The sequence below is a fragment of the Takifugu flavidus genome, chromosome 6 (assembly GCF_003711565.1).
Source record: "Takifugu flavidus isolate HTHZ2018 chromosome 6, ASM371156v2, whole genome shotgun sequence".
Lineage (NCBI taxonomy): Eukaryota > Metazoa > Chordata > Actinopteri > Tetraodontiformes > Tetraodontidae > Takifugu > Takifugu flavidus.
This window is the reverse complement of record NC_079525.1, coordinates 11,598,654-11,870,625: the sequence shown is the minus strand read 5'-3', so window position 1 is coordinate 11,870,625 and position 271,972 is coordinate 11,598,654. Positions and strand designations below refer to the sequence as shown.

At 44.9% G+C, this 271,972-nt stretch overlaps 27 protein-coding genes, 2 long non-coding RNA genes and 1 other non-coding gene across 56 annotated transcripts in view; 11 read left to right on the top strand and 19 right to left on the bottom strand.

Moving 5' to 3' along the window:
* Positions 1 to 3,858, top strand: part of si:dkey-28b4.8 (sarcoplasmic/endoplasmic reticulum calcium ATPase 2) — a 10,386-nt gene extending 6,528 nt beyond the window's left edge. Inside the window, exons 15-24 of the mRNA XM_057036370.1 lie at positions 28 to 249; positions 326 to 437; positions 520 to 752; positions 833 to 1,053; positions 1,145 to 1,347; positions 1,564 to 1,649; positions 1,745 to 1,878; positions 1,948 to 2,065; positions 2,246 to 2,380; positions 2,468 to 3,858. Coding sequence (XP_056892350.1) covers positions 28 to 249; positions 326 to 437; positions 520 to 752; positions 833 to 1,053; positions 1,145 to 1,347; positions 1,564 to 1,649; positions 1,745 to 1,878; positions 1,948 to 2,065; positions 2,246 to 2,380; positions 2,468 to 2,647 — 1,644 coding nt within the window. The 3' untranslated portion in view covers positions 2,648 to 3,858. The remainder of the gene's footprint in view (positions 1 to 27; positions 250 to 325; positions 438 to 519; positions 753 to 832; positions 1,054 to 1,144; positions 1,348 to 1,563; positions 1,650 to 1,744; positions 1,879 to 1,947; positions 2,066 to 2,245; positions 2,381 to 2,467) is intronic.
* A 2,106-nt stretch (positions 3,859 to 5,964) lies between these two features.
* Positions 5,965 to 16,375, top strand: LOC130527880 (palmitoyltransferase ZDHHC5-A-like). Its single transcript, XM_057036707.1, is given in 13 exon segments — positions 5,965 to 6,383; positions 7,418 to 8,744; positions 9,621 to 9,742; positions 10,142 to 10,299; positions 10,414 to 10,586; positions 10,764 to 10,866; positions 11,260 to 11,351; positions 12,151 to 12,277; positions 12,466 to 12,574; positions 12,650 to 12,759; positions 13,296 to 13,716; positions 13,719 to 14,337; positions 15,244 to 16,375. Coding segments are annotated over 12 exon segments (2,430 nt in total). The 5' UTR covers positions 5,965 to 6,383; positions 7,418 to 8,580; the 3' UTR covers positions 15,476 to 16,375.
* Positions 16,376 to 16,739: 364 nt separating this feature from the next.
* tmx2b (thioredoxin-related transmembrane protein 2b) lies at positions 16,740 to 19,626 on the bottom strand. The gene is made up of 8 exons (XM_057036757.1): positions 19,326 to 19,626; positions 18,855 to 18,915; positions 18,565 to 18,678; positions 18,382 to 18,458; positions 18,200 to 18,306; positions 18,054 to 18,119; positions 17,841 to 17,970; positions 16,740 to 17,757 (listed from the first exon to the last, which is right to left on the bottom strand). Exons 1-8 carry the CDS (start codon positions 19,512 to 19,514, stop codon positions 17,596 to 17,598), a joined length of 906 nt encoding a protein of 301 aa, XP_056892737.1. The 5' UTR covers positions 19,515 to 19,626; the 3' UTR covers positions 16,740 to 17,595.
* Positions 19,627 to 20,465: 839 nt separating this feature from the next.
* LOC130527886 (dual specificity testis-specific protein kinase 2-like) lies at positions 20,466 to 27,414 on the top strand. 2 transcript variants are annotated; one of them, XM_057036721.1, is made up of 11 exons: positions 20,466 to 20,675; positions 21,006 to 21,571; positions 22,718 to 22,839; positions 22,947 to 22,995; positions 23,111 to 23,257; positions 23,465 to 23,547; positions 23,798 to 23,888; positions 24,060 to 24,143; positions 24,219 to 24,305; positions 24,387 to 24,474; positions 24,706 to 27,414. In XM_057036721.1, the coding sequence occupies exons 2-11, from the start codon at positions 21,374 to 21,376 to the stop codon at positions 25,860 to 25,862; spliced, it is 2,106 nt and encodes a 701-aa protein (XP_056892701.1). In that variant the 5' UTR covers positions 20,466 to 20,675; positions 21,006 to 21,373; the 3' UTR covers positions 25,863 to 27,414. The 2 variants fall into 2 exon arrangements, with proteins under 2 accessions (XP_056892701.1, XP_056892702.1); XM_057036722.1 differs by having other exon boundaries at positions 20,485 to 20,709.
* Positions 27,415 to 28,008: 594 nt separating this feature from the next.
* LOC130527888 (E3 ubiquitin-protein ligase TRIM39-like) lies at positions 28,009 to 33,907 on the bottom strand. The gene is made up of 11 exons (XM_057036726.1): positions 33,611 to 33,907; positions 31,247 to 31,754; positions 30,986 to 31,166; positions 30,468 to 30,563; positions 30,285 to 30,374; positions 29,988 to 30,131; positions 29,678 to 29,825; positions 29,552 to 29,596; positions 29,425 to 29,451; positions 29,152 to 29,327; positions 28,009 to 29,071 (listed from the first exon to the last, which is right to left on the bottom strand). Exons 2-11 carry the CDS (start codon positions 31,750 to 31,752, stop codon positions 28,703 to 28,705), a joined length of 1,782 nt encoding a protein of 593 aa, XP_056892706.1. The 5' UTR covers positions 31,753 to 31,754; positions 33,611 to 33,907; the 3' UTR covers positions 28,009 to 28,702.
* A 141-nt stretch (positions 33,908 to 34,048) lies between these two features.
* LOC130527869 (zinc finger protein 638-like) lies at positions 34,049 to 46,310 on the bottom strand. The gene is made up of 23 exons (XM_057036664.1): positions 46,163 to 46,310; positions 42,559 to 44,221; positions 41,474 to 41,535; positions 41,046 to 41,075; positions 40,649 to 40,836; positions 40,153 to 40,343; positions 39,764 to 39,979; positions 39,433 to 39,531; positions 39,313 to 39,350; positions 38,695 to 38,740; positions 38,494 to 38,613; positions 38,016 to 38,147; positions 37,897 to 37,938; positions 37,494 to 37,631; positions 37,250 to 37,408; positions 36,478 to 36,615; positions 35,874 to 36,323; positions 35,614 to 35,778; positions 35,393 to 35,531; positions 35,111 to 35,320; positions 34,848 to 34,967; positions 34,624 to 34,745; positions 34,049 to 34,229 (listed from the first exon to the last, which is right to left on the bottom strand). The coding sequence occupies exons 2-23, from the start codon at positions 43,870 to 43,872 to the stop codon at positions 34,185 to 34,187; spliced, it is 4,164 nt and encodes a 1,387-aa protein (XP_056892644.1). The 5' UTR covers positions 43,873 to 44,221; positions 46,163 to 46,310; the 3' UTR covers positions 34,049 to 34,184.
* A 1,966-nt stretch (positions 46,311 to 48,276) lies between these two features.
* Positions 48,277 to 73,842, top strand: LOC130527882 (E3 ubiquitin-protein ligase SMURF2-like). 2 transcript variants are annotated; one of them, XM_057036712.1, is made up of 20 exons: positions 48,277 to 48,676; positions 55,662 to 55,700; positions 56,422 to 56,530; positions 58,065 to 58,204; positions 60,119 to 60,184; positions 60,322 to 60,406; positions 60,535 to 60,618; positions 61,531 to 61,742; positions 62,839 to 62,923; positions 63,244 to 63,402; positions 63,694 to 63,747; positions 67,503 to 67,725; positions 69,320 to 69,423; positions 69,513 to 69,627; positions 69,776 to 69,954; positions 70,282 to 70,419; positions 70,497 to 70,617; positions 70,871 to 71,072; positions 71,291 to 71,366; positions 71,445 to 73,842. In XM_057036712.1, exons 1-20 carry the CDS (start codon positions 48,625 to 48,627, stop codon positions 71,542 to 71,544), a joined length of 2,343 nt encoding a protein of 780 aa, XP_056892692.1. In that variant the 5' UTR covers positions 48,277 to 48,624; the 3' UTR covers positions 71,545 to 73,842. The 2 variants fall into 2 exon arrangements, with proteins under 2 accessions (XP_056892692.1, XP_056892693.1); XM_057036713.1 differs by having other exon boundaries at positions 48,278 to 48,676; positions 58,065 to 58,198.
* Positions 73,843 to 74,108: 266 nt separating this feature from the next.
* On the top strand, positions 74,109 to 76,431 carry LOC130527911 (uncharacterized). Of its 2 annotated transcripts, XM_057036759.1 has the most exons (7): positions 74,109 to 74,242; positions 74,487 to 74,643; positions 74,995 to 75,084; positions 75,178 to 75,238; positions 75,521 to 75,602; positions 75,680 to 75,755; positions 75,843 to 76,431. In XM_057036759.1, the coding sequence occupies exons 1-7, from the start codon at positions 74,203 to 74,205 to the stop codon at positions 76,042 to 76,044; spliced, it is 708 nt and encodes a 235-aa protein (XP_056892739.1). In that variant the 5' UTR covers positions 74,109 to 74,202; the 3' UTR covers positions 76,045 to 76,431. The 2 variants fall into 2 exon arrangements, with proteins under 2 accessions (XP_056892739.1, XP_056892738.1); XM_057036758.1 differs by having other exon boundaries at positions 74,163 to 74,643.
* On the bottom strand, positions 76,290 to 84,489 carry LOC130527879 (centrosomal protein of 95 kDa-like). 6 transcript variants are annotated; one of them, XM_057036704.1, is made up of 21 exons: positions 84,112 to 84,489; positions 83,504 to 83,632; positions 83,019 to 83,126; positions 82,786 to 82,893; positions 82,202 to 82,271; positions 81,387 to 81,505; positions 81,127 to 81,281; positions 80,470 to 80,521; positions 80,241 to 80,308; positions 79,896 to 80,011; positions 79,692 to 79,821; positions 79,506 to 79,614; positions 79,188 to 79,363; positions 79,020 to 79,112; positions 78,283 to 78,415; positions 77,961 to 78,130; positions 77,809 to 77,883; positions 77,556 to 77,708; positions 77,310 to 77,456; positions 77,155 to 77,226; positions 76,290 to 77,071 (listed from the first exon to the last, which is right to left on the bottom strand). In XM_057036704.1, exons 1-21 carry the CDS (start codon positions 84,134 to 84,136, stop codon positions 76,895 to 76,897), a joined length of 2,385 nt encoding a protein of 794 aa, XP_056892684.1. In that variant the 5' UTR covers positions 84,137 to 84,489; the 3' UTR covers positions 76,290 to 76,894. The 6 variants fall into 6 exon arrangements, with proteins under 6 accessions (XP_056892684.1, XP_056892683.1, XP_056892685.1 ...); XM_057036703.1 differs by having other exon boundaries at positions 79,896 to 80,080; positions 83,019 to 83,148; positions 83,580 to 83,632; XM_057036705.1 differs by having other exon boundaries at positions 79,692 to 79,818; positions 84,112 to 84,432.
* Positions 84,490 to 84,526: 37 nt separating this feature from the next.
* Positions 84,527 to 85,563, top strand: LOC130527933 (uncharacterized). The gene is made up of 2 exons (XR_008951154.1): positions 84,527 to 85,378; positions 85,426 to 85,563. It is a non-coding gene; the product is annotated as an uncharacterized LOC130527933 (long non-coding RNA).
* A 4,172-nt stretch (positions 85,564 to 89,735) lies between these two features.
* LOC130527890 (CD209 antigen-like) lies at positions 89,736 to 94,888 on the bottom strand. Of its 2 annotated transcripts, none has more exons than XM_057036729.1 (7): positions 94,665 to 94,888; positions 94,442 to 94,564; positions 93,309 to 94,367; positions 93,129 to 93,197; positions 92,741 to 92,865; positions 90,318 to 90,418; positions 89,736 to 90,252 (listed from the first exon to the last, which is right to left on the bottom strand). In XM_057036729.1, exons 1-7 carry the CDS (start codon positions 94,771 to 94,773, stop codon positions 90,111 to 90,113), a joined length of 1,728 nt encoding a protein of 575 aa, XP_056892709.1. In that variant the 5' UTR covers positions 94,774 to 94,888; the 3' UTR covers positions 89,736 to 90,110. The 2 variants fall into 2 exon arrangements, with proteins under 2 accessions (XP_056892709.1, XP_056892708.1); XM_057036728.1 differs by lacking the exons at positions 89,736 to 90,252; positions 90,318 to 90,418 and adding exons at positions 91,971 to 92,489; positions 92,555 to 92,655.
* Positions 94,889 to 96,641: 1,753 nt separating this feature from the next.
* On the bottom strand, positions 96,642 to 101,853 carry LOC130526955 (macrophage mannose receptor 1-like). Its single transcript, XM_057034952.1, has 12 exons — positions 101,549 to 101,853; positions 101,259 to 101,348; positions 100,957 to 101,010; positions 100,305 to 100,447; positions 100,099 to 100,199; positions 99,853 to 99,995; positions 98,690 to 98,761; positions 98,403 to 98,489; positions 98,101 to 98,154; positions 97,444 to 97,586; positions 97,245 to 97,345; positions 96,642 to 97,142 (listed from the first exon to the last, which is right to left on the bottom strand). Exons 1-12 carry the CDS (start codon positions 101,553 to 101,555, stop codon positions 96,995 to 96,997), a joined length of 1,143 nt encoding a protein of 380 aa, XP_056890932.1. The 5' UTR covers positions 101,556 to 101,853; the 3' UTR covers positions 96,642 to 96,994.
* Positions 101,854 to 102,362: 509 nt separating this feature from the next.
* On the bottom strand, positions 102,363 to 104,418 carry LOC130526954 (C-type lectin domain family 4 member E-like). Its single transcript, XM_057034950.1, is given in 8 exon segments — positions 102,363 to 102,862; positions 102,968 to 103,068; positions 103,172 to 103,209; positions 103,212 to 103,398; positions 103,459 to 103,517; positions 103,817 to 103,873; positions 104,122 to 104,211; positions 104,412 to 104,418. Coding segments are annotated over 8 exon segments (687 nt in total). The 3' UTR covers positions 102,363 to 102,714.
* A 1,151-nt stretch (positions 104,419 to 105,569) lies between these two features.
* Positions 105,570 to 121,577, bottom strand: LOC130527867 (myosin-9-like). 2 transcript variants are annotated; one of them, XM_057036658.1, is made up of 43 exons: positions 121,339 to 121,577; positions 118,940 to 119,130; positions 118,711 to 118,851; positions 118,450 to 118,606; positions 118,346 to 118,373; positions 117,988 to 118,081; positions 117,594 to 117,614; positions 116,743 to 116,835; positions 116,588 to 116,651; positions 116,021 to 116,119; positions 115,666 to 115,809; positions 115,476 to 115,571; positions 115,317 to 115,393; positions 114,971 to 115,165; positions 114,482 to 114,655; positions 114,224 to 114,397; positions 113,936 to 114,050; positions 113,509 to 113,699; positions 113,299 to 113,420; positions 113,029 to 113,098; positions 112,785 to 112,945; positions 112,588 to 112,696; positions 112,310 to 112,441; positions 112,004 to 112,210; positions 111,777 to 111,914; positions 111,315 to 111,438; positions 111,024 to 111,195; positions 110,683 to 110,895; positions 110,389 to 110,533; positions 110,108 to 110,314; positions 109,925 to 110,029; positions 109,640 to 109,792; positions 109,291 to 109,539; positions 109,000 to 109,212; positions 108,684 to 108,896; positions 108,440 to 108,601; positions 108,097 to 108,225; positions 107,893 to 107,981; positions 107,688 to 107,811; positions 107,124 to 107,332; positions 106,741 to 106,849; positions 106,437 to 106,609; positions 105,570 to 106,335 (listed from the first exon to the last, which is right to left on the bottom strand). In XM_057036658.1, exons 2-43 carry the CDS (start codon positions 119,123 to 119,125, stop codon positions 106,236 to 106,238), a joined length of 5,877 nt encoding a protein of 1,958 aa, XP_056892638.1. In that variant the 5' UTR covers positions 119,126 to 119,130; positions 121,339 to 121,577; the 3' UTR covers positions 105,570 to 106,235. The 2 variants fall into 2 exon arrangements, with proteins under 2 accessions (XP_056892638.1, XP_056892639.1); XM_057036659.1 differs by lacking the exon at positions 117,594 to 117,614.
* A 1,575-nt stretch (positions 121,578 to 123,152) lies between these two features.
* On the bottom strand, positions 123,153 to 133,663 carry map2k7 (mitogen-activated protein kinase kinase 7). 4 transcript variants are annotated; one of them, XM_057036732.1, is made up of 12 exons: positions 133,486 to 133,657; positions 132,002 to 132,049; positions 130,047 to 130,191; positions 129,743 to 129,809; positions 129,372 to 129,485; positions 128,923 to 129,042; positions 128,686 to 128,793; positions 128,430 to 128,609; positions 128,272 to 128,352; positions 127,989 to 128,131; positions 127,806 to 127,851; positions 123,153 to 127,719 (listed from the first exon to the last, which is right to left on the bottom strand). In XM_057036732.1, exons 1-12 carry the CDS (start codon positions 133,607 to 133,609, stop codon positions 127,576 to 127,578), a joined length of 1,320 nt encoding a protein of 439 aa, XP_056892712.1. In that variant the 5' UTR covers positions 133,610 to 133,657; the 3' UTR covers positions 123,153 to 127,575. The 4 variants fall into 4 exon arrangements, with proteins under 4 accessions (XP_056892712.1, XP_056892715.1, XP_056892713.1 ...); XM_057036735.1 differs by lacking the exon at positions 133,486 to 133,657 and adding an exon at positions 131,739 to 131,871 and having other exon boundaries at positions 132,002 to 132,047; XM_057036733.1 differs by lacking the exon at positions 132,002 to 132,049 and having other exon boundaries at positions 133,486 to 133,663.
* A 581-nt stretch (positions 133,664 to 134,244) lies between these two features.
* pkn1a (protein kinase N1a) lies at positions 134,245 to 158,520 on the bottom strand. Of its 2 annotated transcripts, none has more exons than XM_057036670.1 (23): positions 157,686 to 158,520; positions 146,265 to 146,459; positions 145,291 to 145,396; positions 144,621 to 144,769; positions 143,729 to 143,849; positions 140,705 to 140,850; positions 140,326 to 140,539; positions 139,967 to 140,161; positions 139,780 to 139,889; positions 139,556 to 139,699; positions 139,310 to 139,385; positions 138,866 to 139,001; positions 138,319 to 138,403; positions 137,502 to 137,581; positions 137,248 to 137,323; positions 137,041 to 137,132; positions 136,726 to 136,902; positions 136,550 to 136,612; positions 136,376 to 136,452; positions 136,140 to 136,282; positions 135,916 to 136,023; positions 135,712 to 135,792; positions 134,245 to 135,633 (listed from the first exon to the last, which is right to left on the bottom strand). In XM_057036670.1, exons 1-23 carry the CDS (start codon positions 157,704 to 157,706, stop codon positions 135,430 to 135,432), a joined length of 2,799 nt encoding a protein of 932 aa, XP_056892650.1. In that variant the 5' UTR covers positions 157,707 to 158,520; the 3' UTR covers positions 134,245 to 135,429. The 2 variants fall into 2 exon arrangements, with proteins under 2 accessions (XP_056892650.1, XP_056892649.1); XM_057036669.1 differs by lacking the exon at positions 157,686 to 158,520 and adding an exon at positions 146,941 to 147,093.
* Positions 155,921 to 204,678, top strand: LOC130527922 (lysozyme g-like). Of its 2 annotated transcripts, none has more exons than XM_057036774.1 (5): positions 155,921 to 155,925; positions 203,775 to 203,849; positions 203,961 to 204,157; positions 204,238 to 204,382; positions 204,456 to 204,678. In XM_057036774.1, exons 2-5 carry the CDS (start codon positions 203,789 to 203,791, stop codon positions 204,590 to 204,592), a joined length of 540 nt encoding a protein of 179 aa, XP_056892754.1. In that variant the 5' UTR covers positions 155,921 to 155,925; positions 203,775 to 203,788; the 3' UTR covers positions 204,593 to 204,678. The 2 variants fall into 2 exon arrangements, with proteins under 2 accessions (XP_056892754.1, XP_056892753.1); XM_057036773.1 differs by lacking the exon at positions 155,921 to 155,925 and adding an exon at positions 201,167 to 201,347.
* On the top strand, positions 159,077 to 161,558 carry c6h19orf67 (chromosome 6 C19orf67 homolog). 2 transcript variants are annotated; one of them, XM_057036745.1, is made up of 8 exons: positions 159,077 to 159,235; positions 159,572 to 159,699; positions 159,873 to 160,056; positions 160,140 to 160,284; positions 160,442 to 160,542; positions 160,675 to 160,893; positions 160,965 to 161,114; positions 161,176 to 161,558. In XM_057036745.1, the coding sequence occupies exons 1-8, from the start codon at positions 159,168 to 159,170 to the stop codon at positions 161,291 to 161,293; spliced, it is 1,113 nt and encodes a 370-aa protein (XP_056892725.1). In that variant the 5' UTR covers positions 159,077 to 159,167; the 3' UTR covers positions 161,294 to 161,558. The 2 variants fall into 2 exon arrangements, with proteins under 2 accessions (XP_056892725.1, XP_056892726.1); XM_057036746.1 differs by having other exon boundaries at positions 159,133 to 159,259.
* Positions 161,532 to 179,793, bottom strand: prr36a (proline rich 36a). 3 transcript variants are annotated; one of them, XM_057036661.1, is made up of 6 exons: positions 179,529 to 179,793; positions 171,980 to 172,621; positions 171,794 to 171,884; positions 168,863 to 169,041; positions 165,438 to 168,665; positions 161,532 to 163,803 (listed from the first exon to the last, which is right to left on the bottom strand). In XM_057036661.1, the coding sequence occupies exons 2-6, from the start codon at positions 172,530 to 172,532 to the stop codon at positions 162,803 to 162,805; spliced, it is 5,052 nt and encodes a 1,683-aa protein (XP_056892641.1). In that variant the 5' UTR covers positions 172,533 to 172,621; positions 179,529 to 179,793; the 3' UTR covers positions 161,532 to 162,802. The 3 variants fall into 3 exon arrangements, with proteins under 3 accessions (XP_056892641.1, XP_056892642.1, XP_056892643.1); XM_057036662.1 differs by lacking the exon at positions 179,529 to 179,793 and adding an exon at positions 179,185 to 179,438; XM_057036663.1 differs by lacking the exon at positions 161,532 to 163,803 and adding an exon at positions 163,940 to 164,691.
* mcoln1a (mucolipin TRP cation channel 1a) lies at positions 181,328 to 192,166 on the bottom strand. The gene is made up of 14 exons (XM_057036727.1): positions 191,988 to 192,166; positions 189,498 to 189,760; positions 189,078 to 189,245; positions 188,577 to 188,733; positions 187,023 to 187,104; positions 186,748 to 186,844; positions 186,061 to 186,160; positions 185,109 to 185,215; positions 184,864 to 185,013; positions 184,603 to 184,704; positions 184,307 to 184,429; positions 184,030 to 184,236; positions 183,821 to 183,951; positions 181,328 to 183,521 (listed from the first exon to the last, which is right to left on the bottom strand). The coding sequence occupies exons 1-14, from the start codon at positions 192,016 to 192,018 to the stop codon at positions 183,485 to 183,487; spliced, it is 1,755 nt and encodes a 584-aa protein (XP_056892707.1). The 5' UTR covers positions 192,019 to 192,166; the 3' UTR covers positions 181,328 to 183,484.
* trappc5 (trafficking protein particle complex subunit 5) lies at positions 193,424 to 194,972 on the bottom strand. The gene is made up of 3 exons (XM_057036770.1): positions 194,834 to 194,972; positions 194,385 to 194,670; positions 193,424 to 193,844 (listed from the first exon to the last, which is right to left on the bottom strand). The coding sequence occupies exons 2-3, from the start codon at positions 194,652 to 194,654 to the stop codon at positions 193,548 to 193,550; spliced, it is 567 nt and encodes a 188-aa protein (XP_056892750.1). The 5' UTR covers positions 194,655 to 194,670; positions 194,834 to 194,972; the 3' UTR covers positions 193,424 to 193,547.
* pglyrp2 (peptidoglycan recognition protein 2) lies at positions 195,029 to 206,942 on the top strand. Its single transcript, XM_057034949.1, has 9 exons — positions 195,029 to 195,587; positions 195,836 to 196,693; positions 196,850 to 197,060; positions 197,437 to 197,729; positions 197,834 to 197,850; positions 198,914 to 199,280; positions 199,514 to 199,724; positions 200,136 to 200,367; positions 206,408 to 206,942. Exons 1-9 carry the CDS (start codon positions 195,494 to 195,496, stop codon positions 206,477 to 206,479), a joined length of 2,355 nt encoding a protein of 784 aa, XP_056890929.1. The 5' UTR covers positions 195,029 to 195,493; the 3' UTR covers positions 206,480 to 206,942.
* A 161-nt stretch (positions 206,943 to 207,103) lies between these two features.
* LOC130527921 (lysozyme g-like) lies at positions 207,104 to 210,640 on the top strand. 2 transcript variants are annotated; one of them, XM_057036771.1, is made up of 5 exons: positions 207,104 to 207,305; positions 209,737 to 209,811; positions 209,923 to 210,119; positions 210,200 to 210,344; positions 210,418 to 210,640. In XM_057036771.1, the coding sequence occupies exons 1-5, from the start codon at positions 207,302 to 207,304 to the stop codon at positions 210,552 to 210,554; spliced, it is 558 nt and encodes a 185-aa protein (XP_056892751.1). In that variant the 5' UTR covers positions 207,104 to 207,301; the 3' UTR covers positions 210,555 to 210,640. The 2 variants fall into 2 exon arrangements, with proteins under 2 accessions (XP_056892751.1, XP_056892752.1); XM_057036772.1 differs by lacking the exon at positions 209,737 to 209,811 and having other exon boundaries at positions 207,164 to 207,305.
* On the bottom strand, positions 210,549 to 214,498 carry LOC130527912 (zinc finger protein Gfi-1-like). The gene is made up of 6 exons (XM_057036761.1): positions 214,289 to 214,498; positions 212,845 to 213,047; positions 212,537 to 212,757; positions 212,320 to 212,427; positions 212,084 to 212,249; positions 210,549 to 211,862 (listed from the first exon to the last, which is right to left on the bottom strand). The coding sequence occupies exons 2-6, from the start codon at positions 213,029 to 213,031 to the stop codon at positions 211,687 to 211,689; spliced, it is 858 nt and encodes a 285-aa protein (XP_056892741.1). The 5' UTR covers positions 213,032 to 213,047; positions 214,289 to 214,498; the 3' UTR covers positions 210,549 to 211,686.
* Positions 214,499 to 215,440: 942 nt separating this feature from the next.
* On the bottom strand, positions 215,441 to 232,768 carry evi5l (ecotropic viral integration site 5 like). 2 transcript variants are annotated; one of them, XM_057036698.1, is made up of 20 exons: positions 232,586 to 232,767; positions 226,437 to 226,760; positions 226,114 to 226,303; positions 225,753 to 225,977; positions 225,419 to 225,493; positions 225,148 to 225,273; positions 224,885 to 225,028; positions 224,706 to 224,795; positions 224,432 to 224,529; positions 224,261 to 224,321; positions 224,088 to 224,141; positions 223,721 to 223,753; positions 222,492 to 222,632; positions 221,458 to 221,574; positions 220,627 to 220,767; positions 220,305 to 220,481; positions 220,069 to 220,215; positions 219,735 to 219,830; positions 219,554 to 219,649; positions 215,441 to 218,158 (listed from the first exon to the last, which is right to left on the bottom strand). In XM_057036698.1, the coding sequence occupies exons 2-20, from the start codon at positions 226,676 to 226,678 to the stop codon at positions 217,856 to 217,858; spliced, it is 2,556 nt and encodes an 851-aa protein (XP_056892678.1). In that variant the 5' UTR covers positions 226,679 to 226,760; positions 232,586 to 232,767; the 3' UTR covers positions 215,441 to 217,855. The 2 variants fall into 2 exon arrangements, with proteins under 2 accessions (XP_056892678.1, XP_056892679.1); XM_057036699.1 differs by lacking the exon at positions 223,721 to 223,753 and having other exon boundaries at positions 232,586 to 232,768.
* A 285-nt stretch (positions 232,769 to 233,053) lies between these two features.
* Positions 233,054 to 239,984, bottom strand: LOC130527883 (uncharacterized). 5 transcript variants are annotated; one of them, XM_057036714.1, is made up of 16 exons: positions 239,796 to 239,984; positions 238,740 to 239,063; positions 238,009 to 238,088; positions 237,811 to 237,922; positions 237,432 to 237,620; positions 237,026 to 237,337; positions 236,722 to 236,801; positions 236,494 to 236,605; positions 236,116 to 236,304; positions 235,734 to 236,036; positions 234,831 to 234,907; positions 234,611 to 234,722; positions 234,233 to 234,421; positions 233,867 to 234,148; positions 233,555 to 233,634; positions 233,054 to 233,448 (listed from the first exon to the last, which is right to left on the bottom strand). In XM_057036714.1, exons 3-16 carry the CDS (start codon positions 238,059 to 238,061, stop codon positions 233,319 to 233,321), a joined length of 2,220 nt encoding a protein of 739 aa, XP_056892694.1. In that variant the 5' UTR covers positions 238,062 to 238,088; positions 238,740 to 239,063; positions 239,796 to 239,984; the 3' UTR covers positions 233,054 to 233,318. The 5 variants fall into 5 exon arrangements, with proteins under 5 accessions (XP_056892694.1, XP_056892695.1, XP_056892697.1 ...); XM_057036715.1 differs by having other exon boundaries at positions 236,242 to 236,304; XM_057036717.1 differs by lacking the exon at positions 237,811 to 237,922.
* Positions 239,985 to 240,773: 789 nt separating this feature from the next.
* Positions 240,774 to 240,846, bottom strand: trnar-ccg (transfer RNA arginine (anticodon CCG)). The gene has a single exon. It is a non-coding gene; the product is annotated as a tRNA-Arg (tRNA).
* Positions 240,847 to 240,928: 82 nt separating this feature from the next.
* On the bottom strand, positions 240,929 to 245,893 carry LOC130527881 (uncharacterized). 3 transcript variants are annotated; one of them, XM_057036709.1, is made up of 14 exons: positions 245,700 to 245,893; positions 245,502 to 245,613; positions 245,086 to 245,274; positions 244,680 to 244,991; positions 244,392 to 244,471; positions 244,186 to 244,297; positions 243,950 to 244,012; positions 243,457 to 243,744; positions 242,693 to 242,769; positions 242,473 to 242,584; positions 242,041 to 242,229; positions 241,675 to 241,956; positions 241,363 to 241,442; positions 240,929 to 241,281 (listed from the first exon to the last, which is right to left on the bottom strand). In XM_057036709.1, exons 1-14 carry the CDS (start codon positions 245,891 to 245,893, stop codon positions 241,152 to 241,154), a joined length of 2,220 nt encoding a protein of 739 aa, XP_056892689.1. In that variant the 3' UTR covers positions 240,929 to 241,151. The 3 variants fall into 3 exon arrangements, with proteins under 3 accessions (XP_056892689.1, XP_056892688.1, XP_056892691.1); XM_057036708.1 differs by having other exon boundaries at positions 240,935 to 241,281; positions 243,824 to 244,012; XM_057036711.1 differs by lacking the exon at positions 245,700 to 245,893 and having other exon boundaries at positions 240,938 to 241,281; positions 243,824 to 244,012; positions 245,502 to 245,693.
* Positions 245,894 to 249,132: 3,239 nt separating this feature from the next.
* LOC130527931 (uncharacterized) lies at positions 249,133 to 249,955 on the bottom strand. The gene is made up of 2 exons (XR_008951152.1): positions 249,708 to 249,955; positions 249,133 to 249,613 (listed from the first exon to the last, which is right to left on the bottom strand). It is a non-coding gene; the product is annotated as an uncharacterized LOC130527931 (long non-coding RNA).
* A 17,876-nt stretch (positions 249,956 to 267,831) lies between these two features.
* LOC130527898 (uncharacterized) lies at positions 267,832 to 271,252 on the top strand. The gene is made up of 5 exons (XM_057036743.1): positions 267,832 to 267,987; positions 268,386 to 269,045; positions 269,688 to 269,774; positions 269,980 to 270,171; positions 270,262 to 271,252. Exons 1-5 carry the CDS (start codon positions 267,918 to 267,920, stop codon positions 270,447 to 270,449), a joined length of 1,197 nt encoding a protein of 398 aa, XP_056892723.1. The 5' UTR covers positions 267,832 to 267,917; the 3' UTR covers positions 270,450 to 271,252.
* Positions 271,253 to 271,972: the final 720 nt, after the last annotated feature.

Genomic DNA, 271,972 nt, shown 5'->3' with positions numbered 1-271,972 from the left:
TGTGCGTGCCCCTGTGTGTCCAATCAGGGAGCCCCAGAAAGTGTTCTAGAGCGCTGCAACTACATCCGTGTCAGCGGCTGTGCCAGGGTACCGTTGACACCAGCAGTTCGTGAACAACTCCTGTCCACTTTAAGAGACTGGGGATCTGGACGAGACATGCTGCGTTGTCTGGCTATGGCAACCAGAGACGCCCCCCCTGACCTGCGCTGCCTTAACCTGGAGAACACAGCTGCCTTCGTTCAACATGAAGTGAGGATTGATGACGTTTGTCCAGTTGTACTGCAACACTGAGAAACTCAACTAGTCCAACTCATCTGTTTCCCAGTCCGACCTGACCTTTGTAGGTTGCGTGGGCATGTTGGACCCCCCTAGAAAAGAGGTCCTCAGTGCCGTCCGAATGTGTCGACAAGCTGGCATAAGAGTCATCATGATCACAGGTAAGCTTGTCCACTCAGTTGTGCTATAACAACAGGGTCTTACACACTGAGTGGCTGCAGGTGATCTTGTTTTTGGTTCAAGGTGACAACAAAGGGACAGCCTTGTCGATCTGTCGCAGGGTGGGCATCATCACAGAGCAGGAGGAGGAACAGGAGGGTACAGTCATTTGCCTCACAGGCCGAGAGTTTGATGAGCTGCCCCCCCACCTGCAGCGGCAGACCTGCACCACCGCGCGGTGCTTCGCCCGCGTGGAGCCGGCACATAAGAGCCGTATAGTGGAGTACCTGCAGAGCCTCAACGACATCACCGCCATGGTGACGCCGCCGCCTCACGCTTGGCTCTCGCCTGTCCAGGCTCTCGCTGTAACTGCGCCCTACGCTTGTCTTCTCTCCAGACGGGCGACGGAGTGAATGACGCACCTGCTTTAAAAAAGGCGGAGATCGGCATCGCCATGGGAAGCGGAACAGCTGTGGCCAAGTCCGCCTCGGAGATGATCCTGGCTGACGACAATTTCTCCACCATCGTAGCTGCAGTGGAAGAAGGCAGAGCCATTTATAATAACATGAAACAGTTCATCAGATACCTAATTTCATCCAACATCGGAGAAGTGGTGTGGTTAGTAACACAGTCACGTCGTATAGGGTAAAAATATGTCTTTAACATGTAAATAGAGCAGTTAGTCGTCATTTCTTTCTTTCTTTCTTAGTATTTTCCTGACTGCTGCACTGGGCATGCCAGAAGCTCTTATTCCAGTCCAGCTGCTGTGGGTCAACCTGGTCACTGATGGTTTCCCTGCGACGGCTCTTGGCTTCAATCCCCCCGATCTGGACATCATGTCGCGGCCTCCCCGCTCGGCCACAGAGCCTCTAATCTCCAGCTGGTTGTTCTGTCGCTACCTCATTATTGGATGTTAGTATTGCCCAGCATAGAAATGCACCATGATTAAATAATTAAGCAATTAGAAGCATTTCAAACAGCGTTTTCAGTTTCAGAAACCTGTATTTTATATTAATTTGTGTATGAGTGGGTTAGAAGTTGACCATACTAGCAGATCCTTAAGAGCCCTGAGTAATTGACACTGCAGGAGTTCCCTTCTCGGAGCATAAATATTTCTATTTTTTGCAGGTTATGTGGGAGCAGCCACCGTAGGAGCTGCTGCCTGGTGGTTTATGGCAGCCCAAGACGGACCAAAACTTTCCTTCTATCAGCTGGTATTGTTTATTACTCCACTACACTTCTTGGTGGACAGTTAATAAACTACACAAACCCTCAGGAATATAATTACCTGGAACTGTGTCTTCCACAGTCCCACTATCTGCAGTGCAGTGAGGACCAAACTGAGTTCGCTGGTATCCAGTGTTCAGTATTTGAGTCTCCTTATCCAATGACCATGGCTCTGTCTGTCCTAGTTACCATAGAGATGTGCAATGCCTTGAACAGGTAAAAAAATGACTTTAATTGTAATCTGACGGTGAAAACTTCAATTATTCACTTTCCACGGCCGTTCAGTTTATCAGAAAACCAGTCCCTCTTGAAGATGCCCCCCTGGTCCAACCCATGGCTGGTAGGAGCTATCTGTCTGTCCATGGCGTTACACTTCCTCATTCTTTATGTTGATCCACTGCCGGTAAGCATGCATGTCCCAAGTGCTTATTTTGGTCCAATGATGGCCCAATGTGTGTTGTACAGTCTATTTTTCCTGTCTTGGGTTCACTTAAAGACCGTATTTGTCTAAAATCAGAGAAAAAGTTGTACATGCTGATCGAAGATGAATTGAAGCTATACCCTAGTTGACCTTTGTCCCCAGGTGATATTCCAGATACGCCCCCTGTCGTGGCCCCAGTGGGTGGTGGTACTGAAGCTGTCCATTCCTGTCATCATGATGGATGAGGTTCTCAAATTCGTCGCTCGCACCTACATTGAGCCAGGAAGCCAGATGCAGGTGAGGGGGCGGCGTTGGTGTTGATGACCAACGAGGGCTGTTTATCGGCTTGACGAGCTCTAACTGCCTTGGTTTTATTCGCCACAGCTCCCAGAAGAGGAAGAGGAGGCCCCACGCGGGCCGAGCACGGGCTTTCTGGGTGCCATAGTCAAGAAGTTCCATCAGTTGGTGAGGGGTGTGTCTTGGTCCTTTGTCCTGATGTCTGCGCCACTCGTGATTTGGATCTTCAGCCTAGATTCTGACATCACCAACATCTTCTGGGAGTAATGGAGGGACTGTGAGCCGAGGAGGAAAGGAAAGCACGGAGGTTAAGTTAAAAAAAAACATGAGGTGCTATCATTTGTTAGCTACAGTCTCATGCTCTTCTGGTTTTACTTTTGAAAGTGAAAGAGGCCTATTTGTGTTTTTTTTTATCATTTATTTATTTTTTTCTCTGCCTGGCTTTATTTTGTTCCAAAGAGGCTCTGTGACAGGTCAGATATAACAGTTGAAAACAGAAGGAAGCCTGGTTTCACCTGTGCAGTGAGGCAATACAGCGAAAATGCTGCGGAGTTAAAAGCGTCATTGTAAACTCTTGATTTCCTCAACACGTATTGAACACTGAAAAAGTCTCAATCTGAGTCTACATGTTTATTCAAAATGTACAGCGAGCTAGAATTTAGTCTCTCATGTTTCAGCGTCTTCAAACATTTTTTGTGGGTCTAGAGTCTTTTATTGAACTCGGAATTCCACCATTGACTACGTTCAACGCCATGGATAAGCACTCGCCACACATTTGGGGCTCCTCCGTTCCACAGTCTCAGCATGACAATATAATAGTGCCTCTCCAGCAGGCACGAATGAAAACCTCTCAATTAACAGCAACCTTATACTATGTTAATGTCTTGGCTTGCTCTAATCTGAAGTTTAAAAATCCTATTCTTAGCAGCTACTCTAAGAGGCGTTCCATGTAATCCCCCCCCCTCTTCCCCCCGCCCTGACATCTGATCTTTTGCATTAAAATTTCTACATGTCACAATCTGTTTTTACTTTCAAATGACAATTAGGCATTTGGGTTCGGCATTTTGAATTTGAGTCCGAGTTCATTTTTTGTTTCCGATCAGTTTTAAATTCAGTTTTAAGCAAAGAAAAATGTGTTGTTCGTTGAAAAAGCTTTAATATCCAAAGAATTAGCTCAATTTGGATGTCGTTCGAGAATAAAGAAGGGATTTGAGTTATTTTGACATTTGTTTGATATCCTGTATTCTGCTGCTCTGTTGTGAACTGTGATTTTATATCTTCGTTTCTGCTTTTCTGCTGAGTTCCTCCAACATGTTTTGGTAGGTTGAGACACTATAATATCCTAAGATAGCACTATTGGCATCCCTTTATCATATTTAGGCAGAGCAAATAAGTCTAGATATAGTTACAGAAAATCTTGCATTTTTGTAATATTATTTTGGTGTAAAAGCTTCTAAATAAATCCCAGTTATCTCCCAGCTGCATCAGTGTGATAAGTTGCTACTGCCTCAAAACTACACAAGCCACATTTGATGTCTGTATAGCACCAGTTGTAGCACCAGACCTTCAAACTGCTGGTGTGACGGTCTAAAATCATGCTAATTGTATATGTGAAGACTCAAATGGATCAACAATATACAAAAAAAGAACAGTGTCATGACATGTAAATCAAACTTCCCAGGCTTTAGAAATCAAAAGTCACATGACTACATGTATGCGTTTTTGCTCCTTTATAGAATAATATCCTCTAAAAAAATTCCAAACTAAAGTTCACATGTTCACCTGAACAACATACTTATGTACAGATACATTAAAAAATAACTAATTATATAAATAAATGGAAATTCAGCCATAATCTATGACCTGACGTTTCGTACAGCCCAGTTTATAGTGACTCGTTCTGTCTGCCATGTGCCTGTTCTGCCAACAGGTGGCGCTTTGACGCTCTCTATACCAGACATAACTGTGAAGGATCATGTAGTTTCCTATAAACACCAGGACACCTATTCTGCTGCTGTCCCAGCTAGTTTAATATTGACATCAGACACTCCCAGACATATGTTTTTACAACATATCATCATAATAATTCATTTTAACTGTTGATTTCCACTGGTTGTCATTCGTTCTATAGAAGCATTTATATTTTCTTTCCTTGCTCCTCCGTTGGGTATTAATCTACCATTTGTGCAATGCGGCTGTTGTGTGTGACCTGCCCTTTTACTGGTGACACCACAGACTGGAGGATGAAGGTGTGAAGAAGAGAATGCATACAGACAAACACATGAGAGGACTGAAGGCAGAGCACAACACGGGATTTATGCTGTGTTTTCAGTCAAATCCATTTTTCTCCTCTTTTCTATTCATTTCTACCATCTCTAGCAATGTTAAACTTCCTAAAATGCCTTTGTAAACATGTATTTGGTGCAGCCCATTTGCTTTACTATGGGTAGTGCGTTCAGGGATGTTCACATACCTTCCAAAAGCACGTCCAAAGTACGGAGACGACCGGTTTCCTACAAAAAGACCTCCAGCGGGCCACTTGTGTATACTTTATTTTAAAATGACTCCACCAGTTTGGTGTGAGGGCTTTACATCTATAAATGGCCAAATCTGGGACTGGGGCATACAGGAGAAGTACAGGGGCCCATGGGTCACATATCTTCATTTCTATGCATACTAAATCAATAATAGTTCAAATAGATTCAGCGGCTATACTGGCTGATCACAAGGGGTGACTCTTAAAACGTTTGGTGCTTGCTTGGTGCAACGCCTCTGAGAACATTTGGGATTCGGGAAGAAAAGTTACTGTATTCAGGACATTATTTACAATGTGCTTTTGTTTGCTAAGCCAAGCTGGTGACCCAGGCATCACAAGCTTCAGTGCTGGGAGCGACAGCAACAACTGCATGCCCTTTTTTAAACTGGTATTTCAGCTCTTTCTTTTTAGTCATGGTTTCAGTGCAAATCATGTTAAATTTTGCTGTTGTATTCTGCAACTCATAGTAGTTTTCCCTGGACGGTGGCTGGTCTCAGGCTGGTAGGGAGGAGAGGGGACCATGGGCATACTGAATGGACTGTTAATCTAGAATCCGGTCCTGAAGGGCCTTGATGTTCTTCATGAGAAATTGGAAGAGGTAATGATGGAAAAGATGGTCTGGGCTTGCCTACTAAAGCTGCTACAAAAGAGACTCGGAGGAATTGAATGGTGCTACAAGAGCATTAGTTTAATCTACTGACAAGTGGTTGGTTTCCACACTTTAACCAACGGGCAAACTAATTTTATTTCAAAGAGCTGAAGAGAAATGTAACCTGTTTTCCACAAATGCTCATCTTTGTTCTTAGATTACATGGACGACAGGGGTCATGTTGGTTGTGTAAACTGTAAAATGATATATGTATGATAATGCTATAAATATAGATCATGGCAGATAATTTGCTGCGCTCTAGTATTTCACGTTGGTTTCGTTGCGTGCTGATAGAAGGCGGGGCTCCGACTGAAGAGCCAATAAGCTGCGCTCTCAATTTGATCGACAGCTGCTCCGTCCAATCAGAGCTAATTTCTTAGCGACAATTCTACTGTTCGAGCCTGACATCAGAGTTTTGTATATATGGTACTGACAAATATGTCGGCCTTTCGGAATCTTTAAGTCCTCAGTTTTCGGGATATGCAAACAGGCTAATAATTGTTTTGGGCGTTATGCTACCTTGATTTTGGTGTATTTTATTTGATTACGTGCGGCCTACAGACAGATGCTTCGGATTTTAATAAGGAGTTTGAAACACTTGGGTCTCACCCACAGCTAACGACTCGGCTACCAGTCTCAGGTTGATTGTAAATTAGCCTCACGGTGGGGCCGCTAACATTAGATTTACCCTTCCACCTCACTAGTGTTGGGCTGGTCGTAAAATCCTGCGAATGTTTTATACGAATTGGAGGAAGCAACACGAACAGGACCCCCCATTCAACCCTTTCTCTTGCAAACCACTGTGTAAACACTTGCAGGTAAGGCTAATTTTAGCACGCTGCTAGCCGGGTTTGATTAATAGAACCAGATCATTTGAACCTAAAAAGCGATTTTAATCCTACACCTCGCATGCATTCTCGTTGTTAAATCGCTTGTGGTGACGCTTACTGTTCTATATTGTGCATTCTGCTTGATAATTTTATTATTGCACTGCTTTGACACAGCCAGGTCTCCACCCCGCTGTAAAATCATCTTAATCGGTTCGCAGTCATTCGAAGATGGATCGATGGGTCATGAATTAACAGTGTATAGGGTTCTCCTCGGCTGTTTGCAGCTTCTTCTTCTTGCGACCGTAGCTTCAGTGTGTCTCCACCCCGACTTTACTGTTAGCCACGGGCTAAAATGTGCACGGAGCCGCGCACATCGTCATGGCTCACAAGCTACAACACTGGTTTATTAAACACACATCTGTCTACAGCCTGGTTGCTGCCGCGATTAACTACAACTAGTAGCCACGAATGCTTTTCACTGCCTCCAGTCATGCATTCAGCCGGATTTGTGCACGTACGGCGGTGGATGCTGACTGGAGGAAGCCATACACACCCAGAGCGCGCGCGCGTGTGTGTGCGTGTGTGGGAAATGCAGGACGTTAAGGAACTGGATTCTCTCATTTGCAGCATTATGAGAGATGTACATCGTTTCGGCGTCACTGGCGTTGCTCACATTACCGGTAAAGTTTTCTGATTGATAATTGGCGTTTCAAAATGTAGGTCCTGCTTTCATAAAAATGATTTGAACTAGAATAAACCACCAAAATGAGATGACCCAGCAAAACATCATTATTGGAGTGAAACCAAACAGACACATACAAATATAAATATGGATATTACTCTTATTCTTATCAGCCCTGGAGCAGCTGCTGCTTCTCTTCGCCATGTTGCATTTTAACTGGCAGCCATATGCAAAATATTAATATATAATGAAATATGTACTTTCTTTATAAAAGCAAGTGAATTAACGGCAATGGACAATCTCATTAAACAAGCTCCTTTCTTCTGTCATTACTGTGTAGGTGCAACGTCGTCCGTCGTACTCCCGAGTTTTAGGCTTGTATGACTGAAGACAACATCTTGAAGCTGGACAGCAAAAGAAAATCACCTCCACCCTTTGGTGGCCATCTCAGGATGTGATCTTTCAGAGACTCTGTCCCTAGTAGGATCTGGAAGCATTGATGCTCACTGTCCTGGAAGCCTGCGTAAAGAGGTCGATGAGGAAAAAGATGAGGAACTGGAAGGAGTTCTGCTTCTCCTCCACCACAGTGGACGACTACTGTTTTCAGCTGATTTGATCTGCGACGTTATTTTTAATATGCACTTGGTTTTCCGTGCTCAAGCACTCGTTAGCTCTTCCTCAGAGCTCTTATCTGTCAGTTTTTACAAGCGCAGTGCACAGGTGAGGTGGTGTAACGACGATGCTCCATCACAGGACAGACACGCTCATGTCCCAGTTCGCTGATAACCGGCTCCGTCCCACGCAGGCCCTGGACTGAAATGCAAACCTGTGCTTCCTAAAACAGAATAAGGAAGGCGGTCGTGAGAAAGCCCTACAGGTCAAGGTCCGCCTGAGCAAGTCTAGGCGCCTGGCGCCAAGCAGGAACAGCAATATGACGACCAAATCTCTGGAGACGTTAATCTTCCAAGAATCAAGGCTGAGGGGCCTTTGATCATAAAGAAACCTACTATACTATGTAACCTTGCATTACTGCTGCCGTATTTGTACTGTACTTTTTTCCAAATCGGTCATAAATTGCTCCGACTACTACTACTATCTCCAGGTCCAAACAGGAATCACATCAGTGCAGTCCATCGTTCAGTATGGATCGAAGTACTGTGTGGGACTTTTAGTTTGTCAGTCATTAGCCCCTCCCTGTTTATGGTCTGCCTTCAAAGCTCTGACTTGAAAACAAGAGCTTTTACATCAGCCCAGCGTTTAATCTTTAAATCTCTCGTCGCACAGACACATGCCCGGACCGAAGACCAGTCCATAACAAACCTTTGCTCCCCCTTGATGTACTGAATTTGAAGACTATTTTGCTCTTCTTCCATGTGACGGACAAAGCCCTTTCATTAACATGCCTGACATTTTTTCTGTAACATTGCCCTCATAAACCTGTCGTAAACGCTGAGAAGTTGTGAATGACACGCCGCAGCATCCGCTGATACGACGCAGGAAGTGATGCCAGGTGGCAGCAGTCAAAGTGGAGGGCGGGTTCCATCCTCATCTCCACTCCCCCACGCCGTCGTTCCTCACAGCAGACCCCTGCGTCCCTCTCGGTATGTCCCGGTGTCGGCGGCCACTTTCTTCCTCGTTGGCTCCACCACGCTCTTCTTCTGCTTCACGTAAGTTGTGACGTAATTGTCATCTAGACAAATCTGACCATGCTTTGGCGTCTCCTTTATCATGTGACTTTCTATAGTGCATGAATCACTTTTCAACTTGTCAGTGTGTTACCGAAATCCTCCACTACCTGGCTTAGACAACATTAAACATTTCCAGTTGAGACTGAAGGCAGTTGCTGCTCCTCTCCAGGTCGCTTTAAGCTGTGATTAACTGGAACTAGTAGCCCTAAATCCCGTGTGTACCTCCAGTCATCAATTCAACCGTATTTATACGGAGGTGGGGCATTGACTGGAAGACGCGCGTGTGTGTGTGTGTGTGTGTAAATACAGTGGCCTCCATAGAGGTATTTATTTTGAAAGGTATTTGGATTCCATCCTCTGAAACATTAACCTAGTTTATTGTTTGGAACTGTTTTTATGTACGTTATTGGCAATAATATGGTGTGTTGTTTTAGGGTGTTATACACTATGTCAAAACCTCATTTGGGACTGTGTGCCGGTGTGTTCCAGGACTGTTTTTTTTGTTTGAAATGTAAGAAATTCACACATGCAGAAATACCCTAATCTGTGTGTGGGCCATTGTGGTGGGTTGGCAGAGCTTTAGATTAGTTAGGAGAAAATAGGTCAACATCTGTCACCCCACAAAAGCCCATCATTAGTGCCTCACCGTCTTTTAGTATTTATATCCCAACGTGCGTTCCTATGCCTCATCTTAACCAGAGGATGTAAAGGAAGAAAGTGTAGGGCCCGTGAACATGACCAGAAACTTGATGTTCCGTTCTGTTCCTGATGCTTCTGATCACCGGTCCCTCCGAAAATAAGTTGCTTGCCTTTTCCTTTTTTATCATAAATGGACATTGTCTGCTCTGTCTTCAGCTGCCCGTGGCTTTCTGAGCACTTCTCAGTGGCTGTACCCATCTACAATGGAGTCATCTTCCTGTTTGTTCTGGCTAACTTCTGTATGGCCACCTTTATGGACCCGGGCATCTTTCCAAGAGGTCAGTGTATAAACGGTCAACTATGGTGTGTGTCTGTGTTAACACAAAAGATTCTGGTCTTTGAATATGGCTCAAAAAAAGACCTGATCAAAGGAAGCTCCCTAAATTGAAGAAGTAAATTACCAGACTTCCTGCCTGTGATAGCTTTGGAACAACTCTTCAAAATGTCTGCGTTGCTTCGCTAGAGATTAAAAAACACCATCAAAGCTTTCTTGATTCATTTACAAGTTAATTCTACGTACTCCAAGCCCAAATAAGTAGAGGTGAGGAAAGAAGTGTGAGGTGTAGCTTTACACCCTGAATTAAAACACCATCCACGAGAAGGGCTTGCTGGAGGAACGGAGGTAATCTGAACATAGGGGGAGGAGACGTCATTGTGGTGCGTTCCTGTCTGCACAGCTGAAGAGGACGAGGATAAGGAGGATGATTTCCGCGCACCCCTCTACAAGACGGTGGAGATCAGAGGGATCCAGGTTAGAATGAAGTGGTGTTCCACCTGCCGTTTCTACAGGCCCCCTCGATGTTCCCACTGCTCAGTCTGTGACAACTGTGTTGAGGTGCGCACACACATATGACTCAATAATATTGCTCTTCACTGATGGAAAATTTAAGTTACTCTTCCAATGAGTAATGTCTGCATGATGTTTTTTTCTTATTAAATTACTCTGTAGGACTTTGATCACCACTGTCCATGGGTGAACAACTGTATCGGCAGGAGGAACTACCGATACTTCTTCCTCTTCCTTCTGTCACTGACGGCGCACATCATGGCCGTGTTTGGCTTTGGCTTGCTCTTTATACTCTGTCATCGCCACAACTTCGACTACCTGCACTCCATTGTCACGTATCCTTTATCATGTTCCTGTCCCCGGTCTTTAAATGCAATTTCTCCTCAAATTGTTAAAGGCAGTTTAGTTTGGTTGCACTTGTCAATGGAAAAGTATTGAATTTATTAGTGGTTTTGGAGCAAAAACCTTTTTAACAAATCCTTTAAAATTCCCCTTAACTGTTGCGCTGCCAGGTTGGCTGTAATGTGTGTTGCAGGCCTGTTCTTCATTCCTGTTGCTGGTCTCACTGGTTTTCACATAGTACTTGTGGCCAGAGGCAGAACCACCAATGAACAGGTAGGGACGCTTTGCATCGTGTTGAAGTTTAGATGCAAATGTGTGGTTGGGTTGAGCTGTTGTTGTTAATTATCTATTTAATCCATTTATCTGGATTACTGTAAATATACATCCTCTTTGTATATTCCGAATTCTATTCTATTCGATTTTATCTTATTTTTCTCTGCGCGCTTTGCTGGTTGTTGCACTGTAAATTTCCCCGTGTGGGACAATAAAGGACCTGAATCTGAATTTGAATCTGTTGCTATAAAGTGCTTTCCATGTGACTGCGACAACACTCGCTTTGCAAAAATTCAAATGAAGGTGGGGAGAGACCTATCGTCAGTTTAGTTATAGTAAAGCCTTGTTATGTGTGCTGCTTTGCAACTGAAAAGACTTTGGCCTTTTCACCAGGTAACAGGAAAATTCCGAGGAGGAGTTAATCCGTTCACCAATGGCTGTTGGAAGAATGTTTCTCACGTCCTGTGTAGATCACAAGCACCCAGGTACGCTCTAAACTTGTCTTTATAAATTAGCTTCTAAGGGAACAAATTTACATTTCAGACCTTTCAATATACATGCTATGGCTGGTGTGTTATTTTCTAGGTTTGTTTATTTGCTAGGCTGCAGCACTCCCACCCATGGCCCTACTAGGGATGGGTGGATTAGTGACTCGAATCAAAGCTCTCACAGAGTCAAGACCTCCACCAAGCGGCTCATTTTGACACATATTGTGACACATATTGTGACACATATTGTGACACATATTGTGATACATTTTGACACATATTGTGACATACACCTAAAATTAATACTCCACTTAACTGGAATATCTTCAATGAGTTGTATATTACTCATGTTATATCGAAGGGTTAGCCTCTGTGATTATAGACCATGATTCCGATGAAAGAAAAGGGTCTTGGAGAGAGATTTGAGTTGTCTTCCTTTTAATGGAGGTTGCAGCTCAATTCCCCAGAGGGAGAGGACAAACGGCGGCCGACACATGACCTCCTTGTTAATGATAAAATATGTCACCTTTTTGCTGAATACCTCCTCCTAAAGTCGTCTTTTCCGTCAGTGGATGCATTGCTGTCTTCAGAATTCCCTGCTCCTGTCCAGCAATAAAAAAGTTCAGTCCGTTACAGACAGAGACAGTGAAGGCCATTTTAACATTCAGAGCAGGAGAGTGAGCTCTAAAAAGGAACATTTTCTTGAATTTTCTCCCGTCTGGTCTCTCGAGCATCACTTTCACCGATTACTCACGCATTCTTGGTGACGGACTAATTCCCTATGTGCTCGTTGCAGGTATCTGGGCAGGAGGAAGGGTAGCCAGAGCGTTTGTGTGCAGCCACCATTTCTGCGTCCACAGCTCACTGAAGCTCAGCTGGCTGCAAAGATCCTGGACAACGGCATACAGGTGGTCCCACACCGGGTATATTCAGATAGACTTTGAATAAAACAATTACTGCCTTTTGACTCGCATCACATACAGCTTACCAGCTAAATAATACTGTGCAGATCAGATTTAATTTTGTCTGCATCACCTTTATGCTTTTACTGGGTGGCAAAAGGTCTTTTATGTATTCGGTGTAACTAAATAGTTCCCAATCTTTTCTCCAGTCCAAGTCCAGTCTGGAGATGATGGAAAGCCAGTCATGTGACGCTGAGCCGCCGCCTCCTCCGAAACCAGAGCTCCGCTACCCTGGGATCACCAGAGGAAACGCTGAGGGTAAACCATTCGCACTTCCTGTTAGAACTTTCCCTTCAGAGCAGCTTCTTAAATTCTTTCTCCCCCCTCCTGCAGAGTGCAGTCTGCTGAAAAAAGCCCCTCCGACTCCAACTATGTACAAATACAGACCCAGCTACAGCCCAGGAGAGAACCACACAGTTCTCACTCATGCTTATGCCAACCAGGTAACGCGCACGAGCACGCTGCAGAGATAATGGCATTCGACAAATCCGGCCTGCTCTAAATTATTTTTCTTTCGATTTCTTGATTTGGTTTCTCAGTGGCTTTCTGTTGATCAGTATCAGTAAGTGATTGTTCTGAAAGTGTTTTTGTCCTCTTTCACCTTCTGACTTCTTTCCTGTCGCTGCTCTGTTTAAACCCACATACGGGTGCGATTCAAGTACCACAATGTAGACCGCAACAGTTGTAGAGCCTTTGGAAGTCCCCTTCCTCCTCCCTTCCTCCCCAAGGCCCCTGCACTGCTTTTGTCCTTTTCAACACCAGTTGATGTTTGTTTCTTACCGATTAGGATCACTTGTCCTAAAATGTATAAAGTTACTTTCAGTTGTCTTTTCAAGCGTGGGTATTTTCCTCATTTAGACTCTGTCCTCACTGTAATAACACTGGTGGTCTTTGATTCACCTGTACTTTGCTGTCTGTTGTTCTTTTTCGTCCATCTCCCCCCCTCTTCTCTTTGCTTCCTCCCCTTCTGCTCCTTCAGTTGAGTCGAGAAGAGAGTGTTGGAAGCGCCAGAGATTCCACCTCCTCCACGTCCTCCCTCCTCCAGGCCAGTCAGCAGCCTGGCTTTCGCTCCCAGCCTAGTCTCGACCGTAAGGACGCTTCATCAGGGGGAGGTGATAGGAGGGAAGGAGGCCGAGAGGGAGTAGGAGGCATCCCCGGATACTCCCTTGGAGGGCATTCGTACCCCTCCTTTTCAGACCCCACCGTCCTGTCCGAAGTGGCGTCGCGATCTTCTAGCTCCACGCACACGTCAACAGGCACTGGCAACCTCTCTGAGACGACCACGGCCTCAGTTAGTTTCAAGAGCTTTGCCAATCAGACGCCCCCCCCACACCACCCGTCCCGCAACGGCAGCCTTTCCTACGACAGTCTGCTGGCAGGCGATGAGGAGTTTCGCAAAGGCCCGGAGTTTCCCCGGGCAGAGCCTGCACAGCTGCAGCCGCCGGCTACAGCTCACCGTTCATGTCTTCCCAGAAGAGGGTTGCCGACATGTCCTCCCAGTCTCCCCACCACCACCACTCCTCCCACCACCATCACCACCACCCCTTCCTCCATCGGTCCTCCTCCACATCCTCCTCCCCACCGCCTCCCCAGGAGAGAGACCACGTGCTGGCGGAGCCCCACCATTTGCCTGCCAACAAGGCCTTGGCTCCCTCTTCCTCCTCTGCCCTGTCCCCCCCACACCACCACCATCACCACCACCACTCTCGCCATCACCACCACCACTCCCACCATCACCACCACTCCTCCAGCTCGCGCCCCCCGCGCTTTGCCGTCCCTCATTCAGTGCCCCACCCTTACCGCACACGCTCCACCGACACCCCGTTGGGCTCCGCCTCCACGACTCACCCGCCCCACTCCCCTCACCCCCCTCCCCTGGGTAAATCACTCTCTTACTCGAGTGCCGCCGCCGCCGAATTGCAATACCAACTGGTCCGGAAGGCCTCGGCATCAGCTGGAGCCAATGCAGCGGGGGTAGGAGGAGGTGGAGGGATGGGAGGAGGAGGAATACAAGCGCCAAAGTGAGTATGACGTTCAGCTTTTCTCAGGACAGTTGGTTTCCTGCTAAACTCTGAAAAATCCACCTGCCCAAACTGACAACTTGATTGGCTGCTCCTGCTCCTCCCCTGTCTCTTTCTCCTCCTGCCAGACTACTTGTGAGTTCCTCTTTTTACTTCCCTGAGTGTTCTCCCATCCGTCTTGGTCTTTTCACCGTGCTCCTGTTGTGTTCTGTGTGACGCCTTCACGCTCATGGTTCTGTTTGACGCCATCATTAACGCTCGCCGGTGACATCCTTGCTGTCATATCAAGCAGTCCATTCCAGACGTCTTTTGAAAGTGACAATTTTAATGAATGTGCTTCTATAAAATTAAATTCAACTTTATTGAGATACACAGAGGAACCATGTGAGAGAATTATGGTTAATGTGCCATGAGCCACAGTGAAAGGAGACTCGCCACATGTGCTTATATTAGTGAAGAAGCTTAGAATAGCTTAGAAGAAAGAATAAGTGGTTCCACAAAACTATAAAGAAGCCCGTGGATGTTCTGGTTTTCTTCAATTAGAGAGGATTATCAGGCGGTTTGTTTGTTGCTACACCATCACTGAGAGAGTCAACCTCCGCAGAACTGAGATTAGAGCACAACATGAAGACTGTCAGTCCTTTGTCCAATGCTGCTGAGTCCCTGAAAGATGGTTTTCAAACTTGGTGGGTCAGCGTGCAGAAGTACCGGTAATCTGATTTAAAAACCTGGATTTTTGTGAATTTTAAAGGTTTTCAATGAGCAACCCACAGAAGAAATCATCCTGCTTCATTTTGTTGTTTATTATTTTGTGAATCATTCATCTCTTGTCGTTAAAAAGACTAATTTGGCCGTGTTATTCACTCCCCCTCTGCCTCTCTGCCCTCGTTTTGTATCTCAAATCAGGGATGAACTGGTTCAGATGAAACCGCTAAGTCGGACCAACTGCAGCCAGCTCTTCTCCTCTTCCTCCTGCTCTGCCCCTTCCTCCCCATCTCACCTGGCTGGTGCGTCTACTCGACCGGGGGTGGCCTGTCCTGGCTCAACACTGATGCCGAGTCCTGCACACAACTGTCAAGCTGGAGGATTAAAGAAGGCGGCCGGCGTCGGTGGCACCACCTATGAGATATCTGTGTGAGCGGCTGGACCAAGCGTGAGGACTGGTGGATCAGAGATCACTCAGAGATTTAAGATCTCCCCACTGGTTGGCTCATTGACTGAGGACTCTTGCCTCCAGATGTCCACTTGTGTGTGTGCTCCACAGGCCTGGACCTGACAGAAGTGGAGACTTTAATGGACATTTTATTTTAGTCCTTCTAACCCGGTAGTTAACACACTCTTCGCTGTTGGACCTTAACTTGGCTGCTTGAGACTCTGGACAACGATCCGACAGATCACATCAGTCCTGCTCCTGTTGGGTCAAACGTTCTTTCAGTATCGATGTTTGAGATGTTGTCATTTAAGCGTTTTCAACTTCAGTGACCACGATAGAGAAGCGGCTGATGTGAAGCCCGACTTGGAGCGACAGGCCAACGACCTCGTGGACTAATGACCCTCCAAGCGAGGCCTGGAAAGAACGTTCACTTGGAAGAGGTCGTCGGCCATTTTGGATCATTTTCCGATCAGTTATGATTCCATGTTTGTACAAAAATGTGATTTTTCAATGTGGACTTTTGTCGTTGCTTTTTTTTTGGTTTGTTTTTTAAAAAAATGCATAGCATGCACTTCTTTTCCTATGAGTGGCCGTGTCTGTATGTCATCTGTTCCAACAAAAAGGAGACAAACTAAAGTAAGAAATTGGATATTTTTTGGTGTAAGCAACCTTCCCCACCCCTCTCAAGGAATAAGAATTTTTTTAATGTCACCTAAATTATTCTAAATTGTTTTATATGAATTTCTATGGACTCATAAGTAACTTTGACTTGTTAATGAGTTTTAATCCTGTGACTGTGTCTTTGATAAAAAAAAATTAAAAAAAAGAGCCAGCTCAAAGTTTGTGGCATCATCACTCGGCTCAATAAAATACTTTGACTTCTGACAGGTTTTGTTCAAACCCTCGCAATTTTCATTTGACAAAGGATAAAACTTAAGAAAGTGGAGTCTGTTCAGCATATATTTTCTTCACAATTGTTTCATACCTTTTAATAACTACTTCAAATCTGGTCGTAACGCACATTAAGTTCTATTGTGTGTGATCAGTAGTGCTTTCAGATCAAATTTAGATCCATAAATTAACTCTGACGAGGGACTTGTTCCAACTCCTGGAGGTGCCATGAGTGGTGGTGGGCTGGCAGTAAAGTGGTTAGAACCACTACCTCACAGAAACAAGGTCATGGGTTCAAACCCCAGGAGCACCAGACAGCTCAACACCAGAACATGGTGACAATGACAAGACAATCCACAACACTGGAATCAATCTTTAATCAGTAAACTAACAGATTAGCCAGCAGTGTTTGATCTCTACACTTTAAAAAAAACAACCTATTGAGATTATAAAATAAATATTAATATGACACTGCATCAAATGCTTGAATATTAACACTCAGTTGCTGTGCTGGACAATAAAACCAAACAGACTACAGGAAAGGATCAGTGACAGTGTGAAATCATCAAATACAGATAAATCCAGTGATCAAGCACAGCAGAGGGAGGCCAGGAGCCCCCCCCCCCTAGGAATGGCACAGAAACTTTAAAGTCATAATTAATAAGAATTAAAAAAACAAAGTAAAAAAAGTGACAAACCAACCTGATGGAATGTTGTATAGGAATATGGAATGAAGGTACAGTAGGTCCAAATTAACAGGCCAGATCATGCACACATGCATACGAACGTATAAATGTCCAATCTTGTTGTCTTTTGCAAAATTAACTGCTCTCGTTTGTTTCGGTGACACAACAGCTGCTGTTAAACAAGCATCAACATCAAAAATTTAAAAACACTCAACAGCGCCGTGAACGCCGCTGACTTCTAAGAGAACATTAGATGAATGAACGGTTAATCGGAGTAATTTGATTAGTAAACGTCGCTCAACACATTCACAGCTTTTTTTTTTGATCACCAAGCCCGCCGATGTCTCTGCTCTGTGGATACGGCGGTTGCAAAAATGGACTCAGACAGGAAAACAAATATTAAGCTGAAACTCTACCAAGACGGGAGCGAGAAGATCCCACCCAGTGACGCCACGTGTGACCTCGTGAGGAGCAGAGGAAGGAAGAGTGTTTCCACTCACAAGTCCAAGCTGGGGGACAGCGACCGTCCTATTTGTCCTTCTTGGTTTCAGACTCTTCCGCTGTGCTGGGCTCCTCCTCCTCGGGGACAGGTGGGAACTGGGACAGGCTCTCCTTATCGCCTTTGCTTTTGTTGAGCTTTTTGGATTTCTGGTAGAGTTCGTTCAAGTTGAATTCCCGGATTATGTTTTCCTGGAGGTGTTAGACAGGCGGCGTGAATGCGAGCAAGTGCAACAACGTCAGAAAGACTCCTGATGTGTGTTGATCCAACCAACCTCAGTGAAGCTCCAGGACACAGCTCGACCTTTCTTATCCACCTGAGGGCGACGCATCACCTCTTTCCCTCCCTGGAACAACACCAGTGAGGGAAGCTGTTTGGACAAAGGAGAGGTGGAAACCTTGTACCTGCAGGGTAGAATTCAGATTCACACAGTCAGATTCCTCCTCAGTTCCTCAAATTAACCCACAAAGGCAAAAAAGGGTCTTACTTTTTGGAAACCTCTCCGTATCGCCCAATGTCCACTTTGCCGAACTTGAGGCCAGTGCAGTTATACCTATGAGGGACAGCAAATGGGGTGAGTGGGTGGGTGACAGACCTTCGACATTGAGGAGGATGAGGCAAACCCGGTCTCACTTCAGGGAGAGATCTGCATAGACTGAAGCAAAGGACTGACACTCTGGAGACCAGTTGGCAAAGAATTCAACGATCCACGTCACACGATTGTCCCTCTCCAGCTCGTCCTGTACACGGAAACAATGATGGTAAAGGACTCAACCTTGGACCCTGGACAAGGCGCCACTCCAGCACATACTCACATCGATGGTTTTGTCACTGAAGTATTTGATATACTCTGGTCCCATGTAGAGCGGAGGCTTGCAGGTCATCAGAAACACTGAGGGGAAAAAAGAAGTCTAAGCACAAGCATGCTGCCCATATTAAATACAAACCTCATTTCCCCAGGCAAAAACGTATTTGGTGATATTTGTGTGTTGGCTGACCTATGCACAGCGTCAAGTACAGCAGTCCCATCCTGATATCCAGTCTGAAGAACAGAATGACATTGGCCACTTTGCTAAACAGGATGATGTTGCCCACGTGCTGCTCCACAGTGACTGTCAGGAACAAAACAAGAGAGGTCCTTAAATTACTCCAGAGAATAACCACGCATCAGGCAATCCATAGAACTGCCAATGGATTGAACAGTAAGTTTTTATTTGTTCCTACTGTAGATCAGGAATAAACCAATCTATAAAAATCACGCTGCTGCTGAGGGAAAATCGGGACTCACTTGCACGTCTATTCTTCATCATGACGATGGCACTGAGGAACATGAGGATCTCCACCTCTCTCTGTGGACACAAATAGCATCATAAACACTGATTAGACATGGTACTAGCAACAGTGGCACGAAAAGCTCCCTTTTAACAGGAGGAAACCTTGAGCAGGTCGATGGAGATGAGGTGGTCAAAGGATCAGGTTTCTGCAGCCCGTGACAACAGAACCAAACTGATGCTAAAGGTTTTCTGATCCTGTTCTATCTAAACATTAGCTTAGCTAGAACAAAAACTGGAGCTGCAGAATGAATGACTACTCCAAAAATGCAGGTTTGGGCTCAATCTCTGGGCCATCCTGGTCCAGGCAGCTTCTAATTTGACAGTGATCTGGCATGTATTCTCTCCCTCGACCGTTTGTCCACGCATTGCCCAGCTAAACTAGCGGACTCACGGACAGTTTAGGACTCTTTCCCCCCCATACAGACCCAGTCAAAGTCACAGGGGTTGCCGTCCTCTCGCTGTGTGGACAAATGTTCGCAGATGCCAGGCGTCTTCCGGACGGCTAGAAAGGCTATCGACATAAACAGCGATGCTACATAGTACGGCTTCAGTAGCCATTTGTACACCTGCGGCAGGTGGTACAAGAAAGCGAACAACGGCGTCAGTAGAGCCATTTTAAACCGTCTATCAGCGAAATGAATAGAAATTTGACCCTGAAAAAGACCCAGTAGCGCTAACAGCCAGTGCTATGTCGCTGATCGGGCAACCGGAAATACAACGTCCCGATGCAAAATAAAGGTTTTAAGAAATAAGTGTCATACCCTATACCACAATAATTGCGTTTAATGAAAACATCCATACCATTTCACTCATGCAGAAGGATGTAAATTTATATATTTTTAGTTACGTGGGTTCTTACCTCGGGAATGATCGCATACATCGACACCTGTGCTTTAATTGTGAAGGTTGGAATTTTCCACTTCCGCGTTGAGGTCAGCCGAGGGACCTTCGCACAGGACAGGGTCGGATTGGGATGTGCGGGTCAACCGGTGGTTTTTGTTTATTCCCACATGAACAAAGAAAAACAGTAATTTCTCAATTTCACAATCAACCATCGCTCAGGAAGTCCCTGCCTTTTAATTGTGTCTCTTTTACCTTCAGATTCATTCCTGGCGTTAATTACGCGCAAACACAAACCCTGCACTTATGGGTTAGTTAGCAGATAGAAAAAGATTTGACGTCATCTGACCCAATATTTCCAGCTGTCACAATTGTAATTTAATCACAATTTAATCTGATGTGACACAATTCTGTGTTATAAATGGTGGTATTGTCGTGATGCCACATTGATGTCATCGCCGGGCTTGTGATATATGTATATATGTGCGTTGTATCTTGCGTTGTTTTATTCTCGGATAGTTCAGGTCAAAAATACCAAGAATTAGGGCGAAAACAAGGTTCAAAACTGTCGTCGTTGATCAAAAAACACCAAAACAAACCCATTGAAACCACCCAGCGTTCCACGTATTATTGTCGTATTCATCAACTTGTAATAATGCACAAGTTACGTATTTATAAACTATAAACACCTTGGCTTGTGCGTGAGCGTACGTGCTTGGCGGAGCGCGCGTGCGCTCAGAAGGGGAGCGAGAGAGAGAGAGCGCGAGAGGGGGGGGCACAGCGGGAAGTTACTTCCGCTTCTGACCATCTCGATTCTGGGAGAATTCATCGCTGTTGTCGCCTTTAGGAGCGGCCTTGTGGAGCACAAACTGCGGCCGCTCTTCTGCTTCCTCTCCCGGCGCCCGGAGGGTTTCATCGACTCGGACCGACGTGAGGTAAAGCGTCCGGCCTCCGTCGCTGATAGCCGCGGTGGGTAGCAGCGGGTCCTGTTAGCCGCAGAAACCTTAGCGTGGGGATTAAATTGACGGTCAATTTGCCATTTTTCTTAAACGAAATGAAATGAAATAATAATAGAAGGAACGTCGGAGGGGTTAATCGTGTCGTGGTGCATTTGTAAGCCTGGTTGAGCGGAGGTGGGAGTTTATCCCCGGGGATGCTAGCCGCGCACGTATCCGCGTCGGAGGGTCTGTTGTGTCGGTCCTCGCTGCACCGTGGGCAGATTGTCCCATTCATGCGTGTTCCTGTTTGTGCCTACACGTTCTCAGGGAGCAGCATGTGGACGCCGGGCTCCGGGCCCCTTGTGCGGTAGAATCTCCATTCTGGGCCGCTTCGACTGAGGGGATGACGGAGACGAGCAGCCATGGACTCCGGAGCATCCGCCAGGCTGCCCAGGAGCTCACATGAACGGTGCAGATGACCTCAGAAGGTTTGCACTGGCACCTGGACCAAGTCGCCGTTTATTCTGCTCCTCAAGCGAAGCCGTGAAAGATCCTCGCCTCCATAAGTCACTGGAGCTGTTTCGGTCCTTCCTGACACGATGGCGGTGGGAAGCGCCACGGCGTTGTCCCTCAGGACTAGTTCATACTAACAAGATATCTTCTGTTCTTGGGGGGGCGGGGGGCACACGAGCAACATGGACTTCCACACAGAGTGTTCCTTCTGTGATCCAGAGGACGGGCTGGAGGAGCCGCCGCTCCACAGCATTCACGCGCCCAACAGGATGCGCCCGTCTTCGTACCGGGCCCTCAGGAGCGCCGTGTCCAGCCTGGCGCGCATCGACGACTTCTTCTGCGAAAAGATCGGTTCGGGCTTCTTCTCGGAGGTCTTCAAGGTAAGTGATGGTTGCCGGCGACGACGGCAGCAGCTTCCGTGGTTCATTTTAACCTTCAAATAATAAGAAGAGGGGTAAATGTTGTTCTCTTCTCTATGTGGGGCTCATTTCAAGACTTGTTTCATCTTCACTGATACATAAAAATGTCTTTTTTTTAATAAAAAATATTTAACTGTGCCACCTCCTGACAGCAGGGGGTGCTGCAGCCCCCCTCCCCTGCCCTTGTCTTTATGTCAAGGTTATGGCAGGAGTTCAGTGATGATGTCTTCTCACCTCGTCTCCTCTGTGCTGCTCTTTTTGTGTGGAACAGTTGCAACACAGCAGCACACGCCGGCTGTATTTAATATATATGCTTGAGGGGTTTTTGATTTTTTTTTCTTGCTGTGAGGCAGTTTTGGCCCAGTGGAACTCAGTGGTGTGTGTCTGCTGTAGGCTGCTGGGTCAGGATTCAGTAATGGCCCATTGGATTTGTGCAGATCAGGGGGAGTGATGGGAAATCCACAAAAGCCTATTAGTGATGCACTATTATTACACACAGACACAGTCACAGACACGGCTGCGTGCGCTTGTGGGTTCAGACACTGGCTGCAGACACAATTTACCAGTGACTTCTTCAGTCACGCATGACCTCCCTCCCAATAGCTGATATACTGCCATTCTTCACCGATCACGCTAATCCCAGACATCGTTTAAACAATATAAAACAGCTCAGTCTGAGGTCAATAAACAACAATTGGAAAGAGTTGCAGTAATACGAGCAACAGTTCATTAAAGTGGAAAGTCCAGGCTAGCTGCTAGTACCATCAAGCTGAGAATAGTAAGTTAGCATGTGTTAATTTCTACCTATGCAGTGATCAATAAGGACTATTCTTACTTGATTTCTCTTATAAAGCTGATTAAATTTATGAATATAAATCCTAAACATTTTCTATATAAGAACAGCTGGCTTTCAAACAGATTCTTTTGCTTTCACCACTGCTTTGTTTTCTCATTGACCAACAAGGTAAATGCAGCAGCTATAGCATGTTATGCTAGGTTGGATTGCACTGCCAATATCTGTTGAGTAGCCGTTCCTGTCTTCAGTGCCATTTATCTTTGATTGTGCTGTCACTTTGTTGGACTCTGACTCCTCTGGTCATATTTCAGGTGCAGCATCGGATCACAGGGCAGGTGATGGCCCTTAAAATGAACACCCTGGCCAGCAACAAAGCCAACATGCTACGAGAAGTGCAGCTAATGAACAGGCTGTGCCACCCCAACATACTACGGTAGATTTCTGCATATGTTCCAAAACAAGAGCACCAATAATTAAAAAAGAAGAAAAGTACACGTCTCTAAAAAAGGGTTGTTTTCATAAATCCATCCTTCTCGTTAGGTTTCTTGGCGTTTGCGTTCACGAAGGCCAATTACATGCTCTGACAGAGGTACCATAAAAACCTATATAGAAAAATAAAGCATTTAAACTCACCATTGTTAGTTCTGAAGTACAGAAAAGAGTTTTTCCCCCCTTCATGTCTGCCAATCTTCCTGTTTTTGCAGTACATAAATGGAGGAAACCTGGAGCAGCTGTTGGACAGTGACCTCTACCTGTCGTGGAGCGCCAGAATTCGTCTGTCCCTGGACATTGCCCGAGGGCTTCACTACCTGCACAGCAAGGGCGTCTTTCACCGAGACCTCACCTCCAAGGTGCAGTGTTGACGTTACTGCACTAAGAACCAAGATTCAGCCCGACGTGTGAACGATCGACTGAAAAATAGGCTGGTTTGATGCGTTTGGCGTGCGTTGACACTAAGGCTCATTAACATCAACAGTCCGTCGTCTTTAAGCTGTGAACGTGCGCGCACGCGTCCGTAACGCCCGTAGACGTGTTCTGATTGGAACTTCTCCGTGCAGAACTGTCTGGTACGCTGTGAAAATGGCACCTTCACCGCCGTGGTGGGCGACTTTGGCCTGGCTGAGAAGATCCCCGATTACAGGTCAGTGTGATGAAACGTTCCGTCCTCTCGCAGCCAACCCCCCCCCCCCCCCATGAAAGAGCTACATTGACCGGCCCTGATGTCATTCTGATGTCACCCAGCCAGAGAACACTGCCGGCTGCTCAGGCTTGATGAGGCTCATGAGGCTTGTGCGGTTGTTTTATGGTCTTTATTCAGCTATTGAGCAAAGGGGAAGTTGTTCCGTGGTGGTTCGTACGCTACAGCTAAAGCTACGCTGCTGTAATTACAGTGACGACGCTGGCAAACAGCCTTTAGCCATCGTGGGCTCCCCCTACTGGATGGCTCCTGAAGTTCTGAGAGGGGAGCTGTACAACGAGAAGGTAAATCTATGAAACGAGGGATCAAACGGAACACGTGGGTCCGATGACCTCACAAGTCCAGTTGCTTTTTTTTACGTAAAACTCAGATCAGGCTCAGGATTCTGTGTTTGTGATCCAGTCTGCTGCTGTGATGTCAGTGGTTGAGATGTTGGACCTTGGTCTCCCACTCAGGTGGACGTTTTTGCGTACGGCATCATCCTGTGCGAGATCATCGCTCGGATCGAGGCCGACCCAGACATCTTACCCCGGACGGAGGTGGGTGGTGTTTTTTTTTTTTTCCTATTGCGCTTGCACGAGCAGCTGTTTTCAGGGCGTCGCTTGTGATTTCAGGACTTCGGTCTGCACGTGGACGCGTTTGCCAGGATGGTGGGCGATTGCCCGGCCGCGTTGTTCAACCTGGCCGTCAGCTGCTGTAACGTAAGCACGCGTCGCTTGTGGTGGGAGAGGATGTGTGGTGTGGCCGCCGCGCGTACGTGACGCCATCATCCCTGATTTCAGATGAGCGCGGAGAAGCGGCCCTGCTTCGCCGACATCGTCGTGGAATTGGAAGCCATGAACGAGGGGGAAGAGAAGCCAGCTGCACTCGGTAAAACTTGGTTTCTTTGAAGGAAAATAACAGATGACAAACTGGGACTGCTTTGATCTCTTAGCGCTTGTTTTCATCGAATTTATTTTGATCTTTTATCTGCATGTGTTTTAACGATGTGTAAAATCCAAGTTTTGTGTGAGCGGACCAGAAAAGACGCGTCCTGAAGGCTGTTTCGCAGGTCTTTTAGCTCCCACATTCACTCACAACGTCCGTCTCTTCCTGGTCCAGAGACCCCAGAAGTGGACGTCAGCCCGTACCGGCGCCGCAGCTCTCCTTGTTACCCAGGCAACCGCAACCACCAGTCACAAGGCCTGGCGAGGAGTCAGTCGGACGTGCTGCGGCCAGCGGGCTTTACTTCCCCCCACCACGGAACCCCAGCCCGGGTCAACCCGTTCTCTCTCAGGCAAGACCTGAACGGGGGGCGCTGTAAGCTCTTGGACACGCCCAGCAAGTCGGTCATCTCATTGACCTTCACCCTGCCGGCGCTTCGGGACCCGTGCGCCCCCCAACACCTCTGCAGGTCGTTGCCAAGGAGATGCCAGTCCCTCCCCTGTACACCGGAGCTGGGTAGGAGCCTATCCTTGTCCAGGGAGGTGGACGGTCTGGAGCTGGAGGAAGGTGGTGTTAGAAGAACGGGCGCATGGGTGGAAGGTGACAACGGGAGAGACGAGGAAAGGGTTAAAAACGGAATTCTGCCGGGAGACGAAGCCGAGGGGAGCAAGTCGACACGAAAGGAAGTTACCCTGGAAGACGACTCGGGCCTTCTGGAGTTAGGGACGTTGTCTCTGGAACGCTTAGAGGAAGAGGAGGAGGCAAGCGTGCGCCTGACTGAACCTATGGACTGCACCAAGTCTCCCATAGAGTCCATATGTGACAAACCCAGCGCCACTTCCTCCTCCGCTTTCCAAACCAATGGCTGGACACTTCCCGTCTTCAGCGGCCCGCCGTTGCTGCCTCCGCTACCGCGACTGGACAACAACAACCGCTTGGCCGCCATGATGGGCCGGCGCTGCGGCGGGGGGGGCGCGTCCAACAGTTACAGCGAAGGCCACTTTATGACATCAGACCCCGGCGGCACATCCGAGCAGGACGACGTGGTGTCCTGTCCCAGCTGCTGCCTGGTTGGTCTGAATTTCCCCTCGGTGTGCCTCCGCGGTTCTGCCGCCGTGCCCGCCCAACGTCAGAGGGCGTCCTTGCTGTGTCGGCGGTCCTATCGCAACCTGAACGGCCCCATATCCGGCAGCAGCAGCTCCACGCCCACCACCGCCCCGCCGTCCGTCAGAGTCCTGCTCTGCCGCGGGACAAACGGCCTCGGAGGGGCGGGACTCTCGTTGCCACACGAGACGGGCCAGTCGCTGCCAGAAGCCCAAACATATGTGTCCTAGGACGGTTCTGGTGCCGTGACAAGGTTGATTAGTTAAGACTGAAGATCTGGGTCTAGCTTCAGCCGGGGGTGGTGCGGAGAACAAGGTCCCGAGCGCGGAGCCTCATCACCGGCCACCCTTCAGGTGTTCTGGGGTCGCTGCTGTCGTCAGTAGGTTGCGCCAAGGACCCAAACCCAGCTCATCTGAACTCTGGCGCGGACCAAACGAGCAAACGAACCCTGGTTCGGATCGCTTGGAGCATGAATGCAAACGGAAGAGCGGTGAAAATGAGAAGTGACGTAGTGAAACAACCGTACAAAAACAACTTGATTTAAGCAGCCTGTGTAACAATGATGGACAGATGGGTGAAGAAGGAGGGAAGGGGAGGAAAACAGACAGGAACGTACATGTAAATGAGTTATTACAGCTGAAGAGGGTGGATTTCCATCTGTGAGCCGCTGCTTTAGCCTCTGTCCTCCTCTCTTTTGTGTGGCAGCTCTTCTGTTCCTTTCCACTTATCAAACCCGCCAGTGGCTGCTTGACCTTTTTGTTTGATTTGGAACTAGTGTCCGCATCTGCTTCTGTTATCTACTTGTGTAATTTATTTAAACAATTTCTCCATTTAAACACAGCAAACGTTCATTTATTTCCATCACTGCTATTCGGTGGTGTTACGATTGCAGTAAAATCAGAAAAAACATCCCACTTTCAGCGTTTAAAGATGTGTTCATTTTAACATCGGTTAAATCTGGGACCAAAACGGACACATTTCCAGTGAAGTCCTGCCCACAGGTATTAAAGTTCTGGGATTGTGAGGAGCTGCTGTGGGATCTGGACCGACACCCTCACAGGTTTGGACTTCAGCTGCAGTTTATACGTTTTTGAAAATAAGATTTAAAGATTTACACTCTCCCCTTTTATAGCAGCCAAATTTTGATGTGTATGGAAGACTGACAAGCTGTTGCTTAAGTTGTCATGTAAAGTCTATTTTTGCACTCAAGTTGGCAGCACAAGGTGTGTGTGTGTGTGTGTGTGTGTGTGTGTGTCCTTCACATGTCAAATATTCAGTAACTTGTATGATGAGGACATGTGATGTAGGTGTGTATATTTATTGGACATTCTGCAGTATGTGTATATCAGCAAACGGTACAGTGAAAAACTACTTACAGGATAACTTGAGTCTTTTTTCCGATGTCAAACTGATTCTTGCAGGTTTTTTTTCTCTTGTGGGCCTGTTCTTACTCTTAGACTAGTGCAATAAACTCATAAACAGGTCAAACCTTCTGTTAACAGTAAAGCAAGTGGAAGATTAAATGAGGAAAATGCAGGTGGCACATTCCCTTTAAAGTAACAGAAAAGCTGTTTTTAATTTTAAATTAATGAGTGTTTATGAAGGTGTGCTGGGTTGTCACATTGCTGAGTGGTCTTTTCCCCCATCATTTTAAACTGACTTTGGGGAATAACTGTGACCATTTGGGTTATTGTGGTCTAATTTGTGTTGATTTGTTTGTGTTAATGTTACCAGTTTGTTGCTGAAGAGATTTGGAAAATAAAGTCGTGATATGACAAAAGACTTCCTGCGTCAGATTGTAACAACGAAATTCGCCTTTTTCGTCCACAGGTTATAATGGCGCCATCTTCTGTCCGTTTAGAGTAATTACACTTACCGCTGGTTAAATTTTCGACCACACACACATGGTTTCCTGCTGCTGTTGCTCGCTCGTACGAGGCTCAAGCTCGGCGTAAATAAAGTTTAACTGAATCATGGACGCCTCCGATTATAGCACAACACACAGCCTTCGGGGCGCGGGAGAGCCTGTAATCTCGATGGTAACCACCAGAGGCCGCCAGAGAAACGTATTTTACTGCATCCAAGTAAGCTACTCATTTTATCAATATATTAAAAATGTCATAAAAACTATAATTCGGGAAGATAAAATGGGTAACAAAAATGAAAGCACAGGGAAAAGTAAATGAATAAATTCGTTTTTTACAGCTTCATGATTTGATGAAAAAGTTGATGATGATGACAAAGTTGACATGTTGCAGAATGTATTTTGTAATAACAGGCAACTGAAAGCTTCAATGAAAATTAATTCTGAAATTGTAATAAGAGAAAATATGATCACTGGGTGAGAGGAATCATTTCAAACAAAAAGACTAAAGCTCCTCATACACAGGATTGGTTTGGATTTAATTTTCCCTAACATGGCCATATGGCGCATAAATGATCCTTAATTTTAAAACAAACACAAAAACTTATTTCCAGCTGCAGCTTCACACAGCATCATGCATAGGCTCTTGCTGGCCACCTACCAATGGAGACTTCTATTAACATTCTTTCCTTTTTCAAGCTAAACATAAGACTCCTGCAATCGTAATCATGTAGAAATAATGCACTTGTTTAAGTTCATACAGCATCGACGGTTCAAAACATGGCTTGGCAGCATTTTAGTAGATGCTAATACTGATCCTGAAATAATGAAAATGATTTTTTGCTTCTATTCAATAACAGCAGCTTCCTGCTGTCACTATAACAAAACGAGCTGTTGACATTATGTTATGACTCATTCATTTGAACCAGAAGGTCAAAGGTTATGGTCCGGTTTGAAAATACGGGCCGTTATCTCACATATCACTTCAATATGTTTAAAAATGCTGTTAAAATTGGTTCATTTCATGTTTCTGTCTTGTTTGATGTACATATTTGTCCGGTTCAGTCTTTGAACCTCCCCCCGTCCTCAGAGGAGAAATTGCTAAACAGCTAAAAACTTGTTCCAAATATTAGAAAAAAGATCCAGCCGGTGTAAAACCGGTTCAGAGGAACTATCAGTCAGGCAACGTGCGGCGTGTGACTCACGTCATTCTGTGTTTGCAACAGGACGGATGATCAGCGGCGCCTCGTTCCTTCCCGATTTATTGGTGCAGGGGCTGAAGAATGGATAGATGGTGTCAGGAAAAGTATCTGTGAAGGTGTAGATGAGAAGTCTGGCCTCCACGTTGTAGAAGGACACCACCCCCTTCTCAAAGTCCACGTAGATCCCAACTCGGGACGGTCTGATGCTGACCGTCAGGCTGGTCGACGGCTCGGTTCGGAAGGCGTATTCAGTCTGATCGCGCAGACTGAGGAACCAGTAGCCGTGGGCGGGGCTTACGGTGATCTTGCCCTTCCTGTTGACGGATCTGCTCGCCACTCCCAGGTCCCAATCGGACTTCCCCCCAACGTCCACCTGGAAGCAGCACCTGTGAGTGGAATAGTTCTGCTCCCCATCTATTTGACTCCACCCCCGAGCACTGACCTCCCACCTACCTCCCAGTAATGGCGCCCCGAGCTGAAGCCCTGGTGGGCCAGCACACACACCACCCGATCAAAACGTTCTGGGTTGTCGGGGATCTGCTGGTGCCGCTCGCCACAGAACACCTGCTTACCGTCCGGTGAGATGAGGAGGCGAGGATGGGCCGTGTAGGGGTCCAAAGTGATATCGGCTGACAGGCAGAGAGAGTTTGAAAGCCATGAAATTCCCAAAGGTTCCGGGACTTTTTCTTACAGCCGGATAGACACCAGGGAGGCTGAGAACCATACCTGCATATTCCTGAACCCTCCTGGTTTCTGCAAACACCAAAGATCACAGTTACCTATGGTTACGTATCGCCCACGGACGCAAGAGTTGGATCATTTCACCTCCAGCCACGACTCATCACGCGCTTACTTGGGTTCGTCCTGGGCGCAGATTTGTCCGACAGGATCCGCTGACCTGTTCACGAGAGAGGAGAAATCGGCTGAACCGAGGACGCCGGTGCGACTGACGTTTGCTTCAAAATGTGACAGGACGTACAGCTTTCCGGCAGTTTCTGCATCTCTTCCTGCATCTGCTCCATAACCTGACCGACGGTCCTGAGAGCGGCCCCTGAGGTCAGTTCGGACTCCACGCACGCTCCAGTCCAGTCCTTTGTCGGCGGGTGTGTGGACAGGCCAGGAAATGTCTGCAAGACGTAAAGTACGTAGACTTACAGTCTGGGAAAAGAGCCTCAATGATATGGAGGCTGTTGTAGGTTGATAAATGAGACGTTTTCATTTTATACGAGATGAAAGAGGGAACGCGGTCGTCCCCCGGACAGATCAACGTCATGACAGCGTTTCGACACCTTGAGAAAGTGCACGTAGTCCTCAGACCGAGTCAGCAGGCTCAGGGCCGCGCTCCTGTTCTTCAGCTCACTTATCTCCTCCTCCAGCTCCTTCAGGAGGCTCTGAGCTCTGTGCTCAGCCGCACGCCGACTCAGCTCGATCACCTGTGGAGACAGCGAGGCCGCGCGTTCTTCAGGGTCTGGTAGATTCGAACCTGGCTGCGTCTATTTTGGTCAATTTGATAATAATGCCCTCGACAACAAAGCATATGAAGAGTAATTGAGTGCTTTTCCGCTGTGTTGAGATGATTCGCGTACCTCCAGGACGTCTGCCTGACAGCGCTCCACGCTTGAGATGAACTTGGAGAAGACGCCCACGGCTCCATCTGTCTGGCTTTCAGCCACAGCCTAAAGGAGACACCAACCGCCCGCAAAAAAATGGTTCCCTTATTCCCAGAGTACGTTATTATTATGTGTATGTTGATGTACAACAAGGTTCACCTGTATCTCCTCTAAGGATTCTTGTATTTCCTCCACCTTCTTCTCCCTCTCGCTGAGGAGATCCCTCAGCTCCGTCTCAGAAATACCCAACTGGGACTTGAGGAGAGAGACAAAGACGCTTATTCTAACAATGGAAATGGACACGCAGCTGTCAGGCAACATCTGGAATGACGCGTCTGATGTGCAGCTTCCTTATGTGGCAAATAACCATTTTTAACCAAATTTAAGACAACATGATTGCATTTATAAGCTCTGCATGTATTTTATATCATTGTATTAAAATGTCCAAGAGACACCAGAGACTAGTGCTCATCAACCCAGTCCTGTCAGGCCCGTATTCCGTACACCTGCTGTCCTCTGGGACCCCATTTCCCAGAGTTGTCTTCCTGGTGGGACAGATTGACCACTTCCTGCAGACGAATGGTGCCACTCACTCATTTAAAACACTTTCCTATATTTAACCCCAACAAGATGGTTGTCTTCTGGCGACCTTGAGGTCCAAAGCGAGAGGGACGCACCTTTCTGATCTGCCACTCCCTCTTGGCGGGGGTGATGTTGTGTCCCCGGTGATCTGCTTTGTCCACACATGTGCTGCAGATGCAGATGTTGTCAGTGCGACAGAAGAACTCCAGGCCTCTCAGGTGGACGGGACACAAAGGCAGAGGAGGGGACGAGCTGCTCGGACCGCTCAGAGTGTACCTGACAAAAGTGAACATTCGTGATAAACACTCCCCCCCGTGAACGTGAACCGGGCCTGGAAGGAAGACAGTAATGTGTACCGGCGTGGAGGTGGTGTGTGGTAGGGTGGTGGGTCAGCAACTGGACTCTCTGGATGCTGGACACTTCCTGGAGCGTGAGGCCCTGCTGGCGGAGGCATTCTTTGAAAACGCGTCATCATCTCGGCGATGACGCTCTCGGGCATCTCCCCTGGCCTCTGCGTCAGAGTCAGGTGAGACTGGGAGACAGGATCCTTCCCCGACCCTCTTCCGAGCCCTCCACCGTCCCCTCCTTCCTCCGGACTCCCGGCGGACGCGATGTGCTTGAACTGCTCGGTGATTTCCTTCAAGGTGCGGTTGATGTGAAGCTCTGGACGTTTGCGGAAGGACTCCTTGCAAATGGGACAGAAATAAACACGGTTGCCCCCTCGTCCTCCGTCCCAGTAGGACGAGATGCACCTCTGACAGAAGCTGTGTCCACATGGAGTCGAGACGGGGTTCTCGAAGACCTCGAGACAGATGGAACACGTGAACTGATCCTCACACAGAAATGCTCCAGCCAGCGCCATTACTGAAAACACAAAGAGGGCGATGAGCCACACACACACACCTTTATGAAGCCTCACGTCTCCCTCACTGGGAAGAGCAGGCGTGGAGCGCTGTGGGAGTGGAAAGGAGGGGATCTCTAGATCTAGATCTGACCTCAACCTCAACAGGTGCTGCAACCAGGCTCAAAATGGCAGCTGAGCCAACAGCCAAGAGCTCAAAACCCGTCTCACTTTGTAAGGATGTTTAAATAGAGCCCATCGTGGACGTTAAGGTGTGTTTAGGATCATCACCCATCTGTGGAAGTCATCAGGTGGCCTCTGCTTCCAGAATCTGCTTCCTGATCTTGTGGATCCACCCAGTTTAAGACTCTGGTGGTGGTGGTGCTCTTTTCTTTGTTCTCCAACCTCGTTTGGGTTGATTTAATAGAGCTTTGAGATTTACTCCGAGTAGAAATCTCTGGGGGTTCCTCTCTTCTGCAGGGCGCTGCGAAAATGTGAGTGCGTGCCCGTGATGGTGTTGACATGAGAACCGGGAATGACAAACAGTCTTTTCACAAGATCAGGAAATTCTGGCCTGGTGGGAACATTTAGATTCCATCTGTCTAACACGTCAGCAAGTTCACTTCAAAGAGTAAAAATGAAGAAATCCATTAGTGAATAAAAACAACCCGCAGGGCAATTCCCCCTCTACTGTTCATCCTCTCCATTAGCATTATTGTTGCTACTTTGACAACCCAGAAGATCATTTTAACACCAGCAGGCTGTATTCTCCTATTCTCACATGTTCGCGGTAAGTGGTGGATTTCTGTCCAGACTATTTCAATTTTTCTGTCACAAGTAAAAGGAGAGTGTATTTAAGCCAACTGAACAACAGTCATTTAAACGAACTGTTTAATAAAAATAACTGAATAGATCAAATTACTGAACCTGCATAGATTTTCAAACTCATTAATAACAACGTCCCCCAGACTAACTCACAAAGCTCAATATTGTATGTGGCCCACATATTAAATTAAAAGAAATATATACAAATCTTTGAATATTAACTTGCCATTTAATAAGATTTAACATTTTATTTGAAGTAATTACTAGAACGATCACAATTTCCATTAATCCTCTCAAACGTGGGATAAAATCTGTCTGTTTCGCCCCTTGAAACTATTCCAGCAATGTGACTTAATTTTGATAAATTCATTATCGCCTTAATCTGGTGATTGTCAGTGAGGATAAAAAGGAATAAAAGAAAAAAAACATGGAAAAAGTCTGTGGGCTGTGAATCATGCAGGTACAGGAAGTGTGCAGGACGTTTACGGGCAGCGGTGCGTCCCGCACCTGCGTGAATGCAGAGGTTAAGATGTCCTCTACGCTTCCTCCCCAGGGCTCAACATGCCTCCAATCCTGCCTCGGCTCAGATTCAACGATTAGAGACGTTCACGTTTAGAATCAGCCACTACCGCCCTGACTTGTTCTGGTCTGCTGATATTTGAAGGAACAGAAGCCAGAGTGAGAGGAGGTCGTTTCTAAGCAGAACCAAACACATCTGTGCTTGAAATGACCCAGAAGTTGCTTAGCCACAACTAATTGTTATATTTTAAAACATCCCTCTGCAGATAAACCTGCATTTCATATTATGGGGACAAAACTCAGACCGACCTGGACTTGTAACGAGTCAGGTAAGCTCTGATAAACCTGTCACAAGTGTCTCCATGTGGATTCACTCCACAGCTGTCATTTTAATGGTAACACTAACTCTTGATGGCGCCACGGAGACCAACAATGGTGCAGGTGATCTACAATCTAAATATTGAAAAAGGGAGGCGCGGCGACTCCTCCATGAGCCGACCCCCCCCCCCCGTTTTTAGAGGAATTAACATCTTACCTTGTCATAAGGGCAGCAATAATTCCCACAAGTGTGTGGAAGCAACTGTCGAGCTGTGAGCTTCCTGCTGCCACTCTTCAACGCTCACATTCCTGTTCAATCTCAGCTTCCTGTCTCGTCATTGTGTTGACGTCTTAAACCCCCACCTGCAAGGATTATCCAATCCAACCTGCTCGACAGGTGTAGCCGCACAGCAACACGGCTTCTTTTAAACAATCACGAAAGTCGCAAAAGACACTCCAGGAGAAATGTACATAAAAGGTTTAGTCTAATTTTGGAATCCCAGCTGCTTTGGGCTTTTTACAGGTTTCTGTAGAGCTGGAATTAAAAATAAAACCACAGTTCAAACACAAAAACCTGCCAACAAAGGCTGGAGAGTCCTCAGATGCAGCGGGAGGCAGTTCTCAAAACACATCAAAAGCTGATTAGCCCGACTGATATGTCTTCCACATGATGTCATCTTTATTTTGATCTTATTGTACAAGAAAAATCAACACAAGATAAAATGGAAACAGAACAACCGATCGTTGGTGGGAAAACAAGTAAATCACAAAAAAGGTGGAGACAGTCGTGTTCAGTTGATGGAAGCAGCCCCCGTCTTCTTAGTCTGCAGGTAACTCTGGGAGGGAAAACAGCAGGGAGACACATCATGAGGACACATCATTGACATTCATCCCGAGGACAACATTGGGGACGCTTTAGGGCTCCTGATCGCACCGAGAGACACATCAGGGAGCCGAGCTGAGACCACGTGACTTTCTGGTCTCACCTGAATTACAGGAGCCCATATGAAATTCTACTGGACATTTACAATTTCAAGAACAAGAAGGTGTAATTGCCACCCTTTAAAGATGTGTCCAAAAACACATCATCAATTCTGTGTGCAAACTTTCAGGAAAATATTCAAATATGAGTGTTCTAATCTATTTAAACATGAATGTGCTTTAAACACGATACTGACATCACTGCGTCGTTATGGGCCCAATATTTGGCAACATTCCGAATGTGCTCACCTTTACGTTATCATAATGTTTTTGGGTCTTGCAGTGCGCCATTTCAGCCTCTTTGGCTCCACTGAAGAACCTGTTGCACGCCTTACAAAAGAATCCCGTCTTAGGGGCCAAGAACTCCATACCTGTAGAAAGGGAAATAAACATCCAGTGCTCAAGCTTCAAAGTCCAAACCTGGCTGACAGCGCCAACTACAGGTCAGAACATATAAATGAAAGTAATCTTACCAACAGGGTTGTGAGGGTTGAAGGGAGGGAGAGAGTAGTCGTCGATTGTAGGAGATGCTGCATTTGTTTTCTCCTTCACACTCTGGTCATCACTCTTTGATTTGTCCATCTCTTTCTCTCCTGTGGGAAACAAGAGCTCTTCAATTCTACTGCATCGATTCAACCCTGGATTAATGGGTGGGTGACCGAGGAGAAGGCCAGCTCTCTGAATTATGGTGGTGTTCTCACCACATCGTGTAGAGAAAACCAAGCCCCGGTTGTACCTGACTGCTCAGGAGGTGTGACGTCTCCATTGGTGTCCTTCACCTGCGCCGGTTTGTCCTGCTCCTCCGTGCTGTGCGGACCGTTTGCTCCCTCGTTTGGTTCGGCTTCTGTTCCAGGGGCTGAGCTGCTGGAGGTGCGTTCACTCTCTTCAGGAAGCGCTGCGACAGCCGGTTGAGCCCCAGCAGAGAATTCAGCTGTCGGTTCATTTTCTAAACAGATGTCAGGGACCAAATTACTTTATTTTCCCCTCGCCGAAGCCCATCGACAGTAAGCAGCTGTACCTGTCACAGGTGGAAGACCCGGTGGCTCAGCGGTCTCCTCAGAGTCACGTGGCGACACCTGTACAGGTGGTGCTTGTTCACACACCGACTCATGGTCGTCAGACTCCACAGGTACAGCGTCCACCGTTATTGATTCCACCTAAAAATCACACATCACGATATTCAGGACAGGGAGGCGTGGTTTAATCACTCGCGTCTGTTTCGTCTATAAAATGTGGTACCGTCTGTCCATCCTTTTGTGCTAGTGTGGGGGGGTCTTCTGGGGAAGTTTCCATTGCAACAGTGGGGGATGGAGGCAGAGGGAGGTCAGCTACGTCTCCCACTTCATCAACAGTAACAAAGTCGCTCATGTTAAACGGGAATGGATCCGACTCCTCGGTATCCGTCTTATTGGAGGAGAGGACATAAACGGGATTTTAGTGCAGTTCTACACAAGAGTTGTAGACACAAATGACAAATAAAAGGCTGTTTCGTGTCTCACCCTCCTGGCGTCAGTGCTGGGGCTGTTCTGCTTTCCACCTCTCCAGGTTTTCTGCGAGCGATAAGATGATCTGACGGCATTTGTGCTCTTTCTGTCCGTCTTGGCTCGCTCCCTCCTCTCACCTTCCCTCTTCTTCTCTTCCTTCCTGTCTCGCTCTCGGCGAACTCTCTCCACGCGGTCCCGTTCTCTCGGGACCTTCTCCTTCTCCAAAGCCCTCCTGTCTCGCTCCTTGTGCTCTCTTGCATCACTCTCTTTCCTTGCCTCCTTTGCTTTCTGCTCCCTCTCCTGTGGCTTCACTCCCTCCACTTCCTCTTTGGCCTCTGCTGTGACCTTGACCTGTTTGCTTTCCTGTGGAGCTGCCTCGTGTTCTCCGTCATTAGATGCTGCTGCGCTGTTGGACTGGCTGGCAGCTCTGACTTGGCACTCATCAGAGAGCAGGTTCTCCACATTCTAAATATAAAATACAATGATATTGTTGAGCACAACCTCACAGGAGTGAATTTACATTTACTCTACTTTTATGCTTAATAACGAAAATAAAATAAAAATCGGTCCATCCTGTCCTTTTGCCCATCCGTGGCCGGATGTATTCCTGAAACTTTACCTCAGGAATCTCTAGCTCTGCCGAAGGTGCCTTTGCATGAGTCGGTGGAATCTTTACATTGTCCCCAGGAGGATTTTCTCCTTTGGAGCCATCGCTTTTATTTTCTCCTGTCTCCATGTCACAGTCCCGACTTTTATCCTGAAAACAAAGGGAGCTCATTGCTCTCATCCATTGTCTTTTCTTTATTTACACTATTTTTACACTGTAGAATCACACTGAATACATCAAAACAATAAAGCAAGATATATAGAATTATGTATCAAACAAATGTGTAAAATAGTTTTATTTTTTCAGGTTCCTCAAAGTAGCCCCCCTTTGCTTTGATGACAGCTTTGCAAACCCTTCTCTCACACTTCACAGGCATCCCTTCTCAGATGCATTTGCAGAAGTCAGGTTGCAACACAGTTGACAGTCCTATTTGATAACTGTTCAAATCCATGATGAATCAGGTCTTTGTGGTCAAATAGCTGCTAAGACTCCACTACTGGAGAAAAGCAACGAGCTAAAGAGATGTGTTCTAGCCAAGAAACTCAAGCAATGGACATTAGACCAGTGGACATCGGCACTTTGGTCTGGTGAGTCCAAAATTGAGATCTTTGGTTTATTGGGCTGCTTCAGCTGACCTAAATCCAATCAATACGGACAAGCATGAGATGGCCCTCAATGGGACAAGGCAAAGGCCCATTTTGAAGAATCAAAGAGTTTCTTCACTCTTTTTCCCCATATGTGCATTTTCATACTTCAGTTACAATCTACAATGTGGGTCACTGACCTCCGACTGGGGTGCAGAGATTATTTTGCTCTGTGTGCCGATTTTGGGGTCAGGTTTGCGTGAAAAACGCAGTGGGTTGTTCTGGATGATACATGGAAAGCCTTGGAAGCGTTTGTAGACGGACAGCGCCATGGCTGCAGTCGCCATTTCACAGACGACCTAAACATGTAGAAAAGACACTTTACCAAAAGACTAACACAGATAAGAGGACAAACACAGCACAACTGCATAAGGGAATAGTTACCATAGTTTGGAGGACCAGGCTCCTGATTACTGTGCCGAAGCGTCTCACGAGTTTCTGAACCTCAGCGGAGCCATTAGACGTGTGGGGAACATTCTGGATCACCAGCAGGCTGCTCCAGCCAACCTGAGCAGGACTTTCCTGAACAACACAAAGCAATGGATTGGACCTAAACTTCAAACGGCCGTGGCAGTTCATGACCGTTTTTCAACCCTTACAACTGTAAACGACCCTTGAGTTAAGTATTTTTATATCCTCACAACAATTTCTCATTTATAACAGTAAGAATGGGGCTATTTTTGTCATTTCTATCAATGAAAAAATGGTTTTTCACCTCCACATTTGGGCTGGGACAAATGCGTCAAGGTTTTATTCAATTACGTAGGTCGTTAAGATAAATACTCACCGACTGGTCTATGGATCCCATCAACAAGTTGTAAAGAGCCACCTTTGGAAAGAGTTTCACAGTATTATTGTTTCAGATAAGAACCACAATAGCACACAGGGAAGTAAAAGGGGTCATACCGGGGTGGAAAGACTGACAAACTGATTGATGTGTCTCATCTTCAGGTCACAGTCGTTAAACTTCAGGGGCGAAGAAGTGTTGACTTTCACCATTTCTTCAGCAACTTCCTTGTTTGGTACATAGACCAGAACCTAAAGGAAAGGTGCTTCTTTAGACAAATATAAAAAAAAACAAGACCATAGCAGAAGAATGTCCAGAAATCAAGGATGCAATTGATTATTCAACAAACCGTTTCACAAGTACTGTAAATCTAAAGTGCTGGATCTGTTGTGCATCAAAGGCATGAAATACGGTACTCAAAATGAGTCTGTGAGTTTGTGGCTGTTCCAGCTATTGTTTGTGTTCAGCCGGAGCCTGACATGCATCTCTCTCTGCATAGGAACTAAGTGACAGTGACACAGACCCCAGCAGCCAAAACTGCAGTGCAACAATAGTTTATGGACAAACAACACAGCATTTACTGTGTTCATAACAAACCTTTCCGATCTGCTTTGCAAGAATCATGTGAGACGGCGTTCCAAAAGGCTGGACTAACTTCTCGATGTCAGCTTCTGACCAGTCCTCTTGAGGTAGGCCAGTGATCAAGACTAATCCATTCTGTAAAAAGGATTACCGTACATTGATTTAAGAGTTTTATACAAAAAGTGTTGCCATAAAAAGCATGTGGCATGCTTTTACCTTGTCAGACACCCCAAGCTCAGTCTTTCCTTCTGCACTGTTCTGACTGCAGGGAACAAAGTGAAATTGGGTTTAGAAGGCGAGACGGTAACATGGTTTAATAATATGTACCCTTCTAATCTGGAAGAGTATGGATGGAGAGTGTTTTCAGCATGGACTCTGAGATAACAAACCATTGTAGTGCTACTCTACCCAACTGAATCTACCACATACATGAAACTAAGAGGAAGGACCATTAAAAGCTGGTGGAACATGCGCAGGATGTCCAGACGCAGAGTACAGAGTGAAAACAACAGTGCTGATCAGTAGCAGATACCAGCAACAACATTTGAAATCTTTCTCCAGAACGGCGCCGTCCCAGGAATCACTGATACTGTGAATCCCCTCGAAGGCCGTGGCTATAGGAGCCAAGCATGTTTGCTTACTCTCCAAGAGGACAAAATCTTGACAGCTTTGGAAGACTGACAGAGATCTGGGGAAGCTTTCTAAGTACACAAGTAAGGCATTTGACAAAATAGAAAAATCAGGAGCTTGGAGACAACAGTCAAGAGTTCCCCGTTTCCACATGAATAACATAATGGCTTCATCAATAATCATAATCAATTAAGAGTGACAAACCTGTTTAAAGTATCTGAAGATAGTTTCCCCTCAGGTTTCTATAATAAAGGGACACCACGTTTAATTGCACAAATACTTTACATGCTACATTTCTTTTCTTATTTATGATTTTTGCAGCACCTTGGCAACTGAAGCTGTGAGTTTCTGTTGCCTGATGAAGAGTTCTGTTGAGCCAGCCAGACTCCGAGCATCTTCAGCTTTGACCATGCAAACAGATGCCTGTAACAAAACACATCAACAGCATATTGACGCTAGACAGAATGATGATTTGTGTAGCTTTTTCTCCATATCAAGCTCCGCTCTGCTGCCTGCCAGCAGCTGGTTGCTTAGGAAATATCTTACCATATAAAAATACATAAAAGAAAAAATAATAAAATCACAATATGTTCATTATGACACTCTTATGCAAAAATGAGATTGTTGAGCTATAGCAATGGACTTAAATCAGAACCTTTTGCCCTTCATCAGGGTCGCTCTGTTCTCCAGAGCAGGGTATGAGGATCACGTTGTTGATCTTGCCAAAAGACCCAACCAAGTTTGTGACTTCCTCCTCGGACGCATCTTTCGGGATGTCCGTTAGATAAACCAGCCGTCCTGAAATGGCAGAGTGCTGGGACGCAGCGGTCACTCCTTTTTTCTTCTTCTCGGGTGCTGAAGGCTTGGCATTCTTAAAACCAAAAGGACGAGAAAAATAATAAAAGATGTTGATGAAATTCAAGTGTGATTCAATCCTGCAATGTAAATGAATAATCAACTGGGATCATTGGGAGAAAATGGATAGAGACACTGCACAAGTGATGCAGCTTGAGTAGCGTGTCAGGAAACAAAAACAACACCCACCGAGTTAGCAGCCTTGGTGCTCGACAGTTTCGAGGCTTTACTTCTCGGTTTTACTGCACTCTTACTGGACGGTAACGGTTCATGTCGAGAGCTGTGGACGACCTTAGCGAAGGGTGGATGGTGGCTTTCATCACCAGGGGACTTGGTCACATAGTCGTGGGGACGTTTCCCACGATTATGAAGAGGACCCCCTGTAACCATCAGGATAACCCCATTTACTTCACACTATATATTTTATAGGCTTACTCAATTACATATTCCAGTCCAGTGACTCTTATTCAGAAAACGGGTTATATGAATCTCTATTTACCATTTTAAAAAAAGCTGTGATGTGCTGGATACAGGTATCGTTAATTAAGCTTTTTAACAACTAATGAGACAGCTGTACCTAATAATTAACCGAGTGACAGTAAAACAGACCAGGACCAACATCATTAACATAATTTAGAGCTGAAATAACTTAAAATATGAGTATCAAAATGTGAGTTCTACATACCTGCATAATTCCGATACTGGGGATGATATTGGGTAGAGTACGGCCTCCTGTAAGGCCTGTTGGTGTGGGAGCCCTCCCTGTGTGTGCTCTGAGGACTTTTGGGGGGTGAATAAGAACGGGGCCTTGAATGGGCTGGAGAGTGATCTCTGGAATCCCAGAGTGCCCTGGAGCCATATCGTCCACTCCGGCTGCAATGAAAACAAATTCCATTCAGACAAATCCAGTGAAAGAGCTGAAAGTGACTAAGACGCTGCTCAAAAAGTAAAGGAAACACATCGTCGTCCAGCGTGATTGAACAGGCCCCTTAAAATTTGAACAGTTTGAATCCTTAAAGAGTCTGACGTCAGATGGCTGAAACAAATAATCTAAAGTATTATTGGAAGCCATCGAAACTCACCTTGGAAAATCTGATTTCCCGTCTGGGTGCCTTCACAGAGAAACAAGAACAATGGGATATCAATAAACCTATTCCTAAATATGCTATAAAAGGTATACAAAACAGAATTTTACATGAGATTAAAATCAAAATCAAATACAGTTTTTTTCCTCGCCAACATTACAACTTCATGTTGCAATGTCAGTAACGTAAACTGATGTTTTTCACTGCTTCGAGCGCATTTAAATTAATTTTATATGCTGCAAATGCAATCAAACAAGAACAGTCTCTTACCAAAATGAGTAAACAGATAAACATTTACAGGTATTTCTAAGCTAAATACACAGTTCCAACCTAGGACTTTTAATGCTGCCCCTTTGGACCCTAGAGACTACCAATACAGACAAGGAAAAAACATCAGAATATAAAAATGAGTGACTCTTCCTCACTTGTTCCGCAATTCTCTGCAGGCAGCAATGTGGTTGACAGTGTTACTGTGGTCAACCCAGTCCTGAAAGAGACAAAAACAGAAGACATCTGCTGTCATCAACTGGACAGGAAGTATTTTAACATTTTCACAGTTGATCAAGATGCAAAGACCAACCTCAGAAACATATTTTTAAAGGACTGAGACAAAAACATTAAAGCTGTTCTCTAGAGTCACTTTTATTTGATTTGTGTAAGGTAACTTAGAAAGATCCACTTTAATCCCATGACCAAAGTACAACGATTCTTCACATACGTGTGTTCCAAGGCAATGCACCTTTATCTGCTCTTCAGAACCAGGTCAGTTTAAATACGCCAAATATATTTTACAGCATGTTGAAAACGGACTTATAGCATCTTAATGTAGAGTGTAGAATGAATGAAGATGATAGAATGCATTTCCTTCAAATATATTACACACATTCACACTGGAAAAAGAAAAGGACAATCATAGTGCTTTTTGAAAAAAGCCATTCTGAAACTATGTCCAAGTACAACGTCCAAAACTCAAAACAGTGTTTACAGTGGGCTGTAAATGAAGCCCAGAAAACATCATTCCAGACCTGCATGCATACATATTTACATTAGGACTACCTACAGCTCCTTATTTGTGGTCACCAACCTGATTCACTGCGGTCTTTGTGATCATCTTAGATCACCTCAATAACATGTTTGACTAAAAAAAAACCATTATGTCTTCATTACATTGTTGGCTGTTGCTGCTGAATTCTCCTGCCAGATTCTAGCTATTCATCAAAATTGAAGAGGTGCTTTGTTGGAGAAAGTGAATCCCTTGAAGGACTTGTTGGGAGTACCCCCCCCCCCTCCCCTCCCCCAATGACAGGGCAACTACACACACTGCAACTCAACCTAAATCGATCAGGATGATGTTTTTAAATGCTCTTTGGAGAGTTGCATCATCCCATTCTCTGGTGCTAAATGTCTATTATTCAAACACACACACCAGCAGCATTGAGCAGGTGATTATATCATCATTAAATGAAGGCATTCCTGACAGAAATTGGCACGGGGGCCTGTTAGTACTCACCTTTTCCTGATCACACTGTATGTGGCACAAGGAGCAGGTATGTGGATACACCTTTGGCACCACAGATGAGAAATCGCTTATCAATGTGGGAGTCTTGCCGCTGCCATGTTGTTTCGAATCAGAAGAAGGAACAGATCTTCTCAAGGACTCTTCACTTCTCCTCTTCGGTGAGAGCCTTGGTTTCGGTCCCTCGCGCCTGTAGTCTCTGTCTAGATTCCGAGATTTGGCCAAAGGCGGAAATTCTCTTCCGGGTGACCGGCTGCTCTTGCGATGATCACTATTTGTCCTGCGATAGTCCTGGTCTCCATGTTTGCCCGGGTTAGTGTGTTTTAAATTAACCTGTTGCCTTTCAGTCTTATTGACCTTTGGAGGTGTTGAGGAAGACGAGAATAGTTTGACTCTTCTTTCGCTGGAAAGCTGCTCTCTTCTGAAAGTCTCTCTGGACTCGGTTTCTTCCTTTGCACGACTGGCGTGACCGTAGTCGATGACTTTTCCCGCCGTCTGTGTAACAGTTAAGAGGCTTGGCAATTCTGGGGAGCGAGAACGCACCAGTGGCGAGGGGCCGGAAGGAGGCAATTTATGAATGGACCGTGAGAATGAAGATGTTGAAGTTGCAGCAGTGGATTTTTGGTCGCCCGACTTGTTAATCTGGATATTGCGGAGGATGAATGGTAATGTATCCGGGGTAAGCTGCTCATCAGGATAGTGACTTAGTACTTCTAAGTCATCATTTGAAAGTCCAAAGCTAGCTAAAATGCTTCCTGCACTCTCTGCTGTGTACAAACTCTGACCATCTCCACCACCACTGTGGGGGATTAGGTGTTTGGCAGCAGGGCCAGTCCAATTTGGGATGCGAGTTCCTGTATGGCTGCTCTGGGGCTTTTCCACCGGGTTTTGAGGCACATGGCCACTATGAGGTGGAGGAGAAATGAAGAGCTTGGATTGAGGCTGGTAACCTGACCAATCAACTCCTTGCTGATGGCCAGAATGGTTATCAGAGTTAAGCGTGACTGGATTGGATCTGTAGTTTCCATGCTGACTGATCCCACATCCTGGTCTTTGTCCCTGGTGTTGGTTTGGTACGTCCTTGTTGTCAACAGGGCGGTGGTCCATGTCCCTATTGCCATGCAAAGCTAGGGCAGAGTGCAGTTCATTAGGGAGCCGTGCAGGAGGAGGAAACTGGAAGTCCATGCCCTGTGATGTGATCACGCTGGGTGTAGGGTGATTCTGGTGCTGATTTTGGGGCAGCTGTTGAGGCCTCGGAGCATTAGAAAAGGCTGGTGGCCCCTGTGGTTGTGAATGTTGGTGATACATTGCAAGACACCGACGCAGTGGTTTGTGTCCAACGTAAATCGAACTGCTGAAAGAGTCCGTTTGCTGAAACGTAGACGGCCAAGTCGAGGCGGTAAAGCTGCCGTGCAACTGTTGCTGATGCGAACCAGTTGCAAAGAGCTACGTCCGCTACTGTAACGAGACACTGGAGGAAATCTGTGCCCGATGCTTTATCCCAGTCAATCGCGGAGTTGTCAAAACAGTAGCACCAACCACAGATCCAAACATAAAATGGGTCCCATTGGTGCCATCCCTGGCGGAGGAGGTAGCACCCGACTCCAGCCAAAGGGTAGGAGCAAGGAGCAAAGTACTGTCTCTGTGCACAGCAAGGCTGAGAGGTGGAAAGCAGAGACACTATTACAGGAGAACTTCTTTTCCTTTAATTACTCACAACAGGAGCTTTCAGACGATGGCAAAACACTCACTGTTGGATAAGAACTTAAACTTTAAAGGCACATTAAACTTGAGGACACTGAAGGGGGGAAACCCGCTCCTTTAACGTACACAGCCTGAAATAGTGACTATTTATTACTCTTACTGGTTGCCTGTTTACCCAGATTTCCCAGACGGCAGACACAATTAATTGTGAGCACTGTTAATTTGAATAACACTAGGATGCAAAAAAGTACGTAAAATTAACTTTTGAAACAACTGCATAAAGTCCTGTTGTTCCCTCTCCTTAACAACCAGGAAATTCATGAATCAAACCAGTACAGGTTTTAAATGTACAGCACGATTCAAAAAACATATATAATACTGAATAAGATTGGAAAGTCTTGAAAACTCCTCTGAACAGGTTTGGCTAAACATTGGACACAGAAGAAACTATCATAAAACCGCAGTCTTTGCGTCCTTGTTAAAATCTAGAAACGCTTTAACATCTCAAACCATGGCTGTTTAAACTCTATAGACAAGGTTTGGACACACAGACACAAAAACCACAGAAACGCTCCCTCTTATTTTACTTGTTTTTTTGTCCAGGACCCTCTACCCAGCAGCAATGATTGCACAATGGCTATATTGATAACCTGCAACAGTTGGTGGAACAACTCAACACAAAATGGCAGACAGCGCTGATGGGGTAAAAGGAGACCACATTAAAAATGACTTCATACTTCAAACAAAGCTAAGCTTGATGGGTCGTATCATATATCGATCTATATGTGAAATAATGCAGCTATGCTTGGCATTAACACCGCAGCTACACACACACACCACTAAAGAGAGCAGGTGCAGGTCACAGTTTAACACATACAATGCTGATCAAACAATCGGTCAGGGTAAACGTAGCCGAGACACCTTCCCCAGCAACATCAGGCAACCGAGCAGTTGCATTGTCCTTTCTATAGATCAATGTCTCTGACTCAAGATTTCTGATGATGCAAAAGTATCAGACTAAAAGATTCAACACTAACCACCAGTAGTGTACGATATAATCGACTGTCTGCGCTAACCAGTTTCATTTAATTGGTCAAAACAACACCTGGAATTCTATTGGTGGGAATTGTGATAGTTTAGTAGAGCTAAAAAATTTGAGCAGTATAATAATTGCTTCAAACCAGTCCAACAGAATGACCTGAATATTTGAGAACCTAAAGAACCAAAAGCAAACCTAATATTTGTCTGTTAATGCTTTGACCTTAAGAGGCCAAGGCAAAAACTTCAAATGTCTTGTACGTGAATAAATATGGAAAATTGTCTCTTGATTATCTTGGTTTTAAAAGCTATCAAAGTAAGGCAGGTAGTGCAAGTGGGGTGTTGCAGAAATTTGAAGACTTAAAAAGAAACTGTAACTTAAGCACTCTGAAAATGATACAAAAGAAAAGCAATTAGGGTACAAAAATACACTTAGTTTATATTACAGCACGATTCCTCACTGATGTGCTAAGTTTTGGCAGGAACCTAGTAAGTGAAATATTTCCATTCCTTTACATGTTAGTAAGTAATAAATACTAATAGTAAATAACTAGTTGAAGTTTATATTTACACTACCGACGACTGAAAACTGCAGCTTTTTTCCCCAAACTAAGATGCCTTATTGGCAGGTAGAACCTGTATGAATAATTAAAAAGAGGCTTAAAAATATCAATCTACGCAAATAAAAACCCCTAAAATGCTGTGTGGAAAAACAAATATTTAAATTTCAGGACGCTTTTCAGGCAAGCTAGTGTTAGCTTAGCTAGGTTTTGCTAACATTAGGTTAGCTACACGGAATGAAAGATTTTGCATCATAATCGACTATATCTAATTCGGTAACATGATAGGTAATTACCTGTCACCTTGGGGCGACGTAAAGTGAGACTTTCTGCTAATTACCACTTCTTCAGTCTGGATGTTTCTTTAATCAAACGTTGAAGACACTCGCCACCTATTAGAATCTTCTTCTACGTATTTAGAGGCGAATTACTTTCAGGCGCGTGTAATACCGCCACCTAGTGGTGATCTGATTACACTGACCGATACAGTTTCTGCGCCAAATTGTTTATAAGGGAGAAACTTTATCGACACGTTTGTGGGTTTTGTTGGATGGAGATTGTTCGTGTTCTTTGCTTATCACAGGAAATGATTTTTCCGTTTTCATTTCCACCATTGACCATTTTCCTTTCGGGTTATTCCAATTTCTTCCCGAAGGATGTTTGAATTAGTTTGCGTGAATTAAGTTTTATTTCTATTGTTGGTGAAATGTAGGATCTGTTCCCAGGAGCTGTCTTACATTAACCGGAGCGCTTCCACAATACTGAGACATTATGGTGCCCGGTTAACACTCCCGTGATCAACTCAGGTGCTTCCAGAAAGCAGGTGGTTGAATATAGCATATTACTGGCCAGTGATGCAGTGAAAAGCCTAAAATCGGAATGTGAGGCAGAAATGAGAAACATTGTACCGAAACAAACGGAAGATGCACGAGATGGACCTTAAACTCAACCATCTGCTCCCAGATCAGGAATGTTATATGATTGTTAACTGTATTTATTTGTATTTTGAAATTCTTGCAAATCATTCCACGTGATTACAATGAATTAGTCACGCAGATGCATCTTATTTTTTCTTCAACCTGTGGCAGCTGCTGGACAAGGACGCCAAGAGCCAATTAAAATGTCATCACCGATTCCATTATTGAGGTACAAAGATACCTCTCTGAGGCGAACACACCAAGATCACAGGCTCCACTACAATCTTGGACTAAAGACTAAATTACCCTACCTTATACAAACTTGCAATGACATTGAGTGTTCTCAAAAGCGGGAGTAATGGTTTCCAAACAGTGCAGTCGCCTCGGCCCAAAGATGTTAAAGCAGCTGATGTTTCTAAATAAAACCATGTGAATGAATCCGGTTCAGTCGGTTTCCAGTTTTTGTTGAAGTTGCCTGCAATTACTCTTTAAATCCAACAGATGTCGCCATTAAGTGATACAGTAACACTCTCGACACAGTCACTTGAATTCAAACCAATGTCCTCTTGTCTCCTTTTTCGTTAGGTCTAGGCCTAACTCTATTTGGCCCTAATCCTACCTTTTCTGGGACCCTAACCGTGTCCGTTAACATCAGGGTAATCAGATATGGGGATGTCCGCTGGGTGGAAGGACCGCACTTCATCTGTCTTGAACCCTGAGCCCCTCAGGGTCAGACTGCAGCCTTGCCGCTCATCCACACCCGCCGGATCAGTAGGCTAGTGCAAAAGAAAAAACTGCCATATCCCCCATACTGTAGATTGAGATTTTGTGGCCGACGTCCTGGGAGTGTTACCTGCGTGCCTAGGAGGCACACAGAATCAAAAAAATAAAATTCAAATACATTATACCGTCTTTTCCGCAAAGAGGGCATGGGTTACATGGGAGAGAATTTGCATTTTTCTGGCTCTGTGTTTTCTGGCAAAGAATAAAATAGAGATATATAATATGAGTAATAAAAGTGAATGCTGTGACTCTCATAAATGGTGATACAATTGCTTTGGACAGTTTCCATTGCTGCTTGTTTGTTTGTGTTTCCTTGACATGCTTTGGGAAAGGTGTACAAGATGGTGGTTAGCCCAGCATAGGTGTATGGTGTACCCGCACGACAGATAAGTATTACTATATTTCAAACTTGTAAATTAACAGCAAGCTGTGTGCACAGAAACCTCGTATATGCAAAACTGAAGATAACCTTCCCTAAATCCACCGCTAGATGACGCTGTACGTCTTTCTATCCTGTAACGTAATATTTTCTCTGGGGAAAAATATTGTGTGATATTCGCTCTATTTATATTATATGTGTTATGTATGTACCTGACAACTGCATTCGCACAATCCCGCCAAAGCAATGTAAAGTCGTTTATTGGTAAATATAAATTGTTGCTTTTATTTTGTAAGGCCACACCGGATGTGCTTTGCATGAGCGCCTGCTCAGCGGGCGCGCGCAGTCCTCACAGCAACACGGACGACATCATTGTGCGGATGAAGTGCGCACTGTTCACTTGATTTACAGCAATACGATGATTCGCGGAGTGAACAAAGTCTGGGAATGTTGATTGCACTTTTTAACAAAAGGGCCCCGGACGAGAATGTTAGAGCATCGCAGCGATTTGACATAGTTAATGTCATGTTACGCGCAGCCAGTTATGATTAGCAATGGTGATACTAACGTCACGAGCTAATTCAAAGCTAGCAGAAGAATTGTTTTGGAACAACTCACCCGCTGACACATGATTTAGACACTTTTTGAGCATTTTCATCAAGCTGGAACTCAAAGGGGAATGTCTAGCCAAGGAGTTAGGAGAAATGACCCAGTCAAGCTGCGGTTGACAGGTAAGCCACTTTTATTTACTCCTCTCCTGGTGTAAGGGTTAGCAGGGTGGCTTAATAGCCAGCCAGGCTAATGATAGAGGCTGGCGGACACGTTTTTCCCTGGTAACTATTACTCATTCCCGTTGTCGCTTAGATTTCCCTTAATAGCCATTAATTCGTTTGATTTGGCTGAATGCGAATTAAGAGAGCACACATTAACATTGAAAGATAACCTCGGAAATGAGCTTCGGTCGATAGCAAACAGCTAAAACGCCTAAATTGAATCAAAGTAAATACAATTCAATTAAGATTCCTCGAGTTACCCCAGCACTTGCTATATCAACAAATGATTATGCCAATTATACACGATGAAATACACATTTCTAACCTTATTACTATCATTATTAGGACCTTAACGCACTTACACGTAGCACTTTCTATACGTAGTTTGTGTTCTCAACATAAATCATGATGTCATTCCTCATGTAATGGCTTTCCATGTGTTAAAGAAGTAAAAGTGTTGAACAAAACCTCCCACACGTGTTTTGCAGTATATGAAGTTGCTCGTTGTGTCCACTTGCATATATTTGTCCATTTATGACGATTCTTTTCCATAATTTTCCTTACTTGGAGGCTGGAGCTAAGGTGGATCAGAGAAACAACCTTTTGTTCCCAGAATTATTGCAATCTAAGTTTGAAACCCGCCTCAAATGTCCTGTTATTGCCTGGTATTGATACCCTGTGTAAATGAATTGGCTGTTTAATTTTGCAGACGAGTGAACAGCAGGTTCACTGGCAAGTTGCAGTGATACAGCAGAGAGAAATGTAAAGTTCACGGCGCACGATCTCCCCAAGGTGTCTTAACTTCTTATTCCTGCTTTGGGTCTCCCTTTTCTCCCCCGTCTTCATATGTGGAATGGTTTAAAATGGGCTGCGGTGGTCTTCGGGCGGAATGTCAGGAATGTGAAACCTCAGAGAGGAAATGTGAGTCTTCCCAGTCATAGACACATGCTCTGTCTGCCTTCCATGAGAAAGAAAAGATAACGAAATTTGTGTGGGGGACAGATAAATTGGGGCTCAAATGGCAGGCCGAGAGGAGGGTTGGTGCACGCGCAGGGGCGACGCGTCCACATTTAGACTTGTGCGATCATCGAGCGTCGTGTTTGGTGGTGTTTCAACATGACAATCCTGTATTACTTTGCCGTCTTCTCTCTTCGCAGGTGTCATGTTGTTGTTTCTTGGCATGTGGTAGAAGTCAGTAAACCCGTCACGTTTCGCCGAAGCCGATCCCCTGTCTGGTCTGCAAGGCCTCGTCTGCCAAAGCTAATCAGAGGTCTGCCAACAATAACCGCTCGTGTAATGGAACAAAGTTATGGACCCGTCTTTGAATGAATTCCTGAATAACAGTGTTGTCATCTCGGCGGGGGTTTAGGTTTGCGCCCGCAGCTGGCCGTCGCCGCTCGAAATAATGAAAGATTTCCCCGCAGTTTACTGTCAGTCGTGTAGAAAAAAAGAACCTGGAATTTGAGAGCTGTAACTCAGGAAGCTTACAGTTTGTTTAGTCTGTCTCTGCCTGCTGTGCAGCGAGAGTGCTTTCCCTTCCTGGATGGAATCTGCACTTTTTCAGCCCTCTGATATGAGATGCACGAGAAGATGAAACGTTCTCCGTCCTCCTTTTCAGACGGAGCGACAGGGGTCATCACAGGGGTCGCTACAGGGGTTTGTGTGTGTGTGTGTGTGTGTGTGTGCCTCTCTCATTTTGGGAAGCTCATTCCAGACGTGGTGTGTGATTCCAGGAAGCTGGTGGTTTAGATAAAGAACCAGCTCTTGTGCATTTTAGGTGCTTTTTAGGTGAGCTTGGCAGGAACCAGTGTTTCACCGTTCATCAGCGCCTCTCATAAAGCACAAGTATGTGTTAGATTGTACGTGCACTTTTTCAGGGTCTGATAAATGAAGAGCGAATACACCGTTTTTAAATAAGACCGAAGGCTTCCACCTCTCGGGCTGCTGATGGAGGCACCGTCAGTTTATCAGCGGTGTGACATGAATGAGTTTAATCAGCATTTAAGGTCATAATTCTAGTATTGGTATCATTTAAACTGCAGTTTGGAAGGTGGAAACGTGGTTGTGTTGGTGATTCTGACTCATTTGAATGCAATGGCCCTGACTCATGACAGTAACCTGTTGGCAGCCTGCTTTCTGCTTTATATAAACCTGTCAGAAGCCAAATTTATGAACAAGCCGTCTGCCAATGTAAAGTTCTTAAAAGGTTAATAAGCACTGGCCAAAATTCCAGATTCTTTTGTAACTTTCCTCAGAAATTTGGAAGACGTCAGTGGTGGTTAAGCAGATAAAGGCATCAGCTTTTATCACTGAGTAGTTACATATTTTGTGAGATTGATGGATCAGATCATGAGGGAGCATCTTTGTCCACCCCTGAAACAGTCGGGCTCCTTAGATCAGCTGTAAGTTGGAGGAAAACTGCATTCTTTTTTAATTCGAAATCATGTTTTGCTTGGTTTTCATTCGTCAGATTCCAAAACTTCCTATTATTTCCAAGAGATGGCCTCTGACGCCTCTCTGTTAAAGCCTTGGAGAGAAATGAGTCTTGTAAACGTAACGTGCCATTGACGGTTGTGTTGTGGCCGATCTGGCCTTGTTGAAGGATTTAATGAGACTGTGGCATTTGTCAAATATGAAGCTTGAGAGCAGCTTGCAGGATACATCAGCTAATACAAAGAAGAGCAATCCTAAAGAGCTGTAAACACATTTTGTGATGACTCTCGGCAACCTTATTCACACCGGTGATCCCTTTGACCAGTATGACCAGTCTAAGACACACCAGTTTGGATTAGTTCTTACGTGTGAAACCATAATCTAGTTCCTTTTGCACAGCCTCGCTGAGAGACGTTTCTTGTTGAACCCAATCCTCAGTTTTATCTGCCTTTCAGATTATCTTCTGTACTTCAGAGCAGGAAGATGGAAAGACTGAGCACCTCGCTGTTGCGTAACAGCCTCTGAGTGGAGGAGGTGGTCTTCAATATGCAGAAGACATTAAACTTTCCAAGCGCTTCAGGAGGATTTTCCTGCTTAATATTTCTGGGCTGCAAGGGAAATTATGATTGCAGGCCAAAGATTTAAGTATTTTTAAAGTTGAAACTTGTTTAAAAAAAAAAAAACCAAAGGCAGGTATTTAGCATATAGATGGTATTTGACACCTCTGTTCCTCTGAGGTGCTGCGTCCTGCTATTCCCTTACTTTTGACTTCCTCGTCCCTTTCCTCACGTGTCCGCTCGTCCTGCAGGGTTGTCCTGTCCTTCTGCGGTGCGTCTCCCCACCAGTCTGACCAAACGTGCACGCGTCTGCGAGTGACAGAGACAGACATCTGTCTGGTAGACTACTCAGAATGTCGACTGTACAAACAACCAACACACACACACACACTCCCTTAATCTGTCACTCCTGTTTCATCCCTTTTTTTTCAAGTGGGAGAAAGACGGTTGGAGGAAATGAGTGATGCTTTGGTTTTATGATGGAGGGGAGGGTTGTCTGGGTGGCTCAGACGGTGCCAGTGTGCCGCACCATCCCGCTGGCATTTAAACACAATACCAACAACGGCAGGATTTCACACCAGCTGGAAAATAGTGCCTTCTTTTCTGTTGTTCCCCCGGTATCATCCCAAGTAATAGGCCAACTTTAAAAACCCCCCAAAGAAAGCAAATGCTCACATGCATGTAATAGAAATTATTTAGGTGTGTTGTAGTTATGTTGGATATTAATACAAAGCCTGGTTAAAAAAAGGAGGATGGTAAGCGACTTAATCCTGAAAGGATTCTGGTACAGTAGTAAAAAACAAAGAAAATTCAAGAAATTGCTCAGAAAATCAGGATTCATGACCAACCCCTGCTTCACACCAGTACAAAAACAGCCTCCATATTTTGATATCAACCAAGCGAGGCGATTACAGAGCAGTGGAAGTATTTTTCCAAACATAATCTCATTGTTTCGGTCTAGAAACACCCGTCCGGGATGATGGAGAGCTGAGAAAGAGGTGCTGATTTTGTTGCCATGTTGTTTAACGGCCTCAAACACATCGCTATGCTTTATTCACAAACTCCCGTGTGTGTATGTAGCTGGCTCCGCTCTAAATCCATCAATTTCCACAGATAAAGTCGTCCTTTTCAGGGGTGAAGACATCCCTAATAATCATCCCTCTGAATTTCCATCCCTTTGCATTTTATTGTTTTGCTCTCCTCACATCCCCCCTCTTTCATTTTAGGAGTCCTCTCACCTCTCTTGGTCCCAGCTGTCTTTCCTAAGTACGCATGGTACCTTCCAGTCTCGATTCCTGGTTCTCGGCGTCTCCTTGGTGATCAGAGTGGGGGTGGTGAGGTTGGAGGGGCAGTGTCAGTTCTCGTCTTTTGGTCTTTGAAATGAATGACATAATTGGTATCCGACGCACTCACTGGGCTGGAGAAATGCTTCAGTGGGAGTCTGGGAAGCAGTAATGTCTGCCTTAAAGAAGTCTTCTGGAGGTTAGATGTTCAACGGGGCTGCGTCACACCATTTTACATACCTAGAAATCTTTGTTTGAATCAAGAGTTTTTCATTGTGTATTTGCTGTGGTGCCATAATATGAGTTGCATTGGGTTTGGGGTTTACAAGGAAGATGGTTATCAGCCAGGCGGGGTTATATACAGTCCAAGGGTTCTAAAGGAAAACTTCAATCCAACTGACCCCAGTTTATTTAAATATTGGGGGGGGGGGGGGGTTGCTACAATTGTTCCTTTGAAGTGTGGCATTACAAAGGTTTACTTGTACATTTCATTAGGGCTTTCTTGCTACTGTAAATGATTTAAAGCAATTTTAAGAGCCCATAACATCAGATTCTAGATCCCAATTAAGTGTACGGCATCTTTTCCTTGTTGAGTGCAATGGCGAACCTGTCACTGGTGTGGAAGTGGGTCCTGAAACAGAAACCTGGCAGAACTTACTGGGGTTTACGCTTAAAAAATGAAATGTATCTTTCTGGACGAAACTGTACTGCGAGGTGGAAACAGGTTAGGAGATTCCCTTCAGGGACACAAATATTGCATCATCGGAACTCCCACGGTCTCTTGTATTTACAGCCTTTCACCTCTTGATCAGAACTAACGTCAACCTTCAGACTGACCTTTGAACTTAGACAATACACCATTTCAGCCACCTCCACCCGCCTGTCTGAGAGCCATTTTCAATGTATAAAAGGCCAGTAAGTGGAAATAAATGTTATGACAGGCAATTAACCCTCATCCAGGTTTGTGGCATTGGTGTGGTTATTTTACTGCTCCAGAGTGAGATGGAATGATGGGAAATTGGATCAGAAGGTGGAGCAGAGGATGTCTTCACCACACACCTATAAAAAGCAGTCAGGACGGGCTCCCTTAGTCCAGCATACCTCAATTTCCTGAGGAAATGGAGACGACAATGGTCTTTCTTTCCCAGGCTGGAAGTGTTTGCGCCTCCAGGTGAAGTCTTCACTGAGGTGTACGCCCAGGTACTTGGAGCTCGAGACCACTTCCAAAGCCGTTTCCTCTGAGTTTCCAGAGATGTGCGTGCTTCACTTGAAATCCACAATCATCTTCAGGATCTTGTTTTAGAGTTTGTTCTCTCTGAATCAGTGCTTCAGATGTTCCACCTTCTTCCAGTATTCTGCCAGTAATGTGTCCCACCACAACTATTGTCTGCAAACCTCTCTATATGTGAAGTAAATAAAACAGCTGGGGACAATCAGCCGGCAGACATATGTCAGCATGGTAAACAGGAGGGGGCTCAGCACAGGAGCCAGTGCTGAGGGTGATGTTGGAGGGAGTTATGGATACTGACTGACTGTGGCCTGTTAAGACGTCTAGGATCCAATTACACTGGGGGTTTCAGTCCTAGTGTGCGTAATTTCTGTGTCAGATTCTGGGGAATGATGAAAGCAGAGGTGAAGACCACAAAGATGTTGAAAGAGCTTTTTATAGGAAACATGACCAGCCTCTGGGAACTATCAGGGTCACTGGTGGATGGTCGGGGAGGCCTGTTGCTTTTGGAAGAGAGGGATGATGCTGGTCAGGTATGGACAGCTGACAGAGACATGTTGAAGATGTCGGTCTGCACCTCAGACATCCCTGGGATCATCTCACATCTGCTGCGGTCACGTTGAGGGGTGTCATAACTGATGACGGTATGTCGAAGGCTGGGGAAGGTGCAGGGGTCCTCAAAAGGGGCCCTAAGGCACTGTGTCTCTCCCATTCTCTGGGCTTCATTTGCCACAACGTGTGGCTTTGGCCACATGTGGCCTCTTGGAGCCAAGACTTAAGTGGAGAAACCATTGCTGATAAGATCTAACCCTTGCATTGAACCAGACTTTCTGGCTCTTTAAAACTTTCCAGTCTGCGAGCTAGAAGCGGAGACAGTGTCACTGGGCCACACACTGATGGTCCCTTCCGTCACTTTGTTTTCACACAGGACGTAGAGGGTGTCAGTCATGTCAAGCTTCACAATATACTGTTTTTGAATATTTCGTAGGCTTTACCACACTCAAATTGAATCCAACGGTCAAAATGCTCTTCTAGACTGATGGGGGGGAGCAGTTCACTTTAGGTGAACAGTCTTATTAGTAAACTGCATTTCTTGAATTACAAATGATGGGCAGCTGAGTGCATGAACCAGAGTCCCAATATTACACTTACACCCCTTCACTTTTGGTTTGTTTAAATGGTTTGTGAAGCATGAGTTGAAGTGAGGGTAATGTGGCTTCTTTAAACATTTGCTAAATGCCTCTGTATTGGTCCCATGGTGCCCTCCAAGTAAGAAGTAGAATTCCCCATAAAAGTGCATCCTTTATTCTGTTTTTTTAACCGATGTTTGGACTGTTTTCTCTGCAGCTGGACGTTGACATCTGCTCGCTTGTGCAAACTGTCTCATTTGCGTGAGGCTAACTGTACTGACACTGACATATATTTTTTTGTATCCCTTTCAGTCTTGTGTGCAAAGAACCTTTCAAAGAAAGACTTCTTCCGTAAGTAACGCCTATTTTTAAGTATTGCTATTCCTGTCCTATTTCCTCCCTCGTGCACGACGACTTCGTCAGCCCCGGCGGGTGCACTTTCAAGCAGTCTCACAAATGAGATCTCATCGGAGCCGTTAAACACGGAGAGCCCCCATGACCTTCATCAAGTCCTTAAGGGACTATTAAAAATATTTACCTATGAAGGGATATTGTTGTTTCTCTGCCACTGATGTGAAACGTCTCATTGCTGACAAAGTCGTTTTATACAAAAGGAAAATGTGACATATTTCTTAACCTTTTGTGCTGGCTAGTTTCATTGTTAGATCAGTGAATAATGACAGTTGTGAGTTGGTGGTTTCCATTACCCTGCAGGTCACGAATACTGACAATAGCGGACTCGTGTCACATAAATACACATGATCCATAGAGGGAAACCCCACAAAACACAATAGTGCCAGAACAGGTTGAACCTGCATGAAGTATCTGCTGAGAGCTGTCTCCCTTTCTGTCTCCTTGCCCGTCTGTCTGTCTTCCAGTCTGGCTGCGCTTTGTCTGTGGGCTTCTGTAGCTTTGCAAACAGAAACCTGAGTGTCAGCAAAAATAAGAATAAATTCAACTGTGTTTTAACATGTCGGTACCTTTTTACACACTGACAAGACCTCAAGCGTACGCAGCTGCTACATAACACCCTTTTTTTATTTTTTTTACATTCTTCTGTCTAATTGCACAGGTTTGCCAGATCCCTTTGCCAAAGTGGTGGTAGATGGCTCAGGACAATGCCACTCTACAGATACTGTGAGAAACACGCTGGACCCAAAGTGGAATCAGCATTATGATCTGTAAGTACAGCCTAGTAGTGAAATCACATGATTATTAAGAATAATTAGGGAGTGCAAGTGAGTACATGTGTATAGATTTACATGTTAGCTCGGGTCTGAAACGTGCTTTTATGGACAAAACATGCTGGTCCTGCTCCTGCGTGGAACACCTGTCTCTCGTTTTTTCTTTTTTCAAGGAACAACTGGTAGAGTGACATTTTATACATTCCATAGCTCAGTCACACAGCATGCCAGGAAAAAGGCGGTCATGATAATTCCCTCTAAAAACGGGCATGGATTTGACCTTGGGTGCAGCATGTTTTTATTCTTTTATTAAAAGGGATTCATATTTGCCTTGATGGAGTGTTTTTAGAGAGCAGCAAGGCCAGTCTGCATGTTTAAACTTGGCTTTATAAATACAGCATAATGGTGTGAAAGAATTGCGTGGAACTGCGCGATGTTCAGTGGAAAAGTAAATGAGGTTTCTAAATGCATCTTTTATGATATAGAGTTCTCCTTTTGTTTGTGATTTCACATGGACAAATTGGTGAATTATAAGAACACTCTTTATTCAGGCAGACACCTTTCTGCGTTGCTTGTTGTGTTCTTTAACATCAGCTTCAGGTCTCCTCCTGCTTTAAAAAGCGGGTTTCTTACCAGTAATCCTCTTCCTATAGTCCAGGAAATGGCAGACATGCCAGACAGAACGTCTGTGTGGTGAGGTTGTGGTGGTGGTGTGTTGCTCACAGCTTGACACGGGGTACTTTCCAGGTGACACTGATCTTGCTGTGTAGTACAGAAGATGGGTAGAGTAACTTTCAGATTTAACTTTTTGTATGGACAAGAGGATCAGAATACATAGACCCAGTTAGGTTTTGAATGCATTTTGCATACGTTAAGTAGGTTTCCCCAGGTTGTTTCCAGGTCTGGTGAAGGTGGTAAAGTTATTTGCCACAGGGCTGAAATCGGACTCTGCTCACTCACCATCCCCGTGGCTCCTGCCTAGGCAGACCATTTCCTCAGTCACTTTCGCACCAGCGCCAGTATTTCTGTCCTACGTTTACACCAGAAATGTATTTGCAGCAGCGCGAACACAACACCAACGTTCGTATTTCACGAGCCGCAGAGGTCTATACGTTCTGCATTAAGTGGTTTCAAATGCTCTTGTTTTGCTCTTTGTTACATGTCACAATATGGGATAATGATGGGATGGGATCAATACTGGCAGCTAGAGTGTAAACTTGTGAGTGGAGCATTTTTGTGTTGAATTCTGTTTTCTTTACAACAGTGGTGAAACACATTGTGGGGATTTCAGCCAAATTTGCACAAACCCAACAGAAAACACAGTTTCTTAGTTTAGTCTGCCACTTCCTACCCTGTCAAAGTCAAATGTCATATAGTTGTCGGTTTATTTTGTTTTTGTGTTACGGTAGTTTGATTGTTTTTATTTGGGCGCCGAGTCAATGTCATGTTTCATCAAACTCTTTTTGTTTGGAAAAAATAAGTGCTGCTTTCTGCATATTGACCTTTTTGGCTTGATATCCTCCACTGCCAGATATATTGGAAAAGCAGACTCCATCACCATCAGTGTTTGGAACCACAAGAAGATTCACAAAAAGCAGGGTGCTGGTTTTCTGGGCTGCGTCCGCCTCCTGTCCAACGCCATCAACAGACTCATAGACACCGGCTGTAAGTGTGCGTATGAACATGTCTAAATAGGTCACTGCTGTCTGCTCTCTTTGCATGCCTATTGTACCATTTTTTTCTAAAATGCTATTTTCTCCTGTTAGTGAAGTTGAGAAAACGATAAAAGGATGAAAAAAGTAAATGTTTAATGTAATTTAATGCACATTTGAGAAATTATACTTTGCCGTCCTCATTTTTCATGGATTAATTCAGTCTGAAGGACACTTTAATAATAAACATTGATCATCAAGCATGGAAGAACACCTTGTGCGTTTGTCAGCTAATCTTATTGCACACCTTTATTTGCTTTCTTAAGATGCGTTTTTGTTCAGTGGTGTCACTGCATCACTGCTTTGGCATACCAGTACATACCAGTATTTTTTCCACATCACACCCTACAACACACCTTATTTGTGTGTCAGGTATGTTGACAACATGGAGACTGTGATCGGAAGATGGAAGTCACAATATTAGCGCCAGACCGGATGCCTAATGTTGGCTGAAAGATGGCGTCTATTGATTGACCATCCATTGCCACACACAGACACGGTAGAGGTGAAAAATGGAAGGGAGGCATGGACTACAAGGCCTACAGTGGTCATATCTGGCCTGACTGTGCCCAGTTAGTGGTCTGGCTAAAATATGCATGTGCTTAAAAAGAAACAATCACAAGACCACACAAACACATGCTAACAAGAAGACTTTACTGGATTTTCTTTGGTTTGGATGTTTCAATTCATATGTGTAGTTCTTTCAGTGCCAACATAGATATAAAAAAACCAAACCTTTTTTTTTTTTAGTCTACACACACTCGTGCACGCTCTGGCACGACTGTAGTTTACTAGAAGTTTGTCTAGCTCAGCAGAGCTGCACTTCCTGTAGCGCTGCAGTCAGAAACCTCAACGTCTCCTGACCCCACATATTTCAACACACAGCAGCTTTTGATTACAAATGTTTCCTCTGGTTGAACTCTGTTATTTATATGTACATAAGGAGGAATGGCGGTGCCACTCGTGAACTTTCCACAGAGACAGACGCATACAGGCAGACACGTGTAAGAAAAAAAATAAAGCTGATATCCAAAAACATTCAGTCAGCCACATCGTGTGCATTTACGTGCAGTTGTGTGGCATCTGGTTTACCACCTTTAAATGTTCAGTCGCTTTGTTTTGTTCATGTCTTATTTAAGCAAAAATCTGCTTACAGCATTTCAGCTATGCAAGGCTTAGACCATTGCTGTTTAGTCTAGACACGTATCCGGAACACACACACACACACACGCTAATGCCCTCACAGAAACACACAGCCTGAACACAAGCTATTCTTTCTTTCAGAGAACTTTGCTTGGAAAAGAATACTTTAATTAACAAACACAAACAAGTTGCTGTGTTGCTCCACATCAACCTTTGATCAAAAATGAACAATCAATAACAGGATTTCACTCATTTTCTTTAGCAGCTGAGGAGTTTATTACAACAGCAGAAAACTGGAAGAACACCATAATTTTACAGAGATACGTTGCTTATTTTTACTACCAAGGATGTCAAAGATATAATTTGTTGTCGGGCACACATAAGTTTATGAATGGTCACGTGTGGTCAAGTATTCCAGACTTCATGCATAGACTGTTAATTATATCATGCCCAGAAGGACTTCAGCTTGGTTTTTAGAGGGAGAGGCTATCCCTGTGACTGTCTGTGTCTGCATCTTATTAAGGACAGTTGTTCCATGTGTGTGTGACAGTACTGGATGCTTTATGGCTGCTTTCACCATGTTTCTGTGTAAAATTTCAAATATTTTACACGGTCAGAGTGAATAATAATTTTTTTTATAATTGCCTAAATATGCAAAAATAATTGTCATTCCTGTTAAATGTAAATTCTGGCATTTCTTTAATCATGTCTTGTTTGTTTATCTCTGCAGATCAGAGGCTGGATTTAAATAAACTGGGCCCCAATGACAACGACACAGTGAGAGGACAAATAGTTGGTAAGAAACACACTCACCCTTTAGCGTCCACTTGACGATGGACATATTTCTTGTTGAAAGATTTTAATTATACGAGCAGCATATTTGAAAGGGAATTGTCTAACTAATCTATTGTCTTGGCTTTATTTACTGTGAAGTAAGCCTTCAGTCCAGAGATCGAATTGGGTCCGGGGGGCCCGTGGTCGACTGCAGTCGTCTCTTTGACAACGACTTGCCTGACGGGTCAGTTGTTTCAAAATTGTACACATCAGAAATCATTGGTGTCGTTTAAACAATTAAAATAATTGCCCTGAATGGTAACGATAGACAAGAATGTCTGACCCTGTTCGCTAATGTGGTTTCATAAAAAGCTGGGAAGAGAGGAGGACGGCTTCTGGAAGGATACAGTACCTGAACCACATCACACGGACCACACAATGGGAGAGGCCGACAAGGTACATTTGTGCAATAGCACCTCGTTTATTGTGGTGCCACGTGGAGCCAGGCGAGAGACTCCTCTTAATTTTACCCGCTACACAAAGTTAATCCTTATCGTAGCCACATTCTCAACAGGTTGTGTGAATAGTTTTGATATTTTTAAATGCAAAGAAGACGGTAGAACCACACAAACATTTTTGCATGCAACTGGTGTTGGCTTTAGGTAATTGGCAACGTCTGTAACCCTCCTCCTCACTTGGAGGTAGTTATGGTAACATAAGCGACACCTAAATTTGAGGAAGTTCAGTCCATTTAAGTGGAAGTGCTGTTTCCCTTTTGTTTTTTTCTCAGCCCTTCTCACAACACAACAATAATAATCTGTCAGTACTCCAAGTTGATATCAATTTCCTTAACCTTAACCTCACTGCAGCACACAAACACACATACAAAGCCTGGTTTAGGGTTTTACTTGGCCCCAACTCATGCAGGAGTGACTGCCGCCTTCCTATTTGCTCAATATCCGTGGAGCCATTAGGGCACCACCTTCACGTCTGGCTTGTACTCCAAATTTCTGATGGCCATCTGTCAGCATTATGGGCAGTCTATGCTATTTAAAATCCGCATTTTTGTTTTAAGGTCTCCTTTGCCCATATATTACATATAAAGCGTTAATATAGAAGCATATGAAGGAAGTCTGTGAAGTAAGCTCGATTTTTATACATGAGAATTTAGTTGTTTTAAGTCCTGTTAGATAATTGACCCTTGTTCAAAAGTTAGGATTATTACTGTAGGTGCTCACGGTAAACAATCACGAATATGAATGAAATCAGTGAGTGGGGGGGGGGGTGGTCGGTCTTTAAGATACATTTATAAAACATGCTGTCTGCACATTCACCCTTATGATACCACAAACTTCTGCCTTTTTCTAGGCCAGCATCGGAGTACTCTAGCCCATCAGGGCGTCCACTGAGCTGCGTTGTTGATGAGAACACACCAGTGATGACGCCTGTCAATGGGGCAGAGGCCAGCGTGCCGCCAGGTGAACAACGCGTTCAGGAGAGACGTGTTCGATCGCAGCGCCATCGCAACTACATGAGCCGAACACACCTGCACACACCGCCTGATCTTCCCGAGGGCTACGGTGAGAGTTCCAGTAGAAGTCCAAGTGCGCTGTCTGAGTCTTACATTTTATTCCTGCAGTCTACTCACTTGTGTCTCCCTGTTACTGTTTGCAAACACTTTCCATCATTGGAATGTTATTGGCTTTCCACACTGATATTCCCACAGAGACTAAAAGAAGAAAGGACAGAGTATTTATACATTGGTATTTTTCAGAGAAGTTCTTGGCTAGGGTTTTGTGCTGTAATTCTTAAAGAACGATTGAGCTATGGCATCTAAAGAGAACACATAAGTATTTTGTTCCGAGATCTGTCTTTCTATAGGAAAAAGGTGCACTTGTACAGTTACAATACCCACATCTGTTGAATCAGTTCTGTAAGTCGCGGTGCCGTGTGTCAGCAATTTTGAATGCATTGTTGGAGCAGTTCTTCCCGTGAATTATCCTGCTGTGTCCGCTGAGCCTGGCAAGGTTAGACAGAGTGAGTCACAGGCGGTCCAAAGCGTTTGAGCTTTCTTCCTCAGCTGAACCCTCTGAACCAGCAGGGTGTGGTGAGAGAGAAGGAATATATGGGGGGAAAAAGAAGGAAAGGTTGGTAGGACTTGGGTTGTGCCGGTAGGAAATAGAGGGTGGTGGGGGCAGTGATGGATTAGTGGGGTGAATGTACTCACGTTAACACCACGTCTGTGTGGCAATTACACGTTGTGCCAATGTTTGTACAGTCGCTCTGCGTTCATTCATGAGCTGGTATCGGATCTAACAAACCAGCGGTGGATATTTCCCTCCCATTTGTTTTTGTTGTCTTTGTTAATGTTGTACATTAGTGGGTTTGGAGTGAGTAGCAGCAAATTTCTTTTGGTTCCTTGTTTTTTTTAATTGAAATAATCAGGGTGATTATATGGCAGAATGATTTTGTCAATTAGGATCAAGCGGTGAATTATTAGCAAGGAGCGACACTGAAAGAGGTCTTTGATCTTTGTTGTAAAGTCCCGATCCTCTTAGGAAAGGCTGGGAGATACTCACTATATACTTTGGATTGTATGAATTTCATCTCTGTCACCATCAGTTATGATTAGACTCTCCAGTTACACACAATACTTATCATTTGTCTCTGTTTTAGAACAAAGAACTACTCAACAGGGGCAGGTCTACTTTCTTCATACGCAGACTGGAGTCAGCACCTGGCATGACCCCCGTGTGCCCAGGTATGAGAGTATTCATGGACAATTACATCACATCTATAAATGCAGATTGTTCACCTCAAATCGACTATAAGTTTATGCTCCTGTAGTGGGAATCAAGTGTTATTTCTGATTTATTAAACCTTTTTAATGGTGCATTGCAGTTTGACTTTTGCACTCAATGTCTAGGGAGCAGCTAACCACAAAATATCTTCCGTCCATCAACCTACACATTAAGATCCATGCTGTAGGATCAGCAAATCCAATTTCGAAAAGTCAATATCTATAGTTTTACGAGCATACATTGTATATTTATGGTAATTGTTTGAATACATTTCAATCAGAGACCTAAGCAACGTTAACTGTGAGGAGCTGGGTCCACTGCCTCCAGGCTGGGAGATCAGGAACACAGCCACAGGCCGCATCTACTTTGTTGACCACAACAACCGTACAACCCAGTTCACAGACCCACGACTCTCTGCAAACCTGCATCGTGTACTCAAGTAAGCACTCGCCCAGACAATACATGCATGCTAATGAGTTCGATTTCATGAGGGCCAATTGCGGCTTTTGAAATAATAATGAAAGACACCACAACGTAATTTCAGAATAATTTGTAAAAGCTTATTAAACCTGATGCTCTTGATATAATGTAGCACTATGTATTACTAGATTTCTGTCTGTCTGCCGTTATTTAGAAGCCAGTCTTGTGCCATTTTTGCCCCCGTCATGCTATTTCCAATAAAACTCCTATTTCTGTCGGTAAATTTTTCCTTTGTCACTTTCTCCACCAGCCCAACTCCAAACGGTTCTCGTGTAGCCCCGGAAAGCCAAAACACTAACCTCAGGTAATACACACAGGCCTTTGGGGGGAAAAACATGTATTTACATGCTTGCGTGTGGATGATAAAGCATATACATGTATGCACATCCAGCATCCAGGACGGTCTGCACAGACACAGGACATTAACGTTCCTCCAATGAATATGAAGCTGCTAACAAGACTTCGTTCAGGAAATTAAAGCTAATCTTGTGTTATTACGACTGCTGTGAGCACGATTCTCATTTGGTTCTCGTATTCTTAAAGCTGCCGAAAATCATGGGAGCGTTTCAAAATGAGAGAACCAAGAATGGGTGATTTTTTTTTCCAGTGGTCTGTATACTATATTTTACACCTGCAGTTGTTTGGCAGGTAACAGAACACTTTGTATAAATTTTTCACAGAACGGTATTTTAAACATTTGGTGTAGTGTACATTTTTTTCCTGAAAACAACCTTTCCTAGAAATTCCATCCACATATATCAAAAACAACTGTCTTTGTGAGTTGTAGCTCCCAAAACTCTAAGCTGTTCTCCGTTGCCTACATTGGTGCGCAGACCAATAGTGATTCAGTGCTGCCGCGAGTCTTACATAGTAGAGAATGGAGAAATGAGTAAAAGACATTCTGATACGAGCTTTAATGGGGTTTTTATGGAAATGATCACTGCATGGATCGTTTCTTTCCATTGATACTTTGAACTCTTTTCAGAGTTTCTTATATTGGCTGACTTATTTTGCCTTTAAATCTTTTAGTTTATATATTCCTAATCATCCCCATTCATGGGAAGGGGAAAAGACAACCAGAATTTCTTCTTTCTTTTTGTAGTTACCTGATTTATTCCTCGTCATCCTGTGCGGCTTCATCTTCTCAGCTCCTCTTGTGTCTGGGCTCCATAACTGTTCAGCCTTTCTGCTGACTCAGTGTCACAGCATCTGTCTTTATTCAATGCCAGGATTCAAAACGTTTAAACAGGGACAGCTGCTGGCAAAAGACAAAATACGACTGCGAAACAAATTTAATGTTTGAGAGACATCGAAAATCAAGATCCGACTTTTATTTGTGCCATCCAAGACTGAACTCAACAACAAAGTCTGTTTCCGCCAGAGGAAACTGTCTGCTGCTAAGATGTCAGGTGAGGTTCAAGGGTTGCAAATCTGGTCAAATTTGCAATCGTGCACTTTACGCCTCAGTCCTTTAGTTTCACTGTGTCTCGCACGGGCCCAGTACCGCCAACCCCAGACAGATGGGGACCTTGAATTGTCAGACAGTCTGACACAGCTACATGACTGTGGTCTGCCGCACCGTCTCGCACATGCTCAGCATCCTCACTTCCACGGGTGCTAAATCTCCTATGTCTAAAAAAATTACATCAGGGTTTGCCCGATGTACTTCGAGTCGCCTCAGGATTTAGACTTAGTCAGCAGCAAGCAGGTATTTTCCTAACCAAGACTCAAATCTTGTCTACATTAAATTGAACAGTTGAAGGGAGAGATTATTATATAATATAATTAGGGCATTTATACTGACATGATTGCAAGTTATTACCTTAGTTATGCACGTAAAATAATTCAAATTAAAACTCTGCTCGAGAGAAAGTCATTAAGTAAATGCAACGCAGTTGCTTCTGTCAGCAGTCTCATCACGGCAGTCTGTCTGCTGCTGGTTTCCTGTGCTTCCTGTTTTGCTTTTTTTTTTTAATCAGAAGAGAGCAGATGTGCAAGCATACATAGATTAGGAGCATTTTAAGGTCACATGGTTTTGTTTTTTGCCAAATACACATTTAAGTAAAGAATCCTCTGCACATTCAGTGTGCAAAGTTCGGTTGACCTTCCTGTGTTTCAGGCAGGTGTTACAGAGCAAAACACCAGCTGCGCTAAGGCCAGACGGACTCATAAAGGGCTTCTTGATTCATTGGGAGAGACTTAAAGTAGTTTTTGCAGCATTAAAACCTGTGCATAAACCCTGTTTTCAGTCCAGGTTGCTGCTGCAACACCATCTGCATTCACATAACCAAAGAAAAAAGAGGTCCTATAAGGCTCCAGACATGGTCAGACCTTAATTTCTCATCTTCTCCCATTATTTTTTTCTTTTTCACAGAATTTTAAAGGTTGAAGTTCTGTCCAATAACTGTCTGTGGCATCAGAAGTAACTATTTCACTGTTTTCACTTGGCTGAGTTGCAGCATTGCTGTGGTGGTAATTTCTATATTTTCCATAAAATATGTTGGGCTTGTCCTGTTTGGAAAGTCAAGAAGAAGAATGATGTTGAAACATATTTTTAATGACACAGTTCTCTCAGAGGGAGAAAAGAAGCATGTAGAAATTATCCTTTATTATATGGTTCTTGAGCCTCACAGCTAAAAGCAACTCAATCCGTTTTTGTTTTAAGGCCGTCTTTTCTCCCCGTCCCATTTGCTAAATGACTGCTTCTTGTAGTTTTAGCCTTTCTCTGACATGCTAAGAGAACCAGCAGCTGCCAGCAAAATAAATAGCAGTGGACTTGATTATACAGGGGTAGACTGGTGAAACACTGTACCCATTTAGCTTGGAAAGAAAAGAGATGAGGCCCTTTCAACCCACTGAACCAGAGAAGCCAGTTGTGCAATGAGTACTGGAATAAGTGTGTGGCTGTTCTAAAACTTAACAAGATCTTAGTGTCCATTTTGTGTCCCGGGCCAGGGCCTCTTTTGTGCCATTTTTGTTTCTGCAACTTTAACATTGAGGACAAAAGCTTCTTTAGGTTCATTGACTCTTCTTCCTCTTCCTGCTCTCTTGTCTTGCTGACCGGAGAGCTGAATTATGTATTTTCAGGCCCACCCAGGCATCTCACCACCAGGCGCTACGTGAAGGCCACCAGTGGAACGCCGCTTTCTACTGATTATATACTGTTCGGTTTTTATTGTTTTTTTTTTTTTTAATTTTTTGACAACTTGGCCTCTATCCGTCCATCTGCCTCTCTTCAGTTCTTTTCAATCTCACTCAAAAGAAAATCCTCAATGAGCTTCAACTTGTTTAAAGCTCATATAATCACTGCAATCTTGCGTTTTTACCACATTGCCCTGTCCTATGGAAGCTTTTCTGAAGCTTTGAAATTTCCTGAAAATTTCTTCAAAACCCTTTAATATTGTTTTTGAGTTATTTTGCTAGCAGACAGACAAACACTTGCCGGTTGTCTCAGAACCTCCTTGGTGGAGGTCATAAAAAAAAACAGAAAACGCCACTTGGCTGTGGTAGATGTTGGTCGGCCAGTTTCTTGGGCACGCCACTTACACCTACAGGTGTCCTCCTCATTGGCAAAGCACCGACTGGGACATGACCCCAGGCATGCCTCAGACATGCTGTAGCAGCGTCTATGTGTTAATTTTGGTCCGTGAGGTATTGTATTTTTTTGCCGTGATTTATTCTCAGACCATTTACCATTGCGTAACTTTTCATAGTCTGGCTCTCTCTTCTTCCTCGGTTTTTAGCTCCCTCACTCTGTTTTCCTTGCCAGTGAATTTGCAGTCTGTTCACAGGTGTGGAATCTATTTTTCTTAGGGTTTGAATGAGAGCAGGGAATTTCTTACAAAACCTGTGGTTTAATGATGAAGAGGGTGGGGAATCCCCTCCTGTACATATTCGTTTCTTCACTTTGCATCAAAGTGGAACACAGGAAAATGCTCAGCACATCTGTTAAAAGTGCTCTTTCACTGAATAATTAATCAAACTAACCTGGCTTTTTGCTCCCTTGTGTCTCGTCTTCTTCTCCCTACCTTATTGAAATCCTCTCCATGCATCATTCAGTCTCCATAATCATCCAACGCAAGTGAAGGACCAAAGTGTTCCCGTGGCCCCGCTGCAAGCTCTGTCCCCCGCCCAGCTACCTGAAGAGGCAGAGTGTCTGACTGTGCCCAAATATAAGAGAGACCTTGTGCAGAAGTTGAAGACCTTGCGCCAGGAGCTTTCTCAGCAGCAACCCCCAGCCGGTCACTGCCGCATAGAGGTCTGTCGTGAGGAGATATTTGAGGTAAGGACAAGAAAAGGAACTTGTGTCGCTCTGCAGATGCAAGTACACATGTTAACAGCACCATAGGGTAGTGTCACCTGCACAGCTATAAAGGGAGCAGGTAGGAAACACTCAGAACCATTAGGATAATACGCACTTTCTGGTTGCTGATTTTGTAGGTGCGCACTGATCCGATATCAATCTTGATAATAGTGACTGTCGCTGGATCACTATGACTGGCTGTGGGTAGAGCTTCTAGGTATTACTGGTGTTAAATAATCACAGTTGTCCTCTTTTTTCAGGGAAACAAAATTTCTGACTAATTTTGAAGAATTTGAATGCAAACTTTGGCTGCACATATGGATGAATAAACAGTAAACGTAATCTATTAGTTAAACAGTGATATCAATTATTAAAGCTCAATGAAGCATATGCAGCTCATTAATTAGACTAGTGTCAGATTGGTATTTGGTTTAACAATATTAGGTATTTCTATCCTTATTAGAGCTGGAAAAAGATCAGATCCATCGTCCCTAGATTTCTCCATATATGGACACTTTGAACGTTGGGGGGCATCTGAGCTGTGAAATCACAGGCATAAATTAATGAGCATGCTTTTAATTTACAATGAATTTGTGTAACAGGTATTGTCAGCTTGCTCCTGAAAATCTCTTTAGAAGATCACAACAGTCAAACCCAAATAGTTATGGGAACATGCAACCACAAGTGTTCTTCAGTTTTCTCCGACGTGCACCAGAAAAGGCCTGCAGAAGCACAGACCCTGTTCTCAGAAGTACTTCGTAGTTCCCAGGGACAAGCAAAACAGAAAGTCCTTCCCAACACCACAAAAAAACAACCTTGATTTCTATGTTACTTTCCTTCCTCTCCTCTGTCTCCCTTTCTCCCTCAACCGTTTGTTGTACCAAAGCGAGGCATTCTTTCTGGATGACCTCAGCACCCAGAGGAATTGATGGGGGAGCGGTCAAGACGGGGAGGAGCGAGCGAGTGAGGAAAGCAGCAGTGGCAAGTTAGGGGGCCAGACATAACTTCATAAGTAGGAGTTGAGCAATGAACAATATGACTTCATCCTCCTCCGGCGTGACAGCTGTGGAAGAGTGAAGTGTGAAAACCAGCCCTGCAGATTCACTTGAGTGTTTCACGCAGCCACCAGCGCCGCACATTTCCACTGGCAGCGCTCACACATGTTGGCGTGCACTCACAATGCTTCCCATGGGATTTGCTGGCACAAGGGACAGTTTTGGGAGTGATGCGTCTGCTGCGTTAACCTGTTGGATACGTGCGCGCGTGTGGAATGTTTTAAGTTTACACTGATGCCAATAATGTGCCTGTGCATTCTTCTGCACACCAGCTGCTCAGCAGAGGCCGTTTAGATCCATTCTTGGACCCTTCCTTGTGTCTACTGTGCTGTCAGTACAAGACATCTGGGAAGTTTGGAAGTTCTGTAGCAACAGATTTTAATTTTCACACTAAACCTGAACTAGCTTGAAAATCCCCTCAGATCCATCCTGATTCTGACTCCTGGTATCGCGATGTAAAAGATGGTCTTATCTCTCTCTGCTCAGCGTTGACTTGTTTTGTGTGCGTTGTTCTTTAGGAGTCCTACCGCCAGGTGATGAAGATGCGTCCAAAGGATCTCTGGAAGAGACTGATGATCAAATTTAGAGGAGAAGAAGGTCTGGATTATGGAGGGGTTGCAAGGTACCGTCTATCCAGTTGTGGTTCTGAATAGCAGTATGTGATGTACATTTTTCACATTGTATATGTGCTTGTGCATGCATATACATCAGGGAATGGCTGTACCTGTTGTCCCACGAAATGCTGAACCCCTACTACGGCCTGTTTCAGTATACCAGAGATGACATCTACACTCTGCAGATTAATCCTGACAGTGCTGTCAATCCGGTTGGTATTCATTTCCGTCTGAGGAAATCCACATTTTTAAGTGTTGTGCCAGGACAGGAGTCTAGTCCTGGTACTAAAACAAGACATGTGAAATCAGTTTTAACTGCTGCTATTGTTTGTTGATTAATCCCCCTGTCTAATGTTAAAGGAGCACCTGTCCTACTTCCATTTTGTGGGTCGCATCATGGGCATGGCGGTGTTCCACGGTCATTACATTGACGGAGGCTTCACGCTGCCCTTCTACAAACAGCTGCTGGGCAAATCGATCACTCTGGACGACATGGAATCTGTTGACCCCGACCTCTACAACAGCCTTGTCTGGATCCTGTAAGACTTTTCCCCACGTCAAATATTTCAAATATTATTTTAATCAATCCAAGGGTTTAGGAAGCATGGATGACTCACTAGTGGGAGTGAGAGGATTTGATGTTGGGAAATAAAATGAAATTAAACAAACTTTGAGTGTTTACTGCCCCCTGCTGGCAGTGAATGAACTTCACTGATTTTTTTCATCTTTCCACGCGAGATTTACGTATGACTTAAAAAAAAAAAAAAAGAGAGACTATATGTACGTAAACATACTAATACTGTAGGTACGTTAAAGCAAAGAACTGAGCTCAAAGCATTTTTTTCCTCTCCACTCCACCTCTTCAGGGACAACGACATCACTGGTGTCCTGGATCATACTTTCTGTGTTGAGCACAATGCTTATGGAGAAATCATCCAACATGAGCTCAAACCAAATGGCAAGACAATTTCAGTGTCGGAGGACACCAAGAAGGAGTATGTCAGGTATGAAGTGGTGCATAACTCCATCATGTGTGTGGCTGTGATCCGGTTATATTTTCATGCTCCCGTTTCTCCTGTAGGTTGTATGTAAACTGGCGTTTCCTGCATGGCATTGAGGCTCAGTTTCTGGCCCTGCAGAAAGGCTTTAATGAGGTTATTCCTCAACACCTGCTCAAATCCTTTGATGAAAAAGAGCTGGAGGTAAAAAAACATTTTTTTAAAAAGTCAATCGTTACCAAATAAGAGCTATTTAGCTGGTTGCAGTCAGGATCCAGAAACAATCAGCCCGGACCAAATAAGTTCAATACTGGAGCATATTTCATATTAGCTTGTGATTTAGCTTCACGTATTCTTCCACAGAAACACGTCCACTATTTTCACCCATGTTATTAGTTATTCATAGGCTTCAAATATGGGTTAGGACTAAACTCTAATTATCCCCACCTTCCTCCAGCTGATTGTATGTGGCTTGGGAAAGATTGACATCTCTGACTGGAAGGCCAATACCAGGCTGAAGCACTGCACGCCGGACAGCAACATTGTCAAGTGGTTTTGGAAGGCTGTAGAGTCTTTCGACGAGGAAAGGAGGGCCCGACTACTGCAGTTTGTTACTGGCTCATCCAGGGTTCCGCTCCAAGGCTTCAAGGCTTTACAAGGTATAAAAAGTTCCCCTTCCAGGTCTTTATTCCTGTCTTTAAGGCTTTTTTAATAAGAACTAGAAATGACTCGTACTGTATGACTATACTCTAATAATGTAATCTACACGCCTGTATGATTTTAATCAAATAACATATTCATAAATCCCCCATCATATTAATGGAACACTGGAGGGCATCGGCCAAGGGGGTTAATTCATCACTGTCCTTGACTGCAGGTGCTGCAGGGCCCAGACTTTTCACCATTCATCAGATTGATGCCAACACCAACAACCTGCCCAAAGCCCACACCTGGTGAGCGCCTCACGTCTGTTCACAGACAGCTACAGGAAATCCAGTCCTCTGAATCGCAAACCTGTCTTTTCTCTTCAGCTTCAATCGGATTGACATTCCACCCTACGAGGGTTATGACAAGCTATACGACAAGCTGCTGACGGCGATCGAGGAGACTTGTGGCTTTGCGGTGGAATGAGACGCACTGAGGAGCGTTCGAGCCGCCTGCAGTCTTCCTCTTCTCTCATTTATGCTCTTCCCTTTACTGTTCGATCAGCTGCTGCTATATTCATTTTCTACTCATTTTTTTTGTTGTTGTTTTTCAAGGACAAATTCAAAATAAGACATGAGCGAGCAGAGTTTGCGTTCAGAATAACAAGGTGCTCAATCATCTCATTTCCAGTCAATTCATGAAGCAGGTTTCAGTTTCATTTAACTTCTTTTTTTCCCCCTGATGAATCCGCTTGACTCGCAGTTGAACTGATTTTGTGCTACTGAATCTTGAACACTGCAGGTAGCCATTTCTTGCCATTGGTAACCAACCAAACCTCACGCTATTCTCACCCCTCTGACTACAGAGTCCAAAATGCGTAAAGGTCACATTTAGAAAACAAGTCGTTCTTATTCTATAGCACAGACCGGTGGTCATTTTTGTATCCGTACACGTGAAGGCTTGGCCTGACGAGCACGTCGTTTTCACTTTAGAACGATTAGGGAGCGTATCTTTATTCCCCTCAGCAACAGCAGTGTGGCCTCAGCTATTGTGAACATGTTTGTGCATGGAAATATGTTTGTTTGCTGTGAAGGTTGATGTATTTACAGCACCTGTAGTCTCCTGTATCTGAAGCTGCGGAACTGACTGAACCTCATCCCGGGATTCACCTCTTTACAGAGTTGCTTGTCCGATTCTGTTTCTTGCTGTCGCGCCACACTTGCTGTCCTGGTCGGACACAGCTGTTTATGGGACCATGTTTGCCAAACAGATGTTCACGTACAGATGTTTGTTTCCAGTCACGCCACCATTAATGTTAATGGGCAGCCTTTTTTTTTTTTGTCTCCATCTTATTCTTAGACTTTAGAGCACTTTACAAACTGAGCAGTGATGGCTGGAATGCTTTCTCCACATTATTAGATTTCATCTTGTCTTTTTAATTGCTATAGGATCACAGTAGAAGGTAATAGAGAGAATCTTCACTTTTTTTAGTATCCATGTACAAACACAGTTATTTTGTATTTTGCTTGGTCTTTCTGTTCGGTTTAAATGTAAGCATGTTGGTGTCTTTCACTGACCTCTTTGCATTCTCAGGTGAAAGGTGTCCTGTTTGTTGTGTCACGGATTTGTGGGTGAATGTGAGGAGTGGTAGGACCGTTAAAGGATTCTTCTCGTTGGCAGAATAGGGACTTTTTCTTTTTATCCGTGCTACCGTGCTACTCTGAGAATATGAAAGACTGAGTTTGTAGCTGGTGCCGCAGGGCTGTGGCAGTGAGGAGAAAGCTCCACCATCCTGGAGCTGCTGGGGGCTTCACAACCAAACTGTCACTTATGTTGCTCCAAACCACAGAGGTGTCGGCCCAAAGCAATTCCATCCAAAGAAATCCCTGTGCATGAATGGATGCTCCAGATGAAGTCTATTTATTTGCAAAATTATTATACATGTAAGAAACAGTTAATATTCTTTTTTTTATATATCTAAATATGTATGCAGCCTGACTTTATATGTAACCATAAACAGTTTGTAAGGTGGTACTCCTTGATCTTTTTTTTTTTTTAAATGTCATTTGACAAATGAATCTAAATGAGTACAATAATATTCTTGTCTTTGTACAATTGCAGAAAGTTCATTTGGTTATATTATTATACCTTTATTAACCAGAGGCAAGCGCATTAGCCTTTTTGCACATGTTCTGCATTCTTGGGGTCAAAGGTGTAATCAGACACTTCTATTTACAACATTTTACTTTGTAAAATTCAGATACACGCAGTCTTGATATGCACCGTTTATTTTCCTCCACGGTCAGCTGCTCTTTTGTTAAGAATTTTATTTTCTGGCTGGTTCAGTCTTTTGTGCGAGTGGTGGGTGTCGACTCCGAAGTTGGATAGCCAGATAGATCACAGTGACCAATTAATGACAAATTGTTTTCTAAGCTTTGCTTGCATTGACTTTTCTGAGTGATTGGAATTTCTGTACCTCAATGGTTTAATAGGGTTAAATCATGGTGATTCCCAAGTTAAAGTAAATTTACCAACATTATGGAAAGAACAGGCTTACATACTGCAAGTGTGTGTGTGTTTGTGTGTGTAAATGAATCATTTTCTATCTGCACCGTGTTTCCCCGTCTATTTTTGTATTTATTGTCTCAGTATGTTGCTCTGTTTTTGTGCTGTGCAAGCTCGTCACTGGCGAGACACAAAAACACAGTTTAGAGGCAAAGAAATACACTTCCTGTACCCTTGAGGAAAGCTGAGCAATAAAACTATGCTGTTTGGAACACACAATATTGTGGTTTATGCAACTGGGTTGTTGTCCTTTTTCCCTTTTTAAATTGATTCTTTACAGATTTAAAATTCATGTTTACTGAATCGCTGGCAAGTAAATTGGTAACATTTGCCTTTCAAATGCTGGAAGCTGCTGCAGATTTTAAGTAACTCTTAAAACTTACATTATGAGGTTATCATTTATTACATGTTCTACAAAACAAACTTTCGAACCGCAAGTGGACCAAAACGCAAAAGAAATACGATGCAATAACCTTCCCGGTCAGAAGATGGCGCTAATTTCCTAATACGCTGGTTGATAAACTGCAGTAGAACAAGACAAAAATCCTAAAGTGGTCCATCTGTGAATTACCAAACAAAATGGAATGTCAGGCAGGAACCTCCCTGTTTAGCACAACAGGTAACACGGCGATTTTATGAAGTTATATTTATGTTTGCAGCCAACACGGCGGTCAGGTTGCCGCTTAGCGGATGTAATTTTCCTCAATATGAACGCAAAAACGAAGGAGAAGCAGCATTAGAACAACCGGCCGGGTGTAGATGGAGGAAAGATGCAGAAGTTTTGTTGCCATGTGAGCATTATCTGTACGTGGACTTGGTAAAAATGAATGACCACACATATTGTATGCTGCACACCAAAAAAGGCGAAGCGTCAGTCTCAGGGAGACGGAGACAGGTGAGAGACAGACGAAGGCATAAAACAAGGATCAATATCGGCGTCGCTTTTCCCAAATGGAGGTCTGTCAAGGTGGCCAATGGATTTCAGAACAACACCGAGGTCGCCTTCTTTCTGTTGGATCGGTGAGTGAGTCTGTCCTCCAATATTTGAAGAAAGCGGTGGTTTTAAATTAGTTTGCGCATGCGCACATGTGATGTGAGTACTGCGCTATTAATTTCTCATCTGCAATAACAAACCTGTGGATTGGAAATGTTTCTTGTCCCAATCTCGGAAAAATCAAATTTAAAAAAAAAAGAAAATGGACCTGGAGCATCTAGTTACAGACGTTTTAACGGGGTTTCAACGGCAGCTGAAAACGTGCCGAATCGAACGGAATAATAAGTTAAATCACCGATGATCCAACCGCGGATGGGTTCGAAAGAATCAAGTTTACAGAAGGAATACCGCATTTGATGGTCTGGTTTTGTCTGTAGATATGAGAAACGCATGTCTTCCACCGCATCATTCGCCCTTCAGAAACCTCCATCTTCCCCTAAATCCAGCATCCGTGTCCTCTCAGACAGGTAACCACAACACGCACGCACCACACTGTTAATGTTATATTGATCCTTTCGATCCATTTTCATATTAATCACGACTTTGCTAATGTGTTCCAGTGATGATCTTATCTTGGAAGATGAAGATGCTGTGAAATCCTTCTCATTTCATCTCAAACTGGTAGAAGTATTACCTAAAACCTTATTTTGCATAAAAAGATAATGACACACAATGTTTATGGATGCTTTTAGACATTTGTGTATATATTTCATTGAGATAAACTCAGTATTGAATCACGTAGGAGATATCTAAATTCTGTGTTCATTGAATCAAATATCCAAAATACCAGGCCACTTTAAGAAAAAACTGCCTCCAACTTTAACATGTTTAAATAGAATTGCTTTTGATTTTCGCTGATCTTCGCCAACCCTCGTCCGACGAGTTGTGGTTGTCTTCTTTCAGAAACCCCGGAAAAACGAACGTCTCAGTCAAAAATCAAAAGCCGATGAGACGGCAACTGATGAGTCGGGAAGCTGTAAAAGTGGTCAGTCGTGTTGCCTTCAGCAGTCCTGAGGAACATAACATATGTGCACTGTTCTAATGAAGAAAACAATTCACCAGATAATCCAGAAGAGGCTGAAGATTTCACCATCTCATTAAGTGTGGGAGACGGACGTCACCTCGTGGACCTGGGGAGGTACGATGACCTCAGGGTCAAATATCCTGAGATGACAGTTGAGGGACTCTTACTTGTGTTTCAAATGTATTTTTTCTTGGCTCTCAGCTCCTCGGAATCCATTGTTGACGAGGAGTGCATCCTGGAGCTCTTCGAGTCGTGTCGGACGTGTCACCGACGGTGCAGCTTCAGGAAGCGCGTCACAGGGCTGAAGCTTGAGATCACCCAGAAGTGCCGTCTGTGCCAGAGCTGCTGGAGATGGACCAACCTGCCGGATCTTGGCGAGGACTATTTACAGAAACTGAACTGAATTCGCTGTCCCTCTGGATCAGCAGTCGAGGCAACGACTCGGCCAGAGTCGGCTCATCAAAACATGGCAGTTGTTACCGATTGAGTCTAAGCAGCTTTGGAACCATTTGTGCTTCAAGGTCAAGTTTTTTTTTTTGTTTTACAACTTCAACTGTTCAGTTTTCAAACCCATCATAACCTGTTGAGGCCCATTAAGAGCGAGCCAACGCAGCCAATGTTCAGACACAAACTTGTTACACACCGATCTTTAACTGCAAGTCTTGGTGTATTTTAAAACAATCCTGTTTGAGGTTGTGGTAGAGGATTACAAAACTGCTACAAGAGAATTAAGGAAAAGAATTAAAAGTGATTATCGTCGCCCCCTGATGACCAGAGAGCACAACACCAAGCGGATTCAAAATCAGTTTAAAAATAAATAGTGGCACGGTTAAAACAAAGACATGTTGCATATTTAAAAGTCAGTCCATGTGTTATATTAAGACTCATCTGTTGTTCTAATTTGGCAACAGGAATTTTAAAAAATTTGCTACAGTATCAACACAGACTGCAGAGGGAAGGAGTCTCGTTAGAACATTCTTAAGTACTGAAACAGAAGAAGGGGACTTGGTCCAAGGTGTCATTAAAGTGTAGCAGCAGGGTGGAGAGGATTTCTTAGCTCATATGCTAGCAGCTACAGACGGTACAGTTCACTTCATGATCCGTAACAAGCGTAAATGTGACCGTTTTCATCTCTCAAGGCCGGGCAGAAGGCATCATTCGCCATCTGTACCATCACTTGTAGGGGGCGGAAACAGCGACGTCCAGTTTCCAGTAGGCGGAGCTTAAGCCAGCTCGTTGGTTCCCGTCTCTGCTCATTGCAGATAGCTGGTGTTGAACTGGAAGGACGCCATCTGCATCCGATTGCGCAGCCTCTGGACCTCCAGATCCTGGATGAAGTTGTCCTCGTCGTTGTGGCTGATGATCTTCTGCAGTTCCTCGATCTCGTGTTCCATCCTCGAACGCAATTCCCGCTTCATCCTCAGCAGGACCTGCCAATGCAAGAGTGAACAATTTGAATAATCCGCGCTCATCTTCAAAATCAAGGCACCGTGTATTGAACCAAAGTGTTCACCTTTTCCTGAGCTTTTTTCCGAACCTGGACCTCCTGTCGCTCCTGTGCCAGCTTTTCGGCTAGAATAGAAAACTATTGGAGAGAAACAGTGAAAGAATGTCGGCCTGAACCATGAAGGTTAATTTAAAAGAACAGCACGGCCAGTGTGATCCTACTTGGTCTTTGTAGTAGTTCTCCATTGATGTGACGTGATCCTGGTATCGCCTTTGCTGCTCCTGACGCTGCTCCCTGGCATAAGCTCTCTGCTCTCGTAGCCGAACTTTCTGTAGCTCTAAACTCTCCTCGAATAGCTGCCGAAACATCTAAACACACAGGGGCACAAATCAGTTGAACACCAGTTCAATCCTAACAACACGCTCTACTGTTGTAGAATGTTTCACCCTCTACAGTTCAGTGTTCACCTTCTCCTCTTTGGTGCGCATCCTCATCAGGCGTGCACGGTGCTGGACGTGGTAGTCGTCGTAGTATTTCTTGGCTCGTGCCGTCTGCTGTCTGTGTTCCCTCAGTCGGCTCTGGGTCATCTTCTGCTGCTGGATGCGCTCCTTGAACTCTCTCTGGAAGATTCAGTGTTTCAGGTTTAACGGGGCCACAACGGACGTCGCGATTGTGCAGATCAGGAAGACGACCGCGTGGAAAGGCGGTTTCAGGGCTCACCAGGCGTCTTTTGTGCTCTTGGTCTTTGTGGAGGTGCTCTACGAGCAGGTCGTGCTTCCTCTGGGCTTCCTGCAGCTGCAGAGAAGCAACAGAACAGTCAAACACGCTAAACTCTGCTGTCCCGGGAGAATCTGCAACGGCCACTGTCCAACCTGGCTGCCCAGTTTGCCACCGCGCCGACTGGACGGGGACGCCGCTGCGCGGAGCCTGTGGGCCTGCTGCATCTGCTGCTCCCACATGCGCCCCAGGGAGTGGGGGGAGATGTGGAGGTGCGGTAACTCCTCCAAGAGTGCAGGGAGCAGCTCGTTCTCATTCACTTTCACTGGGTGGAGAAAGGACAGAATAAAGGCGTGAAACAGAGGAAAGCTGGACAGAGATATGGCATATCCCCATTTCGAAAGAACTTCTCATCTTAATTATGGCAAAAGCCCAAAAAACTACATTTAAAGTGCTTTTCATTTAGTAAAAACTGACTTGAGGGGGGTCTTCTAATCTCGTGGCGTCTCCGCCCTGATGAGGGTGGTGTATGTTGGGGCGTTGTTCTGCCCCTGGATGGCGTGTTGACCTGAGAAACATCCCTCAGAATAGCCTCTCGGTACTGTCGCTCCTGCACACGCACCAAACAAAGAGTTGGTTTAGCAGAAACACACCGTTCCACACACATCTATGACGTTTTACCCATTATGTGCGTCTAGACCAGGGGTGGGCAAACATTTTGATTCGTGGGCCACAATGAGTTCTAACATTTGACAAAGGGGCCGGACCAGGAGCAGATGGATGGATGGAGTGCTTTGGTAACCTCACCTCATTGGAGAAAAAATACACATCTTGGGATATGGAGAAAACATGTGCTTTAATTTCAAATGAAAATGAAGAGAAGCATTACAACAAAATATCTGACTTTGGAATGAGTCTTAAAACACTTAAAATCAAATGAATAAAATGTGCCTTTTTAAAAAAAAAATAACCATTTCTATTTTAAAGCACTGAAAGTTCTGTTATCCTTCAGGATATCACCATCACTCTCCTCCTGACTGTCTTTTTTCTAGTGGGAAAACACCAGAATTGCAGTGAAAATTTAACATTAACAAGGTTTATTCATTTAATTTTTCAAGTTTGGCGGGCCGGATTAAAACGTTTAACGGGCCGCGTGTGGCCCCCGGGCCTTAGTTTGCCCATGCCTGGTCTAGACTGATACACAAATGACTTACGGCTTCCTGGGCCTTCAGACGTGCCTCATCTACATCTGCCTGGTCTTCGTCCTGACCTCTCTTTGACTCTTCATAGGTCCTATTCTGCTGATGCTGGAAGAGTTGAAATGTTCTCAAATTGTTGAATAGCAAGAAAACTTTAAGGGTTCGGGCTGGGAAATAAATCACCTCGTGTTTCCTGTGAGACCACCTTTGGTGTTGGTCCCGTCTTGAGTGTTGAGAAGCTGTGAGAAGGGTTGGTCTTACACCCTCCAGAGTGGAGGTGTTGCCTTGTTCCGGGAGGGAGGAAGGACCTCGTGAGGAGCCGGGCGATGAAGACTCAGTCTGGCGGCTGGATTCTGCATCTAGGAAACGTTCCAGTTTAATCATCGTCAGATGTCTTAAACCTACACGGAATTTCACAGGCAGCCCTGGTAAAACTTTGAACCTACTGATGTTTAATTTGAAAGGAGTTATGTTGGCCTACGACTGTCAGATTGTGCGTACCTGCGTGCTGTCTGGGAGTCCCGTGACACTCTGTGAGGCTCCCACTGTGATGCGACCCTTGGTCGTCCTCTCCCGTTTCTCCACTTTCAACCAGAACTCGTTTAAGCATCTAAAAACAGAAAGGGTTTATATTGAAACTGGACTCCGCTGAAGCGTGAAGGCAAAATCTCCTCTCCTTCGGAGCACCTGGTCGAGTTCCTCCAGCCGATGGGAGAGTTTCTCAGATATGTGGTGCAGCTCTTTCTCCGCCTGCTTATTCTTTCGTCTCTGGTCCGACAGGGATCCTTCCACGCCGTCCTCGGGCAACCTGCTCCTGCTCGAAAACACACAGCAAGCATCGTCACGCCGCCCTCGCGTTCCCACACCGTCGCCACCTTAGCCGTGCACTACCTTGGGCTTCTCTTGTATTTGTGGTGCGTCTGGGCGTCCAGGTGTCTATTTGTAGCGCACACGTCCTCATCGTCCTCCACGTCTGGAGGTGAGAGGGAGGTGGCAGGCCTCCCATCCTGCAGAGTGAGGTAAAGAACATCCGGCTGGGTGTGAAATAAAACCCTCCTGGGGCCTCCATTCGTTGGCTGAGGTCAGGCAAAAAAATAAAAAGATCAGCGTCAAAAAAAAATTGCATCTGCATTCAGTGCCGTGCCACATTTTTGTATTTAACACAAATCTCTTCTGTTCAGGTCGCTGAACCATCAAGCAGATTATTTAACAAGTCTCAGCTTGTTGCCGTCGTACCTCCAGTGTCTCCTCCTCCACCTCTGCCCTGGATTTCAGCTGACAGGGCAACGATCTCTCAGTCGCTGCTGGATACGAAGTGAAAGATGGAATCAATAACATTGTTGTTCCTTAAACTTCTGTGGCGATTTTCTACTTGGGGCCTTGCAATAAACATCAGATTGTCTCTATAACGATCTGTGACGCAGGCGTCAGTCCGATTCTTAGCTTTTGTGTGCGCTTTACCTACCAGGAGACTGTAGCCCGTTGATAACCACGACGTCAGCTGGTGGCTGAGATCTCTGTAGATTAAAAAGTGATGAGGAAATTAAAACGAGGTCAAGAACGAGCGGTAAATACAGTCAGTTGCTCAAAGGAAATGAACCATCAAACGTTCCAGAAACCTTAAACCTGTCAAAAGTGATGTCGCCTCTGTTGATACCCTTTACTCATAATATTACTCAAAAATGAATAAATAAAGACCCTTTGTGCTCAAGAAATTACAGATCCAAATAGTCACATCACGCAACTGAATCGCTTGGTTCATATGAAAAGGATCTTTTGTCAGAGGGACACAATGACTCGCTTTCATTCCCAATACAGGAGCGCCATGGGCTTCTGCCCTCCCAAATTCTGTTCATCACACCCTGAAGAAGCAAACGCAAAAACTAAAGGTGAACACACACTCTCTCTTATTAAGTTGTATTTTTTTAGAGCACTGAAATATTGTTGGGCGTGAAAGAGTCGTCTATATGGCAGAATATCCAAATGTGCCCACATGTATGAACGATCTTATATTATGGCATTCATTTCACATTCATTGATTTACTGTAATTTCTTGTTTCTAAAGTGGGGAAGATTAAGTTTCTGTCCAGCAGTAAATCATCTTTCTGTATCGCAAGACTACCTCAGTGGCGCACTCCCCCGTGTGGCCTTGGCTGGGACGGTCGCCTACTGGGGGGCCATCGCTCTGGTTCGGTGCCTGCAGAGCAATGGCTGTGAGTGGGGATTCGGTCTGGGGACCATCGTGGGTCTCGGTGGGACGTGAGGTAGTGACTCCATCTGAGGTGTGGAACAGAACAACCAGTTGTGAACCATATTAAAATATGGTCATATTGTGCAGTCATATTGTTTGAACCTAACGCTGTGCCGTGTTTACTGTTTTACCTTCCTGTTTGGCTGTAAATGTGCGTGCCGAGACCCCCAAACCCAAGAGTTCACCATCCGATCTCTGCTCCTCAGCATTGGATGAATGGAGGGAGAGTTTACTGGCGTGTACAAGAGACCTGATTGATAACAAGATATTAAATTCATAAGAACTTCTTTAAAATACTTGTGGACCAAATACTTCCTACTCTGTGCTCCCCCTAAAGCCACAGAAATCCCAGATAACTGCACACCCTCTGGTACGCACAGGCGATGCTCTGCCTCACTCGTGGTTACTCCTCCTGCCCGTATGTCCACCATGGGACCCCGTTTCTGGAACGCACTCCCCAAGGATATCCTGACTGTGACACCTCCATCCACCTTCAATTTACATCTAAACAGGTGGCCTTTAGAGCACGAATCTTAAACCTTCATCTTTTTTATGCTGAAATTTGGGCCGTTTAAACAGAAATGGTGTGATCAACATAGCATTTAGTGGATTCCCGCAGTAGTCACCAAACACATGGATCTGCCGGGCGACATTGTTTAACATCCTAATATTTACACTGCTAACTGAGCCACGCTGGGCATTGCTTCAACAGGATGTACCATCCGAAAGTGCACTTAAGGAAAATGCCAAATGCAGGGCGTCTAAAAGGCGTCACTGGGGCGGCACACAAGCCGTCAAACAGCTGACACAGACACATAGACGAAAAAGAAGTGATACTGTAATGTAATTCAATCATTATCATTTTATAACACAATTCCTATATTAGCAAGGACCTCTCTCGTGTTCTAGGACATAAAATACACTGCTGAAAAGGTGAAGTTCTTACTCTCCGATGGAAGACGAGGATTGTTCGGGCTCCTCTGTGGCGGTACTGTTCCTCACTGCTGCGATTCCATCTGAAAAGATAAAGATGTGAAGAGCAGCTAAAAGAACACATCAACAAATCATCATTGCAGCTCCAATCAATGGCAGAGCCAAGAACAAACACGCTTTACAATCAAAAAGCAAGTTTTAAAAGCTCATAGAAACACATCGGACCAACAATTATCAACTACTAATTGGAGCATGGCAGTAGGCTGACAGAGGGCCTCATTCAAACAAAGACATCCTCAGTTCTGCCAAAAGAGCTGACTGTTCAGTGGAAAGGCCCAAAAAAGTAGACAGAACATCTAACCTCAACAAAGATAGTAAAGAGGAAATACACTGAATATTTAAAGTTGTGAAATTTGCCCTTTCACCACTGCTGACCCACAACGAGCAGAATAATCTGTCATCTCTGATCGTATCTTGTTGTTAAAAATCCTTTCCAATATTATGGAAGCAGCAGTTGGCAGAAACCTTCATAGAATAATCAGAAATTGTAACCAAAAAAACAGAAAAAAAACAGGAAGGGAGAGTGATGGCTCCCACCATTCTGTGACTCTTCGATCGTTTCCTCTTTAAGATATTCGAGGAGGCCATCAAAGATTTCCAGGAGGTTCTTGATTGAATCCTTATCCCCCCGGATGACATTTTCACCTGTAACCATGCAGACATCTGTTATATTTACCACTCAACAAAAATAGAAGACAAAATATTCACTTTTCACTCAGAAACACATGTATGCCAAATAAAGTCCTTATTTCTTAAGTAGATCACGGTACCTGTAATGTGCGAGAGGCTGATCTGAAGGTAATCCAGGGACAGTGAATCAATCACTGACTGAACGTTATGGATATCATCCTCCTGACTTCCTGCCGCTGCGATATAATCTAAGCACAAACAAACACACCACTACGGATAAACAGAACACATAAAACCATTCAAGAAACCACTGATCCAAACACGTGGCACACATTTAGCTCTAATTGCTTGCAATCACAACACCGTTCATATTAAACAGCTCATGCCTGCATTGCTAACTACAGCAACACCACAAGTTCTGTCAACTCCAGAACCCCATATCATTAACCTTTGACCCTTGGTGGTGTGGATGGGAGTTGAGAAACTGGCCAAGAATACACGCATGGTATATAATCCTAATGTATCCGGGATTAAGCAGGAAAAGCCTCACAAATGCTTGTTATGACAAAAATGCTCTACATATTACTGCATCACGTGACTAAAACAAGCTCTTCAGGCTGTTTACCTGGAACCTTTTCCCCCAGAATGTTCTCGTAAAGAGCAATGAACACATCTGCATCACAGTCCGTCAGCTTCCTCACCCTGGGGTTTGTGTGACACTGGCGGAGCAGATTATTTGCCACATCGATCCAGTCTGCAGAAAACCAAAAAGTCAAGGGAGTCCTTCCGGTCACTGCGGGAGTCATTTTTCCTCTCACCGAACAGCGACCGTAAACAGTGGAACCGAAAGAACGGCGTCAATAATTAACAGCAAGTTTTGGTCGTAAACTACATGGTAGTAATGGCTTAATGTTACTACAAACTACAGGCAAAGGTACAGACTAGTTTAAACGCCATAAATCACCTCCAGCTTTTTTCCCGAAACTTTCATCGGTAGTATGAAAATACTCAGGCATGGTGCTAATTTAGGAAGAAAGTACGTCTCTAAATGACAAAAACTGGAGACTGATGACTTAATCGTGTTTTAGATGTTAACGGTTAAATAAGACAAGTCCAAACTTTGACCATAAATGACAACGGGGAAGTAGCCGAAAGCAGGAAGCTAACGTTAGCGTCAATTAACCATACGTGTCGTTAGCCTTGAATGCACCGGACCACCGAATCCCAACTTACCTCTCTCCCCCTCCTGGGTTCCCATGAAACAGTTGGGAAAATGCGACGGCCGTGTGCTCAAAATCCACGACAGACAGACCTCATGAAGCCAAAAGCTCCCAAGTGTTCATGAATAGCTCCGGGTCGGTGACGGTGTTGTGGTTTTCACTGACTGACCAGGAACTCTCCGCCTGTGGCGATCCGGCAAGATCGTCAACCAGCCGAGCCTTTGAAGCGTTGTACCCGAGGCTAGCTCTATGACAGAACTGATTGCCTTTTTAAGAATAAGATAACATTCAACATAATATACAACACGACTCCAGTTCAATAATCAACGCATTTCGAGGTAATATAACCGCAAACATGCAGTTAATATACTGGTAATGGGGCGAACGGTGAGACAGGGAAGAGTCCAAAAATACGGCTCACCAAAAAGATGGGAATTCCCATCAGCGCTGCTAACTCTGGTTTAAAATGGACGTCTTGTCTGATTGGATGCAACACTTCTTCTTTGCTGCGTGAATCTCTCTTTTGTTTGTTTGCCTCCCCTGCTGGTTACTTGGTGGTACTGTCTGCGAGGTAAAATCGTGGATCCCGATAAAGTTCGCGTACACATAGGCAGTATTAATACGAGATTAAATAGCATTGTAGGATGTTTTAGGATGCGTGCCCAGTGGCTTTTGATCATTGGAAGATCAAAGTTCTTTTGAATCTGAAAAATCGCCAAATGTATCAGTGTTGTATCATAGTCCTGAAACAAGCATCCAATTGTTTCATGATTCCATTTCCATTTTTTTTTTTTTTTAACAGATATTTTCATTTTAAATGTTACAGCGTAACAATGTGTGAGGTGAAGTATTTGTTAGTGGTGAACTGTTTCTCATGAAGTAGAAGTGAAAATATAAATCACTGTAGCCCTTTGCAACAATGTAGTTTTATTTGACATCATTGAAACGCCGGTCTAGACAACCACATCTTGTGTGATTCATCAAAAACAACTGATTTCTCGAGTGGGAGAAGGGTTGCAGCATCAAATCACACAAAAAAGACTTTCACTTCCCTTTGCTATTGAAAACCTGCGGTGGTTACCCGTATTGGCCCGAATATAAGACGGTGTTTTTTGCGTTGAAATAAGACTGAAAAAGTGGGGGTCGTCTTACATTCGCGGTCTAGACATTATACCCATTCACAACGCTAGATGGCGCCAGATATCTTTAAAGCGAATGCTGAACTTAACGTCTCAGGCCAAAGCGAACCCCTGTCACGAAGAAGAAAAATAAAAATAGCGGTAGCACGAAGAAGAAAAATAAAAAATAGCGATAAGAAAGAAAAGAGAAGAAAATAAGAGAAGAGATAACAGAAAATAGAGAAATGTAGCGACAATCTGGAGAAAAGTGGGTCGAAGATATAATCATTTGTTTCAGATGTACTGTAATTATTTTCTGTATAAAAATTAAATTTGGTGTTCAAAAAGTCGTTTTTCAAACTTGAGTCTTGAAAAAGAGGGGGTCGTCTTATAATCAGGGTCGTCTTATATTCGGGCCAATACGGGTACTAGCGTGAAGTAATACAATGCAATGGATGTTTTTTTAAAACCTGATGATTCATATACCGGTACGTCTCAGGACAGATCTGCATACAAATACAACTTAGACAGGATCTTGGCCTGCTTGTCCTCCAGCACTTTCGGGGGTGTCTCACACCTGGACCCCGGGATCTCCAGTCCATACTCAGTGCAGATGCTCCTGTACACCAGGGGTCACCAACCTTTTTGAAACCAAGAGCTACCGCTTGACACACTCCTCTAAAATAACAAATTGTGTGTGTGTGTGTGTGTGTGTGTGTGTGTGTGTGTGTGTGTGTGTGTGTGTGTATCAATAACTTAGAATGGGTAACAGAAAAGATCAATATTCAACGCTATTATTATTAATCTCAGCAATTGTTCAGATGATCACTTCCACATTTGATCAGAAAAAAATGTCGAGTTTTCACCAGACCCTTTCAACCATAAGAAACTAAACCATTTTAACAATTCATAAACTATGTTGAACCATGTTTTAAAAAGTTATGCAACATTTTTTTTAAAAAATTGACTTTCATATTGAATAAATCTTAACTGAACAAATCTACTGCAATTCTGCTCAAAATCTGTTACATTTTATAAACACACTTTTAGCTCATGGGCCTCCTCTGACTGTAGAATGCTTCCCGGGGGGTAGTTAGCATTAGCATTGTAGTTTTCATGAAGCGTAGTGAAGCGTCGCTCCACATTGTGCTGCTTCGCCGTCATCACAGTCGCCCCACAGACGCAACATACACACCTTCCTTTCACAGTAGTAAAAAAGTACTCTTCCTCCCATTTACTTTGAAAATGATAAATGTACTGTCTTCTTTTTGCCATGTTTTTGGGGTAGAAAATTGCACTCCACTGCCCGCTAGTTTATTCTCCACAAGCGCAAAGGTTCTTTCATGCGCACAATACTGACCTTTGAACTAGGTCAGAGTTCACCTTCACTTTATTTATATTTTTATTTACTTTTAAGACATTGTCATTTTAAAATCTGTAAATGCAGGTGTGATTTTTAAAAAAATAGCGGTAGAAAAAATGTTCTTAGACGCACCTCACTTGCGAGCTTTGCTATTTTTAGAACAGGCTTGCGGGCGACTTGGTGCCCACGGGCACTGTGTTGGTGACCCCTGCTGTACACTATGCCAGCCACCTGGTTATGCCGCTCCATGTACAGTGCCTTGCGAAAGTATTCGGCCCCCTTGAACCTTGCAACCTTTCGCCACATTTCAGGCTTCAAACATAAAGATATAAAATTTAATTTTTTTGTCAAGAAACAACAACAAGTGGGACACAATCGTGAAGTGGAACAAAATTTATTGAATAATTTAAACTTTTTTAACAAATAAAAAACTGAAAAGTGGGGCGTGCAATATTATTCGGCCCCCTTGCGTTAATACTTTGTAGCGCCACCTTTTGCTCCAATTACAGCTGCAAGTCGCTTGGGGTATGTTTCTATCGGCTTTATGTTTTGGATCATTGTCCTGTTGGAAGATAAATCTCTGTCCCAGTCTCAGGTCTTGTGCAGACTCCAACAGGTTTTCTTCCAGAATGGTCCTGTATTTGGCTCCATCCATCTTCCCATCAATCTTAACCATCTTCCCTGTCCCTGCTGAAGAAAAGCAGGCCCAAACCATGATGCTGCCACCACCATGTTTGACAGTGGGGATGGTGTGTTCAGGGTGATGAGCTGTGTTGCTTTTACGCCAAACATATCGTTTTGCATTGTGGCCAAAAAGCTCGATTTTGGTTTCATCTGACCAGAGCACCTTCTTCCACATGTTTGGTGTGTCTCCCAGGTGGCTTGTGGCAAACTTTAAACGAGACTTTTATGGATATCTTTGAGAAATGGCTTTCTTCTTGCCACTCTTCCATAAAGGCCAGATTTGTGCAGTGTACGACTGATTGTTGTCCTATGGACAGACTCTCCCACCTCAGCTGTAGATCTCTGCAGTTCATCCAGAGTGATCATGGGCCTCTTGGCTGCATCTCTGATCAGTTTTCTCCTTGTTCAAGATGAAAGTTTGGAGGGACGGCCGGGTCTTGGTAGATTTGCAGTGGTCTGATACTCCTTCCATTTCAATATGATTGCTTGCACAGTGCTCCTTGAGATGTTTAACGCTTGGGAAATCTTTTTGTATCCAAATCTGGCTTTAAACTTCTCCACAACAGTATCTCGGACCTGCCTGGTGTGTTCCTTGGTCTTCATGATGCTCTCTGCGCTTTAAACAGAACCCTGAGACTATCACAGAGCAGGTGGATTCTATTTATCATCATCAGTCATTTAGGACAACATTGGATCATTCAGAGATCCTCACTGAACTTCTGGAGTGAGTTTGCTGCACTGAAAGTAAAGGGGCCGAATAATATTGCACGCCCCACTTTTCAGTTTTTTATTTGTTAAAAAAGTTTAAATTATTCAATAAATTTCGTTCCACTTCACGATTGTGTCCCACTTGTTGTTGTTTCTTGACAAAAATTTTTTATCTTTATGTTTGAAGCCTGAAATGTGGCGAAAGTTTGCAAGGTTCAAGGGGGCCGAATACTTTCGCAAGGCACTGTATGCCTTGCCTGCTAGCATCTTGCACCCTGCTGTGATGTGCTGGACTGTCTCAGGGGCGTCTCCACACAGTCCGCACCTGGGGTCTTGTCTGGTATGGTAGACCCTGGCCTCTATTGCTCTGGTGCTCAGGGCCTGTTCTTGTGCAGCCATGAGTAGGGTCTTTCAGTCTGGCCTTTTCTAGGCACTGGTAGGTTTTCTCGATATCAGCCACTTCCTCAATTTGTCGGTGGTACATTCCATGCAGGGGCTTGTCCTTCCATGATAGCCCCTCGGGCTCCTGCTCCTTGGTGGACTTTTGTTGCCTGAGGCATTCACTCAGCAGTGGGTCAGTGGGGGCCATCTTCTTGATGTACTCTCGGAGGCTTGTTGTTTCCTCCTGGACAGTAGTTCGGACACTTACTAGTCCTCAGCCCCCTTCCTTTCTCTTTGTGTACAGCCTCAGGACACTGGACTTAGGATGAAACCCTCCATGCATGGTGAGGAGCTTCCTTGTCTTGATGTCAGTGGCTTGTATCTCTTCCAGTGGCCAGGGTATTATGCCACCAGGGTATCTGATTACTGGCAGGGCGTAAGTGTTAATGGCCTGGATCGTATTCTTACCATTCAGCTGACTTTTCAGCACCTGTCTTAACCTCTGTAGGTATTTAGCTGTGGCTGACCTCCTAACTTCCTCCTCATGGTTACCAGTTACCTGGGGGATATTTATAGCTTTCCTGCACATCTGTGACGTTCCCTTCAGGTAGTTTAATCCCATCAGTTGTGATCAACTTTCCTCTTCTAGATATCCACATTTATCTAGTCCTAATGACATCCCGATGTCTTTGCTATAGATCCCAGTGAGGTGAATCAGGGTCAATGTCACGTTCGTTCTTGGCACACAGCTTGGTGTCATCCATGTAGAGGAGGTGGCTGATGGTTGTTCCACTTCAGAACCCAAAGCCACTCTTTGTGATGATCTGGCTGAGGGGGTTTAGGCCTATGCAGAACTGCAGGGGGGGACAGGACATCTCCTTGATATATGCCGCATCTGATGCTCACCCGCACAATTGGCTTTCCAAGCAATCCCAAGTGATAGCAACCTCAGGAAGAAAGAACATGAGAAGCTGAAGAAATTTGTATTTTCTTGTATCCGTCCAGCTGCAGATGTCCTGAAACACTTACACAAAATGCATTTTTCACAGGCATGTGGCTGTAAATAAGAGGAACCGTCACTTCTGCTAGTTATATTTTCATACCTCCATATCTATCGTTGCAATCTATTTTCTTAACCACTTTTTTCCTGTTTTCGGGGTCACGGAGAAAGTTCACATATGAGCGAAGGCAGGATACATCACTGGATGGGTCACCAGTTCATTGCAGGGCATTTGTTAGTTCGGCACCTTGCTCAAAGGCACCTTGGCAGTGCTCTGAACGTGTTCTGGCACTTGTGATGCTAAAAAAAAACCTGAATTCAACTGCTGTCTTTTACCACTTTAGATTGAATAATGTTGACTAAAGAGGGAGAGCAGAGACGTGTTCAGTTATTAAAAGCTTATGAAGCACACTATTTTTTATTTTGTTCATTGCCAAACTGGCCCAGAGTTGTAATAACAAGCGTAATAGATCACATCATTGACACAAAGCTGCTGCTATTTTAGTAACTACCAGTGAGTAAATAAACAGACCCAAAGCTGCTGATGCGACTGGTTCATCCGTGCATCACAGGCACCAGTTTTCCTGCTTCAAAATGCACCAACACACAGTGAAAATACACTTTCACAAACCAAATATTGCAGAAGCAGAATGTCCTGTTTTCAAGATCTTTTAGCTGATTATCAGTGCATCACCAACACCGTTACCATGGTTTCAGAGGCGACAAAAGATTTATTTGCTGATTTGTTTACATGTCGGTCACTGAAAAAGCTTCTTTTCACAGATCCAGAAGAGGGAAAGGGAGCAGGATTCATCGTTCCAGCTCTTTTCTGCATTGAAGTTCTTTATATCACCACAATTTTCGCCTTTCCCGCCGTTCGGCTCCTTTGAACTCCAGTAACTGGAGAAAAAGAAGACTTGTGTCAGAAAACAACCAAAGTTAGTCCTCTTATCAAAGACAGTAACCTTGTAGACATCGCCGTCCCGTCCACCCATTTCCACGACCCCTCGTTGGTCACGTCGGTCAAGCCGATCCACATGTACTTCTGGAACCGGTTGGCAAAAGCCTTGTTTCCAACACAAACCATCAAAAAGGTGATTAAATTAAACTCTCTGGTGAATATTTGGTCCTGCTGTTGTGAACTGTGATACCTGCTCTTCTTTGCTGTTGATGATCAGCAGGTCTGCACCTTTCTGACAACAGTCGCTTCTGCTCTGAGCCCAGGTTTTCTTGGTGGAGGAAACTTGGTAGAGACTTCCATTGAAATACACCCATTCTTTTCCAGCGGGGCAGGAAACACACATGGAAAAATCATATAAATATGTTTCGATAAGTCAGAGTCTCATCTGTGAGAAATGAGAACTCTGTGGAGGAGAAACTTCAGAATAAATCTTCATCGTTGAAAATTTGAGGGTGTAGAGGTTAAATTAGCAAAGTACACATATGGAGAAGTTTTCAGGTTGTTTTTTTTTTGAGTCTTTGGCACTTCTCAGAATCTCTGAAAAATGACCTTTCTTCAGTTACCTCCTAACATTTTTTGTAATTCGTCGGTGTCTTTGCTGAGGTTGTTGAACCGCTGTTGGACCTCCCTGTTTTGGGTCAGTAGCTGACTCGTCAAGTTGGTGTAGATGGTGACCAGTCGAGCCAGTTGCTTTTCTGAGCTGTGCTTTGTATCTGTGACACATTCCCCATTAAACATTACTCCATTTGCTGCCATCGCTGACATCAAAATGAAAAGATAATCGTTGGCGAAGTGAACAACCAGACGTTTGTGGAGAAAATATAGTAATTTACACAGGAAACCCATAGTTGTGAGGCCAACCACCAAGAGAAGGCAGATCAGGGCCAGAAGTGCAGCAGCAGCAGCTCGGCGCAGCCTTTTATCCGAACGTTGATCATTTTCAGCAACTGTAATGCAAAAAATACATTATAAAAAGTTTCATTTTCTGCATCAGTCCAAATGTCATTAACGTTTTCGTGTTTTCATTCATTTAGGTGTCTCTTCTGCTATATCTAGGATGTGTTTTAACCTTTATCTGCACAAGCCAACACAACTATTAGAATATTTCCTGGGATTAAATTTCATCCTGAAGCCAAATTTTCCAAGATTTCTGTCCTTTTCTTTTACAAACATGATGTTAAGACTCAAAACTAGTTTCTCTTTTAGCAATTCTTGTATTTTAACTGCGACAATCATCAACAACACATCTTTCTCTGTGTTGGTTACCTGAAAACGAGGCTTGTGGGGTCTTTACCTCCTGATTGGAATCCTCGTACACATGTCCACAACACTGACGACAACGCTCCATCCTGTCTGGGTGACCTGCTGGTCTCTCTACGTTCTCATAGAGGTCAAAGTCATCAATCATGTCCATCTGTTCTGATGGTCCTGCTGCAGATGTCTTGAAACACTTACACAGCATGCATCTTTAACAATTGTCTGGTTTTAAATAAGAGGAACTGTCACTTCTGCTAGTTATATTTTTAGGATTTCATACCTCACAACCAAACTTAATGTTGTGGAATAAACATGAAACGCTGGAGAAAAAAATCTGAGCTCAACTGGCTTTTACCACTTTAAATTGAATAATGTCGACTAAAGAGGGAGAGCAGAGACGTGTTCAGTTATTAAAAGCTTATGAAGCACAATATTATTTATTTTGTTCATTGCCAAACTGGCCCAGAGTTGTAATAACAAGCGTAATAGATCACATCATTGACACAAAGCTGCTGCTATTTTAGTAACTACCAGTGAGTAAATAAACAGACCCAAAGCTGCTGATGCGACTGGTTCATCCATGCATCACAGGCACCAGTTTTCCTGCTTCAAAATGCACCAACACACAGTGAAAATACACTTTCACAAACCAAATATTGCAGAAGCAGAATGTCCTGTTTTCAAGGTCTTTTAGCTGATTATCAATGCATCACCAACACCGTTACCATGGTTTCAGAGGCGACAAAAGATTTAATTGCTGATTTGTTTACATGTCGGTCACTGAAAAAGCTTCTTTTCACAGATCCAGAAGAGGGAAAGGGAGCAGGATTCATCGTTCCAGCTCTTTTCTGCATTGAAGTTCTTTATATCACCACAGTTTTCGTCTTTCCCGCCGTTCGGCTCCTTTGAACTCCAGTAACTGGAGAAAAAGAAGACTTGTGTCAGAAAACAACCAAAGTTAGTCCTCTTATCAAAGACAGTAACCTTGTAGACATCGCCGTCCCGTCCACCCATTTCCACGACCCCTCGTTGGTCACGTCGGTCAAGCCGATCCACATGTACTTCTGGAATCGGTTGGCAAAAGCCTTGTTTCCAACACAAACCATCAAAAAGGTGATTAAATTAAACTCTCTGGTGAATATTTGGTCCTGCTGTTGTGAACTGTGATACCTGCTCTTCTTCGCTGTTGATGATCAGCAGGTCTGCACCTTTCTGACGACAGTCGCTTCTGCTCTGATCCCAGGTTTTCTTGGTGGAGGAAACTTGGTAGAGACTTCCGCTGAAATACACCCATCCTTTTCCAGCGGGGCAGGAAACAGAAAAACGAAACGCAAATGTATAAACTGTTCTTCCGCATCAGGGGTCTTTGGCCCAGTTCTACAAGGGCTCTCATCCAGCCACGTTTTCTGTCCACCCAGGTAGACACCTGCTTTGACCTGAGGTTCCAGTGCCCTCAGTAAAAACTGGGTAGGAGGGAAAACCTGGCTGGATTCGAAGCCTTGTCGGACTGGGTCGATGACCCTTGTTCTCCAGAATGATCAAGACACCAGAATCATACCAGGATTATTCAGAGATCTCTTCAGGTTAGCTCTCTCCTCAGTCAATCTTTCCAGACTGGCAATTGAATCTAAAAAAAAACAACAACAAACAAATTATTTAAACTATTTAAAATGCACTTCTGCAGCGTATTTTAGAGGAAATCATGCGATGAAGGTGAAATCCATCAGAACTCACTTACCCTGAAGCTTTTTCTGGACTTCCTGTGCGGCTGTGCTCAGCTCTTTCACTTGCTGTTGCAACTGGTTCTTCTCTTGGGTACGTTGAAAGTAATTAGTCTGTATTTGATCTTTTTCTTCAGCCAGGTTATCATAACTGGTCTGTATTTGATCCTTTTCTTTAACCAGTTTATCATAACTGGTCTGTAACTGGTAGATCTGTCTCGTCAGGTTACCTTCTAACTGGTGTCTTTCCCTGATGAGGTCATTGTGACTGGTCTGTAACTGGTAGATCTGTCTCGTCAGGTTACCTTCTAACTGGTGTCTTTCCCTGATGAGGTCATTGTGACTGGTCTGTAACTGGTCTCTCTCCTGCTTCAGGCTCTTGTGACCGGTCTGTATTTGATCCTTTTCTTCAGCCAGGTTATCATAACTGGTCTGTATTTGATCATTTTCCTTAACCAGTTTATCATAACTAGTCTGTAACTGGTAGATCTGTCTCGTCAGGTTACCTTCTAACTGGTGTCTTTCCCTGATGAGGTCATTGTGACTGGTCTGTAACTGGTCTCTCTCCTGCTTCAGGCTGTTGTGACTGGTCTGTATTTGATCCTTTTCTTTAACCAGGTTATCATAACTGGTCTGTATTTGATCCTTTTCTTTAACCAGCCTTATGTAACTTGATTGCAGTTGGTCCAGTTCTTTGGTGACATTGTTGTAACCAGTCTGCAACTGGTCTCTTTGTTTAGTCAGGTTTTCTAACCAGTTCTGGCTGGTGTTAAGGTGGTTGTAACTGGTCTGCAGGTGGTCATTGTCTTTAGTCAGTTTGTTGTTCCTCTTTTGTAACTGGTCTCTCTCTGTAATGAGGTTGTTGTAACTGGTCTGCAGCTGCTCCTTTTCCTTCATCAAATTGTTGTAACTAGTCTGTAACTTCCCCGTCTGCTTCGTCAGGTTATCCCTTAACTGGTATTTCTCTGCGATGGCATGTGTATAACTGGTCTGTATCTGGTCTCTCTCTTTAGTCATGTTGTAGCTGGTCTGTAACAGGGTCATCTCCACTTCTCTGTTAGCTTTGCCGCTGTTAACTGTTTAAAACATCAACAGTGAGGATTAGAATCGGCTTCAAGATTCTGTGGCTGGTTTAAATGCCCATACTCACAGATGGAACTCAGAGTTTCAAACCGAATCAAAAGTCCAATAAAAAGGAGGAGGAGGAGGAGGAAGAGCAGGCAGAAAAACAACACAGCACATCTGGAAGAAGATTTCTTTACTTTTCCATCACCTGAAGGTAAAGCAGTGAATAACCACGTTCATACCAAAACGCCATCCCTCAAAATTACTCCTCACTCAGGTTCTGTAAATAATAATAATAATGTCATTACCTGCTACATTGATGACTTTACTGTCTGCACCAAATTTGATCAGAGAGTCACAGGAGTCTTCCTTTGTCGTGGAATTTTTTTCATCCTTAACATAGAAAACCATCGCCATATTTCAAACGTATGGATGAGATGACGGTCTTGTTGAAAGTGAAGTTTTCCGTTTGTTTCCTCCCTTATGATCTAGCTGGAGCATCTCTCTCCTCCCCTCCTTCCTTATTTAAGTTTTGTTTTTGCACTAATGCTTAATCAGTAAAATCCAACAAAACCTGCAAAGCTCTGCAAAAGAAAGACTGATGTGTGCATTTTCACACGGCAGAGCGGCTGGGCTCTTCTTTGGCCCTTTTATTTTTAAATCTCTCCATATCTACGCCAGGTAGCTACGACCTAGTTTGAGGATCACAGCAGCTCCAGTTTAACGCATATTATGATGTCAAGAAAGAGGTTTTGACTGGCAATTAGGAAGGTGAACATATCCAATTATCTTTTGATGTTATACTATTGTAATGCTTGAAGAATAATTGCCCCCCTTCCGCGGTTGATTTATTAAACCGCCGAGAGAATTTGGTGCTGACTTTTTCCTTATTTCTGCTTCTACTGTCTCTCAATCATACAGCACCTGGTGAACCTTCTGGAAGCTCTGGAAGCAGCTTGTAACAATGTTACCTTTGCAATTTAACACAGTTAACCCCTCCAGATAAAAAATGTGATCTGAAACTTACTGAATTGACGTGAACTGAAGGCTTTTTTGGTCATCATGTTCTCAATGAAGCAACAGTTCAGGACTAATAATTGAGGAAACATGCGGGTTCAATGATCAAGTCAAAGGTTCTTGACCTTCTTATTGAGAACCTCAGTGGTTAAGGCCACTGACCTTGATGCACTCCCAAAGCCCGCTAAAGTAAATGACTGACACTAAGGTTCATATAAAATGCCTAGAAAAGTTAAATAGCAACAGAAAATAAAGATGAGTTTGTTAAGGCAAAAGCTGGACTGGACACTGAACCCACAATGCAGACCACGACCAGAAAAGTCCTTTTCCAAAAAGGTTTATTCAAAATACAAGCAAAACTTGCAGATGTAGCCCAAACGAGAGCAGGCTGGATCCAGGAAATGAGGCTGAGTGTGGCAGCTGAGGCTGGAAGCAAAAACAAATGGAAACAGGGAATCCAAACGTTTGCTTTCGAGCACACTAGCCGGTACCCAATTACCACTCAGCGTTTAAGAGACGAACTGGCAGCGCATGAGAGGACGAGCTGGAGATAAATACAGCTGCTCCTGATGAGCTGACAAGCAGCAGGTGAGGAACTCCAGAGGGGTCGGAGAAACCTGCCTGCCACCCCCAGCCTGCACAGATGAGGGAAAAGACAAAAAAAAGACAGGGCAGGGGAATAAAAACAAATCTAACCTCCCCATCCTAACAGAATTATCTTCTGCAGGTATCATGAGCTGGCCAAAAGAGGTGTAGAGTCCACTGGTGGAAAGTAGAGAAAGCTCCTCGCCGTGCATGGGAAGCAATGGCTGAAAAAGGCTGGACCGGCAGACATCCCAGAGGCCCTGATCGTTGCACCACGGGGACAGAGAGCACAAGAGCGTCAGAAGCCTGGACAACCAGCTCCACGCCAGGATGTAAGGAGCAAAGAGGCCCCTGACACAATCCAGCACATAACAGCAGTTTGTTCGATGCCACATCCAAGTGGCTGGCACAGTTCAGGAACATCTGCACCCTGTTTGGACTGGACTGTCTGAGGTCAAAGGCCAAAGGTGGGTGGACAAGAGGCAGAAGGGGGCTGGAGCGACAGCTGTGGTGGTCCCGAAAAATAGCAACATCGGGAGAATAGGACGTGAAGCTGAACAGGACGTGAAGATATCTGCAATTCCTGAGGGGGTTCCGAGCATTTGGGGTTCCAGCGAACCCCAGGAACAACAAATGGATAGTTCTGTGCGGTTCCAATGCTGTTGACTAAAATCAGTGTAAACGCTGGTTCAATGTGTTTATTTGCTTTAACTATTGAAAGATTACAGATTGTACCAGGAACACAATATTGCAGTGCAGTATAAAGGGCACGGCTCACAAGAAAAAAGTAATCCATCACCACCATATTTATCATTTCTGGTTTCAAGGCAGTTGATGGGCCGGTGGGAAAACAAGAAAACAATATATGTAATAAAACCCTCAAAGGAGACAGAGAGAAATCACCTGTGATGAATGACATGTGGGACAAAGACACCAGGACAAGAAGGGTTCTAATGGATCCGTCAGAAGGCATAAACTGCCGATAAAAACGGGTTCATGAGAACACGCAGACCCACTTATACTGATCATTTATGTTTTATGGAAATATCCTCTTTTCACACATATAGAAATTTCTCAATTCACAGACTAAATCGTTCCATCCTTTCTTGCCGTCTCTGTCAAAGTGTTCTACACAATCTTCTTGACTGCCCCTGTGATTGTTGGGCTCACCCAGGATCCAGTAGCTAAAAGAGTTAAAAAAAAAAAGAATACATTTTTAATTGTATAAGACCAGCTAGAATTCATTTGTTGGGAACATGAATTTCATTCCAGAAGGAGCGCAGCACCTTTCAGTTAATGGTGTTCCATCCACCCAGCGCCACGTCCCTTCACTTTCCTGCTCCATCAGTCCGATCCATAAGTTCATCTTGAAATTCTCCAGAAAAGCCTTGATGGTGGAGAGAAACCATCATGGCTGAGTTCTCCTTGCACCCAATCGGGACTGACTCTGCCCCCCCCCCCCCAGATCCATACCCCGTCACCCACCTGTTCCGCTCTGCTGTTGATGATGGCCAGATCTGCCTCCTCCTGCAGGCAGTACTCTCTGCTGAGGTACCACGTGTTCTTCACAGAGGATATGTAATACAAGCTTTTTTGGAAATGGAACCATCCTCGTTTGAAATAGGGATCTGTCGTGATTAACGTCACAAAATATAGGGAGAGGAAACAGGGACAGGTCAGAGAAGCAGAGCGACAGTTCAGAGAGAGGAAGCTAAGCGAACAAGATGAAACTTCCTGATGAAATCACTCTGTTTGCCCCCCCACCACCCACCACCCATCCATATTCTACGCCCCCGTCTCTCATTTGTAAAGGCCAGTCCTGTATCCTTGCTAGAGCGGATAACCAAGTGCTTTCTGGTGTTTATTTGTCAGCCTTATTTTCTCTCCTGCCAGCCTTCCCGTCTCTCTTCATGAAACTGGCCCCTTACTCAACTATGAGTGTTGCGCAATGGTCATCGGGCATTTGGAAGTTCCTGTCATGACTGATATTGAGACACCCTCACACCATATTTGTGCTTAACACTTAGAAACAATCAAGCGTCGGCTGAGTCGATGGAATGGAAATGGCGATCAGACCTGAGCGGTCAGACCGGTGGCCACACCGATTCTGGACGTCTGAGGCTTCTCTGACTTTAAACTTACCAAGTTTATCAAACTTATTTCTCTCTTCAGCTGTCCCATTTGGTGCTTCACTGTCTGAAAAAGCACAAATACTTTTATTAGACTTTGCAGAGGAATTATAATTATATTCAACGGACAATGGCTCCGGCTGAGCTGGAAACATTGTTTAGATCTTCAGAATTTATGGTTTTAATAGGAAATCATCAAGATTTTCTTCCTAAGAAAATTTTCTTGCTTTGTAACAGCAAAAAACAAGCATAACATTTTTTTGTCAAGATAGTAAACTTGGGGTGGAAAAAAACAAAAAAACTAGAAAGACTCACAAATGAGGCGCAGGCAGATGTTGAGAGCAGCTTGGAGCACACACAGGAGCCCAAAGCTCACGCCAATCACCCGATGGAGGTTTCTACCTGAGTTCGAGCAAAAAATAAGCAAAGTGGTGACATTTTTACAGAACATGTGTCTCAATGTGCACCGCGCAACAGCAACAAGAAAGAAAACACCGCGGAAGAGGAAAGTAAAAGAATGAAATTAATCCTACACGAGAAAACGCTGTTGGTTCATCAGAAGTTTCAGCCTAACTTTAAAAGTGTGTTGAACTGTGTCTCACCAGTCATCTTCACGTCAGCTGCTGTGCTGGGAGTCCTTATTCTGGCATCACCAGCATCGTTGCTGACTGTATCTTAACACCAGGCGCGTGATGTCATCGATGACGTAGTCTCGCAACAGCAATATACAGAATTCTAAATAAAATAACGGCGACCAAGTGATATGAAAGCTATCAAATCACGGAATTTGTCAAAATAGCTGTTCACACGCATAGGTTGCATCCCCAAAACAATCACACTTTGTCTGCGACACCACATGTAATGATGTTAAACTATGTGGTCATATTTTTCCAATATAGTCACTCCCAACAGTCCAGACTGACACAAAATGCAGCGTGTTGCGTGTAAAACGCAGCTGCAGGTTTTACATAATATGGCCAGCAGGTGGTGTCGTGAGCATATGATGCTGCAGGTCTGTCTTACTCGGTGAGAGACGCGCCTGATAGTCCCCGGTCTCCGCCTAGCGGGATGATACGGTACTGCACGCTGCATTGACGCACAGTTCAGCTCTAGTAAAATACTCCCCCCCCCCCCCCCCCTATTACAGCATTACAGGTCATAAATCTATTGTTTTAGAGGAGAAAACTGTTTTCAACTGATTCTTGCCTTTCTAAAAGCGGAGGGCTGGAGCGACAGCTGTGGTCGTCGCGAAAAATAGCAACATCGGGAGAATAGGACGTGAAGCCAAACAGGACGTGAAGATATCTGCAATTCCTGAGGGTTCTGAGCATTTGGGGTTCCAGCGAACCCCAGGAACAACAAATGGATAGTTCTGTGCGGTTCCAATGCTGTTGACTGAAATCAGTGTAAACGCTGGTTCAACGTGTTTTATTTGCTTTAACTATTGAAAGATTACAGATTGTACCAGGAACACAATATTGCAGTGCAGTATAAAGGGCACGGCTCACAAGAAAAAAGTAATCCATCACCACCATATTTATCATTTCTGGTTTCAAGGCAGTCGATGGGCCGGTGGGAAAACAAGAAAACAATATATGTAATAAACCCTCAAAGAGACAGAGAGAAATCACCTGTGATGAATGACATGTGGGACAAAGACACCAGGACAAGAAGGGTTCTAATGGATCCGTCAGAAGGCATAAACTGCCGATAAAAAGGGTTTATGAGAACACGCAGACCCACTTATACTGATCATTTATGTTCTATGGAAATATCCTCTTTTCGCACATATAGAAATTTCTGTGTTCACAGACTAAATCGTTCCATCCTTTGTTCTCTCTTTCAACTTGTTCTACACATTGTTCTTGATTGCCCTCGTAATTGTTGGGCTCACCCAGGCTCCAGAAGCTAAAAGAGTAAAAAAAAAAAAAGAATACATTTTTAATTGTATAAGACCAGCTAGAATTCTTTTGTTGGGAACATGAATTTCATTCCGGAAGGAGCACAGCACCTTTCAGTTAATGGTGTTCCATCCACCCAGCGCCACATCCCTTCACTCCCCTGCTCCATCAGTCCGATCCATAAGGTCATCTTGAAATTCTCCAGAAAAGCCTTGATGGTGGAGAGAAACCATCATGGCTGAGTTCTCCTTGCACCCAATCGGGACTGACTCTGCCCCCCCCCCCCCAGATCCATACCCCGTCACCCGTCACCCACCTGTTCCGCTCTGCTGTTGATGATGGCCAGATCTGCCCCCTCCTGCAGGCAGTACTCTCTGCTGAGGTGCCACGTGTTCTTCACAGAGGATATGTAATACAAGCTTTTTTGGAAATGGAACCATCCTTGTTGGAAATAGGGATCTGTCGTGATTAACGTCACAAAATATAGGGAGAGGAAACAGGGACAGGTCAGAGAAGCAGAGCGACAGTTCAGAGAGAGGAAGCTAAGCGAACAAGATGAAACTTCCTGATGAAATCACTCTGTTTGCCCCCCACCACCCACCCATATTCTATTCTACGCCCCCGTCTCTCATTTGTAAAGGCCAGTCCTGTATCCTTGCTAGAGCGTTTAACCAAGTGCTTTCTGGTGTTTTTGCCAGCCATATTTTCTCTCCTGCCAGCCTTCCCGTCTCTCTTCATGAAACTGGCCCCTTACTCAACTATGAGTGTTGCGCAATGGTCATCGGGCATTTGAAAGTTCCTGTCATGACTGATATTGAGACACCCTCACACCATATTTGTGCTTAACACTTAGAAACAATCAAGCGTCGGCTGAGTCGATGGAATGGAAATGGCGATCAGACCTGAGCGGTCAGATCGGTGGCCACACCGATTCTGGACGTCTGAGGCTTCTCTGACTTTAAACTTACCAAGTTTATCAAACTTATTTCTCTCTTCAGCTGTCCCATTTGGTGCTTCACTGTCTGAAAAAGCACAAATACTTTTATTAGACTTTGCAGAGGAATTATAATTATATTCAACGGACAATGGCTCCGGCTGAGCTGGAAACATTGTTTAGATCTTCAGAATTTATGGTTTTAATAGGAAATCATCAAGATTTTCTTCCTAAGAAAATTTTCTTGCTTTGTAACAGGAAAAAACAAGCATAACATTTTTTTGTCAAGATAGTAAACTTGGGGTGGAAAAAAACCAAAAAACTAGAACGACTCACAAATGATGAGGCGCAGGCAGATGTTGAGAGCAGCTTGGAGCACACACAGGAGCCCAAAGCTCACGCCAATCACCCGATGGAGGTTTCTACCTGAGTTCGAGCAAAAAATAAGCAAAGTGGTGACATTTTTACGGAACATGTGTCTCAATGTGCACCGCGCAACAGCAACAAGAAAGAAAACACCGCGGAAGAGGAAAGTAAAAGAATGAAATTAATCCTACACGAGAAAACGCTGTTGGTTCATCAGAAGTTTCAGCCTAACTTTAAAAGTGTGTTGAACTGTGTCTCACCAGTCATCTTCACGTCCGCTGCTGTGCTGGGAGTCCTTATTCTGGCATCACCAGCATCGTTGCTGACTGTATCTTAACACCAGGCGCGTGATGTCATCGATGACGTAGTCTCGCAACAGCAATATACAGAATTCAAAATAAAATAACGGCGACCAAGTGATATGAAAGCTATCATATCACGGAATTTGTCAAATAGCTGTTCACACGCATAGGTTGCATCCCCAAAACAATCACACTTTGTCTGCGACACCACATGTAATGATGTTAAACTATGTGGTCATATTTTTTCCAATATAGTCACTCCCAACAGTCCAGACTGACACAAATGCGTGTTGCACGTAAAACAGCGTGAAACGCAGCTGCAGGTTTTACATAATATGGCCAGCAGGTGGTGTCGTGAGCATATGATGCTGCAGGTCTGTCTTACTCGGTGAGAGACGCGCGATATTCCTCGGGCTCCGCCTAGCGGGATGATATGGTACTGCACGTTGCATTGACGCACAGTTCAACTCTCGTAAAATACTCCCCCCCCCTACCCCTATTACAGCATTACAGGTCATAAATCTATTGTTTTAGAGGAGAAAAACTGTTTTCAACAGATTCTTGCCTTTCTAAAAGCGGAGGGTTGGAGCGACAGCTGTGGTCGTCGCGAAAAATAGCAACATCGGGAGAATAGGACGTGAAGCTGAACAGGACGTGAAGATATCTGCAATTCCCGAGGGGTTCTGAGCATTTGGGGTTCCAGCGAACCCCAGGAACAACAAATGGATAGTTCTGTGCGGTTCCAATGCTGTTGACTGAAATCAGTGTAAACGCTGGTTCAATGTGTTTATTTGCTTTAACTATTGAAAGATTACAGATTGTACCAGGAACACAATATTGCAGTGCAGTATAAAGGGCACGGCTCACAAGAAAAAAGTAATCCATCACCACCATATTTATCATTTCTGGTTTCAAGGCAGTCGATGGGCCGGTGGGAAAACAAGAAAACAATATATGTAATAAACCCTCAAAGGAGACAGAGAGAAATCACCTGTGATGAATGACATGTGGGACAAAGACACCAGGACAAGAAGGGTTCTAATGGATCCGTCAGAAGGCATAAACTGCCGATAAAAACGGGTTCATGAGAACACGCAGACCCACTTATACTGATCATTTATGTTTTATGGAAATATCCTCTTTTCGCACATATAGAAATTGCTGAATTCACAGACTAAATCGTTCCATCCTTTCTTGTCCTCTCTGTCAATTTGTTCTACACATTGTTCTTGTTTGCCCCTGTAATTGTTGGGCTCACCCAGGCTCCAGTAGCTAAAAGAGTAAAAAAAAAAAAAAAGAATACATTTTTAATTGTATAAGACCAGCTAGAATTCATTTGTTGGGAACATGAATTTCATTCCAGAAGGAGCGCAGCACCTTTCAGTTAATGGTGTTCCATCCACCCAGCGCCACGTCCTTTCACTCCCCTGCTCCATCAGTCCGATCCATAAGGTCATCTTGAAATTCTCCAGAAAAGCCTTGATGGTGGAGAGAAACCATCATGGCTGAGTTCTCCTTGCACCCAATCGGGACTGACTCTGCCCCCCCCCCCCCCTCCCAGATCCATACCCCGTCACCCACCTGTTCTGCTCTGCTGTTGATGATGGCCAGATCTGCCCCTCCTGCAGGCAGTACTCTCTGCTGAGCTGCCACGTGTTCTTCACAGAGGATATGTAATACAAGCTTTTTTGGAAATGGAACCATCCTCGTTTGAAATAGGGATCTGTCGTGATGAACGTCACAAAATATAGGGAGAGGAAACAGGGACAGGTCAGAGAGAAGCAGAGCGACAGTTCAGAGAGAGGAAGCTAAGCGAACAAGATGAAACTTCCTGATGAAATCACTCTGTTTGCCCCCCCACCACCCACCACCCATCCATATTCTGCGCCCCCGTCTCTCATTTGTAAAGGCCAGTCCTGTATCCTTGCTAGAGCGGATAACCAAGTGCTTTCTGGTGTTTTTGCAGCCTTATTTTCTCTCCTGCCAGCCTTCCCGTCTCTCTTCATGAAACTGGCCCTTTACACAACTATGAGTGTTGCGCAATGGTCATCGGGCATTTGGAAGTTCCTGTCATGAGAAACCCTCACACCATATTTGTGCTTAACACTTAGAAAGAATCAAGCGTTGGCTGAGTCGATGGAATGGAAATGGCGATCAGACCTGAGCGGTCAGACCGGTGGCCACACCGATTCTGGACGTCTGAGGCTTCTCTGACTTTAAACTTACCAAGTTTATCAAATTTCTCTTTCTTCTCTTCAGCTGTCCCATTTGGTGCTTCACTGTCTGAAAAAGCACAAATACTTTTATTAGACTTTGCAGAGGAATTATAATTATATTCAACGGACAATGGCTCCGGCTGAGCTGGAAACATTGTTTAGATCTTCAGAATTTATGGTTTTAATAGGAAATCATCAAGATTCTCTTCCTAAGAAAATTTTCGTGCTTTGTAACAGCAAAAAACAAGCATAACATTGTTTTGTCTAGATAGTAAACTTGGGGTGGAAAAAAACAAAAAAACTGGAAAGACTCACAAATGATGAGGCGCAGGCAGATGTTGAGAGCAGCTTGGAGCACACACAGGAGCCCAAAGCTCACGCCAATCACCCGATGGAGGTTTCTACCTGAGTTCGAGCAAAAAATAAGCAAAGTGGTGACATTTTTACAGAACACGTGTCTCAATGTGCACCGCGCAACAGCAACAAGAAAGAAAACACCGCGGAGGAGGAAAGTAAAAGAATGAAATTAATCCTACACGAGAAAACGCTGTTGGTTCATCAGAAGTTTCAGCCTAACTTTAAAAGTGTTTTGAACTGTGTCTCACCAGTCATCTTCACGTCCGCTGCTGTGCTGGGAGTCCTTATTCTGGCATCACCAGCATCGTTGCTGACTATCTTAACACCAGGCGCGTGATGTCATCGATGACGTAGTCTCGCAACAGCAATATACAGAATTCTAAATAAAATAACGGCGACCAAGTGATATGAAAGCTATCAAATCACGGAATTTGTCAAAATAGCTGTTCACACGCATAGGTTGCATCCCCAAAACAATCACACTTTGTTTGCGACACCACATGTAATGATGTTAAACTATGTGGTCATATTTTTCCAATATAGTCACTCCCAACAGTCCAGACTGACACAAAATGCAGCGTGTTGCATGTAAAACGCAGCTGCAGGTTTTACATAATATGGCCAGCAGGTGGTGTCGTGAGCATATGATGCTGCAGGTCTGTCTTACTCGGTGAGAGACGCGCCTGATATTCCTCGGGCTCCGCCTAGCGGGATGATATGGTACTGCACGTTGCATTGACGCACAGTTCAACTCTGGCAAAATACTCCCCCCCCACCCCTATCACAGCATTACAGGTCATAAATCTATTGTTTTAGAGGAGAAAAACTGTTTTCAAGTTGTTCTTGCCTTTCTAAAAGCAACAACTTTTCAGAACACATTTTGGTCCGTCCAACTTCTGCACTATAAACACTGATACAACAAAAATCTACATTATCCTAAAACATTTTCCACTTTCACAACACTTGCTTAAAATTCTAAAATGGCCCAATATCCGCTATCCACACTTTTTTGGTTTACTTGAAAGTTTCCACTGGGGGTTTTTTTTTTGGTGACATTATGGTAAAAGGTCAGTCTGACATCATTGTTTTTGTGTGCAAATAAAACATAGTTTAACTGATGACACATTTAGTGACATTAGCTGATTCTTCCAGAGTCATGTGGAAAGAATCCTAAATTGAGGATTAGAAAAGATGGTCAATTATTTGCTTTGAGGAAGCAGTGTTTTTTTCTCATATGTGTCAATGTTAAGCTTTTAATCAATTGGTAAATTTTTTAAAAAAAAAACATTTGTAATACCATTTTTACTGGGGATTGCATTTAAAACCAGGTTGCGTCAATAAATGTCACTTCTGAATCATAATATAAACGTGTTCCAACTTGGTGAGGCGACAGATGAGGCAAGAAATGCTTTTTCGGTTTCTGTTTATTCCATAAAATATTTCAGAGCTAATGTGCCGACAGAATTTCCCCCACAGGAAGCACAACAAAGTCTGGATATGTGACCCGCCACCACGTATCTGAGCGTCAAAATGTAGTGAAGATGAGACGTCAACCATTATCACCAACGTTGCTGCATCTTGACTGAAGCACCCTGATGTTCTGAGCAATTCCTCTTGACTACTTGTGCAAAAATGAGGTAAAATAACTACAGGAAGAAAAGGTGCAGATAAAGAAAAGAAAAAGATGCAGCGGCTCATGAGACTAGCAAATTTTGAACACAGGACGACTGTGTGGAAACTCCCCAAAGACCTTAAATATGTGTGCAAAACAAGCAGAAAGTGTTTTGTCTCCCAAACTTGTCACGGCACATCGACCTCCACTACAAATGTGATGCAAAGACTGACTTTTTTTAGGATACAGCCACTTTAAAAGGCAAACGCCTTGAAAGAAAGTCTGTGTAGAAAAATATACCAGTCACTGAGATGAATATGATATTTGGCCAAATATAAATGCATAAGAAAATAAAGCAGTAAGGCTACAAGATCATTGTCAGGCGCGTGTTGTTAAATCCTCTGAGTAAATATTGCTGTGTTGCCATCTGCGAGGACATCTTCCATATTCTCCCCAGCATTTATTCAGTTGCAGGCTCAGTGTCAGCCGGCACGGCCACGTCATCATCGCTTTCCAGGCCAGAGCGATTCACCGTGCGAATCGTGAAAGGCAAGTCGCGCCTTTAAAAAAGAAAAAAAAAAGGAGTTAATCACAATTGCTGCACAGATGGCATTACTGTCAATATTCTTATTTTTAAGGATATAAAAAGGAGAGTCCGTACCTCAGCTTGCTCTTCAGAATGTTGACTTCTCGGTTCATGGTGTCTTGCGTCTCGTTAGCATCCTCCAGCTCCCTCTGCAGCTTCCTACGGTAGGCGTTGGCTCGGGTCACCTCCTCCTCCGCCTCCTCCAGCTGACGTTTCAGCTGACGCGTTCGGCTGTTCAGTTTGTCCGCCTGCAGACAGAGCGGCGCTTTATTCAATGCCATAAAATAAAAGGCAGTTTTTTTATTATAGGAGGATCAAAGTTAACGTCGGACTACGTGGCAGAGACGTCCCGGCATCAGTCGAGCCAGACGGCTCTCACCTGGTCCTTGTATTGCTCCGTGTTGCGTCTCTCGTCTTCAACCTGAAGCACAAGCTCCTTCATCTTCTTCTCTGTTCGTCTAACCATTCTGGTGGCCTGCTGGCGTTCCCTTAACACAGTTTCAGAAGGAACGAAGCAACATTTAGTGAAACTACGGCATTTATGAGACTGTCCGTGGTACGACAAAAGCACTCGAGTTCATTCAAGACTTTTTAAGAAAGCCTGAAGTTTGTTTCACTGCCGTCTCCTCTGGATTGATAAATACAGGCGTCACATGGCAATTTGTTAATATACGCTGCAGCACAAAGTGGAAAGGGCGACTCTGTTGGCCTTGGGTTCCAACCGCTGCTTCCCAACAGTTCCTGATATTCGCCGCCACTCACTTGATTTCTGTGTCCAGTTGTTCTTCCAGCTGAGCGACCTTGGCCTCCAGGGCAGTGAGGGAGGATTTGTACTTGGACTTGATTGTTGACTCCAGTTCCTGCAGCTTGAGACTCAGCTCCTTGTTCTTCCTCTCCGCCTGAGAGCGAGCTCCCTCCAGCCGCTGCGCGGCGCTGCGCTCTGCAGACAGCTCGGCGGTCAACTGATCGACCTAACGGCAGACGCACGGAAGCTCCAGCTCAGTCCAAACACAAACCACAGCACAACTGAATCGGTAGAGACTAATGAGATTGCATCGGACGCCCAGCTGGAATCCACAGAGGAGCCGCGTAAACGGAGGAGGGTGAAAACTTGGGCCAAAGCTGGGGTGGCGTTCACGTATACCTATCTCCCGACTCCCGATGGAGGACGGCAATTGCTTCGACTACCGATTGACATTTGAGACGGCGGCATTGGCGCCCGGCAGTTTTCCTTTAGCAAATACCCTCAGAATACTGTGCGGCCGGCGCCTTTATTCATCCTTTAAAGGATCGGTCATGTGATCAAGCGTCTGTGTGTGTGCACACCTGCAGCGTGGTTCTCTTGTTACGATCGTTCGCCATTTCACTGTTGAGCTGCTCTTCCTCCAGCTCCTCTTCCAGCTGGGTGATACGAGCCTCCAGCCGCCTCTTTTCGTCTTGCAGCATGGAACTGAGACACAAGGACAACATAAGCATGAACAGCCGGTGGCCGGCAGCGCCTCTAAACTGCTTCTGGCGTCGGGCCACGTACTTCTTGGTGTTGTTGCCGTTAATCTCATCCTGAAGCTCGTCTCTCTCGGCTTGCATCTGTCGCTTCAGTCTCTCTGCAGTGGCCAGGTCCTGAAGGGGGACAGTGAGACTGTAAAGGCTGATAATACAGAGGCTGCTGGGACATTACAGAAGACGGTGGAAATACTGAAGCTGCAGTGACGACCGTCTACAACCGTCTCAATACCTCCTGGAACTGTGCGGCGTCTGCTTCCATGGTTTTGACTTTCTTTTCCGTCTCCTTGGCACTGTTGATGGCTTCATCTCTGGATAGTCGCAGGTCTTCGGACTCTCTCATCATGTCTTTAAATTGGACCTGTGGAGTGCAAAATTAAATAATAATAAATACACAGAGCCACCTTGTTCTCCAGCCACACCTGTAAATGGGTGTTGAATTCTTTGACTGACGTATTGGCATCGGACTCCGTTATGTCGCAATATTTGTGAGCCACCAATTCTTTTCCTCAAACATGTTTAAACCTGAGCTGTAACTCAGCAGGAGTGAGCACGGAGGACCGGTTGGGTTTTACCTGGAGTTTCTTCAGCTGTTTGAGGGCTTCATCGCGGCCTTTGTTGGCAGCGTCGATGTGCACTTCCAGCTCTCCCAGGTCCAGCTCTAATTTCTTCTTGGCCGAGACGGCCTGAGATCGCTGCCGGCGTTCGTCTTCCAGCTCGGCCTCGAGCTCGTGGACCTGAGAGCAGAAGGTGTTTCGTCAGTGAACCTGTGAAACAGGAGCTTCTTTAAGGTCAGAGAGACAACTCTGGATACAGCACCTGCTTCACCAGCTGCTTTCTTCTCTCCTCTCCCTGCTCATCTCTGGCCTGCAGGTCTCGGTCAAACTGAGCCTTCATTGCCTGCATGTTGACCTCCAGTCGCAGTTTGGCGTCCTCTGTGGCCTGCAGCTCATCCTCCAGCTCCTCCAGCTGAGTTTTTATTTCCTCCAGCTGCTGCTCCGTGGCACGTTTTGACCTCTCCAGCTCATGAACCTGTTAAAAGGCTGCAGTGTTAGAGCTCGACTCTTCTAAATCCATTAAATATACTTTCGCCTTCCCACTTTGATCATCTTATGAGCTCAAGTGTTTCCCTCACATTCTTGCCAGCATCATCTTTAGAGGAGACCAGATCTTCCATCTCAGCTTTGAGCTGCTTATTTGTGCGCTCCAATTCGTTTTTCAGGTCCGTGATGGTCTCCAGCTCACGAGCCAGCGTCAGCGCTCGGGTCTCCTTCTCCCTGGCCTCGGCTTCGGCCTTGTCACGCTCTTCTGCATACTGAGTTGAGATGGTTTTCTCCTCGGCCAGCATCTATGGAAGGAAGAGAGTGGAAAATCATCAAGTTAAGCAAACAGCGAGTCACTTGAAAAGGCATGGCTGCCAAGATACCTGGTCAAACTTCCTCTGCTTCCTCTCCATGTTGTTGACAAGCTGCCTCAGACCGTCCTGGTTCACCAACAGATCGTCCAGCTCCTGCTGCAAACGGGTTTTGGTCCTCTCCAGCTTCTCATAGGCTGCCTCCTTCTCCTCCAGTTGCAGCTTTACAGTGTCAAACTCCCGCTGTAATCGCTTGCGGCTCTCTTCTGCAGACTCCAGGGACGAGACCTCCTGGTCCATCTTCTTCTTCATGTCTCCCAGCTGAGGATGCCAACATGGCGGAGTGAGGGGAGCGCATGTGTGACCTTGAAACATTTAGATCCCCGTTTATCTTGGACATAAAGAACTGTGGTGTCCCAACCTGGCCCTGAAGGACGGAGATCTGCTTCTCCACATTCTTCTTAGCCTCCTCCTCTTCCTCCAGCATCTCCCGGAGGCTGTTCTGCTCCTCCTCCATCTGCCTGAAACGGGTCGAGATGGCGAGCTTCTGCCGAGTCTCCTCCTGGAGCAACTCCTGCCGTGACAAGGACAAACAGAAAAGCCGTTGAAACGTCCGTGTAGGAGTTGGTATTTAGACGACGACCTCACAAAGAGTTTGCTGGTGTTCGATGAGATTAGAGAACATGGGCCGTTTTTTTGTGGGTACCTGTGTATCCTGAAGTTGGGACTCCAAAGACAACATATCTTTGCTGGATTTGGTGTTCTTGCCCTCCGATTCGTTCAAGAGGCTGTTGACGTTTTCCAGCTCCGACTAAACAACAGAATGACAGACCGTCTCACTTGACATCCTGGCAGGATCACCTTCAGGACTGTCTGAAGCTCCTCCTACCTGCAGCTTGGCGATCTTCTCCACAGCCTCCTGCCTCTGTCGCTCACAGTCTCCATATTTAACCTGGAGTTCCTGAACCTGGGACTCGGCCTTCTTGCGACGGTGTTCGGAGTCGGATTTGCTTTGCCCCAGAGTCTTCAACTCGATCTGCAGCTCGTTGAACTCACTCTCCAGGGCCTGTTTGGTTTTCTCCACTGACAACTTGTTCTGCGGGAGTGTCAAATCTGTCACACACGTCATCTGAAAATCACCCCTGAAATCATCTCTTCGCCGCTCCGTACCCGCTTGGCTTGTTCCAGCTGTTCGTTCATTTCATTAAACGCCTGAAGGTGCTTTTTGCTCAGTTCCGCGATCTGACTCTCGTGCATCTTGTTCTCCTCTTCCTGAGCCTTCCTCAGCTGGGCGACCTCCGTCTCACGTTTGGCCCTGAAAGACCAAAATAAGAGTTTAATGAACAAACAATACGACAAGAAAACTACATGATGAAACAATCGCGATGCCCCTTAAATCACTAATTCACTTTTGTTTCCTTCCCGTCTCTTCTGCAAATGTCATTAATTCAACGGGGGCTTCACCTCAGTTCTTGCTGCGCTGCAGTGGTGTCCAAAGTGTCATCCAGCTTATTCTTGATAGCTTCTAGCTCTTTTTCCAGCTCCTTGCACCGTTGGCCATTCTTGGAACGATAAAACTTCTCCCTCTCCAGGTCTTCGTCCAGCTCCAAGATCTGAGCTTCCAGCTCCTTGATCTTCTTCTGGGAGGCCATGTTGGCTGCAGCCTCCTCCTCAATCCTGCAAGACAGAGGAGGCGGCTCAAGGTGACGCCTTAGAGGCCTTTTGCTGTGAACTCCATTCATCTGATGAACACGGCGCTGGTTTTGTCGCTGTGGTGGTGTAAAGTATTTGGAAAGGACTTGAACCTGATCAGTGCGTTCTGGAGCTCCTCCTCCTTGTTGGCCAGCTGAGCTCGCAGATCTGCGATCTGGGCCTGCAGGTCCGCGATCTGGTCGTGGAGGTCAGTGGAGTCTCCCTCGAGTTTGCGACGGTTCTTCTCCAACTCTTGGCGCTGCTTCTCCTCTTTCCTGAGACGGTCTGTGTGACATCAAACTCAGACTTTATTCATTTCAACAGATTTGCACAAAGTGTCTTTTCAAGGTTTATTATTTAAACGGCAACAGATTCACTCAGACACCAAGCGTAAAAATACTTGCCCTCTAAATCGGTGATGATGGCCTCGTGCTTATTCTTCAGTTTTTGCAAACTTCTGGACTTTTCTTCCTCCTCAGACAAGTTAGAGGAGAATTCGGCGATCCTGTCCTCCAACAGTTTCTTCTCCTGGTGGTCAAAAAAGTGTTATAGCAACATCAAATGGATTTTGGTCCTTTAAAATCAAGGATAATTCTTTAATACAAGGAAATTAGGAGTCAAAATGTTGGATTAGGTCAGGGACAAAGGGAGAAACGTCCTGAGTGTACAAGTTAAGGAATATTTATAATCAAATAACAGAATCTGTTCATGATATAAAAATAGAGAAATGTGTCAAATTGTTCTAGAGAGACCTAAATATGTGGACTAAAGGATGCTCTCATGCACGATCATCCCTCCATCATCAAGTATTCATGTTAAAAGTTGGATGGTTTTATGTCATTTTTACAGCAAACGCTGCAACGGACCTTGTTGAGCTTGTTGTTCTGGTCGTCCAGCACCATGATATTTTCCTCCAGTGCCTTCATCTTTGAATCTGTGGTGACCTTCTCCATCTGAAGCTTCTGTCTGTCTGCTTCCTCCTCATCGAGCTGCTGCTCCAGGTCCTGGATCATCAACATGACCAACGTGTAAACTGCATTTTTACCCAATAAAGAGGCATATTTATAGAAAAGGTTACTGTCTCCTCACTGACAGCGATATTCTGCTGCATCTTTTTCCTCTCGTTGAGCATCTGGTTGACCCTCTCCTCCTCTTCCTCCAGGCGAGACTCCATGTCGTGCAGGATCTCCTCCAGCTCCTGCTTTCTGTTGACCAGACGGGCTCTCATCTCCTCCGCCTCTGCGCACAGCTCCGTCTCGGCCTGCAGCTGCTCTTGCAGAGCCATTTTCTCAGCATTGAGCTAGCAGAGAGAAATCACAGTCAAAGTGGGAAACGCATCTTTCACAGCAGCCTCTAAAACGCGACTCGAAATCCTCTCGACGAAAGGGAAAGCACCCACCTGTTGTTGTTTGCTTTCGAATTCTTTGATCATCTCTTCGGCCTGCAATTGTTTCTCCTTCACCTTGGAGAGCTCATCTTCTTTAGCCAGCATCTCCTCCTCCTGTCGGGTCACCTGCAGCAGAGGTTTCACCTGGAAGAGGACACAATCATCAACGCATATTAAAAAAAAAAAACACATGTTAAAGGGGCTTTATGGTCCATTAAAGCCCACAATGAAACCGCTTCATTAGGATAAACCCCTGCAGTTGCACTAGAGTCTGTTTAAGCATCTCTAACCTTGGTGAAAAGTCTCCACCACTGCCAGTTCCTAAGTTTCAGGTAAGCAGCACAGTTCCTCTGGATCACTTTCATGGCTGTCAGCTGCTGCTGCCTCTTGGTAAAAGCTCTGCAATATTAAAACATACATCAGCGTCGCCCTCAACGTGTGAAATCTGATCCTTGATCAAATAAAGGCGCAGGTTATTTCTGCATACTTGCGAGCCACATATCCTCTGCACCAGGCCTGGAAGGTGATGATCACATCTGTGATCTTCATGTCTCGCTCCTCCTCCAGGTGAGCCAGGACTCCAGCTCTGAAGAAGACTTTACTTTGGCCAATGCGGTACAGGTTTGGGTCCAGTTCCAGAGCTTTGATCTTATGTGATAAAGACAGGTGCGGCTCAATACTCAACACTACAGCCAAAAATAACGCAGCTGCTCATGATTTTCTGTTCTTACCATGAGAACACAGGCCTGTTTGCCATCCATGAACCCCTTTGGAATGGCATTAGGGGTCAGGATTTCATACCTGAAAAGAGTTAAGTGATAAAACAACCTCATCTAAATCACATTTGTTGTCATATTTACTGCTGCAGGTCTTTTATTCTCCTACTGCATCACGCATATTCCCTCAACTCTAAGTCGTAAACAGTTCTAGAGTTTCTTCACTGAAAGATTGACAGGTAGCAGTCAGAAAAATCAAATCAGGCCATCATGAAAGATTGTAACCTCTGTCTGAACTCCTGGAACACGACGCGGTTGGGGAATCCTTGTCTGCAGATGCGAATTCCCTCCAGGACTCCATTGCATCTCAGCTGGTCCAGCACCAGATGAGGCTCAAGTTTACCTGCCTGAGGAAAGAAATTAAGAAAGAAATTACTTTGCTTAAAACCCACACATGACCACTCTGAAACAGCTTCAGTGCCAACAGTCATTTACCTTCTTCTCGTGGTTAGGGATGATACAACGGACAAAGTTGGGATTGGTGTTCCTTAGAGTGGTCATGAGGTTACCCAGCTGCTCCTTGTACAGTTGACCCACGGTGCGGAACATCCCCTTCCTGGTTTTAAACGCTCCATATGTGGAGTCTGACATCCCGGCAACCTTATCCAGGCCAACAATATGGTCCACTTTGAGGATGGAGAAGAAGAAAAAAAAAAATCAAATAATGAACATTCTAAAAGGATTTTACCGATATACGCATCAATGGACAGAAACCAGGCAAGTACAACCCATAATTCCTAACGCCTGGTCTGCAGTTCATTACGTGCAGTTCAAGCGACGCTCCGCTAGGTGGCGCTAAAACGCGCGATTCTGGTGTGACCTATTAAAAACAATATTTCAGCTCATGAACGGTTTCACTCACTGTCCCTCCACAGCTCAGCTGTAAATTTGTCAGTAGACTGGTTGAGCAAATTGGCCACGCTTTCATTCAGAGGATCCATGTTTTTCATCAGCCATTCATCTGCTTTGTAATCCACCTGCACCAGAAGAGGGAAAAAAAACAGTCACAATTTACCTGTATTCTAAACTACAAATAACTATCTTGGATTTGTATATTCAGCAACATTATAAATGATTTTACTTAATTGTTTATTATGTATTATAATGTATTATTTCTGTATTAAAAAGGTGTGGTTAAAGTTGAATGAACCTTTCCGGCATAGTGCATGATGCAGAAGTCAACATCATCCTTAAGTTTCTTGGGCTTCTGGAACTTGGGGTGTGTTCCCTGCTCCTGAACCACTTTCTCTACAAAGCTCTTGTCTGTGGCTTTGGGGAACCAGCACTCTTCGTCCAGCAGGGCCAAGATCCCTGGAGGCCCGGCCTGGGACGGGGACAGAAGCAAAGAGGGGAGGACGTGAGCGTCCAGCTCTTTAAATAAGACAGCGGATTACTTTTAGTTACGTACGGGTTTGTCAATGAGGTCAATGCAGGGCTGCAGATCGAGGCCGAAGTCGATGAAGCTCCACTCGATGCCCTCTCTCTGGTACTCCTCCTGCTCCAGGATGAACATGGTGTGGTTGAAGAGCTGCTGCAGCTTCTCGTTGGTGTAGTTGATGCACAGCTGTTCAAAGGAGTTCAGCTGTGCCGGGAAAGCAGAAAAGCCAGAATCACTGCCTGCGTCGTCGTCGTCTTGAGCAATATTTCCTGCTTTTCTTTGATGTGGCGAAGCAACGGGAGATCGGATGCTAATTAAAGCTTCAGAATTATCCAGTAGGGTTAATTTGTGGAGAATCCTTTGATGCCCAAGTCTTTACAAACCAGACCTTCCTGAACCAGTTTACGTGACCAAACCATGATTCGATTTTTCTGTAGTTTCAGATTATTCACCCGTTCCGATTCCCGTGTGTAATAACAATCCCAGCACGCAGCAGCGCGGAGGCCTTGAAGGTCGTACCTCAAAGATCTCAAACCCGGCGATATCGAGGATGCCGATGAAGGAGGCTCCTTGCCTCTTGGTCTTGTCCAGCGCCTTATTGATCCTGAACACCAGCCAGCGGAACATCCTCTCGTAAGAAGCTTTGGCCAGAGCCTCGACGGCAAACTCCGCCTGCTCCTGGGTCTGAGCCTTCTGGACGTAGTCTCTACCAACCTGCAAAAAACAAAACAGGAGAACAGGATGAATCCAGCTGTGCTAAACTCACACGAAATCACATTTCTGTGTGTTTGGAATCAAATGTCTGCTTAAAAAAAGGCTCAAGGCTTATGTGAATGTTATTTTTGTAATATTTGTGCACTGTGACCTTGATTCTGGGAGACAGGATGGCCCGTGTGAAGTCGGTCACGTTGACGCTCAGGAGGTGACACACTTTCTGCGCAGCTGCGGTGATAAAACGGGGGGTCGGAAATTCAATGCAAACCAAAGAGAGAGAGAAGCTCGGGGCGAACGAATGCCGCAGTACCGGTGTCGTCGGGCATGGACGCCTGGTCAGAGTGGCGCTCCTTCTTGAAAGTCATGTTCCCCAACTGAAGCACGGCCGACACCACCTTCAGGAAACCTGTGGGACAGAGGGGCTCAGTCTGAGCTCATCAAGCCCGCACCTTCCAGTACTCTAATGGCTACCCATCACATCAAAACCAAGTCATTGGTACCAATTCTCTCTTCTTCTGGGATGCTCATGATGTGAAAGGCCTCCATGGTTTCGGCAAACAGCTCCTTGTCCTGGAGACCCGGGATGGTCATGTTCCCGTTGGACAGGAAACGGTATTTGCTGTAGTCCTCCAGGCATAACTCGGCTGGAGAGCAGAAGAGAGGGACTTGTCAACAAAACAGTTGTTTTCAGGGTTGTTATGTTGCACCTTCAAACTCGTGCCGCCATCACCTCTATTTCAACATTTAATGGCCAAACAAGGCGCCAGCAGGTATGTGTCTGAGTTTGTGTGTTTTAACTGGTAAATATGCGACTGGATGTTATAATATGGGCTGAAATAGAAGATGTTTTCTCACAACGTAGCTTGTCTCCTGCTCCCGTCAGCAAGTAGTAGAAGATGTGGAAGCTGCGCTCCTCTTTAGCTTGACGAATAGCACGAGACTTCTCCAGCAGATCTGGTCATGTCTCGGTCAAGAATATAAACACAACAAAGTGCACAAAACATCACAGTGGCCTAAAGGCACCTCAGAAGCACATGATACACCTTTGGTCTTATAGCCGCTAATGCTAATCCTGTTAACAAATTTGCCGTGTCTATCATAAAACAAATAGGCAGAAAACAGGAGGTTTAGCATGACTGTAAGCAAACCGGTTTGTGTTGGCAAAATGAGCCAAGGGAAGCTGTGGCCTGAGGCTACCTGGCAGGTTTATCTGGTTCCGGACTGGAAAAAGAACTGAAAAGAAAGGCCTGGGCAAAATTCCCGTATTATCTTCCTTTATGTTAAGCAGGGTGAAGTTTCTCTCCCTTTTCACTTGCAAAAAAAGAGCAACTTACAATTGAAGTAAGCAGCATAAGGTTATGTTTGCTCTGTGCTTGTGAAGCTCCCCATTTTAGCAGAAATGCTCTTTGAATGGGAGGATACAAGTCTCGATGTTTGCTCCAACGATGTATCCGTTCACGTCAAAGTTGATCCTGATGAATTTGCCCTACAGAAATCAAACCGGTCACAAGTGGGAAAAAAAAAAAAGAGCCATCGACGGGGGAGACGCGTTCACATTTAACAGCATCCTGCCTTACAAATCTAGAGGAGTTGTCGTTCTTAACAGTCTTTGCGTTGCCGAAGGCCTCCAGGATGGGGTTTGCCTGCAGCAGCTGCTTCTCCAGTTCTCCCTAACAGACAAAACACACCAACAAAACTATCAGTAAACCCAAATGCCATCAAAAGGATCAAGGACAAGTAAATACTGAGCACTCCTACACCGTCCCATCCACACAGGGACACCCAAGACAAGAGTGAAGCAGGAGCGGACAAGAAACCAATAGCTGCAGGGTCAAAGATAACGTCAGCTAACACAAAAGGAATGTTTGGCTTCTTGAGATAAAATTTGGGAGGTTAAAGTTCAGCTGCTCGTTACACAATAATTATAATGATGGTAGACGGCTACAGGAGAAGACCTGCATGTTGGGAGATTCCTGCTGCAGCGTTGTGCTAAGCTAGCAGCTGGCTTTCATGTTTGAGGGAGGTTTAGGCTTTGCTTCTGGGAAAAAAAAAAAAGCCCAGTGTGTTACGCGAGGGCCGTACTCATTTAGGCAACATAAATATTTTTCCTCTTCTTTTCTGCAAATAGGCTGGCTTGGTCAGTGGAACTGTTGTTTAGATGCAGGCAGCTGTTCCACAACTGTTCTGCTCATCTGGTTCTCTTTGTTGAAACATGCCACCATTGTAAATAAAAAAAATAAAAAAAGTTCAAAAAACGCACGGCCCCACGGTTGAGTTAGTAGTCACGGGTACAAGGGCAAGAAGACAGAAAAACAACATTTAACAAAGCTGAACTTGGAATCCCCAGAAAGAGAATGAAATGGTTTCCATGAGAACAGCACTGGCATTAATGTTCAGACAACATGCAAATGGAGACGAGTGAACTCACATGCGATAAAACTGCGCTGCCCTGTGGGAGGAGGTATAAAACAAGAGGGTTTAACATCTGTCACAGACCTGAGCGCACGCACGCACACACACTCTGCATAACAAACTACCCCTGAGGAAACTAGGAGAAATCATTTAACACTTTGTGAAAAATCATTGTAAACAGCCATTAAAAAGAACAAGGACAGGAAGAGACTCGTCTGTGCAGCAGCAGAGAAGTGATACGGGCGTGTTGAGACCTGAAAGAGGAATGTGGGATCCAGGCACATTAGTTTTTAGAACCAGAACAAAATAAGATAACAGTAACATCAGAAGGGGGGATGAATAACGAGGTGTAAAAAACACATTAAGAACAATACAAGACATGAAGAGAAGAGTTCACATGACACACTGACCTGATCTTTCTTGGATTTGAAGGATGAGGCGATATAAGCCAGATACTGAATGACTTTCTTGGTGTTTTCAGTCTTTCCTGCCCCCGATTCACCGCTGGAATGTTGCATAACAGAACATAAAAGGGTCAACGCCACATTCCCAGAGCCTTTAATAATAACAGTCTGGCCCATTTTCTCATTTCCTGCAGGAATATCCAATTAGAAAAACTCTGATGAGCCAGTTCCATCACCAAATATGGGCCACAACATCAGCAACCCCGCCGCGGCTCAATGTTTCAATGACGAAGCCGTTAATAATCAACCTTCAACAAACACATCTAGAAATCTAACTTAAATACACGAAATCAGAGGAACCTACGTGCAGAGGATGGACTGGTCCTCGCGATCTGACAAACACACCAGAAAAACCAGTAAGTACACGGTCCAGTTACACGTCAGTGAACTGCCAATCAGGACGGGTACCCTGCATCATGCTCCTGTAGGCCGTGTCCGTGATGGCGTAGATGTGTGGGGGCATCTCGTGCCTCTTCTTGCCCTTGTACATGTTGACGATGTCCTCGCTGTAGATGGGAAGGTGCTTGTAGGGATTCACCACCACGCAGAAGAGACCGGAGTAGGTCTGGGGGACAAAGTGAGAGGACGGACACACACACACAAACACACTCTCAATCCTCAGGTCAAGCCCAGGGTTGTTCTGTGAAGCCTCGCAGGGTGCAGACTCACGTAGATGAGTCCGGAGTAGTACCGCTCCTTCAGGTTATGCAGCACGGAGGCCTCGTTCAGGCAGGTGAGCTCCGCCATGTCCTCCACCTTGCTGAACTTGGGTGGGTTCATCTTCTGAATGTCATCCTTGTTCACCTTCACCTGAGATTTAGAGACGACGGAGACCGACGTCCGGATCAGACTCGGGTGGCAGGCGCCGACCGGTCCCGCACAAACGGATCCGACTCACCTTTCTGCCAGAATCCGTCAGCTCGACCATGCACTCGTCCCCGAGCTCCTCCTTCACGGAGCCGGGCTCGAAGCCCAGCTTCTCCGAAGGGATCCACACCAGCTTCTTGGAGGCCCAATCCGCCTGGGCCAGAGGGTTGTTGACCCCACTGCGGTCCCCGTACAGGAACTTGTCGGCGTCCGTCATGATGGCTGCAGCAGAGCAACAGAGCACATTTAGGAAAACGCGGCCTCGCCAAGGGAAACAAGTGAAACCAGCCGGCCGGAGCGCTTTTCCATCTTCATCCGGGACTCCTGCAGGTCTAAAGATGCGCGCTCCGCATTCAGGCTGTTCACATCTGGCGTTACTGCAGGTTACGAACGCAACAAAGATCTTTTAAAGCTGCTGCAGGGTTGCTGACACAGAAAAAAAATCTATTTCTTTCATCGCTCCTGGTCTGATGACAATCGTCACTCATTGGATGTGATATCGGGTCTGTTTGCCTGATGCAGATAAGCCGTGATGTGCAACGACTTTTAAATATTTAACCAGCGACGTGTAGTGCTTCAAAAAGGTGACGACACACTCCAGACAGAGGCGACTCCACACGACACAAGTGCGGCTCGTGACCGGAGACACAACACGCTGAAGTGTTGAGCTGCTCCAAGCACAACTTCACCCATTTTTCCCCACATTCCTTCCTCACTGGCTCGGAATTCCATGAATTCCCGTCTTTCTCCCACTCCCCGTCACTCAGCCCTCCGTGATGGATGTACGGCGATTACGCAAGAGGGCTTCTGCACATTTGTAAACCAGGTTATGTAAAATTCTAAAAAAAAAAAAAGCTGGATGCTTTGGGTCAGGGATGCTTTGCAGGTAGAGACGCAGACGGAATGTGGAGAGCAAGTCTGGGCAGACGGGGACGAGCAATAATATCACAGCCGCACCCTGCAAGGACGACTCCATCGGGAAGAATTAAACACAACCTCCAGAGGCCGTAAACTCCACAACCTGGACGCCAACTTAGGCCGCAACAAAGAAAAAAAATCAGACTGACACAACAGAAGATGTGCAGAATGCGCTGGAATACAACCATGACATGTTTGACATACATTTTTTTTTTTTTAAAAAAAAACACTTCTGCAGACGCATTTACATGCAGGGAGAGGCGCGATGCAGCTGTTTTCTCCGAGTGTGTGTGTGGTGCGGGTGCGCGCACAAAGTGATAAAAGCCTGTGTGTGTTTATAGAGCAGGGATAAAGTGATCAGTGCAAGAGGTGTCATCTGTGTTCCTCTTAAGTTCATTATGTGCTCAGACTTGGGGGGGGGGGGCGAGGAGGGGAGGGGATGGTCACTCACCACAGAGGACCGTGAGTAAGCATCACACACACATCCACGCACGCACACTTGTGACATTTGTGTGCGGCTTCACTGCTGAAAGCAGGCGTGAGTCAACTTCCTGAGGAAGTGGCTGCAACTGTGTGTTGCTGCATTCTGACTCGGTTCACAATGACACGGCCGCTCGGTGCCTCCTGCCCTGCACCCCCCCGACAACTCCTCTGCCTCCTTCCGTCTCATCAGGCTTGTTTTCAGCGGCGTCTCCTGTTCTTGGCTGCCTGTCAACCCGCTGCCTTGATCCAGGCTTCCACGGTTCTTATCTAACGGAGGGCAAGCGCTCTGCCATCTGCGTCTGCCAGCCGGGGGAGAGCAAAGTGGACGACACCAGCAGGGTCCAGTTGGAGAAACGAGGCCACTGTGTCTGAGGAGCAGGGCCGATGTACAGCGGCTGCATCACAAATGTGACACTAATACAAAATAAACATGAATTGAATGTAGGAGAAACGAATCTAACTTCTGTACAGATGTGACGGTGCTGCCTGAAAGAGAATAACTTTAAAATTAAGGCAGAAGTGCTCCAATTTAAGCCCCGACCTACCAGGAGTGTGTCCTGGGGGCACACACGGGAGCAGGGTGTGTACAATATCTTTTATGAGAATAGTGGATACCAGGAAAAGCGTCTGAAATGATGCCAGTGAGCTTGATAAGGTTGCAGGAAGGAAGCTTCTAAAGTCTAAAAAGGTTACGGGAGGACGGAAACCCGAGTTTTGGAGGGACCGGTGAATATTGTAACATTGCGTCGTTTGTTTTATGAACAGAAAACTTTAAATTCGTGCGGTATTTTTTTAAAAAAAAATCATTTCTCTGTGAGAGAAGAAACAAGCGACGTATATGAATCGACATTCGAGCGCGACGCTCTGCTGAACTCTAATTATAAAATAGTTGAGCCGAATTTAGCGGAAAAACAGAAGAATGTCAGATTAAACTGAACTAAAACTCAACTGAGCTACACGCTAAAGCGAGAGCGGCCGCGAGGACGCCGCCACCCTTCAAATGAGGAAGCGACAGCGCGAGACACACACCTGGTTTTCAGCGGCAGGCACTGTCGGCGGGCTCGGTTCGGTTTCTGGTGTTTGCAGCGGTGAGATTCGGCTCGGAGACGCGTCGGTTCACACACAAACAGCCTCTCTGCGGCTCTGTCATGCGGTCCTGTGTTTCAGGCGTGGTTCGGCCGGGACGGACGCTCCGCACCTCGAGTTCCTGCAGGTAAGTCGGAAGCTCCGCCCCTCTGTGCTGCGTTCACGGACTCCACGTCCAAAAAACAGACCCGGATTTTAAACTTGCGTTATTTTATTCTTGAAAATGAAAAGGAGCCGAATTTGAATCGCTAGCAACACTGTAGGTGTGGGAAATGTGTCGTGACGCCACTTAACTTTCGAAAACGACACATACAGAAACATTTATTTAGATGTTAAAAAACGACTAAACGCCTAAAGGCACCTTACATGTATTGCATTTTTTATTATCACGATGAATGTGTGGGGGGAAACGTGCGACATGAGCTAAGGATGAGGATAAAATACATTGATTGTTGTGACCCGCATGAGGACAGTGCTGGTGCGTGCACTGGAATGCCGTGGCTCGTCGGTACCTGCAACAGGAGCAGGGGAGTGGTACCGCTGTGCACGCTGAAAACTGGCCGAAGCGGAAACGCGTGTAAAGTAGACTCATCAGCGTGGCAGACGTGTTGAGGTAAAAACAAAACGACACTTCGTTTTCTTTAAAACGTCTGTTTTTCAACCGCACGTCCCAAACAGGAAAGTGTGTCTACCTGCAGTCTGCCTCCAACCCACCAATGAGCTGCAGCTTTGACTTCCGACCATATATGGTCAGAGAGAGGAGATGGAGGCAGAAAGAAGGAAGAGAAAAAAGAAAGCATTTCCAGAAGGTTTCAGAGCAGAGGTGGAGGAAGGTGTGGTCTATTGTTGTGTATCAGATGGTGTTACAGCCCCCCCCCCCCCCTTCCAGAACCCTGTCATTACACTGAGCGAACAGTAACATGCACCATAATTCATGGCAGGGTCCTCTGATGTGGTTTGTTGCTACTCCGACACCCACGTGTGCAAATAATCCTCGTGGTAGAACCCAGTGCTGCAGGAACTGAGAATTCTGCTCAGCTTTCAAGCTGAAACTTGAATTCAGCTGAGAATCTGAAATGAAAGGGGATAGAGTGATCATGTGTTGGCTCCTTTTTGCAGCCACAGGGCACAGTCTGCACGGGTAACCCGTCTAGAGCCTAAATAAGCTCAGCAGGGCCACGGCTTCCTCGCCCAGGAAACCGTTGGGTGCTGACGCAGGTTTGAAACCAGAAGTGAGAATCCTTCGTGCTGAGTCCTGCGGGTGATTTAAGGTGATTGAACCGTGGAGAAAGTGTGCGTGAGGTCAGGGGTCCGCAGAGGCGCGTTACGACGTGTCTGAGCACATCTGGACCCGAGTGCCTCGGAATTCTGGTGAGAAACCCGGCAGGAGTCGCCCTCGTGGAGGGTTTTATGTGGAGTCCCGGGTCAAACAAAAATAAGAGGAATCGTGCACAGGTGGTTCACACTGTCACCTGACAGCACTGAGGTTCTGGGTCACAATCCCCCGGGGGGCCAGGGACTTTTCTGTGTGGCTGAAAACACTTAAAAAAGAGTCAATGTGTGTTTAAGTCTCCTGCTGATGTGGTCAGAGCTGTCACACCTTAGTCAGCTGTAGTAAAGATCAACAATCAATAACTTACGCGCTCCTTATCACATTGATAAACTATCTTGTGGCAGAGAAGCTAAAGCAAAAATCAAAGTGTTCGAGCAGCTGGATCTGCAGTGTGTGTAAGAACAAAAACACGACACATTCCATGTTTGTAGTTATGTGATTTTTAGGTGTTTTATTTTTTTCAAAAATCCTGAGGTATTCACAATATAATGGCATTTATTCTTATTTTTTTGGGGGGGTGGGGGTAGGGGAAAAAAAACAAAACAGAGTGGCAGTAAAGCTGCTGACTCAAGTGTCAAACCAATAAGTCAAAAGTGTTCCAACATACAAGAACTGTCCAAACTACAGCTGGGACTGAATCCTCCCCCCCACCGGCAACCCAGCCGTGCGGTCAGTGACGTCATCACCAGCTGGCTTAAACACATCAACTTTGCATTCTGCATCTGATAAAACAGGTTTAAAAACCGACGAGCTCCAAAGGGTCCAGTGTGCGGGTTTTACTGCCCCCTAGTGGGGGATTCCATAACCTCAGCGCAGCCTCCAGGCACAAGAGCCTGCTCTAAAACGAGGGGGTGGGGGTAGGGGGGGGACCTTCGTTCAGGTAAAAACCTGCAGACTGGACCGTTACGGTTCCAAGCCGCCGCGTCGCGTCTGCTCAGTGTTCAAACCAGGAGCGGGCTCAGATCTGTGGCCTTCAGTGAGCTAAAACAAATAAATAAATAAACCGGGAGCTCCGACATCCACGGTAAGCCTGGACCGTGATGGAGATGTCTGCTTTAACGTTATAGACTGTTCGCTAGTAAGACGAATACGATATTTTACTTTCGCATGGTAAAATGCCACCAACAGCCCATTTCTCCGCCTCGAGTCCTGCTTGCCCTCCACACACAAAAAAAGCTATAGCCTTAATAAAATAAAATAAAAACAATAAATAAATATCAGTGAAAAAATACACTGTAGAATCATTTTGTTTGCCGTGTCACAGATCTACGATCGGTGGAATAACTGCTGCGACCTTACAGAAAATATAAAAATGACTCTTCTCCTCTGCAACACAACAGAAAACCAGAACAAAATAAAACCCATCACAAGTGCAACATCAGTCAAAACAGTCTCAGCTTGCAGCTACAGCATCAGACAAACCAGGAAAACAACAAAACAAAACAGTAACCATCAAATAGAATAAAAGCTGTGGTTCGGGACAACAGGGAAGAGAATTAAATAACACAATTTTGACCCAATCTAGGGCGACAAACATGAACCCATCAAGATATCTGATCAAAAAGAAAAGCAGTAATAATAAAACCATACAGACCTTCAGAATAAAGGTTGTCTTTAGGGGCCGTTTGAATATGGTGGACAGCATAATGGATATTTAAATAATCTTTGCTTCACCTTGCCACCTATAGAACCATAGACACCCCTGTCCTGCTAAAAACACAATTCTTTGTTCAATTTGGTGTCATCTTTGCCCTGAATTAATGAATAAAAGTATAATAATCAGAATAGTAATCATCATAATAATAACAACACTACAGTAAATCAGGTTTAAAACAATAATGGACTAAATAAAAAGGTGGTAAAATCACATCAATAAAGAGTTTTGGTAGACAAACACACACTCTGCTCAGACACACACACACACACGCACACACACACAGCTAAATAAAAATACATGAATGAGGGTAAATAGGACACTGAGACATTTTTCTATTAAACACTGTCCTCTAATAAAGATACAGCTCCTCATTCTCAACTAGTGATGGGTCCAAAGTGAAAAAAGTACATTGCAAATTAAAAAAATAAAATAAAATAAAGAAAAAAGTGTCTTTTTCAAAGCACACAACTCAACATATTTGGAGAAACAAAACAAAAACACGACTACATATCTGTAAAAATCATAAATAAGCATAGAATTTGCATCCCCGACCCAATCGACCATTGTCTTTAAAGAAACAGAACCAAATAAAACAACAATGGCAGTTACAACGGTGACAATAACATGCAGTTAATATAGTTTACAGCATTGATCTGTTTCTCCACCCACACCAGTCCCCCCCCACCCCCGTACAATCCTTAAATATATGTCAGCTCATCTGAAACATAACTTTTGCTCTCTTCTCTCCATCTGAAGGCAGTGATGTTAATCACACTGGAGGGGGGGGGGGTTGAAATAAAGGACGCACCGACACTAACCAGGATATTTACAACGCTGACGTGGACTGAATGACTGCATAGTGACAATGATATTTGGTTAAATTACAAATGGGTTGATGACACACGTGCCCCTCCTGGGTGTCAAGGCACAGCACAGGTGCACGCCACGGTCGAGCAGTTCATACCCGCCCCCCCCAGCCACGTGTGTAGATTAGCCGAACACTCATTCAGCACACGCACACCCGATCTGTGTGGTTCTGTGACAGTGTGGCGTTGCACCGTCAACCCATGAGATGTTGTGATGGAGGCGGGCGAGTGGGTGGAAGGGCGCCACGCGGGCGACGGCTCCAGCTTTGCCTTTGGATGCGGCTGCAGTTGTAACGGTGAACGATGGCGCCGCCACATCGATGCCTATAGAGTGCACCGTTACCCCCCCACACACACACACACTCCCGTTTCACCTCCGCCACAGAGATCTCTCACACATCACAGGAGAAAGCTAAAATGAACAACAATAGTCGATAAGAACGACGCTGTGGGGCTGCAGGACACCTTTGGCGTGAACTGTCGTGGACTCGTGGACAGATGGATGGATGGACAGACGGACGCATGCATACGGACAGACAGACCACCCCCCCGCCGTAGAAACGCCGTGCGGTTCAGAGTGACAACGCAGGCTGACTGGCTCATTAAACTCATCACACACAGCCGAAGGTTTGAGGTGTGTGTGGTGCTTCCGTCTCGTCATTCGCTCCCCCCCCGACCTGCTTTTACCCTCCTCGCGCTTCTTTTTTTGGTACTGTTGACATTGCATCATTTCGCATTATTTGGCTTCAAAGAAAGAAAACAAAAAGTAATAAAGTATCCATCCTTTGGGGAAAACGAGTGCCAGCAGCATCTAAAGCAATAACAAAAGTAGCAGCAGTAACAATGTAAATAAATAATGTTGTTTGGACACCATGAACACAACAGGCTCCCTAAAACGGATGTTTTCTCTGCGGTTTCCTCTTCCTGTCATTTACTTCCCTTTCATCTCCAGCAATTCTGACTTTCCATGCCACGTTCCTGTCTTCCTCCGCCTGTCTTCTCACCCCATCACACCTTCTTCCCCCCACTATTCTCATCTTCACGACCATCCTGACAACTTTCTGGGCTTCCCCATTTTCAAAAAGTAACACGTTGTTCAGACAGAAAATACGTTATGTTTATGGGAAGACGTGTCTAAATGCTGTCGCTTCCCTGCTAGGCCACTAGATGGCGGTGATGGTTCGCGTGATGCAACAACGCGTACACACGCTCCTACTCGCGCATGCGCAGAACAAGTATCCACCACATCTTTAGTGCGCATGTGCGGGAACCCCCATTGAAACTATCATTTCCCCGTTTACATCATAAACAAGGACATTAAAAAGGACATTTCCCACTTCAACCCTCTCTCATTAGTCAAATTAGCAACAATAATCTGACTTTTGTTCTCTCAACACTCCCTCAGCTCAAAGAATGCACATAAAGACATAAATTATTCAATTTCTACAATGTTATGCTAATTCCCCTCCGCCCTCACTATTATTTTTCACTGTTTTTGACTTCCATTCCGAAGCTTCTAAATACAGTGACGGGTGATCAGATGCATGTTTTAACTCGAGTGAATAAGGTTAGATTGCAATAGGTCCGTTCTCGCTTTCAAATACGAAGCCCATGTTACTCTAAACGTATCTTATTAATAAAACTAAACAATATCTAATCGACCGAGGTTCCGAAAAAAGAAAAAAAAAGAAAGTTACAACTATAAATCATAGTCACTCCAAACATGAAGGATACACATGTTTGGAGTGGAGCAACAGTATGTAAACAGATGTAAATGGCAGTCTTCAACAGAATCAGCCTGAGAACGCGTGATTGTAAAACAGGCTGCTGTGTCAGAACGTTGACACGAGAGACTGAGGTTTGGTATCCTGGTAGATCAAAATCAACGGTGGGATGGATGTAAGAGATGGACAAATAGGACTAACGCAAATACAAGATGTTCGGTTAAATATGTAGTTAAGTGTGACTGACAGGACACAATCGTGTGAAGTTACTGTGACTTAACGAAGCTAATTACAGTGTGCACCTTTGTCTTTCCCCTCCGTCCCCTGTCTGTCTGTCTGTCTGTCCACATTAAACACAATAGTAAAGACATCCACCAGTGTCCCCCCTATACAGTCCATCTATTCATCCATCTGTCTACACAGAGTCATCGGTACGTCCCTTCGTCCTCGGTGGACTCCTCGGCGCTCCGGTGGACAGATGGACAGGTGGGCTGGCTCTAACGCTAGACTAAGCTGTCAATGCTGGGCTCGACTGGGACAGACCGAGTCTGGGCTTGGCAAAGCTAAAGCTAAGCTAGGCTAACTTCAGGCTAAACTAGGCTACCTACTGAAGAGCGAGTGGAGCTGGTGTTGATGGTTGTAACACTGGCTGCTGCGAGGCGACTCCGTGCAATCCATCACGGTCTGGAACCAACCCGCCACGTCCACGTCAAGCACCTCATAACGTCGGATAAAACTGTGCTCCTGCGGGGGGTGGACACAGAAACTGATTACTTCCAACTGAATAATCAGGGCGAAATGATCCTCACGCCCGGGGACTGCCGCCTTACCAGCAGCTGATGGTATTTTGGCCTTTTTCTGTGATCCTTTGTGAGGCTGTGGACACGAGACAGGGGAAATTCATTCATGCAAGTAAAGTCACACTCACAACACAGCTTTAAGAAAGAAAAAGTAAAGGACCAGGATGGCAGCATACTCATGAGCACCATGTTCAGAGTCACATGTGTACGCACCAGTCTTTGACAAAGGACTGGAAGTCCAGGGAGAAGCCCATGCTCAGAGGCAGCAGAGGAGGGTCTTCCTGCAGCACTTTGGTCAGCACCTCGAAATCTGTCTTACAGTTTTTGTAGGGAAACTGTCCAGTGGCCAGCTCCACCTAGTGGACACAAGGAAGGACACAGGTAACAAACCAGGGCCGAGGTGCAGCTGCGAGAGCAATTTGGAGCACTGATGACCTTCCAATCACAGCTAACTTTACATCGAATGACTACAGTTTTTACGGTGTAAGCGGAATACCAGAGAGATGCCGAGGCTCCACACGTCTGCCCGGATGTCATAGTCAGGCTTGGTGGGATCTGGAGGGTCTATTCTCTCAGGCTGCAGGAAGACACATCACTTCAGTCAGTCTGGAGTGATGATGGCAGACGTTTCCGGCCGAGGGTGGTTTCACTCACCGCCATGTAGGCAGCGCAGCCGGCACTACGGGTCTTGGCCTTGGAGTCAACGAGGCGCCCGCTGATGCCAAAGTCGCACAGCTTGATCTGACCTTTAGCGTCTAAGAGAATGTTGGAGGGTTTGACGTCGCGGTGGATGACGCCATGTTTCTCTTTGAGGTACAGCAAGGCCTTCACGATCTGAAATTACACAAATACGCTGCAATAAATATTTTTTTTAATATATTTGCACAGTTTTCTGGCATGATCCACTTACTGCCACTGTCATCTTTCCGAGGATCCGCTCTGGGATGGGGCCCTGGATTCTCTTCTTTAGTTTCTCAGCACAAGTTCCCATCAGCTCCATGGCGATGAATACGTCAGTCTACACACAAACACACGCTGAGCTGAACCACAGAGGAACTTTTCTGGTATATTAATATGGAAACACTGGGGGAAAAAAACGGAGGCTTCACTCAGATTTATGCCATTCCGAGGGGTGCTTTCTGCTTACATTGGTGACTATGGCGCCGTAGCACTGGATGATGTAAGGACAGTCATGACTCTTCAACACGACATCCAGGTCCATCAGAATCCTCTTGTTCTCGTCCTTGTTTCCTGTGCGGCGCATTTGCTGGAGACACAGATTATATACAACATCCATGACCCTCCCAGCCTTTCAATGAAGCACAAACCACCATGTGGCTAAAAATAGCAGTCGGGAATAGCAGAGCAAACACCCCCTCGTTTCAGCTGACTGATTCGGTAATTGTTAACAAACGGGACGGGCAGCAATTAAAGCATCTCTTTAATGGGGGGCTTGTCTGTGCAGCTAATACCGCTCCTCTGTTGGTAAACAGAGACCCTGATGAGAATAATCTCCTGCATTTGTAATTATAGCGTCGCTTGCTAACCTGGACCTGTTGCCGTATTTCAAAAGACAATAAAAAGCAGGTTTCTTACCTTAACGGCGATGATGTGGCACGTTTTCCTGAATCGCACTTTGAAGACCTGCCCACAGGTCCCACTGCCGATCTCCCCCTCGCTGATCAGGTCCGTCACCTCGGCTGGATACCGCTGGACAGAAGAGGACGCACAAATATGCACTCCAAGCTCCACAAACGCTGAGCGTCTGGGGCTTCTATGTGAATCCTGCAGCTGGCCTGCAGGACTTAACTGCACCAAAACACCCGTGAGAAGCCTTTCTGGGACTTTTCTCTCCCTGTTCAACACCCAAACTGCCTGTTTGGTTTGCTGCCTCCCTCTGGCTATACGCTGAATTGGTGCAGGTAAAAGAGTAATGAGGTGAAATCATTCCAGGTAGCTCTGCTCACCTGACCGTCGATCTTCAGGTAACCCGTCTGTTTCATGATTTCTTGCAATTTCTGGTCAATTTCAGCACTGTGGGGACAAAACACACTGTCTCAGGGGGCCGTGCACGTGTCTCCGTGCACCATTTCTGCAAACACTCGTCATGCTCTTCTTTTAATGACCATTGAGCTTCTATATGCGTATGACTATATGTGTAAAATGACATTTCCCGATGCGTAAACGCGGCAGGATTGTTTTGCTGGTTTTAGATCGGCTCGTTCTTTTATCAGTCGCTGCTCAGGTGAGCGTCAGCACAGGTCCACATACTTCTCCAGGCTCTTGTGGAGGCCATACGGAGGTGTGGGCAGGGTGAGCATGTTTCGGGGGCGGCTGGGGTAAGGGTGATGCTGGGGCGAGCTCTCCGACGATGACGAGCGGCTGCCTCCATCGTTGGCGAGCGGCAGCTGGAGCGCTGAAGGGAGGGGACATTAAAAACAGTGGATACAAAGAGGGGGACAGTTAGAAGGCTGCAGCAGGTTTCACACCACAGGCCAGCACGCCAGGGTGGATGTGTTCATTCATGCACTGTCGTGTCCTCTAACTGAGAGACGTCTGTGTGAATAAAGGGGATTTTGAGTGTTTGGACACCTTCAAACCTGTCGCTCATTATCATCACCTACAGATGCCACTAAAACAGAATCTGACAGGATACAACAGTGCTGCAGCTAGTTAGCTAGCGGTTGGATTTGACTGTTTTGCTGATATAAAAATAAACTGCTCAACGCACTATTCATGTATTAGTAAGTGTGTGTATAAATAAAGGCATGACAGGATAGTAGAGACCTCTGGGCTTCAAATCATTGCAATGAAGAACTGGTATTAGAAAATGATTCTCTAAAATCTCTAAATAATTATCAAGAGACGCATGAACAAATCAAACTGCAGTACTAACAATCACAATTATTTAAGGTATCTAAAAAGGAAATGATTCTTGTTTCTAAACCCTGAATCATTTGTCTGCAGTTAAATCCACATTGATCCAGTCAATCTCTGGGATCCCTCTTATAATTCTGAAGGTTGCCATATTGTAGAAACAAATACATCGTGTTCACTGACGGTAATAACTTTCACTGACTGACTTCAGGGTCCACAAGCGGACTCTCATTTGCTATTTCACATCAGCGGATGAAAAAAATAAACTGTAATCAGCACGTAAAACTGGCAACAGCAGCCTGGAAGGACTTCCAGAGCGTCGGCACGGGGTGGGTCGGCCTCTAAAGGGAGAATCCTTAAGTGAAGGAAAGGAGAGGTTAGTTGAGAGGGGAAGTGTTAAACTGAGGCAGGCTTTGGCAAAGAGCATGTCTTCATATTCTGGCTCCAGACGGATGCACGGGAGGACAGACAGGCAGTCAGCTCAAGGGGGAGGGGGGGGGTGACAAGTTGCAGGCGCTGCTGCACGCCTCCTGCACAGTGCTGCTACAAAAGGAAGGAGGGCAACGCCAGAAGAATGAAGGACATCAAACACTCTGACGTGAGGAGGCGAGAAGGAGGAGGAGATGTTTTGGCCGAGAGTGCACAGCACAGACGAAGCTGGAAGTCAGAGGCAGTCGGTCAGTCGGTGGGACTGAGACGGTGAGAGAAGCCAAAGTGGTCACAGCACTCCTGCAGACGGGCCGGTCGGGATGCTGGATTAAAGACGGTGTCAAACAAAACGCAACCCAAAACACTGTGTCGTGCAGAAAAGCCGCATGCACCGTGATTCTACGCATCCAGGAGTACGGAGGGTTAATCATCCAACGCATGTCCACACACGCGCACACACACACACACAAACCCTGCCCTGCCACTGGCACAGACACATGAAAGAGGAATGAAAGATGGAATGAGGATGAAATGTGAGGGAAGACCTGGTCAAGGACAGGCTGCAGAGGCTTTTATTCAACTGGAAACTGTGTGTGTGTGTGTGTGTGTGTGTGCGTGTAGAAATGAGGATAACTTCACACTAATGTGCAGGCATACCTGAAGGTTGCAGCTCTCAAAGGTGCTCAGAATCAAATTAATTTATTAATGGGAAACAGTCAGAATGGAGGTAACTTCAGTGGGAAGAAGGGTGGACTCTTTCCTGCCTAATCTCCTCTCTTGTTGGCTCACACTGAAAGTTTGATGTCAAAGAATGGATGAAAACACGGTGGACGTGTAGCAGCAGGGTGGTAAGGAGTTGCTGGAGGTAAGTAGGGTGCAGAAAGGTGCAGTGGCAGAGAGAGCGATGGATTGAATGATACCTGCACGCTGGGAGGGGGCTGGAGCAGGACTGAGCTGGATCACGATGACTAAACAGAGGAAAGAAAATACACACACACACACGCACGCACGTTACTGCACTGTTCTGTTAGGACAATCACATGTGCAGACGTACGCGCACTTGATCACATCACAAATAGGAAACCAAAACTTCTGAAATGCCGGGGCTTTAAGAGTGTCCCGACCCTGCTCAGGCCAATAATATAGAAAATGTAGGCCATTGTGATGCTATAAAAATGACAAAAGTAAATATTTCTTTGAATCTTTTTCATACTGCAGATGGATATTTGAGATTATAATGAAGATATCGCAATAAACCTCTCTACAATAGAGAAATGGCTACTCAATTCTGCTCATTGGATGGAAGATCTTCAATTTTCTTTTTGGTTTTGGCCCAAGAAACCAAGAAAGCCTCATCAAACACCACCTAACAGAGGACATAAATCAACATGGAACATCACCAGATATTTATATGGATGCTATAAGGTGATGGGGATCAACTTAAGGCGACATGAGCCATAGATGCTGTGGATGATGTGGATGTGATGCCAGAAATTCTGGTTGTCCAGTGGGTTGCATTTGGACTGGTTTTAAACCAGATAAATGGATGGAACCTTGTCGTTTCATGCGGTTGTCTTGAGTTTGCAGCCCATGGAGGAAAGTCTTAGAAGGGTTTGTAGAAAGACAAAACGACCCCCAATAAAACCTCATGAGAAATGGGGGGAAAGTGTTCAGGAGACAGCGGTTTCACGCTGATTGTCCGAGCTGTGAAGAGTTTACAGGGGCCCCAACGTGACCAACATTCACGTTAGACCCCCCCCTTGAGTAAAATAATTAACAAATCAATTGTAGTGACACCTGATTAAAACGCAACAGCAATGTTGGCTAATTAGCCCAAGTTGAAGGTTAGCAAAAAATGTGATAGCTTCCACAAAATAGCCTCCGCTACGTCAAGGGTGAAAACTGGCATTGACACCGCAAGACTCGCAGTTAAACCCCGCTATCGGATGATCGGATTAAACCAGGCTGTTCGCACACTCGATAGAAGCCCTTCCCAAACAGTTGGTAGACTTGGAACGACACTATTTTCGCCCATCGTCGCCAGGCCTGCCAGGGGCTGCTAGCCTGTTAGCTTAGCGCGTTTGACAGGACCGAATCAGCTCTCGGGACGTGACTCCCAGTCAGGCGTTTTCCGTGACAGCATTCGGGCCTTCGAGGCAACAATTCGCAACGACCGACGCGGATCAACCCGCCCGTCCCGAGTCAGCGAAGTGGCAGGAAGAAGAACAGAGCAAGCGGACTGGATGTTTGTTTATGTATCTAGCCTGTTAGCATGGCGTAGCTAAGGCAGAATAACAACCCCCCCGCCGCCGCCGCCGCCACTCCATTCCCTCCTCCGACACTCTTTCCCTCGGCTACTCGGTCCGGTTCACCGACAGCCCGCTCCTCCGCGGTAGGCACTCACTTGGCCGCGGGCGTGAGCGCTGTGGACTCATGTCGATGTTGAGGTCGATCCTCCGGCGGGCTTCTTCATTTTCCTGCTTCAGCTTCTCCTCGATTCGCGACAGCCTCTGTTCCAGCGACGACATCTTGAAAAACCATGGAGCTCCCAGCAGCGCTCGCGACTCCCCTCAGCGGCGGACGGGCGGACGGACAGGCGGACGGGGGGGGGGGCGGACGGACGCCCCATCCAAAAAAAACCCGTGGTTTTTAATCTTAGAGAACGGCGCTTGTGTCAGTTTTTAACCGCCGTTTTAATCACCCTCTTGACTTCTCTCGATCCTCGTTTTTGACCGACTTCTTCGACCCAAACTGCTCATTTCAACCCGAACCTAATTCGGCCCGTTTATGAGGTGATGGATGCTTCCAGTCGCGTCTCTCCTCCTCAGGAGGTTCCACTATAAATAATAATAATAATAATATTTAAAAAAAGCAACCCAAGTTTCCATAAAGTTTAAACATGGTAAACTGAAGGAAGCCACTTTGCAACTTTGACCACTTAAACTGTTAAAAGTTATGTGCAGGAACCTGTCACAGCCAGTTCAACATATTTACACACTTCAAACGTTATAACAACAGATTCACTGTTATTACACCGTTCCTTGTGCATTAAAGCAGGCCGATTTCAAACGACTGTAAATATACGGCAGGGTCAAAGGTCACCGCAGTGCCGTCACCAACACATTGCTTTAACGATCCTGAAATAAGAGACACAAACACTGCATTCACTCCAAGTTTTCTTTATAAAATAATTCATCTCATACTCTCACAGGGATTTTATACTGTCATACACCAGGTAAATAAAATCCACCCCCCCCCACCCCTCATACATTCTCAACAAAGCTCGTGTCACCAGGAGTTCTCAGTTGTTAGAGGTTTAAACCACCGGCTCACATTTTTCAACATTTAGCATGTTTCTCTCTATATATTGCCAAACTTTCTCATCTAATTAAAACACTGCAGTCAGGACAAAAAGGCAGACGTGTTGTCCTTGTTGCCTTGAGACAAACAGTTAGAAGTTAATTCATAGTCAGATTAATTTGGTCGTGTCAAACTCGATGAACTGGACACTTTCTCACTCCAGTCTTCCTGTTCACAGGTTTCTTTTGTATGAAGATGACAACTTATTTTTTCTTCACATCACTTTTGGTGCTGGTGGCTGTGGGTCTGTGTCTGCAACACACACGAGTCACACCCAAATAACCAATTCCAACTAAAACAGGAGGCTACAGAAGAATGCGTTTCTAACTTGCCGTAAAATGGTGTAAAACTGTAACAGCTGTTGCAAACAAACCAATACCTAAGCAGCACAAAGTTTAAAAAGCAGTTACAGGAGGAAAAAAATAGATAAGACAGTGGTTTTTACCTCAGAATATATCTGTAAGAAGATCAGGCTTTCTGAATGTCACTACTTCCACTGATCTGATTAAAAAGAGCTGCAGGAGCAGCTTCCTTTTCCTGCTGCTGATCGCAGAGCGCTTCTCTGCAGCTCGGACACGAACGTAAGGCATCGGTACGAGAAGCCGTTAAACAAAGACCGGCGCTCCTCCGCTCACGCCCGCACAGGTGAGTGAGCAGAGACGCGGCGGCACGGGAGACGATTTAAAGGCAAAAGTCTGCCCGATTCAAAAGCTACTGGTGTGTTTTGTACGAAAAAGAAAAAAAAACTTCAAAGGACACGTTCACTGGTTACGATAAAGTGTTAGACGGCGGCTTTTTCTCAGTCCTCTACCTCTACCACAAAGCAAACACAGACCGACTGCCTCCGGGCTCCCAGCATTCATTCACAGTGTAATTAAAGGCCTAAAGACGGCCGGCAAAAACAGCCGGCCGAGACCGTCGTTCGGCTCCAGCAGGATCCAAATCAAACGCTCCTTCAGCTCGCCGAGCGTCTCCGCCCCACGGCCCATTAGCAGAGGTCGGAGACGTAGTCAAAGTCCCGGAAGCTCTCCTGGTCTTTGCGGGAAAGCGTGCGAGGCTCCCGCGGAGGAGTGAGCGTCGGCGCTTCGGCGGTGAACTCCTCGTCAAAGTTGCTGACGTCTTCTTTGCCGGTAATGGAGGGCAGGAAGGGAGGGGGCACTTTCCTCTGCAGAAGTGCCTCCCAATCCATCGTCTGCAGGGTGAAACGGGAACCAGAAGTTGGAGCTGGTCTTTTTTTACACGCCTAAAGTCTGAGGTTAACCGTGCTTACCCTGAAAAATGGCTGCTTCTTCACCTCCTCGGCATCCTTTTCTCCAGAGCCCAGCCTTCTCTCTGGGTTCCTCCTCAGCAGCTGCTCGTGGAAAACAAACAGGAGGAGGCTGAGTCAGGAAAACAGTCCACGCCTGTTCAAAGTAGCCCCCCTTTCAAATCCTTGGTGTTCCCAAATGACATCCAGATCTTTGTGTGTCTTTACCCTTCTGATGATGCCGATGGCCTCATTGGACAGGAAGCGAGGGTAGCGGACCTCGTCATTCACGATGCTGTCAAACACCTCCTCTTCATCATCCCCGGGGAATGGAGACTGCACAGACACAAAGGTTTTAAACACAAAAACCAGCAAATAGGACAGATTCTGCTTTATTCTTGCATTTAGAAGCAACATTCTGCTAAATAAAAGTAGACAGTAGCTTCTCCCACCTCTCCCACCAACATTTCATAGATGAGGACCCCCAGCCCCCACCAGTCTACTGCTCTGGTATAGGACGTATCAGTCAGGACCTCTGGGGCCAGAAACTCTGGAGTTCCACAAAATGTACTGGTCCGGTCCCCGAAGCCCATTCCTGCACAGGCACAAAGGTTTTAAGCGTCCTGGAGGATGAAAAATGAAGTGCGGCAACTAAAAAAAGACGTAAGGTGTCGATGTCATTGTTAACCTTCTTTACAAAGTCCAAAGTCGGCAATCTTCACATATCCGTCTGTGTCTAGCAGCAGGTTGTCTAGCTTGAGGTCTCTGAAAGATCCAGGTCACAGACGTAGTTTGTTTATGTTTAAAGTGGCAAAAACTATATGTCATTTCCTAAAATGAGAAGGAACCATTTTCCCCTCACCTGTACACAATCTTATGGTCGTGGAGGAACTGGAGTCCGAGAACTACGCAGGCCGAGTAAAACCTGAAATTGGACCGAAGGGGGAAAAAAAAGAAGTTGTCTTCCATCCATTGGCCAAATCACATCACAAATCAGAATCGCAGCGTTGCTGTTCCTGCTGTGTTGACGGTACGTACACAGCGCGCGGCTCCGTGAAGACGTCAGTGTGGATGTGCATCATCAGGTCGCCTCCAGCCGTGTACTCCATGACAAAGCACACGTGTTCTGGAGTCTGGAAGCACGCGAACAAGTTGACCAGGAAAGGGTGGTGCGACATGTTCACGATCTCAAAGATGCGTTTCTCACACATTAGACTGCGAGAGGAACCAGAGACAGGAAGTGGACGAGTTGAAGAGACACACACATACACACACATACTTTGCTGAACGAGACACTTAAAACCTGTCACGCTAATGGAGTTAAAAACCCCGATAATGGAGTTAAAAACACACCTTTCGACTTCATCCCGAGCTATTATATCCCCTTTCTTCAAGGCTTTGATGGCGTACATTGTCCCCGTCTTCTTATACTCCGACAGCAACACCTGCACTTGCAATAACCGAGTTTAAGCTTACAAATCAATACTTTAACGAGGAGAATAGAGATATAGACCGTATGGAGCACCATTAGAATAATAATTCCACGTTATTCCACGTTACCTTGCCAAAGTGTCCTCTGCCCAACACAGCAATCATCCTGAAATCCTGGAGTGATAGAGGACCTTTCTTTTGCTTACTTGAGAGACAGAAATATCAGAGTAACATTTATTTTGGATTCTCAAATGCAGAAAACAGCTGATTTTTTTTTTTTTTTTTTAATAGTTCAACGCATCGGAATCCACCAGGACGATAAAAATAAATGAAAACAACAATCCAAAACAATGATAACACAGAAAATAAATGCATGTGTGTACCTGCCAACAGATGGGGTTCTGACAGGGCACTCTGGGGTGAGGTCTGGGGGAGAGAAGGGCTCAATGACGGGCATTCGTTCCTGACGGGGGATGTGAGAGGAAAGAGACATACGTACAGAAAATACAGAAACATGCAGAGATGAGACATAACGGGATGGAAGAAAGACCAATACCATGACAACGATGGCGCTTCCAGTAACGAGGATTCACCGTTCATGCCCGGAGGTGTGAGGGTGGTAAAGATACACTGAAATAACATCACTTTCTAATTTATGGACCAGTCAGACACTCTCTATGACAGAAAAGGGATTGCTAAGGAAAATGTTGACGAATCTGACCTCATTTTACCGACACTATATGAATACCTGTCACAGAACAGGCCTCTTAAATGATTTATTGTCTGACTGATGAGTTTGAATGTTTACTCCATTTTCACAGCACCTGCACCTCCATTCAGTCTGTTGTCCCGACTCTTTCTCAATAAAAAGGAGGAGCAGAGAGGGTATTGGTTGCCTCTGAAGGCTTTGTGGAAAACAGATGATATAAATGACTATGAGGAATAGTGACTGATAATTTGCTAGCCCCTCTTTTTATTTTAACTTTGCCCAAACATTTCCCATCGTGTCTAATTTGAATGCAATGCAGATAAAACTGTCTTAACTTTTCCAATGGTGCTTCAATGGGCCTGTGTGGATTTTCCCACTGATGTGTCTTGTTTAACTCAAGAATCAGTCTGTGGCACCTCTAAATTATTAACCGTCTTAAATCTCCCCAATATAATGCTGACACACACGCCACCTGACTGTGCCTGTCTCACCGGAGTGTGCGTCTCCATGTCTCTTTTGTAATCGCCCCTTATCGGAGAGTCGGTGTCCAGACTCAACTTCTCCACTGAGACCTCCCTGAAATATTCACACACAGACAGACCAAAGGCAGAAGTGCAGGAAAGATGAACAGAGACAAACACAGAAGGGTGGTTAGAGCTGGGACTGAGAAAGCATCACGGGCTTCATTCTTTTCCAGGAAAAACAAGGAAAAAGGTTCACGGAATGCCGCTCAGTTTGATAGCCAAATCTGAAATGAAGCTATCAAACAGTAAATTCTGAATGTTTCTACAGTACAATTGTTTGTGAAGGTGTGTGTAGCAGCCAATAATTTAATGGAGGCCAATTGCAGAAAAATTTTAGCCATTTTAAATACAATAATGCCAGTAATGTTTTTAAGAAAATAAAGAAACTACCAGTCATTGTCAAAATGCCACCACATTATTGGCAAGTATTATGTTATTGGTTGCTACATATGAGTGTGTGTGTGTGTGTGTGTGTGTGTGTGTGTGTGTGTGTTGGCTATGTGTATTTTCTCACCCAGGGTGCAGTGTTAGGCTGTGTGTGTTGGGACTGTAGGTTCCTGAGTTGTTGACAGTGGGAATAGCATTTCGTAGGAGCCTAACCCATGTCCCAATATCCACGTTCATCTGACGAGCACGCAGAAATGCCTTGCCTGTCACACACAAACACATTATGTTACACCTAAAACACATTTTTCCACAATAACGTCAAGTGATTTTCAGGCATGACTACTGTACGAAAGCCCCATCGTCCTCTTTGGACTCAGCAAAGGAAAGTATTCATTATTTGCCACTAGGTGGTGCACTAAATAAATAAAAAGGTTATGCTTCCTCTCTGTGTTTGTTTCTTCCCTTCACCAGACCACTTTCATCATGATGCCTGTGGGCTGGTTTCAGAAACAATCTTCAAGTATAAACAGTGTGGAGTGTTTGTGTTTCTGCACTGGCTCTGCTCCAGCACCTTGCTGCTTTGAGAAGACCTTCTTCTGTCTCTGGAGGCGAGGGACGCGCTCGATGACCGGGTTGAAGAAAGTCACCTGGTCAACACAAACGCAACACAACAAACCCCACATTTTATTTCCACGTACAACACTCAGGCTATACTGATCCTTGCCTTTTGAGTACAACGTTTATGTTTGGAAGGACATCTGCGTTCGACCATTTTGCGGATGGACCACCCCTCTTCTGTGTGTGCACACACACGTACCTCTGCTAGCAGCAGTCCCTGAGGCTCCAGTTCCAGCTGAACTCTATGTTTCTGGTTATCCAGGAAGTCTTCCAGCTTCACATACTTCAGAGCGCACAATGAACGATAGTCCTTCCAGTAAACGGCGATCTCAAGCTCCCTTGACTAACAGATAAAAACATGTTAGTACAAAAAAAACAAAAACTTTTACATCTAAAAGTTGAATTTTGGAGACATTCACTAACCCTTTCAAGCTCAACAGTAAAAGTCTGGTCCCAGGCCTGCTCTCCTACAGTTTTCCAGACTGTCTGCCCCACCACGGTGTTGTCCAGCTTCAGAACAGCACTCACCTCAACTGTAGAAGACAACAAATTGTCATCTTTGATTTTCTAAACCCAGTATTCACATTGAAATATAAAAAACCCCACTTACAGGACAGCTCATCTGTCTTGCTGGCTGTTTTCCCACTGACTGACCCAGTTCGCCCATAAAGTCCCTTGCTGCCCCTCATGAATGACCTTGTGTCTCCAGGGCAGTAGCAGGGAAGCATAACAGTTATTCCTTTACTACGGCCTGGAACCACTTCCAGCAACCCCACACAGCCGACCAGCTGCACCTGTAAGGTACCTGAGGACACAAGTGAACACGTGAGCTGCAGCTAAAGTAAGGCTAAAAACTCTACGAGCAAAATATATTTGTTTTAAAAAAGCAATGATTCATGAATATGTGAATTTCCAAGAGGCTATTAACTGCTTCTTAACCATCAGTAAATATTTATTCTGCATTCATACCGGTGAGCGGGGATGGCTTGTTAAGAGTGCTGTACTGGTTGTGGAGGTAGGGGGCGCCGTGGAGAGAGCTGAAGGCAGGCGACGAAGCCAGGACGAGCTCCTCTTTGATGACGCTGGCTTTGGGGTGGTCTTCGGGCAGCTCTGCCAGACGCTGCTCCAGAGAGTCCCTCAGGAGGTCTAAACGCTGAGATGCTTCGCTCAGACGAGACTGTGCCTACGAGGCAGACACAGAGCAGCTTTAGTGCACATTTACAACAGCTCCTCTGGGACAAACCCTTACACCGGGGACCTCCTCACACTGCATTTCTTCCCACATCTCCCGCTCCATACAATATATCCATAATATAACATTGTAGCCTTTTCACATGTCCAGTCCAACCTCAGACAGGGCCTTCTTGTCCTGGACCTTGCTGGCACTCAGGAGCCGAAGTACATTTTTGGCCCCCTCTGCCACGGCATGTTCCACCCTGTAGTGATGCCTCAGCTCTTCAATGCGCAGCTCCACGCCACAGACATCTTGGTTACCTGAAATGCAGGGATAATGAGCAGCTGATCACTTCAGTATGACCTTGGGGTTTGAAAAGGCTTCTCCTTTTTGTTTTGGCAGCAGCGCGTTGTTATAAGGGAGCACCTCTGGGAATTCCCTGTAAGGTTACAGCCTTAATGCAGGTCAAGCATATAGGAGAGAGCCTCCTACAATTCCCCACAGCAACAACAAACCACCTTCCTACGGCTAAACTAGATTGGAAACCTTTAAATTTAATCATATGATTGTTTCTTTTATAAAGCAACATGATTAAAGTACTTTGAGTAAATGTAATTTGAGTGAAACAAAAAAGAAAGGAAATATCAAGCTAGTTTTCAAAATCCCTTTCATAAAACACCCACAGTTGTTATTTAAATGGGGAAATGGCATTAGTGAGATGGCAGCACAGAAGTGGGAGCAGCGCACTCACTGAAACGGTAATAACATACTGAACAATACTCCATCACTTAGGAAAACAGCCACAAGAGTCAGCCAAAGAGAGGCAACCGTGAAGCACAACTACAGCTAAGTGGTTGGCTTAATGGCTCTGCGGCAGCCTCTCACACTGGGGAAAAATACACAAATCAGCAAACACATTTGGAAAGATAAGACAGGAAACCAGAGGAATAAAGGAGAGTAAGATTACTATAACAAAATCAGTTTGCATAAAAACAAAGTTATCGAACGGACAAAAGAATGAACCAAACATAAGTGGTGAAAAAATAGCACGAGATATGATTTATGAGTTGCAGAAGACAGGCAGAAAAAAAGAATAGAGAGGGGCAGGAGTAGAAATGGATGTGGATGCTTTTATCTCCTAATAAGGTGTTCTGCCTGGAGCTAAGACCTAGCTAGATGACCTTTCCACCGGGTGTGGTGCCTGGAGACTGTCTGTGTACACTATCCACACAACCCACATCTGTGTGTGTGTGTGTGTGTGAGAGAGAGAGAGTTATACAAAATGAGAGTGAAATAAAGAATAACAAAGATTCAAAATCTGTATCTATCACAAATAATTATGTGTGATATAGACTCACAATATCTCATCTATTTGTCATAATATATACAACACACACACACACACACACACACACACACACACACACACACTCTAACAGGCTTAAAGTTACAGGTTTGCAGGACTCGTAAATGAGTGCACATTAGGATTGTATATAGATTATAGTTGTAGTCTGGAATAGACAAAGTTTAAAAGTGAATATTTAACAAAATGATGTCACTTTGACTTTGTGGATCACGTGGACATTCTACGATTCAGTTTACTAACGATGTACAGTCTAATGACTTGCTACAAAATGACATATCAACATCAAATCTTTTGTACGTGCTGCAGTTCTTCATGGGTTTAAGAACATGAGACGTGTTTCCACTGCAGGAACAACCCCCCAATGGCCATTTACAGGAATTTTTCTGGGGACTAATTGAGATCGAGTCCCTGCTCTAGGTTAGATACTTAGATTGGCCCTGAAAAACTCCTGGGTGGGGCTGGAGGTTTACTGGGATGCACAGAGACACCTTACAGCGATAGATCGGAACAAAAAAAAGGTCACGTGGGCGAAACTCTGTAACTGCACACTTCCCAGAGTTATAGTAAACTCATGTTCTCTTGGAATGTCACACCGCCTGAGCTCCTTCATCATTGTTTCCCTTGTCATTACTTTTCGTGACTCGCTTGGGTGATGTCACGGTCAAAACTGTCGACAATCACGTGACGATTAAACCCCATGACATCACCCCCCCCCCCCCCCCCCAGTATTTACCAGACCAGTGGAAACGTGCCTATAATCACTGCTCCAGCTGCTTTATAACAGTAATGTGTTCTCGTCTTTCTCTTGACAACAACTCTTGGCGTGTTTCTACTCAACTCTACACGGTTCTCTGATGTCGTGCAATAAGTCAAGAGAGTGATTTGTTCACAAGACTTAAACTCGCCATTTTTAAAACAAGGCAACAACCTTATAATTATACTGTGAACAAAATAAAAACAGCTGCACCAAACCAACACTGCGGTGCACCAGTGTGGTGCAGAGGATTCCCTGCTGGTTGGCAGAAGAGGTCGCAGTGGGATCTCCATGAGGTGATCAAAAACGAGAAGGCTTAACTGGAAGCTGTGTGCTGATAACTGCTAACAGGTACTGGCGGACATTAAGGCAATATCGAGAAAAGCTTAAAAAACTAACAGGCATCTACAGGATCATCAAGGACCGCAATGATGTCCTCCACAGCTGTGTTCATTGTGACGCTGACAAATTACATCACCTAGAGTTTCTCCTTCCAGACGCTGAAAACTCTATTTATATGAAAACAACCCAAAGTAAACGGATTGTACTTAATCAACAAGACAATGGAGAATGACAGTCCAGTTCTTTTTGCTCCTTGGTGCAGGTGAGAGCCCTCTGCGATGGACTCTCGTTCAGGAGCGACACTAGTGATGCCACACATGTAGCTCCTTTCATGGACACAGCTGTGCGTGTCACCCCCACCCTTCTCAGCTTCTAAATCGGATTTGTGGTGGTGAGAACTGTTCCAAAAGAGACTCAGCGGATTGACATTGCATAATCAGTGAATTCATAAATGTAAATTTGGAATATAAAGAAATACATTTTTTCCTGTTTTTTGAGCAGTGTTCAGTTATATAAAGCTACAATTAAACATGCTTGAAAAGTTTTATTTTGCATGACGTGAACCTCTATAGACTTTACAATATGCTTGATGCATAACTGAATCTCATGTAGGTGACAGTCAGCCAAGGGTCAGGTTTATGTGACTGATGGTTTTCATGACTTCATTAAAAAAATAATGTCATAAAAGGCTGCAAATCAGCTGAAAATGAAGCGGAACAACGAGCCAAACACTCACCCTGTGTGTCATCACTCTGCTCGTTGGCCTGCATGGCCTTACGGATCTGCATGCGAATGATGTCAATTTTAGTTTTACTGTCCTGCAGCATCTGCTGGGCCGTCTGAAGCATTTTCTTATCCTGATAGAAGCACACAAGAGACATATAAACATCCAAAAAAGGAAAGATTTTTAAGACAGGAATGTTGGACTTCCGAAAAGTCCGACCAGTGGAGCACTCAATACGTGGCGGGGGCTTCTTTAGCATGAATTACTGCAGCCATACAGTGTAGCCTGGAGGCCAATCGGTGGTGGGGAGTTAACAAGAAATGAAAATCCTCTAAAATCTCCCGGTAGACGCTGCTGTGACCTTTGACCTGATAAGATTCAGAGCAGCAGCAACATATGACATGGCTCCAAACCATCACCGACTGAAAACTTTGCGCCAGACCTCCAGCAGCTCGGACTCTGTGCACCCCCACTCTTCCTTCAGACTTTGGGACCTTGGTCTCCAAATGAAATGCAAAACTGACCCCTGTCCTGGATCCATCTGTGCGTGGTTGAAACACCGACTCCAGGTCGAGTCCTTGTGAATTTGCCTCAAATTGTTTAAATGGGTTCATTTCTCAATCCTCTCAAGGTCGCGGTTCTCTGTTGCTCATGCACCTTTTTCCTTTCCATCCATTTCCATGACTGTGCCTCGCAGTCACCTTTTGTGCCTTTTCCTCCTTGTGCAGGGTGTCACTCATCATCTTCCTTGTAGCTAAACCAGACTGAGACCGTTTAAATACTCGGAGAAACTCATCGAAGTGTGACGAAACTACTGTATATAGACGAGTTTCACTCGTCTGCCAGTACAAGATAAGCAACTTTTCATTGAATGATGAGTGTGGATTAAATCTCTTGTATGTACCTTGGTTGATCCATTGGAGTAGATGGGGATCATGTTCTCGACCCCCTGTTTGACTTTGAGCTCTATGTTTAGCTGTCTTTCCAGGGCAGCAATGCGGTCCCTGTGAGCTGATGTACGCCTGTCTGTCCCGGGAGAAAGAGGACACTCCTCTGCGGAGGGAAGAGCAAATATGGAGGTGACATGATTGTAAACTTGGTAAGCTTTAAATGAAAATACCACAATGGCAATTTCAGGTGAGGTCCTCTGCACCTGTGGTGCAACAGAGTGTGTAATTATCATGATATTTTTATTATGATAACCTAACGAGCTTCAAGTAGTAGTAAGAAAGTGTTCATCGGGGGCTTTTAACTCCTAGATAAATGTAGTTATCTGTAACTTGTCTTTCCATTCCCTCAGCAATCGATAGAGAAGAGTGTGACGCTGTTTTTATTTAAACATTGAATAATGGGACAGCCCTGTTTTGGAGCAAACCAGCACATGGGAAGACCTGGAGATCTCTGCAGGTACTGATAACAGTTTTTTTGGTTTATTCACAGTGAGAAATTAAACATAACATGAGAGTCAAATAAATAAGCTCTGTTGCATGTGGATAAAATAATATAAATACAACAGTGGCATTATAGCAGAGAATAAAATCCATTTACTCAGATAACAAAATTCACAAACACACCTTTGTTTTCTTCTCCTCCCTTTACCACAATGTGAGCGTCCAGTTCTTGCAGCTGATCATGTAAGTTTTCCAACCTGCGGTTGGATGAGCGCAACTGGCTGTCCACCTGAGGGGGGAAATGGATAATATTTTAGCGCACAGTTGTCTTTAAAGACAAAAGTATGTATGGAGCATAGTGTGGGGGGAAGAAGTGGAAGAACTTTGAGCTGATGTCAGAAAATGAGATTTATTGTGGATTTTATTGCTCCTGCCATCCAGTTTATACCCTTGTTTTTCCAGTAATATAGAGGGCAGACCTCAAAAGAATTTCAGACAGTCAATAGATATAAAGTGCAGTCTTTGGTTGAAAGGAAATGGATCGTTTCCAGTGTGGAAACTTTTTTTTGCTTAGAATCCATGCAGACAGGACTGAAAGCCATAAAGTCAGGAAAAAAATGCACAAAAAAGGCAGAAACGCTGGTTCTGATACTAAATGATGTTGAAGCACGAGAATCCAGTTTCAAGTCCAAGTAAACATCCTTTTGATCAAATATCAGGTTCGCACGAATGAGTCGATACACGGCCCAACTTCACACGTCTCCCAACAAAACTGGATATTATCTTGGACACATTAGATCATCACATTTGGAGTTGAAAAACATGAATTGGATAATGTTTCTATTGCAGGACAACACATTAAAGCAGCTTGGAATTCTTTCTATAGCGTTGTCGTTTCCTGGGTTGCTTCCATCTAATAAATATTCATACATCCCTCAATATGTCTGTCAGAGTCATATCTTGCATAATAAGAAATGAAGAGTGTGAAAGAGACAGATGGGGCTTTAAAATAAAGACCAAACAGGACAAGAACCATGATCTACCAGAAAAGCTGCCTGCAGTAAAAACATGTCTTTTCAGTCGTGGTTACGTTACAAATGTCATTCATGGAGGTTTGTGCTCAAAGTTTGGTGGATAAAAGTGAAACTTGATCTGACCTGCTGAGCATTTCTCTTATCTGTCGTCGCTCTACGCAGGTTCTCGGCGCCCTCTTTGATTTTCAGCTCCTTGCGGATCTCCCTGCGGATCTTCTCACGCTGCTCATCCAGGAGCTGCTGCACGCCGGAGTCAGAGAAATCAGAGTTCTGGTCCAGACCAAGTTGCTCCAGAACCGAGAGCCCACCTGGGTCGCTCTGAATGAATAAAGAGGAAACAACAATGAAATCATGAGAGGGGGGAAAAGGCAGGACGAACGGGAAACCCTGGAAAAGAAATAGTGTGGACGGGAAAAGATGTAAAGCGGTCAGGAAACGTGTCCTCAAAACACTGTGGAACAAACAAAACAGAGTGGAGATTCAGTTTTACTACGGACCGTTTGAATGCCGACGGTTCTGGGACAGTTTGCAAGTAAAGCACTCGGACTAATGAGACCTAAACAATACACACAAGAATGCGACTTAAAAATCATTTCCCATGCTGCCATTGTTGCCTCCGATTGTTGTTACGACCTTGTCCTTGTTGACTGGCTTGAAAACAAAAAACACCCGCTTGTTGCACATGTAGCCTCATTTAAAAGAGAAATTCCTGTAGCTTAAATCTAACAATTTAAAACTCTGCAGATCGACAAATGGGACCCCGGCTGAATAGGAACACAAAGGCCGAACGACACTTCACCTCTGCGCTGTCCTCATCCTCCTCATCACCATGCCAGCACATCGTTCGTTCAGTACAAGCGGAGCAGCGATCTTTGGTTAGCTCCCGATCTTTATCGACGTGTCAATGCCAACCGAGAGCAAAATGGGCAGGGGGACGACATAAAGAGATAAAAAGAGGGAGTTTTAAGTGTGGGAGGAGAGGGAACGCCTCCCAGAGAGGATATCCGTCCCGACACCAAGCTGCTCTGGCCTTTCCTGTTTCCTCAAAGTTTGCTGCCGTCAGTGGACTGCGAGACCAAAAAGAGGGACAGAGACCGCCGTTGCATTTATCTCCCCGCACTTCGGGTTATCTCTAGTTATGCCGCAGAAAATCCACGCAGCGCTTTCTTTGGAGTGACTAAGATTTGGTGTAATAAAGCAACCCAGAGCAGCCATATTGACTCCTTTGGGTCTGTGATATAATCTGGAGGGTGGAAAAAGGAAGGATGCATTTTCCAAGTATTGGCTCAAAGCCAAACAGTGAGACCGTGACACAATGTTGAATTTTTCCATTGAGCTTCACATCTACAACCGCATATAAGAAGACCAACCCCCCTCCGCTGTAGAAGGGCTATAGTAAACAGTCCTAGACCTATTTAAAAATAGCATACGTCTGTAAGTAGAGGTCAAAAATGGTGCTATAAATCATTCAAATTTCAAATATTTCGGTGCAAGCCTTCCATTTATATCACAATGTTACTTGTGTAAGAAAGAAAAGTTGCGGTGAATAAAATAGGAATAAATAACTGCTTGATTTGTCCATTTCGTACAATAGGAGCCTTTTTTTGCACAGTTGTCAAATCATGACCACATGTTTACTGGCCGACATGGACTGAAAAAAATCGTATTTCTATTTTGTATTTTTAACCCCCTGGTGGCATTTCAGAGAACTGCACGCCTGCTGTTGTGCATGTTAGGTGCCCGTATACCTCGTGCACCAACGACAGTGTGAAGAACAGGAGAAAAAAATGCAGACTTCTAGAACAACAAAAAGAAACTGCCCCATTTCAGCAGCAGAGGACATGTATGCCCATATGTTACAGCCCTGGTCTTGTTTTTTGTTCCCCTCCGTGTGACTGCAGTTATTCTTTGGCTGTTTGCTTCCCAGAGGCTGAGGCCACGTCTCTGTGTACACTGTGCATGTGATCGACACATGACACGCCGACATGTTGGAGCGCTGAAGTATATGGAACATTTATCTTTATTCTCTCTGCCACACTGGAGCTCTCTGTTGGTCTTCCTGCTGTTTATCAGTAGGAGATAAAGACAAAATTGACTTAATATTTTATACATCAGCCTGAGCATGTTGCCCTGACAAAATCAGCACGATGACTAACAAAACCCGTAAGTTTTACCACCTTGGACGAATGTGGACATCTGTTGCAGTGAGACAGTGGAGCAGAATCCTATTCTAGCAGCTTGGACAGAAGGCAGAAGCAGATGGTAGGAACTGGCAAAGTACTCGCTTGAATTCTATCTCAAATATTGGAACATTCGGGGGAAACGTGGTCTCTGTGTGGAGCCCCCTGAAACTACAGGGCAGCGTTAAAATTCTATGCACCACCAAAGACGCTGAAAATACTTTAAGGGAAAATAAATGTCCCTCAAAGATGGCAGCGAGGGACGGGCAGGGACGAACAGCTCGTTATAGAACCGCATCCAGCAGCGATGGTCAGAGAAGTAGCGTCTAATTAATTCAATAGAGATCTGCGCCGAACAAGACTAGTTTGATCAGAGAGCTCCAACAGCGTAGGCAGCCTAAGGCTGGACAGAAAAGGACAACGGAGACGGGCTGACGCGCAGTTCTGTGTGTCTGAATGAACACGTCCTCTTCTGGGAGGACAATGCCTCCAGTTTTCATCCTGAGTGATGATCGCCCTGAAAAGAGGTCACGGAGAAAGGCAGGGAATAAATGTGTAAAACAGGACATTTTTAATGCGTGCGTTCGCTCCACAGGGGTGAGGCCAGAGCGCTCAGCCGTTACTGACTGAATAAAACCTCCCAGGTTCCAGCAGTTAGCCCCATGGGGTTAGTTGTCACGGGGACACTGGCTGACCTGCAACAGACATCGACTGTTGAAGAACACTCGTCCACAGGTAGGTAGGTGCCTGATGGAGAAGACAGGGCTGAAATCCCTCATAACGGTCATTAGACCACAACTGTCGTCATATTGAATAATTCTTCTTCTATTAAGAACAGAAGCCAGATGAAAAAGTCAAACATTTGTGTAGAAAGTGGAGGGAGCGTCACTGCAAAACAATCTATATCACAAATGACTACGTGGCGCTGCTCTTTAGATCTGATCAACTGACCCCTGAGACAGGGCGGATATTGGTGCACTTGTAAGGAACCCATAAAGTGTTGTTCTTCGATTGTATTTACAGTAATGGACGACTCCCAGAAACGCAAAACTAATGCCTGGCATCAACCAAGGAAGAGGCGGAAAAGTAGATATTGATGACAGCAAAAGCCATATCGTACCTCTGGGGGGAAATATGCAATTTAGGGGTTGAATATAAAGAAAAGAGCAACAAAGAGAAAGAGGCGTTGGGACAGGAAGAGAGGGAGGAGAGAGAAAGATAAGAGTCACAAGGTTAGGACAGACAAAACAGGAAAAAATAACCAGACTAAGTCCCCAAAATGTAGACACTGCATTAATGAACCACACTGATCAGGGTCTGGCACACACACAGGCAGGTCCTGCTGCTTATTTAAGTAAGTGTTGTCTCACTAATCCTTCATGAGCTCGAGTGAAATCAGTTTGCTAACACTGAATCACGTGTGCACAAAAGACAACATCTGAAGTTTCTAACACCCTTATCCGTCTTCTAACTCTATACTTCGTTGCTCTTCCTGTTACTTTTCTTTCAGTGCACTGACTTGCATCACGACATCTGAAAAAGGAAGTGTGTTTATAAGTGCAGATCAGGAAGTGAAACTTCCCCAGTCATTCCTGCACATCAGACTGCTGCTGGTGCACAATTTCTATTAGTCTCAGGTCAGCAGCTGAAAACCTGCTGTTATTCTATAACTAAATGTTATGGATGCAAAGCCGTGGATGTATTAGGGAGAGTGCGTGAGTGTTTTATACTATAATGTAGTCCAAGGATAGACTCCCAGATAATTGCACCGTCAGGTCTGAGATATCAGCCCAGACCACCACTGCAGAGCTGCACGAATGACATAGATGCTTCCCAATACGTGTAATACGTGTTTCAGCATATTGGACTTGGCGTTTGCTAAACATTCCCTTCTGCATGGGTCAAATGTGAAAATACATGAAAGTGGTTCCTCTTATTTGGTCTGGATCTTTTCATTAAGAAGGGATTTCAGCACAGAGGTTAGAAAAAACATACTTCCATATGAAGTCATAACATTGTCTGCCTCGCATTATTTATGTGCACTGGAAAGGAAATGTGTTCAAGGGAGCCAGCGTGAGTCATTAAGAAAGCATCTGGGCGCATTCCTGAGATGCCTGCGTGGTGACAACGTTCAACCTGGCAGGAAAGATGTGGAGGAGACGGGGGGGATGCAAAGGTACGCCACGAGTCGGGAGGAATCAGCAGAAGACGGGTACCAAAACACCGAAACTCCCTATAGCACGTTATCACCTGCTGGAGCTTGAGAAAGCAAGCTAGCTTAGGAGCAGTCACAAATCTACACTAATGAACGCAAAGTGAAGAAGTGGTTGATAGAAATCATTATGATTCTGCAGATTCTCGATCAGAAAGTTGCAAATTAACTTGTATTGAAAGCCATGGAATGGAAAATACAAATAAGAACCACTAAAAGTTGATGTTATATTTAGCATTGTAGCAAATTATCATGAGGAGACGAGGCTTAAAGGTCAATTACAGTACACGATAGGCACACACAAGTCAGCAGTTTAATTTTTGTCCCGTTCCCCCTTTAACTAGCCTTTTGTGACTCTGTGAGCTTACTAATAAAGGCTTTACAAGGAGGAAGGTTTGAGTTTACAACACTACATCTACATCCCTCACAGGAATAAATATTTTTAGAACCTTTTTTATATTCAGAGATCAGATATCGCCTCACCCTTCCCCTCGAGATGGACCAAAAGGCCAACAAAAAGCCTGTTAGCAGAGATGGCCTGAAGAAAGAAGAAGGAACAGAAACAGGAAAGGGGGAAGGGAGATCAAAATGGCCAGCTAAAAGTGCCAAAGAAACAGGTGGAAGAGAAACAGAGGGTAGTCAACCCACGGTGCAAGAAGCAACTGGCGAAGAAAAGAGCGTGCAAGAGCAAGCTGGGAGGCCAGACTTACTGCTGAACACATATCAGAAGTATGAGGGGGATAAAGATGGAAAGACAAAAGGTTCATTGACAGCACCTTGAAAGGAGTCTTATTTCTGTAAACCAGGCTAGCAGTGCTGCACATTATATACATTATGTTATTATATACATTAGAACCATACAGCGAGTGATAACGCTTTGATCCAAACCAAACCTAAAGCAAAACACTTGCACGTGTTAGCACGTAACCTCATTAACATGGACATGCAGCCTGCTTTAACCAGCTTCTTATTTGCTGCTGCGCTCACAATGCTCCCCGGAACAACCACCCCATTGTTGCACCCTTCCACTGAAGCTGGCCTGTAGGCCACTGTAATCCAGTCTGCAATGGAGTTAGTCCCTTAGGGTTTGTGGATTTATGCTTGTGCATCAGCATGGCTCAATCTCGTGCACCTAGCAGGCAGCAGGATGCACGTTGACAGTCCAAATCTGTGAAAGAGCTCGGCTTTATTACCAACATATTCAGTCAACTTAGGTTGTTTTTTTCCATTTTGTTCTTGGCATATCGTTAATGATTCGAGTTAAATGCGTGCAGGTCGTGGTGGTGGCGGCGAGGACGTGCACGTTAGCACTGACCGGTTGCAGCCAGGTCCCATCTCAGCATGGATGGTTCTAATGCCCCACTTGACAGGGGAATATGCTGTTATGTCAAATTTGCTGCCTAAGTTAATTCACCATCTGTCTTTTGGGTTGTGTAAGAGAGATTCCTGGGGGGGATGAAGCGCTGCTTTCAGTTTAGATTATCCTGCAGTAATTTTAGTTTAATCTATTAATTTTGTCAGTCTTCCAGGATTAACATGATGAAAGGTCTTAAAGGCCCAAGCAGGGTTATAAACGACGATTCCGAGTCTGGAAACCATATCTTTAAACGCCACCTGAGGAAGAAACACTTGTGCAGATGAAGCTGCGATAGGTAAAGTGACGTTAGAAGCCAGAAGCCATCAGGATATATGGAAGGTGTTTTGGATCTGTTTGAATCAGGTTATATAATGTATTTAGCATAATGGAATGTACAGGCCTGATTGATTGACAAGTCATTTCATTCTCTCTGTGATTAAATGTGGAGCGGAAAGGTGTTTCAATCAATTCTGTAATGACTTTTACAGCCTACACTTAATGTAATTGTTCTAAGAATCCACTTTAATGGAAGCGTGCAAATGCATTAATATCAATGTATTACCATATTTGTCCCGTCGTTCAAACTACGTTTAACCGTCTGTGAGGACGTCGGCGTAAATTCTCAGGTCCAAACTAAGTTCATAGGCCATGGAAACATAAGTGGGAAAGACATGTTTAAAGAATTAATCCGACTTTGTTTTTTTTCCAATCCCAGTGGAACTCCCAGTGGACCAAAGGTTATCCTGACGATGCCAACACCAACCCATTCTAATGAGAGAGCCTGTTTGTGGGGAGGCTTTACTAACTCCCACAGCCTATATTTATCTTAACCACACCCTTAGTGCAGGACACACAACCATACGCACAACCACCACAAACATTCTATATCATTAATTATCAGCTCTTGCACACCGATAGAATCTAGGGCCAGTTGGGCTAAATTTTGGTTAAAGTACAGCAGTCGTCCAGGTACCCGGTTTTAGCCTTTTAGCTTTAATTATCCTCAGTGGACAAGAGCTTGATATTCACTATAGTTAAAAGGGAAAAACAAGAGAGAGAGACATAGCGGGAGAGACAAGAGCAGCTGGTGTGTCCCACTGACAGGAGGCAGAAATGGCTGGATGAGAGAGGTAGCAGGAGAACAAAGGGGGAAGATCAATTTACACACGACCGTTGCTGGTCTACGACCATTCGGGGAGTAATGGTCAAAGTCAGGAAGAAATGCCAGAGAAGAGATGAAAAAACATTCCCAAAAATACCATTAATTGTGGCGTCTTAGCTGCGTGGATGAATTAAATGATACATTTATACATCGATCTATTATTACGAGTTTTCCTTCAAGCTTTGTGTAACCAGCAGTTGGAGACATTATCGTGGTCTTAACTGGTCACTTCTTATAATAACCGAGGTCACCGGAGTTGATAGTCGGCCCTCGTGATGAGCTGGCCGTGGTTTTGGAAATGCAAGCAAATTTCATGAAAGAGACATGTTCTGGGGAAACCGGTTCCTTAATTCAATGTAAAGTCAAATGTCACAACACTACACACTCTTCTGGTTCTTATTTCGACATGCATAGGTATCCAGATTTATCACCTTCCTGGAGCACAACTAACTATGAGGTTAGAGCTAACAGACAGTCCAATATGTGAATAGAAATATACAATGTAGCATAAGTGTGTTTCTCTGCTATTTTAAAACATCTGTTTGTTTATTTTCACAGACATAATTAACAAGGCTGAGCGGCTGTTTAAACAGTACTGGTGAGAACGGGATCGATGAATGTGGCCCAGGGGCCGCGCCGTATCGAGGAGGAGTCAAGGGTCGGGGTATGTTCGGACTGGAGGTTGCTCCACTGACATGACTGGAGTGGCTCATGGATTCAGAGTAAAAGTGAACAATTACAGATTATCTCAGGCATTATTTTACATCAAAATGTCTTCAGAACAATGGGAAATATACCCTAAGCACAAATCAGACAGCTACTGGAGATAAAACTTCACCGTCTGTAATCCCCTGATCCCCCACAGAAAAGCCTGACCCAGTCTGCACACCCAGAAAGCTGGTGTGGTTTACTCCCCAGTAGGATGATAGGTGATGTCATGACAGGGTGTGAGCCCAGTGTTTTCTGTTGTCTGTGTGTGTGTGTGTGTGTGTGTGTGTGTGAGAGAGGGAGGTGGGGTCTATTTGAGGCTGGAATGCAGGGGTACATCACTATGAGGTCATGAGAATTATGGGCTGTTTGCACAGAGGGCAGGCGAGATGTAAGAGATAAAGAAACAGGCCTAAATCCATGAAGGGAAACATGAGATTACAGCAAGTGCTGGGGGCCCAACTATATAGCAAAATAAAGAGGATTGGACTTTCCTTGCTTTCGACACCATAAACAGCAGCTACGTTTACAGCCCTCATCACTGTGGTTGAGCGGCTGGCTCGGGTCAGTGGACACCGTGGGTGTAGCCTTCGATAGATTATGTTCTAACCAGGATAAGGAAAATGAACTCTCACTGCATTGCATGTCATCAGGGTGGCTGGTGTCAGACAATCCAACCTATTGTGCAGCAGCAGCTACAGAGAGTCATCCTCAGTATAATGCCCCTCAGACCAGCCCTTTCCTCATGTCTTCACCATCTGACGCTAGCAAAGCCGTGCCAACATTACGCTAGCTGCGGACAGACAATGGCATCATCAGAGGATGGGTTTTTTGACCTGTTGCAACTTTAAACAGGCACCACGTTTACACAATATATGAATCAAAATGACAGGATGGGGAGCCCTTTTGTACAAAGTGTGAATTTCTCAGTCTATCAAACATGATTTTTAAATGTTATGCTGTTTTGGACACACTGCCCGTGTATATTTATGTCTCTGCCGCATTATCTTTGCAGTGTGTGACGAGCGCTTCTACTGTAAATCATCCAGTGGGAGACGATGATGGATTTACTGGCTCATGTACTGAGGCGCAGATGTTGGTAAAGCCTGTAATGCAGATACAATCTGAAAAGCACGGAGCCCTAAATGTGCCATTTAATACTTAGACGCAGCGTAGATTGGTGCGAGGGTATGCGGCGCTGTGGATCCTTTTCAAAATGGAGGACAGAAGACATAAAGACACGTCTACAGAAGAACATCTGCTCAGTTAATAGCAGTAAAGGTCTGACTACTTTTAAGTAGTTCAGAATGTCAACAAGCCTGACCGCTGTTTTTATCATTTTACAATCGGCTCAACTGTCTAAAAGGGTGATGAGACAACTATGTGCTATGAGAACAAGTTCATGGTGGAGATCAAATCATATGACTGGGAATGAAAACATATCTTATTGAAGCGAGCACTGTCTCCCAAAGTCTGCAGTTGTTCCTTGATGGATTCATGTGGCTTCAGACGGCCTACATAGCTGGAGGGCACCGCTGAGAAAAACCTACTTTGTGCACATAGCTGCCTCCTTACGTCATGGTGAGCTTTATGGGAAGAAACCCTACGATTTCCCGAGTGAGTCTGCTGTTGGATCAGCGCATTCGCGAGTACATGGAGATATTTTGGGAAGGCACTCGAGGATGGCTCAGCTGTCTGAGACAATATACCACAGAGATTCAAAACCCACCCGGCAGCCAAGTCCGCTATAGATCCCTTAAATCTCAGAGACAGACACATTTGTGTCCACTTTATTGCCGCCTGCCTGTCTACAATTTAAGGGGAAAAGTGACAGAGTTTGATTTGGCTTTTTATGGTGGGTGTTTCATGTTTTCTTCCTGCGGGGGGTATGCAAAGGGCACACCATGGGAAGGGATCAGCGTGCCTCACATGTAGAAAAAAAAACTCTTTTGTTGAGGATCCCACAGAGATTCTGGCCAGCAGAAGCTACCTCCAACAGCTACACCTAAAATGTCAGCCATGCTTTGAAGCCCCTTGACTGTTCCATATGAATAGCTCAGAAGTGATGGTAGAATTCCTCATGAGTGACAATAAAGCCTGTAAACTTGTGGATGTCAACAGTAAAAGGCCACGGGGCCAGTGGTGTAGTTCAAATGCAAAGATTCGTATCGGCAATGTTGAGAATCTACAACCATTGGCTCTTAGTTTCCAAAAAAATGGCAACAGATTCTTCTAACGCAAACCCTGACCAATCTGTGGAGAACACGACGCCCGTTAGCTCAAATCATGACTGACTGTAACCCACCAGGTAGACAACTGCCATCACCAAGGAAACCAGGATTCCAGGTGAAAGCTGTTATCAACCTGGTGGGATGCTGATATTTTTATTGTGGGGGGGTGTCTAGGAACTGATAAATATTCATGAGGATCTGTCAGGCACTGGCATAACAATATTCGCTGCCCCTACAGCCAAATAGAAACTGTTTTGACAGAACATAAAAAGTGTGTGAGCAGGGAGGTCTAAAAGCCTGATTCTGTTCCACCAGTTCTGTCAGGACAATCAGGACAGCCAACTAGTGTGAGCTTAATGAAGGCTATCCAAAAATTTGAACCAAGGGTAGCAATGTAACCAAACACCTCCGACCCAGTGGGGATGCGATGAAGAGAAGCTGAAATAAATAAGGTTGTTTTTTTTTTGCTTCTACTCCAACAGGTTCCATTCGTAATACAGGACTGACCTAAAACAGGGATAATTTTATGCGGATTAAAAGTCAATAACATCAACTATGCCTGTTACATAATGACCCCAGTATTTCAGCCAACTAAAACCACAACAGCAGCATTTAACTGCTAACTTACAAAAGAATTCATATTGTTTTACTGCTCATCATTTGCTTCCTCCAAATATCAGGTATCACCTGTCCGAACCCGTCTCCCGTTTCACTGCCAGGGCTTCACTGACTGAACTACAGCCAAAATATGAGTGCACGGCTGCAGCCCAGGTGATTTGTATACACCTGCTTTGCCTGCATGACAGCACTACCACCTGTATTTCTGCGTGCAACTTCAAATTTGCAAGCAAACACATGCCTCGTGATTTAAATGTCAGTGCGTCAAACTTAGAACAATGGCTGCCTCCACGCACCAATAGCGCTACTCAAAGTTCAGCGACTATTAAAAGAGCAAAGCAAACAACGATTGGGAAATTGTGGGCGTTTAAGCTTCGCAAAATGCAAAGGAAGCAAGTGTCCTGCTTCTAGATGCTCGTGAAGAAATAATACCTGCTGGGAGTTGGCAGCCATATTTGTAGTGCGTGTTGTTCAAAAGCAAACGCCACTATTATGCCTGTGTACACCTGCCCTTACTGCCCCCATCTACACACAAAACAGCAAAACAAGGTCAGGACAGCGTGGCAAATACAATACAGGGTGACACCAAGGTGACCGAGCACTGCTCCGGCTTTCTGCATGAAGTCCCTTCCATAAAGTATCACACATCCATTATTCACACAGAACAAACTATCCATTTCCAATTCAACTGAGTGGATCGTGGTTCGTCATCGGGGGTTTGTGGGTCACCCGAGGTACACAAGAAGCCTCCAGTCGAGCCGTGGGCTAAGAATCAACCTGCAACCCCCAGGAGGATGCAGTTAAAAACCAACAAAAGCCCCGTCAACGCATCTTACTACACTCAATTATTACCAATGATGGGCTGCGCTTGCAGCTTACGTTCCTACAATATAAATATATGTAATTCTGAATATGAAACCCTTGCATAGGCATAATTGAACTTCCCCCACAGGTCAGTCATGTGATTGGGGATCACCATTTTATGAAAGTATCTCTAATCCAATTTGCAAACCGGTGTTTAAGATGTGTAAAGGGAGCTCAATCGGACCGTGACATATTCCGCTGCATCTACTTACTTGTATAGAGTCGTTCGCCATCGTTGTCCCTGTTGCTCTCCTTTAATCACTCGCACAGGCAACCTGTGCACATGTGGGGCTTGGCGGCTGCTGCCAACGTCTAATGTCCTCCTCGACGCAGCAAAGCCAAAGGATAGTCGGGTTATTTGTCCTCCAGACGTTACCGCACCTCCACACAGACGGTGTATTGACACAAAGGCAAAACAGTCAAGAAGTAATCCCCATTGTTGTCCTGCCTGGCCGCGCCTGAAACGAACCTCCCTTAGCCTTCCAATATTTCAACCCCACACCGGCTTCGCCAAACAAAACACAGATGTGGATGATGACCGCCGGCTTTAAAGAACAGATGTCAGGTGATAGAATCAAAAGGACAAAGCTCCGGAGTCGTTGTTCATCCTTTCGTTGGGGGTATTGGCCGTCCAGCAGCTAGCGACCGCTTCACAAACACACCGGCAGTCTCTCGGCGTTAGGTCCTGCGGGACAAACTGGCGTCCCCAGGAAGCAGAAAATAAAAATGCGCTTGTTTCGCGGCTCTCTTCCTTTCCTGGAAACATCCGTGTAAGACGAACACGCCTCGGTCTCTTGTCTCTATCACATGCCACACACGCACGCACGCAAACCGTCTGTCAGATCTCCGCACGCCGCTAACACAAGCAACCGGACAAACGACGCACGGCCGAAGTGCCCGGTGCGGTCGCACAAACTTTGGTCAAAGGCGCGCGGAGGCGACACAGCCCGTTTTCCGTTGCGCTGCACGCGACGGGCGCGGACATCTCATCACGTTCAAACAGAGGTTGGCTGTCGCGAGGCGGGCACACGCGCCGCTTCTACGCTGTGTTCCGCCGCGCGCTCCCGAGGCTCGAGCAACGATGCCCCGCCGCTGATTGGTCCAGAGCTGGGCTCCGGGGGCGCGCCCGGATGTGTGACGCGACACGCGCCAGCCATGGCCAGTGTCAACTTGTGATGAACCAACTGTTGAACGACTACGCAGTGTGATGCGTTCAAGTGTTCTCAAGTCCATGTAGTGGACATCGGCTATTTTTCCTAGACACGCTAGGAAGACAAGGACACTTTGGACCGGGCTACTGTTCAATACAACCTTCATCATAGTGTATTTTTCCCGTCTTTGGAATATGGACAGTTTTCTAGAGGCCTACAAAAGTCAAATATGACACTTTACAGCCGTACGTTCGCCCATTTGTACTTTAATTCACCCACCTGTTGGACTATCGGATCGGAAAGGGGGGTGTAGAGGTTTTTCCCTGAGTAAATGGAATCATTATATAAGCACTGCATTTACACGGGCTTGTCTAATGTTTGTGTATTTGTCACAATGTTTTGTGTGATACAGTACATTAAAAAAAGGGTAGGGGGCAATAAAACAAATGATTTATGTCTTCGTACCTCACAAACACCAACTATAACATCTAGTTAAGTGGAGTATCGCAAAGGTTTTGGGGATCAACTTTGTGTCGTGCAAAAATGGAAACGCCTGATGGGTCACAAACACATGACCTTTCGGTGTCCCAACGCGCGCTGACGACTGAAAGGTAACTTGTTAGCTTAGCCGCTAGGTGCGTAACAATTTAATGTCTGTTACCGATAGAGAATATACATAAAAATAAATAAATCATGCAGGTGTTTTTTTTCCTTCGGACATAATCTCGACAGATTAAGTTATGAGAGTTTTAGGTGGTCGTTAGACCGCTAACTAACGGTTAGCTTCTTAGCGTTAGCCATCCGTTGAAAAAATTTCGTAATAGTTGCAAAATCTAAACGGACTATTTTGTGTAAACTGTCTTCCTATTCGTAGTATATGGTTATTGTTTGTTTTGTTTTCCGTTGACAATATAAAATATAAGTAAGAAAAGCGAAATTACCTACAGCTGGATGGCAGATAGCGAAGTTCCGACGGAGGTGGTTGAGAGCCTGGAGGCTGTCTTCGACAAGCTGGACCAGGAGCTGGACATGGCCAACCTGGACCACTGCTGCCATCTCGCAGAGGAAAGTTCTTGTATGTGTTTATTGTCCACTTGATTTAAACAACTAAAAGACGCGATCCCTCTATGCATTGACTCTCACTCGCTTTTTGATAACGGGATATTGAGGATTTCACGGTAACGATCGGTTTACTGGTAGATGTGACTGGTGTTTCTTATTGTTGGGTTTTATGTGTGGATGTGCCAGGCCTCGCCGAGCCGCCGTCGCCGACAGACGCCCCCCTGGCGCCGCCCCGCGGTGCTGCAGGCCTCCGCTGCCCTGACAGCGAGCAGCACAGCAGCTGGACGGAGCGCATCCTTGTGGACGCTAAACTGGTGCTGCAGTCCTTCATGAGACAAGCAGATGACTTACAGGACCACTTGGTCAACAAGTAGATGCCCAGCTGTTCCCAAACACACATGCCAAGAGCGGTGCTCATTATGTCTTTATGTTTTCTGTGTTTCCCCCCTACAGCCATTCGTGCGCTGACAGGGAAACTGTTGTTAACATAGTGCAACATTTCCTACAGTCCTGCCAGCCTTTCTTCAACAAGCTGGAAGCTGTGGCTCGGGACACAGCTTTTAAGTCCAACGCTCTGCCCTACAATGTCTATACAATGGTAGTTTTTTTTTTAAAGAAATAAAAGCAATGAATCATATTTTGCATGGACAGCAGTTCCGTTGCTCCTATTCAACTCCAGGAAGTATTAGCAGACAAACAGATAATTGTATTCAAAAATGCACTCAACATCTGTTTATTCCTTTTTGTGGCTGGAGTTTGTGGATGTCTCTCAGCAGCTGTGTGACAGGTTGAAGCAGCTGCTGTTGACCTGCGAAAGCTTTAATCTCCTCTCCTTGGCGGACAGCGATCCTCTCGGGTACACGGGGCCCTCCGCCCAGTTATTTTCTTTAACCTACGTCGAGTCACGCCCGTCCATTCTTAGACCGATGCTGATGGCAGCATAATTGTTCTCTGCTGCTTGTCCTCACCCTTCTCTCCACCTTTCCAGCATTTCTCACTTCACCATTGGTCAGAGTGACGTTAGAGGGCTGAGACTGACCACGTTTGTGTACTGCAAGCCGGCGCCTTACCTCAGCCAGGTGAACACCGGCCTGTACAAGTGCATGCGCTGGAACGTGGAAATTCCCCGTGACAAACCGGCAATGAATGAAGTGGGGGATGGAAAGAGCTTGGAGTTAGATATGGAAAAGCTCCACCACACAGAGCAGTGAGTTTGGCCATCACATCCTCAGTCTCTTTTCCTCTTGCTTCCTCTCATATAACCACCATCTCGTCCAGTTACTTCCTGTGCTACGAAGATATCCTCAACCCAGCCACAGAAGCTCATAAATGCAGCCTGGACGTGGGTGGTGAATGGGTCAGGAAGTGGTCCATCGGCCTGTGGAGCTGCTTCGAGCCAAACGCCACCACCGATGATATCGTCGACTGGTAAGATGGCACTGGATTGCGCAAGCGAGAGCAGGTTGTTTCATTTCCTGTGTCGTTTCAGGCTGCAGTGTCCCGTTCCTACAGCCAGCTTTCAGAAGGTGCTGATGCTGGACAAGGAGCCTTCCAGCTGGTACGCAACAGACTTGCTGCTGCAACTGTTCGGTATGAACCAGTCGTAGGAGGCGATGCGCCCTGTCCTAACAACGCCTTCCTTTGGCTTTAAGTTTAGCTGACAGTTATGTTTAGTTGACACGTCTTCGGTGTTTTTCCTCACAGGCTGAGGTTTGTTTTGGATTTTGCACATATTGTTAAGTTTTATCTGACGTCTCAAACTACTTGGAAAAGTTTTGAAAGATTTTAAATACCTTGAAGTTGTTTTTTACAATATTTTTACTGCGTTGCAGGAAAAAGAAAAAGTTATTAAAAAAATTTATTTGCATGAAACATTGTAGTGAAGTCATTACACACAACATATTACACTTAAAAAACAAGCAGTTTGAAACAATGTTTTCTTTGTGCTGCTGGGCTCCACAAAGAAAACTGCCCATTTACTTCATTTCTAATAAATTAATGTTTCAAATACAAGAATTTCTAATGGAGCTTGTCAGAAATTTCCTGGGTCAAAGGTCAAAAGTTGAGCACATCTTCAGACAGTGAAGAGACAGTTTATCGGTTCATTCGGCACTCATTAGAAATCTATACGCACCTCTATACTATACTACATCTCTAAAGTACAAAGTGATTTTAGTCTGTATTTAAATGTGCAGGTTCCTTTTTAACACAGACACCAATGAAAGCACCTTCCAGCTTTGGAGACACTGAAATAAAGACCGACAAAGGCGTACAGACGTAAAGCTTTACAGTACGAGCATCATAGTCCCTTTGCATCACGCAGTTAAGTGACTCCTGACCTTCACAGCAGTATCGGCAGCGACTCCCGTTTCACCTCTAACGTTTAACAATAAGCAGGCTTCAACCTGTAAACGCGACGCCATCAGTCGAAAGGGAGAGCGAAATGTCAGTGGATCTACACCTGTTGACCGTATGGAGACTAGCTTCAAGTAGTCTTTTATCTTTAGAAATGTCATCAAAAACAAGCGTACACATAAATATAAACTCAGTGTCTGACTCCAGCAAAAAAAAAAGGAATTTTCCAAAATAGAACACCCGTTTTATAATCCAGCGGTGACCCCGTTTTAAAGCTGAATGTGCGATACCTTACGGTATATTCACCTTTTGAAACAATGCAGCAGGGGGTGCATGCTAAATAATCCATAAGGATTAGAACATCTGAGGAGACAAAGGTGCAGAGTTCTCACCCCAAGCAGACAGCAGCAGGACACAGATCGTGCCCTGTAGTTGGAATTGAGACCGAAATCTCGTAGAAACAGAAAACTACTGAGTGCATTAAGGGTAAGAAAATGATATCCAGCGACACATTTAAGAATTAAATGCGAGGGCCAGTTTCTGAGTGAAAATGTTCAATTCCTGTAGTTTTTTTTTCCCTTTTCTTGGGCTAACCTCTATACCTGCTGCAGAGGTTAAGCTAAATGCCGGTGGGTTCTTTATTTTCACATTTAGGTTTCCTTTCAGTTTTGAAATGTGTGCGTGTGCATAAACTGAGCCTGCGGCCTGCGTCGCGGCCCCAGGAGGGACGACGTCACAGATGCGGGTGCTCTCACGTTGCCTCAGTGATGCGTCTCCAGCTCCACCACCGTCCACTCCTCCTGTGGGGAACTCCCAGTGGTCTCTGGGGAGAAACTACTGACAGAGGTGACGGTGGCGGATGGGGGGGTGAGCGGAGGCAGCAGGCTGGGCCACAGGCTGCTCTCCAAGGGGCTCAGAGTTCCACCTGCACCTCCTGGCAACAGCAGCAGGGAGGAGCAGCCCTCTCGGTTCAGCAGAAGCGTTTGATTGATCAGCTGCTGGACAATGTCTACTTTCGTTCCCCAGTCCAGGTCGAGGGGTGGTGGCTGCTCTGGAGATTCAGGGGGACCTGAGGGGGAGCCGTCTCCATCTTGGGTTGAGTAATTGGGCGTCTCAGGGGAGTCTGGTGGAGGCGGAGTCGGGGAGAATGGGGACGTCTCTTCGCGTTTGTATCCAACTGACGTCCCACCCTCACTTCTGTCGGGTATCTCCGCATTTGCCGTCTTCTGCCTCGGCTCCTTATTGCTACTTCCGCCGTCACCCTCTTCTTCATCGCTACTCTCTAGGGCTTCATAGATGGTGCAAAGGCCAGAGGAGGGGGACAGGAGGACAGTCTGGCCTTGATTCGCCTGCTGCAGCTCCTGTTGCCACTGCATTATTTGTTGTCTCTGTTTCAGCTCCTCTTGCTGCTGCTGCAGCTGCATCTCGAGGTCTCTCCTTTGTTTCATCTCCTCTTGCGTCATCTCCCGCACCTCTTCTTTATTCTCCTTTACTTTTTGACAGGCTTCCACTTTTTCCTTCCTCTCTTGCTCTGCCTCCTCCAGATTACAGCTCCGCTGCAGCTCCAGCAGCTGTTTCTGGTGTTGCTCCAGCCTGCAGAGCTGTGGGCTCAGTGCCTGCTGCCCAAGGCCCCTGGGTGGAAGGTCAGTACAGGGGAGTTTGGGCGAGTTGTCCGTAGCCCCACAGGCTCTTACAATGTCGCAGTGGTTTCTGGGGCATGCCGAGTGATCGGTACGGTGCGGGTGAGGTAGTGCTGTGAAGCCTGTATGTGAAAAGAAGCAGGAAGGAAGATTACAGTAGCGTGATGTTATGAAGGGCCAATGCAGCGGGTGGGGGCGGGGGCAGAAGTGCAGTGTGAGTTAAAGCAGATAGATGGGGGGGGGGTGAAAACCGCAAAGCTGAGCGCAGACTTCTGCTGGCACTTTTGAATGCCAAACAACTGACACACTGAAGACGGAATCGTCTCAAGTCCAACTTGCTCATCATTCGCGTAAAAACAGCAGAAAATTGTGACCATGTGTGAGGCGACTGGGGGTGGCGACTGCGGCATGGGTTAGAAAATTTGTGCAGAGAGCAAATGTGCAATTTAGACTCATTTCCCCTCCATTTTTACACTATGAAAAAAGAAAACTTTGTACAAATAAGCAGGCAACTTCCTGTATATGCAATCACTAGAGTGAAAACATCAAAGAGCTTAATGCAAACTTAAAAGTCAACTCCCCATCCCTGAATTGTTAGTCAACCAGTGACACATGCAAAAGCTCTCCATGCAAAACCACTTGGCTTAAGGTGGCCAGACATTTTAATTTGGGTGAAGCAACTCCCAAAACCAAGCTCTCAGGCTGGCTACCTATAATCCCATCGCTGATGAATTGTGCCAGTGCCATGCACAACAATAAGTTCTCAGTTTAATTCTGCAAAAAAAAAAATAATAAAAGCAAAGAAGAGGTAAAACGGCAAACCACCCCCTGGATGTGCAGTAGAATGAGAAGAAGTTCTTGTTGCTGGATGATAAGTCACTTCCTGTGGTGGCTGAAGTCACGGCTCTTTTTCCCCAGGCTGCGTCCTTGAAGTCGAGGCTGTTTATTGCATTTCAAGGCCGAACTTTATGTTCACGTACGGAGGCACAGACCTGAGCAACGCTCTGGGTCTATAATGCATAAAAGTTATTGCTCGATAAAACATCTTTTTTGTTGAGGTGGAGAAAGACTTCACTGTAAATTTCACACCCAAACCCCTATTTCAATAAGGTTGTACAGTAAAGGGATACATCATGGTAAAAAAAATCTCTTTATTTAAAGTTTCAAGGGTCATTACTCCAAAAGATGTATAAACACATGTGGGGAAATAAGCTTTAATACAATTTAAAGTGCAAGAAGGAGGAATAAAGTGTGGTTGGGCATAAGAAAATTGCTAGTTTCATGACATACAAGAATGGGTCGAGCAAAAACATACAATGAAAAGAAATTTATCAGGTTGGCTGATAAAAAGTATTAGGATAAATACATAGAAAGATTTTACAGTTTATTTCCACACTTTGTTTTTTTATTTCCTTTCTTGTTTTCCCACAGAAACCAAATCCATACTAGATCAGGACAACTACACCCTTATGTTTTAGAAAACAGCAACTCGCATTAGGACTAAATAGTAGTAGCTATTGCACATACAGGAATTTAAGCCATATACTCAGCATGAAAGTGTTATAATCAGAAGCAACTGTTAATCGTGGTTGTTTCCTTTTGCTCTCTGTTTTCATTATTTTTTAATTTTTTTTTTACATTTACCTTTGATCAGGTCCACCCCCAGATATTTCAAGACAAACAGCAACAACACGAACTACAACTGTGAGAGGGGACGTGGCTAATGTTGTGGGGAAGGTGTTGCACTATACATTACCTGTAAAAGAGTTCTCAGTCTTTTCACAGATGGCAGAGTAATAGGGAGGCTGGATATCGTCGGCGGTTTCTCCTGGTAGCAGAAAAATGCCCGGCATTGATGAAGGGTCCAGCGCCTCCTTTGGACCCAGGTCGTCTCCACGGTCGGCCGACTCGTCTTCCTGCTTCCCGCATTCGATGTACTGCTGCTCTGAAAGGCATGGCTCGTCCTGAGGCTGCAGGGCTTCGCCCGGTTTCTTGGCCTCGTCGGGGAGCTCTTCGAGGGAGAAGATCCCGGGGCTCTTGATGCAGCTCTCCCCTGTGGAATGAGCGTTGGAGTTTGAGGCCGTGGTGACCGTGTCAAAGCCGTAGGACGCCAGAGAAGTAGCAGAAGGTGGGGTGGTGTCCTCAACGGCACATTCCATGTCAGCCTCCTCCCCCTCCTCCACGGTGGACAGGCATCGCTGGGACGCGTGCTGTGCGTCGATGGCAGCGTGGCTGATTATTGGACCATCCGAGGAATCGACCAGCTGGGCCTCTCCCTCTGTGTCACTTGGCTCGTCCTCTGATGCAGAGGAAGACGAGGATGGGTTTGAAGCTGGAGCAGTTCCGGGCCCCCCTAGAACCTCATCAGCAGGCAGGGTCTCCGCTTCCTCATCTTCCTCTCCATCTCCATCTCTCCTCTCCATCTGAGCGACCAGGGCCTGGTAGTTCAGCTCAGGGTTTGATGAAAACACCCCAGCTTGTAGATCCTGGGGCTGTTCCTCGGGTGTGCTGCTTTTGCTGCTCAGGGTGCCGGACAGGGAGACTCTGGGGGCAAAGAGGGACTCTGGGGCTGCGTTGGATGTACCCACGTGTAAATGGGCCTCAAGATTTTGAGACTGATCTTGGTTGTCGGACGCAAACGATCCCAAGCCGAGTTCCAGCCAGGCTTGTGCAGGTGCCTGTGTCGGAGTCAATGAATCTGCTTGCCAGGTGTCTGCCGAGGAACTTTCTTCAGCTCGGTCCGCTTCCTGCACCTGCTGAGGGGGTTCCGCCCAAGGATTCGGCTGGTCCCACTGAGCAGCGGGAGCAGAAGGCAAGAGAGGAGGGGGGGGCGGGTGCTGGCCCACTCTATTCAAGTTATCCAGTCTTTCATCTTCAACAAAGTCATCTTCATCTGCATTCCCATAGCTCTCCAGACCGCTCTCCGTTATCCCCTCGCTAGCCATCTCTACGTCATCGTCGTCGTCGTCTTCGACGTCGTTGTCGTGTCTCTGTCTCGGTGGTTCATCTGCTCGCTCGGAACCAACGTCCATGTCACAAACACGGTCCTCGTCATCATCTTCGTCCTCTTCAAAATCATTAACCGGGATGTCAGGGACCTTCTCAAAGTCGGGAGAACCTGCTGAGGCTCCCTCCATGTCAATGGCTCCTTTGAGACTGCCATCTCCAAGATCATCCGTGCTCTCTGTGCCCTCCAGGACACCCGGAGCACTTAATTCAGACGCACCCTGTTGACTGCCGCTAACCTCTTCAGAGTCCAGTTCAGAGAGCAAAGCGCCACCAGCTCTCCAAGCAGACCCTCCTACAGGCCCACCTGAGCCAGGGCGAGAATCCTCTGTGGGTTGGGTAGTTCCACTCATCTCGGACACGGATATCAGCTGACTTCCGTCCCTCTCTTCTTCATCCTCCTCCTCCTCATTTAGAGTGCATTGAGTAACTTTGTGTGGGGTGGTGTTTTCTGCCGTGTCCTGAGCCTCTGATGTAGACGGAGACTGTTCCGTCAACACCAGCTCCTGACTAAAGTCAGAGGGGTCGTGCGGGGATGGTGACACAAGCACGGCTGCTACAGGCTGATCCTGTTCCTGCATCATCATCGACGAAGCGTCGCCCTGAAGGTGCTCCAGAACTTCAGAAGGTTGCGACAAAGCCGTCTCTATGGAACTTGGGGGAGCAGAAGGAGCAGGGCTGTGGCTTTGGGAAGTCTCTTCAGGTATCAGCTGTGGTGTGAGAACCTCTGTAGGGTGGGGGGCCTCCTCTGGCACAGTGGCAGTCAGGGACCACTCATGTGGTGTGGATTCTGGAGCGTCTGCTGCCACCTCTCCAGGAAGAGTTGCTTCTGGGGAAACTGTGTCTTGCACATAGGCATTAAGGGACAACTCTTGTGGTATGGATGATGGAGGTTCTGCTGCCACCTCTGCAGAAACAGTTGTTTCTGGGGCAACTATATCCGGCGCAGAGGGAGTAAGGGACAATTCTTGTGGTATGGATTCTGGAGCTTCTTCTGCCATTTCTACAGGTATATTTGTTTCTGGGGCAACAGAGGCAGTAAGGGGCAATTTATGTGGTATGGATTCTGGAGCTTCTGCTGCCATTTCTGCAGGTATATTTGTTTCTGGGGCAACAGAGGCAGTAAGGGGCAATTCCTGTGGTATAGGTTCTGGAGCTTCTGCTGCCATTTCTGCAGGTATATTTGTTTCTGGGGCAACAGAGGCAGTAAGGGGCAATTCCTGTGGTATGGATTCTGGAGCTTCTGCTGCCATTTCTGCAGGTATATTTGTTTCTGGGGCAACAGAGGCAGTAAGGGGCAATTCCTGTGGTATGGGTTCTGGAGCTTCCGCCATTTCTGTGGCTACATTTTCTGCTAGGACAACTGCGTCTTGCACAGCGGCAGTAAGGAGCGATTCCTGTGGTATAGACGGTGGAGCTTCTCTTGCCATTTCTGCAGGGGTGTTTTCCTCTGGGGCAACTGTATCTGGCACAGAGGCAGCAAGGGGCGACTCTTGTGGAATGGATTCTGGAGGTTCTGATGCCATTTCTGCAGGAACAGTTGCTTCTGGGGCAGTTGCCAGTGGCACATCAGGAGGCCTCTGTATTTGCGCAGCAGGCCTGGTCATGTTTTTATACCCCGTCTTCTTTGTCGCAGTCAACGGTAAGACAGCCTGTGTGGGTTTGCTGCCACCTTTGGACTGGATGGTACTATTCTCAGATTTAGACACAGGAGATGCCGGTGGGGTTCGTCCAAGGGGTGGTTTGGTATTGGCAGGGAAACGAGCGGTGGTCGGCATTTTCTTTTTTGGAATAGCCTTATCAGTTTGATTTTGGGGTTGTGACACCTTAGGGTCTGATGCCTTTGGCACTGTGGACAATTTAGATGCCGAGTTGATTTTTGCGGGGGCTGTGGGCTTAGAGGTTTCTGGCTTTTTGGTCGCAGCAGCACCTCCTGTAGGTTTTTTAGCCGCTGCAGCAGAAAGTGGTCGACTGACATCTAGTACAAAGAGGGAAAAAACACCAATTTTCCAATGTGTTCACCATTTAGATTAAGAATTAATAAAACATGAATGAACCATCTGCAGTCCAGAGGTAATTTGTTGGTTTTTGTACAGTCAAAGTCACCATGATACAATATAAAGGCAAACTGAGGATACTGTCGGATAATATCGGCCAGAACAAATAATGTCAAACCTTTCTTTGGAGGAGCAGTTTTAAGAGGCTGTGCCACCGCAGTCTTGCCAGTAGGAGGTGCTGTGGTCGCTCTGACAGTAGAAGTCTTGGGAGCCGAACTGGTCGGGGGCTTGGATGTCGCTGTGGTGGGCCTGGATGCTGCCGGTGCGGGTCGCGCTTTCGGGGGACCAGCAAGGGGCCTGCACAAAAGAAACATGGTGAGATGACTATCAAGGAACTGCCCAAAAGTTAACCCATAACTAACTCTATTTGTATCAACTTGTGGAACCCTCAAAAAAAATGACATTCAAAAATTATATATATCTATATATTTTAAATAGATATAACTAACTGCAAAATCACTGAGAAACAGGTGTGCATATAATAGATGTTCATTTCAGGCACTTGCATAAAGGCCTGCATTTATTTCTGCCACCATATAAACACCCACTGCGCCTTTTTAAGTCAGATATTGTGAAATGTGATTTGGAGTTGAGAGGGAGAGAGACACACTCGTGCCTGCAGTCTAAACACTGCATGTGGGTGGTGGCTGGTGTTTGTTCTCGTCGTGTTAATATGGGTTAAATTCCATCCTACAGAGTCAAAATCGATGCAAATAAATCTGTCAGAGGGAGGAAGAGGGTTTTAATGAACAACTGTGAGGTCTCTGACAGAGGTCAGTACCGGGACAGGTCACTACTGCATTTAATTCTAGTCTAAGGACTGAATTATGACACCTAAAAATGTCTCTTTGGTCACGTCTGCAGATGTCAACCAACTAGAAACCACACCTGCTCCATCAATTTAGCACGGCTCCTGTTTTCTTCTGCTTCAAAAGAAAAGGCCACAGAAAGAACAGAACTCTTCAGTATCTTTCACTATACTGTTTTAAGCTGTCAATATCCACCCCTCTTCCACTTCTCTTAAAAAATAATATTAAAAAAAACCAAACTCCAAGGACATCTTCAAGGAAACTGATTGAATAAATAACATGTCTGACTTTTAGTCAAACCAGCTGCCTCAGTCCCTTCTGAGAGAAACTCTGCACTCCTACATTTTTTGGCACCCATTGTCACTAATAGTTGCCATGACTCTACTCTGGCTGGGAACAGACTAACAGGCTTTCAAATCTTGACCAACCTGAAAATGTAGGAGACCGATTATTTCAACCACCTCCAAATGTAGAACTGGTCTGAATGCACACCAGAGGGCTCGGTCGGACTGAGAGACCACTTCCTTGATGAATGAATCCGATTCAAAGCCGCAAATTTGCCTAATCAAACATGACCTCAGAAGATAAACAACTATGGCTGAAGTCCTGTTGCCCTGACTTGCTCTGGAATGGTAAAATAAACATATTGACACCACATAAACACGCACACACACTAAAAGATGAGGTGACTAATCGCCCAATGGGCTGCGTTGGAACCACGCCTCCCGACCGCCTGGAGGAGCAAATTCGGGCTCCGAATCTGGCCAAAAGCCCTCCATTGTGTTCCCAGCCTTGGGCAGATTATCCTGCTCCTTTGCAAGGCTGCAGGGGAGAATTGAGAATTCAACAGCACAACAGGGAAGTGAAGAGGAGAGCAGAGAGACACACCCTGAAAGGATACAAAGCCAAACTCATCTTGACAGATGGTGGATATTTGAATATTTATAATCGCGGAGTTGGTGTCCACGTCGCCGACGTCCAACTGCAGAAATGAGTTGGCTCTGTAAGGCTGCTTAATGATGAATAAATCAGAAATAAGGGGACGACTAGATTTAAGACAGACTGAAAGGGGGGCCTGAGGAGATCTTGGCCCTGTGCCCAGGACCATCCCCGCACAGACAGCGGGACAGAGGGGGGTCTGAAAGAGGGGGAGGGGGGTGTACAAAGACTGCTCACAGCAAGGACTACGTCTCAGTGACAATGGCAGATTCAGCGTCATTAAGACCCCCGTGAAACAGGTGCTGGCTTTTTCAACAGTTTTGGCTCAAATTCGAAACACGGGTCTTTTCTCGACGACTGTTGGGACAGTGATGAAACCCGTTCTTCAGCTGTTCAAGCAGGCATGTTTTCCTTCCTTTTAATTTACAGTAAACATGCAAAACAAACACACCGAAACAGCGCTGGATAGTGTTGCTACAGTCCACACCTTCCTGCCTTATCCACCATATCCGACCCATCTCTTTATTACATCTGCAGCCATTTCATTATATGGCCTAAGTGGCCCCAGTTAACTCCCTTTTTTTTTTTTTTTTTACAGGTTCTCTGCACCATGAGACTTCCAGTACTCCTGATTTTCTGGACTCTGGATCAGAAGAGTGAAAACAGACCTGGATATGGGTGACTCTTCCTGTGTGGGTGTCGGGATGACGCAACTGCTGCTCCGGCGATAGCAAGATGGGAGTTAAGCAGGGGGGGGGTTCCCCCAATCAATATCAGATTTCAGATCAAATGAGCTGCTGCTGCCCAGTTCAGGCCCTGTCCACTCCATTATCTCAGTAGGAGAGGGGTCATGAGTGCAGTCAATAGCTCTCTGCCCTGGGGGGGATTAGAGCCACTTTCTGCAGTGTAACATTTGGAACAAAGCGGTAATTCTTCATTGTCACCATGTCTGTTAAGGTCCTTGTCTCCGATTATTTCTGTTAGACTGACTCACGGTTTTAAACTGAAATTTGTCTCAGCGATGACCCGAAGACCACAATGGATGCGGTTGTCTACCCACTGCTCTTTCAGGGGGTAAGAAAGAGACACACCCCCATCGTTCAGTTATTCAGGGGAATTACAAAGTTCTGATCTAAGAGACAGGAATCTGCACGGACCAAATGATGTCATCTGGAAAACGGCGTTACAAAGACAGTATTACGAGCAGTATAATAAAAGAGAATTCCCAAGTGTACGGCTGACAGTTTTAGTTGCCACACAGCATCGTTGCTACTATACTCCCCGTTGTCTGGCACACATACTTGTTGGTCTTTGAAGAGGCAGCCACACCAGCCTTTGCTGCGGTTGAACTGTTGGGTTTCGGGGCGGAAGATGCTGCCGGTCTGCTGGAAGCTGGAGGAGAAGGGAACAGAGGCAGCGTGACATTTATTCATTTTGAAAGTAAGGAATATCGTACACACAAACACGGCCAAATGACTGGTATTTACTTGTAGTTTTGGGTCTAGGATTTTCGGAGCCTGGTCTCATCTTGGCGGCTCCATTAACTGCCGCTTGTTTGGTACCGTTTGTTATGGGGGAAGCAGGAACCGCCGCGGTCCTGCTCTGTCCAACTGGCTTCTTCTCAGGCACTTTAGTTTGGGTCTTGACTGCAGGGGTGACGGCTGCTACGCCCATCGGTCTTTTAGGAACAGCCCCAGCTGCTGATGAGGATTTTGCAGCTGTTGTCGTTTTTCTCGCCGGAGCACTGTTGAGCGCCTTGACATCGTTGACGCCGCGCTGAGGAGCAGCGCCAGGCCGTGAGTTATTTGCAGAAGCCCCCGTAGATTTCGCCATGGGCTTATTTAAAGCAACTTTCGGCTTGGTTTTGGGATCTGCTGCCAGCGGCTTGCCATTAGCCTTCAGATTAGTAGCGGGTGCCGCATCATTTGCAGGTTCTGGTTGTGATGGCGCTTGCTCCAATGCAGCTTCCTCAGTTGAAGAGGGATCTGGTACAGCTTCAATGGGTTCTGTGGTTTCCATGGCATCCCCATCCGATTTCATTCCCTCCTCAAGTATCGATATGGACGTTCCTCACAAGAGAAAGTGGCTCGCTGTCCGACCAGATAGCAGTTCCTCTGACTTTTGACACCCTGTAAAGAAACCAAAACAGACAATAAGAGTTTTGAAATAAAGTTTTTACATGCTTGTGACACAACTGTACACTGCTGCAAGTCCAATGGGAAAAAAAAGCCACTGTCAACAAAAGGAAATGCTATTTACAGTAAGGGGCCACAGAAGAATTTGGGGGGGGAATCTAATAAAGAGGAAGTCGACAGTGGGAGAAGGCAAACACAATTTAGTCAATGTGCTGGGCTGAACATGGGAGTCTGTGGCATGGAGACAAAGTAAAATTAAATATGGACCAATTGTGAATGTACTGGGAGGTTTCCAACATCCTACAGTGGAAAAAGGAAGGAAGTGGAAAATTGTATCCAGTGTGTTTGTATATTTAATATTTGTGGGTATCAAGCTTCCCATTGATTGCACAAAGCATAAATGTATCAGAAGCTGCAAGGATGTGGAATCTCTAAACAATCCTCTTCTTTAATTATACCTAGTAAAGACATCCTTGCTTCTCTCTAAAATTCACCTCATTAAAATACAATTGGAAGCTTTTTCAAGGTCTTAAAAATAAATTGGGGAAGGGAGTATCAGAGGGAAAAAAAATTGCACCTCATCTCTGCCTCGTCAATTAGCTAATGTGGAGGGCAGAGGAGATCCATTAGAAATAGAATTGATACAAATGGGAACCATCTCAAGCCATTAGGGAATCGGTAAACAAGACAACGCTCAAGTTCAGCTATTCTGTGGCAGTGAAAACGCAGGAAGATAGAACGAGCGGTGCGCGGCACTAAACCGAAACACATTTCTCCTGTGATGATCCCCTTCAGGGGGAGAAAGATCATCATATTTGAACTGGCTTCAGAGGAAATGAATGGATCAATGCTTTTCCCATCCAAACATGCAAAGTGGACAGGATTGTTTAATTATTCAGGGGTTCCTAGTCCAGTACCACGGCCAGGTTGCCTATCCCCCCCCCCCCGATCGTATTTAAATCCATTAGCCGCTATACGCTTACATTACGACGTCTGCAAACAAAACCCAGACACGCTTTTAATACAGCCAAGAGAGGAAAGGTCGACCCCGTGTGATGAAATACAAAATGGCCTCTGTTGTCTGGCCTTAGTGCACATTTGCAGTAAAATTCACCGCGAGGATAAGATTGCAGGTCTCCAGAGAAGAACTGCAATGTGGGGCAGGTTGCAAGTGTAACCGTTGGCGGAAGATCGACGCAGGCCGGAGCAGCAGCAGTACAAGCTGCTTCGCCAAAATGGGAAAAGAGTCTGTCGTTGTCAAACTGTTTAAAGGGAATCTGTCTAGACAGAACAAACCCAGTGGCCTCTGTGCTATTTTCTTCTACATCTAATACTGAAAGATGCCCACGTGCATCATTAAAGCCATCTTGAGGCAGTGCAAATACATCCACCGATCTCATCTCCTGGTTTCTCCCTGTGGCTGACAAAATGGGTCACTTTTAATACCCAGGCTACCGCTGGCGAAGGGGGATTTAGCCGAATTAAGTGTGCCCCGTGTGTTTAGGAATGTGCCATGGAGACCGAGTTAGATGGGGTTACAAAACAATGACTTAATGATAATGATATTCATTACGGCACAAGATGATTTTAACAGCCTCATCTTGAGCAAACCCGTCTGACACCATCGGTTACTGAATTTTTTCCACATTTAAGGACGCACCGGCGTTGGACGTCATTCAAGTTGGCTTTCATAGTTTCAACCCACTTAAGTTGATGCTTTGTTTTTTTTTGAAAATTCTTACCCATGTTGCATCTGTTCCAGGGTGACTAACGCGAGAAAATGCAAGCCGGAAGAATTCAAGAGCACATCTAACCCATCTACATTCCAGCTCTGCCCCCGCCCCTTAGCGACAGCTGGTTGTATCCGTTTATCTGCATGTGTGAGGCGAGGCAGAGCACATTTCTGCGCAAAACACCCTCAAAAACATTCATTTGCGCATTCAAGTCTGCAGGAGTGAATAGGTGTGAGTCTACATGCTCCCGGAAAAGAATGAAATAATTGGACACATACTTCCTTTAAGTGCACAACCCTTACATACAGCCACACCTGTAACAAACTACAGACGACCCGGTGAACGTGAGGTCTGGAAGAGTTCAGCAGACAGGAAGACTGAAGAATTTCTAAACATGAAGGCTCTTGGTTGGTTCACTTTCTTTGCTCTGACACAGAATGTATTTACACAAGGAAAAAGGGAAACCAAAAGTGAGCATGTGTGCTCCCTCCCTCCCCAACCGTTTTTGGTGAGCCGAAAAGGACTTTACGCCAAGCTCAAAGTCTCAAAAGTAAGTCATTGGAAACTGAAATGGGAGGCGCTTTGTGCGTGAAGATGTGCTCCTCCATTTTACCATACAAGGCAGTGGTGTCATTTTATGCTGAATCAACAAGTGTTGGCTTCATTGAAATATGGGCCTTACTTATCACACTTTAATGCCCCCCCCTCAATTCTGTTATAAACTTTACCACAGATCTGGGCCGAGCTGTAGCCCAGAATGGGTTTTTAAATGAGTTTTCCTTGACAATTCTTACAGCGACTCTGCAAAAGTTAAGGAATAAGGATGTGAGGTTACCTGCTCCTCCTTCTGACAGCACACTGCATTATGGGATATGTAGTAATTCTAACTAATATAATTACCATTGCTAAACATTTCTCCACCTTTAATGTGATGAGCCCACTCTGGAAAGTGCAGCAGGTTGGCTGAGTGAGGCCGTTTTAATCCATGTACATCCGCAAAAACACAACATACAGTTGCGCTTCTTTTCCTTTGCAATATCAGATTTTCTTTAACGGATGACTGACCAGCAGGAAGCCATCAATAGGAAGGATGACGCATACACCCACAACTGTTAAGCCTCAATGGTTTTTACTGCCTGGCTTTTCTTTATCTGTCCAATTGCTGCATACAACACTTGACAAGCCAAGGCTGAAAGCTTATCATGACCAAACAACTATGCCACATTACACACACACAAACACACACACACACACAGAGTTTCAGTCTCTCACCAAAACTGAACAATAGGTTTTACTAATGATTTCACCGATTTAACAAACACAATGGTCAGAAAAAACAATATAAGGCAAAGTTTGCTTACTTAGCGTTTGCCAGGTGGCAGTAAGCTGCTTGATAAGGCCATTAAGAGCAGGCGGGTAAAACTGTGGCCTCATGCTAAGTGGTCTAAGCCAGTTACCCTGAAAGGAGGTAAAACTGGACAGACTCGTAGCAACTGGCAGTAGCCAAGCCCAAAAGGCTGCAGGAAAATGGGCTACAAGCTGTTCTGACCGGAAATTCTGGCATCGCATTCTCCAAATGAGAACAGTCAGGCCAAGATTGCGGCAGTGGCGGCGTGGCATTAACAACCAAAGATGAGCAATCGGCATAGATGTATTTAGGTCTGTTCAACTACAATAAATGCCCGTAAGTGTTTGCATGCGTGAGTGAACGCTATGGTTTCACAGTGGGGGGCAGGCAGAAAACCCCCATTGTCTGCGCGCTGCACCGTGAAACGTGGGGGTGGATTTCAACCGGATTAAATTGTGCAACCAGACAGAAGCAACTGAGAGGGGGAAACCTCACCCTAAGTACACAGAAATCCTAATTATACTACAGTGCGAAAGTACTTACGAAAAAGTAAAGCCAAAAGAGTCCAACAGCCTCGAGGCGCTTTGCATTATTAATCCGTCATTTCCTGAAAATTGACACTTTGCAATAATAAACCTTACATAGTGGCTAAATACACCCAAGTTGGATCCATAGTAGCACATAGGTTCCGTGTAGTTCCCTATTTACTTTAGCTGCGTCCTGATCGATGCTTGTGGAAATTCCCTGAGGCAGACATGCAGCCGACCAGGTCTACAACTTTCCCACATACCAAAGATTCCCATTTTATGATAACAGCCAGAACGAGTCCGATTCACCACACAGGGTCCAAGATCCATGTTTCAGATGCTTAATGACAGTGTAATGTGGATGTTTAGGCCAGTTGACACTCGCAGGGTGTTTATGGGACACATGAACGCCAAGGTTAAAAGTATCCCATCAGACTACTTCGCGGAAGTAAGAACTTTACAGCTCAAATCAAATTATTTTTCTACACCACCAGCTGTAACAGACCACCAGCTAAATGATTATGCGGAGAAAGAACCAGTCAATACAGTACTGGCCAGCCTGAGGGCCAGATTAGCTTCTATGCCACTGATTGAGCAGGGTGAACTCAGGCCAGATGGACACTGATCCCACAACACCGATGGCGTCGGAGTAACCGAGCACACAAAACTGACTCACCCAGATAAACAGGAGGCACAAATTACATGTCATTTAAGACCATAGCCAAGAGTCATTCAGTAAATTTAAAAGCCTAGGAGGCTGGAAAGCTTTGACTTAAACAAACAGGCCAATTGTCTGACCTCCCAACTGTGGAGCAACAGCATTATTTGGCAGAAGGCGCCATTTGAATGGAAAACTTGAATGGAATCACATTGATGAGAGCTGAAGCATATCATCAATGCAACCCACAACCAGGCGGTCGGGAGCGACACCGGAGCTGCACAACCAACCTGAAGCACGAGGATGACAACAGAGATTCAATTTCACCCGTAACGGTTGCAGCGAGACGGGCGGGGATGAAGTTTCCGTGGGTGTGAGCTCCATTCCGACACTATTTGTGCCTTTGCCAACCAGCCGGGCGTCCGTGTAGGTGCAAAAGCTGTCGGCGACGCAACAGCCATGCGGAACGTTCAGCTGCTCAGCTGAGCTCTCACGCATGTGATGTGGGATAGCGTCCCCTGGCAATGGAAGGCCTGGGTAGCTTTAAATAAGAAGCACTGCTTGCCCTCAGTTCAATCTATTAAGTGATACATTGATACCCTAAACCCAGTATTCATTATGTACGAACGCATCTTGTTTCTACGGAACGTTAATGCAGCCGGCGTCCTCCGAAGTACTTGTGAAAGAGCCTTTTGTAGCCTTGAAATAGGACAGAACATCAGCAGTGCTACAATATGCTAGAGGCATGTGGGGGGGGGTGGGGTGGAGTGAAACAATTAAAGACATTGTTTCACACTCAGGTTGTGACAAAAACCGCTCACACGCCCGCCACGCCAGACAGCATTCGCCAACTGAGGCTAGCTCACCCACCAACGTCAACCACACCCAAAACATCACCCTGGTCGCTGAAATATTAAAGATGAAAGAGAGAGGGGACATTTGAAAGAAGTGACAATTTGCTCCTTTGTCAGCAGCAACCATATCTTTGTGCGCAGCAACGTTAGCATTAAATCAAATGAGCTCATACTCAGCGATAATGCCGCGCAAACATTTTCTGATTACTCCGAATGAACTCTTAATGAGATCAAGGCTTATTCTAATGGGGACATGTGGAGCATGCAGATTTCTCTTGCATTACGGCAGCACGTGAACGCCTGTCGCAATCCTCGCTATCCGCTTTTCACAGCTTTTAGTGAACTGGGCCAATTTTTTCCCAGACTCAAAACAACTGGTATTTCTGGGCCACTATGTCACAATCAGAAAAAGCACGAAACACCGGGACATTATTGCACATCCTCCGTTTATTCTCAACATCTTGTCTGGTGTATGACCTGCAGCCACTCATAAAGCAGAAAAACACTGTATTCAGAGTAAGGTCAGAGTGGCCATAATGCAGGGTTTTTAATCATCTTAAAAGGAGCTACACGCAAGAAATTTAATTAAAGTAATCATCAAATGGCCACCCGACCAGACATTAAGAAACCACATTAATTTCAAATACTTACACCAATCACAGCAGTAGTCCAGCCAAAATAATCTCATTGCCCTAAATAATGTTGATGTCATTTTGTGTTCCACCAATCTAACCAGTCAGGAAGTCAGTAGGCATCCTGGTTGCCTGTTACCACTGACTTCAGTCAACCTGATCTAACCTAGGTATGACAGCCGAATACATAGAAACAAAAGGATCCACACAAAAGTCGCCTCTGGAAGATTTCGACAGCAGAAGGTGTAACAGAACATGAACGATGCCAACATTGCTAATTTTCTCCTGGACCGGCAGGACAGCTAAGGTTGGCTAAATAAACTCTACCTGAAGAATAATCAGCAGATGATAATCTTACAGTGCACAACCTCAATGGCAACCTCTGGGGTGGAGGGTTGGGGGGGTAACCGCGCTCTAAATTAGTTTGAATGTAATTGCAATCCCAGTTTGGGCCACAAACCTACATGTAGCTTTTGAAAATATTGGCCGAAACTAGTTCCTTTTGACTAGAAAATGGAAGTGATTATACAGCAGCTCAATAGCTCGAATAAGGCTTATAAACGCAATGATTTTTGGAGATCACACACACCCATCATTATAAAAGTGTGCCTGTGCCAGGGAGGTGTTGGCGGTCAGAGAAGATACTTTTATAGCAGCAGTTTTATGAGCTTTTGAAAGCCCCGAGTCGAGATACAATAACGCCATTTGTCTCCGGGAACGAAAAAGCTGAATCCCCCGGGTCAGCAAAAGGCCCGGTGTCGCCTTAAGAACAATAGACAAGTCCGTTGTGGAAATTTTACTTAACAGAACACGAAGACGAAAAAACCGAATTAAGCCCGATACTCCGAACAATAGAGCGGCTTCGGCCAATGGACGCCCGGCTGCAGAGGAAGCGGGTATCGGTGCAAAACCTCCAGTCGCGTAGAAATCCCCACCCAGCCTTTGGGTACCATGCTAGCGCTACACTCCCATCATCATCATCATCATCATCGTCGTCGTCGTCGTCGATCAGCCACACCGCAATTCGCACAAAAACCCGCCTCGGAGGGCGACTTTCCGAGCATAAATCGACGCGCGGAATCGAGCGCCAAAAGAATCGAATCCGAAAGGAATTTAAAAAAAATAATAACTACGACATATTCCACCTACCTCGCAACTCTGCTGTTCGGTGTTTCTTCGTCGCCCTCCGCGTCCTTCCCTCCACGTTTGAGGAGGCGGCAGCGGCGGCGCGCGGCGGTGATAAAAGAAAATGCAGATTAAAGCCCGGCGGCGGACCAATGAGAGGCCAGAGAGCGGAGCTTAGTCAAAGAAGCTTGGACGTTAAACGCAAACAAGCGGGAGTTGTTGTCGAGTCTGAACAATGACAACAACAATAATAATACTGCTGTGGGAACCATGTGACCTAGAAGCGGCGCGTTCGTCGAAATGCGTTTTATACTCCACGTTACCGGAAGTAGTTCTCACATCACATTTTGATTCTTTTTACTCGTGTTCCTGAAGTGCTCACATGAACTGAAGTCTCGAAGTTTCGGGATTTTATCACCATTATTGTAGCTTGAGGCACAACAAACACGGGAACGAATACAGTCAAAAACACCACAAAGTTTAGATAAATATCATGGTGGATTTCATGTAGACTTAGGTCTCAGTCAAGCTTAAGCAAAATTAATGTCAAATATTAATGCCCCCCACCCAAACACACTCTGCTAATTGAAGAAAATAGTGATTTCTTTTTAAAATTTCACCCTTATTTTACCAGCTTCTGGTGACCTGGTAAGAGGACTTCAGCCTTTATCATTTCACCCACATATTTTTTAATTTTGGCTCAACTGAAACATGTGTGCGGTAGTCTTCTTTACTCACTAGCACACTAGTCTCTCTGTTTTCTTAGACAGTTGATTCAGTGTGAGGAGTTTCTGTCATGTGCATTTTCTGAGTTTAGCACAGCGCCAACTTCCTCGTGCTACGAGACCACAATTGCCGTAACTTCCATTCTCCATCCCAACATTCAGCTGCAGCTGCAAAGCTCACAAAAGGAATCCGTGAAAGGGGACAAGAAACACAAAGCCTATTGCAGCTCAAAAGGAGAGGGGAATGAATGGGTCAAGGCATCTGACATGAGCTGGTAAAAGAAGGATCCAAAGCTCTGCGAGTGGGAGGAATGAAGGTTTACCAGAACTCTTTAACCACAGACTTGTCCGTGCACACACTTCAGATCCATCCAATGGAGACGGAGAAAGTGTGTGTGAGTCACGTCTCAGCGTTACCTCCTCTCCCTGCGCTGTACAGGGTCCTGGCAGCTGTTTCATCAGCAGCATGTCAGCATTTCCACTCAGTAATGGGGCCCTGCACCAGAATAAGGGGGAAACCCTTAAACATCAAGTAAACTCAGCCTAGTATCTCCAGAGAAACAAAGGATTTTTGCACTTGCGTGGCCAATAAATGTTACCGACCATCATGACAACTGAAAAAGCTACTTCATCCCCCGCATCCAATAAAGATTGCTTTATAATGTTGTTTCACAAGGGTGTGGCTCAGAATTTCAACAGAAGGCAGCACTAACTGAATTAGAATGGACTGATCGCCTATAAGGTGTTGGAGGGCTTTTAAAGCTACGTGTGTACTGCAGTCCGGACCCTCATCTGTCCAAACGCTGCTTAGCTGGGACATCTGTGCACACAGGACACACATCCTCATGGCTCATTATGTAAGACGAGAGCCTGCAGCAGCAGGCTTCCATTTTTCATGCGAGGCTTGTTGTAAATATAAAAAGCCTTGAACGTCAAGCGGTGAGTGAATGGTGCACGTTTCAGTTCAAGAGGAGATCAAGCTGGTGAACTGGAAGGAGCTAATGCACCATTAGCATCTTCTCAATCCACACTTCACTGTTATTTCTGCCGGGTCTCAACAGATATGGGCGGAATGACAATAAGCCTGAAAAATACAAATACGGATGGTGAGTTTAATATGTGGTAAAGAAAGCATGGGAGCGTCAAACACTGAAATCATCACAGGCTGTGTGCTGAATTCTGCCGCCCATGCCCTTCCTCAAACAAACAGGAACCATCAAGCACCTCCGGAGAGGCCGCCAAACATGATCCATGACAACATTAGGTTAAGTGGGTTGAGGGTAGCAATGCTGTTAAATCATCTGCTGGGCCTGCGTCAGAGACTCAAGAACCAGGAAATGAGCTCAAGATTCTGGTGGGAGGCATTTCATCGTTGTCATGGTTAAAACATGCACAGCCTATGGTAGTTATCTGTTAAATCATACAGTTGTGATACAACGAGGTACAGTACATGTATTTCAAGACACATGAAGACATTTGAAATTCACTTTTAAATATGCATTGATATAATCAGATCATTAAAATACATCAAGGTGGTTGACAATTATTACATATTTATATACATTTCTAAAATGTACGTTCAAAAACACCGAGTCAGACCAGAACTTTTTAGTCTCACGGGCAAAAGACGTGGAAAAACAAACTGCTTAAAGTAATATAACTGAGAGATAATGCATCTAAAATGAGAAAAAACATTTTAAAGAGGAAAAATCACAATGAATGGTAAAACAATAGAGCTTCATTCAGGTTTTGTGGTACATAGGGTCCTCCTCTCCCAACACTCACATTAGTAAGGAGCTAATTTTAGGTGGACAAATAAAATTTTCTTTAAAACGTTTCTCAAATGGTAACAAGAATATAAAAATAAGTCTTAATAAATCAAAGCACTTTTGTAAAACAAAGCAAAAGTAAAGAAGTCATGAAAAGAGTCTGGACCATCATGAAAGTTTAGAAGAGGTCTCCCATGTGGGCTATTAAAAGCTGGCAGGTCATTATTCCACCCAGCTGATGTAGTCATTGTGTTTTTAGCTTAGCCACCAAGTTCCAATTTAAAAAAAAAGAGAAAGTACATAAAACATTCAAGTATCAACTATGATCCAACTGTTGAAAGTAGAATCATTTTTAGGTTAAGGCTACAGGTAAGTTTGGCCATTTACATATTAACCTGTTTGAAACACTTTACGTATTTGTTTTCCTCTAAGCATTTATGGAGATCCCTTAACTATTGTGCGTTCGGTAGAAAGGGAAGAAAAAAGGGCCTTAAAAGGGCACTTTCACATCATTTGTAGTCTGAGACCCTCAATGTGTTGATCATTACTCAAACACATGCAACACAAGACACAGGAAAAATAATAAAGATAATAAATAAAGGGAAGACCGAATAATATTTCTTTGCATGCACTTTTCAAGCTACAAGAAGCCTAAAATTAAAAAAAACTAGGGTTGAGCAGGATAAGGACATCCTGACTATAGGAAATGCCTCTGAATGGTTCACGTGACCGGTAATGTAGGGGCAACATATGTTGCCGTACTTCTCAAGACTGCATCCTTTTCTGGGGAGATTAAAATACAAAACCCTGAATATCGCAGTGTACATGTGAAAATGTGTCACAACTGCAGCTTTTAATGGCTGCTCCTGTAAGATGGGGCCACACCTACCACTTAAACTACCATTGTAGTGACAAAACATAGGACGCAGGACGTTTCCTTCCTGAACTTTACTTGGCCAAAAGCTCCTTCTCCGCCCCCTGGTGGAGAGTCCTCTCTTCACTCTGGTGTTCTTCGTTCTGGGGTAGATTTTCATTCACATCCATGTCACATTAGAAGAGAAAGAACTGGTGTGAGGTGGTGTTATATACACATTGAGGCAAACACCCATTCATTAAGAACTACCTATAGCTACAAAATACTTTTAAATGAAGGGGGGAAACATAAAAAAACAAAACGACTCAGCACCATTTATGCAGCACAACAGTGATCGTGACGTAACCTTTTTGTGGTTTTAACAGTACTGCGGGTGCATCAGATAAACCTAATAGACTAAAAAAAGAGAGATGAGCCCAAGTCATCCAAGATGAGGACCGCAGCAGCCAGCAATTTCTTCTTCATTGACCGAAGCAGAGGGGAAAATGACGAGCGTTTGTAACGCGCACTCTTTCTCCAGTGTGTGTCAGGCTGATGAATGACAGCCCGCCAGGGTCCTCCAGTGTAGCCCCGTGGGTAACAGGGGGCGCAGCGAGGTCACCGACGCCCTCCTCAGTTCACAAGAAGGACGTCCTCATATGTTGTTGTTCTAATAAGAAATAAAAGAGTCAAATAAAAGGCAACAATTTATACACTTGCTTTCTAACCTCATAATAGTGACACTCAGATAAACAGGTTTTGAATCCTTGCTAGAAAATGGCTAAAACACTCAATGAAAAAAATGGCTGGTTTCATCAAAATTCCAGGAATGGATGTTATAGAAATATAATCAGATAATTATAATATATATCATATATAATCAGACATTTCAACTGTCACTTTCTTTGCTTTGCTGCTGCTGTTTAATATTGATTAATCACGCCTTACTTCCCCGTTATACTTCCTCACCTGTCGCAGCAGCAGAAGAAGGAGCACGGAGAGGTCTCCATAGCACGGAACTTCCCAGAGCTGGGAGCGTCCGTGCACTCTGCTATAAAGGCGTGTAGGTCTGTGATGTGGATGGGCTCCTGTGTTTGTTGCTGTGATGGGGGGAAAAAAGGCTCTTATGGTCAAAAACATGGAAACACAACCAGGTTTGAGCCAGAAGCCTTTTCTACCTTGATGGTCTCGTAGGCTCCCGTGATGAGGGCGATGAAGAGTGACAGCACCATGTAGATGAAGAGGGAGATGAAGGTGTACAGGTACACTTGACTGAAGAGCCACACCAGCGTGCTGCTCTCCTGCAGCCCGGAGAATGTCACGAACATGTCGTCGCCATTGATGAGGGAGAACAGACACTCCGACACCATGGACAGAGAGCGGAACTGAGGGGGAACAAGAACCACTTCAGGATGTCTGCCTCCACAAAAATAAATCAGCTGATTGTGGATCCACCTTGACGTGGTACGGTCCCAGGACGATCCAGCCACAGAAGCAGTAGCCCAGATAAATGACGGCCACGCAGCAGCAGAACCGAATGACGTTAGGAAAAGCTGCTCGGAGAGTCACAATCAGGATCTGTGGGAAGAGGCGAGATCTTCAGGCATTATTACGTGAACCACGTGTGAGTTTGTGGTGACCTTCGACCTCCACATTTGAATGGTTGAAATCTGAGCAGCGACTTTTAAAAATCGATTGATTGAGTTTGCATTTATTTTTGTCACATATCAAATCTGGTGTGCATCACTTACATTGTACTTCTGGAAGAATGTGAGGTAACGGATGACCCCCACCCACACCAGGAGTGTGGAGGTCCCCAACAGGATGCCACACAGGTCATATGAGGACATATTCTGTCAGGAAGGAAAGAACGTTACTCGACGGTGACTCTGCATGACAACTACAGATTTAATGATTGACTCCTCAGTTGACAAATATCATGCAAAGGCTTCTGGTATTCAGTTATTATAGGACAGAAACTTTCAAATATATCATTATTTGAGGTGACACACCTTTGATTCAATGCCAATTTTGATGATGCTGCCAGTTATGGTGAGGATGTCACTGATGATGAGGAGGATGTACCAGCCATTAATAAACTCGAACCGGTCGGCCCAGGACACTTTTCGGTCCAGGTTCTCCTTGAAGAAGTCCACGTACTCCTAAAGAAGCACACAGCGGCAGGAGGTGGCGTCATCTTTGATGAAAAACGACAGCAAAAAAGCGGCTTCATTACTGTCCTCCTGTGTTTGCACACCTGTTGTAGCACAATCCCTCTCAGTATGGAGCGTCCACACAGCACCAGAGACAGCAAGCACACCAGAGCCACGGCCACGTCGAACGTGACGCGCGTGTAACTCTGAGCTGAAGGTAGGAAAGAAAAGGCAGAAGCGGCTTGTGATCATTACAGCACGGATGGATGGATGGATGGATGGATGGATGGATGGATGGATGGATGGATGGATGGATGGATGGATGGGTGATGGAGGGAGGGGGGGTGGAGGGATGGATGGATAAATGGATGGATGGATGGATGGATGAGGGAGGGGGGGAGGGAGGGAAGGATGGATGGATGGAGGGGGGGATGGAGGGATGGAAGGAGGGGGGGATGGATGGATGGGATGGATGGATGGATGGAGGGAGGGATGGATGGACGGATGGAGGGATGGATGGATGGGTGATGGAGGGAGGGGGGGTGGAGGGATGGATGATGGATGGATGGATGGGTGATGGATGGGTGGGTGGAGGGATGGATGGATGGAGGGAGGGATGGATGGACGGATGGAGGGATGGATGGATGGTGATGGATGGGTGGGTGGATGGATGGAGGGAGGGGGGGTGGAGGGATGGATGGATGGATGGATGGGTGGATGGATGGAGGGATGGATGGATGGATGGAGGGATGGATGGATGGAGGGATGGATGGATGGAGGATGGATGGGTGGATGGATGGATGGGTGGATGGAGGGAGGGATGGAGGGAGGGATGGATGGATGGAGGGATGGATGGGTGGATGGGTGGATGGATGGATGGAGGGATGGATGGATGGGTGGATGGGGGGATGGATGGGTGGATGGAGGGAGGATGGATGGATGGATGGAGGGATGGATGGATGGATGGATGGATGGGGGGATGGATGGGTGGATGGAGGGATGGATGGATGGATGGATGGAGGGATGGATGGATGATGGATGGATGGAGGGCCTCACCTTGTCCAGAGACACTCGGGTCTTTACACTCTTTGATGGTCGCCCGGCTTTCTAACCTGATCTTCACCTTCCCACTATGAGCTCTGTTGTCCATGACTATCTGGAAGACAAAGACAACGTAAATGTAGAATCGGCCCATATGTGTCAGATTGTAAATCCCTTTGAATCTATTAGATTTGCCGGGGTCGAGACTAATGTTGAGAAGTCTATTGACTTTGATAACATGTCAAGCTCACACAGCTGCATTCAAAGTCTAAACGTTATGATCTAAAAGTTAGTTAAGGGAATGAATTAGTGATAATTGCTGCATAGAATATTGGATGACATATTTGATTGGGAAAAAAACTATTTGATTTAAACCATCAAAAACATGTCAACCAAATTGTCCCATAGATATCAGATATATTAGCTTAATCAAGAAATCATTGTAGTTAGTTAAATTTTATTCATTCTTTATTGGTTAAGGTCCACTAAAACTACATCCAATATTTACCTCAGATGCAGACTATTAATGATGCACCACATTCAAAAGTGTACACACACACACACACACACACACACACACACACACACACACACACACACACACACACACACACACACACACACACACACACACACACACACACACACACACACACACACACACACACAGACACACAGACAGACAGACACAGAGTTGCTCACCGTTATATAAAAAGTGTAGCAGTCTGGAATCTCACTGTTGATGATTGTCTGTAAATTGATGGCCTTCAGCTGGAAATCTATGGTAATGTTAATGAACCTGTAGAGAGAAAATGGGTTATTAACCGAGATGTCAAGCACAGTCGTCCGTGTTCGCGGACTGAACCACGAGCGCAGGCGCTCAGCAGTGACGAGCAGCTGTTTTAATGCTACCGTCATTGAAATTGAGTTAAATCCAGTCGGTGGATGATGGAGGAAAATGAAAAATGAAGCTTTACTTGTGAAACTTGACTGTAAAGTTCTTGTAGCTGTTTGCGAGTTGAACCGGAGGGACGGCCATCGGCGTCACACCGATGCAGTCTGTAAACACAGGAGAGCAGAAGCAAAACACGTCGTTTAAATCATTTCTAATCTGTTCATGATTCGAATAAATAAAAAAACGTGCACACAGAGAAAAAAACAACTCATAGGTGCAGGAGACAGCAAAGGTTTGGGCGACCGTCCAAGTTAGTGCTCGATAGCGCCATCCTTTGGCCGGTATCACAGCTTCTAAAGGCTTTCTGTAGCTGCCAAGAGTGTTTCAGTCGCTGTTTGAGGGATTTGCCAACACCCTCGCCACCAAAGTCTTCCGGTGCTGTGAGATTCCTGGGTCATCCTGCAGGAAGTGAAAGTATGTCCACGGATTGTTAAGGATGTTTAGGTCAGGAAACTATGAGGGCCGTGGTGAAACCTTCAGCTTGTGCCTCCTGAGGTGGTCCATCCTGGATTTTGAAGTGTTTTATTTAGACGATCCTATTGTCTTTTGTTTGCTTGCAGGATTTGGTTTTCCCCTTTCGTCCCTCTGAAATGCTCTGGTGTCGATGGCTGCAACACGACGCCAAAACAAGATGGATCCACCCTCATGTTTAGCTGGTGGACGGGTGCACTCTTCACAAAATTATTTGCACTTTGTTCTCCAAACATACCTTTGCTCTCTGCAGCCAAAAGGTTCTATTTTAACCTACTTTTTTGACCAGACACATTAAAAAAAAACAAAAAAAACCCCCAACAACTTCAGATTTGTTGGTTTGCAAACTTCTGCTGCTGAATTTTGCAGAGTAGAAGCAGGAAAACACTTTTTGTGGGCATGAAAAACAAGTCATTTTCAGAGTTCTCGGCAATATAGAGGGCGCCATGGATGCTGATCATTGGGGGAAGATTAGAGGAGTCTGGGTTTTAACGAAGCTTTGAAACTTGCTTTAATCTTTCCTAATGATGACTGTGAACACCCCATGACCTTAACAAGCGAGCGAAGCTCTGACACCTTGGGCAAAGTTAGAGAGCTCAAATCTCCTGAGGTTCCTACCATCCTTAACGGTACACATCAACAGATCATTGAACCAGAGGTACCCAAACCTTTGCACACTTCTCTACGCATGTCATATTTGTAATACAATAAGTGAATTTAAAATGTGAGGCTGTTTCCCTTTGTTGAAACTTCCTCCAAATTTGGTCAAAACGTAACACAAAAACAGGAGGAAGTGGAACAGTAAAGATAAATAATACCTAAAATATGAAGAATAAAAGATGCAAACTTACTTTTACATTACAGATACAAATACAATTAGGAGTTAGGATTCATGCTAAATGGTGTGTAAGTATTTAGTGTTAAGTATTACTAGTATTACAAGTATTTAGTGTGGTAGTAGCATCTATTAATATAAAGAATGTCCCTTAAGATTCCCAGTATAATCACACCATCTAACGGCAAATCAGAAATCCCGGAAAAGTAAATGAACAACAGCCCGTAGTAACGGTAATGATGTCCACCCATCACACCACAGTTAATGTACCTGTGATGATGTGTGGGTCGATGTTAAAGGTGTCGTTGGCTGGGTCAATCCTTCCCCTCTTGTAGTACTGCTGACACAGCGAGAGGGCGCTACCATTCACACCTACGTCATAGACGTACGCGTAGCGTCCCACTGTGGTCTCTGGCAAGGCCAAATACTGGTGGAGAGAATGACAAATAACCAACAGTGACATTATCCTCTTGTTCAGACAGTTTCCCTGACAGTGAAGGTAAAGAGGTGCTAATGAATGCCTGCGCAATATCATTGTGATTCGAATACAGTAGTTACAAATATCCTAAAGGTGGGTTCCAGCCATCAGGGTACTTAATCATTCACATTTACTTTATCATCTTAATTCAGACTGGATCACAATGCACGCTCCAAAAAATTGAAGTTAGGGTTCAGTGGGACCGTTTTCTGTATATGAATCAATGGACAATTACTCTTAATCAAACACAGGAACCAAAACTGGTGGTTTCCGTTCATTGACCTCTTACGCACCTGATCTACAGCGTAGAAAATGTGCTCGTAAACGTCGTTCTGGGTATAAACGGCAAAGGAGGCGTCCGAGGACTCGTCATAGTCTTTGAGAAAAAGGTGCTTGAAAGTCATAGTGTTCTCCTCCTTGAAGGTCACCACTACCTGGTTGCTGAGGCCGAACATCACCAACTGCAGCAAAGGAGGGAGGCTTTAATTATTTAGGAGGAAGTGAGGATTACAGAAGTGTGCCAACATTTGTACTCTGGTAAAGAGAAGCTGAGAACCCAGTACAATCGTCCCTAAATACACCTATTCAGTAACTTATTGCTACTGGTCTTTATAGGTGAACTGCATCAAAACTTAGATCAGAACATGGAGTAAATGTTTCACAAATGCAGACCCAAAAATGAAGGACCAGTTTAGCCGGAACATGTTACTTACCTGAGCCGTGACAATAATGATCTTCAGCAGTTGCAGGATCAGCTTGTAAGGTTTGCGGCCTTTGGCGTGAAATTTATCGCAAGGGCTCATGAAGAAATACTTTAACTTCCTGCGCAGACATTCTTCTTCCTGATGCGACCCCAACCAATGAGGCGTCGTCATCGAATTCAAGCAACTGTCGCTGTGGCCGCTGTCATATTTGCTGCTCGGTTGGTCGCCGTCCCCGCTGAAGCCGTACTGAGCCTCAGGGCGGGGTAGGCCTTCTGGGTGGAGAACAAGAGTGTAAGGCCAGAGAAAACAATTAAAAATGACCTGAAACAGCTTCATTTAGCCACAAACATGGAAAATAATTGAGCCAATGGGATCAATTGTGCAGTTGGGATCAACAGTGACTTAGTGGGGCTCCTTTTAAAGCTTTGCTCCACCTTCTTCCTCATGAACAGCCACTTGATTAACACTTTTTTACCGATACCACTGACTTCCGTAGAACGATCTTAAAAATAATCTGACCCATGACAAGAGTCTGCAGTACGTTTTTGAGTCACTGCTGAAATCTGCACTGTCACTCAATTCACTGGCAGTTGGAGAAGAGAGGCAGATTCTTGAGATGATTGTGTAAGAACTGAGCCATAGAAAGTCATAGAAGTATGTCCAGACTTGATCTGACTATCCTGCCGCCAGCAAGGAATAGTCGACAGCCTGACATGTATTGTAGAAATACACATGGAATGATGGAAGATAAGTTGCTGCATAAAAAACAATTCTTTAAAATTTGCCACACTTTAACAGAATAAATAACACAGAATGGTTAATGGTTGCATTTGTCCCCAATATGTTTTTTTAAGAAGAAGGCATCAATCAAATTACAAGAACTTCACCAACAAAGACAAGTAATCAATTTTGGTACTTTTGGCTGGTCATATTTGGCAACTTTCCAAAAAATATGGTTTAGTTCAGATGTTTTAAAAAGCTTTGAAAATCTATAAAGACATTTTAAAAAGCTTTGTTTATGCATCTTAGGTTGTCAATAAAGTCCAATTCAGGCAGATATTGCTGTAATAAAAGAAGGGAAAGAATGCACTGCTGTTTGAGCAATAATCCAAGAGCAAATCACCTGATTAGTAGAGTTGACTGGCAGAAATGAGAAGTGAGACAGGAGAAAGGCACTAAAGTCCGCCAGCATTGCGAGTGAGAATAAACTTAAGAACAAAACCCAAAATATGTCAAACAGGAGTGGAAGGCCTGGCAATGAGTGCTGCAGAAACCAAATCATGAAACATCTGTAGGTCATCATATAAATCCCACTGGTTAGATTAACCACTGCTTTTTATTTCATATTAGAAAATCTGCTCAAAGCATTAATCCAGCTAATTACTTACTTCTGCTTGTCAATGTGCAGTAAAAGTAAGTCAATGTTACTGGCAGTTGTGTTGCTGGAAAACAGTCAATGAGTATTTTTCAGCCTTTGCGGGTCAAATCATAAAATAGCTGCCCTTGAAAAATATGTGCTTGTGTGACAGGACAGTAATGGAGAGCATTTGAGGAAGGAACAGGTATGCATTTGCATGCTTTGGTGACACATTTGACAAGAAAACACAACACACATTTACTTATCAGAAGAGTGTGTCGATTGCCAGATAGAAATCAGACAAAGACAAGTGGCGGCAGACATCCGACTTTACTGCTAAATTTGACACAAACCGACTTAATCTTAAAAATAATCTGGCTCTTCAGGTTCATTGTCGTGTGCGGAGCAGTGGCAGAAAATCCAATGCTGTAGCATGTCTGCCAATCAATGTCCTGCTTCGACAAACTGGTATCAGCGTCACAATCTATCTAGCAACACAGTATGCACCAGGGCCAGCTGGAGTTTGTGGAGCCTAATGGAACCTAGAACTTCTCTAAAACTACAAAATGCGTGAATTATCTTGAGTCAAAAATAATTCACATATAAACTGTATATTTATGTACCAGCACAGATTAGTGGTAGGCAGAGTATTTTGCACTATTGCCTCGCAGCAAGGTCATGGGTTCTATTCTCAGCAACAAGGGGCCTCTGTTTTGAGTTAGTTAGCTTTTTTTTTTGGCCGACAGTAAAATTCCAAAACGTAAGTGAAAGCTGGGGGGATATTGTGATTTAAAATCGTTAGTTTTCACAGCTCTACTGGCCAATTTCCTAACAAAGATTTCACGGTTGCACAAATGGTGCTTCAAAAGGACTCCAAAGACCGAGACTCCACACAATGCGCAGTCGCACCTTTTTAAATAAGGGTTTTGTATGACAGAATTTCTGGTGTTCTAAACAGCAATAACAGGTAAAGATAATAAAGGGCTGTAGATGCAATAAATGACAGTCGAGAAGAAGCTGACCGGAATGTTTTGAGTGTCGCGCCAGCAGCGGTTATCGAAAACATATAGTATCAAAACAAACAGAAAAATGAAGCTGTGTGAATGAGCAGAGAGCAATTTCATAGAGAGAAAATACGTTACCCGGGGACACTTCCGGTCCGGTCGCTGCCATATAATGACTTTCAGATTATAGAAAGTGTCAGCTACAATTCTCAACCTGTTAAATGATTTCACCGAGAAAGCGATGAAATAACTGGGCCGAGCTTCTTTACTGATGTTTAGCTTCCTCTTAGATCATGTGACCACCATGTGACTATGTCACGTGACGGTGTCTCCACGGGACTCTTTTCCCGCGTTGTTCGATTGTTTTTGACCTATCTATCTATCTATCTATCTATCTATCTATCTATCTATCTATCTATCTATCTATCTATCTAAACTGAATGTGTCTGTCTGTCTATTTGCTCCTCAGACTTGCTCTTGAAAACACATATATTGTACTTGGAAATGAGTACATCATCCATCCATCTTTCCCAATAAGGGTGTAATTATTGTAACTTTTTTTATTTTTTTTACAATGATTCATACTGTCATCAATTCTTAGAGGTTTCTGATATACTGTCAAGTCTGTAGAAAATATCTGAAAAGTGTGGTTTTTAAATTTCATTTTCATGAAAACAACTACAGGCCTTAAAGTAAGGCCTACATCAATAAAACAAGATTTATTTTGCAGTTTTGTGACTGTAGTGGGTCATTGATTGTAAAAATCCAGATTTAGTCAGCAATCTGCATGTATAAACCCAGTGTTATAAAGGCTTTCTATACACCAGTTAAACTACTGTAGAAACTGTTCTGTGGTGGCTTGATATAATTTGTAGACAATCAGGTGTGTGAGTTGAGTGTATGGCCGAAGAGAATACTATTATGCACAACACTTAATTGTAGCCCCAATAACCCAGGGTTGGCATATTTGCTCTAACTAATCATCCTACCTCTGGAATGTCTTATTTGCACATCTTATTTGCACCTTATTTTTTTCTTCACACTGTCCGACACTCCTCCTGTACATAATTTTAATTTCTGTATATACTGTACAATGTACATAGCAATGTACATAATATTAAGAGTCTTTTTATTTTTTTTATTTTAGTACTTTTCTGTATTGTACACCACGGGCTACCGCTGTAACGTGCAATTTCCCCGATGTGGGATCAATAAAGTCTTTTATCCTCATCCTATACTTATCCTTGAATAATAAACAGAACCCTTGTAGGATACAGCTCACAGCTTATCCTTTACAAATATAGTGAAGGGACTTGTACAAAGGAATAATAGTGAATATATTGGTAAAATAATGTTGAGGTTGTACACCAGGCAGGAGGCTTGGAGGACCAAAAAGCATACTTATGGATGTAGTAAAGGATGGTATAAAGTTAATCAGTTAGTATGAGAGAAAATGAGAGCAGGAGAGAAATGTTTCGCAGGTAACTTGGCTACATTTGCCCGTTAGAAACCTTACTGAAGTGTACATAAATGTAATGTCACATTTTAACCGAATCTTGTAAATAATGGAAGAATAGATCTATTGGTGTTTATTGTAATTATTGACAATTTATTTCCACTACAAATGATTATAATCGCTATTCAAGAACACAGATGAGTTGAAAATACAATAACACACGGTGAAACATTTGTGGTGCTTTATCGACCTTCCAATGCTTTGTCTCTAGTGATCACTGACTCATTGAATTTGATCATGAGTGTAGTGCCCTTGTGCCAGTGGACAGTGACCTTGGCAGGGAAGCCGCTGTGGGTGAGGATAGCCTCCACAATTCCTCCAGTGAAGGCCGCACAGTTCAAGGTGCTGTTCTCTTTAGGAACAGAGATAAACATGTTGACCAGCGGCTCCTTTTCAATAATGTAGTAGGTCTTATCATCGTCATTAGCCTGCTCGAGTTTGTCCGCCTCTTTGCCAAACAGGGCTTTCCAGATGGAAACCTGTGAAGCAGAGTTAACAGTAAATAAGATTTGATTTCATGCTATATTAAAGCTCATTAAAATTAATTCTTTAACAAATTAAAATTGTGGAAATTAAAAAGAGTTTGTTTTTCTTAGAAATGTCTCCTAGATTTTTCTATTTATATAGAAAATTCACATTCCAACTCAAAAGGTATATACTGTGTGTGTGTGTATGCATGTGTGTGTGTACACATTCATATACACTGCAAATATATTCTGGCTACATTGTTAATTCTATATGGATTGAAATATCAATCTAATTATTTAAATATAAGGTATAGTTTCCTCTTTTTGGGTTAGTTGATGATGTTTTTGGCCAAATGTTTTACTAATAACAGAAATTATGTGCTTAACATTTCAGACCCAGTCAATGGAATGCTGAAAATGCTCTGAGATTATCATAATTAGCTTTTGCAAAAATAATTCTAAAAATATGTCGGAAAAAGGGAATTAATCGAACAAATAATCAGCAGAACTGATCGTAGACTATTCGGATTTCTATTAGTCCGTTCAGCCTACCTTAATAAACAACAGTATATTCAGCACTTTCGTCTCCCTCTTCCCGTTCTTCTCCCTCAGCACCAGCACGTCCAGCAGACTGGCTCCCACTCGCTGTCCCAGTTCGGCCAGACGATTCTGTAGTTCGGTCACCGAGTACACCCGGCTCTGGCAGTACTGCACAACTTCCGAGAACAGCAGGGCGAATGCACTCACACTCACCTCCGTTTTAGGTCTACTCAGAGGCCGCTCCAAAATAGCCGATTTGCCTCTGGTGAAGCGAGTCTCCATTGTTAATGAACAGGAGCTGGAGCGATACAGAGAAACGGGAAACAGAACGCTAAGGTCAGCGGGCTAATGCTGACTAGAAACACAAACAGCACAAATATTAATGATCACGCGTAAGCAATATTTTTCAAATCCTCTAACTGTCATAAAAAGGCCATTTAAACCACAACATAGCCACTTACCCAGATTATCCTCTGGTACAGTATTTTATTTAACTTCCGGTTTTGACGAGACGTCATTCTTGTCACGTGATTCTCCAGTTATTTTTCTTCTTCTTCTTCTTCTTTGTCGTCTTCTTCTGTGAATTTCGAGCAGTACGTGTTTAATGTTACTAAATTGTTCTGCACAATCCGCCACATCTGATTTCAAAGGATTCATCCCTACACGTCATAAAACCTAAAAACAGGAACAGTTTATCTTTCTGCAACTTTAATTAATATCTTTGTAATGACTGTTTGCGAGATCACAGATGATTGAACTTTATTGCGAAAAAGCAGATTAACACGTGACACAGGATGGTAAACATTGATCAGGAATCTGCCTCTTTCGCTTCGTGTTAATGAAAAACCTTGCACAATGAAATGAAAAACAAGTGCACAAATACGTCATCTTTTATGTCTTTTATGTTAATCATTCTTCACATATTTAGTTGTTTGCGTGACACACTTGAACTTAATGTAGGTTAAATCAATATTTGAGGGTACAAACAGGACTCTTGACTTTTGGGACATAGCAGCAGACTCATGTCCATACACATAACTGTGTCTTCACTTTTGGCTGCTGGAACAATTTCCTCCCAAGTAACTCCTTTTTTTTGTTTTATTGTACCATAAGTGCTTCGTATGGCAACAGCGAAATGCAACATGATTTTATTTGGACGGCAGTGTCTACTTCTGGCTTTGTCTTTGTTCTTTGCTGTTCACAGTAGGCCAGCTGGTGAGTATTCTTTAAAGATACGTAAACCATTAGGCTTTAATACTTCATTGGATTAAATAGAGGGAAAACACTTTTGACCATAGGGGACATTTTCTTTGTACCTGACTGGATCAGTTGAGGGTTACTAATAACCTAATGATCTCACTCATTTGTAATGTAATTTTTTTTTTTTAAAAGAAAAAACCCCCAAAACATTAGTTTATTCATCTGACCTTACTGTGATCCTTCCTACTTCTTCTCTCTGCCAGTAACAAACTCTCCGCGTAACATGGAGAGATTCATCCAAGCAGTCAAGCAGGTTGAAGATTCCAACCCAGGTCTGTCTCCCCTGGCTCTTGTCAGGGCTTTGCGGAGGACTGCGGGTCATGACAACGAGATGACCATCCATTTCTTGGGCTCTTCGTACAATCTCAGTGTCGATGAGGTCCTGGACACAGCCATACTCAACACCTCATCCTTTAGTTTTTTTGACAAGGCCATTCACCATATTGTGACAAATTCTGGGGAGGAAAGAGGGGTGGTCCTCACGCCCGATGGCACCACAGTGGCTCTTTCCCCCTTGCTCCTTGGAATCGAATCAGGATTGAAAGCTAGGATGGATGGCGCACCACCTGCTGGGATCTTTCCCCTCACCTTAGGCAGGAGGCTAGGATTATCCTTCCTCAGCCTCCAAGACATCCCACCCTCTTATCGCCTTGGGCCGGATGGTTGTTGGGACAACGTAGAGCACCCCAGGGTGTTTAAACTCTCTCAGCCGGCCACTCTGGTGACTGATGCTATTATTAATGGAGGCATGGATGGACTTATACTAGGAATGGGCCTCAGTAACAATTCATCAGACCATCAAGCTCTCAGTGAGATTTTAAAAGGCTACTATAGTTTTACTTTATACGAAGGCCAAGGTCTCGATGTGGTAAACAGTCATATCAGTCCAAGGCGAAGGGAAGTTTCCAAGTCCATTCTGGAACCACTTGATCTTCACAGTTTAGTAATGGCCACACTCACACTCGTTTGGAAGTTGGAGAAAACAGAATGGATTGCTCTGGACAAAAGCGTGGGGGAGGCCGTGAAAGATGGATTGCAAGCATTTATGCATAAATACTGGGGTGAGCTATAAAAATATAGTATCCGTTAGTGCTGATTTAAAAAGAATAACAATTTTTAAAATCAGTCTCATCTTTGAATTCTAGGAGAAAATGTTGATCTAAAGTATTTCCTGCAGTGATTTTATTAAGAGATTTATTTCTCCATTGGGTCCTCAGACTGCCCTTCGATCATCCCTCGTTGTCAGTGGGGGGCAGAAGCCCACCGAGGTACACCGATGCCATTGTCTCTGCCCCTCCCGTTCCTCTATGTTCACCACACATATGAGCCATCGTCGCCATGTTTGTCCTTCCCAAACTGCTCTCACGACATGCGGTCCATGCAGCGTTTCCACCAGGATGATCGTGGCTGGAACGACATTGGTTACAGGTATTGTTGGAAACACAGGTGTCAAGTCAGTGAAAGACAATGGACTCAACAGAACTTCTATAACAGTGTAAACAAAAAAAGAAAAGATGGAGGATATGACAGCTTACCATAGAGACAGAGTTATCGCCATCACCTCCTTCATCATCGGTGCTCTTCACATACATTTCTCATTTACAAATTCGTTGTTAATCCTTAATAACAGTGTTAAACCCGTGTTAAAATGGCAACTGCAGTTCCACAGCATTCATACGTGCTCCAACATGTCAATTTGTCAAGTCCAGCCTCTGTACTCAGAATAGATTTGATGTTTTCTCAAATATTTTCATTGAGTTCTTTTATTTTGTACTGTATTGGACATCACAATCTGTGTTCTCAGCTTCGTGGTTGGCTCCGATGGATACATCTATGAAGGCAGAGGTTGGAACACCCTTGGCTCACACACCAGAGGCCACAATAGTTTAGGATATGGCGTATCGATCATCGGGAATTACACCGCCACTCTGCCGTCTCGGCATGCCATGGACCTGCTTCGCCACCGTCTAGTCCGCTGTGCAATAGGCAGGGGAGGATTGACTCCCAACTTCACCATCCACGGACACCGGCAGGTGGTGAACACCAGCTGTCCCGGAGATGCCTTCTTCTCAGAAATACAAAGCTGGGAGCACTTCAGCGATTGATTTGAACCCGTGATTTTAGTGAAATATTTTTCATCACATCAGTATATTTTTTCCATGTAAAATATTTTCAGTGCACGAAATGAGTTAAGCCTGCAGAGTGCGGACTCAGAGAGGTAATCATGAAAGCATGTGAGTCTCTGCAAACACATGTATGATAGTAAATAGTGTTGATGTGACACCTTTTCATGTTTTTTCTTTCATTTTTATTTCAATTATGGGTCAGACAGTATTGGAATAGTCCAACTATCTTTTAAATGTGTCAAACAAGTATAGAAATCCAGCTTGACTTGAGTTGCTGCTTTAAGAGTGAATGTTTTCTTTTATGAACGGTCCCAGACCATAATTTCCAAACCCCAGAAAAGTCCTAACACGGGAACCAACCTTAACTGCGCTGTGATAGGTTTCTCTATATAGTAAAACTATAACTAAAGAGATCTTTGTACCTTTTGAGTAAAGAACGGTGAAGAACCGTACACCATTTTGAATACTCTGTTGAATCTGTCCCCAAATCCTCAAAATAATAGTAGAAGATCCCTTTTTGGGCCTAAATATCAAATCTAATTACCTATTCTTGATGGCTTTATTACCTTCAGAGTGGGGAGGGTGTACATATGAGCAAGGGTTGGGTGGGTCTAAAGTTGAAAATGTATCTCCTGTACACACATTCTGAAACTCCATTTATTGCTATCCATTGCTCAAGCAGATAACATCATATACTTTATTTGCTTTCACTTCGCTGAAGGGTGGTTTTTCAGATAAACGGCTCCCATAGAAAAAAAAGGACGATGGAAACTCAAAATGAAATCGAAAGTAACCAGTGCTATAAATGAGGACTAATCCGGAGCATCCGTACTTGGCCACAGATGGGGCAATCTGGAATGGGATTCCTGATCATCGGGCTGCTGCGACTCCTCAAGTCCCTCGATATGTGAGAGGACTGGAGGAAGTTCCCCCGTCTCACAGACAGTTTATTGGTGCACGGTGAGTTCAGGCGAGGCCCGGCCCGCTCGGACTCCCGCTGCAGGGGGAAAAACGTGGAATCGACAGCAAATTGCGCCTCAGCGGAGCAACAGTCTGAATAAAAAGAGAGACAAGTTGACGGGCGGTTCATGATCAGGCTCAACTGCACCTAAAAGCATTGCGAGAATAAACTCGGTGCACCGTTCTGTGTTTCAGCAGCCTGGACGTCCCGCTGCGACGGTGCCTGAGGAGGGGCGGAGCAGGAGTCCCCCAGGGACGCGTCCCAGGACAACGTTCCATCCCCAGCGTGGTGAAAGGCGGCGGGGGACAGCTCAGATTTTAAAAGGCTACTATAGTTTTACTTTATACGAAGGCCAAGGTCTCGATGTGGTAAACAGTCATATCAGTCCAAGGCGAAGGGAAGTTTCCAAGTCCATTCTGGAGCCACTTGATCTTCACAGTTTAGTAATGGCCACACTCACACTCGTTTGGAAGTTGGAGAAAACAGAATGGATTGCTCTGGACAATGCCGTGGGGGAGGCCGTGAAAGATGGATTGCAAGCATTTATGCATAAATACTGGGGTGAACTATAAAAATATAGTATCCGTTAGTGCTGATTTAAAAAGAATAACAATTTGCTGCGGAGAAGGTTGGAAATAATTTCGGCAGAAATCAAATATGGGTGCATTTGGTGCCCTCTAGTGGAGAATATATTTTTTATATCGCAACTCGACCTTGATGTTGCCATGATGTTGATCTAAAGTATTTCCTGCGGTGATTTTATTAAGAGATTTATTTCTCCATTGGGTCCTCAGACTGCCCTTCGATCATCCCTCGTTGTCAGTGGGGGGCAGAAGCCCACCGAGGTACACCGATGCCATTGTCTCTGCCCCTCCCGTTCCTCTATGTTCACCACACATATGAGCCATCGTCGCCATGTTTGTCCTTCCCAAACTGCTCTCACGACATGCGGTCCATGCAGCGTTTCCACCAGGATGATCGTGGCTGGAACGACATTGGTTACAGGTATTGTTGGAAACACAGGTGTCAAGTCAGTGAAAGACAATGGACTCAACAGAACTTCTATAACAGTGTAAACAAAAAAAGAAAAGATGGAGGATATGACAGCTTACCATAGAGACAGAGTTATCGCCATCACCTCCTTCATCATCGGTGCTCTTCACATACATTTCTCATTTACAAATTCGTTGTTAATCCTTAATAACAGTGTTAAACCCGTGTTAAAATGGCAACTGCTGCATCCCATAGTTTAACTCTATGGCAGTGGAGGCAGTTCCACAGCATTCATACGTGCTCCAACATGTCAATTTGTCCAGTCCAGCCTCTGTACTCAGAATAGATTTGATGTTTTCTCAAATATTTTCATTGAGTTCTTTTATTTTGTACTGTATTGGACATCACAATCTGTGTTCTCAGCTTCGTGGTTGGCTCCGATGGATACATCTATGAAGGCAGAGGTTGGAACACCCTTGGCTCACACACCAGAGGCCACAATAGTTTAGGATATGGCGTATCGATCATCGGGGATTACACCGCCACTCTGCCGTCTCGGCATGCCATGGACCTGCTTCGCCACCGTCTAGTCCGCTGTGCAATAGGCAGGGGAGGATTGACTCCCAACTTCACCATCCACGGACATCGGCAGGTGGTGAACACCAGCTGTCCCGGGATGCCTTCTTCTCAGAAATACAAAGCTGGGAGCACTTCGGCGATTGATTTGAACCCGTGATTTTAGTGAAATATTTTTCATCACATCAGTATTTTGAATGAGTTAAATGAGTTAACCCTGCAGAGTGCGGACTCAGAGAGGTAATCATGAAAGCATGTGAGTCTCTGCAAACACATGTATGATAGTAAATAGTGTTGATGTGACACCTTTTCATTTTTTTAAATTTTTTTATTTCAATTATGGGTCAGACAGTATTGGAATAGTCCAACTATCTTTTGAATGTGTCAAATAAGTATAGAAATCCAGCTTGACTTGAGTTGCTGCTTTAAGAGTGAATGTTTTCTTTTATGAACGGTCCCAGACCATAATTTCCAAACCCCAGAAAAGTCCTAACACAGGAACCAACCTTAACTGCGCTGTGATAGGTTTCTCTATATAGTAAAACTATAACTAAAGAGATCTTTGTACCTTTTGAGTAAAGAACGGTGAAGAACCGTACACCATTTTGAATACTCTGTTGAATCTGTCCCCAAATCCTCAAAATAATAGTAGAAGATCCCTTTTTGGGTCTAAATATCAAGTCTTATTACCTTTTCTTGATGGCTTCATTACCTTCAGAGTGGGGAGGGTTAGGGTTAGGGTTATGCACATATGCACATATGAGCAACGGTTGGGTGGGTCTAAAGTTGAAAATGTATCTCCTGTACACACATTCTGAAACTCCATTTATGGCTATCAAGGGGAGACAGATAGCGGTTTCATATACTCGATGTTATTTGCTTTCACTTCGCTGAAGGGTGGTTTTTCAGATAAACAGCTCCCATAGAAAAAAAGGACAATGGAAACTCAAAATGAAATCGAAAGTAACCAGTGCTATAAATGTGGCATCCTGCATGAGAGGACCACAAAGAACCGCACGGTCTGAAGAGGACAACAAGGAGAGGAAACCGCAAAGATGCGTGAGTATTTTACTTGCTCTTTTCTTGTCAATGGTCTGTTTATACTTTCACATCTGTCAAGGGTGCTCACATTTTTTCAACATGCGAACTACTTACAAAATGACCAAGTCAAAATGATCTACCCACCACAAAAATGCGAAACATCTAATTATTTTCAAATGTATTGAGGATTCTTTGTATGTTGATGTACCTTGCATAACCGAATGAGCCAATACAAAACACACATTATAATTAACTATTAACATTTTTTTGTAATTGCCTGAGTTTATTTTGATGACTTGCACTGAATTTAATCAGGCAGGGATGCATAGTCCAGACAGTAGCTGCTGTCAGCCAGTCTCAAGCACACTTCCAAATGTACATCAGTCATGGTAGAAGTATTTGGACTTAATAATCTTCATGTACTTTATAATCTTCAACGCACTTCGAAAATGACATCGTGGAAAAAAAGTCCACCTCCCATTCCGTATGAAAGTGATGTGTTTTTGTCTTCTTACTTGGTTCCGCTCATTCAATTTGATGACCATAAGCTTTAGCGATGGCTTAAAATCAGAGGTAATTCGCTGAATAGCTTAGCGCTTAGCGCCGTTGTTTGCGCATGCGCGGCGACCTAACGGTAGTGGTGGGCAAGTGAAGCTTGATGAAGCACTGAGGCTTTCCTCACAATTGTGCCGAACAAGATTCAAAGCTTCAAGACTTCAGTGATGGTGACATCTGGTGGACAACTGAAGCCATAGCAACCTCTAAAGAGCACGACTGAAGCACTGGCACTGTTTCAAACCCATGACACCAATAAAAGTTCATTGTGTGCTCATCCAGGCGTTTTGTTCATTCATACCAAATAACGATTATATCGTCTTTACAATAAATTATGCAGATGCTCACTCCCTTACCCTAAAACACATTCAAGATTAACCTAAATAATAAATGCAAATTATATTAAGGGTTCAGTGTTGGTTAAGGGTTTATTGAACACTTTGAGATTTACTTAAAAACTCTACTAAAAGTCCCCAACAGGATTAGAGATCCTTCCTACTTTGCAATGATCATGGTGTTTGAATTCAGAAACATAGTTTTTGTGTGTGTGAAGTGTTTTTAAGGAAAGCCTTTAAAGGTAATGGTTTGTCATTTGGGGACTTGTATGTTTGATTTGGAATGATTATTCATTGAAGCAGACAAGTTATTTCCTCTTCACAGGTTTTTATTGAGAAATATCATTTTTTCTTCGGTCTGCTCCTCTTCTGGCTGACCAGTATGTAAATATGGGATGCACAGATACTTGCATGCAGCTTTCCGCAGCATAGGATATAAAGTCTTTCGTGCCACCCAGTACTTCAAGAGATCCTCAGCTCTTGTCAGAATTTGTTGTTTCAAATATCTATGACACAGACTGTAAGACAATGAATGAGTAAAAAAACCTGATGTTTCAACACAACATCTACAATAATTAGACACACACATACATATATACAGTATATATACGTATATATTTAGCTTACTGTCAGGATCTCCAGTGTTGACAGGGTCATGATTGTCATCATGCCTAGCACGCAAGCGTCTCAGCATAGATGATGTGTTGTTGCTGTAAGACAACTCTTGTGTGCATTGCAAACACCGCACTTACAAGCAATTGTAATTTTGAGACTCATTTAAAAATACAATTCAATTATGGAAACATAAAATGTATGCTATGAACTGCATTATACCTTATTTGGTGCTATGACATCAAAATGATCCCAAACTTTAGAACGTCACTTATTGGTGGTACTCGCCAAGAAACCTGCCAAAATACTCTAACTCTCACTCTCCAAATCTCTATCTCCTCACAACCCAACAATTTTGAAGCATAATAATGCATCTCATATAGCTGGTAGCCATCAAACCACTCAAATCTGTCATTGGCTCAGAATGTACTGAAACGCCATGAGCCAATGACACACACGGAAAGACTGAGCCAATGAAAGGCTTCGAAACATTTTGAAGCAATAAAGCGAAACAGCGAGCTTCAAACGTCATCGGTCACGTGACACCAGTGTTTTGACACAAGCTCCGACACAGCGTTTCGAATCACTCTGCTTCAGGAAGAGTGACACGAGCTCCAAAGCCTTGGTATCATTTGCCCATCAAGACCTAAAGGTCAAAATTCAGTTGCCATCTGACTGGTTGCCCTGTATATAAATCAAGTGACGGGATGAATGATAGGCTGATATTTTTTAATGTCACGCCGCGATCGACCGGAAGATCGCGATCGACGTAATGAGCACCCCTGACATCTGTTATCTGCCTCCTCTGTGCCTTTGTTTACTGGTAGAAACCTAAAGTACTCTCTCACTGCAACCACTGCCTCTGAAAGACTGCTTGAAAAGATGGGGTAGCTTCTTTGTATTCCACTTTACAAACTGACAATATCTGAATGAACCCTTGTAGCTTACGGAGACATAATGAGCATAGAAACAAGCGGTGCCTCCGCTACGACGGCTGCGGGGGACAGACTTGGGCCAGGTAAGCGAATATTACCCGATTAGCTTAGAAAAGCATGTAAAGTTCCTTTTACATCATTCCTGAACCAGATTGTAAAAACTCAAATCTCACTCTGTGCTATTTCTGCCAAAGGCCCAGAAAGCTCACACAAAATGGCAAGGATGGACTTGGATAGAATGAAAAAGTACAAGAGCATTATCAGACAAGCTGGACGGGAGTGTGATGTAGATCCAGCTCTCATTGCTGGCATCATCTCCAGAGAGTCCAGGGCTGGAAATCAGCTGGTTAATGGCCGGGGAGATCACGGCAGGGCCTTTGGACTGATGCAGGTAGGATCAAACGCTGCTGCTTCATTTGTGTCTCCTAAGAAAAGCTTCACCTTCATTCATTGTTGATCTGGTTTCTGCAGATTGATCCCCAAAATAGTGGAATTACACCAGTTGGAAGTTGGGACAGTGTGGAACACCTGATCCAGGCCACCAAAATCCTGCTCTCTTTCATCAAGGTGATCAAGAACAAATTTCCCAGCTGGAATGCAAACCAGCATCTGAAAGGTTTGTTGACCGACTGACACAAATCTCCGCTCCTGACTGTTTCCTGCCTCCTCATGTGTGAACATCTCTGCAGGAGCTATAGCCGCCTACAACATGGGTGATCAAAATGTCCGCTCCTATGACAACGTTGATGCCGCCACAACTGGCCGGGATTACTCCAACGATGTCGTTGCCAGAGCTCAGTGGTACAAGCGCAACATGAGCTTTTAAGCCAGGAAGGTGTCCGGAGTCACAGACGAAGCAGCTCGACTGCTCCACCAAAGCCAAATAAAAGGCATCTAACCTTAACAAACGCACTCTTGGTGTGGGTCTTTGTCTTCAATTTGACTTCAGTCATTTTACATCCTGAATATTTGATCAGGACACGCTCAGAATTATTGTTATTTTTTAATCTTTGCCATTAAACGTCCCCCCAAAGAAAAGAAATTGAAAACAAGAGGACAGGACCACCAGTATAGATGTTTATTTTCATCCTGAACGGATTGAATTCACAATAAAAGGTTATTAACGTTACCCAGCGTAATACAGAATCAGATGTTCAGAAACTATTTAATGATGATTTTCAAGCAAAAACATGAAAGAAGTTTTTAAAATTCCAACAAAACACAACAGAAATGTACAAAAACAGCCAAATTGGACAATGATAACAACTTTGTTGCACTCCTTAATTTAGTGATTGTAGTTATTTTGTTCAAACCATCCAGGCTGAATAAATAGGTCAAATTGCTCTCCTCGCCACAAATGTCATCATCGTGACGCACATTTACTTCGTGGAAAACTGTACCAAACACTTAGACCGACCAACTTTTCGCGGGCGGCCTAAAGTCCCCCTACTGGGCACCGGCATGAGCCTGGGAGCAGGTGCAGAGGTCGAATGAATCCGCCTCACGAGTTAGCAGGTTTTTAATGTCCCCCAATGTGACCCGGGCGGTGGAAGAAGCTTGAACATGAACTAAACTGGTAGATCTGAGGGGGAAAACCTGAAATACTGTAACGGAGTTAGTTCTAAGCTGCAGACAATATGTGACCACGTGGGTTCAATGGTGTCTGGCGCCGTTGGCAGAGCTCAGCGGTGCAGCACGGGCTCACGTTTGCACGGAACCAAAGCTAAAGTCAGATGTGGCCTCTCCGCTGAGCGCCTCATCAGTCGTATCACAACTCCCTTTCTCTGCCATTGTCATGGTGATGCTGTCGTTGTCAGTGGGGGGCAGAAGCCCACCGAGGTACACCGATGCCATTGTCTCTGCCCCTCCCGTTCCTCTATGTTCACCACACATATGAGCCATCGTCGCCATGTTTGTCCTTCCCAAACTGCTCTCACGACATGCGGTCCATGCAGCGTTTCCACCAGGATGATCGTGGCTGGAACGACATTGGTTACAGGTATTGTTGGAAACACAGGTGTCAAGTCAGTGAAAGACAATGGACTCAACAGAACTTCTATAACAGTGTAAAAAAAAAGAAAGAAAAGATGGAGGATATGACAGCTTACCATAGAGACAGAGTTATCTCCATCACCTCCTTCATCATCGGTGCTCTTCACATACATTTCTCATTTACAAATTCGTTGTTAATCCTTAATAACAGTGTTAAACCCGTGTTAAAATGGCAACTGCTGCATCCCATAGTTTAACTCTATGGCAGTGGAGGCAGTTCCACAGCATTCATACGTGCTCCAACATGTCAATTCGTCAAGTCCAGCCTCTGTACTCAGAATAGATTTGATGTTTTCTCAAATATTTTCATTGAGTTCTTTTATTTTGTACTGTATTGGACATCACAATCTGTGTTCTCAGCTTCGTGGTTGGCTCCGATGGATACATCTATGAAGGCAGAGGTTGGAACACCCTCGGCTCACACACCAGAGGCCACAATAGTTTAGGATATGGCGTATCGATCATCGGGAATTACACTGCCACTCTGCCGTCTCAGCATGCCATGGACCTGCTTTGCCACCGTCTAGTCCGCTGTGCAATAGGCAGGGGAGGATTGACTCCCAACTTCACCATCCACGGACACCGGCAGGTGGTGAACACCAGCTGTCCCGGGGATGCCTTCTTCTCAGAAATACAAAGCTGGGAGCACTTCGGCGATTGATTTTAGTGAAATATTTTTCATCACATCAGTATATTTTTTCCATGTAAAATATTTTCAGTGCACAAAATGAGTTAACCCTGCAGAGTGCGGACTCAGAGAGGTAATCATGAAAGCATGTGAGTCTCTGCAAACACATGTATGATAGTAAATAGTGTTGATGTGACACCTTTTCATTTTTTTTTAAATTTTTATTTCAATTATGGGTCAGACAGTATTGGAATAGTCCAACTATCTTTTGAATCTGTCAAACAAGTATAGAAATCCAGCTTGACTTGAGTTGCTGCTTTAAGAGTGAATGTTTTCTTTTATGAACGGTCCCAGACCATAATTTCCAAACCCCAGAAAAGTCCTAACACAGGAACCAACCTTAACTGCGCTGTGATAGGTTTCTCTATATAGTAAAACTATAACTAAAGAGATCTTTGTACCTTTTGAGTAAAGAACGGTGAAGAACTGTACACCATTTTGAATACTCTGTTGAATCTAAATATCAAATCTAATTACCTCTTCTTGATGGCTTTATTACCCTCAGAGTGGGGAGGGTGTACATATGAGCAAGGGTTGGGTGGGTCTAAAGTTGAAAATGTAAATGTAATTTATGGCTAAGGGGAGACAAATAGCGGTTTCATATACTCGATGTTATTTGCTTTCACTTCGCTGAAGGGTGGTTTTTCAGATAAACGGCTCCCATAGAAAAAAAGGACGATGGAAACTCAAAATGAAATCGAAAGTAACTAGTGCTATAAATGTGGCATCCTGCATGAGAGGGCCACAAAGAACCGCACGGTCTGAAGAGGACAACAAGGAGAGGAAACCGCAAAGATGCGTGAGTATTTTACTTGCTCTTTTCTTGTCAATGGTCTGTTTATACTTTCACATCTGTCAAGGGAGCTCACATTTTTTCAGCATGCGAGCTACTTACAAAATGACCAAGTCAAAATGATCTACCCACCACAAAAATGCGAAACATCTAATTATTTTCAAATGTATTGAGGATTCTTTGTATGTTGATGTACCTTGCATAACCGAATGAGCCAATACAAAACACACATTATAATTAACTATTAACATTTTTTTGTAATTGCCTGAGTTTATTTTGATGACTTGCACTGAATTTAATCAGGCAGGGATGCATAGTCCAGACAGTAGCTGCTGTCAGCCAGTCTCAAGCACACTTCCAAATGTACATCAGTCATGGTAGAAGTATTTGGACTTAATAATCTTCATGTACTTTATAATCTTCAACGCACTTCGAAAATGACATCGTGGAAAAAAAAGTCCACCTCCCATTCCGTATGAAAGTGATGTGTTTTTGTCTTCTTACTTGGTTCCGCTCATTCAATTTGATGACCATAAGCTTTAGCGATGGCTTAAAATCAGAGGTAATTCGCTGAATAGCTTAGCGCTTAGCGCCGTTGTTTGCGCATGCGCGGCGACCTAACGGTAGTGGTGGGCAAGTGAAGCTTGATGAAGCGCTGAGGCTTTCCTCACAATTGTGCCGAACAAGATTCAAAGCTTCAAGACTTCAGTGATGGTGACATCTGGTGGACAACTGAAGCCATAGCAACCTCTAAAGAGCACGACTGAAGCACTGGCACTGTTTCAAACCCATGACACCAATAAAAGTTCATTGTGTGCTCATCCAGGCGTTTTGTTCATTCATACCAAATAACGATTATATCGTCTTTACAATAAATTATGCAGATGCTCACTCCCTTACCCTAAAACACATTCAAGATTAACCTAAATAATAAATGCAAATTATATTAAGGGTTCAGTGTTGGTTAAGGGTTTATTGAACACTTTGAGATTTACTTAAAAACTCTACTAAAAGTCCCCAACAGGATTAGAGATCCTTCCTACTTTGCAATGATCATGGTGTTTGAATTCAGAAACATAGTTTTTGTGTGTGTGAAGTGTTTTTAAGGAAAGCCTTTAAAGGTAATGGTTTGTCATTTGGGGACTTGTATGTTTGATTTGGAATGATTATTCATTGAAGCAGACAAGTTATTTCCTCTTCACAGGTTTTTATTGAGAAATATCATTTTTTCTTCGGTCTGCTCCTCTTCTGGCTGACCAGTATGTAAATATGGGATGCACAGATACTTGCATGCAGCTTTCCGCAGCATAGGATATAAAGTCTTTCGTGCCACCCAGTACTTCAAGAGATCCTCAGCTCTTGTCAGAATTTGTTGTTTCAAATATCTATGACAAGACTGTAAGACAATGAATGAGTAAAAAAACCTGATGTTTCAACACAACATCTACAATAATTAGACAAACACATACATATATACAGTATATATACGTATATATTTAGCTTACTGTCAGGATCTCAGTGTTGACAGGGTCATGATTGTCATCATGCCTAGCACGCAAGCGTCTCAGCATAGATGATGTGTTGTTGCCGTAAGACAACTCTTGTGTGCATTGCAAACACCGCACTTACAAGCAATTGTAATTTTGAGACTCATTTAAAAATACAATTCAATTATGGAAACATAAAATGTATGCTATGAACTGCATTATACCTTATTTGGTGCTATGACATCAAAATGATCCCAAACTTTAGAACGTCACTTGTTGGTGGTACTCGCCAAGAAACTTGCCAAAATACTCTAACTCTCACTCTCCAAATCTCTATCTCCTCACAACCCAACAATTTTGAAGCATAATAATGCATCTTATATAGCTGATATGCCATCAAACCACTCAAATCTGTCATTGGCTCAGAATGTACTGAAACGCCATGAGCCAATGACACGCACGGAAAGACTGAGCCAATGAAAGGCTTCGAAACATTTTGAAGCAATAAAGCGAAACAGCGAGCTTCAAACGTCATCGGTCACGTGACACCAGTGTTTTGACACAAGCTCCGACACAGCGTTTCGAATCACTCTGCTTCAGGAAGAGTGACACGAGCTCCAAAGCCTTGGTATCATTTGCCCATCAATACCTAAAGGTCAAAATTCAGTTGCCATCTGACTGGTTGCCCTGTATATAAATCAAGTGACGGGATGAATAGGCTGATATTTTTTAATGTCACGCCGCGATCGACCGGAAGATCGCGATCGACGTAATGAGCACCCCTGACATCTGTTATCTGCCTCCTCTGTGCCTTTGTTTACTGGTAGAAACCTAAAGTACTCTCTCACTGCAACCACTGCCTCTGAAAGACTGCTTGAAAAGATGGGGTAGCTTCTTTGTATTCCACTTTACAAACTGACAATATTGTAAATCTGAATGAACCCTTGTAGCTTACGGAGACATAATGAGCATAGAAACAAGCGGTGCCTCCGCTACGACGGCTGCGGGGGACAGACTTGGGCCAGGTAAGCGAATATTACCCGATTAGCTTAGAAAAGCATGTAAAGTTCCTTTTACATCATTCCTGAACCAGATTGTAAAAACTCAAATCTCACTCTGTGCTATTTCTGCCAAAGGCATACAAGGCTCGCACGAAATGGCAAGGATTGACTTGGATAGAATGAAAAAGTACAAGAGCATTATCAGACAAGCTGGACGGGAGTGTGATGTAGATCCAGCTCTCATTGCTGGCATCATCTCCAGAGAGTCCAGGGCTGGAAATCAGCTGGTTAATGGCCGGGGAGATCACGGCAGGGCCTTTGGACTGATGCAGGTAGGATCAAACGCTGCTGCTTCATTTGTGTCTCCTAAGAAAAGCTTCACCTTCATTCATTGTTGATCTGGTTTCTGCAGATTGATCCCCAAAATAGTGGAATTACACCAGTTGGAAGTTGGGACAGTGTGGAACACCTGATCCAGGCCACCAAAATCCTGCTCTCTTTCATCAAGGTGATCAAGAACAAATTTCCCAGCTGGAATGCAAACCAGCATCTGAAAGGTTTGTTGACCGACTGACACAAATCTCCGCTCCTGACTGTTTCCTGCCTCCTCATGTGTGATCATCTCTGCAGGAGCTATAGCCGCCTACAACATGGGTGATCAAAATGTCCGCTCCTATGACAACGTTGATGCCGCCACAACTGGCCGGGATTACTCCAACGATGTCGTTGCCAGAGCTCAGTGGTACAAGCGCAACATGAGCTTTTAAGCCAGGAAGGTGTCCGGAGTCACAGACGAAGCAGCTCGACTGCTCCACCAAAGCCAAATAAAAGGCATCTAACCTTAACAAACGCACTCTTGGTGTGGGTCTTTGTCTTCAATTTGACTTCAGTCATTTTACATCCTGAATATTTGATCAGGACACGCTCAGAATTATTGTTATTTTTTAATCTTTGCCATTAAACGTCCCCCCAAAGAAAAAAAATTGAAAACAAGAGGACAGGACCACCAGTATAATGTTTATTTTCATCCTGAACGGATTGAATTCACAATAAAAGGTTATTAACGTTACCCAGCGTAATACAGAATCAGATGTTCAGAAACTATTTAATGATGATTTTCAAGCAAAAACATGAAAGAAGTTTTTAAAATTCCAACAAAACACAACAGAAATGTACAAAAACAGCCAAATAGGACAATGATAACAACTTTGTTGCACTCCTTAATTTAGTGATTGTAGTTATTTTGTTCAAACCATCCAGGCTGAATAAGTAGGTCAAATTGCTCTCCTCGCCACAAATGTCATCATCGTGACGCACATTTACTTCGTGGAAAACTGTACCAAACACTTAGACCGACCAACTTTTCGCGGGCGGCCTAAAGTCCCCCTACTGGGCACCGGCATGAGCCTGGGAGCAGGTGCAGAGGTCGAATGAATCCGCCTCACGAGTTAGCAGGTTTTTAATGTCCCCCGATGTGACCCGGGCGGTGGAAGAAGCTTGAACATGAACTAAACTGGTAGATCTGAGGGGGAAAACCTGAAATACTGTAACAGATTTAGTTCTAAGCTGCAGACAATATGCGACCACGTGGGTTCAATGGTGTCTGGCGCCGTTGGCAGAGCTCAGCAGTGCAGCACGGGCTCACGTTTGCACGGAACCAAAGCTAAAGTCAGATGTGGCCTCTCCGCTCAGCGCCTCATCAGTCGTATCACAACTTCCTTTCTCTGCCGTTGTCATGGTGATGCTGCAGGGGGCCAAACAGGACCCCCCCCCCCCACCACCACCAGGGTTTCTCCACTCTTCATGTCAAAGGTAACCAGCCACGCGGCTTTAAATGGACCTGGTCTCCATGGCGATGACCCAATAACCGTCCTGGCGATAAGGCAGAACGCTGGGATGTCAGAGTCCAGCGTAGGTGCAGTGGTGGTGCCGCAGCTCGTCTCTGCGCAGGAAAGCGTGGAGGCAGCGAGGACACCGGTGAGCGCGGTCGTCCCTGTGCTTACGACTGTGGGTGATGAGGTTGGAGCTCTGGCTGAACGCTCTCCCACACACGTGACACACGTGGGGCTTCTCCCCTGGTGCACAATAAATGTCATCATCTTTAAATGTGCGTCTTGTGTCCTCTGGAGTAGATTATTTTGTTGTCCTCTTGCAGTAAAGTGGGGACAAGTCAATTACCACGTAGCATTTTACAAGTGTTTTTCAGTTTGGACAGAGTGGAGACATTTGGCAGCTAAGTGTTAGCATTAGCCTCGACACGGTCAGAGGCAGGCGATTCGCGGTGGCGTGGACGTACCTGTGTGGATGAAGGTGTGCTTCTTCATGTCAGACTTCTGGTGGAAGCTCTTGCCGCAGTACTGGCAGGGGTAGGGCCGCGTGTCCGAGTGTATCAGCAGGTGAGTGGACAGGGTGGAAGAGCGCTTGAAGAGTTTTCCACACACTGTACAGCCAAACGTCCTCTCCTAAAACAACCACAGACATATTGACTCTGTATGTGTGTGTGTGTGTGTGTGTCATATCACACATGCTGACCTTTCCCCTGCTGGCTTTGTGGGATCTGACGTCAGCTGGTAGCAGAGTCGCTTCCTGTCCATGGCTCCTGCGCAGGTGAATGTCCACACTTGACAGACAGGAAAACGTCTGCCAGGACAAGACAAGAGAAATCAGAGAAGTGCGTCAGGAGCTGAATGGACCCAACAGGCACGTGAGATCACCGTGACAGTCTAGGACTAATCCGGAGCATCCGTACTTGGCCACAGATGGGGCACTCTGGAATGGGAGTCCTGATCATCGGGCTGCTGCGACTCCTCAAGTCCCTCGATATGTGAGAGGACTGGAGGAAGTTCCCCCGCCTCACAGACAGTTTATTGGTGCACGGTGAGTTCAGGCGAGGCCCGGCCCGCTCGGACTCCCGCTGCAGGGGGAAAAACGTGGAATCGACAGCAAAGTGCGCCTCAGCGGAGCAACAGTCTGAATAAAAAGAGAGACAAGTTGACGGGCGGTTCATGATCAGGCTCAACTGCACCTAAAAGCATTGCGAGAATAAACTCGGTGCACCGTTCTGTGTTTCAGCAGCCTGGACGTCCCGCTGCGACGGTGCCTGAGGAGGGGCGGAGCAGGAGTCCCCCAGGGACGCGTCCCAGGACAACGTTCCATCCCCAGCGTGGTGAAAGGCGGCGGGGGACAGCTCAGGGCAGCGACTCCTCACGTGGGCCCCCCGCTTCACCAAGAAAGACCGAGGCATCTCAGAGGGGGGAGCGCTGCAGCAGGACGTAGGATTATCCAATCAGATGATATCAGAACACAAGAAATTAAAGTTTTATCAATGAAAACAAACATTTGTAGTCAAGTCTGTTAGTCTGTTCAACATTCTGGATCCCACAGAGGGGTATTATCATTATTATTGCTGTTGTTATAACATTAATCATTATTATTGTTGTTGTTATAACATTAAGCATTATTATTGTTGTTATAACATTAATCATTATTATTGTTGTTGTTATAACATTAATCATTATTATTGTTGCTGTTATAACAATCATTATTATTGTTGTTATAACATTAATCATTATTATTGTTGTTATAACATTATTCATTGTTATTGCTGTTGTTATAACATTATCCTTGAAACCTCGGCGGTGTTAATCCCTCGTTAGTGCAGATAACTATTACTTTTTGAGATTTTTGGCACAAATACTGTAACGAAATGCATGAAAATAACTTGAATTTTTTTTCCACCCAGAAAGTCTTGAAACACAATAAACTACCTGAGACTTCTTGGTTGTTTTGCACGTGTGTTTTCATCATTCTGACAAAAAAATAAAATAAGTCCTTTTCTATGACCGGGAGGAAAAGGCTACACTGGTTAAACGGTGCTGAAGTGTCATGTGGCAGCAACGTTGCGTGTCTGTCGCTGTCTCGCTCGAAGCTGGACGGCAAGAAACCACGAAGCACAGATGGAAACAGTCATCAGGCCTAAAAAAGGCACCTCACCAAAGTTTGAGCCATTAAACTCTTTCAAACGAGAGAGATGGAGATTGAACTTTGGCCAACTTTGCACAGATCCGCGTTGATCAGTTCGATGCTCATTAACTTTGGAGGAGAGCTTAAAATGGAGATTTTAATGACGCGTTCCAATGGATCGGATCCGACCTTTTCCACACAAACGCCATCGGCTCCACGCGTGATGTTAACATATATCTGTTGTGTATTTTGTTGTCTTTTCTGTTTGACATCTCACACCAATTCAGGCTTTTCTCATGAATTCTTTTCTTTTTTTCTTGAGAGTGAAGATGTTATGATAACCCCTGCAGCAACTTCCTACCATAAATAAAGTTGAATAAAGAGCATTAAAAACCTTAAAGTAGACTTAAATATACATTTAGATTTGGAGGATGAATAAATTGAATCATGTGACCATAATCTAGCCAGTTTTATTAGTCTTTATGAAACAACCAAACCAAAACTAAAGCAAAAAAAGGGAGACATTTTTACTACTCACCAGATTTTTGGAAGGTCGCCCTTATTCTCGCCTTGTCGTGACAAAAACTAGTAGAAGTACAGTTTGAGAGGTCTCGGGTGTCACATGTGAGCGGCGTGCTCTGGGATGGATTGTGAGCCGCCAACGTTTGTCTGAGGGTCGGTGTGATGAAAGTAACACAGGATGAGGAAGTGTTCTGAGTCTTTAGAGCAACACACACACACACACACACACACACACACACACACCACGCACACACACACACCACACACACACACACACTCACAGCGCACAAAGAGACAGGTTGGCTCATAAACCAAACTAGGCTGAAACTGTCGAAACCTTCTGTCGACACTTTACAGACGCACCAAGGTCGGTTTGGGAAGCAGCTAATCGCACATTTCTGACTAGTAAATTAATATATTAGTGATATTTTGGCGACACTTTTAAGGACACCAAGCAGTGGAAACAAGCCTTAGTAGGGTCAAATGCTAAAATCTGGTCTTGCATGTGGTCTAAACTCAACACCTTCATCCAGCGAATCACACATGAGAACCTAAAAACGAAATCGTACTGGTATCACTCCACTACATTCACAATCTACTCTTCTGCATGTTTCAATAAAAACAGTATTCTTTTTTAATTTGAAGCGTGCACATGTCAAAAATAGTCACCTCTGCTAGCCAGCATGAACAATTAGCAATAAATATGAAACTTATTAGATATTGGCAGTAGATTTGCTGACATCAGTGCCATCAGGATTATTTGAGGTTGTAAATGTCCCATATGAAGTGAAAAAGTCCTTGTGGTGTACCATCATCACACATTTTCTATTAGGTCACCCTAAAGGCCAAGACTTTGTAGCTGTGAGAATGTCTCGTTTCAAAATAATTACTGCTAATTTTTGGTAGGATACATTTGCATGATGTCCATCACTGCTTGTAGCATTCATAATGTGCCAATCTGCTGGGTTAGGCTACCTGCTAACTTCAATTACATCACATTTATCAAGAAAAAAACAGGAAGTGTGTATACTGGTAAATTATGACACTTTTGTGGCCAAGCTGCATGACATGATAATACAAATACACAACTTTATATGGAGTCACAATTCACAGAAAGTTTGGCATTTCTTTGTTATGTTAGCCATAAAAATGAAATCAAGCACAAAACTTTGCAAAGGCGCACCGTCAAAGTTTATTTTGTATCATCGTACAGGATACGGAACACTGATATTTCTTTCCTGTCATAATGGAATTTATTTTTACTGCATTTTAATGCATTTGATAACAACATGGGCGGGACTGCGAGACAGAAAGAGAGGGTGGACGGGGGTCCGTCGGACAGCCGTCTCCACTGAGAAGCAGGACGTCCTTTTCCCCTCCGGCACGTCTGCATGACGCTGTGTTGTTTTACCTCAGGGGAAATTTTTTAAACACCTGGAGCAGCACAGTGAGCTCATAATTCCACCAACACTAAATTCATATCCTCTACATGAGTGTTTACGGGGGGAAGGGGGGGCCGCAGCAATTATTTTATTTTTTCCCTCCCCAGAAAGCGTGCCCACACTTTTAACATCACACACGACCTGTCCCGTCGGGTTTATGCAGTAATACTGATATCAGGAGGTAACCACAGGAGTTATTTTACAGATGAGCACGAGTGCCATATTGAAAACTAACGTATTAAATGGTTTGATCACAGTAAATACAAAGACAGTGGCCCAAACCAGAGATCTGAACCAGCACGTATGCAGTTTAAATAACTTTTTAAACTTTACTTTTTAGACTGTAACAGCTTCCATAGGTCAGAGGTAAAAAAACAAACAAAAAAACACTGCTTTAGGTTACTTAATCAGATTATGATTAAGGAAATGGCATATATTCATTAGTCATCATGAATAGACATTTTTAAAACTTCTAGTCATTTAAATACAAATCCAGCCTGGAAGGAACACAAGTGAACATTTGGTAACGTCTTTCTTTTGCCGTGACGCTGCATTCAGTCGTTTGATGCCACAGTGACCACTAAAAAGCTGTTAATTGCAACAGCCGGGTGGGAAAACCAACATCCTCTTTAGCTGAAGGCTGATTTTGGTAGCTCCAAAAATCAGCCCTTTACCCTGAACCAGACTCATACATCTGTGGTGCTGACAGAGGCCCTTAAAGAGCCAATCCCAAGGTCAGCCCGAGGTCCCTCAGAAGAGTAAAATCTATAGAGAAAAGAATCTATTATCTTCTTCATGTGCAAAAAACAAAACAAAAACCGTTTGATAAAATCTTCACTTTCGCAAGCTTCAGGAAACCGACGCATAGCTTTAAACTCAAGGACATACAGTTGTTCCTCATCAAGCATTTCCACAGATTATCCTGTCCGATATGTTTTCCCCCGCTCTCGGTAGCGACGGCGGCCTCGCTACGCTCTCAACTGCTGCGTTTACTGTCCTATATCATGAAATTCCAGCCATGAGAGCAGGACACTGCTGAGCGGGAGTTGCAAACTCTAAAAACTGTGTGTTTAGTTGGGAAACTGAGATTTCTTTCTTTCTGGGAAGGACTTGAGCCAAGCTACACCCGGTAGCTTAAATACTAGAGAGGAGCAAAACCACCCAACGAGGGGTTGAAATGGTTGATGGTGCGAGCGCACGTGGGACCATTCAGATATGTGCGTAGGCAAATCCATCCCTTTAAGTCGCGCTTACACATCATAAAACCTCGCGTTTGAGAAATCCCAACGGTTTCCACTGGTTTCGAGGCATCACTGAAGAGTCAGATTAGACATTTTCGGTATTTGTCAACCCGTTCTGTGGCGGCGCTAAACAGGAAGTTTTGCTAACCTTAGCTACACGGGACAAATAAACACGTAACGTAGACAAATGAGAGAACAAAAAAAATCATAGCAGCAGGTGTTTCCTTCAACAGGTCGCCGGTTGGCACAAAGGACGGCGTAGAAAGTTTGGCCTCAGTGTGTATAAAAAAATAAGAAAAATATCAAAATAAATTACAACATATAAATAACAACAATAATTAACAAACGAAAAGATTTGGCACCACTGTCTTCCTGTTTTTGTAGGTTATTTGATGCGAGCCGTCGCCAGAATTCGCTTGTTTTCCTGTCGAGGTGAACAGAAAACACAGAAAACGCGCACGAGTATAAGGAGCCGCTCCAAACACCCCCGCGGGTCCGCTCCTGCACGTCGCCGCCAGCTTTCCAACCGAGACGCACGTAGGAGGACCAAGTGTTTTGACCCGTTCTGACGGGGGGGCTGAGGAGGGACGGACGGAGCGGGTGGGTCCAGTATTCAGTTCTGGGGACGAACAACAGTCGCACATTCAGGTCCGGCTGACCTCGAGCGAGATCTGCGTGACTCGGGTCGGGGACGGATGCGGATGATTATGATCCGCGTGGGGCTGAGGGGGCGGGGACACGATGGCCGGCGGGTTGGGAACTACAGGGTAACGGCGCGGTTAGCGGGAAATGTCCAATCGCAGGAGGGCCGGGTGGGATAAATGGGCCCAAACAGTCCGTCTGTTCCGCACAGATCCGGCCTCCCGCGAGGTCAAACTGTCAATTTGACGCCTCTGCCTCTCAGTCGTCGAGCGCCTTGGCGCACACCATGCTGCCGTACAGCTGCTGGGGGTCGGGGGGCGTCCGCTCCTCTGCCTCGCTGTCTGTGCTCCCTTCGCTGTCCAGGTGGGCGGACGGGTGACACTGCACGGACAGCGGCGGGTAGAGGGCGTTGGCAGGCAGCGGGCTGGAGAGCAGGTCGTCGTCCGAGCTCAGGTAGTCCCCTTCGGCCGAGGCGGGGCTGGTCAGACACAAATCCTGGTAGGCGGAGCTTCCTCCTCCGCTGCCCCTGGGCCCGAGCTTCTGTCCTCGCAGTTGCCTGTTCTGAGCGCACATGAAACGGTTTCTTTCATCAACAGTGATAATAGTGATCAGCGGTGTCACGTACGCGTAAACGGGCGTCTGGGTTTAAAGGGGAGTCGAGCCGCTGGTTTAGTAAACTCAGGCGTTGTGCTTTCAAATAACACGCTGGGGTAGGATGATGCTCTCTTTTGGTCGGAAAACGTCACATGCCGAGAAGAGGTTTGGGGGAGTGAAACTCGCATCCTGGTTACAGTTTCGGGGCTGTCCAAATAGGGCAGCTAAATTTGAGCAGCTAACCAGAAATATGACTTCCCTGAACTGGTTACTAAAAATAGACGGCGGCAGCTTTAAATCTAAAAATCCTCCAGCTGCTCTTCCTGGTTGTTTTACATTTCGTCCGCCGTTGTCGTCGCTCAAATCGCCACGCTCACGTTACAGAGTCAAACAAGCGCGTCCAACGATGACTCATGACAAATCTCAGAGCTTTCAGCCCCCAGTCACGCATTCAGGCTTCCTGTACAGCAGTGGGGGGAGGAGGGAAACCAGCGGTTAACCATTGGAAATGTTATGACTGAATCTGCCTTTTCTGCTCTGAGGTTTGTTTTTTTCTCGGCACTCAAACAGGTGAAAAGCAGCTCATCCGCTAGCAGGCCGCCCGCTTCCAGTCCGGCCGCATCACGAACGCGGCGTTGCGCCCTGTTGACGGCGACGCCAACCCTCCTCGAGGGCACTGATGCAAATTTGGGTCACCTGTATAAAGCTGCAGCTTCACGATGAGCTGCTGCTGGTGGGGGTGGGGGGGGTAGCGGAGAAGCAGTAAAGGGCAGGGCACTCTCACACGCTGCTGCTGTCACGCACCGACACTCTCTGAATGAACAAACTCAGACAGGCTGGCGGCTGAGAACGCGGAGCCTCGCGGGAGAAAAGAGGGGTCACGGGAGGTTGTCAACGAGTCGCCTCAAAAGGAAACGGAGGGGATCAGGAAACAGGAGGCCGCAAACTAGAGCGGCGCTCTCGATCTCGATCATTGAATCAAAAGGCATCCGTCTTTAGATTTTACCCTGAAGATCAGCAGCTACGACAACCATGGGGGACAAATAAACAAAACATGCACAACTTAACATACAACTACGCACATAAATATAAACACACATCTGTAGACATTAACAATAATGTGTAGTGATGAATTATCAATCATCTATGAAGGAAATTCACATTTATATAGAGTGAAACCGTGAACATGCTTGCATGTATCTGTAAATATAAATTAGAGGTGTGCACGTCTAACGGGGTAAAAGAGACCATCCTATAGATGAGGCAGAGCAGCTGATCAGTATAGGGGCAGGGGTGGCAGGACTAGAGGCAGAATTCCTCATGCATAGGGGCCCTAGTTTAGTGCGTGCGTGCTCGTCCAACCTCGTTCTTGAGCTCCGTGATCTGGTTCTTCATCTGGTTGATGTACTGTCTCAGGTCCGAGTGGTTCAGCTGACCTTTGACCAGCCCCTCTTCCTTCTGAGGAAGACATTTTTCCCCCACACAGGTCACACATCTTCAGTCTTAGCATAAACCTTAAACACACACACACGGGAATATTTACCTGTATCTCCAGTTCAGCAACCTTCTGCCTGAGTTCGGCCATGGTGGCCATGCTGTCGGCTTCCCTCAGTCGAACTGCCATCACCTCCTCTTTACTCTGTGAGAGGAGAGGGGGGGGGGGTGATCTTTAAAAGCTAAAGAGGATGAGATGATTCCACTGATGGTTATTGATGGGGTGCTACAAACAGCCTTCATCACACCTGCCCTTCCCTGCAGCTCAACCTTTCCATCATCCAGACAGCACCGCCTAATCAGTTTTAAACGCTCTTCTGCCCGTGATCTTCCTGCAGTACCCCCCCCCCCCCCCCCCACACACACACACACACAACACACACCTTGCAGTCCGACTCGGCCTGCTTCCTTTTCATCTCGCTGAGCTGAGTCTGCAGAGCTTTGTTTTGGTTGGCCAGCATCTGGAGACGGTCCTGCAGGCTGGAACGCTCCTGCTCATTCCGACCAATCAGCTTGCTGTGGATCTGGTTCTGCAGAGGAGGGGTCATACGGGCGCCGTTACCACCATTTGCAGCATTTACGCGTCCGGTTAGCGTTCCCTCCATTAGCGCATTCACACCTGGCTCTCCAGCTGCAGCGCTTTGAGCTTGACCTCCCTCAGCTCGGCCTGAGCCTCGGCCTCCCTCAGTCTGACCGTCATCAGTTTATCCTGCAGTTCGTTCATGGCGTTCTTCTTCGGCGATTCCTTCCAGTGACCGCCGCCGCCGCCCGTGCTGCTGCCCCGCGACATGTGGAGCTGCGGAGAGCGCACGAAGGTGTGACCGTGCCGGTTGCTCGTGGCCTGGGTTCATGGCCAACATCAGGGTGAAGATGAAACTGATTTTAAGTGTGTGTGTGTGTGTGTGTGTGTGTGTGTGTGTGTGTGTGTGTGTGTGTGATACCTGCCAGCGCTGGTTGAGCTCACTGACAGTGTCCTGCATCTCTCTGAAGGAGCGCAGCATCTCCAGCTCCCTCAGCTTCATTTGCTTCACCTCCTCCTGCAAAGCGGCGACGTTGTTCTCGTCGGGCAGGCTGCTGCTCCTCTGCGTGGGCAAACGTGTTAAATCGACATGATGGATGTTCTGGACGGTTGTCTGGGTGTCTAAAGTGCGTGATGGAACCCAGTCCCTCCTGGGCGGTGATCCTGCCGGGTTTTCTGTCCTCCCAGGCAGAAAGCAGCTTCCACCAGGCAAGTGAAACTGAGACCTAGGTCAGAAAACCCGGCTGGGATTCAACCGTCCCACTAAGTGCGCAGATTTTAAAATCCCGGGTTGATTGTAAATGGCTGTGGAGCAATTTTTGCAACTCTAAAACTGCTTTAATTCAGCCACAATGGAGAGTTTGTGTGGAGGTTTACTCCAGAAACCTTCCTGGAGGTGGACTTCCTGCTGTGTTTCAGGTCAGACCCCTGAGCTTCAGGTCAAGACCCGATGGCCTAATGATCTTCTGGTAGCCAACTTCACTTTGACAAATTCTAGTTCAGTAATTTCTTCACGGGGTGCTGAAATTAAAGTCAGCTTTATAGAAAAACCTATGTCATCACATTATGTTGTCTTCAATCTATCAGGAAGGGGGGAATACTATAATACTTTCTTCTCAGCACCATGAAGATGGAAAAGATACCTTGACCAGTACCTTGAAACCATATACATTAAGTTGCCATCTAGCAGTGGTGCCTGTAAATACTGAACCCGGTGCACCCTGTGATCCCTGTTCTCCCCCCGATAACGCACCTTCTCCAGGTCGAGGACTTTATCTTGCATCTCTTTCAGCGCTCCCAGGAGCTCTGTCTCGCGCAGCCTGGACTGCTCCAGTTGGGTCTGCAGACTGGTCACAAACGGCTCCGAGTACTGAAACAAACGTCGGCGGTGTCAGAAAGATACTGAAAGGTCAGAAGAATGAACTTGTTTGTTCCCCCCCGATACTCCAGCCCACCCCCCCCACCCCCCCCCATACTCCAGCTACACGGTGCAGGAACTGTGGTCAGTTTAAAGAGATTAGGATGCACAACTGTATTTCTGTGACTTTTTGAATCCATTTTTGGAAATAAGAGGAAAAAGGATATTCTCCTAAAATGCTCTCCTTTTGTTTAACACCCCTTTTAAGCTGCATTACCTCATCATTTCTTTATTTGCATTATTTTTCTTCCCTCCATCCTTAGATTCAAGTCTAGTCTCCCATAATAGCCTCTTCTATATTTCCTGTCACACAAGTTCTTCGCACACTCCGTGACGCAATCTTTAACTCTAAAAAATGCAAAAAGCGTAACTACAAAGGAAAATAACAAGGCCTGACTGGAAATAAAAGACTTTCCTATGATGCAAAATTGTAGAATGCTTGAAATTAGGCAAGTACATCGCGTGTGTAGAGCAGTGTTGGTTTGTCATTTGGAGAGTCTCAGTTTGGGTCATCAAAGAGGCCTGTGGGCGTCCGTAGGTGTGTGAACTCTGCTGGGTGATGGGTGCCAGAAATCTGAGTTGGAATAAAGATGTGTGTCTCACCAGAGCCACCAAAAATAAATCACTGACGCACTTTTGATGGTAAATTTGAACTTCTGATGTCTGGTTCAGACATCAGAAGGCTTCGCTATGAGCTAAATGCGCTAACCTGACCCAACTGCTAGCTAAACACTCCTCTTCTCATCTTTAATGAAATCATAGCTGCGGGTTTGACGCCCCTCCGTCCGAACAGTAAAGATTCAAATGAGAACTGTGGCGTTCCGAGCATCAAGCATGTGAGAAACATTTGCCGGGCGGTGGTTTTTAACCTTCTGTTGCTGCAGCTCTCGGATGGTGTCTTGTGCTTTTTCCAGGCTCTCGCTGGCTGTGGTGCACTGCTGCCTCACCACGGCTAACTCCCGCTTGATCACGTAGTTCTCCTCCGCCTCTTGAGCTCTCGTCACCTGACCCTGGAACGACACTCAAAATAAGAGCCGGACGTGTTAAGGAACATTCTTCTTTACCAACAGGCTATCGTAGCTAAATGATAATGACTGTGCAAGTTGAATAAGATGCATAAAGATCTAACTGGATGAACAGAAACAACCACTGGGAGGCTTTTATGACTTTTAGATAAAGTTTAGCTTTTGAGGCTAAACTAATTAGCGTATATATACTAGAAACTATTCCTGAGTTTGACGATTTGACGTTTAATCACAGTCATTAAGGATTTTATTCTGACGGCGTTTCTTCCTAGAAGAGGATAGTTTGCCTGCATCTTTCCAGTTTTTAATGATGTTTGGACAGTTCGGAACCCGATTCCATTTGTTTCTTTAATCCAGTCAGATCTTTTGATGCAGCCGATGATTTGACTCTTCTTCACCAGACCGACATCTTTTCCATGACCACAGGACGCTTGTTTCAACACGGTTTTTGAAGAAATGAGAAGCTGCTTGTTGCGTCATTTGAGGTTAAATAACAGCTCAAAGATAATCGGCCGCGTATGAACCATCCAATAAGAGGCTCTGAGCTATTTGCTTACTTATTCCAAGTGGTCACTTTATTTTTATTTTTTTTAAAACTGTGGTTTTCAAACAGTTTAAATAATGTTCAGCTAATTTAAGTGAATTCACAGTATGATAAGGGACGACACAAGCGGGTGCTTGTCATCACACATCGTTTGATTTGGGCATTTCGTCATTTTTCCACATCCTAAAATCTACACGTGGAGTTGCAGCAGCTTTGGTAACAAACGCTGAAAACTCCAAACGGCCGTTTATGCCCAGAAGCCTCCGTCTACTGGGATTCAAGCATATTTCCCAAAATGTCAGAATGGGTTTAGGGTTGGTTTACAGTCACATATGGATAATTAAAGGGGGAACCACATATTTACATGCCACATGTGGGGAGTTTACACTCTCATATTGGATTAAAAACACATGCATTCAGAAATTATAGGATGGTCATGCGTGTTGTCTGATTAGCATGAAGATGCAGGAGTCCAGAAGGAAAAGGAGGAGGAGGAGAGAGGAAGGCAGCAGTGGTTACAGTACTCTACCTGGATCAGCCTGTCTGCCAGAGCAGCGCTCTCCTGCAGCCACGGAGAGGAAGAAGAAGGGTGACAAAAAGTGATGAAGAGAGAGGGACAGGCCGAGAAGATAATCCATCACAAAACAGAGGAAATCCAAGAGAAAGAAAGAAGCAGATTATGAGGACTCGACCCAGGATTTTGATGAACCCTCTCCTGGTAGAAAGAAGCTAGAAACCCCCCCCAAACACACACAAACACACCGACGCGGTGTTCATGGCGAGACCAGACCAGCGAGGCCTCAGCTGGTTCGCTCCCTCTGGGGGACGCTGTTAAACCCTGGTTTGTTTAACCATTGTTGACTATTTAGATCAACTGATAATGAAAGCTCTCTCACCTTCTCTAGAGTCTCAATTCTCTGCTTCAACAGTCTGTTTTCTGTGCGTAACCGCTGAGAACACAACAGTAACGGGAGTTATTCGCCGAGTAAATCACGTTTAATTGTTTAAACACACACACACACACACACACACACACACCACACACACACACACACACACACACACACACCTTGATTTCGATCTGTTCCTCCATTTCCTTGTTCTTGATCGTGGTATATTCCTTCTCTAGTCTGAAAGAAATGATTGCAGAATGTTGATCAGCTTCCTGTTTACCTTTAATATTGTTATTATAAGGAATAACCAGCGTCTGTCGGACAGAAATCATGACTTTCAGTCCTACTTCTTCATCCTCTTGGGGTTATATTTGATCTGGTAGGCCCTGAGGATCAGCTTGTCAGGGCAGCTGTCAAACTGGTGAGGAATCACCTTCTGGAAATGCTGGAGGACAGAGACGGAAACACAAGATCAGAACTCTCAGAACTGAATGTTTATGAGGAAACATACTCATAGCGTTTGCTCGTGTGCAAAAGGGGCAAGTGGGAGGTCAACATTGAACTTGTGGTCAAGTCTATCCATGAAAATAATAAATAAAGAGCAAATACTGGGACGCTAACCTGGGACATGCCCTCCATGTCCAGCTGAACGAGGTCCGTTTGGTTGTACTGTAGAATGGCCAAGCCAACGCGGAAGATAATCTCTAGGCCCTGAAATATCAAGTTTCATTATTTATCTACAAAAACAGGTCACATGCTTAAAAGAAAGCGCTTAATTCCAAAGCAACATTTTTTCCTACCTCATACATGAAAATATCAAAGATGCGCGTGGCAACAGGCAGCGGGAGGAAGGTGAGGAAAAGAGTGAGGAACCAGGAAGAGGCGTACATGGATGTGTGAAAACTCTGGGATCGGAAATGGAGGTTCAGCTCCGGCAGTTGCTCCTTAACAAGACAAATTCGAATGCAAATTTAAATCAGGGACATTAATGTTCTCCATAAAAACAAAGTACTGGTCGCCCCCTGGTGGAAAGAAGCGATACTGCAAGAGCCGCCTCCTTTACCTGGAGCAGATATTCGAACTGGTAGATGCAGAGACCCAGTTCAGCCATACTGGGCTTGAACAGCTCCCTCAGACGGTACTCCTGCATCAGACGCACAAAAACACAAAACGCCTCCTCTTCTGGCATCTGAGCAGAGTGTGTAAAATGTCAGTTTTGTTAAAGGTCACTCACAGAAATATTGTAAATCTGAGTAACACCTCAGACAGCACGTGCACGTTCCAACACACTGAATTCAATGCCAGTCTAGATGCTGGATTCCTGAGAGCATTACCTGCATTAGCAGCAGGCCAACAATGAATGCACTTCCTTGACAGTAGCCCACCTCTCGATCCACCAGAGAGTATGCCTGAGTACACACATACAAAGTTGTCATTTTTTTATTTGTTTCCTTTACTCTTCCTTTGCTTTATTGATATTGTGCATAATTATGATATAAAAACGATAACTTGGAACTGGTGCGAGCACTGTGTTACCACAAGAGGCCACCAGGGGGCAGGGATGTTACCAAATTTGGGCTTTGAGGCAGAAAAGTATGGAAAGGCCAAACCGCTGCAGATGTGAAGACTGAGGATTTCAAAGCTCCATGTGGTGCGAACAATTCTTGCCTTCATGACGTTGAAAAGGACCTCCTGCCCCAGGCTGTCCTGGCCTTTGAAGAACTCGTGCTCGGGGTAGGTGCGGGCGATATCTCTGCGGATCAGCTTCTCACAGGGCGACGACATCTTCAGCAGCTCAGAGTACTGGTTCTTCACCGGCATGTCAGTAGCGTTACCCAGCAGCTGCCAGACAATGGCCCGGAAATGATGGGGAATTCCTTTCCTGATCAACTCCTGGTCAACAAATGGGGGACAGTATTTTGTTGATCTATGTTGTGATGTGCTTGAAAATATCAACAAATGGTGAATAATCTTCACATGTGCCCCCAGAGAACACCCACAGCACAAAGAAATGCCTCTGAATCCCCACCTTTAGGAGTTTGTCCTTCTTGCGTCTCCACTCTTCCCACTCGTTGACGATGCGCCCCCACAGGATCCAGGTGTCCTCCTCCAGGTGGGACAGGTTGGAGGAAGCGGAGGAGCTGGACACCAGCGAGGAGCCACTGTTGCGTCGCGAGCCGCTCATTGATCGCATGGATTTGGAATCCGCCTCCAGCAACCTGCGTCCAGAGAGGGTCGACCAGAACGAGGAGCTCAGATTACACGTGATGGTTAGAGATGAATCCGATAATTGATATTGCATCATTACAGTATCACATCCAAGACTCTGCTCTTGTTGGCTTCAGAACTCACCTGTTCTGCTCCTCCAGTTTTGCCAGCAGCTCCAGTTCATCGGGACTCAGATTCTCAGAGTCTGCTGGGGACAAGGCCGGTGCCGAGAGCGCTGCATCGTGAGAGGAGGAGTCGGGGCTGAGCACTGGGCTTCCTGTTGACAAGGGGTCTTGGTCCATGCCAGGTGGTGAGGAAGGACACTCTAACTGGGGGAGAACCCCAGCAGAGCTCTCTCTCTCTGGACTGCAGCTGGGAATAGACATGGTGGTCTGAGCGTGTCTTCGGTGAGCTGAGATACTGACTGACTGGTCCGCTGTGGAGCCAACTGATCAGGGGTCTTCAAACCTGTCGGGGGGTCAGAAAACGAGATGGTTTTCTCCAACTCGAGAAAGGAGATGGTTTCTGAGTGGCACCGACACACAAAACTACCAGATTTGTGTGGATATGAGTCTGAACGGTGGCTAATGTGAGTTGTGAGGTTAAATTTCTGTCAGATTTTCTCCGAACCAACAAGATTTCTTGTGAAGCCATCAAACAGAGAGCAGATCCTCCGTTATCCGCTAGTCAGCATCACTGTGCAGGTTGGTCAGATCGAAACCACGATTCTGACTCAATATACGATTATAAAATGTCAGACGCCTCGGGCACATGACCCCGGCCTTGATCTAACCAGACAGGAACAATGACACCACCCACCTGCGTCTGCAGGCTCCATTCCCTGGTGTGAACAACTAGGACAGGAAGCAATTCGTGTTAGTCAGCGCCATGACATCATCTGGTCAGAGAACTCCTCTGTCACTGCAGACAGCCCATAATATAATATAACAGCGTCTTAGGTTTATGTGACCTCCGCATCAATGAACTAATCAAGCAGGTGACACATTAATCAGGCTGATTTCATTTAGTGAGACACGAGTGTAATTTAATGATAAAGAGAAACAGGAAGTAGAAATAAAACCCATCTGATCCTGGGAAAAATCCAAGAAAAGTGCCGGAAAAATGAACTATTGTTTGCTGGCAGAAAGGATTCGATCCATGAGGACTCAGAGAAACGGTCAAACTGTATTAGGAGTGTAACGAAGCCATGAAGGTGGAGAGAAACACGGACGGGCTCGTGGAAAACACGAGGACAAGCAGAGGAGGAAAACAGCCCGGAGGAGCGGAGAAGACGACCTCTCCAACCGGAAAACAGCGCTGAGACAACGAGCGCATTCATGCAGAGGGAGAGAGCCGTCCCATCAATAACCATTAGCAGATCAGTGAGGACAATCCATTCTGGACAAACGGAGGGACGCTACGGTGGGGACAGAATGTTTTCACACAGTTGTTCACCCTCACGTCAAATCTAAAAAAATAAAATTCATTTATTTCCTCATCAATCTACACACCGGACCTCGGGAGGACCACCCGAACCCAGAATTTAATGTGAATCCGTGGGCCGATGAAAATGGTTCTGTCTTTCCTGCGTCTTTGTCTCACAAGGATCCAAAGAGCCCAGTTTTTGGCGCAGAGCTGCATCAGCGGTTGTCGGGCTGAAACCGTCTCCAGCCTTAGTTACCCCTCGGACCAAGACAGTTCTCCCCCAACCGGATGTCCCGGTTGACCCAAACTTCTTTCCTCTGAGAATGATGGAGGTTTTGAGCTCTTAAAAACAATAAATGCAGCAGAACGTCCAGATCTGTGTCCCGCTGGGTCTGTGTCCTGAGTGGAGAGTGATGAGGAAAATAATGATTTCTTTATTTTTGATGCGAGGCGCCGCCATAAGAAGTTCTAAAACATGTAAGAGGGCGTGAATCCTGTCCCTTCCCTCTGATTTTTGTCCAATTAAACTCTCGCTGCTCCGTCATGGTTCCGGTCAGCTGACAGATGGGTTCTGCTGCCTCAGGCCCGGAAACATCTGCTGCAACCTCAGATATTCCCCTCGATCCCATCACAGATGCCGACTGAAATCTATGTATTGGCAGGATTACTAACCTGGAGATGTTGGTAACCGGGTCTTATTATTACTACTACTATTACTAATAATAATAATGTCCCTGACTGGCGAGACATGCAGCATTGTCCTGTTGTGATGTCCAGAGAGGTTACGCAACCTCAGTGAAAGATACAGCGGCGTCAACTAATCCCCCTCCAGATTATGAGGTAACTCCTGAATAATCAGCCTTTCTGGTTATGACCAGAAGCTCTTGTTAACTGTTAACCCAGGTGGACCGAAGGTGTTTGACCGTCCCAAACGAACGGCGTTAAATAAAGCTTAGTGTTCACTGTATAAGCAACATCAACGCAAAACACAGGACAATTCTGCATCTTTCCATTGTCAAAAGTCCTGGAACCACGTATGAAGACAGTGGTGTGTTTCTAATGCAGCAGAACCCTGAGGAGCCGTCTAAAGAAAGAGACGATTGTTTTCCCTTCTGACCCTTCTCCTTATATCTCTCTCTCACACACACACACACACACACACACACACTCAAATGTCCTATTTGCTTCTCCATATTTTCACGTTACGCCCGTGATGCACCTCTAATCACAAATCGTTCACCGAGATCATAAAGAAGTATTTCAACGTGCAGCCAACCCTCATCAAAACGAACGTTTTAACAGCCGAGTTTTGTTTTTACGGCGTTTTAATGGTTTCCTGTTGCTTTCAGACGCTGGAACAACGCGACGGGTCACATTTCACCGACTCACCGACGTCACGATCATGGTTGCTACAGAGCTCCGTCCCAACACTCCTTAAATACTACAGCAGAACTGCTCCGTGTAAAGGTGGTGATGCTGCAGGTTGTCACCGCCGCACTGAAGACACGGGGTTAAAGGGGACGCCTCAGGGTTGGCGCGAGGCGTTTTTCTCCCCTCATGAATCTGACCATCACAACATCAGGAGACGTTTCCTGTGTCCTTCTGCAAGTTCTGTTCAAATCCCCGACATTCTCGCCACATTTAAACGCAAAAACGCTCCCATCCACGCGTCAGCTGACGACGTCAGGACTACAATGCATGTGTGAACGAGGGCACCAGTGGCTGGATCGGGTGTAGCCCATCAAGCCTCCCCCACAGATCCCCGCCTCAGTCTGAAAACAAGGTCAGATTTAGAGCTCTATTCCAACTTCAGGGCCACTTTAAACACCCAGTGTGGTGTCCTCGACCACGGCGAGACGATTCTGGTCGACATCAAGTCCTGCACTGGGAACCGCTGCGTCTCCAGTAACTCCTCCTTTGGGTCAGGCTCCTGCCGACCCGGGGAGCTTGTTTAGTGCCGACAGGAATAATTTGTTTTATTGGAGCAGGAGGTTTGAGGAAGCCACTTGTTTATTTTGACGCTAGATAATGGGATACATAGACAGACAAATTATCATACTTAGGGGGTCGTCTAATCGTTAGGTCACATCTTAGTTATGCTGTTATAGGCCAAGGCTGCCGGGGTCCGGAAACATGATCACCTGACAGGCCTCTGTCACCCCACTGGGTCATGGTTTCCTCTCCTCTCCTCTCCTCTCTCCTCTCCTCTCCTCTACCCCTCTCCTCTCCTCTCCTCTCCTCTCCTACCTATCCTATCCTCTACCTGTCCTCCCCCTCCTCCTCTCTCTCTACCCAGGCGGCCATCAGCAGGAGGGTCCCCCTACATGAGCCTGGTCCTGCTCAAGGTTTCTTCCTGTTAAAGGGGAGTTTTTCCTTGCCACTGTTGCTTGTCTGGGGTTAGGCCCTGGGATTCTGGAAAGCGCCTTGAAACAATTTTGATTGTATAAGACGCTATATAAATAAAGATTGATTGATTGATTGACATACTGGAATAAAGAATGTCCATAACGTGGTCATTATGGACAATCTCTCACAACACATTTTTAACTGTCTCTGTTTTGCCTACAGGGCAAACTGATCCATTAAGGACGCAGTCGTAGTTCTCCATTTGACACATCAGGATGCCGCTAATTGATTCGGATTCCGGCTTTAATACAACAATTCCCGACATTCTGGTCTTCTAATTATCCGACTCGCAGCTCCAACCACCCACTTCCCAATCAGCTGACCCCAGAAAGAGCCAAGCACTTTCCTCCCTCTCCACATTTGGATGCACCCAGACAACATAACGGTAAAACTGACCACATAGCGGGGTTGAATTTAGGGGGAAATGAGACAGCCAGCACAGATGAGGTCCTGGATCTACTATATTCAGTGATCAAACCTGGCTGAACAGCCCTCCTGCCCCCTCCTACACTAATATCCATGTGTAGAAAGGATCCAGTCCTTCAACGTCCTGGGCCACATGGAACTGGCCGATTAACCTTTATTATGTACTGTTTTTGTGACTTCTCCAGCCAGGAGATGGCTACGCCTGGGTCCCACTGGTTTCTGACAGTGTTTCCGGGCTGGAGGGGGGGTTCTGCTCAAACAGCAGGTCCTGAAGCTACCATGTGCTTTAGAACCCTGCTGATGCAGTGTTTAACTACCCTGATTCTTCTCATTGTGCTCAGTCTTGCCAGGATGTTGCGTAGTACCGAATATCGTCTACTTTCCTCATTAGCCTGGTTGCAGACCTGCTTGGAGGCCGCAGTGCTGCAACCACCTCCTTGTTTGGCCACAACCTTGAAAACCACCAATGTGGTTTTGATAAATGAGTATATCCGTCTCCAGTTCCGGAATAATAGTGTGCAAACCTTATCAGTTAATCACGTTTAAATGAATAACGTGAGAAGATTAACTTGAACCAGAGCGTCGTTTTGAAGATGGAGCCGACCCTCTCACACGGACGCCGTGTTCATCCTTATCTCGGGCGAACGCTCGCTACGAATTGAATGCTTATCTTTGGTTCCTGATTGACAGTCTTGTTTTAGTTTAAACGACTCTGTTTAAGGCTGTGGCGAAAATAGAATTCCCCCTTTTTCCAAGTCTGGTGTTCAGCACACATTAAGCCTGTTAGATGATATCCACATTCAAGTAAGCAGCTTAGAATTCCCACATTACCACACAGGCACTGGAAGAGCAGAGACCTGAGGACATTGTGCTATACTCACACTCAAGAATAACAAGACATTTTTAGGCTGTGGCACTGGAGTGCAAGGTCACCTGCAGAATGTGACAGTCCCACTGAGTTTCTTTGACAGTCACATGTGTCGGATGCTGTTAAATGTGTGATTAGATTCCACAGATGAGCAGGAGTCTAAATGAAGAGATGAGTGGCCCATTACTCAGCAGGACACTAAAGATGGAAATAACAGTCACCACAATAAGAGAATTCCTTCCTTGAATGCCCTCCCTCTCTTAAAGTGCAGCAGGGAACCCCTCCATTTTGTGACGATTCAGCAATATCCTTTGTGCATCAACATCATATCGAAAATGTCATTCTGCTATTGATCATGTGACAGATTTAAAATACATGAATGTAATGGGGTTTTTTTTTCGTTTCCCCTGATTAAAACTATGTTTGGAACATGTTTAAGCTGTGATTTATTTATTTTAGGCAAGATTATGAATCAATGTTTTGGCTACATATTTATTGGTCACCGTCAAAATTGACCTCAAAACGTCTTTAGGCGCGCACACAAGCGCAACTCGGATGCGACATTAATACATTTATACGTGCAAATAATTATCAAATGTTCTGTGGCTTAAACGTTTCAGGCCAATCATGAAGCGAGCTGAACATTTTAGCAATTTCTCTGTCATACTGACTTTGATCATGTGAAAAGACCAAGCTCACCTCAGTGTCACATCGTCGCGTCTTTAAATGGTGCACAACATGACACAGTAGATGATATTATTTAACAACTGGCGCGTCCTCCCTGCAAACCGCTTTAATTTAATACTATAATCACAGTAGCTGCATGAACAGTGCAGCGTAATCACACACAAAACGGTGATATAAATGTTGTTTTTTTCCAAGGGAAAAATTAATGCGCAAATAGATGCCATTCCAGATCAACAAAAACCTGGAAATGCATGACAGCTCGTTCTCCCGGCCTACACGCATGCGGATCGAAACAGGCCCGCATGCTTTAAAGTCAACTCATGACTCGTTTGGATGAACATCTCTTGGCAAAGGGACACATCATCCCCTCCGTGCAGCATCAACTGCTCTGCATCTCACCACGACACCATTGTGAAACGACGACAGTGCGCCGATTATAGCACCGCGCCGCACTGCAACGCTGTCGAAATAAATTGCTTACCTGAACGCCTCTGCCATAACCTCAGCGGTACGTTTATCGACACCGGCCCGTCGCCAACGCCTTTTATTTAAATGCGTTATCAGCTAATTAGAATCTTAATAGACCACCGAGGACAAACGCAGAGAGGCAGAAGCGCTGCTTGCCAACAGGCAAGACAGGCGAGGACTTGAGACCCCCGGCCAGCAGGGGGCGATATGCAGCGCCGGTGCGTTTAGTGTAAATAAACAAGTGAGAGTGGCTCCATCGATTCTAAATGAAGGAAATTATCTGTAGACAAAAGTAAAACAAATGAGGGATAAGGACATCGTAGCAGTTGTGGATAGACCCAGAAGTTAATTTAGATCACAACAGTAGTGATTGAAGCCTTCTGAACCATATAGCGGTTTTCACCGTTTGATACGCTCGATTATGGCGACATCTGCTGGCTGATGATTGGAACTGCATTTGCATGGAATAATGAGAAAAGCGTCATGAAACAGTAAAACAGCGTTTAATATTAATCAGAACCGATTTAATCTCAGCAAAATTAACATCTGTTCTGGTCACAGAACATCGGAGTATTTCTAACCCAGAACTTGAGGAACATCTAGCTTTATGACTACTCATTTGCAACAATTATTATCTTGTCTCCTGACAATCTTCACATTCAATAAGAACTAAATTAACTTAAACTTAACAAAACAGACATTGATTAACAATCAAACTGAGACAACGGAAATGGCTGCTAAAAATGTCATACATGGTAAAACAGTTTTTGATGCATCCAAAACCAAATCCTCTTTATCAGAGCTAAGAAATATTCCGCAGGCATCTTCAGCAACATGTTGAAAATTGATCGCCTGATGTCCAGACTGTAGGAGGATCTGCAAGAAAACGTTTAATTTGCTTTTTTTTTTTAAAAAATCAATCAAAATACATGAAAAGGGAGAGGATGAAGATGAAGAATGCACTTTAGAAACACAAACTTACGGCACATTTCTTCCTCGCTCTTCAGTGGCTAAAGACTTTATATCTTCCTCCATAAAATCTTTTACATGTTCAGTATTAACCTGTGATCACACAAATATGACCTATTACATATTTTATTTGGCCTACAATTGTGAGCTATGATCTTTTAAGAAAGTAATTATCATAAAGAGTTGATCAAATCAGCGTTGGGACTTAATGGTGACTCAAAATGATTAAAATAAAAGGATAATTGGTGTTGATGATGATTGGAAATGTTGGGTACCCAGCAAAACTAACTGGGAACAAAGAGTTCCCGGCTTTGCAGATGCTTACTTCAATATCCCAAAGTTTAAGTGAACTCCACCCAGTGCAGTCCTGAGCAGCAGCTGTGGTCTGACAGCTCATTTCACTTCTTGGTTCATTATATCCACTATCAAGGCCCTGATACTCTGACCCAGTTGGGACCCCTGACGGTTGGTCAGCCATCTCTTTATCGATGTCGTGTGCCATTTTACTCAATGCTAAATTTTTTACTTTGAAGTCACGTGGCAGCTCTTCGTGAGAGTATAGTCTGTCAGAGAAATATACTCTTCGTATCCGACAGTTTGCATGGATCTAAAGAACAGGACAAAAGGAAATATAGCGTGTTTACAGCATGTAGCAACACTGCTGTCGTCTGGAAAATCTGTTTACACTTACTTGAATTTTCACCGTTTTTACATATTTAGTTCCAAATAATTGCTGGGTAACTTCTGCCAAGTTGATAATAATGTAATCCCAGGACGTAGAAAGTCTTATTGGGACACAACCTGAAAACACCCTCGCTTTCATCTCCTTTCTGAAGGTGCTCAGGAATATTTGCCTTTGGACGCTTTTCTCATCAGTCACCTGAAAATTGTCAAGAACAAAGATTGGACAAAAAAACAAAAACCACTGCACAGACCCACATCATCACCTACTGGCCCTTAATAGGAACAGCTTAAACTACCCTGCAAGAGTGCACAAGTGATCAGTTACCTTTCCCTCCAATCCTGGGCTGATATCAACTGATTGACATACTGTCTACTACATACTTACTGTTATTTTACAGAAAAAATCCTCTCCACTTTTCTTCAGCAACATGTTGAATATCGGTTGCCTGATACCCAAGTTATCCTCAAGGTCGTGTGGAAAGGAAATATAGGTCGTTCTGCAAGATAAGACATTTTTCAATACTCTATCATAATATATGGAATTCTATATATATGTTTTCCCGGTGGACTGAGATGAAAATTCCTGTTTAGGAACACAAACTTACTGCGAAGATCCTTGTACTTCAATAGAAAAAGACCTAATGTCTTCATCCATAACACTTTTGACGTGTCCATTTTTAACCTGTGAACAAACAAATATGAGCTTAGTTGCATTTTTTATATCTGAGAGCAATGACCTTTTATACACTCAGTATCTATACAGCTTAAAAACGCTTCTCGAGGCTCTGCTCTGGAGCCAGAACTGGGGTTAGAGTCCACAGGTGAGAGCCCAGGGGCTGGCTCTTTGCCCATGGGGCCCAGCTGGGCAGAAGGAATCATTAGGGTCTGGTCAAGACACGTTCCTTGGTAGTCCAATTCCTGGCCATTGAAACTTGGGACGCCACCTCTCTGGCTGGAGCTTATGACAGATGAAGAGCAAGTTCTGGTTCTATACCCAAACCTGAACCCTAACCCTAACCCTAATCCTAACCCAGGGGATGGATTCTCCTCCATGCTGGAGTTGCAGCAGGTGAGAAATGAAAAGCTGGTCTGGACGTATTAATAACCCTCCAATTATGGAGGGAAAATAGATTCCCTGTGCTTTTGGGTTGGGCAACAGAGGGAAACAGATCTGGGGGTACTCAGAGAAGGTGTTCTCGAGTCAGGGGCAGAGTTTCCATCGTAAGGGGGCTGGGCTCAGCCTTAGAGATCAGGTGAGCAGCTCGGACATCCACAGGGAGCTCAAAGCAGAGCTGCTCCTCTTCCACATTGAGAGGAGCCAGCTGAGACTCCCTGGGGAGGTGTTTTGGGCATTTCAATCCAGGAGATTTCATGGCAGACCTAGGACTGTGTCTGGGCACCCTTACTGAAGCTGTTACTACCGCGACTCGGAAAAGAGGCTGGGAGATGGAGGGACGGAGGGACAACAAAACTGGTTACAGGGAGTTCACGGTTTCACACATGCTTACTTCTATATTCCAAAATTTAAGTAGACTCCACCCCGTGCTGTATAGAATGGATCGAAATCCAGGTTGGTAGTTGAGAGCAGCAGCTGTGGGCTGACAGCAAGTTCCACTTCTTAGTTCATTATATCTGTTGCCATGGCCCCAATGCCCTGACCCAGATGGGACCCCTGAGGCCATCACTTCATTGATGCTGGGTGCTGCTTCGTTCTCTACTAAAATTTCAGCTTTCCAGTCATGTGGCAGCTCTTGCTGAGAGTATAGTCTGTCAGAGAAATACACTCTTTGTATCCGACAGTTTGCATGGATCTAAAGAAAAAAGCAGAAAAAGGAAATACAGTGAGTTAAAGTGAGCTTATAACAACACTGAAAGCCTGTTGACACTTACTTGTATTTTCAGTGTCTTAACATATTTGCTTCCAAATAATTGGTGGGTAAGTTCTGCCAGGTTGATAATAATGTAATCCCAGTATGTAGAAAGTCTCAATGGGACACAACCTGAAAACACGCTCGCTTTCATCTCCTTTCTGAAGGTGCTCAGGAATATTCGCCGCCGAATGCTGTTGTCATCAGTTACCTGAAATTTGTAGAAAAAAAGAAAAGTATGCAATTCTTCTAATTACTGATAACACAATGGTGGTTCAGCATATTTTACATTTTTAATAACGACTTAAACTACCCTTTGACACTGATACTGCATTGATGCCAATGACCAGTGGACTTTGACTCTTTGGGGAACCCAAATGTGGATGGTGGGTGCGCTTACTGTTATTTCCAAGCCGCAATCTCCTCCAGTGTTCTTCATCAACAGGTTTAAAATCGGTTGCCTGATACCCACGTTATCCTCAGGGTCGTGTGGATATGATATATAGGTGGTTCTGCAAGAGAAGACATGTTTTTATGAAGCAGCCCAAGGACATGAAAAAGATTATGATCAGGAGGGATTTACTGAGTGACCTGAGATGAAGAAACCAGGTTAGAAACACAAACGTACCGCATGTTTCTTCCTTGCAGTTCAATGGCTAAAGACTTTATATCCTCATCCTTAACCCTCTTTACATGTCCAGTATTAACCTGTGAACACAAAAATATGGCCTCAGTTACATTTTTATCAGGTTCAAAATCTGTGAGCGACAAGTTTTATGCACCAATGATCTTAAACAGTTGATGAAGTCAGTGTCTAAAGGCTAGATTGTGATTCAAAATGACAAAAATCAAAGCAGCATAGGTGATGATGATGATGACTGGAATAGTCGTGTGCTAACAGTTTCAGTTTCACACGTTTCACAGATGCTTACTTCTGTTCTCCAAAATTTCAGTGGACTCCACGCTAGGCTGGATAAAATAGATCGAAATCCAGATTGGTATTCATGAGCAGCAGCTGTAGGCTGACGGCTGGTTCCACTTCTTGGATTATTAAATCTGCTACCTCGGCCCTGATGCCCTGACCCAGCTGGGACCCCTGGCAACTTATCGGCCATCACTTCATTGATGCTGGGTGCCGCTTCACTCTCTCCTGAAACTTCAGCTTCACGACCACATGGCAGCTCTTCCTGAGAGTATAGTTTGTCGGAGAAATACACTCTTCGTATCCGACATTTTGTATAGATCTAAAGGAAAATAGACCGGAAAAAAGGAAATACAGTGAGTTAAAGTGAGCTTGTAACAACACTGCTGTTGTCTGTAAAGCCTGTTTACACTTACTTGTATTTCCACTGTCTTAACATATTTGGTTCCAAATAATTGATAGGTAAATTCTGCCAAGTTGACAATAATGTAATCCCAGGACGTAGGAAGTCTTATTGGGACACAACCTGAAAACACCCTCACTTTCATCTCCTTTCTGAAGGTGGTCAGGAATATTTGCCGTCGGATGCTTTTGTCATCAATCTCCTGAAAATTGTCAAGAACAAAACCACTGAATATAGACGATTCTTGTAACGATTCAACAGAGGTCCACCACACTAACACCAACCAATAATCTAAAGTTTGGGGCTGACATTGACATGCTGTCCACCTGTATTTATACCAATGATGAGTGGACTTTGACTCTTCATCGACCCAAACGTAGAGGTGTGCTTACTGTTATTTTACAGAAAAAATGCTCTCCAGTTTTCTTCAGAAACATGTTGAATATTGGTTGGCTGATACCCAGGTTATCCTCAGGGTTGAGGGGAAATGAAAGATAGGCCGTTCTGCATGTAGGAAGAGTTTCAAAATGTAATAATAGTCCATAAAAATGTGGTCTGAGATGAAGAACCCACGTTAGAAACAAACTTACTGCAGATTTCTTCCCTGTACTTCAGTGACTAGAGACTTTATTTCTTCATCCATAACACTTTGGACAAGTCCATTTTTACTCTGTGAACACATTTTGTTCATTTTAGGCCTATAAATAAGTGAAAAATTATTTTTTACGCGCTTAAACAGTTGAAACCCACAGTCCAGGACAAACTGATTCAAAATGACTATCATTGAAGTTCATGGTTTCACTGATGCTTACGTCTATTCTCCAAAGTTTGAGTGGATCACTCTCCGTACTGTCCAGCAGCGAAAACACTTTCTTTTTTAAACAATTTCTAATCATCTTTTCACAACTGCTTTGTGACTGCATTTCTTGTAAACATTATTATTAATTTTAAAACATTTTTAATTATTATTATTTAACATTTTGTTTTTATTTGCTTTCATTTATTTGCTTTGAAAATGATTGATGGCTTTGTTCTAACATAAAAGCCTCCTTGGGGAGGGACTACTAGGGATTACTTTGATGTTATAATCATTTTTCACACTTAGTTTCACACTAGTTATTGAAGAGGCTGTATGATTGCAATAAAAAGCATAGATAAAAGAAAATAAAGCACGCGTCCTGAGCAACTGATTATCTCTACCAACCATATCTATAGATCTATATCTATCGATAATACACTGCCTGGACAAGAAAAGGTCACACGCTCTAATATTTCCTTGGACGCATTCGCCGACTCCGATCTTGTTGGCTTCAGAACTCACCTGTTCTGCTCCTCCAGTTTTGCCAGCAGCTCCAGTTCATCGGGACTCAGATTCTCAGAGTCTGCTGGGGACAACGCCGGTGCCGAGAGCGCTGCATCGTGAGAGGAGGAGTCGGGGCTGAGCACTGGGCTTCCTGTTGACAAGGGGTCTTGGTCCATGCCAGGTGGTGAGGAAGGACACTCTAACTGGGGGAGAACCCCAGCAGAGCTCTCTCTCTCTGGACTGCAGCTGGGAATAGACATGGTGGTCTGAGCGTGTCTTCGGTGAGCTGAGATACTGACTGACTGGTCCGCTGTGGAGCCAACTGATCAGGGGTCTTCAAACCTGTCAGGGGGTCAGAAAACGCTGAATGAAGACATCAACAGATGCAGACCTGGAATGATATTCACCTGCCCCGAACAGAGGAGATGGTTTCTGAGTGGCACCGACACACAAAACTTTCAGATTTGTGTGGATATGAGTCAGAACGGTGGCTAATGTGAGTTGTGAGGTTAAATTTCTGTCAGATTTTCTCCGAACCAACAAGATTTCTTGTGAAGCCATCAAACAGAGAGCAGATCCTCCGTTATCCGCTAGTCAGCATCACTGTGCAGGTTGGTCAGATCGAAACCACGATTCTGACTCAATATACGATTATAAAATGTCAGACGCCTCGGGCACATGACCCCGGCCTTGATCTAACCAGACAGGAACAATGACACCACCCACCTGCGTCTGCAGGCTCCATTCCCTAGTGTGAACAACTAGGACAGGAAGCAATTCGTGTTAGTCTGGAAATTAATGCGCAAATAGATGCCATTCCAGATCAACAAAAACCTGGAAATGCATGACAGCTCGTTCTCCCGGCCTACACGCATGCGGATCGAAACAGGCCCGCATGCTTTAAAGTCAACTCATGACTCGTTTGGATGAACATCTCTCTGCAAAGGGACACATCATCCCCTCCGTGCAGCATCAACTGCTCTGCATCTCACCACGACACCATTGTGGAACGACGACAGTGCGCCGATTATAGCACCGCGCCGCACTGCAACGCTGTCGAAATAAATTGCTTACCTGAACGCCTCTGCCATAACCTCAGCGGTACGTTTATCGACACCGGCCCGTCGCCAACGCCTTTTTTTAAATGCGTTATCAGCCAATTAGAATCTTAATAGACCACCGAGGACAAACGCAGAGAGGCAGAAGCGCTGCTTGCCAACAGGCAAGACAGGCGAGGACTTGAGACCTCCGGCCAGCAGGGGGCGACATGCAGCGCCGGTGCGTTTAGTGTAAATAAACAAGTGAGAGTGGCTCCATCGATTCTAAATGAAGGAAATTATCTGTAGACAAAAGTAAAACAAATGAGGGATAAATACATCGTAGCAGTTGTGGATACACCCAGAAGTTAATTTAGATCACAACAGTAGTGATTGAAGCCTTCTGAACCATATAGCGGTTTTCACAGTTTGATACGCTCGAATATGGCGACATCTGCTGGCTGATTATTGGAACTGCAGTAAAACATTAAAACAGCGTTTAATATCAGTATATTTTAATAGATGTTTATGTACATCTTGAAAATGTTTGCTTTCTTTTAAAGGCATTATTGACAGGCTATGCTTGGTTTTAATGGAAATGTACCTTTATAAAACACTATGCAAAAGAGAGATGCTTTTGTAAGACTGACAAAAATAAAACATAATTTGAGAAAATTAATGAAAATAGAAAAGTTCATTAAATACAAACTGCAGGATGCTTGTCCATCTAACCTGGATGCCAATGAATGGCAAATTACAAATAACAAAAGTGAAAGGGATTGTGAGAAGTTGGTATGAGAAGCGGAGTAAGACACTTGGGACCAAATGAAGCTTTATTTGCCAACGAAATATCCCGACGCGATGCTTATGCTTAAAAGGATTAAAGTAAGTGAAGACGCCTGCTTTCATCTTTAGTAGACCAATATAGACAAAATTGATGCTTATTATTATCGCTGATATTTTACGCGCTGTGCTTTAAACCTTGCATCAAAACGAATACGGACGTATTCGCGGTCGACCCAGATGGGACTCGAACCCACAATCCCCAGCTCCGGAGGCTGATGCCTTATCCATTAGGCCACTGGGTCATCGTGTGACGAAATAAGTATTACATATATATGAAATAACATTAGTACATGCACTCTGGTTACCGATTTAAAGTTACGCAAAGTTAATGTCTGTTGTGGTCACAAAACATCGCAGTATTTCTAACCGAGAAGGACGTAACGTTTGACTTGAGGAACATCTAGCTTTATGACTGCTCATTTGCAACAATTATTATCTTGTCTCCTGACAATCTGCACATGCAATACGAACTAAATTAACTTAAACTTAGCAAAACAGACATTGATTAACAATCAAACTCAGACAACGGAAATGGCTGCTAAAAATGTCATACATGGTAAAACAGTTTTTGGTGCATCCAAAACCAAATCCTCTTGATCAGAGCTAAGCAATATTCCGCAGGCATCTTCAGCAACATGTTGAAAGTTGATCGCCTGATGTCCAGACTATAGGAGGATCTGCAAGAAAGCGTTTAATTTGTTTAAAAAAAAAAGGGAGAGGATGAAGATGAAGAATGCACTTTAGAAACACAAACTTACGGCACATTTCTTCCTCGCTCTTCAGTGGCTAAAGACTTTATATCTTCCTCCATAAAATCTTTTACATGTTCATTATTAACCTGTGAACACACAAATTTGACCTATTACATATTTTATTTGGCCTACAATTGTGAGCTATGATCTTTTAAGAAAGTAATTATCATAAAGAGTTGATAAAATCAGCGTTGGGACTTAATGGTGACTCAAAATGATTAAAATAAAAGGATAATCGGTGTTGATGATGATTGGAAATGTTGGGTACCCAGCAAAACTAACTAGGAACAAAGAGTTCCCGGCTTTGCAGATGCTTACTTCAATATCCCAAAGTTTAAGTGAACTCCACCCAGTGCAGTCCTGAGCAGCAGCTGTGGTCTGACAGCTCATTTCACTTCTTGGTTCATTATATCCACTATCAAGGCCCTGATACTCTGACCCAGTTGGGACCCCTGACGGTTGGTCAGCCATCTCTTTATCGATGTCGTGTGCCATTTTACTCAATGCTAAATTTTTTACTTTGAAGTCACGTGGTAGCTCTTCATGAGAGGATAGTCTGTCAGAGAAATATACTCTTCGTATCCGACAGTTTGCATGGATCTAAAGAACAGGACAAAAGGAAATATAGCGTGTTTACAGCATGTAGCAACACTGCTGTCGTCTGGAAAATCTGTTTACACTTACTTGAATTTTCACCGTTTTTACATATTTAGTTCCAAATAATTGATATGTAACTTCTGCCAAGTTGATAATAATGTAATCCCAGGACGTAGAAAGTCTTATTGGGACACAACCTGAAAACACCCTCACTTTCATCTCCTTTCTGAAGGTGCTCAGGAATATTTGCCTTTGGACGCTTTTCTCATCAGTCACCTGAAAATTGTCAAGAACAAAGATTGGACAAAAAAACAAAAACCACTGCACAGACCCACATCATCACCTACTGGCCCTTAATAGGAACAGCTTAAACTACCCTGCAAGAGTGCACAAGTGATCAGTTACCTTTCCCTCCAATCCTGGACTGATATCAACTGATTGACATACTGTCTACTGGTATTTATACCAATGACCAGTGGACTTTGACTCTTCGCAGAACCCAAATGTGGATGTACTTACTGTTATTTTACAGAAAAAATCCTCTCCACTTTTCTTCAGCAACATGTTGAATATCGGTTGCCTGATACCCAGGTTATCCTCAAGGTCATGTGGAAAGGAAATATAGGTCGTTCTGCAAGATAAGACATTTTTCAATACTCTATCATAAGATATGGAATTCTATATATATGTTTTCCCGGTGGACTGAGATGAAAATTCCTGTTTAGGAACACAAACTTACTGCGAAGATCCTTGTACTTCAATAGAAAAAGACTTAATGTCTTCATCCATAACACTTTTGACGTGTCCATTTTTAACCTGTGAACAAACAAATATGAGCTTAGTTGCATTTTTTATATCTGAGACAAATGACCTTTTATACACTCAGTATCTATACAGCTTAAAAACGCTTCTCGAGGCTCTGCTCTGGAGCCAGAACTGGGGTTAGAGTCCACAGGTGAGAGCCCAGGGGCTGGCTCTTTGCCCATGGGGCCCAGCTGGGCAGAAGGAATCATTAGGGTCTGGTCAAGACACGTTCCTTGGTAGTCCAATTCCTGGCCATTGAAACTTGGGACGCCACCTCTCTGGCTGGAGCTTATGACAGATGAAGAGCAAGTTCTGGTTCTATACCCAAACCTAACCCTAACCCTAATCCTAAACCATCGGATGGATTCTCCTCCATGCTGGAGTTGCAGCAGGTGAGAAATGAAAAGCTGGTCTGGACGTATTAATAACCCTCCAATTATGGAGGGAAAATAGATTCCCTGTGCTTTTGGGTTGAACAACAGAGGGAAACAGATCTGGGGGTACTCAGAGAAGGTGTTCTCGAGTCAGGGGCAGAGTTTTCATCGTAAGGGGGCTGGGCTCAGCCTTAGAGATCAGGTGAGCAGCTCGGACATCCACAGGGAGCTCAAAGCAGAGCTGCTCCTCTTCCACATTGAGAAGAGCCAGCTGAGACTCCCTGGGCTCCGGTTACAGGGACTTCACGGTTACACACATGCTTACTTCTATATTCCAAAATTTAAGTAGACTCCACCCCGTGCTGTATAGAATGGATCGAAATCCAGGTTGGCAGTTGTGAACAGCAGCTGTGGGCTGACAGCAAGTTCCACTTCTCAGTTCATTATATCTGTTGCCATGGCCCCAATGCCCTGACCCAGATGGGACCCCTGAGGCCATCACTTCATTGATGCTGGGTGCTGCTTCGTTCTCTTTCCAGTCATGTGGCAGGTCTTGTTGAGAGTATAGTCTGTCAGAGAAATACACTCTTTGTATCCGACAGTTTGCATGGATCTAAAGAAAAAAGCAGAAAAAGGAAATACAGTGAGTTAAAGTGAGCTTGTAACAACACTGAAAGCCTGTTGACACTTACTTGTATTTTCAGTGTCTTAACATATTTGGTTCCGAATAATTGGTGGGTAAGTTCTGCCAGGTTGATAATAATGTAATCCCAGTATGTAGAAAGTCTCAATGGGACAAAACCTGAAAACACGCTCACTTTCATCTCCTTTCTGAAGGTGCTCAGGAATATTCGCCGCCGAATGCTGTTGTCATCAGTTACCTGAAATTTGTAAAAAAAAAAAAGTATGCAATTGTTTTAATTACTGATAACACAATGGCAGTTCAGCATATTTTACATTTTTAATAACGACTTAAACTACCCTTTGACACTGATACTGCATTGATGCCAATGACTCTTTGGGGAACCCAAATGTGGATGGTGGGTGCGCTTACTGTTATTTCCAAGCCGCAATCTCCTCCAGTGTTCTTCATCAACAGGTTTAAAATTGGTTGCCTGATACCCACGTTATCCTCAGGGTCGTGTGGATATGATATATAGGTGGTTCTGCAAGAGCCCAAGGACATGAAAAAGATTATGATCAGGAGGGATTTACTGAGTGACCTGAGATGAAGAAACCAGGTTAGAAACACAAACGTACCGCATGTTTCTTCCTTGCAGTTCAATGGCTAAAGACTTTATATCCTCATCCTTAACCCTCTTTACATGTCCAGTATTAACCTGTGAACACAAAAATATCGCCTCAGTTACATTTTTATCAGGTCCAAAATGTGTTTTATGCACCAATTAAACAGTTGATGAAGTCAGTGTCTAAAGACTAGATTGTGATTCAAAATGACAAAAATCAAAGCAGCATAGGTGATGATGATGATGACTGGAATAGTCGTGTGCTAACAGTTTCAGTTTCACAAGTTTCACAGATGCTTACTTCTTTTCTCCAAAATTTCAGTGGACTCCACACCAGGCTGGATAAAATAGATCGAAATCCAGATTGGTATTCATGAGCAGCAGCTGTAGACTGATGGCTGGTTCCACTTCTTGGATTATTAAATCTGCTACCTCGGCCCTGATGCCCTGACCCAGCTGGGACCCCTGGCAACTTATCGGCCATCACTTCATTGATGCTGGGTGCCGCTTCACTCTCTCCTGAAACTTCAGCTTCACGACCACATGGCAGCTCTTCCTGAGAGTATAGTTTGTCGGAGAAATACACTCTTCGTATCCGACATTTTGTATAGATCTAAAGGAAAATAGACCGGAAAAAAGGAAATACAGTGAGTTAAAGTGAGCTTGTAACAACACTGCTGTTGTCTGTAAAGCCTGTTTACACTTACTTGTATTTCCACTGTCTTAACATATTTGGTTTTAAATAATTGATAGGTAAATTCTGCCAAGTCGATAACAACGTAATCCCAGGACGTAGGAAGTCTTATTGGGACACAACCTGAAAACACCCTCACATTCATCTTCTTTCTGAAGGTGGTCAGGAATATTTGCCGTCGGATGCTTTTGTCATCAATCGCCTGAAAATTGTCAAGAAGAAAACCACTGAATATAGACGATTCTTGTAACGATTCAACAGAAGTCCACCACACTAACACCTACTGGCAGATTGTTGTAACATTAAACTACCCTGCAAGAGTTTGAACGAAAAATCTAAAGTTTGGGGCTGACATTGACATGCTGTCCACCTGTATTTATACCAATGAACTTTGACTCTTCATCGACCCAAACGTAGAGGTGTGCTTACTGTTATTTTACAGAAAAAATGCTCTCCAGTTTTCTTCAGAAACATGTTGAATATTGGTTGGCTGATACCCAGGTTATCCTCAGGGTTGAGGGGAAATGAAAGATAGGCCGTTCTGCATGTAGGAAGAGTTTCAAAATGTAATAATAGTCCATAAAAATGTGGTCTGAGATGAAGAACCCACGTTAGAAACAAACTTACTGCAGATTTCTTCCCTGTACTTCAGTGACTAGAGACTTTATTTCTTCATCCATAACACTTTGGACAAGTCCATTTTTATCCTGTGAACACATTTTGTTCATTTTAGGCCCATAAATAAGTGAAAAATTATCTTTTACGCGCTTAAACAGTTGAAACCCACAGTCCAGGACAAACTGATTCAAAATGACTATCATTGAAGTTCATGGTTTCACTGATGCTTACGTCTATTCTCCAAAGTTTGAGTGGATCACTCTCCGTACTGTCCAGCAGCGAAAACACTTTCTTTTTTAAACAATTTTTAATCATCTTTTCACAACTGCTTTGTGACTGCATTTCTTGTAAACATTATTATTAAATTTTAAAACATTTTCAAATTATTATTTAACATTTTGTTTTTATTTGCTTTCGTTTATTTGCTTTGAAAATGATTGATGGCTTTGTTCTGACATAAAAGCCTCCTTGGGGAGGTACTACTAGGGATTACTTTGATGTTATAATCATTTTTCACACTTGGGGTTAAAGTTGATGTAGTTATTGAAGAGGCTGTATGATTGCAATAAAAAGCATAGATAAAAGAAAATAAAGCATGCGTCCTGAGCAACTGATTATCTCTACCAACCATATCTATAGATCTATATCTATAGATAATACACTGCCTGGACAAGAAAAGGTCACATGCTCTAATATTTCCTTGGACGCATTCGCCGGGGCATTATTATGTTTACATCATGTAATGCTGATGACAGATCAACTTGGCTTATTGGATTTCTTAAAATTGGAATTCAAAATAAAACAGCTGTGACCAGGAAGAAATTGTCCAAGAATCTGCCAATTCAATCTAACCACCCTGACTCGCTGAGTCACGTTAATGTGTTCCAGGTTTTCAGTGTGGGCAGCAGAGGGGAGGAAAGATGAAGGCTTCATCCAGAACCTTCACAGCCTCTCCCTCCCATCCCTCCTCATTCCTCCACCGCCTGTATAAAAACCCCAGAAATCTCATGTGCATTTACAGTCAACATCCAAGATGTCAGGAATTACTCTTTCTCCTGTTTCTCTGGTTTCGTCTACACAAGACAGATGAAGGTGTTAACGGTGTCATGAACCAGCTCAGGGCTCAGACAAATTAGGGAGAACACACGTGATGGATTTTAGAAAAACAAGGAATTTATTGATTGATCATGCAAAACAACAAACCAAATCAGAACACCCCAGCAGACCTGGAAGGAGCCAAGCGAGAGAGTGACAGCCAAGACTGTGGAGCATTTATAGCCCTCACAGCTAATCAGTCCAGGTGAGCTGGATCGCCACTTAGCAGCACTTGGCCCACCCACTGCCTGCAGAAGGGAGGAGACAACAGAGAGGCAGGCAGAGAAGACACAGCCAGGGTCGTCACAACGGTGAGCCAAAGATCATTTCCTTCTTTCTTTCTGTTTGGCTTCAGTGTGAGTTTAAGGTATTCTAAGTAGACATGATGTAGAAACTCATGTATTTAAGACACCCTATAGATATCTGGGTTTCAGACACTCCTGACTGTAACCATACATAAATAAAGTAGAACTCAATTAAATAGATAAAGCTCCGTTGAGATTTGCTTTTAGAGGTTTTGAAGCTGTTCACATTCCTAAAGTGCAAAAAACAAAAACAAAAACAAAGGTTTTATTCATATTACGGCATCAATGCTGTAAGCAGGAAATACTTATTCGCTCTTTTTATACGTTTATTTCTAAAGCTCAGCTGTGATCGATCGTAGTTTCGTTATTGAAACACCCTGTTGTGACTTAAAATGTGTGTGTTGCTGTAGATCTTCTCAGCCTATCAGAAAAGGCTCCAATGGAAGCAGCACCAAGCAACCAGAGCTGGTTGATGGTCAAAGAGCCCTCTCTCCCCATCAGTGAGCCCCTGGATAAGTTTGGTCAGGAGTCCAAATTTGCCCTCCACCCTCTGCCGTCTGGCCCAAGCACACCGACTTGAGCCTCATCTTTCGCCACCACAGCGCCTCCATAACAAGAGCAAAAAGGCGCTGAAGAACGACCACCTGCAGGAGCACAACGGCGAGAAAGTCCGGCAAGCTGTCGGCGTGCTCCCCAAACACCTTCAGCGACCGCCGCCGTCCTCATCAACAACAACCGGACGGTGCAGAAGACAAACCAGGACAGCCAGTTCAACATCAGCACTCTCCCGCAGAACGAGCCAAACCATCAGCCCCACTCCAGAGCCAGGGGCCCGGTCCAGCCTCAGGCTAAGCCACAACAGCCAACACCTCCACCAAGGAAGGATCTCCTCAAACGGCAGCTGAACCCAGAGGAGAACCGGCCGGGAAAGCCCAGCTTTTATCAGTCCTTCGTCGGGGCAGAGAGCCGGAACAACGGCAGGCTCCCCATCAGCTTCAACAGGAGATCCTCCAGCCTGGTGTACCAGTTTTGTTAGGGTCCAGGGTTCCGGGTTGTTTTTTCCTGCAGGGGACGTGGTGGAGCCATGCTCCTGCCACAGACTGACGCACCTGCAGTCTATCTGTAATCTAGCCGCCTAGTTCAGGACTGGACTCCTGCCTACCAGTGTCGGAGTATTTTGGTGTTTTTGGTGATGTTGGTTTTGTATTTAGAATATTTTGGTGATTCTTGGTCTCTCGTCTTTGGTGCGTTCCCCTGCCCGTTTGAGGTCTTCATGCCGTATGGCTGGACTTCTGAAACGAGCAGAACTCGACTCCTGTGTTGGAGCACTCTGTGCGCGCCAGAAGTTTGAACTGTTGCTTCCTGGCGTTAAAGTGGGCAATCTGTGATAAATTTAGAGATTACCTCTATTACGCCCCCACTTTCACAGTATACACGGATAATAACCCCCTTACATATGTTTTGAGCTCAGCCAGGTTGAACGCAGTCGGACATCGTTGGGTGGGTGAATTAGCCGACTTTCATTTCACCATCAAATATCGTCCAGGCAAGTCAAACACTGATGCTGACACCCTGTCAAGACACCCAGTGCATCTTGATGGTCACCTGAAAGAGTTCACAGAGACAGTGTCCCCTGATGTAGTCTCCGCCATCTGGCAGGGAGACACAGCTGTAAAAGACGGTGATGTGCCGTGGGTGGCTGCATTACAGCTGCAGTCGGATGTAAGTGACGCACACTTTGGAGGCACCCCTGTCATCACACCAGAGAGTGTCAGAGATGCACAGAAAGAAGATGCTCCTATCTGTGAGGTGATAAACCTAAAGAAAAATGGATGGAGTCCTCAGGATAAAGGAAAGAGACAAATGGGACGAGAAACACGCAGACTGGTACACGAATGGAACAGACTCAGACTTGACAAAGGGATTTTGTACAGACAGACAGGACAGAGGAAACAGTTGGTTCTCCCCAGTAAACTGAAGGCCACCGTGTTAAAACACCTGCATGATGACATGGGACATGTGGGCGCTGATAAAGTCATACATTTAGCACGAGAAAGGTTTTATTGGCCTTTTATGCAACAGGACATAGAAGATTATGTGATTCGCCAGTGTCAGTGTATTAAACAAAAACATCCAAACAGACCAGAGAGAGCACCTATGGGTTCTATAACAACCAGTGCCCCATTTGAGCTCATCTCAATTGATTATTTACATCTTGAACAGAGTAAAGGTGGTTATGAGTACATTTTAGTCCTGGTAGATCACTTTACTCGGTTTGGTCAAGCTTATGCCACAAAAAACAAATCTGGCAGAACAGCAGCCGAGAAAATCTTCTATGACTTTATCCCTCGCTTCGGGTACCCTGCAAAGCTACATCATGATCAGGGCCGGGAGTTTGAAAACAGTCTCTTCCAGAGACTTCAGCAGCTCGCAGGAATTTCCCACTCACGAACCACTCCCTACCATCCGCAGGGGAATCCTGTCGAGCGCCTGAACAGGACACTTCTACAGATGCTCCGCACTCTGCAGGAGGAGAAAAAAACAGAGTGGAAGGATCACCTACCTCACATTGTCCACGCGTACAACTGTACAAGACATGAGGGAACAGGTTATTCACCATTTTTTCTTCTTTATGGTAGAGCTCCACATTTGCCTGTAGATCTGCTCTTTGACTTGAAACCTGAAGAGGGACCACGGTCCAGGCAAGAGTATGCACAGAAATGGGCTTCACGCATGCAGGAAGCATACAAAATTGCTTCAGAAACCAGTGGGAACACCGCCGGTAACACCTGCAGTCCAGGAGGACTGCCCTTTTGTGTTGGTTAAATAAAACCTATTTTGGACTTTTCATCACTGCGTTCTTGCCTCCTTTCGGGTCCTGTTCAAACCCAGACCCTAACAAGTTTGACCTCTTGAGGAGAGGTATGTCACGGAGTGACGGCAACATTTGATTATCGTGGCTGACCTTCCGCTGTGTTGCATTTCATTCCCATACCGTGGTTTGGTTTACTTGGTTTTAAGCATTTCACACACCACTTTTTGCCATAGCCTCTCATTGGATTACGTTGTAGCCGACATGCACGGAATGGCCAACCGGCATTTATGTTACAATTGTTTCCACTCGCGTTAGCAATGCACTTCATATTGCCTCCAAGTATCACCTTCCGTATTCAACATCCTCAAAGAATCACACCTACACTATGGCTGTTTAAAATATCAAGGTTTATTTGTTTCTGTCATTTATCAAAAGCATCAGTATTTCAGTGACTCAACAGCATGACATACTTCCTGGTTTTGGTGAAACCGTTGGACTGTTCAATGTTTGTATTTATGGAGGGGTTGCGCGGGAGCTATGGCACAATCTATTTTAGCGGGGGTGTCTCATTGTGGTAGGGTGAACATGTATTTTACTATGCACTGGGTGGTTTTTGGTGGTGGAAATTTCTTTTGGACGTTTATGCATATTATGTATGTTCTTCTCAGTTCTTATTTTGAGTTTAGAAATGTATTATTTAGCGTAATAATAATTTTGATAATTGGTTTAATCTGTGGGAGGGGCTACAGGTATAAAAGCCCTGTAGTATGCCCAGACGGGGTTTTTGTTCTCTTTTTGGGTTTGGCATGATGGAGAAAGGGTTGAAGTTATGGCTGTGTAGAAGTGTGCAGGGTCTTTCTGCTATCGTATTGATTTAGCCTGGCAACTTTGAAGCCACTTTATTTTTGGTATTTTCTAGTTATTGCTTTGCTTAGTTTGTGTTTGTATTTTGGTTATATTTTGAGCACTGAAAATTTTGCATGCTTTTGAACATGAAAAATAAAAATATATTTTTGGGAAAAGAAGCTTCCATCTCCCTCTGTCTCCTCCACTGCCGACCATTCTTGCAACAAGGTAGATCAACACTCTCTCCCTTTTAAGAATTAGTCAGGACATTAAGAGTCTGGTGACACCTCTGGTGCTTATTTACCACAGCAATAATCTGTGAAATTTAGGGGGAAAACAGGTTCTAATTGAATTTAGGTGAAAAATGACACGACTTTGGCTGTTGCAATCTTCCAAGCTGAGAAATCATTGGTGCATAAAACTTGTTTTCGTTTCATTTCGTAGCAGCGGTTCTACTCCGAGCCCCTCCCGGATGTCTGAGCTTCTCACCCTATCTCTAAGGCTGAGCCCGGCCACCCTGCGGAGGAAACTCATTTCAGCCGCTTGTATCCGCGATCTCGTTCTTTCGGTCATCACCCAGCGTTGATGGCCATAGGTGAGGACTGGGATGTAGATCGACCGGTAAATCGAGATCTTTGCCTTCCGGCTCAGCTCCTTCTTCACCACGACGGATCGGTTAAGTGCCCGCATCACTGTTGACGCCGCTCCGATCCGCCTGTTGATCTCCCGTTCCATCCTACCCTCACTCGTGAACAAGATCCCGAGATACTTGAACTCCTCCACCTGGGGCAGGACCTCCTCCCCAACCCAGAACCGTCCCAGCATTTGTTGGAGGTCCCTGTTTGATGGCGCCAGAAGAACTACGTCATCCGCAAAAAGCAGCGACGAGATCTTCCGCCCACCGAACTCGACACCTTCCACTCCCCAGCTGCGCCTAGAAATTCTGTCCATAAAAGTTATGAACAGAACCGGATAAAAAGGGCAGCCCTGGCAGAGTCCAACCCTCACTGGGAACGAGTCCGACTTACAACCGGCTATCCGGACCAAACTCCTGCTCCTTTGGTACAGGGACTGGACGGCCCTTATCAAGGGACCTTCCACCCCCTACTCCCGGAGCACCCCCCACAGGATGCTCCTGGGGACCCGGTCATAAGCCTTTTCCAAGTCCACAAAACACATGTGGACTGGTTGGGCAAACTCCCAACTCCCCTCAAGCACCCCAGCAAGGGTAAAGAGGTGATCCGTGGTTCCACGACCGGGGCGAAACCCGCATTGCTCCTCCTCGATCAGAGGTTCAACTATCAGTCTAATCCTCTTTTCCAGCACCCTGGCATAGACTTTCCCAGGGAGGCTGAGGAGTGTGATCCCCCTATAGTTGGAACACACCCTCTGGTTCCCACTCTTAAAAATAGGGACCACCACCCCGGTCTGCCAGTCCAAGGGCACTGCCCCCGATGTCCACGCAATGTTGCAGAGGCGTGTCAACCAGGACAGCCCTACAACATTCAGAGCCTTAAGATACCCCGGGTGGATCTCATCCGCCGCCGGGCAGTTGTTTCAGTACCTCGGCAACTTCCGCTCCGGAAATTGGATGGTCCACCTCCTGGTCATCCGACTCTGTTCCACCTTGAGGATATGTGTTGGTAGGATTGAGGAGCTCCTGGAAGTATTCCTTCCACCGCCGGATAATTGCCCCAGGAGACGTCAGCAGCTCCCCACGCACACCTAACACGGTGTGGGCGAGTTGCCGCCTGCCGCCCCTAAGGCGCTGGACAGTTTGCCAGAATCTTCTAGGAGCAGACCGAAAGTCTTCCTCCATAGCCTCACCGAACTTGAATTGAATAAAGCAAAGCACAACTGAATGTTATCTGAAATCTTATTTATTTTGTTGAACAGTGCCTCAAGTACATTTCAGAATGTCATGGGTAGTTCTGTAAAAAAGTATTGCCGGTTTCTTCAGAGACATTAAAATTGAAGTCCAGAACCAAAAAAGAAAAACAAAGTATGTGGAAAAAAAAGTGTCCAGCAACATATAGTCATTCATGAACACAGCCTGATTGTCTTGTAAAAGCTGAACTTAACCACTTGCACATTAAATAGAATAGTGCCACAAATGATTGGCTGTGTACCCAGACACTTAAGTTTTACATGGGCATAACTATGGTGAACTAGTTAAAAGTTCTTAGAAATTTTACCATCAATGAACAGGGAACTAACAGGTAAAACACCAGTTCTGCGCTTCATGTGAAGTGGACAACACTTCAACAAATCTTTTAAAATACTTCATGACAAAATCTCACCATATATTGTCAACAACATAGACAATAATGAATTTTAACAGTTCAAACACTAAATATGCAACGCTTGGTAACTGGCAAATGATTATATCAGAGGCAAAGGGGTTTAACTACTGTTTTTTTTACACGACTCAACTACAATGCACTTGAACAGGCTAAAGAACACAAGTTAAAGTCATGTCTGGCTTCCCCATTAATAGTCACTGCAAAAGCTTTGTTTTCAGAGACCTTATGTTCTGTGAGCATCGAGAACCGCCACGCTCAAAAAAGATGGCCTGAATTGCTTCAAAGGTATACCTCATCTGCTTTGGATAATCAATGTTGAGGGCATACAGAAGGCCAAAGAGGTATGCCAAGGCAGTAGAGAGGTCTGGAATGTTATGTAGCACGATGTCCCCTTCCAACACAACTGCCTGGTCTCGCACAGATGTACCGGCATCATCATCTTGTAGGATGGCTTTTTACCCTATTAACACTTTGGAGGTTGTCAGTCTGCCTAAGCTCTTCCAGAAATGTATTGTGTTGATCAACACCCCTCAACTGGAAGTCATTAACTTCAGTGGTTGCAATTTGGTCCCTACTTATCAAACAAAAGCCACAGAACTTGTCAACAGTAAAACTTTCAGAAAAGCCTGCCAGACCATGTGCACCAAGGTTATCAGCACTTACACAATATACAGTGCCTTTAACAAACTGACCCACAACTTCCACAAAAATTCCCTCTTGTTCTAGACACCTTATATCTTTAATCAATGGCTCAAAAAACTTTTCATAACCATATTGTTTGACATCCACACTTTTACCTAAGAGAGGCGAAAATCCATAATGGACGTACCAGTTCAGTTCACATCAAACTTTGGCCACGTTTGGTCAAGTTTTCTTGGGGGGGTTTCAGTACAGAAAATGTCTACGGACCATCATCACACGTCTCAGGTCTGCTCAGGTTCAGTAGAAGGTCCGTTTGGTCTACAGCTAGTTCAAACTTGTTTAGAACATGTGCGCATGCGCACGTCAGTCATCTATGGGGTTTCCCACTGGTTCCCAACTTCACTCAAAAAAATCTACTCAAAAGTTGATAATCTTTATTGTGCTGTTTATAAAATCATAGTTAGGACAACAAAGAGAGAAGTTTTTGTAGGTTGTAAATGGAAAGCTTTATTTCTGAGTCAGTTTATTTTGAAAACACAAACAACCGTCAGAACCCGTTCCCTGACCCGAAGGCGCAGGGAAGCAATCCTTTTGCTCGACCGCGAGAACCCCAACATTGAACTAGAGAGTCTGGGGGCAAGCAAAAAGCCCACCCCCGCTCTCCGTCTCATGAGCAACTCCAGCGTAGAAGAGTGTCCAACCCCCCTCAAGGACTTGGGTTCCTCAGCTGACGCTATGTGTGGAGGTGAAGCCGACCATATCTAGTCGGTAATGCTCAACCTCCCCCACAAGCTGCAGCTCTTTCACCGCCAGTGAGGTGATGTTCCATGTTCCAAAAGCCAATTTCCATAACCGAGGATCGGACCGCCAAGGCCCCCGCCTTGGTCCACCCCCAATCCACCACACTGCACCGGACCCTTCATGCTCCTCCTGCGGATTGGGTCCACTGGAGACGGAGTGTCCACATAGCTGGTCCGGGCTGGGCCCGGCCGGGCCCCATGGACGTAGGCCTGGCCACCAGGTGCTCGCCATCGAGCCCCAGCCCCAGGCCTGGCTCCAGGGTGGGGCCCCGGTAACCCTCCGGGCCGGGTACGCGGCTTCCCTTTTAGATGTTTCATGATGGGTCTAGAACCATTCTTTGTCTGACCCTTCACCTAGGACCAATCTGCCTTGGGAGACCCTACCAGGGGCAAACTGCCCCGGAAAGCATAGCTCCCTGGCTCTTTAGGGTACGCAAACTCCTCCACCACGATAAGGTGATGGTTCACGGAGGGGTAAAACTTGTTTTATGAATGTTTAATGATCTTGTTTAATGATCTTTAACAGTTGATAAAGTCAGTGTCTAAAGGCTAGATTGTGATTCAAAATGACGAAAATCAAAGCAGCATAGGTGATGATGATGATGACTGGAATAGTGGTGTGCTAACAGTTTCAGTTTCACATGTTTCATAGATGCTTACTTCTGTTCTCCAAAGTTTCAGTGTACTCCACGCTAGGCTGGATAAAATGAATCAAAATCCAGATTGGTATTCATGAGCAGCAGCTGTAGGCTAACAGCTGGTTCCACTTCTTGGATTATTAAGTCTGTTACCTCGGCCCTGATGCCCTGACCCAGCTGGGACCCCTGGCAACTTATCAGCCATCACTTCATTGATGCTGGGTGCCGCTTCGCTCTCTCCTGAAACTTCAGCTTCACGGCCACATGGCAGCTCTTCCTGAGAGTATAGTTTGTCGGAAAAATACACTCTTCGTATCCGACATTTTGTATAGATCTAAAGGAAAATAGACCGGAAAAAAGGAAATACAGTGAGTTAATGTGAGCTTGTAACAACACTACTGTTGTCTGTAAAGCCTGTTTACACTTACTTGTATTTTCATTGTCTTTACATATTTGGTTTTAAATAATTGATGGGTAACTTCTGCCAGGTTGATAATAATGTAGTCCCAGGACATAGGAAGTCTTATTGGGACAGAACCTGACAACACCCTCACTTTCATCTCCTTTCTGAAGGTGGTCAGGAATATTTGCCGTCGGATGCTTTTGTCATCAATCGCCTGAAAATTGTCAGGAACAAAACCACTGAATATAGACGTAACGATTCAACAGAGGTCCACCACACTAACACCAACCAAAAATCTAAAGTGTGGGGCTGACATTGACATGCTGTCCACCTGTATTTATACCAATGATGAGTGGACTTTGACTCTTCATCGACCCAAACGTAGAGGTGTGCTTATTGTTATTTTACAGAAAAAATGCTCTCCAGTTTTCTTCAGAAACATGTTGAATATTGGTTGGCTGATACCCAGGTTATCCTCAGGGTTGAGGGGGAAATGAAAGATAGCCCATTCTGCACATAGGAAGAATTTCAAAATGTAACAATAGTCCATAAAAATGTGGTCTGAGATGAAGAACCCACGTTAGAAACAAACTTACTGCAGATTTCTTCCCTGTACATCAGTGACTAGAGACTTTATTTCTTCATCCATAACACTTTGGACAAGTCCATTTTTACCCTGTGAACACATTTTGTTCATTTTAGGCCCATAAATAAGTAAAAAATTATCTTTTACGGGCTTAAACAGTTGAAACCCACAGTCCAGGCCAAACTGATTCAAAATGACTATCATTGAAGTTCATGGTTTCACTGATGCTTACGTCTATTCTCCAAAGTTTGAGTGGATCACTCTCCGTACTGTCCAGCAGCGAAAACACTTTCTTTTTTAAACAATTTCTAATCATCTTTTCACAACTGCTTTGTGACTGCATTTCTTGTAAACATTATTACATTTTAAAACTTTTTTAAATTTAAACAATTTCTAATAATCTTTTCATCTATTGAACATTTTGTTTTTATTTGCTTTCATTGATTTGCTTTGAAAATGATTGATAGCTTTGTTCTGACATAAAAGCCTCCTTGGGGAGGTACTACTAGGGATTACTTTGATGTTATAATCATTTTTCACACTTGGGGTTCAAGTTGATGTAGTTATTGAAGAGGCTGTATGATTAAATATAAATGAAATATAAATAAATGAAATATAAATGATTAATAACAATTCAACAGAGGTCCACCACACTAACACCTACTGGCAGATTATTGCAACAGATTAAACTACCCTGCAAGAGTTTGAACCAAAAACCTAAAGTTTGGGGCTGACATTGACACGCTGTCCACCTGTATTTATACCAATGATGACTGCAGAATACTCCGACCAGTATGGACCCGGCGGATCTAGACGCAATGCACCGTACGCTGGAGGCTCAGGGGAAGCTGCTGGTTCAACACGACCAGCTCCTCACGGATATTTGGACTTAACTCCAGACTCTCAATGCGAGCGTAACGGACTCACTTCAGGTCGGGTGGAGCAGGTTCCATCTCCGCCAGCCTCGGAGGCGCTGAGAGTCGTTCCGCAGCTGGCTGCCGCTGCACCACGGGAGCCCCACGTACCAATCCCGAACCGATATTCTGGTGAGGCTGGTGTGTGTTCCAGTTTTTTGCTTCAGTGCTCCCTAGTTTTCGACCTCCAGCCCCTCACCTACCCCAGCGACAGGGCGAAGATCGCCTTCGTCGTGAATCTTCTCTCTGGGAGAGCGGCGCAATGGGCCACGGCAGTCCTGGAGAACCAGACACCTGCTTCTTCCAGTTTCCCGGCTTTCACAGCTGAATTAAAGCGGGTGTTTGATCATCCCGTCCAGAGTGGAGAGACGGCCTCCCAGATCCTGTCCCTGCGCCAAGGTTTCCGCTCCATCACCGTCTATTCCATCCAGTTCCGCATTGTCACGGCTGGAACGATGCGGCCCTCCGGGGGGTGTTCACCCAAGGACTCGCCGAGGAACTCAAGGATGAGTTAGCCTCTCGGGAGGAGTCCGGAGACCTGGAGACGCTCATTAGCATGGCGATCCGGCTGGACAACCATCTGTGGGAGAGACACCGTAGAGGAACAGGGACTGGCCAGTGAGGGGTTCGGAGAGCGCGTCCGGGCAAAGTGGAGCTCCTGTTGAATCATCAACTCTGGTCCCTGCTCCACCTCAGGAGGACGTCGTGGGCGAACCTCTGCAGTTGGGACGAACCCGACTCTCCCACGCGGAGCGGAGGTACCGGCAGTCGGCGAACCTCTGCCTTTGTTGCAGCCAGGCTGGCCACTTCTTCGCCAATTGCCCATCCTGGCCAAGGGAGCTGGGCTTGTCGACACACGTGGGAGTGTTGGCGAGCGCTTCCTGTTCCTGCCGCCCCGCTTGACTCTGCCGTGCACATTCCTCTGGGGCCAGGAATCTGTCTTTGCGCCATTCTTGGTGGACTCCGGCGCAGATGACAGCTTCATCAGCCAGGACTTGGCCATGCAAACCCGCATCCCCATCGAGACTCTGCCCGAACCAAGACCCATCCTTGGTCTCAACGGGGAAGTCCTGGCAACGGTGACGCACCAGACCCAACCCCTCACCCTCATTGTCTCCGTGAACCATCGGGTGCAGATCCGCCTGCTCCTCATCCCGGCATCCTCTTCCCCAGGGGTTCTCGGGTCTCCTTGGCTGGCTCACCACAACCCCCAGATCGATTGGTCGACCAGGAGAGTGAGATGGAGCGTGGCCTGTCGGGCCAACTGCCTTTGCTCTGCACTCACCCCCACGCCTGGTGGTTCGGACTCCGCCAGGAGAGCTAAGGAGGTGGGGCGTTCCCCCCGTGTGGTGCGTCCAGGTGGCGCAGTCCAGGTGCCCAGGGTCGGTGATGCACTCTGCCACGGGAGGAGAGCCGCTGCAGTTTTCCTGGGGGCCGCATCCTGGCAAGTGGAGAAGACGGTCCCTGCGGCCCAGCAATCGGTTCTGGATCCAGGTGGGGTCCCATCGAACCGGCTGTTCGTCCCAGAGGACAAGGTGGCGGTGCCCTTGGTGCAGGCCAACGTACGCCAGTGTAGGAAGGAGAGGAGGTGGGTCCGCGCTACACTCCTACGGGCCTCCCAGCGCTCTCAATGGCAGGCCAATCGGCACCGCACTCCGGCCCCGTCCTATCAGCCTGACCAGAAGGTCTGCCTCCCTACGAAGTACCTCCCGTTCCAGGTCAAGCCAGTCACTGAGTTGGATCTGGTCCCTCCGTCCGAGCCCCCGCCTTCCCCCCAGGTTGTGGATGGGGGGTCTGCCTCCAGAGTCCGGCGCATCCTGGACGTCCGTTGACGGGGACGAGAGTTCCAGTTACTGGTTGACTGGGAGGGTTATGGTCCGACGGCGCAATCGTGGATTCCCCGCCATTTCATCCTGGACAGCGACCTCCCCCGTGACTTTTACCACCCCCACCCAGATAAGCCTGGAAGGGCGCCAGGAGGCACCCGTTGAGGGGGAGGTAATGTTAGGGTCCAGGGTTCTGGGTTGTTTTTTCCTGCAGGGGACGTGATGGAGCCATGCTCCTGCCACAGACTGATGCACCTGCAGTCTATCTGTAATCTAGCTACCTAGTTAAGGACTGGACTCCTGCCTACCAGTGTCGGAGTATTTTGGTGTTTTTGGTGATGTTGGTTTTGTATTTAGAATATTTTGGTGATTCTTGGTCTCTCGTCTTTGGTGCGTTCCCCTGCCCGTTTGAGGTCTTCATGCCGTCCGGCTGGACTTCTGAAACAAGCAGAACTCAACTCCTGTGTTGGCTCGGCGCTGGAGCTCTCTGTGCGCACCAGAAGTTTGAACTGTTGCTTCCCTGCAGTCCAGGAGGACTGCCCTTTTGTGTTGGTTAAATAAATCCTATTTTGGACTTTTCATCACTGCGTTCTTGGCTGCTTTCAGGTCCTGTTCAAACCCAGACCGTAACAAGTTTGACCTCTTGAGGAGAGGTAGATCAACACTCTCTCCCTTTTAATAATTAGTAAGGACATTAAGAGTCTGGTGACACCTCTGGTGCTTATTTACCACAGCAATAATCTGTGAAATTTAGGGGGAACATGGGATCTAATTGAATTTAGGTGAAAAATGACACGACTTTGGCTGTTGCAATCTTCCAAGCTGAGAAATCATTGGTGCATAAAACTTGTTTTATGAATGTTTAATGATCTTGTTGAATGATCTTTAACAGTTGATAAAGTCAGTATCTAAAGGCTAGATTGTGATTCAAAATGACAAAAATCAAAGCAGCATAGGTGATGATGATGATGATGACTGGAATAGTCATGTGCTAACAGTTTCAGTTTCACAAGTTTCACAGATGCTTACTTCTGTTCTCCAAAGTTTCAGTGGACTCCACGCCAGGCTGGATAGAATGGATCGAAATCCAGATTGGTATTCATGAGCAGCAGCTGTAGGCTGACGGCTGGTTCCACTTCTTGGATTATTAAGTCTGTTACCTCGGCCCTGATGCCCTGACCCAGCTGGGACCCCTGGCAACTTATCGGCCATCACTTCATTGATGCATTACTGGCAGATTATTGCAACAGATTAAACTACCCTGCAAGAGTTTGAACCAAAAATCTAAAGTTTGGGGCTGACATTGACATGCTGTCCACCTGTATTTATACCAATGATGAGTGGACTTTGACTCTTCATTGACCCAAAGGTAGAGATGTGCTTACTGTTATTTTACAGAAAAAATGCTCTCCAGTTTTCTTCAGAAACATGTTGAATATTGGTTGGCTGATACCGAGGTTATCCTCAGGGTTGAGGGAAAATGAAAGAAAGCTCGTTCTGCATGTAGGAAGAGTTTCAAAATGTAATAATAGTCCATAAAAATGTGGTCTGAGATGAAGAACCCACGTTAGAAACAAACTTACTGCAGATTTCTTCCCTGTACTTCAGTGACTAGAGACTTTATTTCTAGACTTTATTTCGAGACTTTATTTTTAGCCGCATGTCGTCGCTTCGTCGCTGGCTGTCACGGTGGTGCCCTGAAAACCAGGTGGCCTTTATAGACAATTGGAGCACTTTTTGGGGAAAACCTGGTCTGATTAGGAGAGACGGTGTCCATCCCAGACAGGATGGTGCCTCTCTCATTTCTAGTAATTTGACTAATTTTATTAGACCCAAAGTGACCTGACAATCCAGGGTCCAGGCCAGGATGCAGAGTTGTAGTCTTACACACCTCTCTGCTGCTTCCATAGAACCCTCATCCACCAGCAATAACATATTTAACACTATAGAGGTAGTCTCTGTTCCAAGGTTAAAAGTTCACCAAGCACAGAGCAGGGGAGCGGTCAATCACCATAATCTTATTAAAATTAATACTAAAGCACAAGTTGGAGAAATTAATATCACCATTAATTGTGGACTGTTAAATATTAGATCTCTTTTGTGTAAATCCCTGTTAGTACACGACCTGATAGCGGATCATCACATTGATTTATTTTGTCTTACTGAGACCTGGCTTCAGGAGGAGGAGTATGTTAGCTTAAATGAATCTACTTCTCCTACCCATCTTAATTATCATATTCCACGTGTTACTGGTCGAGGAGGGGGAGTGGCAGCAATCTATGACTCCATGTTATTAATTAATCCTAGACCAAAATATGGCTCCAGTTCATTTGAAAGTCTGACTCTTGGCATCACACATCTGAACTGGAAGGCAGAAAAGCCACTTCTGTTTGTAGTTGTATATCGCCCCCCTGCTGGGCCACATTCAGAGTTCCTGTCTGAGTTCTCTGATTTCTTATCTGACTTGGTCCTTAGAACGGACAAAGTCATTATCATTGGAGACTTTAATATCCATGTAGACGTTGTAAATGACAGCTTTAGAAATGGCTTCATTTCATTACTTGAGTCAGTTAGTTTCCTCCAGCAGATACACCAACCAACTCATAGCTTCAACCACACCCTAGATCTAGTTCTGACTTATGGTGTTGAGGTAGAACATGTGTCAGTGTTCCCTCAGAACCCACTCCTGCCAGACTATTCTTTGATCACTTTCACATTTATGATTAAGGATTCTTCTATGCTCAGAACAAAGTCTTACTATAGCAGATGTCTTTCAGATAATGCTGTAGCTAAGTTTAAGGAAGTGATCCCTGTGCTAATCCCAGGACCACCGTGTGTTTCCCCAGGGATAAATCATTATAATCTTAGCCCTGCTGAGGTTGACTCTATTGCGGAAGGTGCAGCAACCTCACTGAGAATCATGCTTGATTCTGTTGCCCCCCTGAAAAAGAAAATAGTAAATCAGAGGTGTGCCCCCTGGTATAATTCACATATCAGGACCCTCAAGCAGAAGGTGCAAAGACTGGAAAGGAAGTGGCATTCTAGTAAAATAGACAACTATCATGTAGCCTGGAAAGACTGTCTATTAGTTTACAAAAAGGCCCTTTGCAAGGCTAGAACAGCTTATTTTTCTTCTTTAATTGAGGAAAATAAGAGCAACCCCAGGTTTCTTTTCAGCACTGTGGCCAAATTAACTAAGAGTCACAGAGAAAGCTAACAAGGCCACCCCAACAACTGGACCATCACCAGATGTGCTGACTGTGGGAACATACAGGTTCTCCAACGAGCCCTTAAACTCCTTCAGCCCTATATATTTTTCTGAGGCGTCATCGCTAATTCAGAAATCCAAGACCACCACGTGTCTTTTAGATCCCATCCCAACACACCTGTTGAAGGATGTTTTACCATTGATAGGCAGTTCTATCCTGGACCAGGTCAATGGTTCTTTAGTGTCAGACAAACAGCCTATTTGAGATGTTTCAGTCAGGCTTTAGAGCTCATCACAGCACAGAAACGGCACTTCTTAAAGTTACTAATGATCTTCTCATAGCTTCAGATCATGGACTGGTCTCTATGCTGGTTCTGCTGGATCTCAGTGCTGCTTTTGATACAGTTGATCACAGCATCCTGTTACATAGACTGGAACATTAAATGGGATTAAAGGGACAGCACTAGACTGGTTTAGATCATATTTATCTGATAGATACCAGTTTGCTCATGTCCATGGCGTTCCCTCCTCATAGAGTAGGGTTAGCCATGGAGTTCCTCAAGGTTCTGTACTTGGACCAATCCTCATTATTCGGAACATTATTCAGCAGCATGGGATAAATTTTCATTGTTATGCTGATGACACTCAGCTTTATTTATCCATGAAACCAGAGGAGACAGAGAAGTTAGTGAAGCTCCAGACCTGTCTTAAAGACATAAAGTCCTGAATGTCTTCAAATTTCCTCCTCCTTAACCCAGGAAAAACTGAGGTCATGGTGTTTGGTCCTCAACCTCTCAGGGATAGATTAGATCATATGATGACTCTAGATGGTATCTCATTAACATCTAGTCTCACTGTGAGGAATCTAGGAGTAACTTTTGACCAAAATCTGTCCTTCAACTCACACATTAAATTAGTCTCTAGAAGTGCCTTTTTTCACCTGAGGAACATCACAAAGATTAGGAAGCTACTGACGCGGCATGATGCTGAAAAGTTAACTCATGCTTTTGTTACTTCCAGGCTGGACTATTGTAATTCTTTATTATCAGGGTGTCCAAACAACTCTTTAAGAAGCCTCCAGTTAATCCAAAATGCTGCACCCTGAGTTCTGACAGGTATTGACAAAAGAGATCACATAACTCCTGTAATGGCGTCGCTTCATTGGCTGCCCGTTAAATTTAGAATAATGTTCTTTTGACCTACAAGGTCCTCAGAGGCCTAGCTCCATCCTACCTGGAGGAGCTAGTGATACCTTACCAGCCCAATAGACCGCTCTGCTCTCAGAATGCTGGTCTACTTGTGGTTCCCAGAGTTTCTAGGAGTAGAATGGGGGGCCGAGGATTTAGCTACCAGGCCCCCCTGCTATGGAACCAGCTCCCTGTCCAGGTACGGGAGGCTGACTCCATCTCTACTTTTAAGATCAGACTTAAAACCTACCTCTTTGAAAAAGCTTATTGTTGCTAATTCTGTAGTTCCAGTTACTATCATAGATAGACAAATTATCATACTTAGGGGGTCGTCTAATCGTTAGGTCACATCTTAGCTATGCTGTTATAGGCCAAGGCTGGGTCCGGAAACATGATCACCTGACAGGCCTCTGTCACCCCACTGGGTCATGGTTTCCTCTCCTCTCCTCTCCTCTCCTCTCCTCTCCTCTCCCCTCTCCTCTCCTCTCCTCTCCCCTCCCCTCTCCTCTCCTCTCCTCTCCTCTCCTCTCCTCTCCTCTCCTCTCCTCTCCTCTCTCTTTACCCAGCCAGCCATCAGCAGGAGGGTCCCCCTACATGAGCCTGGTCCTGCTCAAGGTTTCTTCCTGTTAAAGGGGAGTTTTTCCTTGCCACTGTTGCTTGTCTGGGGTTAGGCCCTGGGATTCTGGAAAGCGCCTTGAAACAATTTTGATTGTATAAGATGCTATATCAATAAAGATTAATTTGATTTGATTTGATTTCTTCATCCATAACACTTTGGACAAGTCCATTTTTATCCTGTGAACACATTTTGTCCATTTTAGGCCCATAAATAAGTGAAAAATTATCTTTTACGCGCTTAAACAGTTGAAACCCACAGTCCAGGCCAAACTGATTCAAAATTATTATCATTGAAGTTCATGGTTTCACTGATGCTTACGTCTATTCTCCAAAGTTTGAGTGGATCACTCTCCGTACTGTCCAACAGCGAAAACACTTTCTTTTTTAAACAATTTCTAATCATCTTTTCATCTATTTATCATTTTGTTTTTATTCGCTTTCGTTTATTTGCTTTGAAAATGATTGATGGCTTTGTTCTGACATAAAAGCCTCCTTGGGGAGGTACTACTAGGGATTACTTTGATGTTATAATCATTTTTCACACTTGGGGTTAAAGTTGATGTAGTTATTGAAGAGAGATCTAGTTCTGACTTGGTGTTGAGGTAGAACATGTGTCAGTGTTCCCTCAGAACCCACTCCTGCCAGACTATTCTTTGATCACTTTCACATTTATGATTAAGGATTCTTCTATGCTCACAAAGTCTTACTATAGCAGATGTCTTTCAGATAATGCTGTAGCTAAGTTTAAGGAAGTGATCCCTGTGCTAATCCCAGGACCACCGTGTGTTTCCCCAGGGATAAATCATTATAATCTTAGCCCTGCTGAGGTTGACTCTATTGCGGAAGGTGCAGCAACCTCACTGAGAATCATGCTTGACTCTGTTGCCCCCCTGAAAAAGAAAATAGTAAATCAGAGGTGTGCCCCCTGGTATAATTCACATATCAGGACCCTCAAGCAGAAGGTGCGAAGACTGGAAAGGAAGTGGCATTCTAGTAAAATAGACAACTATCATGTAGCCTGGAAAGACTGTCTATTAGTTTACAAAAAGGCCCTTTGCAAGGCTAGAACAGCTTATTTTTCTTCTTTAATTGAGGAAAATAAGAGCAACCCCAGGTTTCTTTTCAGCACTGTGGCCAAATTAACTAAGAGTCACAGAGAAAGCTAACAAGGCCACCCCAACAACTGGACCATCACCAGATGTGCTGACTGTGGGAACATACAGGTTCTCCAACGAGCCCTTAAACTCCTTCACCCTATATATTTTTCTGAGGCGTCATCGCTAATTCAGAAATCCAAGACCACCACGTGTCTTTTAGATCCCATCCCAACACACCTGTTGAAGGATGTTTTACCATTGATAGGCAGTTCTATCCTGGACCAGGTCAATGGTTCTTTAGTGTCAGACAAACAGCCTATTTGAGATGTTTCAGTCAGGCTTTAGAGCTCATCACAGCACAGAAACGGCACTTCTTAAAGTTACTAATGATCTTCTCATAGCTTCAGATCATGGACTTGTCTCTATGCTGGTTCTGCTGGATCTCAGTGCTGCTTTTGATACAGTTGATCACAGCATCCTGTTACATAGACTGGAACATTAAATGGGATTAAAGGGACAGCACTAGACTGGTTTAGATCATATTTATCTGATAGATACCAGTTTGCTCATGTCCATGGCGTTCCCTCCTCATAGAGTAGGGTTAGCCATGGAGTTCCTCAAGGTTCTGTACTTGGACCAATCCTCATTATTCGGAACATTATTCAGCAGCATGGGATAAATTTTCATTGTTATGCTGATGACACTCAGCTTTATTTATCCATGAAACCAGAGGAGACAGAGAAGTTAGTGAAGCTCCAGACCTGTCTTAAAGACATAAAGTCCTGAATGTCTTCAAATTTCCTCCTCCTTAACCCAGGAAAGACTGAGGTCATGGTGTTTGGTCCTCAACCTCTCAGGGATAGATTAGATCATATGATGACTCTAGATGGTATCTCATTAACATCTAGTCTCTCTGTGAGGAATCTAGGAGTAACTTTTGATGAAAATCTGTCCTTCAACTCACACATTAAATTAGTCTCTAGAAGTGCCTTTTTTCACCTGAGGAACATCACAAAGATTAGGAAGCTACTGACGCGGCATGATGCTGAAAAGTTAACTCATGCTTTTGTTACTTCCAGGCTGGACTATTGTAATTCTTTATTATCAGGGTGTCCAAACAACTCTTTAAGAAGCCTCCAGTCAATCCAAAATGCTGCAGCCAGAGTTCTGACAGGTATTGACAAAAGAGATCACATAACTCCTGTAATGGCGTCGCTTCATTGGCTGCCCGTTAAATTTAGAATAATGTTCTTTTGACCTACGAGGTCCTCAGAGGCCTAGCTCCATCCTACCTGGAGGAGCTAGTGATACTTTACCAGCCCAATAGACCGCTCCGCTCTCAGAATGCTGGTCTACTTGTGGTTCCCAGAGTTTCTAGGAGTAGAATGGGGGGCCGAGGATTTAGCTACCAGGCCCCCCTGCTATGGAACCAGCTCCCTGTCCAGGTACGGGAGCTGACTCCATCTCTACTTTTAAGATCAGACTTAAAACCTACCTCTTTGAAAAAGCTTATTGTTGCTAATTCTGTAGTTCCAGTTACTATCATAGATAGACAAATTATCATACTTAGGGGGTCATCTAATCGTTAGGTCACATCTTAGCTATGCTGTTATAGGCCAAGGCTGGGTCCGGAAACATGATCACCTGACAGGCCTCTGTCACCCCACTGGGTCATGGTTTCCTCTCCTCTCCTCTCCTCTCCTCTCCTCTCCTCTCCTCTCCTCTCCTCTCCTCTCCTCCTCTCCTCTCCTCTCCTCTCCTCTCCTCTCCTCTCCTCTCCTCTCCTCTCCTCTCCTCCTCTCCTCTCCTCTCCTCTCCTCTCTCTTTACCAGCCAGCCATCAGCAGGAGGGTCCCCCTACATGAGCCTGGTCCTGCTCAAGGTTTCTTCCTGTTAAAGGGGAGTTTTTCCTTGCCACTGTTGCTTGTCTGGGGTTAGGCCCTGGGATTCTGGAAAGCGCCTTGAAACAATTTTGATTGTATAAGATGCTATATAAATAAAGATTAATTTGATTTGATTTGATTTCTTCATCCATAACACTTTGGACAAGTCCATTTTTATCCTGTGAACACATTTTGTCCATTTTAGGCCCATAAATAAGTGAAAAATTATTTTTTTTACGCGCTTAAACAGTTGAAACCCACAGTCCAGGCCAAACTGATTCAAAATTATTATCATTGAAGTTCATGGTTTCACTGATGCTTACGTCTATTCTCCAAAGTTTGAGTGGATCACTCTCCGTACTGTCCAGCAGCGAAAACACTTTCTTTTTTAAACAATTTCTAATACTCTTTTCATCTATTTATCATTTTGTTTTTATTCGCTTTCGTTTATTTGCTTTGAAAATGATTGATGGCTTTGTTCTGACATAAAAGCCTCCTTGGGGAGGTACTACTAGGGATTACTTTGATGTTATAATCATTTTTCACACTTGGGGTTAAAGTTGATGTAGTTATTGAAGAGGCTGTATGATTGCAATAAAAAGCATAGATAAAAGAAAATAAAGCACACGTCCTGAGCAACTGATTATCTCTACCAACCATATCTATAGATCTATATCTATCGATAATACACTGCCTGGACAAGAAAAGGTCACACGCTCTAATATTTCCTTGGACGCATTCGCCGGGGCATTATTATGTTTACATCATGTAATGCTGATTACAGACCAACTCGGCTTATTGGATTTCTTAAAATTGGAATTCAAAATAAAACAGCTGTGACCAGGAAGAAATTGTCCAAGAATCTGCCAATTCAATCTAACCACCCTGACTCGCTGAGTCGCGTTAATGTGTTGCAGGTTTTCAGTGTGGGCAGCAGAGGGGAGTAAAGATAAAGGCTTCATCCAGAACCTTCACAGCCTCTCCCTCCCATCCCTCCTCATTCCTCCACCGCCTGTATAAAAACCCCAGAAATCTCATGTGCGTTTACAGTCAACATCCAAGATGTCAGGAATTACTCTCTTTCTCCTGTTTCTCTGGTTTCGTCTACACAAGACAGATGAAGGTGTTAACGGTGAGCCAAAGATCATTTCCTTCTTTCTTTCTGTTTTCCTTCAGTGTGAGTTTAAGGTATTCTAAGTAGACATGATGTAGAAACTCATGTATTTAAGACACCCTATAGATATCTGGGTTTCAGACACTCCTGACTGTAACCATACATAAATAAAGTGGAACTCAATTAAATAGATAAAGCTCCGTTGAGATTTGCTTTTAGAGGTTTTGAAGCTGTTCACATTCCTAAAGTGCAAAAAACAAAAACAAAGGTTTTATTCATATTACAGCATCAATGCTGTAAACAGGAAATACTCATTAGCTCTTTTTATACGTTTATTTCTAAAGCTCCGCTTTGATCGATCGCAGTTTCGTTATTGAAACACCCTGTTGTGACTCAAAATGTGTGTGTTGCTGTAGATCTTCTCAGCCTATCAGAAAAGGCTCCAATGGAAGCAGCACCAAGCAACCAGAGCTGGTTGATGGTCAAAGAGCCCTCTCTCCCCATCAGTGAGCCCCTGGAGAAGAATGGTCAGGAGTCCAAATTTGCCCTCCACCCTCTGCCCTCCGCCGTCTGGCCCAAGCACACCGACCTGGGCCCCATCCTTCGCCACCACAGCCTCCACAACAAGAGCAAAAAGGCGCTGAAGAACGACCGCCTGCAGGAGCACAACGGCGAGAAAGTCCGGCAAGCTGTCGGCGTGCTCCCCAAACCCCCGCTGACCGGGACTGCGGCTTCAGCGACCGCCGCCGTCCTCATCAACAACAACCGGACGGTGCAGAAGACAAACCAGGACAGCCAGTCCAACATCAGCACTCTCCCGCAGAGCGAGCCAAACCATCAGCCCCACTCCAGAGCCAGGGGCCCGGTCCAGCCTCAGGCTCAGCCACAACAGCCAACACCTCCACCAAGGAAGGATCTCCTCAACCGGCGGCTGAACCCAGAGGAGAACCGGCCGGGAAAGTCCAGCTTTTATCAGTCCTTCGTCGGGGCAGAGAGCCGGAACAACAGCAGGCTCCCCATCAACTTCAACAGGAGATCCTCCAGCCTGGTGTACCAGTTTGACCTCTTGAGGAGAGGTAGATCAACACTCTCTCCCTTTTAAGAATTAGTCAGAACATTAAGAGTCTGGTGACACCTCTGGCGCTTATTTACCACAGCAATAATCTGTGAAATTTCGGGGGAAAACGGGTTCTAATTGAATTTAGGTGAAAAATGAGGACACGACTTGGACTGTTGCAATCTTCCAAGCTGAGAAATCCCTTTCGGACCATCATAACTCCTCTAATCTGACTGGAGATCTAAGTCATAACGAATTGTTGCCTTTGTTGTTCCCTTTTTTATTAAGTTTAAAAAAGAGAGAGCTGGAAAATAAATGTGTGTGAACGGCCGTGGCCGTAATGTCGTCAGTTCACGTGGAGTTTGCGCTGAGTGATAATGACGGCCATGGATTCCTCCTCTCCCAGCGGGCGTTGAAAGTCCCCCCACCGCTAATTACAACTGCTTGACCCGAAACATTTGTGTGAGAGATTACAGGGCAAGTGAGAGTTCAGACGGTGTAATTAAGATGAAAATGTGTTGTGATCTCTTCACACATGCCACCCTTCCCCTCCTCCTCCTGTCCTATGCAGAGGAGGGGGGCGCCTGGCTTTTAATGCCCCTCCAGTGATGCCCTGACTCTGGTTGCCTGTCCTTCTCACACCTCCGCCTCTTCTCTGCAGAATCCGACTTCGCACACGATGCGTTCTGCATGAGTGAATGCAGGAAGGAGAAGGACGAGAGAGAGTATTACTGCTACAGTGAGTTCGGTAAGTTTGTCCCAGCTGAAACCAAAATTCCCAGAATTCTCTTTGGTTTGGTGACACAAAATGGTGCCCAACTGTCTTCGGTGGAAGAATTCCTATTGGTTAGACTAGCTTTATACCTTTCCCAATAAAAAGGTGCCCTTGAAAGCTTTTAATGGTACAAACTGTCGGTGGATTTCCAACAATGCGACTTACCTTCCGCCCACAGCTGTTAACGGCATCGTCCATGACATTGAGGTGCTGCGTAAAGGCGTGCGCCTCATCACCCTGATGGTGAGCAGCGACGGCTTCTACAAAATGAGCCGTCTCTACGTGAGCCCAGACAACTTCTTCTTCAAAGTTCAACTTCTGGTTCTGGACACCTACAAGTGCAGCAAACCGTGTCCTGATATCAAGCTGGGTAAGTTGGAAATTCTACACAAAAAAAAGCAGAGATGAGTTGCTGAGTTGCCCTTTTCAGCTATTCTAGTGTTTGTTTTTGTGTTATAAGGGACCAGATACATTGTAATGGGCCAGATCTACCACCGGAGGCGCCACCTGCCCAGTAATCTGCTCAACTTGTTGTTGGGCAAACTGAAGCCCGGCGATGGAATTCTCAAAAGCAACAGCTACATCAAGAGATTCAACAAATGGAGGCACCAGAAAGTGTCCGAGGCCACCCGCTCCAGGTGCAGATAAAACTGTGACAAAACTATTGCCCCCTGCTGCACAGGAAGAGACATTGCAGTCCATCTGAACGGATGTTTATTTAACCCTTTATTGATGTGCAGAATGGGAAGATATATTGCCGAGAGTGTGTATTTATTTTTTTAATGGACTTGTCTCAGCTCGGGTCACTGATTTGAATCGACTACATTGTGTCCTCTCTGTTAAAAACATCTTTAAACTCTTAAGAAGCGGCCATTTTAGAATGTCTAGGACATCGATGAAGACGTTCCCTTCAGCTATATGTGGTAGAATCTCTGCCTGAGGTCTTCATTCATGGCTGGTTCATGAAGTCCTGAAGAGCAACCCCCCCCCCCCCCCCCTTCCCCCCCACCCACACGAAAACAGCTTAAATACATTTCATTTCATTTCCTCTTCCCTCAACTCAATATTCTTCTCTTTATTACCTCCAAATATATGTGAGACACGCATATATGTTGTGGATAATTCCAGATGTACCCTCTTTATCATATTTCAATATTGTGAGCAGCCAGCAGGAAATACAGTTACTGTTCAGAGAACAGAGGGATGGACGCAGCAGCAGAGGCACCAGCTCACTGCTGGGCTAACATATATATGACGTATATCACTGCACTCATTCACACCAATATAGTGAGAGAACGTTTATGCAAAACAGCAAAATGAGCTTTGGACTTAAACAGAAATCCCCGTGTGGATGTTGTACGACCCTGAGCTCACGTTTCTTGTGGTGACAGAAATGTTTTGCACTGAACGCTCGTGTTGCTTTGCTTAACACAAATAAATAAAGATGCGTATTTGTGCTTGTGATTGGCATTTTTTGGAGTAATTGATAAGTATAGTTTCAGTTCCAGACAGTTTCCTGGCTGATCAGGGATCAGGACTCAGTCAGGAAACAGGAGCCTGCTCCGCACCTCGGCTCCCTTCTCCACGGGAGCACATTCCTCATCGTGGGGGATGTGGAGAGATCTCAAGCGCCTCTTCCTGTATGATGGACCCGCCACACCATTAGCATCTGCAGAAGCTTCTGGGTCCATTTAGTGGTTGAAGTGGTGAGTTCAGAGAAGGAAGAGAGGGAAAGGGTCAAACCCAGGAGAGGCTTCCATTCTCTGGTAATTTGATCGCAGGAAACGTTTTGAGCGACAGGTCGTGACCTCGTCCTTCATCCAGAGGATGATGAGAGGAAGTGGGCGGCTGAACCCCCGTGCCGGCTTGGATTAACTTTCTGCTCTGAGAAATATCATCACATTTGTCTTAGTTAATCAGTAGTAATAACACTCAATTCTCTGCCTACTTGTGAACCCATTAGATATAGTTCTGTTTTGTTTGTTTTTTTAAAAGATGACCTCGGCATGTTTTATTCCATTAAATAAACAGTCAGCAATATGGTTAATGGTTTCTGGGTTGTTTCCACAATCCATCACTCAATTTGAAATAAATAATCAAGACAGCATTTGGGTCATCCAGGGAATTAACCAGGCTTCTCTCCCTCAAATACGTCTGACTAAATGATTCAC

Excerpts from the sequence above, each read along its gene's own strand:
- tmx2b (XM_057036757.1), bottom strand. The coding sequence starts at position 19,514 with ATGGCTCTACTGACGCCGTTGTTCGCTTTCTTGTACCACCTGCCGCAG. Across the intron at positions 18,120-18,199 it reads TATGCAGATCTCTCCCTGAA|GTATAACTGCACTGGCCTCA; the intron begins GTGAGACCGGGT and ends TGTCCCTCATAG. Across the intron at positions 17,971-18,053 it reads TACGGAGAGGTTTCCAAAAA|GTACAAGGTTTCCACCTCTC; the intron begins GTAAGACCCTTT and ends TCTACCCTGCAG.
- LOC130527886 (XM_057036721.1), top strand. The coding sequence starts at position 21,374 with ATGGACTTCCACACAGAGTGTTCCTTCTGTGATCCAGAGGACGGGCTG. Across the intron at positions 23,258-23,464 it reads ACCGAGACCTCACCTCCAAG|AACTGTCTGGTACGCTGTGA; the intron begins GTGCAGTGTTGA and ends TTCTCCGTGCAG. Across the intron at positions 23,548-23,797 it reads GAGAAGATCCCCGATTACAG|TGACGACGCTGGCAAACAGC; the intron begins GTCAGTGTGATG and ends CTGTAATTACAG.
- LOC130527888 (XM_057036726.1), bottom strand. The coding sequence starts at position 31,752 with ATGGCGCTGGCTGGAGCATTTCTGTGTGAGGATCAGTTCACGTGTTCC. Across the intron at positions 31,167-31,246 it reads CACACACCACCTCCACGCCG|GTACACTCTGAGCGGTCCGA; the intron begins GTACACATTACT and ends CACTTTTGTCAG. Across the intron at positions 29,452-29,551 it reads TGCGCCCAGGACGAACCCAA|AAACCAGGAGGGTTCAGGAA; the intron begins GTAAGCGCGTGA and ends TGGTGTTTGCAG.
- LOC130527869 (XM_057036664.1), bottom strand. The coding sequence starts at position 43,872 with ATGTATCACCAACATTCACAACCACAGGGGCCACCAGCCTTTTCTAAT. Across the intron at positions 39,351-39,432 it reads TCACAGCTTCAGTTGCCAAG|AAACCTGAGGGGAAACTATC; the intron begins GTGCTGCAAAAA and ends CCTTTATTATAG. Across the intron at positions 34,968-35,110 it reads CACACCTCCTGAGCAGTCAG|GAGAGAAAGAGATGGACAAA; the intron begins GTACAACCGGGG and ends TGTTTCCCACAG.
- LOC130527882 (XM_057036712.1), top strand. The coding sequence starts at position 48,625 with ATGTCTAGCCAAGGAGTTAGGAGAAATGACCCAGTCAAGCTGCGGTTG. Across the intron at positions 67,726-69,319 it reads GTCGTGAGGAGATATTTGAG|GAGTCCTACCGCCAGGTGAT; the intron begins GTAAGGACAAGA and ends GTTGTTCTTTAG. Across the intron at positions 70,420-70,496 it reads ACCAAGAAGGAGTATGTCAG|GTTGTATGTAAACTGGCGTT; the intron begins GTATGAAGTGGT and ends TTTCTCCTGTAG.
- LOC130527911 (XM_057036758.1), top strand. The coding sequence starts at position 74,273 with ATGTTTGCAGCCAACACGGCGGTCAGGTTGCCGCTTAGCGGATGTAAT. Across the intron at positions 74,644-74,994 it reads GCCTTCTTTCTGTTGGATCG|ATATGAGAAACGCATGTCTT; the intron begins GTGAGTGAGTCT and ends TTTTGTCTGTAG. Across the intron at positions 75,085-75,177 it reads ATCCGTGTCCTCTCAGACAG|TGATGATCTTATCTTGGAAG; the intron begins GTAACCACAACA and ends AATGTGTTCCAG.
- LOC130527879 (XM_057036701.1), bottom strand. The coding sequence starts at position 84,136 with ATGGGAACCCAGGAGGGGGAGAGAG. Across the intron at positions 82,272-82,785 it reads GATCGAAGAGTCACAGAATG|ATGGAATCGCAGCAGTGAGG; the intron begins GTGGGAGCCATC and ends TTATCTTTTCAG. Across the intron at positions 79,364-79,505 it reads GACTCCCAGACAGCACGCAG|ATGCAGAATCCAGCCGCCAG; the intron begins GTACGCACAATC and ends AACGTTTCCTAG.
- LOC130527890 (XM_057036729.1), bottom strand. The coding sequence starts at position 94,773 with ATGGCGATGGTTTTCTATGTTAAGGATGAAAAAAATTCCACGACAAAG. Across the intron at positions 93,198-93,308 it reads AGTCCAGAAAAAGCTTCAGG|ATTCAATTGCCAGTCTGGAA; the intron begins GTAAGTGAGTTC and ends GTTTTTTTTTAG. Across the intron at positions 90,419-92,740 it reads TCAACAGCGAAGAAGAGCAG|GCTTTTGCCAACCGGTTCCA; the intron begins GTATCACAGTTC and ends GTTGGAAACAAG.
- LOC130526955 (XM_057034952.1), bottom strand. Across the intron at positions 101,011-101,258 it reads CTGCCTGCGCCTCATCATTT|ACAGTGAAGCACCAAATGGG; the intron begins GTGAGTCGTTCT and ends GTGCTTTTTCAG. Across the intron at positions 98,490-98,689 it reads AGCTGACGTGAAGATGACTG|GTAGAAACCTCCATCGGGTG; the intron begins GTGAGACACAGT and ends GCTCGAACTCAG.
- LOC130527867 (XM_057036658.1), bottom strand. The coding sequence starts at position 119,125 with ATGACGGACGCCGACAAGTTCCTGTACGGGGACCGCAGTGGGGTCAAC. Across the intron at positions 111,439-111,776 it reads AGAACAACAAGCTCAACAAG|GAGAAGAAACTGTTGGAGGA; the intron begins GTCCGTTGCAGC and ends TTTGACCACCAG. Across the intron at positions 107,812-107,892 it reads AACGGCAACAACACCAAGAA|TTCCATGCTGCAAGACGAAA; the intron begins GTACGTGGCCCG and ends CTTGTGTCTCAG.
- map2k7 (XM_057036732.1), bottom strand. The coding sequence starts at position 133,609 with ATGTCGTCGCTGGAACAGAGGCTGTCGCGAATCGAGGAGAAGCTGAAG. Across the intron at positions 130,192-132,001 it reads AGCCCCCTCCCAGCGTGCAG|CGCTCCAGCTGCCGCTCGCC; the intron begins GTATCATTCAAT and ends CCCTCCCTTCAG. Across the intron at positions 127,852-127,988 it reads CAGTCCTTTGTCAAAGACTG|CCTCACAAAGGATCACAGAA; the intron begins GTGCGTACACAT and ends TCGTGTCCACAG.
- pkn1a (XM_057036669.1), bottom strand. The coding sequence starts at position 146,982 with ATGTGCTGGCATGGTGATGAGGAGGATGAGGACAGCGCAGAG. Across the intron at positions 143,850-144,620 it reads ACTCCAATGGATCAACCAAG|GATAAGAAAATGCTTCAGAC; the intron begins GTACATACAAGA and ends TGCTTCTATCAG. Across the intron at positions 139,700-139,779 it reads TTACTGTTGAGCTTGAAAGG|TCAAGGGAGCTTGAGATCGC; the intron begins GTTAGTGAATGT and ends TTTATCTGTTAG.
- c6h19orf67 (XM_057036745.1), top strand. The coding sequence starts at position 159,168 with ATGGAAACGCCTGATGGGTCACAAACACATGACCTTTCGGTGTCCCAA. Across the intron at positions 160,057-160,139 it reads CAGGACCACTTGGTCAACAA|CCATTCGTGCGCTGACAGGG; the intron begins GTAGATGCCCAG and ends TCCCCCCTACAG. Across the intron at positions 160,543-160,674 it reads GCGGACAGCGATCCTCTCGG|CATTTCTCACTTCACCATTG; the intron begins GTACACGGGGCC and ends CCACCTTTCCAG.
- prr36a (XM_057036661.1), bottom strand. The coding sequence starts at position 172,532 with ATGAAATCGGATGGGGATGCCATGGAAACCACAGAACCCATTGAAGCT. Across the intron at positions 171,885-171,979 it reads TCCTAGACCCAAAACTACAA|CTTCCAGCAGACCGGCAGCA; the intron begins GTAAATACCAGT and ends CTTCTCCTCCAG. Across the intron at positions 168,666-168,862 it reads AACTGCTCCTCCAAAGAAAG|ATGTCAGTCGACCACTTTCT; the intron begins GTTTGACATTAT and ends TCTTTGTACTAG.
- mcoln1a (XM_057036727.1), bottom strand. The coding sequence starts at position 192,018 with ATGGCAGCGACCGGACCGGAAGTGTCCCCGG. Across the intron at positions 186,845-187,022 it reads TTTACAGTCAAGTTTCACAA|GTTCATTAACATTACCATAG; the intron begins GTAAAGCTTCAT and ends TTCTCTCTACAG. Across the intron at positions 184,237-184,306 it reads TGGGACCGTACCACGTCAAG|TTCCGCTCTCTGTCCATGGT; the intron begins GTGGATCCACAA and ends GTTCCCCCTCAG.
- trappc5 (XM_057036770.1), bottom strand. The coding sequence starts at position 194,654 with ATGGAGACTCGCTTCACCAGAGGCAAATCGGCTATTTTGGAGCGGCCT. Across the intron at positions 193,845-194,384 it reads ATATACTGTTGTTTATTAAG|GTTTCCATCTGGAAAGCCCT; the intron begins GTAGGCTGAACG and ends TCTGCTTCACAG.
- pglyrp2 (XM_057034949.1), top strand. The coding sequence starts at position 195,494 with ATGGCAACAGCGAAATGCAACATGATTTTATTTGGACGGCAGTGTCTA. Across the intron at positions 199,281-199,513 it reads ATTTATGCATAAATACTGGG|ACTGCCCTTCGATCATCCCT; the intron begins GTGAACTATAAA and ends TTGGGTCCTCAG. Across the intron at positions 200,368-206,407 it reads TCCACGGACATCGGCAGGTG|GTGGTGAACACCAGCTGTCC; the intron begins GTGAACACCAGC and ends GGACACCGGCAG.
- LOC130527922 (XM_057036773.1), top strand. Across the intron at positions 203,850-203,960 it reads GGGGGACAGACTTGGGCCAG|GCCCAGAAAGCTCACACAAA; the intron begins GTAAGCGAATAT and ends TTTCTGCCAAAG. Across the intron at positions 204,158-204,237 it reads GGGCCTTTGGACTGATGCAG|ATTGATCCCCAAAATAGTGG; the intron begins GTAGGATCAAAC and ends TGGTTTCTGCAG.
- LOC130527921 (XM_057036771.1), top strand. Across the intron at positions 209,812-209,922 it reads GGGGGACAGACTTGGGCCAG|GCATACAAGGCTCGCACGAA; the intron begins GTAAGCGAATAT and ends TTTCTGCCAAAG. Across the intron at positions 210,120-210,199 it reads GGGCCTTTGGACTGATGCAG|ATTGATCCCCAAAATAGTGG; the intron begins GTAGGATCAAAC and ends TGGTTTCTGCAG.
- LOC130527912 (XM_057036761.1), bottom strand. The coding sequence starts at position 213,031 with ATGCCTCGGTCTTTCTTGGTGAAGCGGGGGGCCCACGTGAGGAGTCGC. Across the intron at positions 212,758-212,844 it reads GGCTGCTGAAACACAGAACG|ACTGTTGCTCCGCTGAGGCG; the intron begins GTGCACCGAGTT and ends CTTTTTATTCAG. Across the intron at positions 212,428-212,536 it reads AGTGCCCCATCTGTGGCCAA|ACGTTTTCCTGTCTGTCAAG; the intron begins GTACGGATGCTC and ends TTGTCCTGGCAG.
- evi5l (XM_057036698.1), bottom strand. The coding sequence starts at position 226,678 with ATGTCTATTCCCAGCTGCAGTCCAGAGAGAGAGAGCTCTGCTGGGGTT. Across the intron at positions 225,274-225,418 it reads TTGGCCTGCTGCTAATGCAG|ATGCCAGAAGAGGAGGCGTT; the intron begins GTAATGCTCTCA and ends CACTCTGCTCAG. Across the intron at positions 225,029-225,147 it reads AGTTCGAATATCTGCTCCAG|GAGCAACTGCCGGAGCTGAA; the intron begins GTAAAGGAGGCG and ends TGTCTTGTTAAG.
- LOC130527883 (XM_057036714.1), bottom strand. The coding sequence starts at position 238,061 with ATGGATGAAGAAATAAAGTCTCTAGTCACTGAAGTACAGGGAAGAAAT. Across the intron at positions 237,338-237,431 it reads TTAAGACAGTGGAAATACAA|ATCTATACAAAATGTCGGAT; the intron begins GTAAGTGTAAAC and ends ATTTTCCTTTAG. Across the intron at positions 234,908-235,733 it reads TTAAATTTTGGAATATAGAA|GTTAAAAATGGACACGTCAA; the intron begins GTAAGCATGTGT and ends GTTTGTTCACAG.
- LOC130527881 (XM_057036708.1), bottom strand. The coding sequence starts at position 245,893 with ATGATAGTCATTTTGAATCAGTTTGTCCTGGACTGTGGGTTTCAACTG. Across the intron at positions 245,275-245,501 it reads ATTTTTTCTGTAAAATAACA|GCGATTGATGACAAAAGCAT; the intron begins GTAAGCACACCT and ends GACAATTTTCAG. Across the intron at positions 242,230-242,472 it reads ATTTTTTCTGTAAAATAACA|GTGACTGATGAGAAAAGCGT; the intron begins GTAAGTACATCC and ends GACAATTTTCAG.
- LOC130527898 (XM_057036743.1), top strand. The coding sequence starts at position 267,918 with ATGTCAGGAATTACTCTCTTTCTCCTGTTTCTCTGGTTTCGTCTACAC. Across the intron at positions 267,988-268,385 it reads GACAGATGAAGGTGTTAACG|ATCTTCTCAGCCTATCAGAA; the intron begins GTGAGCCAAAGA and ends GTGTTGCTGTAG. Across the intron at positions 269,046-269,687 it reads GTTTGACCTCTTGAGGAGAG|AATCCGACTTCGCACACGAT; the intron begins GTAGATCAACAC and ends TCTTCTCTGCAG.